This window comes from Lepus europaeus, chromosome 6 (genome assembly GCF_033115175.1).
Source record: "Lepus europaeus isolate LE1 chromosome 6, mLepTim1.pri, whole genome shotgun sequence".
Lineage (NCBI taxonomy): Eukaryota > Metazoa > Chordata > Mammalia > Lagomorpha > Leporidae > Lepus > Lepus europaeus.
In genome coordinates, this window is record NC_084832.1 from 79,634,707 (window position 1) to 79,923,064 (window position 288,358).

The 288,358-nt window shown below is 42.1% G+C and overlaps 2 protein-coding genes and 1 pseudogene across 8 annotated transcripts; 1 reads left to right on the top strand and 2 right to left on the bottom strand.

Annotated features, from left to right (window-relative positions):
* Positions 1–331: 331 nt before the first annotated feature.
* On the bottom strand, positions 332–149,915 carry PAN3 (poly(A) specific ribonuclease subunit PAN3). 7 transcript variants are annotated; one of them, XM_062194432.1, is made up of 19 exons: positions 149,843–149,915; positions 121,324–121,445; positions 117,175–117,241; positions 114,685–114,755; positions 98,675–98,836; positions 74,006–74,153; positions 40,866–41,113; positions 37,670–37,774; positions 36,816–36,873; positions 29,853–30,014; positions 29,511–29,627; positions 29,317–29,418; positions 25,039–25,204; positions 23,893–23,983; positions 19,168–19,307; positions 16,594–16,723; positions 16,070–16,134; positions 10,085–10,223; positions 332–3,239 (listed from the first exon to the last, which is right to left on the bottom strand). In XM_062194432.1, exons 2-19 carry the CDS (start codon positions 121,435–121,437, stop codon positions 3,099–3,101), a joined length of 2,226 nt encoding a protein of 741 aa, XP_062050416.1. In that variant the 5' UTR covers positions 121,438–121,445; positions 149,843–149,915; the 3' UTR covers positions 332–3,098. The 7 variants fall into 7 exon arrangements, with proteins under 7 accessions (XP_062050416.1, XP_062050411.1, XP_062050417.1 ...); XM_062194427.1 differs by lacking the exon at positions 149,843–149,915 and adding an exon at positions 149,175–149,613; XM_062194433.1 differs by lacking the exon at positions 149,843–149,915 and adding an exon at positions 146,565–146,582.
* On the bottom strand, positions 78,697–80,201 carry LOC133762382 (inosine-5'-monophosphate dehydrogenase 2-like; annotated as a pseudogene).
* A 40,577-nt stretch (positions 149,916–190,492) lies between the features above and the next one.
* On the top strand, positions 190,493–275,308 carry FLT3 (fms related receptor tyrosine kinase 3). Its single transcript, XM_062194435.1, has 24 exons — positions 190,493–190,563; positions 210,182–210,303; positions 217,824–218,026; positions 220,548–220,663; positions 228,833–228,962; positions 233,608–233,735; positions 234,065–234,204; positions 234,299–234,452; positions 235,786–235,954; positions 246,403–246,506; positions 247,168–247,276; positions 247,535–247,713; positions 248,475–248,581; positions 248,668–248,800; positions 248,891–248,995; positions 253,778–253,888; positions 255,423–255,576; positions 257,966–258,048; positions 259,844–259,971; positions 261,314–261,436; positions 265,741–265,852; positions 266,190–266,289; positions 266,530–266,635; positions 274,751–275,308. Exons 1-24 carry the CDS (start codon positions 190,521–190,523, stop codon positions 274,871–274,873), a joined length of 2,982 nt encoding a protein of 993 aa, XP_062050419.1. The 5' UTR covers positions 190,493–190,520; the 3' UTR covers positions 274,874–275,308.
* The last annotated feature ends 13,050 nt before the right edge of the window (positions 275,309–288,358 follow it).

The following is a 288,358-nucleotide window of genomic DNA, read 5'->3' on the forward strand; positions in this document are numbered from 1 at the left end:
CAAATTAAATGCTGAATCAAAGCCCAGCTATCTACTATTTCCTATTTCTTCTCTCAATTACTCTAAGCCATGATGATATTCAAATGTGCGGGTATAACTACACTTTATAAATGCCGGGTCCACACATCTGTAGTCTGAGGGCTGAGAACAAAGATACTGTAGGCAGGCATTTAAGAAATGTCTGATAATGAATAAATCTGCTACCACCTCATCTGAAGATGAAAATTCCTCCAAAATATATACAAAACAATCTTTTCAAATCAAGTAAGATAAGCATCATCTTGTTACATGAATTGGAGCAAGAAAAAAAAAAGGGACAAACTTATCTCTGTAATTCTTTATTAAAAATACTGCTGTACACATAGAGACTGAAAACAGGATTAAAGATGAGTAACACATACTAGGATCATGACATGAGAACTTAACATACTGGTGCTTTTCAGGGAAGCTGTTGACATCCAAATCACAGAACCAAGGTCAAATGTGAACTACAAAGGTACCCTTGAAAATATTTACAATGAAGTAAATATGCTAACAGAATTTAAAATAGGTACAAAAAAGTGAAATGACCAACACTGCATGATTTCAAGGTTGTCTCTTCTGTGCTTTGTACCTGTAACAGGGAACTATGGGAAGTTTATATTCTTAATTTGACTGCTCTCGGGTATTAAAATCTTCCAATGAGTTAAAAAGACTAACTTTTAGACAACCTCTTAAATGGAATTACACTATGGAAGAAAAGAGGACTCCCCCAAAAAACACCTAAGCAGAACTGAGAGTTCTTTTGAAAACCATTCCCAATAAAAACTGAAAAATAAATATAAAACAAAGCTAAAAGAAAAAAATGCATTACCTGACACCCACTGTTTTCTGGCTGACAGTATTTACTCATGAAAACGTATCAGCTGTCTACCTTTTATAGTCAAACCGAGTCCTGAGGTCACTAGGGGCTGAAGCAAACTAGCATTTACGACGCAAACATTCTTGGGTTTGTGATGTGAACCTGCCTTTGCAGAGGGGAGTTTGCTGGTCTACACAGAATGAAAAGTTCAAGCCCTGTTTTACCCCTGCCCTTCTTTAGCTTTCATAAAACATTGGTCCACAAATTAAATTTCAAAAAGTTCCCAGACCCCAAAACTAAAATAGATGATCCCCTTTCATTTTCAAAGAAAACAATATTGGAAAAAAATCTCCAGCCCGCTTATAAATTAAGCATTTCATATTTCTTCTAGAATACAAGTAGTTCTTTTTTGTACAAAAGAATTACAATATGATTTGTCAAAAAACATATAAAAAGACAGCTGCTCTTCTCAAATACATGAGCTAATGATAAAAGACTTTTGCATGTTAATGTCTCCAAGTTCTTGTTCCTTTTACATAAAAAAGAACATTATGGTGGCAAATGTTAATTATCCTTTCAATGTTGAACATTATGTTCTTTAAAAATCCATCCAGATCAAATGCAATAATTGATTTTCTTTTTAACTCAACAACTGATGCTACCGAACGTGGCCTCATTTGTTATCATGTGTAAAGCGTGTCTCTGGTCTTCAAAGCTTTCAGGTGAAGAGAGGTGCTTTTTCTTGATGCAAATCTCAAGGCAGAGAAAATCATGTTAAAGCTTATAAAAAGTGGACAGAGAAATATTAAAAACTTCTCTGAAACATACAAATATGTGTAATTATTAAAATTGAAGACAGTAACATCAGTTGCAAGTGCTTGGGAGTCTGTCCTAACCTTCTGAGTTTCCACATGTTCTTCATAGTTGCATGGTGAGCACCCAGTGCTAGTGAAACATTCAGTGCTGGGAAAGGAGATACAGTCTTCATTTTTTTTTTTTTTTAAGAAAGAAAATTCCTATATATTTGGCAGTCTTCAGTATCAAAGTATAGGTATTTCATTAACTAAAAATTCCACGAATACCCAAGTTTGGCGACAGTTGCATGTCCAAATATTAAGAAAGTTAAGAGGAGGAAAATTCCAAACTTTTGAGATGGACTTATTCAGGAATATCCCACTGAGTGAGTTATTATCAAAAGTACTATTACTTTGGGCTAAGCAGTGACTGCAAAGGCACAGCAGATCGTTATCCCTCCAGAGTCAGGCTGTAAAACATCAGAAAGCTCTTGATGCCAGACCACTGCTGTGTTAGTTCATCTTCCAAACAGTGTCTCTGAGTCTGTATCCAGTGTAAAGTACCATAATAAAGCTGTAGTTCAAAGAATAGAACTTTATACAAAAAAAAAAAAAAAAAAAAAAAGCAGACTGGAAATAACCTAAAGTATTAATGCTCCTGAACTTTAGGTCTTTAACACAATTTCTTAATTTCTATTTAAAAAATTGCATAAGTGTAAGCAGGCAAACACCTTTTTTTAAAAAAGGCTCTGGTTGCATCTGCAGCAAAGAGCTATCCATGCTCCTTCAGGTACTGCTTATTTAGTCCTTATTCAGAAAAAAACTGAAATCAACTAACAGGAATTCATATCCAACCATTCACTGATATTTCTCTGAGTGTTCTTAAAAAAAAATCTCAATTTGAACTAACAGTGGGTGGCATTTAGAGCTTGCATACAATACTCTTACAAGAATTATGCACTATCCTGCACTTCTATGCAATTATTTACCTGGTCCATTATGTTATTCATGGCAACCTATCCCCAAAAGAGCAAACTCTGCAACCCTCAATGGCAAAAAAGGCTGCCCAGCATTGCTTCCCCAAATGTCCTTGCAAATAGTTTCCCTTAATAAGTATACAATGTGGCAAAAGTTCAAAGATCAGAAAAAAGTCTTTAAAAAATTAAAATTAGTGCATATACAAGTGGAAAAACCAAAAGCAGGAACATCATTCACCTGATGGTGCTCCTGAATTTAAAATAAATTCTTCACAGATATAGCCTCCAACGGCAGCCAGAGCTCTTGGATAAATGAAACATTCTTCCTTTCAAGTAACAGTGTACCTGACTGAAGTGCAAGCAGCTTTGCTCATCTCCTGTTTGTTTCCCAAATGTGAAATGAGATGATGAAAACTGTTCAGCTGTAGTGCAATTCGCTATTGGTCAGATTCCTCGGCCATGTCCTGCGTGCTTTTTTAGCAAATACTACAACTGACCGTTTGCAGCTGCAATCAGTTCTTGAAAAGTATTTTCGAAGCAGCGCTTCAAGTCACTGTACGTCACCACGAGTACACTCTTCTCATCTCTGGAAATGAGGCTTATTTTTTCTGGCACACCAGCATCCAGCTGAAACAGACACACACAATAGGAAGTTCTTACAACATGGAAGAGAATCTATTTTAGGACATTTCCAACAATGATAAATGATATGTTATGTCTTATTATCCTTTAAAGTATCCATAATACTTACACCACTAGTCAGTATGCACACAATTTCCAAATCAGATGTTTTTAAATGCTTTATAATTCTACCTCATGAACGTATTGTTTATATTACTGCATTCCATGTGCTACTCTGTACTTATTTCTCCAGCATTCTCCCTGGCCCCATTTAAGGTTTAAAGGTTTTATTTTTACATATCACAGCTGATGAACACCAAGGCCTTCTCCTGTAGAGGCCTTGCTCCACCTCGGACCAGGGGCACTGCCCTGGATGTAAGAGCTGCTTGCAGCAAAGTGGGTGGCGTGAGAGGCAGAACTCCAAGCGCCCGTCCAAGGTAGTGAGGAGTCAGTCTGGAAGCCTCAGCCACAACAGCCGTGGGAGCCACAGTGTGTGCACTCAATGACACGGCCTCGTGGGCCCCAGCTTGCTTTTTGGAATCCAGCAAGTATGGTTTGTCCCAAAATTGGTGTCCTATGTCTGAACGCACCACAGGCAGCACGAGTTCTCACAGCCTTGCTTCTTCCACCTTGCCATCAGGAATCTGTCCGCCTAGCCTTTACTACAGTATTCTTATAGTTGTCTGTTTTATGGCTTTCTGATTGTGAGAGAGGTCAAAGGTGTAGCAGGTTTTCTGGTGGTGGATACTGAAGCATGCCAGAGATTCTGATTCTACCTTCCTATTGCAGAGGTTCCATTGCAGCTTTTTAATTTTTTTTTTAATTCTTGTTTTATTTTAAAGGTAAGAGTTACCAGGTTGGAGGGGGAGGAGGGCAGAGAGGATCTTCCATCTGCTGGTTCACTCCCCAAATGACAGCAACAGTTGGTTCTGGGCCAGGCCAAAACTTAGAACTTTATCTGGGTCTCCCATGTGGGTAGCAGGGGCCCAAGCGCTTGGGTCTTCTGCTGCTGCTTTCCCCAGTGCATCAGCAGGGTCAGAAGTGGAGCAACAGGGACCTGAACCAATGCCCATATTGGATGCCAGCAATGCAGGCAGAGGCTAGACCTGCTGCAACACAATGCCAGCCCTCTTCTCTCATCTTTTGATCTAATTCATCCAGTGCTGGCTCGATCAACTCCCAGCCATCTGGAGGAGCTTTCTGGCTTGTTTTGACTTTAGGCATGTTTTCCCACAAGATAATTAGCAAAAACCCTAACACTGGGGCTGGTGGTGTGGTGTAGTGGGTAAAGCTATCTCCTGCAAAGCTGGCACCCCACATGGACACTAGTTTGTGTCCTGACTGGTCCACTTCTGATCCAGTTCCCTACTAATGGCCCGGAAAAAGCAGCAGAAATAGGTCCAATTGTTTGGGCCCCCACTACCCACTTACGAGACCAAGGTGAAGCTCCTGGCTCCTGGCTTCTACCTGGACCAGCACTGACCACTGTGGTCATCTGGGGAGTGAAGCAGTGAATGGAAGATATGTCTCTCTTCTTTCTCTTACACTCTTTCTGAACAAAGATCTTTTTTTTTTCATAGCATATAGAATTTTATTGCCAAGTTTATGAAATATTACCAAACAAATGTGGCTGACACAGATTAAGAGAGCCATTGACCCCTCTCAGTGTCATCAACCCTGTATTATCTGTACACTACCCAGACCAGAAAATGTTCTCCTTATAAGTGATACAGGGTCTTAAAAATATCTTCAGCCCCTTCTGATAATTGGTTCACATAGAGATGAGTGGATTCGGGGCCAGTGCTGTGGCACAGCGGGTTGACGCCCTGGCATCCCATATGGGTGCCGGTTCGAGTCCCGGCTGCTCCTCTTCCAATCCAGCTCTCTGCTATGGCCTGGGAAAGGAGAAGATGGCCCGAGTCCTTGGGCCCCTGCATCCACGTGGGAGACCCGGAAGAAGATCCTGGCTCCTGGTGCAGCTCCGGCTTCTGGGGAATGAACCATCGGATACAAGACCTCTATGTAACTCTTCCAAATAAATAAATAAAAAAAAAAAAAAAAAAAAAAAAAGATGAGTGGATTCCACTTCTCCTGAGCTGCCATCATTTAAGCACCCACTCTCTTTCTATAGCCCTGCCTGAGCCCCAACCACCTAATGAGAGTGAGGCTGCCCCACCTGACCTCAAGGTTCCTCTTCCAGGCGTCAGAAAGCTAAACATGAAGGCTATGGACATTGCATTTATCTCCTCCATTCTGAGTAACCAAATGTCCTAGTCTCATTCATCACCCTTTTTTAAAAAAAAAACTTATTCGTGTAAGACATTTTCTCTAATTTCATCTTAAGATTCTGCTTCCTCTCAGAGGCACAACAAAAAGAACAAAAGTCTCGACTCATGCAGTTCTGGTCCCAAGGCCAAGGTCCAGCCCACATTAGCCATCTCATTTCTCTAGCCCTCATTTTCCTGTTAGGTTGATGAGATGAACAGAGTTCATACGTTCTTTCAGATCATTAAGTAGGATGCTGAATGTAAACCACGGTAACAGAGTTCCACATTGTGTTCCTGATTTCCATCTTCTGAACAAAGATCGTTAAGATCTGTTTCCCCACAGGGCACTCATCTCTGCAGTTACAAGCTCAGATTTCAGTGCAGCTCTACCGATTATCCTGTAACTCTGGAGAAGTCTCATCAGTGCCCTTGGCAGAATCAACAAGGAGCTGCCTCCTCTCAGGGACTCACTCTGGCTCCTTGGGAAAGAGGCCCAGATCCTTCACAGTCCAGTGAGCAACTCTGGTCTATGGCCTCCATCAGCGCCAAGGTATAATGTTTGGGTTCCAATTTTTTTTGGACAGGCAGAGTTAGACAGAGAGAGAGAGAGAGACAGAGAGAAAGGTCTTCCTTCAGTTGGTTCACCCCCTAGATGGCCGCTACGGCCGACACGTTGCGGCCAGTGTGCTGCGCCGATCCGAAGCCAGGAGCCAGGTGCTTCCTCCTGGTCTCACATGTGGGTGCAGGGCCCAAGGACCTAGGCCATCCTCCACTGCACTCCCCGGCCACAGCAGAGAGCTGGACTGGAAGAGGAGCAACCGGGACAGAATCCGGCGCCCCAACCGGGACTAGAACCCAGGGTGCCGGCGCCGCAGGCGGAGGATTAGCCTAGTGAGCCGCAGCACTGGCCTGGGTTCCAATTTTTTAGTAAAATGATTATACTGCAGTGAAAATCTGATTTTCTTCTGTGGAAGTTTTAGATTTTTTTTCCTTAGGTGAAATATTTAAAAGTATAAACAAAGTGTAAAGTATGAGTGACTTTGTAATTTGATACATATAGCCAACTATTTTCCAAAGGATAATGATAAAGCAATATTGATTTATGAGTTGTAACAATTTATCAACAAACTCATATGGAACAAATGCCTTGCAACTGATTACATAATTAAACTTTTTAAATATATTTACTTTATTTTTGATTGTATGAGTGCCAATCAGTCTATCTTTACATACTTATCAGTTGAGATTTGGTAGTAATAGTTTAATGAATCTTTATACAGCATTCATACTAATCCTTAGTCCACCAAATAACTTGGTTTTCACATTATGTTAGTTTTCAATGTATGTATTTTAAAAATTTGACTCACTTTTAAAACATTTGTTTTATCCATCTGAAAACCAGAATGACAGAAAAGGAGATCTTCTACCCACTGGTTCAATCCCCAGGCTGGAGCCAGAAGCCCAGAATTCCATATTGGTCTGCCATATGAGTAGCAGGCACCCTTGTATACCTGAGCCATCTTTCAGTGCTTTCTGAGGCACATTAATACAAAGCTGGACTGGAAGCAGAACAGCTAGGACTGGAACCAGCACTCCAATATGGGATGCCAGCTTTTCAAGTGGTGGATTGAAGCAATGAACCACAATGCTGGTCCACTGACTCATTTAAGTATGTTTAAAACTTAAGGCTTGGGGCCATTGCTGTGGTGTAGCAGGTTAAGCCACCACCTGCAATACCAGAATCCCATATGGGTACCGGTTCAAGTCCTGGCTACTCCACTTCTGATCCAGCTCCCTGCTGATGTGCCTGGGAAAGCAGCAGAAGACAACCCAAGTGCTTGAGTCCCTGAACTCATGCAGAAGACCTGAATAAGCTCCTGGCTTCAGCCTGGCACAGCCGTGGCTGTTGTGGCCTTTGGAGGGAAGGGGGTTAACCTGCAGATGGAAGACCTCTCTTTAACTCTGCCTTGCAAATAAATGAAATAAATCTAAAACAAACAAACTTAAGGCTCAAATTTTCAAATCATTTTGTTGGTTAATTTCTCTCATCATTTCCACCAAAATAAGCTTATTATAAAATCTTAAATTTTATAGGATTAATACGGTCTCCCTTTTAATTTATCATACTTTTTACAAACTGAGAAAATTGTCACACTCCAAACTTGGGATAAATTTTATTTGCTACTAGGTTACTATAGGATATAGAATAGAATTTCCTGTAAATTTTCAGTTGTCCTAATATTCATTAAATAATCTTGGGTTAAGATATCTGTGCCTTATTACATAGGATCTAGTTGTCAGTGTTTATATAGCAGTTCTACCTGTTCTTTTTTAAGCTGCTGCTTCTTTTTTTTTTTTTAAGTTTATTTATTTATCTGGAAGATAAGAGTTACAGAGAGAGGGACAAGGAGAAAGGTCTTCCATCTGTTGGTTCACTCCCATGTGGGTGCAGGGCCCCGAGCACTTGGGCCATCTTCCACTGCTTTCCCAGGCCATTAGCAGAGAGCTGGATTGGGAGAGGAGCAGCCAGGACATGAACTGGTGCCCATGTGGGATGCTGGTGCCACAGGTGGAAGCTTATCCCACTATGCCACAGAGCCGGCCCCTCTTTAAAATTTTTATTTATTTATTTTAAAGACAGACAAATGGTGGGGGGGACAGGTGGAGAAAGAGATCTTTTATTCACTGGTTCATTTCTATAACACCCAGAACAGACAGGGCAGGGACTCAAGTACCTGCTGCTTCTCAGGGTACATTAGCAGGAATGCTGGATCAGAAGCAGAGGTGGGAGTTGAATCCAGCCACTCTGATAAGGAAGGAGGGTATCCCAAGATGTGGCCTGACCACTGTGCCATAACGCCCACCCCATTCTACCTGGTTTTAATCACTGAATTCTCCATGCTATGGATACTATGTTCCAAAATTTGTTAATTTATTCTCCACTGGCTGTTCCTAAAGAAAACGCTTTATCCTTAAGAGAAATTAAAGGAAAATGAAAATATAAATCATACTGAATTAGTTCAATGGCATACACAAAAAATTTTGTGTTGTCTTAATCCAGGTTATGTAGGTATTCTTCCCTGTAGTACTCACCACCTAGGGACAGTCTAGACCAGGGGTCAGCAATGTTCTCTATAAAGGGCCAGAGTGAATGTTTTAGGTTTCAGCCACACAGTCTCTGTCACATATATTTTGCTTCTTTTCCCCACTATCCTTTTAACTGGCAGGCTATACAAAAACAGGCTGCAGAATGGATCTGGCCACCGGTCAGTTTGCCTTCCCTGGTTTAAACATAAACCTAGCCAAAGACTAGGATTTACTTCTGCAGACTAGTTTTAAATTCTGTTATTCTGTGTAATTTTCAAGGAAATTGGGTTTCTTCTTTCCTCTGTAAATTCTATCTGTTCTCAGCACTTTGAAAAACAGTGAGTTCATCATTCCAATAAATCTGCTGTATCTCTATCAAATCACTCAGTTCATCATTTATAATAGCAAGGACTAATGATATTAACAATATTGTGCTTTCATTATATTATTATTATAAACAAATGAATTGACAACACTCAATACAATAAATGACATAGAACTATTTTTAAAAAATATTTAACCTAAAACAATTGTTTTTTCTGACTCAAATGTTTCATTGATATAAAAAATAATGTGTAAGTAAAATACAACAGAGAAAGGGAGAAAAGCAGTTCTTTTGTGACAATCACAATAAAAAATTCTGAAATTATTCCGTGTTAAAAACTCTTCAATCCTAGAAAATGTTAATAAAACAGACCATCATAAGAGTACATCCCGATTTTTTAAGTCTCTGAGTATTTGTAAAAGACGCAACTCTACAAATTTTAAATAGCATTATAATCTAGAAATCCAGAGACAGGGGATGGCATTGTGGCACAGCAAAGTTAAGTCGCCACTTGCAATGTCAGCATCCGATACCGAGAGTGCTGGTTACAAAGTCCTCCCTACTCCACTTCTCATCCAGCATCCTGCTAACATGCCTTACAAAGTAGTGGAAGGTGGCCCAAGTACATGGGCCACTGCCAACCATGTAGGAGACCAGGATAAAACTGGCTCCAGTCTGGCCCAGATCTGACTGTTGTCATCTGGGGAGTGAACCAACCAATGGAAACATTCTACCTCCTTCTCTTTTCTGCTTTTCAAATAAAAGCAATGTTTTTTGTTGTTGTTGTTTTTTTTTTTTTTGTTTGTTTGTTTTAAAGAGATTTAATTATTTGGAAGGCAGAGTTAGAGAGAGGGAAAGACACAGAAGATTTTCCACCCTCTGGTTTCTTCCTGAAATGATGGCAACTGTTGAGGTTGGGCCAAGCCAATGCCAGGAGCCTGGAACTTTATCCAGGTCTCCCACATGGGTGGAAGGGGCTCAAGCACCTGTGCCATCTTTCACTGCTTTCCCAGATGCATTAGCAGAGAGCTGGACAGGAAGTGGAGAAGCTGGGACTTGAACTGGCACTCATATGGGATGCTGGAGTTGCAGGCAGCAGCTTAATCTGCTGTGCCACAACACCAACTCCAATACATTTTTTTTTTTTATTTTAAAGTCCAGGTACAAGTTACCTTGTTAAGACAAGAAATGATGTGACTGAGGTCAATCCAGGGAGCACCCGCTTCTGTCACCTGATGAAAAAGATGATCCCTAAAGAGTTTCAACAGGTAACGGTCTCCAGTCTCCGACCAGGTAGGATCCTTCTGAAACCTGAGGAAGTCAATATTTTACCTAAGTAACTCAGGTTGTACGCTGCATGAGCACGTGTTTGTTTTCTGGACTCCAAACAAGTTTAATTTTTTCCCCAATTTAAGTAAGAAATTATGAGGTTTCTGTAGTTTTTTATAAAACACTCTCATTAAACATGAAGGTACATCAATTTCATATTCCAACTCTTAATTCCCAAGGAAATCATCCCTTGTGCAATCCTGTTTTATATATGTCCTTACTGCAGTCCCTATCGTGAGATAAAATGGGGGGCATAAAAAAATCTCCTAAGGTATCTTAGAAGTTTAAGAGAACACTCTTTTCTCTACTCTCCAGACGAGACAGAGAGAGAGATGTCTTCCACTTCACCAGTAAATAGAAAATAGAAAAATGTTCACTGAAGAAAAAGGTGTGGTCTCCTTCCATTCCATCTGAAAGCAAACTGGAGAATGAGATGACCACAGTTAGTTTCCAGTGACCTCAGGAACTTACTGTCTAGGAAGGAAATCGACGTTATTCAAATATTCAAAGGAAACCTGTAATGCAAATTTACAAACTGGCGTTAAAGAAAGGGTAATGACACAGAACAAACCATGAGCTCATCTGGGAAGACAAGGAAGGTTTTCCAGAGGAAAAGCTTCCCGTGGATGCATCTTAGTGATGGAAGGTCAGTGTGTCTGGATGGGGCTCAGAAAGAAGAGAGAAGGAAAGAAGAAAATTCAAGGGGGAAGGATGACGAGCGGGTAGGGACAAGACAGGAGGACAGAGAGAAAACAATCAAAGAGAAGGCAAGAGGAAGGGAGGAGAAAAAAATGTAAAAAAGGCAGATCTGAAGCAAGGATGAGAAGTTAGAGGCAGGGACCAGACTACATAGCTCCCGTCATGTCAAAAACCTGGGTCTTCAGTCCAAGAACCTGGGGGGTGCCCAGCACAGGGTTTTGAATGCACTGCAAAGGCCACTGAGGGACTTCAACTAAATGGCAGGTTAAATGTCCCCATTTATCTTTGTTCTCTAAAGTACCTTAAAAAGGATGCAAATCCAAGGACAAATAGATCAGAAGCCAACAGTAGTGGACAAGACAAGTTATGAAAATCTGGAAGGCAGCAAGCAAAAAGGTTAGTGGTCACACTTAGCAGACCTAACATAACTAAACTCTATTGTTGTAGGAAGCACTAGAAAGGGGGACCCGCAAAAAGTAAGACATACTGGTGAGGGGCAGAAACTCAGTGCTTCAGATAGTCCTGAGGTACAGGCTTGGCCTAAGGCTGCAAACAGCAGAACTGAGGGAAGATTCTATACACAACAAAAGGACAATCTCTCTCTCAACACTCCACCTCCACTTCTACTTCTGCCTGGCAGAAATCTGAAGGTCTTTCAACAAAGAGTGAAGCATGGAAGCCCCAGCCTCAAGGTGGCAGGCAAAGTAGGAGCGGAGGAAGTGAGGAGCAGCAGGGGAGGGGAGATCCCACTCAACAAGGACATCCCTTGCTGGACTCCCAGCCCTTGGCTACTGGGCTTCCTCAGCGATGCTGACCAGATCCAGACAAATGCAGACATTAGGGAGTGTGCCAAAAACTAAACAAAACTCACACATAACCACGTCACGCAGAAAAGCTCAACGTTCTGCAAACTCTGTCCTACACAGAACTTCTCATTAGCTTTTTAGTGCCTTATTTTTTAGCATGAGTAGACGGCCAAGGATCAGAAATCTTTTGAAGAGAGCATAGGATAAAAGAAAGCCAAGTAAACTCTTGTTTCCTATGAGAAACTGTGTGGAAGAGAGTAAAGCTTAACATCTCCCTGCATCCCCAAAAGAAAACCACCAGAAAACCTATCATTGCCTCTGAGAAACAAGAATTAGACAGTACAAGACAAACATCCAGAGAATTTAACAGATCATGAAAATTGAAAATGTGAGCAGAAATCTGAAAATTCAAGGGAAGATTAGAAAAAACTTTTAACTTTACACAAAAGTTAACTGCCCAGAAATCAGAACAAAAAGATAAGAAATAGGAAGCAGAAGAGAGTAATAGAAACACAATAGGAGCAATGGGAATTTCAACAGAAAAGGAGGAGGCCAGGCCAGTGCTGTGGCACAGCAGGTTAAGCCACTGCCAGCAACACCAGCATCCCATATTGGAGCAAAGATTTAAGTCTTTGGGCTCTTGCCACCCACGTGGGAGACCAGAAGGGTGTTTCAGGCTCCTGGCTTTGGCCTGGCCGAGCCCAGCCCAGCCATTGCAGCCATTTGGGGAGTGCCAGTGGAAGGAAGATGTGTGTGTGTGTGTGCGCGCGCATGCATGCGCACACGTCTGTCTCTTCCTGTTAGTCTGTTTTTCAAATAAATTATACTAATTATTTTAAAACAGAAAAAGAAGTTATTAAAGAACCAAAGAAGACCATTTCAGAGACCCAGATAGAGTATCTGGGTCCTGGCTTTGGCATGGCCCAGCCTGGCCATTTTAGTCACTTGCAGAGTGAACTAGCAGACGGAAGATTGATTGACAGTTGATCTCTGTCTCTTCATGTCAGTCTATCTTTAAAATAAATAAAATCTTTCAATTAAAAAAAGAAAGTAACCAGTGAGGATCATTTCCCAGAATTGAAGGATTTGTTTCCAAGACAGAAAAGACCAAACTGCTGGTTCATTGTTATGAATCAAAAATGAACTCCAAAGTACTTCACTGTGGATTTCTAAACTACAGCAACAAAGACAAGACCTCAAAAGCTAAGGGAGAAGGGAAGGATTTAGAAAGACAATGGTTTGTAATCTGGACATTCTGAAGACAATGGAGAGAAGTTTCAAACGCTGAATACAACTGTCCTTACTATTACTTAACCATGTATTTTAAGTACTAGATAATAGTCACTCAAGAGAAATGAAATGCCTAAGTATTAAAAAAAAAAAAAAAAAGAAATATGACTATCACTATTGGAAGATGAGATTATATACCTGAGAATTCCAAGAGAATCTAGTGAAAAGTTATCCAAATAGTAGGGTGTCAGGATAAAAAAATTACAGAATTAAATAATTTTCATGTACACCAAAAAACAAGCAGCAACAAGGCAGAATGGGGAACAGGGTTCACATATATAATAGCAACAAGACAAACACTTCAGAATAAACTCAGGATGCTAAAACTACTTAAAGAACAACTTAAATACAAATAACGATATACCATGATGTTAGTTAAGATGATTTAACATCTAAAACAACAATACTCCTTAGGTTTATTAATAAAATAAGTTCTCTTCCTTATAAAAAATACCATCAGACTGAATGTTTTTTTTTTTTTAACTAAACAGAATAATTCTAGAATTTACACAGAAAATTAAAGTTTTAGGAAAACAGTGAAACGACACAAAATGAAATGGGAATGGTAAAGAAGCAACACTATTAGATTTTTAAAACTTCATTAAGATAATGTGGAAGAGCGGAGCTTCAGCTCAGTGGGGGTGAAGCTAAACTATTTAATAAACAGCAGAGTACGAAGGAGTCTTCTAGAGGGAAAAAAATACTGGATCGACACTCTGAACTCTGTATAACTGTTGGTTATATCACAAATTTTAATATGGAAAAGTGAAGCCAGAAACGTTCTAGAAGAAACCACAATTCCTTCATAATCTTGGAGTCAAAAAGACCTTTATAACTATGACTCAAAGTGCAGAAACATAAAAGAATTCTGATCGGTTAAGCTATATATTTAAATATCTGCATGGAGGAAAATGACCAGTCTTTTAAAACAAAATTTGCACTAAAATTCAATTTCTCGTCGATCAGGTTGACCGTGAGATGTTCTGACACAAGCACTTGGTAAACCCTTCTGTGCCAGTTCTGAAAATACAGCGACACACTCACTAAGCTAGTAAGCAAAAGAGGCCTATCTTCAGGCATGCACAAAACTAAGAATGCATAAGAATCTTTGCAGCTGTGTTTATCTTGAGCAACAGACTGAAAACATTGCAAAAGACCATCCATTGGGAACTGGGGAAATAAATCCTACTATATCCATAGGATGGACCATCAGGCTAGCCATAAGGTATGAAGAAATCTAGTGTGATGATTAAGAACACAGGACTCTGGAACCATACTGTCTAGGTTAGATTCCTGGCTCATGTACTACTGCCTATGTCACCTGGGACAAGTTGTTTAACCACTCTATGCCTCAATTTCTCTGTTAAATGGGAATAATAACAGAACATCCTTCATAGGTTGTTAGGAGGAATAAGGTCGCATCTGTAAACTATTTAGAGTGTTACTCCACCTAGCCTCAACATATCTAAATAGACTTTTAGAAAATATTGTTAGGAGAAAAGAATACTGTGTACAGCTTACATATACTTTAACATTTCTATATATTTAAAAAGGGATAAGAATATATAGTTGTATTTATAACTCTCAGAATATATGTAAGAAACTAAAATACTGGCAGAGGTAACAGCGAGGACTGGGGCTGTCAGGCAGAAAAGAGACACTATTTTCTACCACAAACCTTTTTCTGTTTTTTTTTTTTTTTTTAATTTGTTCACACATAACCAATTCAAAATATTTAAGTAATAAGAATTTCCTGAGGACAATTCAGAATTTTTTAGGCAGTCATACTATAACGATGTGTGAACGTAGAATTCCCAGGGTACAAGTGAAGCAAACCTCTAGCTCTAAAGTTCAAGTGTGCAGGCTTCATGTGCACCTGCCCCACAGGGAGCTCCAGGGACAACTTCTCTATAGTGGAACAGAAAAGGGAACTGATAGTTTACCTGTTTCTGACCACATGGAAAGGTGTTTTATGACTCTGGCAGAGAGTCTGAAATGAATTTTTCATTTGTTTAGTTTTCTAGATAAGACAATGATTAACTTAGGGGATGGTAGGGGAAGAACTCAAAACTATACAGAAGAAAGGAAGTACAATTATATTTGCTAATTATACTTTACTAACTGATAAAGCTGTGAACAATTATTTAATTAGACATGAATATGGCAACACTAAATATAAATTTGACTCAAAATTTCTGGGTTATGTGGCAGAGTGTATTTATGTATATAGGAATTGAGGGAGAGGTCAGCTGAATATTGAAAAAAATCATGAAGTAACAAGCATGCATTGTGGATGATATATACCACACGAAATAGCTAAAACAGTTTTGGAAAAAAGGTTCAATATATATTCTCTTCATTTAGAAAAAATATTTGGAAAAATATGGAGTCTGCTGACTTAAGCAAAGGCAAGCAGACATTAATTTTATGATCAAAACAAAGCTATCAGGCAATGATATTTATCTATCACCTATCTCTATTAACAGATGAACAATTGTGAAATATGAGTGACATTACAGAGCTGTAATTCTGTTCTGTATTTGATGGTTACGAACTACCAACATCAACTCTGCTTATGAACATAAATAACAACAAAGCAGAAATCAATGACAAACAGTGTAAAATGGTGATGTCTTTCCAATGTCACTGACATGATGGCTATAAAGGCAGCACAGTTAAGAGAAGATTAAGAGGCATGCAACAATTATAGATTGCTAAGTTTATAAAGGAACCAAGGTAAACTGATTTGGCAAGTCTTCAAAGGAACACAGGGTAGAAGTTTGCTCATGTGCAAAAGCACAGTAGAGATTTCTAACTGTATTTTCTGTATGCACATAAGCATGTAATATCCCTATGGACAGTCACACCCAGGTTATGGTTAAAAAATAGCACCTTAATGCTTACTAACACAAAGTTAAGGTCACTTCATATGAAAATTTTTTTTTTCCAAATAAAAGCAAAAAGATGAAGGTACACTCATAAAAAATGGAGCCCTTGACTGAAAACACAGCATAAAATATTGTAAATCCTTACTCCGGCCTCTCATTGATTGTTCCCAATTTTGCTAGAAGCCTAAACAGTCTTCCATTTTGAACCTCCTATAAAACATTTTAAAAAGAGAGAATGTTAATGTTCCAGCTAACTGAATATTAACACTAAATTTATAAAAACCGGTATTCTCCACCAATATTACTTTTAAACAATAAGCCTTAACACTCCCACCTTTTGGATATACTTTTAAATACAACATATCCATTTCATTCAATAGTAGTTCCCAAGAGAATGAAGCAATTTAGCAACTTTAGGAATTGTTACAATATATACACATGAGAAAAAAAACTGAAGATTTTTGTCATGTGACTACAGCAAAGCCATGAATGAAAAGAACAATGCCCAAAAGACAAAGGAAATTAAAATACTAAACATTTAGTTTGGGCAAAAATATCTGCACTATTATCCAATAAGGTAATATATTCAGCACAGTGATTACCACACTTTCTATCTGCTTATTCACACAGATGCAAGAGTATGTTCACTCTTTCAACTGCGCTCTTTACCTTCGCAAGGTCTTCCTCTATGACATCATTTCTCATTTGAGCAGCGTCCAATTGAGTATAAAATCGAGCACCAATCATAGGCATGATGTCATTTACACTTCGCATTCTGTTTTGGTCAGTCAACAAATACCTAACCAAGATAAAGAGGAATCACTTGAATGCCCACCAAGCAATTTAGAAAGCAACACAGCTCTCACAGTTCTTGCTGCTGCCATCATCTCAGTGTACACAATTGTGAGAACAATTTTTCATGCAAGCCAAGTTCATTTTTAAAGCTATATTTATATTACTTTTTCTCCAGAAAAATTTAATAAGCATTAGAGATACATGTCTCTTTTGCATATTTTCACTTTCATTGGAAATGAGAAAGGAAAATACCCATTTCCATTCTCAAACCCTTCTTTACTCTTGTGGTAGATGAGTGCTACACAAGTTTTGAGAGGGGTTATGGGATGGCTTGGAGTGGGGTGCTTTCCCTGTTACTCTTCAAAGATAATGTTTAACTAAAACTGGATCTTCAATTTTGCTAAACTGAATGAGCCGCAGATTTGTGGAAGATGTTCTCTACTAATTTTATTTATTAGTTGTCACGATGTATTTATTTCTGAGAAAGCTTCATGGGCTAATACACACTGGAAGAGATCAAGTTTAGTTTCTTCTATCAGTTTAACTAAGACAGAAAATATTACATAATACATTAATAGTAATATTACTAATATTACATATTATATTTCAAGGGCTACTTAACTAAAAGACAATGATTCCCAATCATCTATTATTGCTTATTCCTGTAGGTAAAAGCCACTCTGAGCTTCATTAAATCAGTCTCCCACTTTTTTTACTCTTTAGCTTATAGTTCTAGCTTATTTTCATCACTCTTATTGTTATCTGTAAATATCTTACTTGCTTTTAAGTTTATTCTCTTTCTTTCCCATTGGGTGTAAGCTTCAGAAAATGGAAATTAATTTTGTTCATCTTGCTCAATGTATTCTCAGCATTTGGCTCATAGCAGGCATTCTTTCAATGAGTAAATGAACAGTTACACCCAGGTGAATAATCTATGTCCCGGCTATGTATCTACAACTGCTGACATATTTAAAGTTGTAGTAAGCTATATGACCTTGGCAAGTTACTTTACCTCTCAATTCTGTCATCTCTAAAATGGGGCTGATAATACCTAACTTTTAGGGTTACTGTGAGCACTAAAAGGAAAATAATTAATATCAAACAGGTTCAAAGCATCTGACACATGCTTTATTGCACCATAAATTTTGGTTTGTGGCTATTCCAAAGTATGACTGACTTTGTTCACTTTTTATTAAGGAAAATTTCAAGCACTTGTAAAAGTAGAAAACAATATAATGAATCCCATGGATGATCATCCAGTTTAAATCACTAACAGATAGCTACTTGTTATATTTTTGTTCTCTACTTTTACTTTTTTAAAAAGGAAAATCTGGAGATTATAACCTATTATTTAAAATATACTAAATGTTGCACACTAAGACTAGAAATCACTGCTATGATTATATATGAACTGTTTTTATTTAAAGGAGAAATCATTTTATTTATCAATAGGATCCAGGCAACAATTGGCTTCCAGTGCTCTGTGACAACAGGACACTTAGGCCAGGTAAGAAAGAACAGGTGGGCAGCCCCATCCTCCATCCCCCAATTCCATACCCCAGGGCTGGTCCAAAAAGACTGGATCATCCAGGGCTACACAGAAAGATCAGAAGGGACAGCTGGAAGCTAAAAGAGACTGTTGATTAGGATCAATAAGTTCTAATTGCTTCTAGAACATAATAGGAAAAATTTCAAAAGAGACTTCCTAGCATCTCTTCCACAGAGTAACATAATTATAATAAAGCTTGTGTTTGCCCACCCTCTGGAATCTTCTAACATTAGGAAAGAAGTCCTTTTGTGGTAACAGGAGTCCCAGTGGCTTTAAGACAAATTCATTTTAAACCTACACTACTTTCTGAAGTCTTAAGATACTGTAGCATCAACACGGGGTTCTGCACACATATGCTTTCTGGAATGGGTGTCCGGATCACAGAGCACACAGGTGGTTTGCACTGAGGTGCATTCATGACACCCTTCACACTGAGAGCATCACTTGCTCACAGAACTCTGAGATGATGGAGATGCTGGATGTCTGTGATGTCCAAAATGTCAGCCAGGAGGTACAAGTGGCTGTTGAGCTCTTTGAGATGTGGCTAGTGTAACCGAAGAACTGAGGGATTAATTTTAATTAAGTTCAATGTAAAAGGTTCCACACAGCCAGTGGATACCAATAAAACTCTAGATGGTGCCCTTTGACCAAATGCTTTTCAAACATCAATAACTAATTTAAACACACTGATTTGTGAATTTAATCCAACAAATATATACTTAGCAATAAAAAAGTAAAGAAATAAAAAGTTGCATTTTGATGTTAAATAGTGGGAACTAAAACAGATCATTGTTTAAAAGGCCCTTATGGAAATCAGCAACACCAAAACTTGAAACAAAAACAGCTCAGCCTTGTCTCATATGATCGTTACATAGGTCTTACCATATATCACAACTTACAAAATTAGATTCTTCAGATCAGAGGAGTAGTTGATTGTCACCAGTTCCATGGCTTTCTGTAAATTTTCTCGCTGAATTCCTGCCAAAGAGTTGCAAGCCAAAGCCAACACAACTTTTCCTAATGATATCAGATCTGCTTGCTGACATGAAAGAATAAATAATACTTTTAATTTTTACTTCAGGGGTACACATATAACACACTGATACAACAGCCTACAGAGAGAAAAAGCACTGTTATACAAAAGCTGCAGAACTAAAGGTGAGGTTTTCAATTATTGGCACTTATCAGCATCACCTGGGAGCTTATTTACAAGATGATTTCTGAGCCTCTGGGCTAAAGAGTCTCATTCAGTGGATATGGGAAGAGGCCCAACACTTATATCATATCCAGGTAATTCTGATGAAGTAGTTCTAGGACCACATTTTAGTAAATGTTACTCTAAGCAATTCACATGCCAGCTACAGAACTGTTACTTATAAATGCTCTTTGATTTTAAAAAATTTACTTTTTGAACAGAATGGATAGTCTCCTCTATTAGAACAAATTCAAGATTACTATACTCTTGCTTTACTACAAACATGGCAATTTAAGGTAAGCATCTTTCTCATGTTCCATGATTTCTAGAATACAGTGGAATGTTGAGAATTGTTACCACATCCAGAGGCATCAACCTGATTTTAGAGCACGTTCTCTAGAACATAGAAAATGCGGCAAACCTCCTTGGACACCTCTTTTGTTTTTCAGGTCAGGGACCACCTGCTTTCCTACCCCTACCCCCACTTTTTTTTTTTTTTTTAAATAGATTTACCATGTTGAGGCATTTCTTCTAAAAAGATTTTCCAAAGACGACTAGCTAAGGTGAGCTCTTTACCACCCATATCTCCAGGAAACGGAATGGACACCTCAAATAGCCCTGCTTAGTAATCGTGACTAGGAGGACAGGTCTGGCTCAGTTAACATGAAATCACTGAAATAATTCTGACAGAAGATTTCCATAAATCTTCAAAATCTGAGATCTTTTCTGAATTAGTGGATACACATTCACTTACTGAATGCTGATTTAGTGAAAAGAATTTTCAAGCTGGCTGAAATTTTTAAATCATCTGAGGAGCTTAACCAACAAACAAAACAAAAAATAACACTAAAAAAAAAAAAAAAATCACCTGGTGGCCATCTCTTCCTCCCAGTTTTGGTATTAGTATGGGGTAAGGTCTAGGGAACTGGTACTTGTCAAAGCTCCCACAAGAGATTTTATTATATAGCCAGGGTTGAGAACTACTAGTTCAGTAGATCCAGGTGAGTATTTTAAGACAATCACTAATGAAGTTTTAACACTAGATGACTATCCTTAACAACATTCTAGCCAAATAATAAAGAATAGCAGGAATCTATTAGTAGCTCCCATTAGTAAAATATTAGAAAGTTCAGATTTTAAAATGTATCCAACATTAGCCTTTGTCAGTCTAACATTTTGAATATGAGAACCTATTAATCAGTAGAAAATCTGATTAGAGAAACAAACTACTCTGGATCTATAGAAGAGATGCCAAGGACTCTTGTCAGAGAAAAAAAACTTCACTAGAGGTATGGAGTTACAAGCCCAGCAGGGCAGGAGGGAAGGGCACCACTATGAGCTCTGGCGGTGGGGGGTGGGGGGGTGCCAAAATCAGTAAAACATCCAAGTTGTTATGAGTTATAGAACTCCTGGTTGAGAGAAATCAGTGTGTGTGTGTCAATGCTAACTGTTTTAATTCAATGTATTCATCAAAGCAAACTGAAAGCTGTTGTAATTTATCAAGTACCCGAGCAGTAGGTACCAATACCCAGCCTCCCAACTCTGAAAGCAACACAGTTTTCATTGTGGCTCCACTGTTAAGTGATACTGTACTAAGCCTCCCAGCATCAATCCCTGTGTGAGACAAGAAAATAAAGGTCCAAGATCGCTGAAGAGCTGAGTGGGATTAAACCTTGAGTACATTCCAGCACAGAATTCCCCTAAGCTGACTCAAGGTGAGAATACCTACTTTTAGCAATAAAGTACACGTGAGATACAATCCAGATTAAGTTAAAATTGATTTTTTAAATGAAAGAGGCTCATAAAGTCTTGTTTAATTGAGTTTAACAACATAAATAGCCAATAACTCTCCTTTCCTTATTTTCCAGCTACATAATTTTCCATTTGTTATGTTGCTTCTTACCTCCATCTGGTTTTTCCCCCCATTTGTTGAATTCAGGAGGTTTTCCCCCCAATTCATTTTCAGTTTCTTCCTGATTCTTGACTTCGTGATTTCTTTCTCTGATTCTATCTATGGCTCTACTTATGTCCATTTTACTGAAAGTCAGTCTCTATTCACGTGTCTGAAACAGACTATGAAAAATAGACTACAAGAACAATGCACTCCTTTCTCATGTACCCTCTTCTCTGTAAAATTACACTCCCCCTTTTGGGATATCTTTAATTCTCTCCTGTACCTTATGATAATAAGCTCTGTGAAAAATTTTCTATATGTATATAACAAAAAGTTCTTAAATGAAGAAAAGGAAACCTGATCATCCTTTACTACTGAGAAATAAAGAGGAAGTAACACTTGCTTGAAGGCTGAGTTTATAAATGAAAACAGTTCTTGACATAAATCATTTGCTCCGAATTTTAGCTTAAAAAGTTAGCTGTTCAGAACCTGAAGATTTTTTTCTTATGAAGTTTTTCCAAAATAACTACACAACCCATAACTGAAATATTGTACATCTACAAGCAAAAAGTAGGAAATAAAATTATGACACAGAAACAAAGCCCAAGTAGTCTTACTTGACATGGATAATTTTTAAAAAGAGAGGAGGAGAGAACCTAATCAAAAGAGAATGAAGAGGCAACTGTAAAGCATGTGTTTTATTTTTCAATGTGGACAGGGTTTTTCCAGATAAATAACAATAAAAATTGATAGCTCTGACTCTAAAAACAATTACTTCCCAAGAAAAATTTAACATTATTTTCTTGCATAAGTGAAGATTAATAGTATTTTAACAGATAACAATCGCCTTTGAAAGCATAAAAATCAGGAAGAAAACCTAATGAGAGCCACTTAGGCACTTGGTATACAACAGAAGGTAAGAAGGAAAGCAGCCAAGAAACAATCACCCCAGCTAAGATGGAGGGAACGAATTCTTTCAGGTGGAAGAAAGCTGCTGCTGGAGGATGAAAACAATCAGTGAGATTCTTGCCTGCACTGTCCAAGACACTCCATCAACCACAACAGGTTAGCTACTGTGCAGGTCAAGTAGGCACACGCAGAGAAGGAGATATGAAAAGCTGTATACAACTGCATGCAATGATTGCCTGTACATCTTGGGGTTCCACTGTGTAGGTGAGTAGCAGAAGAGATTTAGGTAAGAACTGAAACACTTAGATGCTATTTCTCACTCATCCTTTATTTTTTATTTTGAAATTTTGTCTTACACAAAAGGAAACTAAAATATTCATTCAAAACTTTAAGCAAAAAGAAGTTGAAATTAGAAGAGCAAGACAGTAAGGTGTTTCTCCACAAGATTAAAAGAGTCTGCCTGGGGCCAGAGCTGTGGCGCAACAGGTTAACGCCCTGGCATCCCACATGGGCACCAGTTTGAGACTCGGCTGTTATACTTCCAATCCTGCTCTCTGCTATGGCCTGGGAAAGCAGTAGAAGATGGCCTAAGTCCTTGGGCCCCTGCACCTGTGTGGGACACCCAGAAGAAGCTCCTGGCTTCTGGTTTCAGATCGGCGCAGCTTTGGCCGTTGCAGCCAATTGGGGAGTGAACCATCGGATGGAAGACCTCTCTCTCTCTCTGCCTCTCCACCCTCTGTGTAACTGTGACTTTCAAATAAATAAATAAATCTTAAAAAAAATAGTCTGCCTGTTAATCAAATCTGTTACTAGATGTCAAAAAAAAAAAAAAAATAATCCAAAAACTTCTTACAAGCAAAGAACTAAAACTACCCCAAAATAATGGCTGCATATCCTAATGTGAAGCACTACAACACAAACTGGTTTACATGAAAATTTTACTTTAAATAGTAATGTTACTTGCAGAGAATAGTCAAGGTGAAAGCAACTATTCTTAATGCTTCCTTGCAGGGACAGGCTCTTATTCCCCTATGTCTTATCACATTAGTCAGAGAATAAGAAACAGCAAACTAGTTACCAAAAAAGGAGGGATGTAAATCAACACTAGTAGAATTAAGTCACACAAGATACATTCTGACTAAACAAAGGAAAAAATGACTTAGTGGAAATATAACAATCCTTTGAAAATGCTTCCAAACTTCTATGATTGGCAGTGGGACGAGTGTTCTAAAAAGCGAAAAGGATAGATGTCATTAAAGTGAAACCTAAGATGTCACAATATAATCTATTCAGCTAACAAATGGATATGTTTTCAACTATAACAAGGACAAATTTCTTAATCACATAGACACATTCATTTTCAACAGCTGCAGTTTGTGACACTCACTAATTCTACAACACTTCAACTTCTCAAGGACTCTACTCTGAATACCTCACAGGGGCTAAGCCACAGTCAATGTTTGCAGAGATGACTACTCAAGGGTAAACTGAAACCTAGACTTCAAACCCAGAAATGCTTTAAAATAAACATCATTTGTCTTAAAAAAAAAAAAAAAGAAAGAAAAAAGAACCCCCCCCCCCAAAAAAAAACCCAAGCATTCAGTTTTCATGCTAAATTTTACTCACCTGGTACTGAGCCATTAATGCCAATGGATTATTGTTTTGACTGTTATCAAATGTTAAAACATCAAAAACTCCAACACAATTTACTCGTAACCTTTAAAGACAAGAAAATTTAAGTAAGAAAATTAAAATAAGTTTTATTATGTACTGACAGGAATTTAACATTTCCTATAATATTAGCAAGGATCTCAGATTATTATTTAAGTCTAACTTCCATTCCCAAACCCCAATAATCTTCGCTACTCACAATTTTAGAGATTAGGAAATTAAAGTTCAGAGGTATCAAGGAATATACTTCCACTTACAGAAGTAACTGACAAAACCAAGACCATAACTCACATTTTTTGACAACCAGATCAGAGTCCATTTTTAATCACTCCAAGTTGTCTATTAGCTATTCATGAAAGAAAACGAATTAGCTTTCTAACACTTGCTAAAGATGTATCAGGCACTGTTTTACATGTACTGACTCACTCCAATCTCTCAATGACATTGAGGTAAGTACCTTAAATTTGAAGAAAATGTACTTAGTAACAGTACCCATCTAATGAAGCTGCTGAAACACAGAGAAGTTATAACTAGTTCAAGGTTGTATCAATACTAATAAACAGAACCAGGATACGGACTCAGGGAACCTGGTATTAGATCTTAAGGTTTTTCTACTATGCTCCTCAAGACAATTCTGAAAATTATAGCAACTCAAAACTCAGGTGAAGTTAAGTCTGTGTTATTTAACTCTATCTGTTGCTGTCAAAGCATGGGACTTAACCAACAAGAGCATCAGGAACTTCTCAGTGTGCAAATTCTCAGGTCCCACTGCAGATTCACTAAATAAAACAATTGGGGTAGAACTCAACTATGGATGCTCAATCAGCCTTCTAGATGATTCCAACTCATGCTAAAAATTTGAGAATCCCCTAACCCTAACTACATATATCTTCCTGATCCTTCCTACCAAGATTTTTGGTTCATTACCAGGAATTTTATTAAGATTTCAACTTTTTAAAGAAAAAAACTTACAAATGAACACAGTCACAGCAGTTCTTCTGGATGGAATATATGAAAAGGCAGAATTAAAACAGATCATGTTTTGTTTACTGTCATAGGTTAGATGCTCAATTAAGAAGCCAAAACTCAAAATGCTAGTACCTTGTCTTGCCAGTTATCAGAATCTTTGTTGGGTCCATAACTCGACAGGCCAAACCTGCTGTATGAATGGTACGCAATGCAGAACTCAGTTGGACAATATATGCCCAAATAAGAGACTCTGGCAACAATCCAGCATGTTGTCTGGGCAATGGTCCATCATGTTGACCTATAAAGCAAATAATGTAAAAAAAATGTCATTTTGAATTAAGTAATCAATTAAAGATTAAGTATCAGTCAAGCTAAAATTAACCAAGAAAACTATATTCATGGCACAACATGTGAATGTGTATGTGTGGACAACTTAAGAGACAAGTTCAGTTTCCTGTGTCCAAAATAATACTGTTATATACCACTGGCAGCAGCACAGCTTTTACTGAAATGCACTTTTTGTGACTTGATAATTATTGAGCTACAAACAAAAATTTAAAGAATTTATATTAGCCAAATAAATATAAATCCTGATTAAAAGCAGGAACCACTGAAACTCTTCTTTTTCTTAAAATGTGGATAATCCTAGTGCATTGTATTGTTTAGGCATTTGACAGCTGTTCATTCTGTGGACTGAGGGAAACAAAAGTCTCTAGCGAAACCTGTATTTAATGTTTTCTTCCTTATACTGTTAAGCCTCTTCTATTACACATATATACACAGGATGATACTCAATCCACACAAAAATACATGTAAAACACTGAACAGCACTTTATGTAATACTGAAACACAAACACAGTCTGATCTACCACAAGTAATCATTTTTATTTTACCAACTTATATGTAATTTTTCATACTTTCTGGGGCATTGTTAATAGTTAAAGTGGTGCCAGCGCTGTGATGCAGCAGGTTAAAACCCTGGCCTGCAGTGCCAGCATCCCCTAAGGGTTCACTGGTTTGAGTCTGGGCTGCTCCACTTCCGATCCAGCTCTCTGCTATGGCCTGGGAAAGCAGCAGAAGATGGCCTAAGTCCTTGGGCCCTCGCACCCACATGAGAGACTTGGAAGAAGCTCCTGGCTTCTGGCTCTGGATCAGCTCAGCTCTGGCTATTGTGGTCATTTGGCGAGTGAACTAGCAGGTAGATGACCTCTTTCTCTCTCTCTTTCAAATAAATAAATCTTAGAAAAAAAAAGACATAGTTAAATGACTACTTAGAGAGATAACAGATAGCAAATACATAGGATAGTAAAAAAAAATTCATGGGAAATTGAATTTAAAGGTAAGATTAGTGGGGTGCAATTTTTAAAAAATACACACATACAAGGGTCTTCAAAAAGTAACCTGCAGGGGTTGGTTTTGGTCTAATAGCTGGGAAACTCAAGTCCCAGACAATTGAGTGCCCAAGTTCTATAGCCAGCTCCAGTTCCTGACCCCAGTGTCCTGCTAATGCAGATCCTGGGAGGCAGGAGGTGATGCTTCAAGTTAGTGGGTTCCTCTACCCACATGGAAAACCTGAATTAAGTTCTTGGCTCCAGCTTTAGCCCAGGCCCAGCTCTGGCTGTTAGAGGCAAATGGGAAGTAAACCAGTAGATGGGGAGTGCTTGCTTTCTCTAACAGTTTTTAACTGCATGAAAAATATGTACTATGAAAAAACCAAACATGGAGGCCAAACATTTTCTGCACCAAAATAAACTTATCTTTTAATTCCATTTTGCCACTTTGTTAAGTGCCCTTGTATTCTCATACTTATGAACTGGGGATACAATTTCTAGTAAAAAGCACATGTAAAATTCAGAACCCATGATCAATCAATTTGGATAGAACTGAAGATAATGTTCTGGAAAAAAGTGTTGAATGACTCACAAAGTGGCTGCCATGATAAATATTAAAACAGTATCAAAGATTATCATGAATACTTCAAATAAAATAAACAAGCTAATAAGCAAAGGGAATATTTATATACATAGTACTTATTGTATGCCAGATTAAGTTATAGGTATTTTATCTACTTCAAGTCATTTTAAACCTCTTATCAAAATCTAGGATAATGTATTGCTCCCATTTTCTAAATTAGCAGTTTTTTATGTGACTCTTAGTTTGTTCTAAAACAACAAATTACATGGTATAAGAAAACAGCAGGGGAATAGCACTGTGGTGTAGAAGGCTAAGCCTCCACCTGCGGCACTGGCATCCTATAGAGGCAAGTTCACATTCTGATTGCTCCACTTCCGATCCAGCTCCTGCTATGGCCTAGGAAAGCAGTTGAAGATGGCCCAAGTGCTTGGGCTCCTGCACCTGTGTGGGAGACCTGTAAGAAGTTCCTGGCTCCTGGCTTCCAACAGGCTCAGCTCTGGCCATTACAGCCATTTGCGGAGTGAACCAGCAGGTGGAAGACCTTTCTCTTCTCTTATCTCTAACTTCATCTCTCAAATAAATTTTTAAAAAAATCTTAAAAAAAAAAACACAAAAGAAAACAGTAGACTTCCATGCACATATGGTAAGCTTAGGGAAGGACTATCACTCAAAAAATTTAAAATATAAAATATAATTCCTGTGAAAATATAAGGATTAACATATCAGTCAACATCGAAACCCATAGGGAAAATAATGCTACAATACAAAGGAGTGGTTTTCAATAGGGGTAAATTCTGCTTCCCCAGAGAACATCTGGCAATGTCTGCAGATATTTTTGGTGTCAAAAATGGGGTAGAGAGGATTGCCACCAAAATCTAGCAGATATTGGACAGGCTATACAGTGGGAACGGCTACTACTAAACATTCTGCAGCACACAGAACAGCCCCCACAAAAATTATCCAGCCCCAAATGTTAATAGTGCTGATGTTGAGAAACCCAGCTATAAATTAAAGCCAACAGCCATTTCCCAGGTGTTAGGTCTAAAATAACTTGAACTACAATCATGTATAGGAAAAGTTCTACCACATCCCCTTCAAGAAAATTATGCATGTGTCTACAGTGACATGACAAAAGGAAAACAGTGACCACACTATATGAGCAGACTTTTAATATGAAATGACCATGTAACCACAGCTTTCTTCTGTAACTGTCAGAACACAGGAAGCAAAGTCACAGGTTAAACAGAAGTAATGTGTATTTTACCTAAAATTACACTCTTTAGAGGAGTTACAATCCCAAAGATACTATAATGCAAACTCAAATCCTTCAACTTCTAATTAATATCAGTCATCTGCTTAGGAAAATCTTAAAAAGCCTAAAAACCATGACAAAAAATTTGATTCTTTTTTTCTTACTCCCAAACCAGAAAATGAGACCTTTTCCAAATACATATATTAAGTAACACTATCAAAATGGACCTCCTTTTTCTCTGAAATAACTTATAATTTAAATACACATTTGTCACACCATGAAACTATTCTGATTCTTTATAAAACCTAATTATAAAACAATTCTTTAATATCAGAAAAGGGTAAAAAAGGAAGGTAATCCATGCTTAAGCAAAGTTAAGTGAAAACTAATTATTAGGGAAATAAAAACTGATTTAGTCACACTGCAGTATAAGGGAATTATTAAATTACATTCAGAGAAAATAAAATTTAAGGTGAAAATATTTAGAGTAAATGAAAGATTAGATGCAAAATGACAGACAAAACAATGCAAAAAGAGACCAAAAAAACCCACAAAGACTGGGAAGAAATCTATCAAAAAATTCATAATAGTTGTGATTCACTAGAGAAGAACAATGATTACTTTTCTAATTTAATGAATTTCCCATATATTTTTATTTAGAAGAATAATTTAAAAGAAAAACATTTTGGGGCCTGCCCTGTGGCACAGTGGGTTAAAGCCCTGGCTTGAAGTGCTGGCATCCCATATGGGTGCTGCTCCTCTTCCGATCCAGCTCTCTGCTATGGCCTGGGAAAGCAGAAGATGGCCCAAGTCCTTGGACCCCTGCACCCACATGGGAGACCTGGAAGAAGCTCCTGGTTTCGGATTGGCTCAGCTCCGGCCTTTGCGGCCATCTGGGGAGCGAACAGCGGATGGAAGATCTGTCTCTGTCTCTACCTCTCTCTGTAACTCTTTCAAATAAATAAAATAAATCTTTTTTTAAAAAAAAAAAACAGAAAGCAAAACATTTATGAGGGGGAAAATTTTTTTCAACACATTCTTAGTTATTTCAAATACCTACATTTCAGTTTTCTGTCAATCTCAGTGAACAGACATAATATATTATTTCCTAACTTACTACAGATCTACTCTATTTACTTGTAATATTTCTTCCTAAAATGCAATAGATTGCTTTAGCTAAATGATTACAGGGATAAGTTCATATGTATCTGTCAAAATACAGTTTGCTTGCATCTTTTTCTTACCCCATTTTCTCTTTGTGAAATAGGCATCAGCATTGGGGTCATTAAAGTGTCTGCTCATCATAGTTTCTCCTCCAGCATGGAAATCATATGCAAACACAAGAGCTTAAAATAAAACACAAACACTCATTACTGAAATCTGGCTTCAAATAATGAAGCTCACCAGGTGCAAAACAGCTTCAGTACAAATTACTCACAAGGCTCGGCGAATGCTTTAGTGGTAAATACTTCACGCAAGGTTACAATATTTGAGTGCTGAATTTTTTTCCACATATCAACCAACACCATGCACTTTGTGTTAACAAGACGAAAACCTAAAAAAAAATTTTTTTTCACTATAATAAACTGCAAATGACATCCGCTTTGTATTCCACCAGAAATGTCATGTATACACTGCTTATAAGGTAATTTCCAAATGAAAAAACTTACCATTCCTTAAATTCATGTATTAAATAAATCAATATACTCAGTAAGGTTTTTTAAAAATAACCTTAGCCTCAATAATATGATTATAAAAGAGGAGAATTTATCTTCCTTACCATGTATCCTTCGAAGGCAGTATGGCAGATCATCTTTGCTATTTACAGCTTTGTAGCAAGATGTAATATATCCAAAATTACTTGATTTCTGTATTCGGTTGGGGGGTGGCAGTGGTTCTAAAGGGAATAGACTATGGTAGCTGTCAACTTCTGAAGGGACCGCTATAATAATTCACAGAAGATTTTATATTACATACGGTCATAAATCCTCAACAGTACTAAAGAACCCAAATCTATAAAACATTCAGTTACTAAAACTCATCTTACAGAATAGTGCCAACATTTACAATTCACCCCCCCAAAAAACCTTGAAGTTTCCTATATTTTATAACACAAATTCTATTTCTCAGAAATAATTGTTAGAAACAATTTTGAGTTCTTACTTAGCTATTAAACATTTTTATTGTGATGCTGAATAAAAATCAAGATAGAATATTCCTTTAAATACTTCATTCTGTATAAAATCTATTTAGATAATGATGCACCCAGGAAAAGCAGGAGAAAATTTCAAGAGTACTTGCACCCCTGCAACCCAATGTGGGGAACCTGAATGGGGTTCCAGGATCCTGGCTTTGGCCTGACCCAGTCTCAGCCACTAAGGCCATCTGAGGAGTAAATCAACAAATGAAGATTTCTCTCTGGTACACCCCTTGTCTTTGTAACTCTTTCAAATAAACAAATATTTTAAAATGTATATGAATTTTAATTTTTAATGCATAAAGAAACTCAAAACAAAGCATATTAAATTGGTATGCATGTTTGTATGTGTAACCTATAAATGTGGTAATTTTTAATCAAAACTCTTAAATCCAAACATTCGGTCTAGTAAGTAACACAAGGAAATTATATCCCACAAAATAATTAAGGGATGAACAACTGGCAGCAATGTTCACTGTGGTTTAAAAATAGTGAAAAATGCTTAAGAATAGGAAACTTGTTATAAATAAGTATTAGTATAGACACTCAGTAAAATATCACAGCTTAAATCCCTAGCAAAATACTAAAAAACAAAACAAAAACTCTATCATTAACTTTCATGTTCCTCACAGAGAGAAAAACTATGTTTAAGAACATATAACATGTAAAGATCTGTCCATGATATACTGTAAGTTCCAGAAGCTAAGTACAATCCAATTTGGTGTTTCATATAAAAACTAAGAAGCTGTATGCTAACATGACTTCAGTGGCTGGTGTTACAGAGTACAGACAAGTTATTTTCCCATTTACTGTTTCCCAATTTCTCAAGGAAACATGAATCATTTCTATAATACACAAAGACAAGTAGGCTTTTTTTAAATTAATGCTTCAAATACAATTAGGTTTTGAAATTGGACAGCTTCCACTCAGCTAACTGTCTTGGATGCTTATGCTATTTTAGGTGAAAAGAAGGTAACTAAACAGGCAATATACACAGAGGAACACAACCAGAAAGAAAACAGAAAAACTGCGACAACGGGAGCCAGTGATGTGGTGTAGGGGACAGAAGCCACCACCTGCAATGTTGGCATTCCACATAGGCACCAGTTTGAGTCCCAGCTATTGCACTTCCGATCCAGCTCCCTGCTAACATGCCAGGGAAAGCAGAAGATGGTCCAAGTGCTTGGGCCCCTGCACCCATGTGGGAGACCCAGAAGATGTTCCTGGCTTTGGGTTGGCCCAGCTCCAGCCTATGTGTCCCTTTAGGGAGTAAACCAGTGTATGGAAGACCTCTTTCTTTCTGTCTCTCCTACTGTCTGTCTAACCCTACCTCTCAAATAAATAAATAAACATTTAAAAAAAAAAAAAAAAAAAAAGAGGGGCCCATGCTGTGGCATAGAAAGTAGAGCTGCCACCTGTAGTGCTGACATCCCATATGGGTGCTGGTTCGAGACCTGGCTGCTCCACTTCCGATACAACTCTCTGCTAAGGCCTAGGAGAACAGCAGAAGATGGCCCAAGTCCTTAGGTCCCTGCACCTGTGTGGGAGATGCAGAAGAAGCTCCTGCCTCCTGGCTTCGGATCACCCAGCTCTGGCCATTGTGGCCATTTGGGGAGTGAACCAGTGGATGAAGATCTCTCTCTCTGACCTCTCTCTCTGCCTCTCTGTAACTATGCCTTTTAAATAAATAAATAAATCTTAAAAAAAAAAAAAAGAAAGAAAGAAAAGAAAAGAAAAAAAAGAAATTCTCATGTAACTACAGAAGTCTGGGTCAAAATGATCCCTCTGCCTTTACCAGATATTTTACACTGATTAACTCAATGAGATTGGATTTGCTATTTCCTGATCAAGGAAAATGAGGATTATAAAGCTTTGAGAGGGAATCTGCAATGCAAACCCACTCTTCTGTAATCCTGTAGTCTTGTGCTTTCAAACTTTATTTGGCATTTTGGCCACAGTACAAAATAAACAGAATGATTCCATGTTACTTTATTTTATTTATTTATTTGACAGGCAGAGTGGACAGTGAGAGAAAGAGAGACAGAGAGAAAGGTCTTCCTTTTGCTGTTGGTTCACCCTCCAATGGACGCTGCAGCCGGTGCACCGCGCTGATCCGAAGCCAGGAGCCAGGTACTTCTCCTGGTCTCCCATGCGGGTGCAGGGCCCAAGGACTTGGGCCATCCTCCACTGCACTCCCGGGCCACAGCAGAGAGCTAGACTGGAAGAGGGGCAACCGGGACAGAATCCAGCGCCCCGACTGGGACTAGAACCCGGGGTGCCGGTGCCACAGGCAGAAGATTAGCCTATTGAGCTGCCGCGCCGGCCCCATGTTACTTTCAAAGTTAAGTGAAGTTGTATGTTCTACTAAAATAGAAGTAGAAACAAAGTATACACAAAAGTGAGTATATCTGCAACTATTACTTTTGCTCATTAACTTTTATATTTGAATAATCAGTGTAATTTCCATAAAGAAATCAAATGGTGAAAAATTCTGCTTCCTAGCTATTTTATAGGTAGTACTTAATACAGGAAGTAGGTAATTTCAGATCTGCAAAAAATATACTAAACCCACAATGTACTAGTGAGCCCACAATGACAAGAAATGAATTGGTACCCTAAAAAGCCTTAGAGAAAAATAAAGGCAGTAAGCTTATATAAAACATAATACTGGGGTCGGCTTTGTGGCATAGGCAATGAAGTCACCGCCTGCAGTGCTGGCATCAAATATGGCTGCTCCACTTCCGATCCAGCTCTCTGCTATGGCCTGGGAAAGCAGTGGAAGATGGCCAAAGTCCCTGGGTCCCTGCACCCATATGGGAGACCCGAAAGAAGCTCCTGGCTTCAGATCAACGCAGCTCTGGCTAGTGTGGCCAGTTGGGGAGCGAACCAGTGGATGGAAGACCTCTCTCTCTCTTTCTCTGCCTTTCCTCCTCTCTCTGTGTAACTCTGACTTTAAAATAAATAAATAAATCTTAAAAAAAAATAATACTATAAAAACAGCTATTAAAATAGAGATTCACCATGGCACTGGCTCCTAAATTTAGCATTCCATTAGGGTGACAAGAGTCTTGTACAAAGACAGCTTGCTGGGCCCCACCTGAATCAGCAAGTCGGAAGCAGAATCTAGGAATTTATAATTCTAACAAGTTCCTACACACTAATGGAATTGTTGCTGCTTGCCTAAGGACCATACTTTGAGAACTACAATGCTAAGGAAATAATGGGGAGGTAGCCATTCCCAAGAATATTAGGAAAGACCTCACAGGGTAATCTGCATTTCTTATTACAAAATGAAGGGTAACACTGCTTTCAAGAGGCTAAAAAGAAGTAGAAAAAGGTGCTTCATGGTAAGGGAGTAAACAGAACAACAACAAAGAAGGCCTACATGTGTACACTGTGTTCAGGGAGGGAGAGATTTCATTTGGTAGGAGCACATGTGTGTGTGTGAGTGCCACAAAGGAGGTGGAGAAGGAAGACAAAGCTAAAACAGATGCAATGACATCCTAGGGAAATTTAAATGCCCTGAGGACTTGAGATTTATTATGTCAAACAGTGATGTTCATATCACCACGTGACAGGAGACCGGAGGAGGGACACAACTAGCTAGACTGTAATGCTTTCACCACCTGTATTCTCTGACCACTTTTCAAGCAAGTCATATTGAATTCTACAGTGCAGGAAAAAAAATCTGTGCTTCAGTGGAAAACTTAAATGTTATCCAAAGGATAATCCTTGGGTGTTGGATTCTGATTTTGGGGAAGCTATTTTACAACCTGGTACACTGTAGGTAATGAACAGCATTACAAAAATCATATAGGCTTCATCTAGTAGAAATCCAACTTCCCTCTTCCTCGGTAGAGAAACCAGTGTTCTTCCTTGTTTGTAGTTCAATTTAATAAATACACATAAATAAGCACGAATAAAGGGGTGCTTCAATCACTGTTAGGCATTAAAATGATTACTGTGAGTATGCTAGAGTTCTTTGAAAAGCAAAAAAGAAAATCAAGTTGGAAGAGTATATCTAAAATAGGCATAATAAACTTTTAGACTACAACCAAGTTGTACCAGATAGCACACACACAAAAAAAAAACCTTAGTTTTTGTTTTCTATATAAGCACACTTCCCCTCAAAAAGCATATACATGATAAGCTGGTAAATCCACAGCAGGGTTTCTCCATCTCAGACAATAGTATCTTGGACTGAATCATAGTTTGTTGTAGGATGTTCAGTAACATCCCTGGCCTCTATCCACTAATGCCAATAGCATTCTGCTTCCAGTGGTGACCATCCAAAAAGGTTTTGATCATTGCCAAAAGTCCTCTTAAGGTTAAGGGTAAAATCATTCTTAGTTGAGACTCACTGATCTAGGGGAAATAGATTATGTTTTCATAGTTCAGAAGTATAAATCTGATGGAAGTATGAAGTACAGAACAGAAATGGAAAAGAGAAAAGAAAATCAAAGAGTAAAAGGGGTCGGGTTTATAGTGCAGTGAGTTAAGTCTCCAACTGCACCACCAACATCTCATATGATTACCAGTTCAAGTTCCAGCTGCTCCACTTTCTATCCAGCTATCAGCAGGGATCACTCAATGTTTTTGGGCCTCTGCCACCCATGTAGAGACCCAAATGGCCTGGCCCAGCCCAAGCTGTTGTGGATATTTGGGGAATGAAATAGCAGATTAAAGATTCTCTGTCTCTCCCTTTCTGTAACTTTGTCTTTCAAATAAAATCAATGAATCTTTAAAAAGATTAGTCAAAATAAGAAATTTGAGTATCAATAGCCAACCTATGAAAAAGATCAGAACTACACAAGTGGCAGAAAGAACTACCAAACCATGTCTGAACTTAACTACAGAGTTCAATTAACCAAACCTTTACTTAGTGATAAAATCATGGCATGCTTTTATTTAGCTAATAATTCTTTTTTTTTTTTAAAGGAACAAAATAGTAAGTTGTTCCTCAACAGTCTAGACAAGGGCTGATCCTGTCATTGTCTCTCATAGTGTCCATTTCACTTAGCAACAACCACAACAACAAAAATACTAAAAGGAATAAAATAGTAAGTTATTTAGCTAATAATTCTTAATAATGTAATAAGAATCTGAAAACTTGGCACTCAAAACAAAGCTCAGATCTTTACGTTAGCTTACATCTAACCATATGGCCCACTGTACCAATCTCTGCCTTTCTTCTCTTTCTCTTCCCTTCCTGTTTATATATGTTTTATTACATCTATTATGTATTTCACAAAAGTGGGTTATATATGCATGAATATATATGTATACATGTTTATATATACACATATAAATATACACATATAGTCTTCTGCCCATTTTTTAAAATTTGTATTACTAAGATTCTTACGTATTATCACATGTCAATATACTTTCTTCATTAAATATTTAAATATAATTTCAAAAAGTTTGTAGAAAAAAGAATTAGAAGTTAATTTTGGTACACTATAGACAGCCAGACAGTAAAATAAATATCTTCCTGGTATTTCCTCTCTCATCAGGGATACTCAACATCTCTTCACATACCTACAAGTCATATGTGTTTCTTCTTTCATGAAATGCCTACTCTTTTGGTCATTTTTCTTTTGAGTTGTTTGTGATCTTACTGACATGTGAGAGGTTTTTTATATGGTCACTTGTATGGAAGGCAAACATCTTCCAAGTTTTGTTTTCTTTTTACTATAGGTGCCTTTGGACAGTTTTAAATTTAGTAATAGTTTTCAGTATTTTCTTTTAGAGACAATAATATTTAGGGCCTGTATATAAAAATCTTTTCCTACTAAAACATTAAAACTATTCATTTATATTTTAAAGTTAAAGAATTTTGTCTTAGGTATGTCAATTCTTAATCTACTGAGAGTTGATCTTTTAATGTGCCTTAATTTTATCTCTTTACATTCTTTATCAATCAGGATGACACTGGACTATGCTGAATCCTGAATATCATCAAGTATTTTAATACTATCTTTGCAGCAAATGTATTCTTACTGTATTGTTTCTATAAAGTTTTGCTAAGTTATACTGTATTTAATTTTTACAGAGTAAGCTAGAGAAAGAGATTTTTAACATATGCTGAGAGTACTGTCAGGAAAATCTATGTCTTGACAGACTATTTACCAGCTTTTGGTCTTAAAGGCAAGTTGCTTAACCTGTCAGTTTCAGTTTTCCTTGTAAGTGAAATGCAAATGATAATAGCATGTCACAGAATGTGAGGATTAAAGTCATAGAGATTAAAGTCACAGATTAATTAGCACACTGTGGTCTCGGAAATAATAAAGACCTTCCCCTTCCACTTAAAAATCCCTCATTAAGTTTCAAAAGTCAAAACTATTCTAGTTAATAGTGAAGTGAATCACTGCGAACTCTAAAAACACATTTGATTAACTAGGATACTGTCTTTTGTAAGACTGACTGAAATACACTGAGTGATGAGGAGCATCTTGGGGTTCTTAAATTTGCACGGAAACAAGTAGTACTACATAGGTATTATAACAGCCTTTAAAGGGAAGAACGAATCAACTTGCATTTTACCTGGCATATCTGCTTGATCAATTTGAGCCATTGTTATTAAATGTCTGTTGATCAGCTCCTAAGAAAAGGAAACAAGTATATTGATATCTAAAAGCAGTTTCTTACCTGACTCCTTCCCTCTCTGTTTCTCAAATAAACATCTTAAAAATGCTTTTTTATATTTTAGGATAAACAGAGCTTCTGAAATATAGATTTCCTATCATAACTAAATGTATTAATAGTTGTGGTATATGTACTTTTAAATACAGACATCATGAAATAACATTTTTAAAAATGATAAAGTATATAAGCCCCAAAACTAGATAGATCTGTCCATGACTAAGGTTAAATTTAAAGAGCTGTGCTATAACCCAAAGCATATGATAAACTCATTAAAAAAAAAAATTACTATATTGGTAGAACTTACATCTGTGAAGCAAAAATATTTAAAGAATCTGGGAATTATCAAATAACTCCTAGCTATTTAAAAAAAAAAAAACCCTAAGCTACTTTATAAAATTTATTTTTAAAAAATATTAGAACACTTAAAATGAAATCAATTTCTGGACCAACCTATCAACTCTAAATTTACACCTATTAGCAAAAATTGAGGTGAAGGTTGGAAACCACATAAAATATTTAAGTACTTCAAAGAACTCTTTCAATCGAAAAGAATATGAAGTACACAAAGGTGGACCATTTAAGTAGCTATTGTTAAGATTTTCTTAAAAGGTTTCCTTCAATAAATAAAACAGTTAAAATTTATGCATTCTAAATAATTTGCTTGAGCACAGCATTTTGAGTTGAAAAGAGCTCTTTCTCTTCTCTTTGCTAGAGCACATTAAGTATTTCTACTAAGAATTATGAAAGCATACCTGTCGGAGTTCATCAGCCATGAAGAAGGAAGGTGCATTTGCTTTTGGCTGCATGTAAGCAACGTGAGGTGCAGTTGGAGGATAAATATGATAGTTTGGAAATACCTAAAAAGGCGGGGGGGGGGGGGGGGCGGGGAGGGAAGCAATGACCAATTCTTCTTAGTGGATAAGCTATTATCATTGTTTCATGTGACTGATAAATTTTGAGTACATTTTTGTTAAATGATAAACATCTCAGAGAATAGCTATCAATATTTTCTGAATGAATTCACTTTCAAAAGTCTTATATTTTAATAATCAATTTTTAAAATCTAATGAGGAATGGGGCTGGCGCCATGGCTCACTTGGTTAATCCTCTGCCTGAGGCACTGGCATCCCATGTGGGCACCAGGTTCTAGTCCCAGTTGCTCCTCTTCCAGTCCAGCTCTCTGCTGTGGCCTGGGAGGGCAGTGGAGGATGGCCCAAGTGCATGGGCCTCTGCGCCCACATGAGAGACCAGGAAGAAGCACCTGGCTCCTGGCTTCGGATCAGCGCAGCGCCCGCCGGAGCGGCCATTTGGGGAGTGAACCAATGGAAGAAAGACCTTTCCCTTTGTCTCTCTCTCTCACTGTCTATAACTCTATCTGTCAAATAAAAAATCTAATGAGGAAGAAAACTTTTTTTAGATATACTCAAATTTAGGCTCCATTAAGTATACAAAATTAGCTCTTTGAAGAAATGTTTTCCACTTATAAAAAGAGAGTATGGGAATTATTGGAACGCAATTGGAGAGAGGAAGAAAGAGACTGTGAAAGGTGTTTGGGCACAGAGGCATAAGGAAATGGGCCACCTAATTCAAGCATTCTCTGCACATTAAGCACTTCTCCCTGCCATAGCAAAGAGAACCAACTTACTTGAGGTCAGAGAGGGAAGTGAACAAATGATGCAGTAAATATTTGCCTTTCAAGCAAACAATGACAAAATTACCAAGTTGGCTTCCAACTTCTTATCTTTTTATTTCTCCAACTGGACTCACCCTTACAATACTGCTTTCTTCTCCTTTTCCTTATCACTTTGTTCTCCTGCCTCTCCTTCCCATCATTGGTCCATGATACAAAACTCAAGGCACATTTTAAAATATCTTTTCTACTCCTTTATTCTTTCATTTTAAAAACTCAAACCTTTTTTCCTCGTTTAAAAGTCCATTCAGCTGTTCTCTGTTGCCCTTAAACAATTATTTTGCTCTAGATCGCAAGTAGAACACTTATAAGTATACAACACTTATAAGGTTTCCTTTAATCCTCTATCTGCAGGAAAAATAACACCTCTTTTTTCTTGCTTTGGTTTCCTTACATCAGATAACATAGTTTGGCTTAATTACTTCAGGTTTTTCTAAGAGCAAATTTAAAGGGTAGTTTGAAGGGTAACAACAAAAACATGTGCCACATTTAATCTCTGTAAAAATAGCAGAAACAGTTTTGTGACAAAAGCACCTTTTTATTAACTAAATTTCCTCTTTCTACAAATGTGATAAAATAAAATATAATAAAAGCATAATTATAAAACATAATATCCTCCACAAGGGCAAAATACAGATGGAGTCCTTACTCGAAAGGACTAAAGAGAGGATTCTACCTCAATTATTTGACCTTTTACTGATAAATAGTTCTAAACTGACTTGTGAAAGATTTCTGTCCAAAACAACAAACAAGAAAAACCCAAAATTCGTCAAGACTGCTAGTTATTTTATTATTTTCCTAAAACATATGCTAACAGGAATTACAACTACTTCTGTAACTTTTTTATTTATTTCTTACAAGGTGTTTAGGAACCATTATCTTCATTTTATACCTGAGAAAAGAAGTATAAAGATTCGGGACCAGCGCTGTAGCACAGCAGGTTAAGGCACCAGCCTGCAGCACCAGTATCCCATATGGGCACCAGTTTGGATTCTGGCTGCCCCACTTCAAATCCAGCTCCCTTCCCATGAGCCTGGGAAAGCAGTGGAGGATGGCCAAAGCCCCTGGGCCCCTGCACCCACGTGGGAGAAGCTTCTGGCTTCTAGCTCGGATCAGCTCAGCTCTGTCCATAGCAGCTACTTGAGGAGTGAACCAGTGGATGGAAGACCTAGCTCTCTCACTACCTCTCTCTGTAACTCTTTTATATAAATAAAATAAATCTTTTAAAAAAAAAAAAAGTATAAAGATTCAGAAGTCAAAACAAAGGCAGAACTAGGCTTTTAAAAGCAAAAAGAAATTTCCTGTCTTTTCACTGGTCACCTTTTAGGATTAGTAAGAAAAAAAAAAAAAGAAAAAAAAATCAAATGCAATCAAAATAAATTATTAAGCCACTCAAGGAACCAATCTGTTTACTGAAATCTAAATATACTTTCCATAGGAATCTCTCATCTAAGACTGTGAAATGCCTCTGGTTTATATCTGTCCTCACTCCTGTAATGGAATTTGGCTTCCTTACACATGAGCTCTTCATCTACTACTTATTTTTCAAGAGTAAATAATTTTTGAACATGGACAAAATAATGAAGCTGAAAAGAATAATGTATGTAACACCTCAGTGCTCCCCCTCTCCCTTCTCTGTACCCCGTCATCTATTTCTGGCTCCTGCTCTTTCTCCCTGTCTGGACACGACTAATTTACTCTAAGAAAACTTTCTTGCTAGACATATTCTTCTCCTCTTGTGCTTCAAGGTCATGATTTTTCTGAGTCTGTCTCTCCCCATTTGATAACTCTCACTTCTCTCTCTACTTTGGCAGCTCCTTACTCATTCAAATTCAGGACTTTCATCTGAATCTTCTCCCTACTTAGCAATGATCCCAACAATAACTGTTACATCTGGGGCAAGTCAATCATCAGTTTGCTTTCAGTAACTACCAACAAAATACTAATTCCTGACCTTCTAACTAGACCTGTACAGTACAAGCAAACAAATGTCAGTGAACATCAATGCCAGCTAACATGCAATAAGCAAAACATATTATAAAGTACTAAAATAAAGTATGAACAAAATCTCATTTCTGATTAAAATCGGATTTGCCAAAAACTAGATTAGAAAGATAAAACTCGATTAATTTAAGATTAGAATTCTCAATTGAATTAAAAAATGAAATACTTTTTACATCACAATAAAAAGATGCAAGCAGGAATTATCATCATCACAGTAACAAGAGTACTATAACTGCTGTCTATCGAGGACATACCATTCCAGTCAAAGGCGCTGGAGTCGTGTCTGTATAGAAGTAAGTTGTCCCACCAACAGTTTCCTTCTGGATCACCTGACCAGAAGATGGGTTCTGGGAAACAGGATTATTAGCAGGTGTAGAGGCACTAGAAGGCACCATGTAACTGGCTGGATTCGGAGTGTGACTTCTTCTCCTGGGGGCAGGAGAAGTATGCGGAGTAATCTTGGGGGAATGAAGAGGGGAGGATCCAGCAGACAGTGACATTCCTGAAGAAGACATAAAAAAGCTTCTTAATGAAACCATTGGTTGTGGAGTAAAAAAAACAAAACAAAACTGGGCAATAAAATGCAAATGTTCATTTGGAAGAAACATCTGATCTTTGTCAAATTTTAGGTACAAATATAAGTGGCATAATTTTATCTCATTTTGTTTCAGAAAAAGAACTGATTAAAGCAAATGTTACTTTTTTCAAATAATAGTAATTTCCAAATAAACTGACAAGCTTACTACAAGAAGTCTCCATATTAAAGTTTACACCAGAAACTTCAATAGTATGAACCACCAAAAATTTAATGAATCAGCTTCATGGAACAATGGGAAATAACAGAAGAGTGACTCTATAAAATTATGTCTTTTGTTTAAAAAAAATCTTTTATAAAAGGCCTAACTACTTTTTTATTAAGGATCATTTAAAAGTGTTACTACTAACAATTCAAACACATTCCCCCAAATATCGTAATATCCAAATGCAAATTATCTACTAAATAAAATTTCTTTTAAAAAGAATTAAGTGCTTGACGAAGATAAAAAAATAAGTCCAAGCTGAGACAATACACATTTTTAAAATCAAGCAGTGTATCGCTTTGATGACTTTTTGTCCATAACTCTAAACAGACATAATCTAAAACAAATGGAAATTTCTACAGAAGTACTTTTTTAAAAATTAGGGCAACTGATACCAGTATAATGCTTTAGCACAAGTTTCACATACTAACAACCAACAAGAAATTATTATGTGCAGAGCACTCGTTTTATTACGTTGTTGTGGGGAAAGAGAATGACAATTGTCTTTTACCCTTCAGGAGTTTCCAAGCTAGCTGAGAAAACAAGACCAGGTCACACATAAAAGACATGAAATGAGTTACAAAAACACTCAAATAGAAATTAATGTACTGCAAACCATATGCATAGATGCAGATGAAATGCAAACTAGTTAAAACAAGGTAGATTTAATTAAAGGCTTAGTGAAAGTGATCCGTTTCTAGAAGAAACTGAAAAAGGAATCTAGAACTATATTTACTGGATAAACTAGCTTATTCAGGAACTGTATTTTCTGGCCAGTAGGGAAATGACTAAAATCTTTTATTATTGAAGTTATATGCTACCTTACAATCTAAGAAAAAGAAAGTATCAAAAAGCTGCTGATCAGAGAATTATGCTGAATAGGGAAATGAGTTTGTCTAGTAAGACAAAAGACAACAACACAATGTTTTCTGAAAACTTGTCTTACCAAAATGACCTGAGTTTTCAGATAATGTTTATATTTTCTCTGAACAGCTCTCTGCATTTTCTAATGAGCCTCAACATAATCATTCCATCTGATTTTCTTAGCAACTAAATTGGTAGGTAGGTAAGGCAAGTCAGGTTATAAGCACCAAAGTACAGATCAGAGAACAGACATAGGGATGCTTTGGTATTTAACCAAGAACATATGTGCAAAGTCAACAGAAAAATTAGGATTTTAACCTAAGTTCACAATTTCCTGATCTAGTACTCCTACTGCTGTAACACAATGTCTACTACATAGATACTAAAATATGCCAGGAACTTTCAAGTATGTGTTAAATGTATCTAAGAAAACTTCAAAAGCCTAAAACCCTGCTTTAACTTAAAAAACTTATGAAAAATTATATTAAGATAAAAGCCTAAGTTTTATTTCAATATTCTAACTTCCAAAAGTCTGTTTATCAAACTCTGCATTATATATTTAACTATTAACCCGTACAGCAAAACTTTTTAGTATATTTTCAAAGGACAAATACTCCTACTTATCTAATATGAAATGTTTTAGAGAATTTCTCCTAAACCTAGTTTCTAAGCCTTTCCAAGAAAAGACTGAGTAAATATGTTTACTATCTTTACATTAAGTAACAGCAACAAGTATAGGCACAACTCATGAACTTTTCCCCCATATCAGGCACCAGTCTAAGTGTTCCACATGCCTCAGTCTAAATTCTCACAACCACACTGCGTTAGTATGTCACATTCATCTCATCTCACTGAGGAGGACAAACACAGATTATAAAACAACAGAATCACGATTCAGACTCAGGTCTCACTGATTCTAAAATCTGTGCTCTTGGTCAATATGCCATGCAACTGTCCAGTCCCTAATCCCTTACATGATGGAACAGAAATTGTTTCCATTATACTTCTCAGTAGCCTCCAAAGTAATCACTCAAGCTATGTGGGGAGGGGTAAGTGCAGCACTGAGTGTTGGGAAAGATTTTGACACCAAAGTAGGTATATAAAGTGAAACAAAAGATAAGACAGACTATCCCACGTCTTAGAAATGGACTACTAAAAATGATTTAAGTGAGGTTAAGAAGAAAATTCACGGACAAGTGTCGTGCTGCAGCAGGTTAAGCCCACTGTCTGCAAGGTAGGCTCCTGTATCAGAGCACTGGTTCAGGTCCTGTTTGCTTCTGATCCAGCTCCCAAAAAATTCACCTGGGAAACAGCAGAAGATGGCTCAAGTACATGGGCCCCAGCACCCCTGTGGGAGACCCGGAAGAGGCTCTTGGCTTTAGCCGAGTCCAGCCCCTGCTGTTGTGGCCATTTGAAGAGTGAACCAGTGGATGGAATCTCTCTCTCTAACTCTGCATATATATATATGAACTGAGGCTGATTGGAGTTATTTACATGTGTTCGAAATAAAACATGTATATGAAGCATCACCACATACAAGATTAAAAGGATACTTAAATTCTATAGGAAGCTAAAAATGAAACTACAAATTACTAAAACACCAAAACTAGTCAGAAACAGCACTACCTTGGATCACCTGCGTTTACAAATATGCTAAATAATTAAGTAAAATATCTACATATTCCTTGGACAGATACTTTATACTTAGTATTATGAAGATGACAACCATAACATGTTCATTAATTATATGCCCACAGGGGCAGGCGCTGTGGCTTAAGCCACCGCCTGCAGTGCCAGCATCCCATACAGGCTCTGGTTCATGTCCCAGCTGCTCCACTTCTGATGAAGCTCTCTGATAATGGCCTGGGAGGCAATGGAAGATGGTCCAAATCCTTGGGCCTCTGTACCTGTGTGGGAGACCTGGACAAAGCTATGCCAAGAGTTGGATCACTGGAAATGGACCTGCCCTGGAGTCGAAGGATGCCCAGGTCAGAGCCACAGATCTTACTGGCTCTAAGCTGAAAAGCCCTTCACTCAGCCCAGCTTCCAAAGTGACCACTGCAGCTGAGGGGACGGCCACGTAGGGTCAGCAACATTGAAGGCAGAACTGTAAATTTCTCGTTAGAGATGCCACCTGCCTTGACCTGGCCAGCTCTCCTCCCAGGCCAGCCAAGTAATGAAAGTCAACAGAGTGCCTTCCCCTAGGAGGTCCACACCTCCCTTAGGATGTACCCCATGTGAAGAGATAGATAGGTCTGGGCCTCTCAACTTACAAGGCCTAAAGCCCAACAGATTATTATCAAGCCCCTTCTGTCAGGTTCTATTTGCCTCTCAATCAGAAAACTTAATTGTAGCTTAGCACCTTTCTTAGCTCCTCTAATAATGACTCTATCCTTTGTTCTAGACCCTGTCTAGCAAACTTGGGCCTCATTCCTTCGTAATCATAACCTCTACTCTACCTCCAATGACTCTACTCTCAACCTGTGTGTACTGATGGTCCTCTTCCCCACTTAATGCTGTATAATCGTTCAGACCTGGTTAATGCCACTCTTAGGATCACTGGTTACTATCCTCACCCTTTTATGACCTTGTCTAGATATGATCAGAGTCGGCGAACTTGGAAGGCTTCCATAGCCTTGGCAACTCATGACGACAGCCTAGGGTGGTTACTGGCGCCATAAACTAGAGTGTCAATTTGTTGAGTCAACAACAGGAGTCACTGTGCACTTGCTCCTCATGTGGGATCTCTGTCCTTAATGTGCTGTACATTTTGATTTAATGCTATAACTAGTACTCAAACAGTATGTTTCACTTTGTGTTTCTATGTGGGTGCAAACTATTGAAATCTTTACTTAATATATACTAAATTGATCTTCTGTATATAAAGAGAATTGAAAATGAATCTTGATGTGAATGGAAGGGGAGAGGGAGCGGGAGAGAGGAGGGTTGCGGGTGGGAGGGAAGTTATGGGAGGGGGAAGCCATTGTAATCCATAAGCTGTACATTGGAAATTTATATTCATTAAATAAAAGTTAAAAAAAAAAAGTGACAATTCACTGAAGTAACAAAGAAATTAATATACAACAAATCAACACATTTCCCAAATACAAACATCTAATTAGTGAAAGACTCTGGAAAATGAGATAGAACTAATACAAAAATCTATCAACTCTCACCAATGTTATAACCACACAGAACTGTGAGATAATTTAACAATAAAGCAGAAATAAGAAAAACAGTAATAATACACACACCACAAGCATGAAACTTAAGTAGAATTTAGAGCTAAGAGGTTACTTTGTGCAGTTTAGCCCTGAGTCCCTAAATTATGGAGAATGGAACTAAAACCCTTGTATAAAGCCAGGACTCTGGAAAACCTGCAACATTGGTTAATGTAGGACCAGATAATTTCTATGTTATCAGCCCAGAGGCCCAAAGGGAAGTGGTCATGGGAGAAAGACGGAGGAGGATTTAAAGCTTGAGGTGATATCCTAAGGGAAATGGAAATGCCAGGCTTGTCCTATACATATGTATACTTAGGGAAACACCTTCACATGAACTTCCATTGATAGGAATCCCAATAAGAAATCAGTATAAAAGGTGATTTGCTCTGGCAAAAGCCCTCAGAAACCTGGATGTTCAACCAATGGTGTTCCCATATTCTGGCTGCCTGGGAATTCAGGGAGTGAACCAGAAGACATAAGATCTCTGCCTCTCTCTATCTTTCAAATATAAAATGAAAATAATTATTGTAAAGAAATGTTTAAAAAACATCACCATGTAAATATACTAGAGAATTAGCATCCTGACAACAAGAAACCCTAGAAGACAGAAACTTGTAAAATATAGTTACTACTAAAATGACCAATATGAAAGTAACAATCAAACAGAGCAAGATGCATGTTCTGCAACAGAACAAACAAGGTTCTTTAAAGAATGTAAGCATGAAAATTAAAGCAGAAACATTCTCAAAAGATGAGTTAAACAGCAAAGCAGACACAGAGGAAAACAGTAAATCAGAAAGATATGAGGAAATTACCTAGAAATAAAACTTATAAAACAGAACAAGGGTGTCGTCGCTGTGGTGTAGCAGGTTAAGCCGCCACCTGCAGTTCTGGCATCCCACATGGGAACCAGTTCTAGTCCTGGCTGCTCCACTTCCAATCCAGCTCTGCTGTGGCCTGGGAAAGCAGTAGAAGATGGCCCAAGTCCTTGGGCCCTGCACCTACATGGGAGACCCGTAGGAGACTCCTGACTCCTGACTTCAGATCAGTGCAGCTCCAGCCGTTGTAGCCAATTGGGGAATGAACCAGCGGATGGAAGATCTCTCTCTCTCTCTTTCTCTCTCTGCCTCTCCTTCTCTCTTTGTGTAACTCTGACTTTCAAATAAATAAATAAATCTTTTAAAAAAACATAACAAGTATCCTAGAGAAAAATTAAAGATAAATGATAAATAAATAATAAATAAATAATATTCAAAAAGAAAAATTTGTGAGTTTCGAGAACTAATTCACCATAAAAATTCTCATTCAAGAAATCTTAAGAGTTTTGAACAGAATAGGTAAAAAATAAATCCCCTTTGACAAATTATGTGAAACTATAACATACCAAAGAAACAGAAACAGAAAATCTTAAAACCTAACAGAAAAGAGACAAACTATCACTGGGCGGGCACTTAGTCTAGCAGTTCACAGCCAGTCAGGATGCCCCACATTCTGTTTCAGAGTGCCCGGGTTCAAGCCCCTGGTCTACTCCCGATTCCAGCTTTCTGCTCACCTGCACTATCGAGGCAGCAGTGATGCCTCAGGTAGTTGGGTCCCTGGTACCCATGTGACATGTGACATGGACAGAGTTCCCAACTCTTAGTTTCAGCCTAACCAGCCCTGGTTGTTGTGGGCATGGACATTTAGAGAAAGAACTACTGGATGAGAGAACATGTGTGCTATTGTGCTTGCTCCAAAAAATACATAAAAATTAAAACAATTAAAGTTATGATAGACATTTCACCAAATAAGACATACAAATGGCCAATAAGCACATAAACAGAAGCTCAATGTCATTAGTCAATGACAAGAAAATAAACCCACAAAGACATTCCATTTCATACCTACTAGAATGGATACATAGATAATAACAAGTCTTAGTAAGGAAATGGGGAAACTGAACTTTCATACATTGCCAACAGAAAAGTAAAACAGTGTTGTCACTTTGAAAACAGTTTGGCAATTGCTTAATTTGTTAAACGTAGATACCATATTACACTACAATTCTATCACTAGGTACATTATGGAACAGAATTGAAAACATGCGAAAATTTGTATATCAATGTTCATAGTAGCATTATGGGTAATCGCTAAAAAGAGGGAACAATCTAAATGTCTATCAAGCAATAAATGTGTAAACAAAATGTAACATATCCTTCAACAGAATATTATCTACCCCCTAAGAGGAAATACCAATTCAGGTTATGACATAAAAAAACCTTGAAAACACTACAGAGGAAGAAGCCAGACATAGAAAGTCCACATATTATATTTTCCTACACATACAAAAAATCCAGAATAGATAATTTATAAAGTCAGAAGGTAGATTAGTACTTTCCAGGGATTGGGAAAATACAAAATGACTACTACTAGGTACAAAGTTTTCTTTTATGGAATTAGTGATGATGGTTACACAATCTGTGAATATACTAATATGTTTTAAACATACTGAATTAAAACTTTAAAAGGATGAATTTTATGATATGTTAATTTTATCATAACAAAAAATACTCATCAGTGCTAAAAGAAAAAAGAATCAAGAAAATTTTATAAATCCAGATAGAAGGGGAGAGTAATGAAATACTAGAAAAAAAAACCATTTAAATTAATTAGCAATAAAACAGATTAAAATTCTAAGCATAAACTTAACTAGAAATATACAAGATTAAAATTCTGAAAAACATAAAAGCTTGAACAAAGAGAAATAAATATCTGTATTAAAGATGTCAATTCTACCCTAATCTAAAAATTTATTAGTACAATGAAAACATTAACCATAATCTTAAAATTAGCCAACCTAATTAATTAGCCGCTAAATAAACATTGAGAACAGCCTGCTCAAATGTAGAAAGGGAGAGGGGGGCGAACAAGATAAAAGAAAGCAAAAAGGAGAGTATTATCACCACTGGATATTAAAAAGTAACCAAACTACAGTCATAAGGATGCCTTAAATTGTCCGATATGAATAGTGGACCAAAGCTTTAGAATAGAGTGCCACAACTGAGCTTAAATACATATGATAAAATAAGTGTAAGATAAAGGTGACTTCAAAATCCAGAGAAGGTACACAACAGCTACTCAAGAGTCAAGAGTCTACCATCAACAGATGAAAACACTTTCTAGCCATCAATAGATAATGCAATGATTAGAGGTAAACAGATGTTTAAACGCAATAAAAGTGAATCTGATTCATCACACATAACTTTCAGATGAATATTCAGATTAAATATTTAAGTACACAAAAAGAAATGAAAAGGCTCTCACGTGTTATAAAGACATATGTCTTTACTTTCATAGGTCAAAATAAAGTCCATCAATTTAACTTCTTCAAAACATTGAAAATTTCTACACAGCAAAAGATGATTTGTAACACTTAATAAAGGGCTAGTCTACTTACCACACCATTCTTAAAGTCATTAATAAAACTGAAAGCAACCAAAAGAAAATGGACAAATTATACAACTAGCCAACTTAATCAAAATTAAATGTCTCAAACATAAAAAAGATGCTTTGATCACTTCTCAGCCTTTTGGCTAACCTCAAGTGTAAAAAAAGAGGCTGCAACCCCTGATAATTAAGGAGATACAAACTAAAACCACTTTATTCCTTATCACTGCTCTCTTCCTAGTTAACACTTACAGACAATAAGTAGAAAAGTGGGCCAGCGCGGCTTAACAGGCTAATCCTCTGCCTTGTGGCACCGGCACACTGGCTTCTAGTCCCAGTCGGGGCGCCGGATTCTATCCCGGTTGCTCCTCTTCCAGGCCAGCTCTCTGCTATGGCCTGTGAAGGCAGTGGAGGATGGCCCAAGTCCTTGGGCCCTGTACCTGCATGGGAGACCAGGAGAAGCGCCTGGCGCCTGGCTCCTGGCTCCGGATCAGCGAGATGCGCCGGCCGCAGCGGCCATTGGAGGGTGAACCAACGGCAAAAAGGAAGACCTTTCTGTCTCTCTCTCTCACTATCCACTCTGTCAAAAAAAAAAAAAAAAAAAAAAGTGAATGACAAATACTGTCATATACTACTATCTTCTTGAAGGCAATCTAGCAGTGTCTATCAGTTAAACTTTTTAATTGCCATCATAATGGTAAACAATTACACAGAGAAAGTCATAAAATGAAAATGAAAGCTATTAACTCCATGAAAGTGGAAATCTTTATTTTGCTCATCTTTGTGGACCACAGTAGGTCACTGAATAAGTATCACATTACTGAAAATCCATTTGAGGAAACTCCAAAAGAAATATTTTCTTCAATCAGCAAAGTTAAAAGATTTCCTCTCAAAATAAATGTATCTGAGATCTCCCAGTAAAGATCATTCTAAATAGGAAAACATTAAAAACATTCCTTTCCGAAGGAAGTAAAGAAAGAAGGGGGAGGGAGGAAGGGAGAGAGGAAGGATAGAAAGGAATTATCATTATATACTTCGGACTGTACTTATGAACTACATTAAATCTGATCTCTTTATCTTGAAAAAAAGCTTAAACATTAATTTTAAAATCAGGGACAAGACAAAAACGTCAACTATGTTCACTTGTATACAACACTGTACTAAACGCTCTAAAGACTGCAAAGGAAGAAAAACATTATCATTATTTGCAGAAAATGTAATACTCCAGATACTAGAATCCATAAAATATTAGGAATAACAGTTTACTCAGGTGAATAAATATGAAATAGAATCATCTGATACAGCTCCCTGCTAATGCGCCTGGGAAAGCTGAGGAAGACGGCCCAAGTCCCTGGGCTTCTGTACCCACACAGGAGATCTGGAAGAAGCTCCTGGCTTCAGCCTAGCCCAGCCCTGGCCAATAGCAGCCATCTGGGGAGTGAACCAGCAGATGGAAGATCTCTATCTCTCCTTCTAGCTCTCTGTAACTCTACCTTCCAAAGAAATGAATAAATCTTAAATTAAAAAAAAAAAAAGGTACTCAACACAAAGAAATAAGACAGAAATACTACTTACTCTATATGATCATTACATATTATATACATATATAAAATTCTCATATTATATCCCATAGATATGTTTAATTACTATGTGCCAAACTGAAACACTTTAAATAAAAATTTAAAATATATTTTCAGCCTCACACAGATATTCTAGATGTAAAAAGTGCCCTAAAAAAAAGCCCCAAAAATATTCTGGAAGATATTGAAAGCCAAATGTACATAAATAAAACATATACATTTATGCTGCTTTTTAACAGGCAATGATATTTTTCAACTTTTAAGTAAATAAAACAAGTTTTAAGAGACTGACAATTTGAAAGCAAGGAAAACACTATCATTAGCTGAAGCTTACTAGAGTGCTAAGAATGGTTTCTTGGGGAAAAAAAAAGTACTCTGTAGTGGAATGAGAAGGCCATGCCAAGGTGGCCACTGCCCCCACCACGCTGCTCTTCTCAGAAACGAACCCACTGCAACATTGTTGAGAAATCAACGGCAACAGTACTCTACAAGTGATGCACCAAAACATACAACTAAATTTTTTCTCACAATTATTTTGATTCAGTCACAAAATGTTGAAAAGTTGCCTGAATGCATAATAACTACCTACAATAAAGTTACTTTCTTATAATCTGAGTAACATTAAATATATTTTAAAATTTAAAGTTACTATCATCACTTTGTAATATACATGAATTGTTAAAACTTGGAAAGAATTCCTTAGTCAATAATTTTCATTTCATAATAATCACCCCATTTAAAGACTCATCTTCAAACATAATTATCTTTTACAATAGAAATCTAAGAATTTAATTTGTAAATTTGTCAATAGTTGCAGGAAGAAATTTCTTTTAACTATTTATTTCAAAGGCAAACTGACAGAAAGAGAGGACTCTTTCAGCTGCTGGTTCAATCTTCAAATACCTGCAACAGCCTGGGCTAGAACAAGCCAAAGCCAGAAACTCTATCCAAGTGTCCCCCATGGGTAACGAACCGGAGCACAACCCGCTGCACCACGACACCCACCCTGCGCGGGAAAATGTTTTAAAATTTCCACTGTTCAAGCCAAAAGCAGATCCAGCTTTTCTGCTCTTTCTTACAATTAGATAGCTGGGGCAGAATATACTTCAGTGATGTGTTCAGTCATTTAAATTTAAACTTAATGATGAAAAAAATCGATGAAATGTGTTCTACTGGATGGCATTTTAGAATCCAAGAACATTATAATAACCTTGTTTATAGTTTTAGTCACTTTTCTGCCCAAGAGGGACTGATGGCAATAATTCTTTCAGCTCTTGCCATTAAGATTAAAGTAGAAAAAGTCAGTATTTTACTAAAAATACCAATTTGGGAACATTTTTGCCACCTCTTTTATGTCATAAAATGGGATGAGAAAAGGAAACTTGAAAAAAATGGACACAAATAAAGATAACACTGGGACAAGTATCACATAGATATATGTATACTTTTGCTGTGAATCTAATCCCAGAACATACTGTACAAAATAAAAAAAACTACTCCATGATCCAATACTCAACATTAGGAAGTAAAAGCTAAGATAATATTAGCCTTTACTTCTTTCTCTCTAATTTCATTGTCCAAATTCAATGCTGCAGATAATTACCAAAATTGGCTAAAAATATTAAGAGCATCATGCTTGAGGTCATATTAATCAAACAGCTAATAAACCTCAAGTTGAACTGTTTATAAGTCTACTTGTCTATGATAAAATTCTCCTAGCTCTGCCATGATGCAGGACTATTTGCACCTCTTGCCTAAATAATAAAAGGTATTTAGAAGAAATCTAATACATATAAATTCCCATCATCCCTATATATTTTGTGTCAACTAATTTCAAATGACTAAAACTAATATATTTACAATCTTCTAATTTTTAAGCAAAATTATATGCATTAGATACAGATACAGCTTTGAGAAAATACTTCCTATGTCATCCCACATTCCAAAGTTTTACAGTCTTCAAAAAGACAATTCTAAGTATCCACACATGATTTATTACAGCCCCCAAATTTAAGATCTTAAGACTTTTCCTTCTGTAACCCAAATTCCTCATGCTTCAGATTTTAAAATCTATTTAATTAAACATTTAAAATCACTCTAATTAACTCAAAGATTGATACCAATAAAACTAAATTTTTAAGGTAAGGAATAACTGTATTACTAATAATTTGTAAGTATTAAGTATCAAAAAGGCATATAAACTGAAATAAAAATTTTTCACTAACCTAATAAAATATTTACTAATCAAGTGAAGTCCCATTTAACCCTAAAATTTTCAAACCACAAATGCAATCTACCTCTGCAAATATGAAATAATCCAAAGGCCAAATGGTTTACTTCAGAGAAATATTTACAACCCCATGTGAAAAAAGGGTAACTTGGTTTTACAAGCAGGCTGCAAAACTCCTATGCTGACCTCTCAGGAAATACAAATTCTTGCTGGCAACAAGTTGCAGCAAAATATCTACATTTTCAATAATTGTTCATGGAGTTTGGTGATAAAATGGAAATGGAATCAGTAACACTGATTTTAATTGCCAGAACTGATTCCTCCAAAACCCTGTTTTCACAACAGCAACCCCTTATGATAAGGGGAGTTAAAAGTTGCTGAACTCAACAATCCCTTCAGTTAAACAAACAGACCCCTCATAGAGCTGTCCAACGCTGCCCAAACTATCCATCCTTTAGTCGAATCAGTCAGTTTCATGAATTGTAGGATTTATCTTCAAGTCCAGTGCTGACTCAGGGGGTAGCTTGTTCCCTAGAGAAAACAACCAACAAAAATCAGAACAGCTACTGCTCATAAGCTCTTTCAACACCCAAGTGGAAAAGGACAAACTTATTCTGTCCAAAAAAACAGTTCAACTTGCTTTCAACTACAGAAGTAGCCAATAAACTGAAGGTATCTATAATACCACAGGCAGTTCTTGGTTTAAGCCCTCCCTCAGTTACAGCAGAGTGTTAAATAGCTAACAAAATTTATAAGAAAAGCTACAGATAAAATGTAAGGTTTTTTGCTGAGCCAAAAATATGCAGGAAATATAAATGGAACATATTCTGAAAGCCAAAGTCTTTTTGTTTCGTTTTATCTTTGAGAAGCCTCTTTCCTGTGTGTATATTGGGGTGAGGGAATTTAAATGTCTCCAACCAGAAGGAATTCACTTGTCTAGAGTAGCTTTGTTTAATGGCAGACACAATAAATTACTGAAGTGTTACCTAATTCCTTAAGTGGAAGGTTACAAATCTCTGAATCAAAAGGTAAAGGGAGTTAAGTACATATTTGGTTTCAAGAGCTGAAATAATGATTTGTCTAAAACAAAAAAACCAATATACATAGACTTTGAGCTTCAAGATATGCTCAAAAACAAGAAAGCCTTTCCATTTCATGAGTGATTTTGTCTACAGCAATGTGATATTATCAATAAGGAGGAAAAGAAATATTAGGAAAGGGAATCAGAGAACTCAAGCTCATTTCAAAGCACTAAAATGTCACTCTGTCCTTCACAAGAATTAGGTGAAATGGTTTTCATAAAGCAAACATTACTCAAGACTATGTCCAGACAGAATCATGAAGGTGACCAACACAATGTTTCTTTTAAAAATTTATCAATGTGATCAATCAACATGAAAATATATTCTAATAAAAAATTTTCAATCTCATTTCTAGTTGTAATACGAAAAACTCTTGATTCTCAGTCAATAACCTTAGTGCCTAGAAGATCAGACGTGGGAGACGGTAACAAAGTTTTATCTGTTCTATTCAACGTTAGGTATGAAGATTTTATTTTGACTTCACAGGAGTTCTGCTACCTTTAAAAATGTTTGAAAATCACTGTCCTAGACTGTAATTACATTTTGGTACTCCTGATTCACAGGTTCCCTAGAGGCAGGAAAGGTAATTAAGTCCTAAAGACTTTTGATGCTAGCTGAGCTGCCAGTTCCTGTATATAGAGATGTTCCAACCCATTCTTACTGTCTTATCCCTTATTAGTCTCCTCACTGTTTGACAACCCTAGAAAACAATATGTCAAACTCTGGGATGCTAATGGTAAATATTCATAAAACTTAAGGTTTCAAGATTTTAAAAGATTTAATGAAGCACTTTAAATGTATGAAAAATTTCTTTACCTAGATACCTAATTCTCCATGTTTCTGGAGAATCTATCTGCTCACCCGCCTGACACTTCTAATTTTTAACACAAACTTAAGCGCTTCAGATATTTCATATATGAATGCTCTCTATATCACACAAATGACTCCAAGAATATGCCTTTGAAAAGAAATGTAACATCATAAAAATAATGACTAAGAGGGCTCAATGAAACAGAACTATCCATATGAATAATGATAGTTTAAATTATCATGTACAATCATGGCCACTTTTAGAGGGCTGCTAATTAAATCACTACATACTAGTACTAATCTAAAAAAAACAAAACCTGAAACAAAGTGCAAGCTGGTAACAACCTTGCCCTATACCAGCTCCTCCAATGGAACTCTGGACATCTCCACAATGGGCATTTGACAGTTACTGCCTACTCCAGCAGGACTGTTTCAACACAAAGAATCTGCTCTAGGCCCATGGCCTAGTTCCAGGCCTAACTGGGATTGTCTTCACACGTGGTCAGTCTTGACCTCAGATTCAACTACTTTTTCAAAGTTCACTGGTTGAGTGAGAACCTTTATAATACTCATTAAACTGGTTAAAACAGGAAAAAAAAATCATGAAATTCATGAAACCTCAACTGTCTGTTTAAACATCCAAAGAAATCCTGTCCATCCTTTAAAATTCATCTTCAAGTATTTTCTTTTTGTTTGTATACCCTCATTTATTCAAATCAGATAAATATCACTTTTCTTCAGATTTTCTTTCATGTGAAACTTTTTAATTTCCTCTGGAAATAAAAAAGCATTATGTCAGAATCTCCTGTGAACGCTTATATATACAGATGAAGGCCAATGCTCCAAACTTGGGGCTTCTGATTTACTACATCATAGATGGGGACAGGGGGACCTAGATTTTCAAAGTAACATGGATGATTCTGACCTGTACCCACATATGAAAATTCCCTGCAAGACATAAAGCACTGAGCAAGACTTCAGGAAGTCAAGAAGTAAGGTCTAGGCCTGATCTTACACACAGTTCATATTCTACCACAAAGCTCACTAAAGTAATTCTAAAACCTTATTATTTACTGTAGGTTTCCATGTGTGATCACACAATCAATATAATAAAAATATCTCCAGAAATATTTAACTTCAGTGGAGGAAAAAGGACATATAAAAAAGTAATATGATAATCAAAGTACACTAAGCATAGAAACAGGAGATATTAATAATGACAAGAGAAACAGAACTGACACTGAGGAACAAGGCAACTGATATAATTTATGCAAATGTGGAATCTCAAGAAATAGAGTCTTCAAGGAGAGTAAGATCCATGCAAAGTCACAGACTTAAGAAAAAAGCTTTCCATATTCACATACATCTTTCAAAAAAACAGGGTATGTACTTTATAGCAGAGATGGCCCTTCATAAAGTAGAATTAAAGGGACAAGAATTATTTACCTAGTAAATAAAGTTGGTGACTTATTTATTTATTTATTTATTTATTTTTTGATAGGCTTTAATAGTAGTTCCTTCCTTTATCTGAGGGGACTGCATTCCAAGACCCTTACGGTATCAACAATGATGTCTTAATACCTTTTTCATTTTACTTATGCACTTAACATGCACTGTGGCCATAACTTTCTTTAAAAAACAAACAAAAGATTTATTTATTTGAAAGGCAGAGTTAGAGAGAGAAAAAGATCTTTCATCCACTGGTACACTCCCCAAATGGCCACAACGGACAGAGCTGGGCTGGTCCAAAGCCAGGAGCCAGGAGCTTCTTCCGGGTCTTCTACATGGATGCAGGGGCCCAAGGACTTGAGCCATCTTCCACTGCTTTCCTAGGTGCATCAGCAGGGAGCTGGATCAAAAGTGGAGCACTTAGGACTCAGTGCCCAAATGGTATGCAGTGTCACACCTTTACCCACCATGCCAATGCTGGCCCCATTTCTTGCCATATAACTTCAGATAAGATTCATTCTTACAGCAGATCTCAGCAACCTTGGCATATGGTTTTTTTTTCCTCTTTCCTTATGAGAGAGTTTTTCCTTTTCATGTAAACCAAGCACTTTATGGCTTCTTTATGGCATATCAATATTGTCAGTATCACTATTTTGCACTTTGGGATCAATATTAAATAAAATGGTTATTTTTAACACAAATATTACAACAGCTCAACAACCAATCTGATAACAGAGATGCTACTAACAGGCAAGATTCACATTCTAGTGTGATTTCACCTTATTATTCAGAATAACACATTTAATTTAAAACTCATGAACCGAGAATGGGCATTTGGCCTACTGGCTGAAATGTTCAAAAACAGATTACAGTGCCTGTGTTCAAGACAGTAGCTCTGGCTCTGGACTCCAACTTGCCACCAACTCACACCTTGGGGGGCAATGGTGAGGAATCAAGTAAATGAGTTTCTGCCACCCAGAGGGGAGACTGGGTGTTGGCCAGGTGGGCATTTTGGGAGTGAATCAGCAAATAATTAAAATTTATGAACTGCTTATTTCTGGAATTTCTCATTTAGTATTTTCAAACCATGGATGGCTACAGAGTAAACAAAACTGCAGAAAACTAAATCATGGATGAGGGAGACTATTTCCTTCTTCAATTATTTCAATTTGAGAAATATTTACTGAACATCAGCCCAGAGAGGTTATATTTCAGTGGTTTCCCATTTCAGTTTAAACAAAAGCAAAAACTTCAGATTGTAGTAAATTCTAAAATGGAAATGAACAGAGTAACATGCTGGAAGATAATAGTGGGAAATTTCCTTTATGATGTAAGGCCATATTTTGTAAAGGACATTTTAGCAGAGACCTAAAGGAGAAAGAACAAGCCATGAGAACAGGTAGAACAACATATGCCAAGAATATGAGTCAAAAGGTGTTGACATATTTGAGGAAGGCCAATAGAGACAAAACTGAGTAGACGAAGGAAAAAGCAAGAGACTAAAGACATACACAAGACACAGATTATGTAGGTTTATAGTTGGACTGAAATATAAATTAAACCATGACTTTAAAAATTCAAGTTTTTTTTTTAATCTATTATGAAAAAGGAACTGTGGTAGTGGATCAACTAGGTAATGTGAATAGTGTGCAACACAGGCAATGACAGCTTGTATTAGAATGGCAGCAATAAATCAGGAATCAAGTCCAGAGTTTGAGAGATATAAATGAAAGCTTCAACAGAGTTAATAATAGACTAGACATGGATCTAGCCTAATAAAAGAAAAAGCAAATCTTAAAAGTCCTTAAAGCAGCATCTTTGAGGTGATCTGTTTATTCAAATTCAAAAGACAAGAAAAAGCCTAACCTCAACAAATATGAGCAGACTGTAGAATAAGAACTAATAAATTCCCAAATGAACTGATACACCAAGGGAAGTTAATACATATTCCCCTAAGATAATTAAGAGATTTTCAATTAGCTTAGCCACTGAAAATGGAAAAATTAATCAGTCCAGGATCCTTGCTTACTATAATTTTTAACACAAATTACACATCCACATGCACATAGGCACAGACCATAGTAAAACTTCAAACCATGAAAACTCTTAAGATAATATAATTAACATTTTCACTACAAACACAGGGAACGGGAAGCATCTGAGGAAGAAAGAGAGTCCTCCTCCCACTCATTGTACCAAGACTAGTGCTTCTGTACTGCCCCACCAGTCCTGAAGCATTCACTGGTTCCTTAACCAGTACTGGACATTGGAATTACCAGAAAGGCTTTATAATGTTGACATATGCAGAACTGGAGAGAGAGAAAGAAAGATCTGGTAAGACACTGGGCTGATAAGTTCAGGATAGACTGTGGTTAGGATGATACATTACAAAAGCAATTGGAGAAGTGTCCATGTGCATTCTTGGTAAATCTTTAAAAAATTAACAAAGCCAAATTAATTTCCATAAAAAATCTTGATGATTAGCCTTGCCTAGAAGGGTTCAAACCATGAGGTAAATCCATTATAGTTAAAAATATTTCATAAATGAACATAAGTGAACTTAAGCAAGAGAACTGTACCTTATTACATAAAATTAAATGTTTAAATTAATAAAGTGATAAAACAGAAAGATTACCTTTATATAATTATGTTTAAACTAGACCTTTTTTTTTGGGGGGGGGGAGAGAATAAGGTGGTCACGTTTTCCACTGATTTTAATTCAAATACAGTATTATTTTATGATAACACAAAATCTAAACACCTACTTAAAAAGTTTCTCCAAATAATTCTCCTAGAGAACAACAATACTTTCTGCAAACAAAGGTACATACAAAACTATCTTAAGGGGCTGGCACTGTGGCATAGTGGATAAAGCTGCCACCTGTAGTGTCAGCATCCCATACGGGCACTGGTTCGAGTCCCAGTTGCTCCACTTCCAATCCAGCTCTCTGCTATGGCCTGGGACAGCAGTAGAAGATGGCCCAAGTCCTTAGGCCCTTGCACTTGCATAGGAGACCCGGAAGAAGCTCCTGGCTCCTGACTTCGGATTGGCTCAGCTGTGGATGCTGCAGCCAATTGGGGAGTGAACCAGTGGATGGAAGACCTCTTTCTCTCTCTGCCTCTCTTTCTCTGTGTAACTCTGCCTTTCAAATAAATAAATACATCTTAAAAAAAAAAAAAAAAACAACACTATCTTAAGGGAGTTACTTATGAGAGGCAAAAATCCCCTCATCAAAACTTAGATTTCTAGGGACAGACATTTGGTTTTAACAGTTAAAACACTGGAATCCCATAAGAGTGCAGAGGTCCTGACTATTCCTAATTCCAGCTACCTGCTAATGTAGGCAGCAGCCCAACACCTGACTCTCAGATCTATGAGAGAGACCTGGATTGAGTTCCCAGCTCCTGATCTCAGACAAGACCAGCCCCAGAAGTTATGACAGCTCTATTGATCTGTCTCAAACAAATGTAAAAATAAACTAAATGTTTTGTAAAAAAAAAAAAACCCACAAATTTGTCAAGTTTTTCAGCATGTAAAAAAAAAAAAACCACAGATGTATTAATATGTTTTACCAAGTCATTTTAATAAACCTAAAGATTTTTACTGAAATAAATTACTTTTCACTAGACAAAATTTTCAAATTGCATTATGTTCTTTTCATAGAAACAAATATAGAAAACAGAGTTCATATCTCAGGTATATTAAAGATCAGAAAGACTATAAACCTGATGTTCCTAAGTAAAACTATGAAGGCCTATTATTTCACCTCTACTCTGACTTTCTAATATCCTGAGACAGCCAAGTCTGCCTTACAGAATACAATTTTCAAAACACAAAAAATGTCAACATAAAAATGTACAAAAACCACACAATTGTACTTCCTCCAAAAGAAGTCACAGTTAAAAGAATCAGAGTGTCATAATTTCCAAAATATTAGGAAACAATGCACTTTAGCAAGCTGCAAAATTATCTTCTCCAGAAATCCATAACCTATTTTTAAATGATACTGTGTGAATAGTAAGAATGAGTAATAAAATGAAGATTAGCTCACAAGAAATATGGAAGTATATACACAAGACAAAACTCTACCCCTTATGTTATTTTTAATTAAAATCAATTTATTTTTGATTTAGGAAATGACATACAAGTTTTTACAATCTTTTATTTGAGTTGCTGAAACAAATCCTAGAAAGTTATTATCTGAGGCAGGTGTTTGCCTACGTCAAGTCTTGGCTCTGTTCCCAAATCTAGCTTCTCAGTATACGCCCTGAGAAACAGCAGGTGACAACAAAGTAGTTGGGCCCCTGCTACCCACATGGGAGACCCAGATTGAGTTGTTGTTGGCTCAAGGCTTCAGCTGTCCCAGGGCCAGCTTTTGCACACATTTTGGGAGTGAACAAGTTGAGGAACCTTAGTCTTTCTACCTCTCTGCTTTTCAAATTTTTTTTTTTTTTGAAGTTACTATCTATGTTTCTTCTAATTCTATCAACCACATTTGCCTTGTTTGAAATTACTGATTTAAAATTCCCATATTATAATTTAATAAACAGCCAGCCTGCTTCTTGTTAATCTACCCAAGAGGAGGGAAAAGTATAAGAATCACATTCTACTCTGTAAATTTAGATTAAAGTTCTAAAATAGGCCTAACCAAAAATCTTTCTGTAGAAACAATAGGGGACACGCGCACAAACCACTATTTACAGAGGTAGGATCTCTCCATAGATCTTATTTTTTATATTGATTTCCTGATAACCAATTATAGATTTTACCCAATATGATAAAACGCAGCATTGAAAAAAATTTTTGGATGAAGGTTATTCATTTCAGTACTCAGGTTAAGCTACCACCTGTGATGCCAGCATACCATATCAGCAACACCTGGAGTCTTGCATGCTCTACTTCCTATAGTTCCCTGCTAGTGCTCCTGGAAAAGCAGCAAGACGGCCCAAGCACTTGGAACCCTGCCACCCACATGAGATACCCACATGGAGTTCCAGGTTCCTGGCTTTGGCCTGGCCCAGTACTAGCCATTTTGGCCATTTGGGGAAATGAACCTACAAATGGAAGATCTCTCTTTAACTGTGCTTTCAAATAAAAATCAATCAATCAAAAAAATCCTCAAGAATTTTATCTAAATACTGATTCTTTATATACATACACATTATTTTGCTGTCCTTCAATCTGTACCTCCTAATTACACAATTCTTTGAAACTTCCAACCCCTTACTGAATATCCATACAGTGAGTGGAAAATCTAACTCTTTTTTATTTTTAACAGGCAGAGTGGATAGAGAGAGAGAGAAAGAGAAAGAGAGAGAGAGAGAGAGAGAGAGAGAAAGACAAGAGAAAGGTCTTCCTTTTTGCCGTTGGTTCACCCTCCAATGGCCGCTGCGGCTGGCGCATCTTGCTGATCCGAAGCCAGGAGCCAGGTGCTTCTCCTGGTCTCCAATGCGGGTGCAGGGCCCAAGGACTTGGGCCATCCTCCACTGCCTTCCCAGGCCATAGCAGAGAGCTGGCCTGGAAGAGGGGCAACCGGGATATAATCCGGCACCCCAACCGGGACTAGAACCCGGTGTGCCGGCGCCGCAAGGCAGAGGATTAGCCTGTTAAGCCACGGCGCTGGCCTTATTTTTACAACTTCCAACAAAAAACTGGACTAAAGATATAACTGAGACCATGAACATATTTATTATATATTTTTTATGACATAGCACTCTTTTCACTTATGATGAAAAGTATGAAATGTTTAGCTACATTTCTATTACATCAGGGATTTATATTTTTTTCTCATATTATGCAATAAAAATGACAAGTTTCCAAAAGACTTCATTTTTAACTTACTGAGAAATTTAAGTAACATTTTACAGAAGCCATGTGGATCTTACCAAAATAAAAGCAATTCAGTTTCCATCTCTGGTTTCCTCTCAATAATTAGAGAATCCTGGCAACTGATTTATAAGTCACACATCATTTTGGTCACGTATCTATGATAAAAAATATTTGGACTATCTGGATATTAAAAATATTACAAGCATTAATAAAATTATTAAGTACCCTAAAGCTTCCTCATAAAATTTAATCACATTGATCAAGCTCAGGCAAATACTATCCATTCATGGTATGATTTTAACTTGAGTTTCATCAACCACATACTCTTCAACAATACTTGATGGAGATCATGGTCCATACTTTTGCTTTGCATGACTACATATAACAATCTTCCTTTGAGCCCAACTTCAGCCTTGCCTCTGTCAACAGCATCATTTCCAGATGAGTTGTTGCTAATTCAACAATTAGAATGAACATGTATAAAACACAATACTTACATCCCTAAAAGTGTGAATAACTCAACCACACTTTTAAAAACCATTTTATGAAAAGGGAGGTAACTTATTTTGGTCATCACTGTAACATCTGAAGAAACAGTACCACAAGTGATTCACCTACTCCCAAACGTGGTCAAATAATCTGAAACGGTATGACCTCTCCCACGGACTTCAATGGTCTGGTTGAAATCTTTTAAATGGTAACACCTAAGATAATTTCAACAAAGAATCAAAACATAAGCTACTAAATGTAACATTTTTTGATCAAAGGAACTATTTGTTTCTTAGATAAATAGCTATGAGTAAATGTTACTCATTTATAGCAATAAATTGTCTTGTTTATAAACAAGAAACTTGCTCCAAGACAAGTTTTCTAATAGTCACAAAAAGTAATGTAAGGTCAATATTAGTTAACATAATTTTTTTCAAAGATTTATTTTTTATTTGATGGGCCTGGGGATGGGGGGTACCCAGAGATGAATCTTCCACCCACTGGTTCACTCCTCCAATGGCCACAATGGCCAGGGCTAGGCCAAGTCAAAGCCAAGAGCCAGGAACTCCACCTGGGTCTCCCATGTGGGCAGCAGGTGCCTGAGTACTTGGTCCATCTTATGCTGTTTTCCCAGGCACGTTAGCAAGCAGCTGTACTACAAGACCATCCCAACTTAACATAATTTAATTTTAATTTTCCAATGAGTAAAAGCTGGAAACAAACTTCAAATTTGACTTCAAGAAAATGTTGTAACTGAATCAACACTTTTCTTATCTAATATTATGAGTACTAATTTTCATTAACCATTTTTAAACACACTATTAAATATATAACATGTAAGTAAAACAGTATGTGATTACTCGTTCCAGACTCATGGGTTTAAAATTTTAAACAGCCAAAGTACTTAATACTATTCATTTTCCAAGTAGTCCAACAAATTTATTAATTATATAATTAATTTACATTATTTTTGTCTGGCTTACATTATGAAAGTCTGAGAAATCCCTGTTGACTACTTTTATTAAATTTGGTATGTGCTCTTGAACTTCAGTAAAACCCCTGCAACAATGAACTCAGTTATTTAGAGCACAGCCATGAATCAGAAATGAAGTAAAACTAGTTTCAGCCTAAGGATAATTTGAAGTCTGTGTACCTTACTCACAGGTATAACTTCAAGCCCTTGACACAAAGACCTTTCCCTATTTTCAAACAAGTATTTAAAAATAAGTTGTTAAGCTTTGTTTGGGGTTTCCTCATTTTCACATTGGAGTGCCTGGATTTGAGTCCCATCCCTGCTTTCCATTCCAGCTTCCTGGGGGACAGCAGTGATGGTTCATGAGGTAGCGTCCCTGTCACCCATGTGGGAGATGGGAACTGAATTCTCGACTTCTGGTTTCAGCCAGGCCCAGCCCTAACTGTTGGCAGGCATTTGGGGAGTGAAAGAGCAGGTGAGGCATCACTGTTTTTCTTAAATAAATAAGATGCATTTATGTTCTTAGCCCTCAGCAGATTAAGAAGAGGAAGAGGCTGGCACTGTGGCCCACTAAGCTAATCCTCTGCCTGTGGCGCCGGTACCCCAGGTTCTAGTGCCAGTTGGGGCGCTGGATTCTGTCCTGATTGCTCCTCTTCCAGTCCAGCTCTCTGCTGTGGCCCCGGAGGGCAGTGGAGGATGGCCCAAGTCCTTGGGCCCTGCACCCGCATGGGAGACCAGGCGGAAGTACCTGGCTCCTGGCTTCGGATCAGCGCAGCACGCCAGCATAGCAGCCATTTGGGGGGGTGAACCAATGGAAGGAAAACTTTTCTCTAACTCTGCATGTCAAAAAAGAAAAAAAAAAAAAAAAAAAAAGAGGAAAAAGAGATTCTAAGAGAAAAGCTGAGAGATCTGGTTAAAGGTCTAACAGTCACTTTCAAAAATGAGAGCCTAGGACAAGTCTTCTCCAGGTCACCTAGATTTACTCAAAAGAAATTTTGAGGATGGGTCCCATAGGCTCTGGGTGACTCAAGAAGCATTTAAGTGATTCTGATAAACTCTTCAAACGTCCTAAAGGTAGGGATACTAACAGCACAACAGAGTCATCAACAATAAGCTCATGTGAATTTTAAAATGGCTTAATTAAGTCTCCCCAAAGAGTCATTCAAAGCACTATTTTCAGGCACTTAAACAGATTTAAAGATGAGAAAGGACTTATCTTCAATGAGTTATAACCTAATATAGTGAGGCAGAAGGTTAATGGAAAGTATAAAGAATCTAAGAAATTAACAATACTCTATCAACTCTGAATACTTAAGGCAATCAATTCATAGTCTTTCAGTACAATTATTGAGATATGTATGTTTGAGCATGAGCCATCAAAAAGTTTAAAGGACTACATTTTGTTTGAAGCAAGAGATAATTAAGTTTTGGCAGCCTTCACATGGAAAAACTGGTGAAAATGCAAAGTTCTCACAATCAAAAAAATAGAAGCTTCTGATATAAAAAATAAAGCATGCTAAAGAAATTTCTCTTGATACTAGATAAGTCAGTTATTGCAGTTCCTTTGGTGATAATTTTAAAGTACACAAAGAATATGCAAATGAGATAATGCCCCCAATGAACCAGCTATTAAATTTTTGCACCTCAAGATGCCTGAAAAGTGTAGTCTAGCTGCCTTAAATAATCCAAGTTCAGACTGTGATCAATGGTCATCACAGAAGAAACTTGCAAGCAACTCAAATGCTTGGTCCATACCAACTTCCCACTCTTGCTACTATCCATGCTTTCCCCCTTCCAGTTGCTCCAGAAATGCTGAGAAACTGTGGAGAAGAGGATCTAGATGACCTGAACACACACCCTGGAATGTCATAAATTCAAGAAATAAATATTTTCCATCACATTAGCAATCAATTTGTTTCAGCAGTTTAACCTACCACCGATGAAATCTACAAACAGTTGGTGATTGATTATATTATGGCCCATACCATGACTTTAGTGTAGGTGATGCCCAAAAATGTGTTAACATCCTATTGATCTAAACCGTTTTATCAAAGGAATACATCCCCTAACACGACTATCAGCTTCTAATTACTACTTATGAGAATATCACTCTAAAATCTGGATAACTACTTTTAAAATATGGGAATGTGTTCGTGAAATCCTAAGGAAAAATCTCACTGCAAATATATCAATGTGAAAGAAGCTCATGCCTAAAGAATCTAGAACTAAACATTACCACTATAAACATGCAGTACACATCTGGGTCTCTGCTAACAGGAATCACATGCTTGCACTGGAGGTTTAACAGGGGCTACATCTAGGCCAGGCATTCGACCTAGCAATTATCACTTAGGCTGCCTGCATCCCATATGAGAGTGCCTGAGTTCAAGTCCAAGATGCACTCCTGATTCCATCTTCCTGCTATCTTGGACCCTGAGAGCAGCAATGATGGTACAAGTGGCAGTGTCCCTGCTACCCATGTTGGGGGTATGGATTGAATACTGAGCTCCTGGCTTCAGTCCAGCTTATCTCAGAATATTGTGGGTATTTGGGGAGTGAACCAGTAAATGTAAGCTCTATCTTTCTCTGCTTCTCAAATAAATATAATTTTTTTCAAAAAAAGTTTTATCTGTAATTTATCTCTTTTTAAGAGATAAAAAATCCTTCCCAAATGCCCTACTTTGGAGTCACTATATGTGAAAGACAAGAAAAGGAAGTAAAAGATTACTTTCACAGCTAAGATGAGGTCATGTGATAATTCAACAATCAAAAGGGGTTACAGCCACCTAATTCATTCCTACAGCATTAGAGGACTGCTCCTGAACAGACATGTAACACACAGCAAATTATTCATATTAACACTAACCCCTTCCCCATTAGTATCTACAGTGCACTAGGCACAAAGCCAAAAGATCAAAGAAATGATGCCTGGAGCTCTCAAACCTATTCAATCTAAGAAGCCTTGCCAGCCTTGGTGGGGAGGGGGTGGGTAAGGAATGACTTCTAACACACTTCTCTCCACTAAGGATCAGATAATTTTTCAGTTCATGTTCTATCTCTCAGTTCAATTAGATCCACAACACTCTGATTCACTCCACAATCTGATCTTACACTGCTAAATCAAAGTTCCCCTCCTCTGTACCTATGAAGAGATTCAACAAGGAATTCCAAATGCTTTTTTAAAATCCTTTTAAAGTCTAGTACAAGCTGTACTCTTTTGCCCTTTATGCTACTTCTCACTGTGTTCACTTTTGTCTCTATTAACTGACTGCTATCTCCTACAAATCCATACCACAAAACTATGCAATGTTAGAAGAGAAGAAATCATCCACTATTATCTATCTCCTTATGGATAATAAAGACTCCTAAACACAGAAATCAAGTGGTATGCTGAAAACCGCATTAACTACTTTAGTAGATAAACTAGCACCATGTTCTAAAGGCAATGGGATCAAAATCCAAAGAAAGTAGTCCCAGATCAGCAGCTGCAGAACACTGAATCTATGCCCTATAGTTGAAGGAAGCCCCTACCCAGTCCCATTCAACCCCTACCCCCTAAGTTTTGGGACAAGATAGTCAACACAATGAGATTTAAGTAGGAAGCTCACAATAGGGGAACTCTCAAACCTAACAGGACACATTAAATTAACCAGGGATTGCCCAACCAACAGACTCTTATCTACCAACAGCTATTTAAGCCTTACCTGACAGGTCTCCAGGCCAGCTGCAGCAGCCACATTCCCCTCTGCGCCATAAACGTCTCGCCTCAGTTTCCTGAAATTCCCAACTGGGACAGGAATATGGCCAGCAGGCACTCCCAACACCAGTATGATGCTATAGTTCTACTGTTAGTAATGTTCCCTGGGATATCCATGCATTGCCAGACCAGCCCTCTTCCAGGATAACCTCAACACTACTGGGCAATGAAAAGGTCATCTTCACAAAAACCTTGGAGACCCCTGATGTTAACTATAAAACAGATAATGTGCTAATCTTTTTTTCTTTTCTTTCTTTTTTTTTTTTTTTTAATGTAGAAAGCAATTCCCAAACTAGAGAACCTGGAAAGGTTTGAGTGATTCTGGTGAATATACCTGAAAAACAAAGTAGTTACAAAAAAAGGAAACAAGCAATTTAAAAATATTTAAACAAATACTTTAAAACTGGTTGTAAAAATGTTTAAGCACCTCAAAATACATAGTGACTCTAGTTTTGTGCATTTATGCTATTTCAACAAGTACATTTCTGTTCCTCATCTATTACTCATCTACATTGGCTTGAACATTTATAGTTTTAGAAGTTCTTCTGAGATGTTTACTGAATCATTAAAATTCACTGTACTTAATACCCACCAATTATAAAATTATTTTCCAAGACAAAATGAAATTTTGCTACAGATAAACATTTAATTAAGCAGCATGTATGCCTAAATTTGTGCTAGAAATGTAATGGACCTTTCTTGTTAAGGAATTTGTAAAAAGCTTAGGAAATCAAGATTAATACTTAAAACAATTGGAATATTTTAATGCTAAACTACTTCTATTTACTGTAAAAATAATGCAAAGAAATCAGTTTAGACTGAAATACCAGAATAAATGTGACAAAACTGCTTGACCATCCCACAAAATTGATTTAATAGCAGATTTCTGAAAAATAGTTACAAGGAAAACCCACTGAGTTACATCCTATTAAATATGGTAAAGTTTAAGAACTACATAAATATTTTAATAACTCTTTCCAGTAAGTGGCATCATTTAATAAACACAAAACAGTATAAAGCAATAGTTTTTATGCCCTGAGTAACATAATATAGAGGCTAAGATACACAATGAAAGCTTAAATATGAGATTAGATTATTTACCATCAACATGGTCATAGATCCTCCCTGTTGGCTGACTTTCTACTTTTCCAATGCTACCCTCATAGCTAAATTTCAGAGTAACAATACAGCTAGGTAATATCTGTGAATTTAATTTTATTCACGTTAGTGTTCTAGTCCTTATGGCATATCTCACAATTTTTGATCTATAAAATTTCAGTTTTCCCTATATCCTCTTGTCTTTTAGTCATACAACTGTATCACTTAGGAATACACACATTAAGAGCGAATCTGAAAAAGAAAACTAAAAAGGCCTTCATGTAGAAAATTTATTCCATTCAACAAAAAAGGAAAAGAGGTAGGATTTGAGTGTGTAAGATAAAGACAGTTTAGCATAACATGTAACTTTTACTTTTATTCAAACTGTCAAATGTACACTGCACTGCCTTGGATATCTAATGAATTCCTTAGTAGTGAAAGTGACTTAGCAAAGGTTAGATGACCACAGCACTCTGTAAACCCAAAAGCTTCCAATGAGACAGATGACCAGTGTCACATTATTTTCTTAGCCAACTACTAAGCAATTTAAATGAAATAAGCCTCCATTTCCTCATATATGATATTTCATGGCATGAATCACAGAATTTTATTTGTTTAGCATGGAACGTTAAAACTGAAAGCGAATTTTCTTATCCAAACCCTTCAACATGGTAACTAATTTTAAATTGCCTACGCTTTGATATTATGGAACAAGAATGCTGAATAAATATTTACTTCCCCTTATATTCCCCTTCTTCTTTCCCCCTACACCTTTCCAAAGCTAAAAATAAATGTAAGAATATTAGCAATTTTACTAACTAATTTAGCAACGTCAATTTCAGGAATACATAATAAATGACTTCATTATTTCAAAAAAACTGAATGCAAGTATTTCAAAACATTGGAACTAAGAATATAAATATGAGGGTAATTCAAAAAGTTCATGGGAAAGTTTGTTTAGGTGCAGAAGGTTTTTTAAAAATTCATGCAGTTTTTTCAAAATATACATTTCCCACAAACTTTTTGAAGTACTTCTGTATTTTCTTTAAACTTATTTCTCCAAAAACTACAACAGAATGGTAATAAATGAATACAACTATAAATTATATTAAGTTTGCTACAGTAATTAAATGTTTCTCCCCATATCATGAGACATGCTATAATAATTCACAATAAACTGCATCTAATGGTTTGAAAACCTGTACTACCTTGATCAAGACAGAATGAGTATCTGAAAAACGCTGAGGTCACTGCAGCTGTTTCTCACTTATAAACCAAAGAGGACATTTCAAAGCCAAGAACTCACCTCTGCCCCTCCCAAAGGCCCACATACAATTAAGCAGAACAAGAGATGCTGGATTCCTGAATCACAATTGCACAGGAAACCAAAGACATCAGAACACTACTCAGAAATGCATTTTGCGGCTCATTAGGCTAATCCTCCACCTTGCGGCGCTGGCACACAGGGTTGCTCCTATTGCTACCTCCCTTAAAATCATATCCAAATTATATATGTGAATTTGCTGTGAATCTGGTAATAATGAGGTATCTAAAGTACACTACGATTTAGTTTACTGTCTTATTAAAATGTTCTTAGCAAAAATACTGATAAATGATTTTGTAATTAGTTCTCATTGAATTCTTTTTCAAAACAAGGGTATAAACTGTCATCTCATATAATTTCATTTCCAAGCATCTCTTTTTAAAAGTTTTCTCCACAAAGATCTATTAGAAACATATGTCTTCATACTATGTGTCAATGAAAAGCATTCTTATTAAAAAACACTCTGGTGGCTGGCGCCATGGCTTAACAGGCTAATCCTCCACCTTGCTGCGCCAGTACAGAGTTCTAGTCCTGGTTGGGGCGCCGGATTCTGTCCCAGTTGCCCCTCTTCCAGGCCAGCTCTCTGCTATGGCCCGGGAAGGCAGTGGAGGATGGCCCAAGTCCTTGGGCCCTGCACCCGGATGGGAGACCAGGAGAAGCACCTGGCTCCTGGCTTCGGATCAGCAAGATGCGCCAGCCGCAGCGGCCATTGGAGGGTGAACCAATGGCAAAAAGGAAGACCTTTCTCTCTGTCTCTCTCTCACTGTCCACTCTGCTGGGGGGGGGGGGGGACACTCCAGAAAATAATTTTGCTAAATGTGTCTTAAACCAATGGTTCTTAAATTTTGGAAGGCTGTGATACTCTGAAAGAATACTAAAAGCTATGACCAAAGAAAAATACATGCATACAGTTGCAGAAGTTCAAAAAGGCCATGAAGCCCAAGTTAAGTACTATCCCTTAAATATTCTTAAAATAACTATTTACACAAAAGATACTCAGAAATCTGGCTATTGTTCACAGAGCAAACATGCATAAAACATGTAAGTATACAGGTGCTTGATACCTTAAATTAAAATAGAATAAAATGGCTATAGGTACAATTCAATAGAAACCAAACAAATGCCACATATTCTTAACACTTTTAATCTTTTGTATGAAGTTTCACTTCTTGTATTGAAGCTTATGAATAAAAACATAATTTGTATTTTCTTTAAGAGGTCAAAACAGGGGCCGGCGCTATGGCATAGTGAGTAAAGCTGCCACCTGCAGTGCCTGCATCCAATAGACTAGAGTCTTGGCTGCTCCTCTTCAGATCCAGCTCCCTGCTAATGTTGCTTGGGAAAGCACCTGAAGATGGCCCAAGTCCTTGGGCCCCAGCACCCACGTGGGAGACCCAGAAGAAATTCCTGGCTCCTGGCTTTGGATCAGCTCAGCTCCAGCAGCTGTGGCCATTTGGGGAGTGAAACAGCGGATGGAAGACCTCTCTCTCTGCCTCTGCCTCTGCCTCTCTGTAACTCTGCCTTTCAAATAAATAAATCTTAAAAAAATAAATAAAAGGCCAAAGCAAATTTTGAAAAAGAAATCTCTAGGGCCCACGTTATGCTAGGCATTATGTTTCTGTTATTTTATAATTTGAAGGAATCTAAAACCTGAATACCTATTCAATTTAGCTTCAATACACTTACTTGTTTGGTTAAAAATATATTGAGATGTATATATATATAAATGTTTTCCATGTATAAAGAAACTGACAGGGCCAGCACTGTGATGCAGCAGGTTAAGCCTCCACCTGTGATGCCAGCATCCCTTATGGACACCAGTTCCACTCCTGATCCAGCTCCCCGCTAACGTGCCTGGGAAAGCAGTGGAAAATGGCCAAGTGCTTGGACCCCTGTACACATGTGGGAGACCAGAAAGAAACTTCTGGCTCCTGGCTTCAATTTGGCCCAGCATTGGCTACTACGACCATTTGGGGGATAAACCAGCAGATGGAAGACCTCTTTCCCTCTGTAATTCTGCCTTTCAAATAAAACAAACTTTTAGAAGAAAATGACATTAGTTTATACAAGGTCCAAAGTATTTCAGGTTAAATATTTTTCATATGACACATTTTCAAGGGCAATAATATTAGGAATAGAAATTTTTTAAAAAGGAAATAAATTACCAATGAATTATATCTATTGAAAATAAGAAACATTAAATATAAATGAAATCATCACTAATGTAGGTAATCTCCACAATCTTATTTATTCTATAATCTTAAAGAACAAAATGTCAAGAACCTTTCTCATGTAAGACAGTAATATTTGTGAATAAGAAATGCTAGAAGATAGGGAGGGGGTAAAACAGTTTCCTGAAAATAATGCTGTTTTTCTTTGCTTATCTCCAGAGTCTTTAGCCATTAACTAAAAGAAAAGCATATACAGAAGTAATAAATGCAAAAACATTCATCAATCCAATATTATCGGAAAATATTTTAATCAGTTGATGCCATTTGAGTGATGAATACTTTTAAAATAATAAAAGAATTCAGGAATACATTTAATATAAAGCATTAACCTATTTCCAATGGTTCCAGAGAATGATTATTTTTATCATTAAGTAAGCAGAATTATCATTTTAATTTTGAGCTATGTAAAAGCATTCATTTAATTTAATTTTTAAATTAATTTCACCTTAAACAAACTGTGATGATCAACTGGAACCACTGAAACACCTACTTAGAAATAAGTTAATATCTACTGAAAAGCTTAAACAAATACTATAGTAATGGATTTATTAAACGGTTCTCAGGCATGAAGACTCACTTTAATATTTTAACTCCTCAATATTCAAAACGGCTAGTACTCTAAAATGAAATTGGAGAATCTGATCACACAATAGAATGTAAACAAAATATTTTATCTCTGATACAGGGAAGGATGTACTGGTAGGATAAAATTGGCACTGAATTAGTAAGCAAGCCAGTTTTCTGCTTGCCATATGGATCCATTATCATGGATGCTTTTTAAACAGACATATCAAGGTAAATTACAATAATACTCAGAATTTTGGACAATGTCCAAAAAATTTTAATTTATAGCTGACATGCAAACTATGCTCCAATAAACAATGTGAACACACCTCAAAGAGAAAAATCAAAGTACCATATTACTTACAAGTAAAACTTTCAGACTATTATAGTCAATTCTGAACCCACTCTCTAGGGAAAAGGGAAAATGTTCATAAATTCAACTGAACCTGAAAAGAATTAATGGAAGAAATGGTGGGGGTCCACATAAGAGGAAGGTGGTTTGGGGAGATGAAAGGTGGAAAACAAGAGAAAGAAAGATGGAGAAAGGAAACAGGATAAAATCCTGGACAAGACCAAGGCTGTTCAAGCTCTGAGTATTTGTGACACTTTATAAACTAATACACATTCTGTTTCATAATATTATATTTCCTTTCATTTTTCTCCCCTAAAAGATCCTTGATTTAAATACCAGTATCAAAATCAACATTTATTTTACTTACTAGATTAAGCCCTGAACCTGGTGCTAGTTCCAAGCTAATCGAGATAGTTCTTTTGGCTTTGTTTTAATGGGTATATATTTCTTCTTATGTCTGTTTCTTGCACCGTCCAAGAAGACAACATGATTTTGTAATACAAGTTAAAGAAACTGCACATCTGTGCAATTCAAACATTTTACAGATACAAAATGACTTGCTAATACTAACTGAATTCCATACAACCGCCTACCTGACTTTCCAAATCAAAATAATAGTAGTGGCAACTGGTGATGTTACTTATCAAAGAAATTTTTATGTTTTTATAACAATAAAGTAAATGAGAAATCTGTGTTGTTTCAAAGATAAAAGAGAGGACCTCCAGAATCACAGGTCTATTAAAGGTTCACCTGAACTACACCTCAGGATCCCTGGAGTATAAGCTCATTTGCTCAAATTCTTCTGCACTGAGTGTACTTGGAAGAAAATGATTGAGAAGTAGTTCTCCCTCCTTGCAGTAGGCCTTAATATGACTCATTTTCCTTCTATTCTTTGGAACACTTCACCCAATTTGAAGTTACTACAGTATTTATAATAGCTAAAAGGTAACACATCTAAGGATGTATTTAGAATCAATATTCTATCTGTTTCTCATGACTGTACAAAAATCTTCAATCAAATAGCATTATCATTGACTTTAAAAAGGAATATCAAAAACCAGATAGATTTTTATCTTTTATTTTTGTGCTCTTAAAAACCCTTATATATAATTTCATTTATATTTAGATTTTGCTTTAAAATTCTCAACTACACATATTTGGTCTATGGAACCAAAACCTAGAACATTAAAACACATAATGTGTTCAAATGAGAATCACTCAATTATTTAATTTCAGTGCTGATAAATTAACAGCAAACAGTGGTTACAGATTTAATATCTGGAACTCACTGGAAATAGTTACTCAACTTACCTGGTGCTAATCCAGCAGTAGCGGGGCTTCCCATGGATGGGTGAGAGAAAACTTGAGAGAAGGCAGACATATTTGACTGGGACACGTTACTCAGCCTGGAGGTTGATCCTCCTTTAGGAATAAACTCGCTTGCAGTAGGATTTGGTGTCTATTTAAAAATCAAATATATTAAGTTAACACACTTCAAGCCTAAAAAAGACATTGACTCTACTAGGTATTATTCCACAGTGTTTTGTTTACTGAATTTACAAGTGTTTTAAGTTTACATATTTTGGTGTGGTATGACCAACTTTCTTGAAGGAAAGTCTGACAATCAAATTTGAGGATTCTGATCATTTCATCTGCAGGACTGTAATCTCTAACATGAGATTTGGCTTTATTGTCAAGCATGCATCATTTCTGAAGTATTCTAACACACTTTGGAGAACTAGGAGGTTGACACTACCTCAAAACTGAGCAACAAGTTTCAAATTTAATATCTTTTACCACTTCTACCAGGATAAAGGCCAAAACTACCTTATTTCCAAAATTAATCACTTCTCTTTTTTATATGTACAAATATTTCTCTAACAATATGCTGCCACAGATTTAAGTAACAGATAAAGATAAACACTTAAAAGGCAAACATGTAGAAGAAATCAAGATAAAAGAAAAAACTGAACAGAGGCCCAATGTCTGGGCATCATCACCTACTATGTGTTATACTGAATATATTTACTATGTGAGATACCACAGTGGCATTACATAAATTTTTATACATACAAGTGGTATAGTACTTCCAGTACTTTATGAACTACTAGAATGGCATGAAACTGTATATCAAATTCATAAAAAGCCTACATATTGTCCACAGTGAATTTCCAAAGGAGGCAAAAAATAAAGTGAAGAACTAATTACTACAAAATCCTAGAACAAGTTCCTTATTTGATATGAATGACCCCTTAAACTTCAAAGACAGAGTTCAAAATACTAGATTTGGAACACAAGAGTACTTATTTATAAACTCTAAAATAAATGATATTAGCAGTTATGAACCAGCCAAAATTAAAAATGAAGTGATAAAATATAAAATAAATACTAAATCTGAAATTATAATATACCAGAAATACAGAATGAAATTTCGGTTTCTGCCACATCTAAGATATAAAAACCTGAAAATTCATCAGGTCTCAGTCAAAGCAGATTTTCCAAAGAGAAAAAATAAATTATTTTTCATCACCTCAAGTATATTTTATTTTTATGTATTTATTCGATAGGTAGAGTTACAGATAGTGAAAGAGAGAGACAGAGAGAAAGATCTTCCATCCAATGGTTCACCCCCAAAATGGCCGCAACGGCCAGAGCTACACCAATCTGAAGCAAGGAGCCAGGTACCTCTTCCTGGTCTCCCACGAGGGCAAAGGGGCCCAAGCACTTGGGCCATCCTCCACTGCTTTTCCACAGAGAGCTGCACAGGACTAGAACCGGTGCCCATATGGGATGCCGGAGCTGTAGGTGGAGGATTAACCAAGTGAGCCAAGGTGCCGGCCCACCTCAAGTATATTTTTAAAACTCTTTCAAATTCTAAACTTCTCAAAATAGTAATATGTTCTTTAAATGTATGGCAAATTCATTAATTTCTGGAAAATAAACCACCACAGTTCACTGACATTTTTTTCCCTGCTTATAAGGAAAGAAATAACCACTTAACAGGATAACAAGTATGTCAGAGCTAGCACAAACCAGTTAACCTTAAACCTATCCTACAAGGTGAAGGTAAAGGGACTGGCATTGTGGCATATTAGCAGGTAAAGCCACTGCCTGCTCCCATACAGGGTCTGGTTCAGGTCCCAAGTGCTCCATTTTTGATATAGGTCTCTTCTAATGGCCTGGAAAAGCAGCAGAAGATGGTCCAACTGTTTGGGCCCCTGCACCCACATGGAAACCCTAGAAGAAGCTCCTGACAACTGGCCCAACTCTGGCCATTAAGGCCATCTGGAGAGTGAACCAGCAGATGGAAGATCTCATTTTCCCTCTCTATAACTCTTGACATTCAAATAAATAAATAAATCTTGAAGACAAAAGCCATCATATATACTGATAAGAATTCAAAATGGCTAGAAGACACAGGGTTTCAGGATTACAAGAGTACAAGGCAGCAGCAAAATCCGACAAGGAAAATAATATACATGTTTTAACATTTTTAGTGTATTCCTGAGAAATAAAGACTAGCCAGTTTCCATTTCCCATACTTGTATATCTTACAATTATAGTCAATAATAGACTATGTGATTTCAAAATTGAACTTTTCTAATTTAAAATTTACTTTACAATATTTTGAAAGCCTGTTTTAAAGGAACTTTAAAGGGTAAGCATTTGATGCAGCAGTTAAGATGTTGCATAGAAGCGGGTATGGGGGGCAGTTTTGTGGTATAGTAAGTGAAGCCATTGCCTGCAGCACCTATACCCCATGCATGTGTGGGTTTGAGTCCTGGCTGGCTTCATTTCTGATCCCATTCTCTGCTAATGCACCTGGAAAACAGTAGAAGATGGCCCAAGTGCTTGGGCCCCTGCACCCTCATGGGAGACCCAGAATAAGCTCCTGGCTCCAGATCAGCGAGATCAGGCCATTGTGGCCATGTGGGGAATGAACCAGTGGATGGAAAACCTCTCTCTCCCCCAACCTCTGTCTTATAAAAAAATAAATCTTTTTTAAAAATAGCAATAACATTCGGATGAAGCTTGAAATTCAAATTTAATACTTTTATATTTTTCTACTATCACAATACCTCAAATAAAAGTTATTTTTAAAGTAAAATTTAATACTCTGGTGGATTATACTACAAGCAGAATATTTACTATTGCAAAAAGATACTCTTAAGTTAAGAGACTAATTAACAGTGCAATAAGAGAAAGAATACATCCACTAAATTCTTTCAAAATTTAGGTAGACAAACAGAAGAGGCTTGTGTTTAATGAAAACAGAACATAAGATATGTAATATCTCACTGCAAATATGTCAAAAAAGGCCTGTAAGAAAAAAATTATCTGACATTGATGGGAAGAATGATTGAGAAACTACGAATAATCTTGAATACTGGCCAACTTTTTAATCACATAGTAAATTCATAAAACCATAAAACACTTTCCCTTGTGGAGCTACTTATACTAAGTTTAATTAGATTGCTTGACCTTCATTATTGACTAATATCATTAATCATTCTGTTGTAAACATGACCTAGCTAACAACATTATTTAGAGATAACTGTCATGTAATAAACGATAAATATTTGAAGCATAAACTCTAATAGCTCTTAACATAGGCATACAACCAAGCAACAACCAACCAAATCTAGAAGATGAACATATACATCATGCTGAAAGTCTTAAATTCTGCATTTCCACCCTTCTCTGCTCACTGTACACTCACCCCAGGCAACTACTGTTCAACTTTCTGTCCCTAGAATATTCTAAAATTTTATATAACTTAACCATATGGTATTTTTCACTAGCTTCTGTCACATAGAATCAAGATTTATTCATGTTATTATATCTATCAATATCTGTTATTAATGCTGATTTTAGTACTCAGTAATATGGACATACAAGTTTGTTTATCCTTTCATTTACTAGGCATTTAAACTGTTTCTACTTTAGACTATCACAAATAAGCTGCTGTGAACATCTGCACAATTTTGTGTGTGTACCTATGCTTCATTAAACATAGTTAAACACAGTGAATGGCTTGGGCGTCAGCAAACTGTTTTCCAAAGTAGTTTACTGTCTTAATACATTCAGCAGCACTGTATAAGAAATAAGCTGGTCTGTGTTCCCACGATCACGTGCTCTGGTTGTTCTTTTTCACTTTAGTCTTAACAGGTGTGCCATGGCATCTCACTGGGGTTTTAGTCTACACGTCTCAACTGCTTCTTTGCCATTCTGTATCTTCTGCAAGGTGTCTGCTCACATTTTTTGACCACTATTACGGGGCTTTTTGTTTTCTATTAAGGAAGTCTGAAAATTATTTCTATTCGATGGAAGGCCTCAGATATGTGAGTTACCAATCATTTTTTCTAGCCTATGAGTTGTCTCTTTAGGCCTTAAATTTTTATAAAGTCTGTTCTATCAAAATGTATTTTATGGGTCATGTTTGTGGTGCTGTATTTAGAAATATTTGTCTAACCAAGAGAAGCAAATATTTGTGACTTAAGTTTTATAATTTTACATTTGAAGACTATGAGCTATTTTCAGATAATTTGTGTATGGAGTGTGACAGATGGGTCTAATTATACATTTTGCATATAAATACATAATGACCCCTTCTCCATTTGCTGAAAAAGATAATTTCCTCTCCTCTAGTCTTTCTACTTTATTGAAATCAACAGCCTACCAGTTATTTAATTTCTGGCCTCTCTAATCTGTTCTATTGAGCTGTCTAGCTTGATGCAAATACATTATTTCAATTTTTTAACTTTACAGTGTAGTCTTTCATCTTTTTGTTCTTTAAGTTGGTTTGGCTTTTAAGTACTTTATATTTTCATATGAACATTAGAGTAATAAGGCTGTCAATTTCTATTAAATGGTCTGCCAGGATTTTAACAAATTCTAACAAGTCTATGAATCAATTTGGTGAGAATTCACATTCTTTTAACTTTTATTGAAAAACCAAGGGTGTGTGTGTGTGTGTGTGTGTGCTGGATTGGACCCCCTTTTCAGAAAAGCCACTTCTCATACAAGTAGAGGCCATGGATGTCACCTTCCACCTGAACCAAGGATGTCCTCTTCTCAAACTTGAGCTCCCCAGAGTACATCATGGCTCAGACCTGGGTCAAGCTCTTGGTACCAGTGTCTTGGCAGGAATGCTGGATGCCAGCAATCAGATAGGGGATGAATTTGTGGATGGACCCTTTGTCCTGCACAGACCAAGACCCCAGAGACCTCTTGCGCTCCTTTGATTTTGTCAGCTTCATTGAAATAGTGGTTCTGGCTACTGAGATGCTTGTCCATGGCATCGAGAGAACCCATACCCTGATGATCCCATCAAAGAAGTACTCCCCAGGGGATTCAGTCGTGGCAGCCAGGAGGGAGCCCATCATTACTGTGGAGGCCCCAAGGGCCAAAGCTTTGGTGATATGCTCTGCATTCTGGATTCCTCCATCTGTGATGACGGGAACACCAAAGCGCCATGTGTACTCGTATACCTTATAAATGGCTGTTGCATGGGGCCGCCCACAGGCCAGATGGAGCTACTTCCCACGCCCACCCACAGGGCATCCACCCCTGCATCAGTGAGGTTCTTGGCCTGTGCAGCAGTGACCACATTACCTCCAATAGCTTGGAGATTGGGGTATTTCTCCTTGATGTACTTGATCATATTGATCTGGAAGATGGAGTTTTCCTGGGAAGAGTCCAAAATCACTACATCTACACCAGCCTGGGCTAGCAAGTCCAGCCTGTCCTTGTCATCTTAATGAGTGCCGACAGCTGCCCCACACAGCAGCTGCTTCTTGGCATCTTTGGAGGCCAGTGGGTAGTCCCAGTTCTTCTTTAGGTCAGTCCAGGCAATGATGGCCACCAGCTCCTTGTCTTCATTTACAATGGGCAACTTTCCCTTTTTGCTGCACGGCAGCATTTCATTTGCTACCTTCAGTGTGATGCCTGCAGGGGCAACCACTAAGTCTTCCCTCTTTGTCATGGTCTCTTCTAGAAAACAGTCATGCTCCTCTTCCTTGAGAAAATCAATGTTCCTCGAGGAGATGATGCCCACCAAGCAGCTCTCCATCTGGCCTGTGTCAGTGATGGGGATTCCACAGAACCCATGCTGTACCTTGGCCTCAAAAACATCCCGCACTCAATCCTTGGGGCTGAGGACCACAGGGTCTGTGATGAATCTTTGTTCGTATTTCTTCACTTTCTGAACTTCATTAGCCTGGAATTCAGTTGTGGTGAAGACAATACTTCCTGTAAGCGCCACTGCTATGGCCATCCCAGCCTCTGTGACAGTGTCCGTGGGTGAGGACACAAGTGGGGTCTTTAGTGTGATCTTCTTGGTCAGAAGTCAGGACCACCTGGTCTGCAGTGAAGTCGATGCACCCAGGGAGAATGAGAAAGTTGTTGTTAGTGAGGCCATTCCCGCAGTTGAAGAGCTGCTGTGAGGAGAGTCTGTGGTCGGGCATGGAGGACGTGACCCCACTTATCAAGTAGTCAGCCATTGCCAACGAGGAGCACTGCCACATGCCTCAGAGGATCACGCCACAGGGGCCTCTGCCACCTGGGCCACGCCAATATAAACCAAGAATTCACATCTTAATATAACTCAGTCTTCCAGTCCATGAAAAAGACAAACGTTTCCATTTATTCAGGTCTTTAACTCCTCACTGGAATGTTTCATAGTTTGAGGTTTTCTTTTTAAGATTTATTTATTTGAAAGGTACAGTTACAGAGAAGGAGAGGGAAAGGCGGAGAGGCGGAGAGGCGGAGAGGCAGAGAGAGAGAGAGAGAGAGAGAGAGAGAGAGAGAGAGAGAAAGTCTTCCATCCACTGGTTCACTCTCCAAATGGCCACAGTGGCCCCGGCTGGGCCAGACCAAAGCCAAGAGCCAGGAGCTTCATCCAGGTCTACCCTTCACCTGGGCCACCTTTCTCTGCTTTCCCATGCTCATTAGCAGGAAGCTGGATCAGAAGTGGAACACTGGAGACTTGAACCAGCACTTATATGGGATGCCAGCACTGTGGGAAGTAGGTTAAACTGCTATGCCACAGCACCAGCCCATTTTTCATAGTTTTAAATGTAGAAGACTTAACTTTTGTCAGGCGGTCTCTAGGTATTTTACATTGATGATACCACAAGTGCATGAATGTTTTAAATTTCAATTCGTATGTGTTTGTTGCTAGTACCTATGTCATCAGTTTACTATAGCTGATGAAATAAATTTTCAAAAAGCAATTGGCTTAAAACAAGAGTTTCAGAATCCTAAGACCAAAATCAAAGTATTGGGGTTCACATTCCCTCCAAAGGGTCTAGAGAAGACCCCATTCCATGCTGCTCTCCAAGCTTTGGATGGCTGCCAAGCATTCTCTGTCATTCCTGGACTTGTAACCATATCACTCCAATTTCTGTTCCATGTTTACAGCATCTTCTCCTGTGTGTGAAATCTCTCCCACTTTGGTCTTAGAAGGATTTCAGGGCCGGCGCCGCAGCTCAATAGGCTAATCCTCCACCTTGCAGCGCCGGCACACAGGGTTCTAGTCCCAGTCGGGGCACCGATTCTGTCCCGGCTGCCCCTCTTCCAGGCCAGCTCTCTGCTGTGGCCCGGGAGTGCAGTGGAGGATGGCCCAAGTGCTTGGGCCCTGCACCCCATGGGAGACCAGGAGAAGCACCTGGCTCCTGCCTTCAGATCAGCGCGGTGCGCCGGCCGCGGCAGCCATTGGAGGGTGAACCAACGGCAAAAAGGAAGACCTTTCTCTCTGTCTCTCTCTCACTGTCCACTCTGCCTGTCAAAAAATAAAAATAAATAAATAAATAAATAAATAAATAAATAAAAAGAAGGATTTCAGGCCCAGTTGACAATTCAGAATGACTCAATACCTGTAATTAGATCAACAAAGATTTTTCCAAATAAGGTGAAATTCTTAGGTTCCATGAATTAGGACATGAACTTATCTTTTTAATTCAACTTTATGGAATTCGATGTTTTTTAAACAGATCCTATCTTATTATCTACAAAGATAATTATGTCCCCCAAAAAATACATTTGTACTTACTTCTATCCAATCAGTATCTCTTATTTCTTCTTGCCTTAACACACTAGAATGTGCAGTAAAAAGCTAAACAGATGTTGTAAAAGCAGATACTTTACTCCTTTCTGATCTTAGTGGATAAAAACTAAATGCTTTCCCCCTAAGTATTATACTAGCTATAGGCTTTGCTTCTTTTTACAGATGCACTGTGTATCAGATTAAGGATGTTCCCTTGTATTCCTAGTTTATTGTGAGTTCCTACCACTGGTTCATTCCCCAAGTGCCAGCAACATTCCCAACTTGCAGATGAAGTCGGGAGCCATGAATTCAAGCCAGATTTCCACAGAGGTGGCAAGAACTCAATGACTGCAGCCATCACTGGGTCTACATCAGGAAGAAGCTAGAATCATGAGCCAGAGCCAGGGCTCAAGTCCACATACTCCGAACTCCAGTGTGGGACAGGCATCTTAACCCTGTACTAACTTGCTACCAGTCAGAGCTTTTAACGAGCACCAAGTAGGATTTTGCAAATGTTTTTTCTCCATTGAAATGATCTTATGACTTTGCTTGGTTGTGGTAAATAATTCATTAATTGATTTTTTTAAAATACTGAACCATCTTCTACTTAGTGTTGTATTATCATTCCATATATTTGCTAGAATATTTAATAAAATTTTGTAAATTTCTACTACTATGTACAGGTTATTTATATTTTCTTTTTGTGCAATGTCCACTTTTGAAATCATAATAACCTCACAGTAAGTTGCGATATATTCCCTCTTTTTCAATTTTTGGGGAAAGTTCACAAAGAATTTGCATAATTTCTTCCTTGTACACCTGGCAAATTCACCAATGAAGCCATCTGAGTCTTCTTCTAGGAAGGTTTCCATCATCTTTATAAACTGTTTCTTTGTTTGAATGGCCTTCTTTATCCCTGAGAATACTGTCTTCTTTGAAATCTAATTTTTCTGAAACAAATATAGTAATGCCAGCTTTCTACTGACTAGCAGAGTATAATTTTTAACTGATTTTTGCTGTTTTGTTTCAAGTCAGTTTCTTGTCAGATTTATTTGGCTGAATCTTACAGGTTTTTAAAGCTCAACCTGAATGTATCTGCCTACTACTGACATTTAGCATACTTACATTCAATATGATTATGGATATGCCTAGGTTTAAGCTATCAGTTGCTGTTTTCTCTGCTCCTTCTGATATCCTTTGTTTCCTTTTTCTTTTCTTTGCCTCTTTCTTTTTGTCTTCTTTGGGATAAACCATATTTTTCTAATCTCGCCTTATATCCTTTCTAGACTCACCAGCTATAATTCTGTTCTTATGTTGGAGTAGTTGCCTTTGATGTGTATCTTCATACCACATCACACACGGCGTAAGAAGCTCACGATATTATACTTCCATTTTCTCTCTCCAGATCCTTTGCTAATCTTATCACTGATGTGTTATAAACCTTATAAGCCCACTGTTACTAACTTTGCTTTGAATGGTCAATTATCTTTCAAAGACACTTAGAGTATAAGGGAAAAACTTTCTCAAATTTATTCACATAGTTATTGTTTTTCCCGCTCTTTCTCCCTTTGTGTAGATCCAAATTTCCATGGGGTACCATTTTCCTTCTGCCTGAAGTGCTTCCTTTAACATTTATTGAAGTATTTATTTGCTGGTGATGAATTCTTTCAATTTTGTATGTCTGAAAAAGTCTTTATTTTACCTTAAAAATTTTATGCAAAGACTGAGAAGAAGTGGTACTTTTCACTATCTTTCACCAGGCAACTAAAATAACACTAGTACATTTTCAAATCCAAGAAATTAACACTGCTGTAATAATTTTAACTGAACTACCCCCTGATTTAAGTTTTACCAGTTTTATATGCATTCATTTGACTGCATTTTGGGGGGGAAATTCACACATAAAATTCTGGGTATTTTCTGTTTGTCCTATATTTTAAAGATACTGCTGTATTGTTGTCTGGGTTGTATTATTTCCAAAGACAAACATGCAACTTTTATCTCTGTTCTTCAAAAATGGGTCTTTTATCTGGGGCTGATTGTTTGACATGCCTTGGTGTAGTTTTCTTCATGGTTCTTGTGCTTGCAATTTTATAAGTGCCTTGGATCTTCAGGTTTACACTGTTCAACAAATTTGGACAGTATCTGCCCATTATTAGTTTTTTCCCTGTATATCCCACAATCACCTCTCTTCAGGGACTCCAACTGCAAGTATATATACATAGGCTACTTGATGTCACCTCACAGCTTGCTTTTCCTCTGCATGTAGTTTTTCAGACTGTCTCTATTGCTATGCATTCAAGTTTACTACTCCTTTCTTCTGCAGTGTCTATATGATCTGTCATTAATCCTATCTAATACATTTTTCATTTCAGATATTGTGGAACTCTAAAATTCAACACAGATTTTTAAAATATCTATTCCATGTTTGTAACTGCATGTTTAATCTTTCCTGAAGTTGTCCTAAACATACAGAATGTAATCTTCTGGTATTCTTATACACTATTTCTGTTTAATTTTTGGGTAACTGTTGATTGCACATTTTTCTTATGAATCTTATTTTCCCATTTCTTTACCTGCCTGGTAATTTTTTATTTATGGCCAATACCATATCTTGGTTGGCGATATATTCCCAAAAATATTCTTAACCATTGTTCTCCACTGTAAGCTGTTTAAAAATCTGTTTGATTCTTTTGAGTTTTGCTTTTAAATTCATTAGGAGAAATAAGGGAAGCATTTATTCTAAAGCTAAGTTGGCCCTGCTATTGAATAGTCCTTACTTGATCGTTCATGAAGCAGAAAGTTTTCCATATTGACTGGGGAGAACAGAAACTAATTTTGGCCTTGTGGAAGCTCTGAGAGTCATTTCCTGTGACTTTTCTGGAGATTTCTTTTTTCAGCTTAAATAGTCTCCTCATTCATATCCTCTGATCAATACTGAATGGCAAGTTCAAGGGGATCCCCTTTACAAATCTTCAGAGCTCTGTGTATGAGCTCTCTCCTCTTCAGTACTTGTTCTTGTTGACCTACTGACACCATGACCACTGTGGAATTCCAATCTCATATCTTCAATTTACAAAGACTACTAGGCTCTCTGTCTCTCCCTTCGTGGAGCCTGGAAACTCTCTCAGTTCAGTGAGCTAGGTTAATCACAGGGCTCATAGAATTCGTTTCTCTTATTTCAAGTGCTATATTTGTGTGCACGTCCTTGCAAGAGCCAAGAACAGTGAATTACTTGGGAAGGTGGAAGAAGCAGTACCAAAAATGAGGGGGGAAGGCAGGACTAAGGAACTCTTCTGCTAAGCTACAGTGATCTAAGAAGCATAAAAAGAGGAGACCCATGGATAGAACAGCCCTATTCAAAGCTATTCTTACTAGTCTGTAGCATTCATAAATAACACAGAATAAAGAGGAACAGAGTAGGACAGAAAGGGGAAGTCAAATGGTTAAGAAGAACCTCCAAGTTCACATTTCCACAAGACCTTTCTTCTTCTAATTTAATGGGTTGTCATTTCCTCTTATTCAAGCATATCCAAATATGGTAAATTTAAAATTTATTTTCAAAATATACTCAACTTCTGAGTTATTCACATGGCTGAGGACACCTGGCTCTCCAATTTGTACTTTTCTGTAGTGTCTGATTTTTTTTTAAGTGTACTACATGATTTTTACCAAAAAGTTTTTAAGAATGTGTTAAGATTTGAAAATCATGAAACCATGGGTACTATTCCCCACTTCCTATTTGTTTGCATATTATCCCTGAGTGTAGAGTGGCATCATTACAAGAATTCACATGAAGTATGCAACATTTTAAATTGAAACCAGTAGAATCAAGGCATATAAAAAAAGAAAAGCTGTATCTGGAAGATAGAAGGCATTTAAAAACAAAACCAGACTAACTGCATATCTAATACTCAAAAGAATCTGAAGTTATTTACATGTCAAAGTGCTCCAGTAGCAGTAATCATTATTAGTCACAGGGCATAGGACCCAGTTTATTCCCAATATTACTTCCCTAAATAAATAAATAAATATCCATTTAAGTCAATTAACAAGTAGACCAGGAAACTGAGACCATCAATGTATTTCAGAGAGGTAAGAATTACTTTATACAGCTAAACTTATTTTCTATATCTATGCATATCGTCTACCCAAAGTTATAAAAGTATGTAAGTAGGCAGAATTATTTAGAAGCATTCTTCCTAACCAGGAATCTTGCCATATTTAATCACAAAATTTAACATCTATTAAGATTTCCAAATGTTTTCCACAATGGAATTTTTTGCCATGAAGTAATATCAAGGGACAATTTAAGACTATAATACATGATATTTCAGGACTAGCAGTAGGCCAGACATTCACATAGCTAGAAAATCACTAATGTTCACTCATTCAGTAACACATAAAAGACACTGTGTTAGAGAAAACATAGGCACTGCATGTTCACAGGCTGACAGCTCTCAGGTACTGAATGCATCCTGAACCCAAAGCAATGCTACACTCCCAAGAGATCAGAACATTCATGTATCAAACAAAACATTAAGTATCCACAATAAGCTATAAACTATTAGCCTTTATAATGAGCTATAGAAATAATTAATCAGGACAATAGCATAAGTGAGCAGGTGTCTAATGCTATCTAATTAGTTCACAAGACCAAATGCTTGAATTCAACCCAAAAGAAAGATGTGCCAAGTCAAAAACAGAGTGGAAGAAATGGAGGGAAGGAGGTACACAAAACTACACGAATGTTTAAACAAAAAGGTCAAAGGCAGAAGCATGAAGACATGGCAATTTTCAGGGTACTCTAAGTCCATGTTCAGTAGGTCCACAGCAGGAAGCAGGAACAAGATCAAGAGGCGGCCGGCACCGTGGCTCAACAGGCTAATCCTCCGCCTTGCGGCGCCGGCACACCGGGTTCTAGTCCCGGTCGGGGCACCGATCCTGTCCCGGTTGCCCCTCTTCCAGGCCAGCTCTCTGCTGTGGCCAGGGAGTGCAGTGGAGGATGGCCCAAGTCCTTGGGCCCTGCACCCCATGGGAGACCAGGATAAGCACCTGGCTCCTGCCATCGGAACAGCGCGGTGTGCCGGCCGCAGCGCGCTACCGCGGCGGCCATTGGAGGGTGAACCAATGGCAAAAGGAAGACCTTTCTCTCTGTCTCTCTCTCTACTGTCCACTCTGCCTGTCAAAAAAAAAAAAAAAGATCAAGAGGCAGTGCTGAGGGCCAGTGTGGTGGTTTAGCATATAAAGCCACCTCTTGCAATGCCAGCATCCCATATGGGTACAGGTTTGTGTCCTGGCTGCTCCACTTCCAATCCAACTCCCTACTAGTCCGCCTGAGAAAGCAGTGGAAGATGGCCCAAGTGCTTTGGCCCCTGCACCCACGTGGGAGACCTGAAAGAAGCCTGGAAGAAGTGCCTGACTCTGGCTTTAGTCTAGCCTAGCCCTTGCCATTGTGGCCACTGGAGAAGTGAACTAGTTTAGATGGAAGAGATATCTGTCTCTACTTCTCTCTCTGAAACCCTTTCAAATAAAATTAAAATAAAAATCTTTTAAAAAGGAAAAAAGAGGTATTAGGATGCTTTCTAAAGAGAGGTAGATTTTTTCCTAGAAAAAAAAAACTAAATGACAAAGATAAGAAAGATCAAGTAATAATGAAGTGATTTGAAAGGTAAGATCAGAGGCAAGAAACCAGGTAAGATACTATAATGTTCACAGTCCAAGCAACAAAGCTGGAGTTAAACTGTAACTCAGTAACAAAAGAGTGAAGATAATTTCAAAGTAGCATAAGTGATAGATTTTAGTAGCTGAAAGATGTGGCAGGTAAGGAAAGAAGAGTAAAAAAGGTCTCACAAATCAGACACTGAGTGACATCAATAACAAAGATAGATAGGGACATAGAGTTGTGAATGAGTGTCCTTTGTGACACTCATTCATGTGTGAATGAAAGAACAGGTCTGAAGGAAAATACATGTTGCCATTTTAAACATACAGAAATTGAAGGCCTGTGAAATATAGATGAAGATGTTCAGAATAAACTAGAAATACAAAGACACATCAAAAAGTTCACGGAGGCCGGCGCTGCGGCTCAATAGGCTAATCCTCCGCCTGCTAACCCGGCGTCAGCATACCAGGTTCTAGTCCCGGTCGGGGCGCCGGATTCTGTACCGGTTGCCCCTCTTCCAGGCCAGCTCTCTGCTGTGGCCCGGGAGTGCAGTGGAGGATGGCCCAAGTCCTGGGGCCCTGCACCTGCATGGGAGACCAGAAGCACCTGGCTCCTGGCTTCGGATCAGCGAAGTGCGCCAGCTGCAGCGGCCATTGGAGGGTGAACCAACGGTAAAGGAAGACTTTTCTGTCTCTCTCTCTCTCACTGTCCACTCTGCCTGTCCAAAAAAAAAACCAAAGAAAAAAAACTTCATGGAGGGGCCGGCACTGTGGCGGAGCAGGTTAAGCTCCCAGCTACAGAGGTGGCATCCCATTTGGGTGCTGGTTCTAGTTCCCACTGCTCTACTTCTGATCCAGTTCCCAGCTAACGTGCCTGGTAAAGCAGCAGTGGACAGCCAAAGTTCTTAGGCCCCTGCATCCATGTGGGAGACATGGAAGAAGCTCCAGACTCCTAGTACTAAACTGCCTCAGCCACAGCTGTTATGGTCATTTGGGGAGTAATCCAGTGGAAGGAAGACCTCTTTCTCTGTCTCTCCTTTTCTCTCTGTAACTCTTTCTTTCAAATAAATAAATCTTAAAAAATAAAGTTCAAAGAAAATGCACATTATTTTTAGTTTTCAATGAATTTAAGTATCCTCATATAATATTTAGAGTAAGTGCAGAGAACTTGGAGGAGGGAGAAAAAAAACAACTTAAGTCAAATCCAAATCCAAACAGAAGTAGCTGAAGTAATGAAGATATTTGTGGACACCGAAAAGCACTGTGAACAGTAAAAGAGAAGACAGTCAGCAAAAGAGCTCAGGAATTTTTAAGGGAAAGGCAAAGGACAAGAGGGCTTCAAAAACAAATAATAAAGATACTTGCTCCCCTTCCAATTCAGCTCACTGCTAATGTGCCTGGGAAAGCCCCTGCGCCCACGTGAAGACCGGATGAATCTCCTGGCTCTTGGCTATGGTCTGGCCCAGCCCTAGCCATTATGACCACTTAGGGAATGAACCAGCAGATAGAAGACTTCTTCTCTGCCTCTGCCTCTCCTGCTCCCTCTCTGTAACTGTAATTTTCAAATAAATAAATCTTTAAAAGCAAACAAAGAAACATACCAGTGAGGAGTTAAAGACCTAAATAAATGTAGATATCTATCTTATTTGTGAAACAGTGAGTGGAAGTTATCTCCCCTCTTTACTCTCTCTCCCTGCCTCTCCTCTCTTATATAAAACTCTGGGTTCCAAATAAATAAATAAGAATCTTTTTTAAAAAACACTGCCAATTTTGGCAGTTAGTAAACTTATTAAAGTTTTTAATACAGTGATCAAAGGGAAAAGGAACATACAAGGAATTAAAGATAAATGAAAGATGGAAAAGTAGCCACAGTAACAAACATTGCCCAAACTGTACAGCACAGTTTCTTAAACATACTAATCACCTTTCTCCTCATGTAGCACTCTTTGTTCTAAGGTTCCCCAAATAACAGGAGAGATTTAAACATACTGTGTTTGTAAAGTAAGAGGAATAAATCAATGTTGAAGGACAGAAAACCTAAAAATTAGAGATAGGTGATAGAATAAACTGCTAGAAGGAACAACGATGAGTTATAGAGCACACAGCAAAGGAGCATCTATTTGTCTGACAAAGGAGGAAAAGATTAAGAAAGGATATGAATAAAATATACAGAGAGCTGAGAATTGAGGAAATTCATTCCCAATGGCCTTTTTCTCCCGACTCTGTATGACATAAAGTCATTATTCAAAAGTGAAAGTGAGGGCTGAGTAGATTCAAATAAATTGGTATAGCTAAACAACAGGAACTGTAGAGAAGAGGAGAGAGGGTCTGGAGTAGAACGAAGGGCACAAAATCCTATAGCTAAAGTAGGGCCACTGCCACTTTACACAGTTACCCAACTCTTCAAAGGCTCAAGGAAACCTAAGCAGCTAAGCTGAAACTTCACCTCATAATTTTCAATACATTCCATTCAAAGCCTAAATTCCCCTTTTCCTTGGACATACAGACAACAAAACCTAGAGAGTAACTAAAGATAAAGTATATCCAGTGAGTTCAAAAGCTCTGAGATTTTAAAAGCACCAGCAATAAGCAAGAGAACCTGTGGGCCAAGAGATTTAATGTGAACATTTTAAAACACTTGTACCAGAAATGTCATCTGATCAGAGCAGAAGAGGGGAAAATATCATCAAAAGAAATGCTGAAAAGTAGATAATGAAGTCAGATGGACCCCCTAACAGAAAAACAGTCCTTACTGTTTGCTGGATAAACTAAGAGTAATAATGATAAGCTATGATTGAAAATCTCACTATTTTCAAAGATCTGAGACCGAATGAACAAGATTTAACATGTTATTACTTTCAGGTAAAACTTAATCTATAACATCATAAGAAGTTTATAAAATCACGCATTTCCCAAGAATTTTACACAAAATTTTTATGTGAAGAAACACATTGTTACACTGTTATCCTTTGCCTGAAAAAAGCAAATCAAAACTAATTTTTGAAAATACTCAAGTGAATCAGCATTGAAATGTAAGTCACTAGAAAGTTAAATATCACTGCACCACTCTACACATACCACGATGACATATACACGTGAATATAACTACACATAGTACTCTATAAATAAATATACACGAAGACCTACTTTAGGAGACACCATGGTAAAACTGAAAGAAGAAAACATTTATAGAAATATCTTATGTGCTTGGAAATATGCTCTCTCACAACAATTCTATAGGAGACGTGATAAAATATTTTTACCTCAAGCAAAGGCATTTGGCCTGTACAATCACAGAACAAAAGTGCATTTGAACTTAGATGAAATAAAGTATTCCTAAGGCGGAGTCTTAGATGATCTTCCATTTACCATCTGCTGGTGTTCGATTATGAGAATAATACAAAACAGGGAAGTTTTTTCACTAAAAAACACTGTTGAGAGGTAATTAAAACTATTACCATGCTCAGAACACTAAAAATTATCAAGAATAACTGGATACTATTAAACATTGATTTTTAAGGAATGGAAGATCTCTAATATTTCAAAAGAAATTACCAACTTTAGTTCTAAATCAATTGAGACACTAAAACTAAATAGTACTAACAGTGGCTACAAAATTCAAATAAAACCAGTGAAAAAGCAGGCATTGTGGTGTAGCAGGTAAGCCTGCCCATGCCAGCATCCCATATGGGCATTGGTTCCAGTCTCAGCACTCCACACTCTATCCAGCTCCCTCTTAATGTTCCTGGGAAAGCAGTGGAAGATGGCCCAAGTCTTTGGGCTCCTGCTGCCCACGTGGGAAGAAGCTCCAGGCTCCTGGCTTCAGACTGGCCCAGCTAAGACCAATGTGGCCATCTGGGGAGTGAACCAGAAGATAAAAGATCTTTGTCTCTCCCTCTCTAAGTAAACTCTGCCTTTCAAATAAATAAATCTTTAAAAAAAAAAAAAAGTATGATCAATTTTCATAAATACATAAAAGTCTCAGAATGAAATTTTACAAAATCTACTATACAATAAAAGAAAATTAAGCTGTGGCATTTTCAAACAAGCGTAATACCTTAAGCAAATAGAACACACACATGGCTAGCCTCGATTACTTACAATTCAGTGGGAAAAGATAAACAGGTAAGAAAATTTACTGTAAAACAGAATGAGGCCGGCGCCGTGGCTTAACAGGCTAATCCTCCACCTTGCAGCGCCAGCACACCGGGTTCTAGTGCCGGTAGGGGCACCGGATTCTATCCCGGTTGCCCCTCTTCCAGGCCAGCTCTCTGCTATGGGCCGGGAAGGCAGTGGAGGATGGCCCAAGTCCTTGGGCCCTGCACCCTCATGGGAGACCAGGAGAAGCACCTGGCTCTAAGCTTCGGATCAGCGAGATGCGCCGGCCGCAATGGCCATTGGAGGGTGAACCAACGGCAAAAAGGAGACCTTTCTCTCTCTCTCCCTCACTATCCACTCTGCCTGTCAAAAAAAAAAAAAAAACAAAAAACAGAATGAAACAACTGGTAAACACCAAGTATTCTAAAAACGGGAAAATAGTATACACACACTCATATGCAAATATATATACATATGTTCCCTGCCTCCCTTGCCAGATATTTGAATAAGTATTCACAGGAGGTAGTATTTCAGTCATCTCTTGAAGAAAAAACAAGAAAAATGCCTTTTTTTTTTTAAGGTTCATTTAACAATAGTACAGAGAACTGACACCACATTTCATAATGTATATAATACAATACAAAAGATACTGTATAAGAATGTAGTATATGTGGATGGATATGGAGAGACAGCCTTTGAAAGGTAGGATACAACAGATGGAGATGATCTGACAAAAATTACTCAGAAGATGTTTATGCATAAAGTGTAAATGATGTCACAGCTGAAAACAAGGAAAGGAGGGAGAGATGCTGCAGATTTTTAAACAAGGATTAGAGGCAAACAATGTAACAGGAAAACTTCTGGGCTTAGAATTAAATACATTTGGGCTAGCATCCCAGCTCTACCACATACAGGATATCCAAAATGCTTAGGACCAAAAGTGTTTCAGATTTCTGAAGAATTGCATATATATAAGAAATCATGAGGAAAAGAAAGACCCAAATCTACAGATAAAATTCATTTGTTCCATATAAACCTTATACACACTCAGTCTGACAGTAACTTATACAACATTTTTAGCAGGGCTGCATTTTGACTGCAACCCATTGCATGAGGTCAGTTTGTGATTTTCCACAAATATATGTGGTGCCTTGTGGTACTTAAAAGGTTTCAGATTACAAAGCATTTCTGTTTCCAAATTTTCAGATTAGGGATGCTAAATCAAAATTAGCATTAGGTTTTTCTAAAACACAATTTTCATTTTTTTTTATCAAATGGGGATAATATGTGGTTGTTGTTACAAAGATTCAATATGACAGGAATTGTATTATTACCCACTGTATTGGCAGCCAAACCTCAGTAGTTAACGTCTCATAGTAAGTGGCAGAATGTAGGAGATGGCAAGAAAGGAGAAGTCAAAAGATATTTAGTCTCAGTGACTGGGAAGATGATAATACCATTAACTGAAGTAGAAATACAGGAGAATACATAAAAAGCAGCAGATGTGGAGAACAGAAAAATAAGCTTAAACATGTCAGATCTGCAACGATGGGGGATATAAATCTACATGCAAAGATAGCAGAAAGCACAAGAAATCTGAGTCTTGAACTCAGAAGACAGTTTAAACTTTATTTAAATTTCAGGAATAAACAAAGAGCAGGCAAAGAAAAGAACATACAAAGAACAGAATTCAAAAGGAATCATGGATGAAACAAAGAGTTAAGAGTGCAAAGAGAAAAGAGTTTCAAAAATAAACATAGCCAGCAGTCTAGGAACTGCATGAAACTGTTAGATTTAGCAATTAAGGAGATCTACAACAAACTCTGGCAGCAGTTTCAGGGGCTGGTGTTGCCGGCACAGCAGCTTAAGCTACCACCTGTTGCACCAGAATCCTCTATGAACATAGGTTTGAATCCCATCCAGCTTCCTGCAATGACCCTAGCAAGCAGCACCAGATGGCCCAAGTGCTTGGATCCCTGCACCCACATGGCAGACCCAAATGAAGTTCCAAGATCCTATCTTCACCTTGGCCTTGTGTGGCTATTGTGGCCATTTGGAGAGTGACCCAGCATATGGAAGATTTCTAACTGGCTTTCAAGTCTACATATAAATATAACATTTAAAAACAGAGAGTGTCAGCAGAAATTTGGTGACATGAAACTGTACACATTTAAGGAATAAACAGGTGGTAAATAAATGAAGAAAAAGAGTACAAAAGATTTCATGGGTCCCCAGTTGGGGATTCCACAAACACATTAATGGAGAACAACTGGGTATTATCAGTATTTTTTTATTATTATTATTATTATTATTATTTGACAGATAGAGTTAGACAGTGAGAGAGAGAGATAGAAAGGTCTTCCTTCCGTTGGTTCACCCCCCAAATGGCCGCTACGGCCAGAGCTACGCTGATCTGAAGCCAGGAGCCAGGAGCTTCCTCCTGGTTTCCCAGGCGGGTGCAGGGCACAAGCACTTGGGCCATCCTCCATTGCCCTCCCGGGCCACAGCAGAGAGCTGGACTGGAAGAGGAGCAACTGGGACTAGAACTTGGCGCCCATACGGGACGCCAGCGCCACAGGTGGAGGATTAACCAAATGAGCCACAGCGCCGGCCCCATATTATCAGTATTTCTAATGCCATATGAAGAATAAATTTGGTCTCTATAAAATGACAAGAGACTGAAGAAAATATTATCTCTAATTCTAAAGTGAAAACATGAAATCACTGTTCTTGGTGGAAAACAAAAAGATTAGTAAGTAACAAAAGGTTGACAACCATGAATGTTAGAAATCTGGTGCTAAGGAGAATAAAGGCAGTATGAGTGATTATATTTCATCACTTGAGTTGAAAATCTTAAAAGATTTTGTTAAGCTTTTTGTTGTTTGGTACTCATTTTATTTTCAGAAGTCGAAAAAGGCAAAACAGTAGGTCAAGATTAAGAAGTCAATGTAAAGAGGCCGAAATTCTGGTATAATGGTGAAAGCCATCGCCTGATATGGACACTATTTCAAGTCCTGTATATTCTACTTCCAATTCAACTTCCTGCTAATGCTCCTGGGAAAGCAGTAGAAGATGACCTAAGCATTTGGGTCCCCTGCACCCATGTGGGAGACCAGGAAGGAGCTTCGGGCTCCTGGCATCAGCCTGGCCCAGCTCTGACCATTGTGGTCATTTGGGGAGGGAACCAGAGGATGGAAGACCTCTTTCTCTGTCTCTTCGTCTCTTTCTGTAGTTCTGTCTTTCAAATAAATAAATAAATCTTTTTTAAAAAGAAGAAGAAATCAATGTAAAGAAACGCCTAAAGTTCCAGAAAGGCAGGAAAATGTCACTGAGAAATAAAATAAATTATATGGTAAAAGAATTGACCTTAAGCCGGCGCCGCGGCTCAATAGGCTAATCCTCCGCCTTGCGGCGCCAGCACACTGGGTTCTAGTCCCAGTCGGGACACCGGATTCTGTCCCGGTTGCCCCTCTTCCAGGCCAGCTCTCTGCTGTGACCCGGGAAGGCAGTGGAGGATGGCCCAAGTGCTTGGGCCCTGCACCCCATGGGAGACCAGGAGAAGCACCTGGCTCCTGCCATCGGATCAGCGTGCTGCGCCGGCCGCAGCGCGCCAGCCGCGGCGGCCATTGGAGGGTGAACCAATGGCAAAAAGGAAGACCTTTCTCTCTGTCTCTCTCTCACTGTCCACTCTGCCTGTTAAAAAAAAAAAAAAAAAAAAAGAATTGACCTTATTGACCTTAATAAAGCAGCACACTTGGGCATAAGCTACAGTCCATGTCTAGAAAATTACATGTGCAATCTTACCCTTAAGAAATGCTGTCCTATATAAGCTCAGGAAACCAGTGCAGTTAGAACTGTATCACATCCAAGTGAAAACATGGGTTCAAATTTTGGCTCCTGGGGCCAGTGTTGTGGCCTAGCAGGTAAAGCTGACACCTGTAACACCAGCAGCAGCCCATATGGGCATCAGTTTCTGTTCTGACTGCCCCACTTTCAATCCAGCTCCCAACTAATGTACCTGGGAAAGCAACAGAAGTTGGTCCAAGTGCCTGGGTCCCTGCCACCTACATGAGAGACCCAGATGAAGCTCCTGGCTTCAGCCTGGCTAAGACATGGCCTTTGCAGCCATCTGGGGAGTGAATCACCAGACAGAAGATCTCTCTCACCCTCTCTCTTTCAAAATAAATAAATGAAACTTTAAAAAAAATAAACACAAATTTTGTCTCCTCTACTGATTTTTAACATTACTCAGCTTCTCTGAATGCGTTTCTTCATTTAACAGTAACATTAATCCCATGAGATATTAGGAAGCCCAAAAGGCAATGTATGTAAAGCTTAGCATAGTACATGGCACAAGACAATTAAGAACTACTGTTAGCTATGATTATTAAAATAAATAAATATAAATATTCTTCTAACCTGAAAGGACCTAAGCTTTATTTATTTTTTTTATTTTTATTTTTGACAGAGTGGACAGTGAGAGAGAGAGAGACAGAGAGAAAGGTCATCCTTTTTGCCGTTGGTTCATCCTCCAATGGCCGCCGCACTGCGCTGATCCGAAGGCAGGAGCAAGGTGCTTCTCCTGGTCTCCCATGGGGTGCAGGGCCCCAGGACTTGGGCCATCCTCCACTGTACTCCCTGGCCACAGCAGAGAGCTGGCCTGGAAGAGAGGCAACCGGGACAGAATCTGGTGCCCCGACCGGGACTAGAACCCGGTGTGCCAGCGCCACAAGGCAGAAGATTAGCCTGTTGAGCCACGGCGCCAGCCAGGACCTAAGCTTTAAAAATTTACTTATTTGAAAAGTCATAGTTACAGAGAGAAGATCTTCCATCTTCTAGTGTACTTCCTAAGTGGCCGCAACAGCCAGGTTGGACCAAGCTGAAGACAGGAGCTTTTTCTGGGTCAGTTGGGTGCAGTGGCCCAAGTACTTGAGCCATCTTCTACTGCTTTCCCAGGTCCATTAGCAAGGAGCAGGTAGGACTCAACCTGGCCCCCAAATGAGATGCCAACACTGTAGGCAATGGCTTAACCCACTGTGCCACAACACTGGGCCTAGGACCTAGGCCTTAAAGGAAAAAAAATCAGTGGAACACAGAAGACTAATATATATGGCTAACAATTTAAACCTTTATATGTTAAAAATAAAAAATAATATTAAAGGGTAAACATTACCCAAAACCAAAAAAAAATCTTAGGGAATTGATATATAAAATTATTTTTCTTACTAAAATATAAAAATATATACTAACATAATCTTCAGGTCCCTTGTTTAGGAATGCCCAAAGACAGCAATGGAGAAGAATTGGATTTTTCTCAATACTTCAACACGTGACTGATAAATGTAAGGCATTTTAGAGTTAAAAAGCTCAAATTCAGAGTATTAACATTCTGCGTCTCCTTAAAAAAACTTTTTGAAGCATAAAATAACAGTATTTGAAATACTAGACACCGATTCAATCTTTCACACACATTAATGCAAATTTATTACTAGATGTCTTAACAAAAAAGCATAACTCTAGTATATGTTCTAACATACACTAACAAAAGTGACCTCAAAACTACTACTGCTGATAAATGGCAGGGAGGGAGGGACAGTGGCAGAGAAGCCTAGTGTCTACACCTCTGCATTGCTAAGTATAACATCCCCACAACTCACAAGCAGTTCTAGTGCCACATCTATCTGTTCCTACACAGGCGGGGTACAATTTACTTTCAGGTTTCCTTTTCAAAATTGAAAAAAATCCCATCTCTAATCTCTCTCCTACTGATCCCAAAGACAAGAAAAACTCAGGTAAAACACTATTCCTAATTGACAAATCCAAAATTTTCCAACGATATTTTAAGTACATACATGATACATGGCTTCCCATTATCTTTGGGGGGGGGGGGGGGGAGAAAGACTACCAAAATTTCATTTGGGGGCAAATATCACATTTTGCAACATGTTTGAGAGTAACATTTTTGTTCCTGTGCCCAAGGTAGCATAGATATTGCTAGTGTATCTATACTGAACAAAACAAGAGGGGCTGGCATTATGGAGTAGTAGGTAAAGATGCTGTCTGCAATGCCAGCTTACCACATGGTAGCTGGGTTGTATCCCAGCTGTTCCACTTTTGATGCAGCTCCCGCTACTAGCCTGGGATAGTAGCAGAGGACGGCCCAAGGGCTTTGGCCCCTGCTACCAATATGGGAGACCTGGAAGAAGTTCCTGACTCCTGGCTTCAGCCTGGCTCATCCCCAGCCATTGTAGCCTCCTTCCTTCCCTCCCATTCTTTCCCTCCCTCCCTCCATGTAAATTTTTGAATTAAAAAAAAAAAAAAACGATATTATGGAATGTTTATAAGGTAGGAGGCCGAAATAAAACCAAGTTGTGAAATTTGTAGTATCTTTTTATGCTTTGTAAACGTGGGATTGCAGACATTGGCTAGGAATTATTTTTAAAACTAATTTACTCAAAATTTAGAAAGAATATATGCTACTATTTTTGGCTAAATTGAAATTTTGACCAAAAGCATTATCTATACTATAAAATAATTACCAGTTATAATCCAAACTAAAATGGAATATGAAATTTTTACAGGTACTTCAACATCATATAGGGACTAGCTAGCCCTTGAATTATAAAAATTCACTTTTCATTGTTTAGAACTGACAAGAAAAGGCAGAGTCAAAGACTGAAAAGCATCTGTAAGGACCCTACGACAACATACCATCGAATGTGATTATATAGGAAATCTGATGTTTGTTTATACACAATTTTTATTTCTTATCAAAAGTTGAAAGAAAAGATATAAAGCTTTTATATATAAAAGATATATATATAAAAATATAAAGTTCAGATTCTAAACAAATGGGACTTTCTGTACTAACTTTTATAACATGACTTTTGAGTGTAATATCCTAAGTAACTCTGTATTAAAAACTAATTGATCTCAAATGTTAACAAGTTGAAAAGGAAAATACAGAAACAGGAGAAGCTTAAAAAGCCACTGAAGCTAAAAATCATTAAGTTGGTTACTGAACCACTAACTACACTTTGATTCAAAAATTTAGAAACCACTCAGGTATTTCAGATAGGTCATCCAATCTTTTTACACCCGCCATCACACATAGATACAGAAAGTTGCCATGATATTCACTTTCAAAAACGTCTAATAAAAATCATTTTTACCTGTAAATTGTTTTCTGTGACTCTGTTCCACCAAACCATATTGATGGGTACTCCTGATTTACACCTGTCAGCAAGGCAGCCAATAGGGTTCTTTGCTTTCCGTGCCTTTGATCCCATCGGAACTAGCCTCTCTTCCAGCATCCCCAGGCGATACTTCCTTGGCTAGGAAAAAGAAGGAAAGAAACCAGGCCACTCCTAACATCCCCACACTAATCTAAACTAACATAACTAACATATAGAAGACAGGGGAATGGTAAAATAGGGAACAAGAAAAATTTCTATGATACTCCTCCTAATGTCCATATCATCCCCACTACTTCCCACCTCCACCCCATACCTCCAAAATAATCCACAGTCCTTTAGAGGCTGAACAATATTATATAAAGCTACAGGTGTTATACAGAAATATAATGTAATCTGATTTTAGTTAATAAATAGAAGAAATTATCAGTAAAGTAAATGCTTTGCACAATTTTCCACTGGCACTTACCTATTCTCACTGCAATATGAAGAAATGGCTTCAAGGGCACAAAATACAGATTAGAAAAATTCTCCAAACTGTAACTTTTTCTGCTCCTCAACTTGTTGCCTTATTTTCTAGTAAGAACTACTCCATTTAAAAGAAGGAGCTGATTCCTAAGCAATGGATTTTTATACCTTAAAAACTTCTATGCACATTAGGCTAGATTCCAAGACAATCACTCTACCTGAAATGAGCATTAAAACTAAGGTACTCAATGGAAAGAAATTAATTTCAGAATAAAAGTAAAAGCAACAAAGTAACAATAACACAAACCTTTTTGGTCTTTTAAATCTTAGTAATTTAATTGTTACTGAATAAACTGTCCAACAAAATCATTGGGTAACATTGTAATAAAGTTAATAAACCATCTTAACAGTGGTGAGCAGTGCTTTTAAACCTGGAATGTAATGAGTTTTCACCATCTCCTTACAATTTGCACTAAACTGTGTCTTACAGGGAATTTGTGTGTTATGCTTGTGTATAATCTGCCCCTTCAAGGAATACTGATATATGTGTACAAAGTTATCTAATTTAAAACCTCAATAAGAAAATCTATGTATAACTATGGTTCTGTCATGACCACTGAAACATTTGAAAGTTCTCACAGCCAAACATGGATTTTAAAAATTGTCTAGTATAAAGAGAATTAACCTGAACATTTGCTTTCTAAATTTCAAAAACCTTGCAAATAACCCTACACAAATTATATTTTTCTCCCCACAAGTGTGCCTCTTCTATACTGGAATTTAAGAGGGTCAAAATAATTAACCTGACATTATGAAAGGTAACCAGATTACCTGATCAACAGTTATAGCAGTGGAAGTTAAACTTCATTAAACTATTTCTACTTTTATGCTGTCTTGGATCAACCTAGTTACCTTCTGTATCAGAAGAAACTTCTATGGGTATGAATAATCAATCATGCATTCTTCATGATTCATAGGAACATTATACGCCAAAGTGGTTTAAAATAACTTGTTTCTAGTAATATATCTCATTGGAAAGAATATAAAATGAAACTCAAGTTTTTGAGTTCAAGTAGACAACTATCAAGGTTTTGACGTATGAATACATTAAGAATATAACCTTCATTAAGCCTTCGATAATATAAAATTTGTATTTTAGAAAATATTTAAACAAAATCATATCCTGTCAAACAGGACTTATACAAGAACACCTACTCATATATATGAATGTAATAAAATTATTCCTTTACATAATCTACTGTAATTCTGAGACTTCAAATTCAGACCCATTTTTGACCCAGTTATTACAGTTAGTACAATTTATTTTCTACATAGTACTGCATTAAGTAACATAGAAAAAGGGTTTAAAATATATCTAACATATGATCCTCCTTTCTCAACAGCTGTCATTATATAATGATGTTTCTTGTTTTTTTCCAAAGAGGAATTCATCACCCTTGTCTCTCTACCCCATGCCCAAAAACCCAACTATTCCTAGGCTTTTCATCTTAGGTAGAAAAGATGTCCAAACATGTGCCATTATAAATATAAGGTTTTTTTCAATAAATAGCCAGAGATTAAACTCTAAACTATATATGATGATAACTATATAAAACTATATACATGATGATAATAACTATATGTATGTACGTATGATGATGAAAAGACTCAAGGTATCAATATCATTTAAAATACCATTATATGCACAAGGACAAAAATGACATCTGAAAAGAGATGGAAGCAATAGAAAGCATGATAGTTTCACTGCCTAGAACATAAATTACAGCAATATCTCATCTGTAAGATAATTTGCAAATGTGAATCATCATTAACTCCATTAAACATGTTTTCAACTAAACATTTTAGAACTTACTTTTTATCACAAACTGTTCTCTGTACTAGGAATTCAATGGTGAATAAAATACATACTTATCCCTCAAAGAGACAACATGATCTAGTAGGTAAGGCAATATGTAACAAAACAGCTCATCACGATATAACAATGAACATAAAATCAAGGTGCTAAATGCTTTCTGTAGAATACAGAAAAGTAACAGCCTGACAAATAAGGCAAATGCTTGGCAGTATTTTGAAGGAAACATAAGCGTGTCTAGACAAGAACAACCAGAGAGAGATGTATTATATGCTAGGGAAAACGTATGTAAAGCATAAGGGCACTGTGGTATTTGGAACAAATGACAAGTATTCAGTATATCATCAGATGAGGCTTGACTGCAAAAGACTGAAAGCAATAAAAAACATTTATTGTTTTACACCCTGTACTTCAAACCACGGGCAAAGGGGAATTTCTGAAAGCTTATAAATGGGAAGATTTCATTTAGAAAGTAAGTAATATGGCAGTGTGGCAGAGAGATCAGGGAGCGAAAATTACAAGCAGGCAGACAAATTACTAAACTCTGGGAACAGTGTTAGTTAAGGTTTCTGAATCTCAGCAGTTAAACATTTTAGGCAATTCTTTGCCCTGTGCATCGTGGGATGTTCATCATCCCTGTCTTCCACACTAGATACCACTAGCACCACTGCCCTAGTTGTGCCAACCAAAAAATGTCTCCAGATTGTGTTCTCCAGGTAAAGGGACACAAATGACCCTATGAACTTGAGGCAATTACAACAGAAAGAGGATGGAGTCTGACTATAGAAAGAGCTGGTGAGTAAAATAACTACTGGCGATTAATGAAAAGAAGGGAATGGGGAAAAGGGAGAAGTCAAATGAAAAATGAAGAAATAAAAGGGGCAAACAAAACTGTAAGGGAAATGTTCACTTACTAAAGCTTTCTGAGTTCTATAAGGTCCAAGCCCCTCCTCCAGAATAAACCCCTCTTCCTTTTCATTAGCTTCTAAAAATTCCTACCCAGTCTTGAAAATGTAATGGTTTATTTTAATAATAGCAAATTCCCTTGTTAATCCTATGTAACTGATGGTCTGGTCAGCCCCATCTTGCTGGTTATAATGCAGTGGAAATATTTTAAAATGCCAATCCTCATAATAACCAGCTTTTCTACTCTACCTTCTATACATCAACTGTATACAACTTCCTGATAAAATATCCAGAGCCTATAACTAGCTTCTTTACTCCTCTCTCTCTCATACACATACATACACACACACACACACACACCTAAGTCTCAAAATAACTAAAGTGACTGGTTTTTATTTTTCTTCACAAAATCTAAATGAGCAACAAAATTAGATAGCTGTTGAAAATAGTGTTATCCTTTGTATTGGTGATTAAAAAAACTTAGGGCTTGAACAAACATTTTCAAGGTTAAAAAATTTCAGAATGTATTCCAGAGTAGAGTTTGTCAAACTGTAATTTACAAACGAATCTTCTAGGGATGATACTAAAATAAATAATCTGTCATGGTAACACTGAGGAAGGCCTGAGACTTCGCATAGCTGAAGAGCTCCCAAGACTGAATGTGCTGCTGGTCTGATAAGGACACTTTGGGCAATAAAGATCTTTAGAATATCAGAGAAAATCTGGAAAAGAAACAACTAGTGGTACAAACAGAAAAGGGGTCACCTCCCAAGATGAAAAAGGATACAGCCTTAAGTTCAATAGCTGAACTCGTTGTATCTCTCTATCCCTTTGGAGTTTGACCTAAACACTTTGTCTCCAAAACCACTACTCAAAGCCCACAAAACACCAGCTTTCCAAAAATGGTTTTCCCATTCCATTCGAGTTAATTTCCATGGTTTGAGATTAGGGGATGTACGCTCTGATTCCTAACAAGTGAGTTAAGTCTCCAGACTCACTATGTCAAAGGACAGACTAGCAGTCTTAGTTTAGAACTATTTTAGCTTTGTACCCTAGTGAACACATATTTATTTACTGTGTTAATTCACTCAACATTTCAGAATTGGCCTCTCTGACCTTCACAGAAATACAATCATCACTTGGAACTATTTTCTTCCCGAAAAAAGTTCACAGTCTAACTAAACAACTACCTATAAAAACCAGTGATTAAACAGAAAATGTAGTTAAAGTTATCAAGTAACAAAGCGATTTTCAAACCACTACTCTTTTGGTAATTTGAAAACAGCACCACCTCCAAAATGTCTCACATTATCACTCACACATCATATACAATAATCTAATCATTAATAATGAGCCAGAGAAACAAATTTATCACAGGATAAATGTTTGCAATACCCTAAATTTTAAGAACTCTCTCTGAAAATCAAAAGCATAGTAACTGACATTCCTGTAATGGCTGCTTCCTGGAAGGTAGTGTCCCACGAAACGGTTTAGCCTCAGGATCCAGAGCTCCAACAACAGAGTATTTCAACCCAGATAACCCAGATATATCTCAAGATCCCAACACCCTGACCTCAGTTTCAACACAGTTACTCTGTCTTAGTATCACTGATTTTGATGCTGCCTGTTGAAGAAGAACTAGAGACAAAATGGCATTAGGTGTGATCTTCAGCATTACAATCATTCCTGCTTACTTGGGTGTATTCACACCAAATAGATATGGACAAGTACGACATTGAAGGGCCTCCTAAATCAAACCTCACCCTGAAAACTTTTGTGATAATACAGTTAAGCCTGAGCTCTGGTGTCTGAAAGTTTCCATGAGTAAAAACTGTATCTTCACATTCTTCTTTCCTACAAAATGGAAATAAATTACTATATATTAAAGAGAAAAACCAGGGGCTAGTGTCATGGCATAGTGGGTAAAGACACTGCCTGAAATGCCACTATCCCTTATGGAAGGCAGTTCAAGTCCCAACTGCTTCACTTCTGATTCAGCTCCTTGCTAATGGCCTGGGAAAAGCAGTAGAAGGTAGCCCAAGTGTTTGGACCTCTCCGACCTATACGGGAGACCTAGCATAGGCCACTGTGGCCGTCTGGAGAGTGAATCAGTGGATGCAAGAATCTCTGTCTCTCATCCTCCTTCCCTCTCTCATATTCTAACTCTGACTTTCAAAATAAATAAATAAATCTTTTAAAAATTGAAAAAAAGTCTTTTATAAAAAAAAAAAAAAAGTAATGCACTAGGGCCAGCGCTGTGGCATAGCAGGTAAAGCCACTGCCTGTAGTGCCGGCATTCCATATGGGCACTGGTTCAAGACCCAGCTGCTCCACTTCCGATCCAGCTCTCTGCTATGGCCTGGGAAAGCAGTGGAAGATGGCCCAAGTCCTTGGGCCCCTGCACCCACATGGGTGACCTGGAAGAAGCTCCTGGCTCCGGACTGGCACAGCTCCGGCCAATGCGGCCAATTGGGGAGTGAACCAGCGGATCGAAGACCTTGCGCTCACACACTCTTTGCCTCTCCTTTTCTGTGTAACTCCGACTTTCAAATAAAATAAATAAATCTTTAAAAAGAAAAGATGAAACTACTATGAAAAAGTTCATCTAAATTTACAGCAAAACATGATTAACAAACATTTTTTAAAGTTCTGTTATGAGATCACTGAAGGAATATTATCTATGAAAACTTAATAAGCCTACAAAACACTAATTCTATTCTTCAAACTTCATTGTTAAACAGGAATTTTGTGTCACCAAAAATGAAATTAATTGGAACATCCTTGGTAAGGCCACATTAACTTCTTTAAAAAAGAAAAAAAATATTTACTTATTCGAAAGGCAGAGTTACAGAGCGGGTGAGGGGGTGGCAGTGGTAGGCAGAGAAGTATTCCATCCACTGGTTCACTCCCCAAATGGCTGCAACAGCCGGAGCCAGGCCAGGAGTCAGAAATTCCTTCGGGTCTCCCACGTAAGTGCAGGGGCCCAAGCACTTGGGTCATCTTCTGCTGCTTTCCCAGTCCATTAGCAAGGAGCTGGATGGGAAGTGGAACATCCAGGACACAAACCAGCACCTATATGGACACTGGCACTACAGGCAGTGGCTTAACCCTCTCGCTAGGCCACACCGCTGGTCCCCACATTTAATTTCTAAAGAACCAGAACATCAAAATGCAACTTTTTGCATTCTTTTGCTTCAGAATGCACCAGAATACAAAAAAATAAAATACCACATCAAAGTAATTAAAATATTGAGTGAAAATGAATAAAGTTCTCTTTTTAAAGGTGAGTTATTTTCATAATAAACCATCAACTGTAATTATCAGTACATTTTTTTCAATCCCTGACCAAAAGTAATCATCATGCTAAAATGCCTACTTATTATCAAAAGGTTTCCAATTTATTTAATTTATGTGTATACACTTACTTCAGTTAAATCTTGACACAGAGTATCTTCAGAAATTAAACTAAGATAGTTGTTAAACTAAGTTAATGAAAAGTAATCTTACACACATGCAGAATCAGGTAAACATAAGCTTTAAAACTGCAGAATTGTAAGCAACAGAAAAATATACTAACCTTTGATAAACAGAAGACATTATGCCAAGTTTTTTATATCTAATGAAGGTTAATATGCACAATTCTATGAAACAGTGCCTATAATTAGAATGCCTTTACAGATGACTAAAGTGAGTCTTAGAACATTACAACAACTTGCCTGTAATCTTACAACAAACCTAAGGTTGGACTCCAAAGATTCTATTCTTAACTGAATCTTGCCTGCTATTCAAGTGTATCTATTCCACATTCTATAATATTCTAACATTATTCTAGTTAAACATCAGATGACCAAATACAAACTCCTAAGTGAATGCAAACCGTCTGGTACAGCAGTTAAGATGCTGTTTGGGACACCTACATCCATATTGGAGTGTCAAGGATGGAGTCATCTCTACTTCAAATTCCAGTTGCCTGCTAATGTAGTTTGGGAGGCAGTAAAAATGGCTCAATTGGCCGGCACCGTGGCTCAATAGGCTAATCCTCCACCTTGCGGCACCAGCACACCAGGTTCTAGTCCCGGTCAGGGTGCCGGATTCTGTCCCGGTTGCCCCTCTTCCAGGCCAGCTCTCTGCTGTGGCCAGGGAGTGCAGTGGAGGATGGCCCAAGTGCTTGGGCCCTGCATCCCATGGGAGACCAGGAGAAGTACCTGGCTCCTGGTTTTGGATCGGCGCGGTGCGCCGGCTGCAGCACGCCAGCCGTGGCGGCCATTGGAGGGTCAACCAACGGCAAAGGAAGACCTTTCTCTCTGTCTCTCTCTCTCACTGTCCACTCTGCCTGTCAAAAAACAAAAAACAAAAACAAACAAACAAACAAAAAAAATGGCTCAATTAATTGGGAGGCCCAGACTGAGACCTAGCCTTCTGACTTTGGCCTGGTCCAACCTCAGCTGATATGGGCATTTGGGTAGTAAATCAGTGAATGTCTCTCTGAATCTAATTGGTACAAATGAAATCAGTAAGAAGAACAGCTAGTGTCTTCATTCAAAGGCCCATGTGGGAGACCTGGATGAAATGCCTGCCTCCTAGCTGAGGCTCCTAGCCTGGCTCAGCCCTGGATGGTGTGGCCATCTAGAGAGTGAACCAGGGCATGGAAGATCTCTGTCTTTCCCTCTAACTTTGACTTTCAAATAAATAATAAACAAACAAACCTTTTTTAAAAAATACAAGAACAACAAATTTGGGGGGATAAAATATTACATGGGTTTGGTTAAGGTAACCTTAAAACAGGCAAGAATGTGGATGAGAATTCTAAACCCATCTTTAATATTTCATTCCTTAAACCTACTTCTTAGAAAACAGGGACCAACAATCAGTAATGCCAAGCTCTTTAAAAAAAAAAAAAAAAAAAATTTTTTTTTTTTTTTGAAAGAATTAGAGGGGGAGAGAAAGAGAGAGAGATGGGTCTTTCATCTGCTGGTTCACTCTCCAAATGGCCACAATGGCCGGAACTGGCCAATCCAAAGCCAGGAGCCTGGAACTTCTTCCAGGTCTTCCACGTGGGTGCAGGGGCCCAAACACTTGGGCCATCCTCCCTCTGCTTACCCAGCCCATTAGCAGAGAGCTGGATCAGAAGTGAAGCAGATGAGATTTGAACAGGTGTCCATATGGGATGCCAGCACTGATGATAGCAGCTTTACCCACTATGCCACTGTGCCAGTCCAAATGCCAAGCTCTTAATACTAGCTATTACACTATGTAAATGCAATGACCTGAGTAGAGTATAAAGAAGCTAGCCAACTAGTTGGCTGAGACTAGTTCCAAGGTCCAACTGGTGCATGCACTATGGTCTTACTAAACTATCATTATTAGTAACAAGAACTCAAAATCCCCTAAAGGATAAAATTAGATGCCTATAGCCAAAAGTATAACATATTATAAAGAAAAGCTTTGTAAATTTCAGTCCACATGTAAATATAATGAACACCATACCACCACATACACTGGGGAAATAAAAAAGCCTTCTAAAACAAAATTTTTCATGAGCTCTTAATACAACAGAAATCCTAATTCAGAAAAATCTCTCGATTCAACAAAAACAAGGGGTCACTACACACAAAATACCAATTAAATTATATAGAGTACACAGTTGAATCACTCATGTGTTACAACAGAATTTGATCTGTTCTTTCCAAAGCATATTGTTATCTTAACACAATCCTGGAAAGTCAACCTGCAGTACTCTTAGCAGAAAAAGAAAACTAACCCTTTCAAAACTGAGTCCTTTATCAGCATTTTGTTTTTAAATCAATTTCAATCTAATGTTATTTTTGTATTTTAAGGAAAGAACAGACTAGAAATAAATAGAAAAGACATTTAAGTCTTCTGGTTAAAAAGCAGAGAAGAGAAAGAATATAAGCCATTTACTAAGGGAAGCTGATTTCTACAGACCATTAGCAATAAAAATAATGCATTCAAATAATTTTACTCAAAATTACCAACTCATCAGACTAGAGCCTATTCATGTTATTTTGGCAAAGATGAGTTTAATATTGTATTCTTTTTAATGTATTTAATGCAAGAATATCTGTGTAAGCATGATATTTTAAAACTTTGAAAACTGAAATTCAAGACCAAAATCAAAATGGGGAGAGAGACTTCAACATCTGATGGAAAAGGTTTGACTTTCAAATATACAAAGAGCTCTTGAAATGAATTTAAAAAGAACAGTCCAAAAGAAAAATGAACAAAGGAAGGGCCAGCGCCGTGGCTCAACAGCCTAATCCTCCGCCTTGCGGTGCCAGCACACTGGGTTCTAGTCCCAGTCGGGGCGCTGGATTCTGTCCCGGTTGCCCCTCTTCCAGGCCAGCTCTCTGCTATGGCCCGGGAGTGCAGTGGAGGATGGCCCAAGTGCTTGGGCCCTGCATCCCATGGGAGACCAGGAGAAGCACCTGGCTCCTGCCTCGGAACAGTGCGGTGCGCTGGCTGCAGCACGCCAGCCGTGGCGGCCATTGGAGGGTGAACCAACGGCAAAGGAAGACCTTTCTCTCTGTCTTTCTCTCTCACTGTCCACTCTGTCAAAAATAAAAAAATAAAAAATAAAAAATGAGGAAAAATGAACAAAGGAAATGAAACATACACCAAGGTCCAATAAACATAAAAATGAAATTCAATAGAATCAAATTTAAATGAAAATTTTTGGCCTATAAAAATCACAGAAGAAAAATTTTATATTCCAGTGTTTAAGAAAACCAGTATCTATGAGAAGGAATATAAATTTGTATAGCTTTTGTGAAAGATTGTCTGACAACCATCAAAATCTGTATTCTTGTTCAAAAAAAAACTGTGGTCATGGAAATTTACAATGAGATAATCACAGAAATGAGGGGAGGTAAAAGGTTAATTGACGTTTTATTTCCTACTCTCAGTAAATCCACTATCTCTTGGTTTTTCACCTTACAGAAGCTCAAGTCATCTTACCCCCTTCTCATATTATCCTTATAGAGAGAGATTCTTGCTTTCCTCTTAAAGATGAATAAATATTATCTATGTTATTCTAGGTAAGTCATGTGGTCTCTCAAAATTTTAACTTCCAAAAATAGGGCAAGATAGTACCTTTCTAAGAATTGGAGGGGAGGGACGATTAAAAGACATAAAACATTTAAGTTATGAAAGGAATATGTAAGTTTACTATATTATGTGAAACACAGAAAATCATCAATATAAATAAAATAAAATGAAGTTTCTATATTTCTTGAACTACATTGCAAGAGGACCCCAACTGGGGTCCAAAGTGAAGACATGTTTGAGAAGCTAACAGGAGGTTTCAGTGGGGACAAAGGCAAAAAATTAATATTAGAAGAGGAGGCAGCCTAAACACCTCCAAGAAAAGGAGGACATATTCAGAGCAGCTATTCATTAGGCAATTTTAATACAGCCTGACCTAAAGTAAGCAGCAAGAGATATGTATCTAATAATAGTTAGCAGCTTCCAAGCAAGGCTTGGAATAACAATGCATTACCTACCTGCCAGTAACAGCTACCATTTACCAAGTACTTGTGTGCCAGGCAAGGTACTTCATTTAGTATGCCAAACAACTCTGCATAGTAAGTACTATATATTAGTATTCTCAATTTGCAAATAAATAGAAGGTTTACTAAGTGAAGAAACAGGTTTTCAATTGTAACTTCCTGGCATCCAATTACAAATCCTAAAGCCTTAAGTATTATCCAATACCACCAGGCTACTACTACTCTTACTGTTTGCTCTTTGAGAGACAAAGTTCACTAAGAGGCTCTAAGCAAACTATATACAGGAGCCATGCAGGAGTGCTCCCCTGCGTAGGAACTTGGACTCCAGTAACTACTAGATATCAAAAGGGAAGCCACACATTAACTGCAGGTCTAACACCACACCTACACGATGGCAGAGTACACACCGGCACAGCATGGCAAGTGGAGGTAAAAAGTTTAGTGACTCCAGGAGAGGAAAAATAGCTCTGAATATGTTTAGTTGGGAATTCTAAACATATTTTCCACAGAAACATTACTGTATAATACTCATGGGTTAAAGAATCTGATACAGCTTACTGGAAATCCAATTACTAAATAAAGTATTATTACTTTGAAAACATATATAAAGAACTTAAAAACAAAACAATTGTTTATGACATTCAGGACTGCAATTCTGATATGCATAAAGGGCCTAACCTTCAAGCAGTAGTAAGAAGGAATCTGTATTCCAAACTGTACATACAATAATTCTACTGATTTCATCAAATGTACCTTTCTCCACGAAAGAACTCTACAAATACTCTAGTTTGCTAGTCCACATTCTTTGCTAGAGTAAAAACATAAGTGATCTTTCAAAGACTTTCAAACAAAAATGCTACAAGAATTTTAAATGTCATTTAATCAGAAAATATAAAATATAAAATATCTATCATAAGTTTTCTAATAGAAGTGGTAGAGAAGAACGTATGCTCTTACGCTGGACAAGAGTACAAATGGGAACCAAAACTACACTCAACAATGAAGAAAGTACTATTACTGAAATTCTCTCATGCAGAATAATCCAGAACTGGACCTGCACCACCCATTTTCTCCTCATAAGCCATCGGCAGATGAGCCCACTTCCCTCATCCTAACAAAGAACTTTAAAATACAAAATAGAAGAAATAAATGTGAGATTTAAATCTGTGTCTCCCAACTCCAAAGAATTTAACTTGCTATTAAAGCCTAAAGAAAGTACAAGTATGTTAAATTATTATCCCACAATTTAAAATATAAAGCAAAAGCCCATAAAGCTGCATACTGACTAAAATAAATCAAAGAAACATAAATGATGGGTACCAGATCCTTTTTATTTCTTTATTTTTGCTTTATTAGGGTGAAGAAGCTGAATAGGAACGTCCTATAAAAATAAAATGGAAAAGTGAAGGGCAACAGCTCAGAAACATGAAAAGTGGGAAGCTAAGAATGCAAGACACAAATTCTAAAAACTCGTTTGGTCTAGGATTTGCCTTAATCATGGACAGCCTTGCGTAAAACAGCTTAGCAAAAATCATTAACAAGACATTGTGGCACTAAACACTTCACTTATGATTATCTATATTTCAACATCTAACTTTGTTAAAAAGACACTCTGTTCCCAAAAGAAGTATTAACTGAAATGTTTACTGCTTGCCTGGATCAATTTGTAATTCATGAAGTCTCTCAATCTTTTTCTTCCTCTACCAATATTTCCATACCAGTGTTCAACTTTATCTACTGCTGTGGGGGATGGGGGCTTAACTCTCCTACAGAACGTAAAGCTGTGATTCAACTTCTTAACCCACCACCGTTGGCCAAGAATTATACGAATTTTGAAATAATCTAATGTAAAATCTAATAATCTAATGTAAAACATCAACATAAACAACCACTTTTAAAGGTTTTTCCTATACATTATGGTCCGATAATTATGTAAAATAAATATGAATTACAAAAGAATGATCACATATTTGGATGTCACATTATTATCAAACTGTTAGAGAAATGTCTAAATGTTTGCTTTCAATTGTTTGTGTCCTCAAAGACAGTAAGGAACAATGCATGGACTAGCAATGGTCACTCGACACACTATAAGTAGCAGCGCCCTAGGACATATGTTCATAGTACAGAGCTCTTCAGAAAGTTCCTCACGTGTCTTACAAAAGTAATACAGTCCAGATGTAATACAGCCCTTGACATCCCACATTTTACTTAAGTAAAACTACTAAAGCTGTCACCCATATCTTCTTAGTTTATCTATCTCAGAAAGTAGACAAAGAATGTATAGACGCTTCTACCTATACTACATATAATCAAGCATACATTCTCCCCAGGTGTTACTCACCCTCAAAACACACCATTGAAAACAACTTCTCTCTATAAATTTTTTAGGATCTAGAGAATTCTCTACCACCTAGCAATTACCAGATGGTAAGTTGGCACTAATTAGTATGTTGCTATGCAAATGTATCTAGCAAGTTCACATATGGTCTCAAATTGAAGGAAATCAGTCCTTTCTTTTCAATTTTCCATACAGGACAAAGTAAAGATACCTGAATGCTCTGAACTCAAAAAAATGTCACATAACTTCATAGGCAAAAAGCAGCACATATGGCCAGGGACTGACTCAACGGGATTTTTATTAAATGATTTACCTCAATGGTTATGAAAGAATGGTAAGTTACAGCCTAACTCACTATTCTCCAACATCATTATGAAGTAAAATGCCACTAATTAATCATTCTAGCCTATTTGATAAACCTGGAATTATAATTATATATTTACATAATCTTTAGTTAATTCCACTTTACGTCATTAAACAGACATTATGAATTACTACAAGAAAAATAGGCAGTCCCATATGCCTTCAATTTATAACGTATAACATGAAATACTCTTATGCCAAGAGTGTTTCAAACCTCCTCAAATCAACCATTAACAATTTTAAAAATATATGAAACCTGTACCCACATACATTCCTAAATAGACAGCCCACAACTGGGAAAACTTCCCATGTTCCTAAACTACAAATTATTTCAAATGTAAATGACAAGAAAATGCGGTTCTTTAAAGTTGTATGAATACAAGAACCATGACTTTCTAGGTAGAAACCAACATGTGAATGCTTTTACTTTATACAATCATTGAGCTTTAGAGATAAAAGATACACAGCAACTACTAGAGCCATTTAAACACAGAAGATTATAGTCTAGAAAGATGGCATAAGGTCACAAAGTTAGAGATGCAAGTACTCAAAAAATCACATCATAGGGGTGGGCATTGTCACACAGCAAGTCAAGTCACCACTTGGGACAGCTGCATCCCATACTGGAGTCCCTGATTTGAGTACCAGCTACTCTGTGCTACCAAGCTTCCTGTTAGTGTACCTGAGAGATCATAACATATTGGGTTACTGTGGGAGACACAGGATGGAGTACCTAGCTTCTAACTTCAGTCTGCCCTTAGCCCCAGCTGTTGTGAGCTTTTGGTGAATGAACCAGCAGACATCACTCACTTGTTAAAATAAATTGTTTTAAAAATCACAGAAGAGTGCTCATTTCACTGTTAGTCTGCTTCCATTAAGATATATTCTAGTATCTCTCCAAATGTTAAGTTCACATTTATAGTAATATTTCCTTTCATTATTTTCCTTTAAGATACACCCACACACACAGAGCTTCTCTTTTTGAGTATCCAATGATTTTTAATATTTTTTCAAAAATAACTCGTAATGGCTCTAAATCATGCCTTTCAACTTTAAGATATATTACATCAACCCCACATATTACAAATACTTTAAGTATTCATTTACTTTCTGTGCATACATGAGAAATGCCAAGTGTTACTACTTTAAAATGAGGAAAAGCCATTAGGAGGACCCCAAAAAACTTAAAGGACTTTGTATTTCCCCTAAATAGCTCCAGATATTTGATTTCCAAGTTTTCACCTGCTTTTCAGCATTTTATTGTTTACTTTCATATTAACAGGCTTTCTCAATTGTCATTGAGTCTGCTTATATCCAATTCTGGTGCACCTCTGGCATACAGACTTACAAGTTAAATATAACAAAAAAGGTATTTAAAGTAAGAGTAAATTTATTCTTGGTGAGTGCCTTTAAGATAATCTATAAAATCAAATCTATATGTTCTAATCTATCAAATCTAATTACTTACAAACGTTTTATAATTCTTTCTTGTTCACATCCATGTCTTAAAATGGAGATAAAAGTACATGAAATGTTAATGTAATTTATACTGTCCATGTAATTTCTTCTTGAGAACATCTAGTCTTGCTGATTTTTTTTTAATTCACTGTAGTGAGGTAAGCCTGGTATGTAAAAGCTGTATATTTAATGCATACAACTCAATGAGTTTGGGGTTACACATATACCATGAAACCATCACCACCATGGTCTTCCTAAATTTCATTTTATAATACCACCCTCTGATCAGATCCTTTGTGAAAGCATCCGATCATTTTCCTAAAATGAATATTCTTTTATTTCTGGCCTTTCTTTATAACAGAAGAAAGTGGAATAATTTTTCTAACTTTAAACTCCACGAAGATTTACAACCCCCAGAATATCTTCAGGTGCTTCTGATCCTAACCACCTTCTTTAGATTATTATGTATTACAAGATTTTCACAAAAACTCAAGAAGCATCAAGCTATTTACCAAAACTTGTCAGAAATCAGTCTTTATAACATACTACCAGAGTCTATATATGGTCTATTAAACTCAATTCCAAATAAAATTCAATTAAATGTCTAATATGAAGACATTTTAAACAGTTGGGCCAATTATAAAAATTGAAACCTTTAAGTTTGCCTTGTAATGAGGAATTTAAATAATCTTTGAAATTTAGGCAAAGCAATCAGAAAATAAACTTAAAACATTATTTATATACCTATAATGGCTCACACTGTTGACAACTACAACATTAAATTAGATCTTATCTTAAATATAGAGCCCATTAAGAAAGAAAATTAACAAAAGCAGTAGGATTATCCCTTCACATAAAACCTATTACATGCACAGAGTTCAAATGTTAATTCCATACAAAAAAGATAGAAAGGGGATAAACAAAAAGGCAAAAAAAAAAAAAACCCAAAACATTGTTTTCTCCATACACTTATGAAATTGATGCTACATAGGTAATAATCCTAATATCACCTCTAAATTCCCAGTACTTTCACTCAAATTTCAATGTCACCCACCTTTCTTCTCTGAGAGATGTTGAGGGCACCAAAGTCATTAAACAAGGATGAAGCAGGTGAAGTTAGAGGATCTGGAAGGTAAGTTACATAAGTTTCCAAACAGATAACTTAGGCAACCCATAAATCTAATAAATGTTTAACTTGATATTAGCTAGAATAGTAACAAAAATTATTTGCCACAATTTCAGTGCCTTAATCAGTGGCTATTCAAATTACTTGTAATTTCTAAGTAAATGAAACATAAATTGCTGAATACTTAATTCAGCCAGTACTCAATATACACTTACTCAGAAGCTACCTGAATTAGCATGCATCCATTTGATCAGAACCAAAAGAAAAATCTAATAGAGAAAAAAGTATCTCAACCATGTTATTTGGAGTAGGTTTACATAGAAGTAAGTCTACCTATAATAAGCAAATGTATTCTTATAGCCCAATCTTAAGAATTAAAAAAAAAAAGGAGGCAGTAGTCAACCATACTCAGAGATTTAGACTTGGATTTAAACATATTGGCAAGGTTTTAAAATCATGTACTCTACTTTATAATTTTTTCTCAAGAAATCTTGATATTCTTACTAAAATGACAAGGTAAATTACTAAGTTTTTAAAGATGGAAATATTAAATGTTTTATAACACAAATATGAAATTCAAACATTTTAGAGATTCATAGTTTCAATACTCTGCAGGCAGAAGTTAAAAACACAATTATATCTCACTTTACAAATCTGAAAGGGTACGCATAAGATCCATGGAAATATTTTTCATCTTGAAACTTTATTATCTATAAAGTCTTTACAAATATATTAAATGCCCTCATTTAAAGAAATCTTAGGTGTCTGTGTAGCAGGTAAAGCCTCTGCCTGCAATGCTGGCATCCCATTATGGGCACCAGCTTGTGTCCAATGTTCCACTTCCCATCCAGTTCTCTGCTAATAGTCTGGGAGAAGCAGTGGAAGATGGCCCAAGTGTTTGTGCCCCTGCACCCACATGGGAGACCAGGAGGAAGCTCTTGGCTTAGGCCAGGCCCAGCTCTGGCCACTGTGGCCATCTGGGGAATGAACCAGCAGATGGAACATCTATCTCTCTCCCTCTCTCTTTGTAACTCTTTCAAAAAAATAAATAAATCTTAAAAAAAAAAAAAAAAGAGGAATCCTGATCTTCTCACTATGCAGTAGAAACCGTTGCTAAATTTTTCTACCTTCTCCCTAGTCCTAGACTGTCATAATCTAGCCCGTCATTAGAATTAACAATGAATTTAAAATTAAATCAGAAGAAGAAACTAAAAAAGTAGGAAACAAAATATTTTTATATAATTTATACATTGAAGGCACCTGTAAATAGGACATTATTAATCCTTTATGCTACATCTGATAGCATTAGAAATTGGCATTTGAACTCTAAGGAAATACTAAAAATATATAATGCTACAACTTATTTTCTAACAATTTTACTTAATATTAAAATGTTCAAATTTCCTAATGATGGAAATTTGATATACTACCACAAAACAGCTATAACAGGAAGCAGTAAACACACGGGCTCTTATTCTTTTTTTTTTTTTTGACAGAGAGAGTGGATAGTGAGAGAGAGAGAGACAGAGAGAAAGGTCTTCCTTTTTGCCGTTGGTTTCACTCTCCAATGGCCGCTGCGGCTGGCACATCGTGCTGATCCGAAGCCAGGAGCCAGGTGCTTCTCCTGGTCTCCCATGGGGTGCAGGGCCCAAGCACTTGGGCCATCCTCCACTGCCTTCCCGAGCCATAGCAGAGAGCTGGCCTGGAAGAGGGGCAACCGGGATAGAATCCGGCGCGCCGACTGGGACTAGAACCTGGTGTGCCGGCGCCGCAAGGCGGAGGATTAGCCTGTTAAGCCACAGCGCCGGCCACGGGCTCTTATTCTAACATATCACTGTACTGACACTCAACTGTTACAAGTATTTTAAAAATTATCCCTTAATATTATTTTTTAAATAAAATGTAGCAAAATACCTCAAAATTCTGAATCAAGTCTTAAAAATATTCATAATCTGAAGTAATAATTCCATTTCTTGAGATGCAACTCAATAGGTTACTAACTCAATAGGTTCACATAGTAGTTAAGATGTAACTCAGTAGTTACATAGTTAAACATAGTTAACATGTAACTCAATAGGTTAACAACTCAAAAGTTTCACATAGTACACTGGAATATAACAGTTTAAATAAAGTAGCTAAATGAACTATGGAAATAACAATGGAATTGAGTTTATAGTGATGAAGAAAACATTTAAAGATATATTTATATGATTCTAATTATTAAGTATATATTATATATACAAAAAAGTAAGGTATCTAAGTTTTAATAGTTATCTCTGAGCAGGGAGATAATAGATTATATACTCTTTTTTAAGCCTATTTACAATTTTTCAAAATTTCTACAATGAGCATATTGATTGCAGAATAAGTGTACACACACACGCACACACACACATGCAAAAGGAACCAGGGTCTTACCATGGCCTGTATATGGCTTGGCACTGTCATTTAGAAGGCTTGGGGAGCTGCTACTATTAGTCATTCTCTGAAAAACAAAACATGTATACACATTATCACTGAGAAATACAGAATTAAAAGTATTCAACAAATTAAAACTGACCACCTATGTTTCTTACCCTCCACCCACCCATTACTGACAAAAACTTATCTTCTGATGATAAATACTGCTGCTTGTATTACAACTATCTGCAGCAACTTCCAAAGACTCCTACAATGCATGGAATGAAAATTTTACTCACTAGCTAGGTATCTAAAGCCAAAGTTTTCGATCTAACTGGAACTGTTCTTCCATAACTTATTAGCTTGGGTAAAACATATAACCATTAAGTTTGCTTATTCAAAGAATATAAATTCCAATATCCATGCAAGAGGGTATAAAGTGATTATGTATAGTCAATAAACTCTCTAATATCTTCATTCAATTTGTATTATCCCACAAACACCTTATGGAGCTTATAAAATTAGGCTATTTTCTTTTCTCTAAATAAGTTCCATGCTTTCTTGACTCACTCCATAGTCTCTAACGGTCTCTCCATCCTGGAAGGTCCCTCATCCAATGCCCACAAATCTTTGTCATATATAACATCTAACTCAACGCCTTTGGAAGTATAAATTAAGAAATCCCAACTACAGGTTGAATTCTACAATCCTGAACTTGCATTTCCTTTTTATTTTTAAAATTTATTTGGAAGAGGAGTCACAGTGGGACACGGACACACACACACACACACACACTTCCATCCACTGGTTCACTCCCTAAATGGCTGCAAAGGCCGGAGCTGTGTCAGGCTGAAGCCAGAAGCCAAGAGCTTCTTCTAGGTTCTCACACAGGTGCAAGGGCCCAGGCACTCTGGCCATTCTGCTGCTGCTTTCCCAAACACATTAGCAGGGTGCTGGCACATATATAGGATGACAGTGATGCAGGCAGCTGTTTTACCCAATATGCCACAATGTCAGCCCACACATTCAATTTATTTATCAATTTATGAATAATTAAACAGAAGAAAGGAAGAAGAGTTAAGTTCTTGAGGTGATTTGAGTGTGAGTGTGAGTGTGAGTGTGTGTGTGTGTGTGTGTACATAAGAAACTACCTGAAATTACAATTCACGGACAGTTCAAATAAAGGTATAAACTGTTCATTTAAAAATCAACCATTTCTGTATATGGATGTGCATATTTACTTATTTGCTTACAATACAAATTACTCTTAGGATTCTATCTACATGAAAATGTAGCTTTCACAAAAATAAAAGTTAAGTAGGGGCGGCAGTGTGGAGTAATGAGTAAAGCCGCCGCCTGCAGTGCCAGCATCCCATATGGGTGCCGGTTCAAGTCCTGGCTACTCCACTTCCAATCCAGCTCTCTGCTATGGCCTGGGAAAGCAGTGGAAGATGGCCCAAGTACTTGGGCCCCTGCACCTGTGTGGAAGACCGGAAGAAGCTCCAAGGTCCTGGCTTCAGATTGGCCCAGTTCCAGCCATTGAGGCCTTTTGGTTAGTGAACCGGTAGATCTCTCTGCCTCTCCTCTCTCTCTGTAACTCTGAATTTCAAATAAATAAATCTTTAAAAACAAATAAATAAATAAAAGCATAAAAGTTAAAATCAGAGGCAGAGCTTGTGCTACAGTGAGCTAAGGCACCACTTGGAACACCCATATCGCAGTGGAGTGCCTGGGATCAATTTCCACTTGCCTCTGCTTCCAAACCAAACTCTTTGCTAACATACCATGATAGCCCAAAACACTGTGTTCCTGCCACCCATATGAGAGACCCAGATGGAGTTCATGGCTCCCGGCTTCAGCCTTGCCAAACCCTTACTGCTGCAGGCATTTGGGGAGTAACTAGTGAATGTAAGATATCTCTGCCTGTCTCTCTCTCCCTGTCTCTATCCGCGTCACTCTGTTTTAGAGAAAGAGGAACAGAATGGGACGGCATGGGAGGGAAGGAGGGAAGAAGGAAGGAAGACTGATTATGAAAGGTTAAAATCATTCAAAAAAAAGCAATGGCTGGGGCTGGCACTGTGGTGCAGCAGGTTAACATCCTGGCCTGAAACGCCGGCATCCTACATGGGCACCAGTTCTAGTCCCGGTTGCTCTCCTTCCGATCCAGCTCTCTGCTATGGCCTGGGAAAGCAGCAGAAGATGGCCCAAGTCCTTGGGCCCCTGCACCCACATGGGAGACCCGGAGGAAGCTCCTGGCTTCGGATCGGCACAGCTCCAGCCGTTGTGGCCAATTGGGGAGTGAAGCAGCAAATGGAAGACCTCTCTCTGCTTCTCCTTCTCTGTGTAACTCTGACTCTCAAATAAACAAATCTTTAAAAAAAAAAAAAAAAAAAAAAAAAAAAAAAACACTGGCATCCTATCGATTCTTAAAATCAGTCCAACTTGAAATGTAAAAATTAAACCCTCTTGTGTTTAAAAGGCCTACTGTAATTATGAAAAGGCTGACTTGTGGTGCATTGCAGTGACAAGACAACACAGTATGGTGCCGGCACTGTGGCACAGCGGGTAAAGCCACTGCCTGCAGTGCCGGCATCCCATATGGATGCCAGTTCGAGTCTTGGATGCTCCACTTCCAATCCAGCTCTCTGCTATGACCTTGGAAAGCAGTAGAAGATGGCCCAAGTCCCTGGGCCCCGGTACCCACGTGGGAGACCCAGAGGAAGCTCCTGGCTCCTGCCTTCAGATCAGTGCAGCTTTAGCCATTGCAGCCAGTTGGGCAGTGAACCAGCAGATGGAAGACCTCTCTCTCTCTCTCTCTCTCTCTCTCTCTCTGCCTCTCCTTCAATGTGTAACTCTTTTGAGTAAATAAATAAATCATTAAAAAAAGACAATACACTGCCTTCACTGTTGGTATATGCCAATTTTCCAATTAGTAACACTAGAAATTTTCTAATTTTTCAAATTCTTGCCACATCAATCTACAAAAACATGAACAAAAACATCCTCAATATTACATGCAGATAAACAAAGAAAAAGCAAATAGGTAAAAAGAAAATGGGTAAAAAAAAATTCAAAGACATCTTTAACATACAAAATCTCTCAGGTACCATGGCTTTAAATTTAACACTTTAGGGGCTGGCGTTGTGGTGTAGCGGGTAAAGCCACCACCTGTGATGCCAGCATCCTATATGGGCACTGGTTCATGTCGTAGATGTTTCTTTCCTGATCCACCTCCCTCTACTGTGCCTGGGAAAGCAGTAGAAGACAGCCCAAGCATCTGGGCCCCTACACCCACATGGGAGACCCAGAAGAAGCTCCTGGCTCCTGGCTGCAGCCTGGTACAGCCCTAGCCACTGTGGCCATCTGGAGAGTGAACCAACAGATGGAAGATTTGATTCTCACTCTCTCTGTAACTCTACCTTTCAAATAAATATATACATAAAATCTTTTTAAAAAGTAATAAAATAAAGCTAGCAAGATGCCTCTAAATATAAAGAATATTCTTGAGGACACATAGGAAATTGGTAACTAGCAATGGTAGCTGCCTCTAAGGTTAAAAGAATGGGTGATGATCTGGGATAGTAGAGACTGATTTGTAATTCTGATCTTTCATAACACATACATGTATTATCTACTCAAAAGTCACATTAAGGGGCAGGCATTCCGTATCTGAGATACCAGTTAATATACCCACATCCCATATGGGAGTGCCTGGGTTCAAGTCCTGACTTAGATTCCCTATTCCAGCTTCCTAGTAATGTAGAGCCCGAGAGGCAGTAGGTAAGAGCTCAGTTCCTGGCTCTGGGTTTGGGTCTTTTAACAGCAGAAGGATGTTTTTGTTCTCATTCTCATTTTCTCTTTCTCCCACCAACTCTACTAATTAAAAGAAATAAAATTTAAAATTGTTAACTACTGCCAAAATATACATACAAAATACAAAGAAGAGTGGAACAAGTCTATATCCACGCTCATCTCCCAAACCACAATTCCTACAACCTCCCACTGATTCTAACTCTACAGGAAATGGCTTACCTATACTTCACACACCTCATCACCTAAATTCTCACCTCCCACTCAACAAATTTAGGAATAAAGAGGACTCCAGATATCTGCTGCCCCAGAATAAACTTCAGTGTGTCGTGCAATATAAATTCATACTAAGAATACCTGCATCAAGGGATATTTTGTTTCTACAGGGCTTCCAAATCCATTGACTCCAATAAAGCTGGTGCTGAAATAGGAATCTGTGATACTTGAATCAGTTAAAGCACTTCCATCCATTCCAGGAACTGAAAGAGAAGAAAAAAATCCAAGTATTTAAAATTATTCAAAAGGACAAAACACAAATTTTATTTTTGTATTCTTAGTAAGTTTAAAATCTCAAATCTGTGAACACTTTTATTTACCAGTTCATAATTAAAAAATTCAAATAAAATTGGCTAAGTTCTAAAAATTAAACCATGTTAAAGTTGACTAATTTCTGCCCACAGAAATAGTAATTTATTTTGTATTAATCAGCTAATAGCCACCAAGCACAATACAAAAGAATCCACTCTTGCATTTCTAGCTTTCAATCCAGTTCTCTTCAACAAAGGAACAGGAGAATATAAGCCACTGTAATTTCTCCTGTGAATCATTCTGTTAAACAGAGGTGAACTTCTCTAAATTGGTTCTCACAAGACCCTTTTAGACAGAGACCAGAAGTCTCATTCTAACTCAAAATTTGGGGAGGAAAATTCTGCAGCGGCAACAAGGAGACAGAGATCAGGAACACTGCTACTTTCTGGACAGGATAATATAGAAGGTTTATAAAGCTAGTAGGGCTTGTACTCTTTTGTCAACAAAGTATTGGACAATTTGTTTCAGATGCTACTGAGTACTGAGATGGTTGAGTACTGTTGGCTAAGTACAGAGCCTTATCCCTCACCTAGAAGCTGAGCTGTAGCTCTGCCCTTCACTGAGCAAAGCCACTTAGAAACCCCTATACCTCCCTACAAAGAAGCAAGCTTGGAAAAATGCTCACAAAAGGATGCAGGGTGTCCTTGAAAACAATCTGAGGTAATTTTATGCTCTTCATTGCGTTTTATTTCCCAAAATATTCAGAATGAAAATGTACTAATTGTATAACTACAGAAAGATTGTTTAATAACTCATATCTTAAATTAGTGATTACAACTCCACATGTGGGTAAAGAAAATAATCCAAAGCCCTGAAGATTTATATACAACTTTTATACAAATTTTATTAGACAAATTTATACAGGTTGATATATACATAAAAATTAAAAGTATTCTAGCCGGCGCCGTGGCTTAACAGGCTAATCCTCCGCCTTGCGGCGCAGGCACACTGGGTTCTAGTCCCGGTTAGGGTGCCAGATTCTATCCCAGTTGTCCCTCTTCCAGGCCAGCTCTCTGCTATGGCCCGGGAAGGCAGTGGAGGATGGCCCAAGTGTTTGGGCCCTGCACCCCATGGGAGACCAGGAGAAGCACCTGGCTCCAGGCTTCGGATCAGCACGATGTGCCGGCCGCAGCGGCCATTGGAGGGTGAAACCAACGGCAAAAAGGAAGACCTTTCTCTCTCTCTCTCTCACTATCCACTCTGCCTATTAAAAAAAAAAAAAAAATTAAAAGTATTCATTTAATAAAAAACAACGTGAAATGTCCAAAAACAGAATAAGTAACTTCCAACATACTGGTTGAGGAACTATTATGAAATAACTAAAAATCTTAGCAATTAATATCTAGGATTTGTTTAACATATTCTAACAAGGGGCCAGTGTTGTATGAGGGTTAAGCCATCGCCTGCAACAGCGGCGTCCTGTATGGGCACCAGTTCAGGTCCCAGATGCTCCCCTTCCGATTCAGCTCTCTGCTAATGTACTTGGCAAAGCAGTTGAGAATGACCGGAGTCCTTGGGCCCCGGCACCCACATGGAAGACCGGGATGAAGCTCCTGGCTCCTGTCTTTGGCCTGTCACAGCCCCACCCATTGTGGCTATCTGGAGAGTGAACCAGCGGAGATATCTGTCTCTCTATAATTCTGCCTCTCAAATAAAATATTTCAACAAAGAAAAACAAAAACTGAGAGCACTGTTGATATCTGGGTAACAGGGGATCATACGACCCTCTACTTTTATGGAAGTTTAATTTTTCCATGATAAAACATGGTAGGAACTGAGGATGAGATTAAATAATAGTGTCTGTGATGTGAAAGAACTATGTAGTTTATTTTTTACTCAAGCTCCTAGCAAAGGTCCCCTAAGATCCCTGTAACTTCCTAAGTGATAGGATACCAGGAGCAACTTTTGTTCTAATACTTTGTCTTTGACGCCATGCCTGATACAGGCCTCCTCCTAAATTTCTAGGAATTTCATGGGTAATAGAAGCAGTTTCTGTTCTACTGAAGTGATTCTTGGTGAGTTTCTAGATAAGGACTGGTCACCAGAAAACCATACCATGATTACAGACTTGGAACATTGAGCCCACTTGTCTTCCAGGTAGTGGAGAAGGGCTGGAGATTAAGTTAATAATTAATCATACCTAAGTGATGAAGACTCCATAAAAACCCCTGACCTAGGAGGCCAGGCTTGTGGTGCATGATAAATACATCCAAAAACGAAGAGCGGCACATCCGACTCCAAGGGACAGAAGTTCCTATGCTCAGGACTCATGGAGACTACAGTTTACCTGCCTCTTCTTCTGGCTATTCATCCTCCCTTATAATAAACCAGTAAACTTGCTTCCCTAGAGTTCTATGGGCTATCTTGTAAATTATCAAACCTGAAGAGGGAATCATGGGAACCACCAATATACAGCAAGGCAGGGAAATGTGTTATAACCTGGGGACCCATTATTTACAACTAGCATCTAAAGTTGGGGGCAATCTCTTGGTACTGAGCCCTTAACCTAAGGGGTTCATACTAACTCCAAGTAGTGTCATAATTGAATTGGAGGACACCTAGGTGATAGGGGAGGAAAAATCCACACATTTGTTGTCAGATGTATAGGAGTATAGGAGAGAGAAAAAATGAATAAAAATAAAAATAGCTCCTGTTAAGTGTAATATCAATTTAAAATGTGAAAAAGAATACATTTTATTTATACTATGATAACGATGTGGGATTCCAGATATATATACACAGAAAATAAGACTGAGGAAATATGCCAAAATGTTAATCTGAGGTTACTTAGTTGATTGAAAGGAAGAGGTTTAATCTTTTCTCTTTTGACTTTTCTAGTAATTATTTTGAGAATAATGATACAATAATATCCATTAGAGGAGAGAAGTCCCTCTATTCCACCAAAACCCTTATGGCATCCACTTTTTCTCTTTTGCTAATAAAACAGATCAATTACTACAATTCCAGACTCAAAATTTTGTTTAACAGCATTTTTACTTCCAAAGCTTTTTGTTTCAAATGCTTATTATTCCAAATTTTTTTTGCCTTTCATTTCAAACCCAATTTTCCCTTTTCTTTATATTTTATACAAACCAATGCAACAGAATGTTTAGTAAATGTATCAGAATTTAACTACTAATGGTCAGTGTATTATTTTAGTTAATAGGTAAGCCAAAAAGCACCATCATGAAACAGAGAGCGGCTCTCATCAATCAAGGAACCCGATAAGGGCTAGGCAGAGAATCAGTGATGGACAAGGAACTAAGGACTGCTAACGCCCATCCTATAAAAAAGAAGACTCCAGCCTGGGTGGAGGAAATTCTCCCTTATGAGGTTCCCTGCACTCATGTTTTAAGTGTGTACTATCAATCTACCTTTCAATACATCCTGCTTTTCTATTCACCTCTATCTGCATCCCCCAGTTGTATTCTTACACATGGAAAGACGAAAACCTGGACTAAAGCTAGCTAGGGCTATGTTGCTCAGCACACCATAATCCAGGGTTCTCTATCCCCACAAAAAATCTACAAATGCCTTGATCATAAATTTCTTACTCTTCCAGTTGTGAGAAATCAATTCTGTTCTTTATAAAGATAAGAAACTGGTACCACTAAGTGGGGTGTTGTCATAACAAATACCTAAAAATGTGGAAGTAGCTTTGGACTGAAAAATGAGTAGAGGCTGGACCCTAAAAAAGCAATCCTGCTGAGAATTCAGAAGAAAACAGCTGTAGAGAAAAGTCACAGACCTTCTCAGAGATTACTTAAGTGGTGGGGGTCAAAATGTTGGTACAAATGGATAGTAAAGGCTGTTCTGACGAAGTCTTAGGCGAAAATGAGAAACATGGTATTAGAAACTAGCGGAAAGAACATCATTGTTATAAAAGTGACAATGGGGGCCAGCGCCATGGCTTAGTGGGTAAAGCTGCTGCCTTGCTCCACTTACAATCTGCTATGGCCTGGGAAAGCAGTAGAAGATGGCCCAAGCGCTTGGGTTCCTGCACCCACGTGGGAGACCCAGAAGAAGCTCCTGGCTCCTGGCTTTGGATCGGCACAGCTCCAGCCGTTGGCAGCCATCTGGGGAGTGAACCAGTGGATGGAAGACCTTTCTCTCTGTCTCTCTCTTCCTCTGTGTAACTCGACTTCTCAAATAAATATTTAAAAAATAAATAAAAGTGACAATAAACTTGCTCAACTGTATCTGTCTTAGTGTTCTGTGGTGACAGAACTTCTCATAAATGAACTAGCATATTTGGTGGAAATCTCTAAGATTTGAAGTTGTTGCATGGCTTCTCTTTATAAGAAGAATGAATTAAGAATTAAATTTAGGGGCTGCCATTGTGGTGAAGAGGGTTGGTCACATCCTGGCTGCTCCACTTTCAACCCAGCTGCCCATTAATGGCCTAGGAAAAGCAGGGGAAGCTGACCCAAGTATTTGGGCTCCCATACCCATGTGCAAGACCCAGTTGAAAGCTCCTAGCTCCTGGCTTCAGTCTGGCCCAGATCCAGCTGTTGCAACCATCTGGGCAGTGAACCAGCGGATGAAAGAACTCTCTCCCTCTCTCTCCAATTCTTCACATAAACAAATCTTTAAAAAACAAACAAACAAACAAACAGAAAATGAAACTTACAATGAAAAAGGGAGGCAGAATTTTTTTTAAAGACTTATTTATTTGAAAGGCAGAGTTACAGAGGCACAGAAAGGGGGGTTGGTCTTCCAACAGCTCGTTCTCTCCCCAAATGGTGTAACAACCAGAGCTGAGCCAATCTGAATCCAGGAGCGTGGAACTTCTTCCTGGTCTCCCTTGCAGGTGCAGAGGTCCAGCCATAGCAGAGAGCTGGATCAAAAGTGGATCAGCTGGGACTTGAACCGACACCCATATAGGATACTGGCACTGCAGGCGGCCTGCCAAGCCACAGCACCCACAGAATTTAAAGATTTGAAAAAGTCTCAGCCTGACTAGTCTTTTGTAAAGACTAAAGAGGGGGGCCGGCACTGTGGTATAGTGGGTAAAGCTGCCGTCTGCAGTACCGGCATCCCATATGGGCACCGGTTTGAGTCCCGGCTGCTCTACTTCTGATCCAGCTCTCTGTTATGGCATGGGAAAGCAGTGGAAAATGACCCAAGTCCTTGGGTCCCTGCACCTGCAAGGGAGACCCAGAAGAAGCTCCTGGCATTGGATTGGCCCAGCTCCGGCCACTGTAGCCATTTGGGGAGTGAACCAATGGACGGAAAACCTCTCTCTCTCTGCTTCCTTCTCTTTGTGCAACTCTGACTTTCAAATAGATTTTAAAAATCTTTAAAAAAAAAAAAAAGACTAAAGAGGTGTGTCTAGGAGAGAATTATCAAAAGGTACAGCCAAGGGTGTTTGATAAAGAGAATAACAGATAGACAATTGAACAATGGCACCTTTGCAGATATCTTAAGGGCTGCCATTCCCATCATAGCCCCAGAATGTCAGGATCTTGAGGTAGAATCTTTTCAGGCCGGCACCACGGCTCACTAGGCTAATCCTCCGCCTGCGGTGCTGGTATCCCTGGTTCTAGTCCCGGTTGGGGCGCCAGATTCTGTCCCAGTTGTTCCTCTTCCAGTCCAGCTCTCTGCTATGGCCCGGGAGTGCAGTGGAGGATGGCCCAAGTCCTTGGGCCCTACACCCACATGGGAGACCCGGAGAAGCACCTGGCTACTGGCTTCGGATCGGCGCACAATGCACCAGCTGTAGTGGCCACATGGGGAGAAAGGAAGACCTTTCTGTCTCTCTCTAACTCTGCCTGTCAAAAAAAAAAAAAAAAGAATCCTTTCAAGGGATGAGCACAGAGCTACCACAGGACTTCAGCACTCACTGCCCAGGACTGCCTCAAGTCTCTGCCCAAAGCATTTCCCAGTAGCATGCCTTGGCTGCCCTAGCTGTAGCTCAAGGGTGCCCAAGTGCAGCTCAGGTTACTCTTCTTGAGGGACGAATGGTAAACCCTGATGGCATCTACATAGTGCCACCTCTGAGTATGAGTTGCAGAGGCATAATTTCTCCAGTCTAGATTTCAAAGGATTTTTTAAAAGATTTATTTGTTTGAAAGGCAGAGTTACAGAGAGGCAGAGGCAGGGGGGCAGAGAGATCTTCCATCCAGTGATCCACTCCCCAAATGGCTGCAACAGCCAGAGTTGAGCTGATCCAAAGCTAGGAGCTAGGAGCTTCTTCTAGGCCACAGCAGAGAGCTGGATTGAAAGTGGAGCAGCCTGGACTCAACCCCTGCCCATATGGGATGCAGGCATGGCAGGTGGCAGCTTTACCCACCAAGCCACAGGCAATGCAAAACAGAGCTGTGGGGTCTGGGTTGCTACAGAATCCTCCGTAGCACAGACATGTCTCATCAGATGTTGAGACATGAGAGCAGAGCAAACCCCATGATTCCAGAACTGGCAGAGTGCAGCACAAGCCTTGAAGAATCAGAGGCACTCATACCAACCTGTGAGAGCTACAGCATGAGCCAGGCTAAAGCCAGCAAAAGTCATGGGGCAGGGTCTCCAGAAGTTATGAGGACTAACACTCCATCTCAGTGTGTCCAGAAGGCAGAATACCGAATTCAAAGAAGATGCTATGGTTTGGATGTGTCCCCTAAAAGTTCATGTGGCTCTACCTCCGGTGAAGCTTGCATCCTATATGAGTCCCAGCTGCTTCACCTCCAATCCAGCTCCCTGATAACGCACCTAGGAAAGCAAGGGAAGATGGCCCAAGTGCTTGGGGCCCACGCACTCACATGGGAAACCCAGAAGCAGCTCCAGCTCCTGGCTTCAGATCCACCCAGCTCCAGCTGTTGTGGCTATTTGGGGAATGACCCAGCAGATGGTACATATCTGTCTCTCCCTCTCTGTCCAACTCTGCCTTTCAAATAAAAAATGCATCTTAAAAAAAAATAAAATAAAAAAATAAAAAAATAAAAAAAAAAACCACTTCATGTGCTAGAAGTTTGGTCCCCGATGTCACAGTGTTGAGGTGGTAGAATCTTTTAAGACGCAGGCCTAGTAAATGGTCACTAGATCATGGAGTCACTGTCCTCCAAAAAGACTGAGGTGGTTCATGCAGGACTGAGTTAATTCTTACCAAAGCAGGGGTGGGCTCTGTGGCACAGCGGGTTAATGCCCTGGCCTGAAGCGCTGGCATCCCATATGGGCGCTGGTTCTAGTCCCGGCTGCTCCTCTTCCGATCCAGCTCTCTGCTATGGCCGGGGAAAGCAGTAGAAGATGGCCCAAGTTCTTGGACCCCTGCACCCGCGTGGAAGACCTGGAAGAAGCTCCTGGCTCCTGGCTTCGGATCGGCGTGGCTTCGGTTCGGCGCAACTCCAGCCATTGCGGCCAATTGGGGAGCGAACCAACGGACAGAAGACCTCTCTCTCTCTCTCTCTCTGCCTCTCCTCTGTGTAACTCTTTCAAATAAACAAACAAATCTTTAAAAAAAATGTTGACTCCATATAGTTTAAAAATATATATATTCTTACCAAAGCAGCTTATTTTAACAAAAGGATACCCTGCATGCTTGGTCTCTGCTGCAGCCAGCTGGCTCCCTTTCTATTTCTCTACCTCACTGTGATGCAGCTTGAGAGGCCCTTGACAGGAAGGCAACCCCTCAGTCTTTTTTTTAAAGATTTATTTATTTGTAAGTCACAGTTACACAGAGAGAGGAGAGGCAGCGAGAGAGGTCTTCCACCTGCTGGTTCACTCTCCAGTTGGTCGCAAAGGCAGGAGCTGCGCCGATCCGAAGGCAGGAACAAGGAGCTTCCTCTGGGTCTCCCACGTGGGTGCAGGAGCCCAAGGACTTGGGCCGTCTTCCACTGCTTTCCCAGGCCATAGCAGAGAGCTGAATTGGAAGTGAAGCAGCCGAGACTCGAACCAGCGCCATATGAGATGCCAGCACTGCAGGCGGCATCTTTACCCGCTGTGCCACAGCGCTGGCCCTAGCCCTCACTCTTAAAAGACTTCCAAAAGTCTGATTTTAATAAATCCTTTTCCTTCATAAAATAACTAGTCCAGCTTTATAAAATAGCAATGAAGTTGACTATTAGAGAAGAACTTTCATTCTCAAGCATCAAGAGTTAATGTTGTTTGCCTGTTGGGTTTTGGACCTATCTGGATCCTTTTATCCCCTTTGCCTTTTGGAATGGAAATGTTTATGCCATGCCTGTCCCATCACTGTATTTTAGGTACACATAAACTGTTTGATTTCATGGTCTGACAGCTGGAAAGCAACTTGCCCTAGGTTGAATCATACCTTGAGTCTCATCCATATCAGATTTTGATGAGACTCTGGACTTTGAAATTTTTTATTGATGCTGAAATGAGTTAAAACTTTGAGGGCTCTTAGGGTGGAATGAATGTATTTTACAAATGAGAAGGACACGCATTGGGGGATGGGAGGAGGGTCAGGGGCAGAATGCTATGGTCTCAATGTCTCCCCCCAAATACCTATGTTGAAGCTTATTTAATAACAATGTGATAGTAGTAGCAGGTCAGGCTTTCAGTGGGTAGATAAGGTCACAAGACCAGAAAATCCTCATGAAAGGTATCAGTACCCTAAAAAAAAAAAAAAAAACAAAAAAAACAAAAAAAAAACAAAAAAAAGACAAAGAAACTGTCCTTCCCTTCTGAGATGTGAAAACACAGTAACATGGTTTTTGCCTTCAAGCAAAGAAAACAGCCCTCACCAGATACCAAATGTACCCACATCTTGGTGGTAAAGACTTTCCTAGCCTCCAGAACTATGAGAAATAAATATTTTTATCAGGTAATATTGTTATAGCTGCAGAAAAGACTAAGACACTGGGGCCAGGGCTGTGGTACAGCAGGCTAAGGCATCGCCTGCATCTAATATGGGCACTGGTGTATGTCTCAGCTGTTCCTCTTCTGATCCAGCTTCCTGCTTATGGTGTGGGAAAGCAGTACAAGATGGCCCAAGTGCTTGGGCCCCTGCACTCACAAGGCAGACCAAGAAGAAGCTCCTGAATCCTGGCTTTGGACTGCCTCAACTCTGGCTGTTGCAGCCATTTAGGGAGTGAACCAAGGGATGGAAGAAACTCACTCTCTTTCTCCCTCTCTCTGTAACACTCTCTCAAATAAATAATCAAATCTTTAAAAAAAAAAAAAAGACTAAAACATTATGGGATTATAATCAATTGGCTAATTATTAGGCAGATATGAATCTCCATCTGAATAACAACTGAGGCAAGACTGATATTCTTTTTATTTTATGGCTAAGCAAACTGATTCAGAGAGATTAGATAGCCTGCCCAATGCTACAAAGTTAGCAAGTGGTACAACTGGAATATTAAAGTAATCTTGTCCTGCACTAATTTGACTTTCAGTTTTTAAAAGAGAAGTATAAATCAGAAACAAAATTTCAACTTTTCCATTTTCAAAATGATTACAACACATTCAAACTTTGGACCAAAGGATATGACAGTATGGAAAGGAAAGAATAAGAACTTCTACATCTGTCAGTAGTTGCCCCAAATACCAAATATATGAACATATCAATAACCTATTTTAAAAAGAAAAAAAAAACAATCTCACAGCTATTCTCCTTTACCTTCACTCTTATCCACTCTTAAGGAAATGAAATTAATTCTCTAACAACATCACATTAGTTCAGTGTTACCCCTAAAGGTTCTCTGGGTTCCAGTAATTGTGCAAAACGTGTGGTGTGGGGGGTGAGAGGGAGAGGAGTAAATCAACTTCTTTTCTGCATAACTTCCCAGAATCTGCATATGCAATTGAGGCGAGCCTATCCAAAATGGAGACAGAGAATTTCTCAAACTTACTTGACTAGGAAACCCTTTATATATGCTGAATCTTGAGGAACTAGTTTCATAGAAGACATTTTACAAAACATGCCCAGCGAAAACTGGTGAGTATTCCTCTGCTAACATACATCACAAACAAGATGCTGGTGATGCATACCCAAAGGGATGAAATCCAAACCTCTTAATGTGATTAGCAGGCTCTCAACAAACTGTTCTATGCTAACCTTTCCTAAAAGGTGTTCAGTTTGAGTTTCAACTCTGCCACTTAATAGCCACAAAGTTTTGAGATAAATTTTCATAAAATGGAGATTACATCATCAATTATAAAATGAGAACATACCATCTCCATTGCAAACTTCAATGAGGAGTTGCATAAAACAATAAAATCTTTAAAAATCTGTTTAATAATCTTGATGGTTCAAAGGAATAAAGTTGAAAATTAACAACAAGAATCTTTAAAACATGCAAACACATGGAAACTGAACAACATGCTTCTGAATGAATCATGAGTCACAGAAGAAATCAAAAAAGAAATTAAAAAAAATTTCTGGATATGAATAAAGACAAAAATACAATGTATCAAAACCTATGGGATACAGTAAAAGCAGTGTTAAGAAAGCAAGTTATAGCAATTGGTACCTTCATCAAGAAACTGGAAAGGCACCAAATAAGTGAGCTATCAATGCATCTCAAGGACCTAAAAAACAAGAACAAACCAAACCCAAAGTTAGTAGGAGGAAAGAAATAATCAGAAATAATAAACAAAATTGAAACTCAAACACAAAAGATAAGTGAAATGAAGAGGTTTTTTTTGTTGAAAAAAATGAACAAAATTGATATACCACTGGCCCAATTAACCAAAAAAAGAAAAAAAGAGGGAAGACCCAAATCAATAAAATCAGATGAATAAGGAAATGTAACAGATACCACAGAAATAAAAAGAATCATCAGAAATTACTACAAAGAGCTATATGGAACAAATTGGAAAATCTAGAAGAAATGGAGAAATTCCTAGACACATACAATCTACCAAAATTCAAATCATAAAGACATAGAACACCTAAACAGACCAATAACCCAGACAGAGATTGAATCAGTAATAAAGGCCCTCCCAACAAAGAAAAGTGCAGGACCACATGGCTTCTCCACTGAATTCTACCAGACATTTAAAGAAGAACTAATTTCAATTCTCAAGCTATTCAAAATGACTGAAAGGGAGGGGATCATCCCATCCTCTTTCTATGAGGCCAGAATCATCTTCATCCCCAAACCTGAAAAAGGTACAACAGAGAAAGAGAACTACAGACCAATTTCCCTGATGAACATAGATGTAAAAACCCTCAACAAAGTATTAGCTAATTGAATCCAACAACACATCAGAAAGATCATCACCTAAACTAAATGAGATTTATTCCTGGTATGCAGAGATAGTTCAACATTCGCAAATCAATCAATGTGATACATCACATTAACAAACTGAGGAACAAAAATCATATGATTATCTCAACAGATGCAGAGAAAGCATTTGATAAAACACAGTATCCTTCAATGGGGACGGAAGGATCATTCCTCAACACAATCAAGGCAACTTACGACAAACCCACACAGCCAGCATCTTATTGAATGGGGAAAAGTTGTAAGCATTCCCATTGAGATCCCACCCTCACTACTGCTATTCAATATAGTCCTGAAAGTTTTAGCTAGAGCCATTAGGCAAGAAAAAAAAAAAAATCAAATGGATACAAATTGGGAAGGAGGTAGTCAAATTATCCTTATTTGCAGATTTCAGGATTCTATATATAGGAGAACCAAAAGACTCCACTAAGAGACTACTGGAACTCATAAAAGAGATTGGTAAAGTGGCAGGATATAAAATTAACACACAAAAATCAATAACCTTCACATATACAGGCATTACCATGCCTTGAGAAAGAACTTCTAAGATCAATCCCATTCACAAGAGCTACAAAAAAAAAAATAAATACCTTGGAATAAATTTAACTAAATATGTCAAAGATCTCTGCGATGAGAATTACAAAACACTAAAGAAACAGAAGACAAAAAATGGAAAAATCTTCCATGTTTGTGGATTATAAGAATATCATCAAAATGTCTATACTACCGAAAGCAATTTACAGATTCAATGTGATCTCAAAATACCAACAACATTCTTCTCAGATCTAGAAGAAATGGTGCTAAAATTCATATGGAAACAAAGAGATTCCAAATAGCTAAAGCAACCTTATACAAAAAAACAAAGCTGGGCAGATCATAGCTCCATATTTCAAGACATCCTACAGGGCAGTTACAAACAAAACAGCCTGGCACTGGCGAAAAAGTAGATGAGCAGACCAATGGAACAGAATAAAACTCTATAATATAATCAATCCACCCATCTACAACCAACTAACTTTGACAAAAGAGCTAAAATCAATCTCTGGAGCAGGGATGGTGCTAGAAAATTGGATTTCCTCATGTGGAAGTATGACACTAGACCCCTACCTTACACCTTATATGAAAATTCACTCAAAATGGATCAAGGACCAAAATCTACAACTAGAGAACATACTCTCTAAGACATTGGCATAGGCAAAGACTTCTTGAAAAAGACTCCAGAAACCCAGGCTATCAAAGCCAAAAGTGACAAAGGGTAGTACATCAAGATGAGAAGCTTCAGCACCGGAAAAAAAAAAAAAAAAAAAAAAAAAAAAAAACAAAAAAAAAAAAACAAAAAAACAAAAAAAAAAACTCAGCAAAGTGAAGAGACAACCAAAAAATAAGAAAAAATATTAGCAACTATCAAATTGGTAAAGGATTAATACCCAGGATCTATAAAGAGCTCAAGAAAAACAAACAAAAAAATAACAATCCAAACAAAACAATCCAGTTAAGAAATGGGTAAAGGACTTCAACACGCATTTTTCAAAAGAGGAAATGCAAATGGCCAACAGACACATGAAAAAATGCTCAAGATCACTAGCCATCAGAGAAATGCAAATCAAAACCACAATGAGGTTTCACTTCACCCCAGTCAGAATGGCTCACATACAGAAATTAACAAACAATAAATGCTGGCAAGGATGTGGGGAAAAAGGTACCCTAATCCACTGTTGGTGGGAATATAAACTGGTGCATCCACTGGAAGACAGTATGGAGATACCCCAGAAATCTGAAAAAGAGGTCTACCATATGACCTAGCCATCCCACTCCTGAGAATTTACCCCAACAAAATGAAATCAGCATATGAAAGAGTTATCTGTACCCCTATGTTCACTGCAGCTCAAATCACAATAGCTAAGATATGGAATCAACCCAGATGTCCACCAATCGATGACTGGATAAAGAAATTATACATACACCATGGAATACTACTCAGCTGTAAAAAAGATGAAATACTGTCTTCTGCCACAAAATGGATGCAATAGCTTAAATATCACGAATCACGGATCCTTCCAAATTCCTAAACAACTTTTATTAAACACTTCTACCTATGGTACATGGTACTATGCCATAACTTGAAATTTAAAACTCTTTTACTAGACTATACACTCATATTATGAGGATCATGTTTGAAACATCTTTGTGGGGCCAGCGCTGTGGTACAGTGGGTTAAAGTCCTGGCCTGAAGCACTGTCATCCCATATGGCCACTGGTTCTAATCCCAGCTGCTCCACTTCCAATCCAGCTCTCTGCTATGGCCCTTGGGCCCCTGTACCCACATTGGAGACCCAGAAAAAGGTCCTGGCTCCTGGCTTCGGATTGGCGCAGCTCTGGCCGCTGCAGTCATCTGGGGAGTGAACCAGCAGATGCAAGATCTCTGTCTCTACCTCTCTTTGTAACTCTTTCAAATAATAAAATAAAATATTAAAAATCTTTGTATGCCCCAATATCTAGGTGGCACCTGGCCCAGAAATGTCCACTACATGTTTGATAATTAAATGATGCTATCTAATAAGTGCCTAGAGCAACATAAACTGTCATTTATAAAAGACTTGAGTTGTCTGCATAAAAAAAGTTTCTAAAAAGGAAAGGTGACACTATTTTAAAGCACAGTGTACCTGAGAAACTGGCCCTTATGCAGTCACACCTTTGCCCCAAGATAGCCAAAGCAATGCCTATGACAAGACATCTCTGTCTCTGACAATACACACATACACACACACACAGAGAGAAATGTTTAACAGCAGTTTTAAACTGATCAAGTAGCTTAATCGGTACCCAGTACGCTAGTACGTTGTTTTGACCTGAAATATTTAAAAAGATATTAAAAAATTATTTCAAAGGCAGAGTTACAAAGAGAGAGAGAGAGAGAGAGAGAGAGAGAGAGAGAGAGAGAATCTTCCATCCGCTGATTCACTCCCCAAATGGTCCCAATAGCCAGGGCTGGGCCAAGCCAAAGCCAGGAGCCTGGAACTCCAACCAGGTCACCCACATGGGTGTCAGGGACCCAAGCACTGGGGCCATCTTCTGCTGCTTTCCCAAGAGCATTAGCAGGGAGCTGGATAGGAAGTGGACTCGAACCAGCAGCCATATGTGAATGTTGGCACTGCAAGCAGCAGCATAAGGCTGAACCCAAGACAGATTTCTTTTTTTTTTTTTTTTTTAAGATTTATTTATTTATCTAAATGGCAGAGTTACAGAGAGGCAGAGGCAGAGAGAGAGATCTTCCACTTGCATTCACTGGTTCACTCTCCATATAGCCAAAGCCAGGAGCCAAGAGCTTCTTCTGGGTTTCCCATGAGGGTGCAGGGGCCCAACAACTTGGACCATCTTCTGCTGCTTTCCAAGGTGCATTAGCAGGGAGCTGGACTGGAAGTGGAGGAGCCAGGAGTTGAACCAGTGCCCATACTGGATGCTGTCACTGCAGGTGGCAGATTTATGCACTTTGCCACAGTACCAGCCCCAGACAGATATTGTTTTTTTCAATCTGGAAAGAACTGCAGTGCAGCAAGACTGCTGGAACAGATGATTCTGAGGAACTCTGCAATAATCATAGCCTCTCCAAGATGAATGCTGCAAATCTGACCAACTAAATAAATTGGGCTCATAGGTGAAGCTATTTAGTACTGTCTATCTGAATACTTACTGCAAACTGTCTTACAGTAAGACAGTTTTATTTGAGATTTATGCCAAAATAACTGCTACTTTTTCACAACCTAAAGCTGCCAATAAAGCAATGTTCTGAAACCTTTTCAACTGCTTATTTTTCCTCAGTAAAGTAGTTTGGAATTTATTAATGGAAAATGAAAAAGTTATTTCTAAAATCAGCTTACTCATCACACAAAGCATCAATTTAAGATCATCTTAACCTACAGTTTACTGACAACTTAAGAAGGGTAACCCTGAATTTTTGAAAGAACTCAATCCAAGTCTCCCCTGAGGGTGAAAGGACCCAATCACTAGAACATCACCTGCCATCTCCCAAGGTGTCCTCAGCAGGAATCCTGATTGGAAGCAAAGCCAGACTCAAGCCCAGAGACTGATTCAGTATGTGGGAGACTTAACTGCTGTACCACCAAATACCCTCTCAAGTCGTTTTTGAGGCTCTTTTAATACTTATTTTCAAAGTCAGAGAGTGGGGAAAGACAGAGAAAGGATCTTCTATCCGCTGGTTCACTCCCCAACAGTCAGGGCTGGGCCAGGCTGAAACCAGGAGCTTCATCCAGGTCTCCCACTTCTATACGGTGGGATGATGCCACCATCCCACCGCCACCCCAGGTTTTTTTTTAATGGGTTAATTATCTCCAGCTCTAGGCTAACCTAACCATAAGCATGGCCAATTAGAATAATGCAACAAAGACTGAATGAATATACCACTCAGATAAAGACTTAATTTTAGTATAATGTGTTGTATCCAAACCAGTTACATTCTACTGCAAAAAGAACATGGGCTTTGAAATAAAACAAATGTGATTATAAATCCTCTCAACTACTTCCTTCGTGACCTTGAAAAATTACTTAGCATGTGAGTGCTAGTTTGAACTGTCAAATGAAAAAACATACCCACCTTATGAAATAGTTAATGAGTAGGAATATTAAATGTGACAGAAGAGCATTATTTATAATATGCTTGCCACATAGTGAAGTACCCATGTTATTTATGTATTCTTTCTATGTCCTAGGATAAAGAAAAAGAAAATAGTTTTGTCTCCAAAGTTCTTACAGAGTCATATTTCTTGGTGACTTCATCCAGTTTCAGATTTTCTATATTTTTTATTTAAAAGTCAGAGTGACATAGTCACAGAGAGAAACTGATCTTCTATCTGCTGGTTCACACTCCAGATGCCCACAACTGCTGGGGCTGGACCATGCCAAAGCCAGGAACTCCATTCAGGTCTCCATATGGGTGGCAGGAACGCAAGCAACTGGTCTATCATCTGCTGCCTCCCGTATGCATTAGCAGGAAGCTGGACTTAATCCCAAGCACTTTGATATGTGATGTGGGCATCCCAAATAGCAGCCTAACCCCACTGTATCACTGCACCCATTTTAAATGTCATGATGACTCATGTTTACATCTCCTGTCCCAATCTTTCCCAGGAACTCCAGTCTCACATCTACCTCCTCAAAATCTTTAATTCAATGTCCTATATCTCAAAACATTCAAAACATTCAAAACCAAACTCTTTATCCTCTATCCACAACATCTGTAATCTGAACCATCTCAGATGGTACCAACTCCATGCTTCCACCTCCTTAAAGCCAATCCTTGACCCCCTCACACTTTACATATAATCTGAAATTATGTTAGCTCTATCTCAAAATATACTTGGAATCTGACTAGTTCTTTCCACTTCCACTGCAGTGTCATGGCTACACTACTATCACTTCTCAGTGATAACTACAAGTTATCTCCTAAATTTTCTCCAGCCCTCTTCTTTACCAGAGAATCCTCTGTAAAACTAAGATCAAATCACTCCTTTGACTCAAAATATAAGTAAAAATAACTGTTCCCCCTTTCTCACTCCACAACAGCCTTACTGGTCTTCTAATGTGCTCTGAGACCTTAGCTCTACTGAAATACTTTCTCCTGATAACTTGCCTGGCTATCATTCTCCCAGTCTATGCTCAAATCTCATTGTCAGGGCTGATGTTGCGGCGTAGCAAGTAAAGCTGCTGCCTGCAATACTGGCCACCCATACAGGCGCAGATTCATGTCCTGTCTACTACACTTTGGATCCAGCTCCCAGCTAGCTAATGGCCTGGGAAAAGCAGCAGAAGACAGCCCAAGTACTTGGGCCCTGTCACCTAGGTGGGAGATCTGGAAGAAGGTCTTGGCTCCTGGCTCCAGTCTGGCCCAGCACTGACTGTTGCAGCTATCTGAGGAGTGAATCAGTGATAGAAGATTTCTGTTTCTCTCCCTCCGTGTACCTAACTTTGAAATGAATAAATAAATCTTAAAAAAAAAAAAAAAAAAAAAAAAACCAGCGCTGTGGCTCAATAGGTTAATCCTCCGCCTGCTAACCCAGCACTGGCACCCCGGGTTCTAGTCCCAGTCGGGGTGCCAGATCCTGTCCCGGTTGCTCCTCTTCCAGCTCTCTGCTGTGGCTCGGGAGCGCAGTGGAGGATGGCCCAAGTGTTTAGGTCCCTGCACCCGCATGGGAGACCAGGAGAAGCACCTGGCTCCTGGCTTCAGATCAGCACAGCACGCGGGCTGCAGCGGCCACTGGGGGGGCAAACCAACGGAAAAGGAAGACCTTTCTCTCACTCTCTCACTCTCACTCACTCACTCTCTCTCACTCACTCACTCTCTCTCACTCTCTCTCACTCTCTCTCACTCTCTCTCACTCTCTCTCACTCTCTCACACTCTCTCACACTCACTCTCTCACACTCACTCACTCACACTCACTCACTCACTCTCTCACACTCACTCACTCTCTCTCTCACTCACTCTCTCTCACTCTCTCTCACTCTCTCACTCTCTCTCACTCACTCTCACTCACTCACTCACACTCACTCACTCACTCACTCTCTCACACTCACTCACTCACTCACTCTCTCACACTCACTCACTCACTCACTCTCTCACACTCACTCACTCACACTCACTCTCTCACTCACTCTCTCACTCACTCTCTCACTCACTCTCTCACTCACTCTCTCACTCACTCTCTCACTCACTCTCTCACTCACTCTCTCTCTCTCACTCACTCTCTCACTCTCACTCACTCTCACTCACTCTCACTCGCGCTCTCTCTCTCACTCGCGCTCGCTCTCACTCGCGCTCGCTCTCACTCGCGCTCTCTCACTCGCGCTCGCTCTCACTCGCGCTCGCTCTCACTCGCGCTCGCTCTCACTCGCGCTCGCTCTCTCTCTCGCTCGCTCTCTCTCTCTCTCTCGCTCTCACTCTCGCTCTCACTCTCATTCTCTCACTCTCACTCTCACTCTCTCTCGCTCTCACTCTCATTCTCTCGCTCTCACTCTCTCTCGCTCTCTCTCGCTCTCACTCTCTCTCGCTCTCACTCTCTCTCGCTCTCACTCTCTCTCGCTCTCACTCTCTCTCGCTCTCACTCTCTCTCTCGCTCTCACTCTCTCCACTCTGCCTGTCAAAAAATAAAAGAAAGAAACTCATCCTCAAGGAGGATTACCCTGATCTGCCTTTTTAATTCTGTTAACAACTCTACTTCTATATTACCATTGCCTCTGACTTAATTATCCTTCGTAAAAAAATAACACTTGTCGGGGCCAGCACTGTGGCACAGTAGGTTAATCCTCCGCCTGTGGTGATGGCATCCCATATGGGCACCGGTTCAAGTCCCGGCTGCTCCACTTCCCATCCAGCTCTCTGCTATGGCCTGGGAAAGCAGTAGAAGATGGTCCAAGTCCTTGGGCCCCTGCACGCGCATGGGAGACCCAGAAGAAGCTCCTGGCTCCTGGCTTCGGATCGGCCCAGCTCTGGCAGTCATGACCATTTGGGGAGTGAGCCAGGTGAACCAGCCGATGGAAGACTTTGTTTTCCCTCTGCCTCTCCCTCTCACTCTACTTTTCAAATAAATAAATAAAATCTTAAAAAAAAAAAAAAACCTGTCATCTTTCTACATACCATAAAATTGAGGTTTATAATATGCCTTGCCCATAAAAATATAAGGGCCACAAAAGAAAGAGTATTCTATTTATTTCACTAATGTATCTAGAACAATATCTTACACACAGTAAGACACTCAATGCCTATATCTCATATCAGAGAGTGCTGGTTTGAATCCTGGCTACTCCACTTCAGATCCAGCTCCCAGCTAATGCACTGGGAAGGCAGCAGATGATAGCCTGAGTACCTGGGTGCCTGCCACCCATGCAAGAAGCCAGTATGGAGTTCCTGGCTGCTGTTTTCAGCCTGACCCACCTCTGAAGTGAACTGAGAGATGGAAAATCTTTCTCTGTCACCGTGACTTTGAATTAATTAAAAAAAAAAAAAACACAACATGAGACTATTAAATAACACTATTCTTTTATTACAAACACAAATGAAATTACCCATTGATTACTAGAATCTTTACAAAATACTAAGCTATTAAGTTACGAAAGATGTGATTTACACAACTACTTCTAGATAGTGAACCACTAGGAAAAAACGGTCTTGCTGTGGCTTTTCAGCCAGTAGTGCATAAAATATGGTTTTTATTAACATACCAAGTTTGAACCAGATTACTGAAGATTCTACAAGCTCCTTAATATGTATGAAGCACATATTGTATAAACTTACATGTAAATATTCATAATACATTAACAGTTTAATGCAACCATTTACAACAGGAAGATTATAATGCATATTAAGATTGTATATAAAGAACTTGATAACACAAACATACAGTGGAATACCATGCAGCCACAAAAAAATAGATTTCTACATGTGAATGTGGACAAACTACAAGAAAAATGATTACATGGGAAACTAGGCTTTCATGTGTGTGCACCCACCAATGTGTGTTTATATCTGTGAAAGGTGAGGAAATACAAATATATGTATAAGAAAAGAATATTCTGCCATCGGAACAGCGCGGTGCGCCGGCCGCAGCGCGCTACCGCGGCGGCCATTAGAGGGTGAACCAACGGCAAAGGAAGACCTTTCTCTCTGTCTCTCTCTCTCACTGTCCACTCTGCCTGTCAAAAAAAAAAAAAAAAAAAGAATATTCTTTAATGGCTATAAATTGAGAGGCTGAATTTTAGAGAGATCAGGGTAATGAGAGAGAGACTATTTTCTTTTGTGTTATTTAAATGTTTAACCTGTGCATATACATTTTTTGTTCCAAAAAACAGATGTTCCTGTTTTCTAAAGCTGAAATACTTTAACATTAAAGATGTAATTAAAAACTAGCTTTAGGAACAATATTTTTTCAAAAAACAAGGGAAACCAAAAAAATGAGACACCAAAATGATAACTTCAGGAAAAAGAACTCCTCTACATACCAATTAATTCACTCAAGGTTTTGAGAACAGTATGCCCTTACCTATGAAAAGAAACTACACTACTGAATGGTGGGCGTTTTTTTCCCATTACTTTTTATTTATTTATTTTCATTTTATTTGAAAGGTAGAGAAACAAATCTTCCACCACTGACTCATTCCTTGATGGACCTCAAGAGCCAGGGCTAAGGCAAGTGGAAGCCAGGAGCCCTAGGGCGCCATCAGGGTCTCCCACATGAATGGCAGGGGCACAAGTACTTTTTTTTGAGAGATTTATTTATTTGAAAGGCAGAATTACAGAGAGGCAGAGGCAGAGAGAGGTCTTCCATCTGGTAGTTCTCTCCCCAGATGGCTGCAACAGCCAGAGCTGCACCGATCCAAAGCCAGGAGCTTCTTTGGAGTCTCCCCCGTGGGTGCAGGGGCCCAAGAACTTGGGCCACCTTCTACTGCTTTCCCAGGCCATAACAGAGAGCTGGATTGGAAGTGGAGCAGCCAGGACACGGAACAGTACCTGGAACCGGCGCCCATACTGGATGCCGGCACTGCATGTGGTGGCTTTACCCTCTGAGGAGCCCAAGTACTTAAGCCTTCATTTGCTGTGCATTAGAAGGAAGTCGGATCAGAAAGGAAGGACCAAGAACTGAAACCAGGCACTCAACAGAAGCAGGTGTTCCAAGCAACTTAAGTGGTGCACTAAACAATACTCCCTGGTGTCTTTTTAAAAGTTATCAGAGGGTGGCCCGGCCCTGTGGCGCAGTAGGTTAATCCTCTGCCTGCAGCGATGGCATCCCATATGGGCACCGGTTCTACTCCCGGATGCTCCACTTCCTATCCCACTCTCTGCTATGGAAAAGCAGTATGGAAAGCAGTAGAAGATGACCCAAGTCCTTGGGCTCCTGCCGCCACATAGGAGACCCAGAGGAAGCCACTGGCTCCTGGCTTCGGATCGGCGCAGCTCCAGCCATTGGGGCTATTTGGGGAGTGAACCAGCAGATGGAAGACCTTTCTCTCTGTCTCTCCCTGTCACTGTAACTGTACCTCTCAAATAAAATCATTTAAAAACAAAAAAGTTGTCAGAGGGAAGGGGAGTCCCAAATATTGAACATAAAATAGTTGTTTTCTACAACAAAAACATGTAACAGCAGAGAAGCATTTGAGAGCATTTGAGAGCTGAAGTGATTTGAGGTCATACGCTCTATACTCCAATCTCCTATGTCTAAGGCCACAAAGTTATTTCTAAGAGCACTAAAATCATAATCTCAGGTCTCTCCAGCCCAGGACTAATGGCTTTGACCTAACTCAGTCCCAGCTTTTGCAGCCATTTGAGAAGTGAATCAACAGACAGAAGATCTACCCCCCGACAAGCTCCCCAAATGCCAGTCACTCTGCCTTTCAAATAAATAAAAAGTAAATCTTTTTAAAAAATGAAAATAACCCTCAAGTAGATTAACTGAAAAACAAGTATTTAAATCTGGTGACAAATTCTTATGACAAAAATTTTCAAAATATCATTGCTAAGTACTGTAAGTGTTCACAGCTTTGTACACAAAACCAGATACGGCTATAGAAAAGCAAGCAAAAGGGGCTGGGCTGTGTAGGTAAAAGTTGCCACCTGAAGTACCTGCATCCCGTATGAATGCCAGTTCAAGTCCTGGCTATCCCATTTCTGATCCAGCTCTCTGCTATGGCCTGGGAAAGCAGCAGAAAATGATCCAAGTCCTTGGGCCCCTGCACCCACCTGGGAGACCTGGAAGAAGCTCCAGGCTCCTGGTTTTGGTTCAACCCAGCTCTGACTTGCGGCCACTTGGGGAATGAAACAGCAGATGGAAGGCCTACCCCTCCCTCTCTCTCTCTCTGCCTCTACCTCTGTAAATCTGCCTTTCAAATAAATAAATTTGAAAAAAAAAAAAAAAGAAAGAAAAGAAAAGCTGCTCCAAAGTAAAGACAAATATAAATTTTCCAAATCAAGAGAGACAGACTCAAGAGAGAAATTCAAGCAATAAAAACATACGAACCAGGATGGACATTGTGACATGGCAAGTTAAGCCCCCACTTTGGACAGTAGCATCCACTCAAGTGTCAGTCAAGTCCCAGCTACTCTGCTTCTAATACAGCTTCCTCCTAATGCAGCCTGGGAAGCATTGTATGATAGCTCAAGTGCTTGGGCCACTGCTACCTGCATGGGAGATCCAGATGGAGTTCCTGGCTCCCGGCCTCAGCCCAGCCCAGCCTAGTTGCAGCCATTTGGGGAAGGAACCAGCAGACAGGAAGATCTCTTTCTCTATCTTTCCCCTCACTGTCACTCTGCCCTTCAAATAAATAAATCTTAAAAAAAAAAAAAAAAAAATGGGGGAAGAAGAAAATGTAGAGGTTACCCATAGATGTATTAATAATATTCAAAACCATTGCAACTAAGACTGAAAGCTCACTATGTGCCTGGCAATGCCTTGTAGTGCCCCACATAATTCTCATCAACAATTCTGAAGAATGCGATATTATCTCCTCTTTGTAAAAGTCTTGTTTCTTTGTTTAAAAGGCAAAGAGAGCAATCGACTGACTGATCTATCTTCCATCCACTCATTTCACTACTAAGTGACCAAAACAACTGGGGCTGGATCAGGCTTAAGCCAGGAGCCAGGAACTACATCCAGGTCTCCCATGTAGGTGAGAGGTACTCAAGTGCTTGAGCCATCATCTGCTGCTTCCCAGATGCATTTTATTAGCAAGGAGCTGGATCAGAAGCAGAGGATCCAGGACTTGAATCAACATTCTGATATGGGATGCAGGCAGCTTAACCCACTTTGTCACAAAGTCTGCCCCATCTCTATTTATTGCTTATTTATTTATTTATTTATTTGAAAGGCAGAGTCAGGGTTGGGTGGAGAAGACTGTCTGTTGGTTCACTCCCTAAATGGCCCACAATGACTGACTAAAGTCAGGAACTCTATCCGGGTCTCCCACATGGACGGCAGTGATCCAAGAACCTGGGCCATCATCTGTTGCTTTCCTAGGCACATTAGCAGGGAGCTGGAACAAGGACATGAACCAGGCACTCGATATAGAATGGAGGCATTGCAAGCAGCAGCTCAATTCACTGCACCTACAATGCTGGACGCCCATCTCCATTTTTAAGATTGAGACACAAAAGGCCGGCCACAGTGCGCCGGCCGCAGCAGCCTTTGTGGGGTGAACCAACGGAAAAGGAAGACCTTTCTCTCTGTCTGTCTCTCTCACTGTCCATTCTGCCTGTCAAAAAAAAAAAAAAGATTGAGACACAAAAGTTAAAAATGTACCCAAGAACAAAAAGCTAGTAAATAAAGGAATCAGGATTCCATTTGAGATAAATCTCATTCCAAAGCTTTCTCTACTAAGTTAACAGAACTGAAAAGATAAGTGTTATTTTGGGAAAATAAGTAAGTCTATTAGGTTACAAATAAAGTAATACACATAAAACACAAATACTGGGATAATAAATACATTATACATTAGCTACTAAATAAATATATTGAAGAGTAAAGCCATTTTGAAAATCTAGCTGGTAGAAAATATTAGAATCATTAAAATGTCAATCAACAACTCAGTTAAGCAGTTAAGCATTAGAAATTCCAACAAAAATATAAAATGCCAAAAAATTAAATTTTTGTGTTTTTTTTTTAATAAACTCATCTCCCTAAAAACATCCTGAATGCCAGAAAATGTTTACTACCAAACTGCCGGGTCAACAGAAGAACTCTAGGACAGCAGTTTTGGGAGACAGATCCGGGACACCCCACAGGCTCAATGTCCACAGCCACTTCAGGACTCTGCTCCGCGTAGTCTGCCACAACACTCCTCAATTACCCCCACCAAAGCTCAAGCTGGTTCAGGTGCAGCTTGAGCTACCCTCCCAGAAGGCACAGGTGAAAACCCTTAGTGGTGTCCGTATGATGCTGCCCGTGCAGGTGCAAATTAAAATAGTTGTGGGACCATGTCAGCCTTCACCTGGGTTTCAAAGGACCTCAAGGACAGCCTCAGGGGCCCAGGGAAAGACTGGGTTGCAAAGGCAGAGCTACCACAGAGAATCACAAGATCAATGCCCAAACTGTTGGAGCAAGGCTACCAAAGTCCCCTCTCTCTTGGCAATGCCAAGTGGAGCTGTGGGAGTGGCACAGCCCTGGAGATCACCAGCATGCAACTCCAGCCTGGGAAGGCGGCAACCATGAGACTCCAATTGGTGAGAGCTGCTGGGCCCTGACCCCAGCAAAATCATACACCTGGGGCCTTGGAAACCCAACACCCACCCCGGTGTGTCCAGGATGCTGGAATCTCCAGTTTGCACACTACTACATTTTGGAAGCATAAAGCTTGTTAATTTCACAGGCCCCCAGCTGGAGAGGTTATTTGTTTCAGGATAAATCCAGCCTTGAGTGTCACCCATCCCTGATTTAGGTAAGACTTTGGACTTTCAACTTGATGTTAGAATGAGTCCAAATTTGGGGGACCAACTGGGACAGAATGGATCTGTCTTGCATTGTAAGACACATGAATTTTGGAGACAAGTACTAGAGTGCTATAGCTTGAACATGTCTCACAAAGTTCAAATGCTGTAAACTTAATACCCAAGGCTATCAGTGTATTTTTTTTTTGGGGGGGGGGGGTGGTGTGCGGAGCCCGGATCCAGCATCATGGCATAGTGGGTAAAGCTGCCGACTGTGATGCCAGCATCCCATGTGGGCACCGGTTAGAGACCTGGCTGCCCAGCTTCTGATCCAGCTCCCTGCTGATGTGCCTGAGAAGGCAGTGGAGGATGGCCTAAATCCTTGGGCACCTGCACCCACCAGAGACACCCGGAGAAAGTTCCTGGCTCCTGGCTTCGGCCTCGCGCAGCCCCAAATGTTGTGACCATTTGTGGGGAGGAAGCATCCGATAGAAGATGTCTTTCTTTCTCTGACTCTTCCTCTGTGTAACTCTTTCAAGTAAATAAATCTTAAAAAATATATAAAAATAAAAAAAAGGGAGGGAGGGAAGAAGGGAGGGGGCTAATAAGAGGTGATTAGGCCACAGAGGCTCTTCCCTCAGGAGTGGATTAGCATCTTTACTGTGGGAGTCAGCTGGTGGGAGAGTGGTGCTATCAAAGAGGAACCTTCAGGCCCCTCTGCACTCTTGCACTCTCACCCTTCCTAAATGGGATAACACAGCATGAAGGCCCTCATTATATGCCAGTACCTTAATACTGAATTCCCCAGCCTCCAAAAGCTAAGAAATAAAATTTGACTTTATAAATTTCCCAGTCTCTGGTATTCTGTCACAGCAACACAAAATGGACTAAAACAGTATATAATACTTCAATAAAAAGTTCAAAAACACACATGCCTGCACATACAAGATAACAGAGGAAAAAGAAAAAACATTAAGGTGCAAAAGAAGCCAAACAAAATATTAACACAGGAACATCCAGCTTATCACAACAGATCAGCTTATAACTCCTCAGCTTAAGAAATACTGCACATTCTTACATTTTAAAAAGAGCCAAGATAAAAATAAAAGCAAAATAAAACTGTCTCAGTAATGCTAAAGATTAGGTCAGCAACTAATAAAATTAAATTTCTCAAATAGCAATCTCTTAGAAATGTGCTATTTTAACTGCTTCATACTCTTAACAGATCCAGCCTGTCTCAAAAGATATAGTGTAACACAGTACAAGAAAGCAAACTAACAATTGAGCATAAAAATTCAGAGTCCATCTTATTACTAACACAACCCCCTTCCCTTATTCCTGAACAACTTCACTTAACACACACGGATAGGAAGCAACTTGATCTCATTCACAAGTCACAACCTAGGCATTACTGAAGAGATACCAAGAAGCCTACCACAGAAAACAGAAGCCTTACGTTTCCGCCAATCAAGTTAAAGTAAACGCCCCCGGCTCCAAGTATGAAAATCGGCTATTTAATTAGAAAACTATTACAGGAGTACTAGGTTTTCCAATTTTTTTTTAGCACTAACTGCCTGAGCTCTGGACCCTATCTCGTTCTTCTCATCTGTGGAATGGTTCCGCCCCGGGGTCCATGCTAGTTATTTTTCTCCTACCTCAGGGGCTTGCTTACCCTTCAACTCCCCTCTTCCCCTGTTTACATCCTGTCTTATCTTCCGTGTCGCAACTCCACCCGTTTTAAGTTAATTAGAAAAGCCTAGAACGATGGCATATTAACTCTAAGATCAGCATTTTCAAACGGGCCTTTTTGTGGGTAAGAAAACTACTGCTTAGTTTCTTTCACTGCTTATTACTCAAATAACTCGAGCCCAAAATCACCGTCCAGCAGAAGTTTACCTTGAAAATACAAAGTTGCTGCTCAAGAATGATAAAATTTCACCAATAAAGTAACCGCGTTTTACAAGACATCTGAAGTTACAAATTAATTATCCTAGCATTTCAGCTTCACCAAATACATCTGCACTAAAGTCAGGACCATCACACCAAAAGAAACACATGATCTGTTAAAAAAAATTTTTTTTAAATCTGGAAAACAAAACAAAAAACCTGACACCTACTCTCTTTCTTCGCAGGCAACATTCCAAAAAGTTCAGAGGTTACACTTGCACTTGCAAGCTTCCCCGACCAACAACTAAGAAGCCGCACGTCAACAGACACTAACAAACGAAAAAGTAAAAGCTATAAGCGGCACTCCACGGCTCGGCCGCACACAGCCGTCCACCGCACAGCACAAGCTTTCAAGGCACCGCGCTAGGAGTTTGCTCATCCAAACCTGTAGAAGACAGGACTCCAGCTGAGGGGCGCAAAGTCGCTCCAGCTGTCCGAAAAGTAAGTTGAAATGCAAATGCTGTGAAATTCCTACACTACACCCTCGATTAAACCTGAGCGCGCTAAAGACGCGGCGGTCGCCCGCTCCTAATCCTTAGAAAGCATTTCCTGCCTTGGGAAACTTCCCTCCGTCCTTTGAAGCGACTCCAGGAGGCCTTAGGCCCGCCCCTACCCCCACCCACACCCACCCACCCACCCACTAGGGAACCTCCACACTCGGCAGACCACTCCACACGGGCACGCAGAACACATGTGGCCTGCAAACCCGGCCCCTTTCCACACCCCCCGGAAACGACACCCCCTTTCTCACACTGCACGCCACAGCCCATCCCCCTTCCTCCCCGCCCCCACTCGCATCACCCCAGTCCACCCACCCACCCACCCACGTTCCCAGGAACCCAGCCTCCCCGCCTCGCCCAGGGCAGTGGGGAGGGGAAGCAGGAAGAGGGAAGGAAGGCTCCAGGCCCGGCCTAGGCCGCCCAGACCGCCTCGGGGAGCTGAGGGGGGGAGCCGGCCGGCCCAGCTCGGCTCCCGTCCGCGGCAGGGCCTCACCCGGCCCCAGGCCTGGCCTCCGCCGCCGCCCCGAGGCCCAGGCGGCCCTCCCGGCCCGCACCACACTCACTGGCCAGCCGCGGTCCATCGAGTCCGCCGCCGCCGCCTCCGCCGCTGCTGCCGGCGGCTCCGGCGCCCGGGCCGCCCAGGTCCGGCTTCTTGGGCCCCGGGGGCGGCCCGGCTCCCCCGGCCGGGACCGCTGCTCCGGACGCGAAGCCGGCCACGGGCGCGCCCGCCAGAGCCAGGGGGACGCTGTTGCTATGGAGGCCGAGGCCCGGGGCCGCCCCGGCGGCCGGGTCCTCATGCAGGAACTGACACTCCTCCCCGTAGAAGCAAGTCTTATCCTTGGCATAGTAGCGGCAGTACTTGAGCTTCACGCCCGCCGCCGCCGCCGCCGCCCCGCCGGGGACACCCCCGGGCCCCGGCGGGGCCACTGCCGCCGCCGCCAGCGAGGAGGAGGAAGGGGAGGCGGCGGCCGAGGGGGGCGGGAGGCCGCCGCCACTGTTCATGGCAACGCCGCAGCCTCGCCTTCCGCCGCCGCCCGAGGAGCCGCCGCCGCCACCATAGACGGGGGAGGGACGGAAGACGCTGCCGGTGCCGGATAAAAGCCTGGGCGGGTGGGTCTGTCCCGCTGCGGGAGCCGGAGCCGCCCGGGGAGAGGGGGGGAGGAGAGAGGGGAGGGAGGAGGGGGTAGGAGGGAGGGGAGGGGAGGGGGAGAGTTGGGATTCTCTCACTCACTCTCTCGTTCTCTTTTCTTAAAGGGGCCGCGCGGGACGGCGGGGTGGGCACGCGGGCCCAGACGGGGACGTCGAGGGCGCGGGCAGGGGGAGAGGGAGCGGCGGCGGCGGCGGCAGCAGCGGCGGCGGCGAGCGGGTGGGCAGGGCGGAGGGGCTGGTTTATTTTTAAATTCTGCCTCCACTCGCTCTCTCGCGCTCTGGTTCCTCCGAGTTGTTTATTCCATTTTCCTCTTCCTGAGACGGCCGTCGCCGACGCGCGTGCGCGCCGCGGCGCGGGGGCTTGTGGGTAGCGGGAGCGCGTGGGGAAGCCCGGCTGGGCGTCGGGTCCCCGGGGCATCCGCGAGCCGGCAGCGGTTGGACGGGCGGGCATCGGCGGCGGTCCCGGGCGCCGCTCCGAGGCCGGAGTTCTCACGAGACCGAAGGCCCTTTTTCCGTATATTCTCTTCCTTGTAAAGCCAGGTGTCCTTTTTTTTTTAATGGAAAAGACGGCATGGGCAGACTGTAGCCGGTCACTTGGAGGGGAATGTGGGCGTGGGGACGCGGCCCGAGCCCTGGTTCTGGCTGGAGACTCGTTTCTGATTGCCACACTTCCTCTCTTGCCCTCCCCTCAAAGGTTGGGAGAGCTACAGGACCGATGATGACCTTAGCTTCTGGGCCCTTTGTCAGAAACCTGAGCCAAGAAGTTGATTTAGACAAACCCCCTGCTCAGAGCGGCACCTGTTTTCTCTGTGATTCTGTGACTAAAGGCCCTTGGTAAATTAGCACGGAAAACACCGTGCCAGTTGGGAAGGTTTTCTCCCATCAGCCTACCGACTTGAAATTCATCTTTAAAGCATGGGGGTCCCCGTGTCCCCTCCCCCGCTGTGTCTGGTGTTTTGCTGTACTATATTTTAGAAAGGTGGGGAGGAAGAAAGGGGGCTTGGGGGATTTTCAAGGATTGTGATAAAGGGGAAAGTAATTTTAGCTTCCCCCCAGTAAAAGAGCAGATTGATGTCGGGAGGGGAATGTTTGTTGGCAATATGTAGAGAATGGAGTCAAATGAGATCACAGAAAGAAGACCGGATATGAGCAAAAAGGACCGACCTTACTGCCAAGAGGGGAGAAAGGTGGATCCCTAGATGACATGCTGGTAAGCCTGGTGATGTTCCTCAGCTACATTTGAAAATGCTAACATGTATTGTGTCTTTCTGTTGAGAAGCGTTTCCACTTATTGGTCAGCTAAGGCCCATCAGGTGCAGCAGGAAGTCTGTTAGGAGCCGGCTGGTGGAGCACAGGTGAGTCAAAGGCAGCCTTAGTTGATCAAGTTCAGGTGCTTTATCCTCTGGCCGGGGAGGGGTAAAGTACCCAGGAGGTTGTAAGTCCATGTCTTTAAGGCACTGCCTGTTAGAGGATTTTGCAAGACTTACTGGACAACGTGGATGCCTTAGTAGCAGGGATCTCAACAGTGCCTGCCCTTAGCAGCTGTGATACTCTTGGTAAGTTGCTTCACTTGTCTGTGCCTTACCTACACAACTGAGGTAGGACTAGTACAGCCTTGTAATGTGTGAACCATCAGTATGTGTAAAAGGCCCACATTTAGGAAGAATTCCCCAGATTGGAGCTGTTCCACTTGTTGGTATTGCTGCTAATAGTAGTCCACGCACAGAAGAGCATTCTGGGCAAAGCAGACAGCTTGTGCAAAAGGACTTGAGACACAAGAGCCCAGTTGTTAAAGAGAATGATAGGGAACTGAGCAGAGACCATGAAGTCCTTTTAAGGACAAGTTAAAGGGTTGGACCTTTTCGTTAAGGTCCTGGGAAGTTTTTATAGTGTTTTTGAAAAGTCAAGTAATGACATTCAGATTTCACTTCAGGAAATAAAGAAAGCACATTGTCCTTCTTAAGAACCCTGTGAAGCAAGTTCAGAAGGTAGACTCTCACCGTTTTTAGTAGAACAGACTGAGTAAGCCTGGAGTTACACAAAATTACCGGCTTGAAAATGTCCAATTCATTACAAAACCGTGCTCTATTAAACATTTTGCCATTTTTAAATGAACATGTGTTTTCTGATGTCTTGGGTAGGAAAGTGGTGTTTATAGTGAGACAATAGGGGTTGAATATATCTGTGCCAGATTAGATCTGTCACTCCAACCTTCTTTGAAAATCTACTATATACTATGTGCCTAGGATGTTCTGTGCTAGGCTCTGATACACCAAATCATGCAAGATACAGTCTTGGCCGGCGCCACGGCTCACTAGGCTAATCCTCCGCCTGCGGCGCCGGCACCCTGGGTTCTAGTCCTGGTTGGGGCGCCGGATTCTGTCCCGGTTGCTCCTCTTCCAGTCTAGCTCTGCTGTGGCCCGGGAAGGCAGTGGAGGATGGCCCAAGTCCTTGGGCCCTGCACCCGCATGGGAGACCAGAAGGAAACACCTGGTTCTTGGTTTCGGATCAGCGCAGTGCACCGGCCTTAGCAGCCATTTTGGGGGTGAACCAACGGAAGGAAGACCTTTCTCTCTCTCTCTCTCTCTCTCACTGTCTTACTGCCTGTCCAAAAAAAAAAAAAAGATACTGTCTTCGTCTATAAGAGTTACTGGAGGTCTTAAAGATATGTAAAGATAAAGCAAATCATCCCTCAGGACCAAATTTAATGAAGTTTTCTATTAAATTCTTGTGAACTGCGTAGAAAAAAAAATAATACTAAGGTACTACTGCTAGGTGACTTCAGTACTCTTTGATTAGTTGTAATCCCAATGTTAATAAAACTGGACTAGAGTCCTTGAACAGTTTCCAGAGGATATTGATGTATGTCAGAATACTCTTTACTGCCCTCCTTTTGGACTCTATCTTAAGCTTCTTTATGTAAAAATGTTGTGTACTGCCAAGATGACGAAGTTACCCCCACAGCAGATTCAGCAGACTTTGCAGTGTGCTGCGAAACCAGTCAGGATAGATAATAGGATAAATGACAGCTGAGGATCCGTGAACCTCTGTCTGCTGGAAAAATAGACAATGCCAACAAACTTAATACGGGTAAATGTTAAGTTTTTGGCTCCGAATTAAACTGAGAGAAACAGAACACACGCTCATGGATGATGCAGTCTTCTCCCTCCACCCCAAGAGCAGGTTGCCAGTGTTGTTTTTTTTTTTAAAGGCTTTAAAATGTTCATTGCCTTTCAATTGTTACTATTCTGCTTGGCAAACAAATCCCAAGAAAGTAGCTGTTGTAAGTTTTGTAACCAATATATTCAGTAACTTAGGAGAGTTGAAAGAAAAGGTAGCAAATAAACTAGATTGAAACTACAGGAATGGCTAAATAAAGTAGACTATCCACTTGGAATATTATGCAACTATTAAAAATAATAGCCATTAAAACTTTTAACTTTATGACACAGTGTATCTTTTCTGTTTAATATGATAGAAAATTGTGCTGTATTATAAGGGTGTACCAAGAGACTAGTGAAAATAAAGGTTAAGGTAGTTGCACCAAAATATTGATTATAGTTTTAGTAAGGAGATAAAATGACAGGTTTTTCCTATCCTTCCTCTATTTCCCAAATTTATTACACAACTATATAGTCCTTCTACTATAGACAAAAAAGTATTAAAAATGTATGTAATTTAATCTTCTGAGGAGTGGGTACATGATGTTAATTAAATTGTTCTCTACAAAATTTTCACTAGTCCAATGTGTCCCTTACTATTCTATGTGTTTAACAGTGAATTTATATTATACCAAGAAGGATTCCAGTATTGGGAAAGTTTGACAGCCACTGAGTAAACACCTTTAGTTACAGCAGGTATTTTTCAGAGCCTTTGGTAGTTAAGAGCAGGATATGTTATGTACCATGAGCCACATCTTTAAACCACAGAACACTTTTCCTGTGTTATCTTGTGGCATTATCATCCTAGAACATGTGAGAATCGCCATCAATTGCCCGCTGTCTCTTTCCCTTTAGAACCTGTTCTCACATTCTTCCCTAGTCTAAAGTCCCCATCCCAGGCTTCTACCTTTATTTCTTCTTACAGCCATAAAGAGAAAACACCCAGCACTAACCCTCTTCTGCATATTCTGAACTTCATCCCCTGACACTTTCTGAGAAATCCAGTTCTCTATCCAGAATCTTCTGACTCCCCTGTAAGTATATAGATATGTAGAGTCTCACATATTAGTAATGTTTAAGGCATCCAGTTCTTTCTACTATAAACCTTTCATAGAACCAAACAAAAAAATTTTTTTCCAGAAACACCCCAGAAGCTGAAATAATGCTGGGAGGGAGACTTACTGAATAGCTGCTTTGAGGGATATTTGGCACTATCTATAAAATCTTTAAGTATTCGTACCCTGAGCCCCAGCAGTGCTACTCTTGGTATCTGCCCTAGAAAAACACTGATGCTCAAGGAAGCACCACACATAATAATGTTTATTTGAGGCAGTGTTGATTAATGCTAAAATTGGAAAGAACCTGGATATTTATAAATATGTGAATCATTCTGTAAGATCTGTTGAATGAAAAAGGGAAGGTGCTGATAAGAAAGTGGAATATGACACCTTGATGTAAAAACGTTAGTTGAAATGTATTTCCTATAAGGATATATGTGAATGCATACAGGAGGGCTGCAAGGATAAACACTGAAGGATCAAAGGGAACTTTAGTTTAATCTGCATTGTTTCCATTTTTATATGCAGAATATATGCCTGCTTTACCTAATTAAAAATTCATTCCTTAAAAAAAAGCCCTGGGCCGGCGCCGTGGCTCAACAGGCTAATCCTCCGCCTTGCGGCGCCGGCACACCGGGTTCTAGTCCCGGTTGGGGCGCCAGATTCTGTCCCGGTTGCCCCTCTTCCAGGCCAGCTCTCTGCTATGGCCCGGGAAGGCAGTGGAGGATGGCCCAGGTCCTTGGGCCCTGTACCCACATGGGAGACCAGGAGAAGCACCTGGCTCCTGGCTCCTGGCTTCGGATCAGCGCGGTGCGCCGTCCACAGAGGCCATTGAAGGGTGAACCAACGGCAAAAAGGAAGACCTTTCTCTCTATCTCTCTCTCTCTCTCTCACTATCCACTCTGCCTGTCCAAAAAAAAAAAAAAAAAGCCCTCACCATGGATTTCCTTTTGCTGTAGCCCTAGCTTTTTCCTTCTCTTCATGAGTCTCTAGTCATTTATTTGTAACGAGTCTCTTCCTCTCGCATTCATCCCTTAATCAGAGGTAATCTGACATTTATCCTTGCCACGCTACAGTGTTTTTTGCCACAGCCACCACTGACCTTCCCGACCATTTACTATTTCCTCGGCAGTATTCAGTGGTAACCACTTCACACTTCTCTTGCTTGGCTTCCACTTTCCTCCCCTTTTGAACCCCATGGCTTTTCCTCTGCCTGTATAAATTCAGCGCAGCCACATGGTAGGCATTTTAGAAATACCTGAGAAGTACATTTAAGTAATTAATTATAATTCAGTATCATGCATAGATACCCTCTGAGCTTTTGAGTTTGTGTTTTGAGCAGGAAGTCGAATATTAATGACAAAAAAAGTACAGTGTGTTTGGGATTAAAATAACTGGTGTGAAACCTGGATTTTATTACATTATACCTGTGTTGCTTCCTGCTAGTCTCTTAACCTCACTTAGTTTCAGTTTCTTCATTTTTAAGATGCATATAATGCCTATCTTATGGCTTTTTCTTGAGGATTGAATGATACAATGACAGCCTCCTGAAAAAAATAATCTCTCAGCCATTAAGTGAAATACAAAAGTTTTTATTTGCAAAATTGTTTTAACCACCTTTCTGTGCAGTAGGGACTATACTCCTGACAACTTTATATTTTATTGCCTTTAATATTGCCTCCCTTAGCACTCCCTCTCCTGCATCCCTCTACTTAAATGATGATGACTTTGGCTATTACTGTGATGATGCCTCAAATTCCATAGGGTTTCTTAGCTTAGAAGAGCAGCCAGGCATAGTTTTCTTTGTCCTCGTAACAATCCTCTGAAACAGTTAAAAATGAGGATATGCTTTTTATATGGGGAATCAGAATTTGAAAAGACCCTGTGAGGTTCTATGAGTTGACCCAGAATAATGCAGCTTAGCCATAAACCCAGGTTTTTCATTTCAGTATTCTGTGCTCTTTCTCCTAAGATACAGCTGTCTCATTTGTATTTGGAACCTCTCATTCTGGGTTTTCCTACTGTTGCCTTCATCCCACTCAGGAACTAAATATATTCCTTCCTCATCCTCTGTTGAAATGCATCAAATCCATATTTCATTCCTTTAGATTCTCAGTCGTTATCTCTCAAGCAAATGCGGGCTTTTGAAACTTACAACCTACCAATAGAGAGGGAAGGAGCATCACTTCCAGTATTACCCGTGTGTGCTTTAGCAAGAATGTTAACAGATACACTGACATCCCCACTGTGGGGCATGGAGGAACTGAGTTGTATCAAAAAAGTAATGAGATTTTATTTTATTTTCTCCTTAACCTGATAATCTAAGTACTATTTTCCACATAGTCTCCTTGGTTAAAAAAAAAAAAAAAAAAAAAAAAAAAAAAAGGCTTATTCTACATAATGACATTTTTTAAAAAATTTATTTATTTGAAAGACAGAGTTACAGAGAGGTAGAACCAGAGAAAGAGAAAAGTCTTACATCCACTGGTTCACTCCCCAAATGGCCACAGTGGCCACAGCTAAGCTGATCCAGTGCCAGGAGCTTCTTCCAGGTCTCCCAAGCAGGTACAGGGGCCCAAGCACTTGGGTCATCTTCTACTGTTTTCCCAGGCCATAGCAGAGAATGGGGTCAGAAGTGGAGTAGCCAGGACTTGAACTGGTGCCCATATGGGATGCCAGTGCTGCAGGCCACGGCTTTAACCTGCCGTGCCAGAGCACCGGCCCCAATAACATACTTTTGAGACTATAATACCCAGTCACATTTTAAAAAACACCTCCATAATAGCAAATCTACATCTTATAGGAAGGAATTTATTTTTGGAAATGACCTAAAGTTGCCAGACCCAGGTGTGGTAAAAAATTACTAAACAAAGCTATCTTATTTGTGATTGAAAGTGTTAATATAAATAAAATCAATATTCTTCAATGGTTCAAAAGCTGATGATGAAAACAATTTCATAAAAACAGTGAAAACATTGTTAAAATGAAAGCGTCATTTTCCCAGGTAACTATAATAGGTATTCTACAAGAAAATTTCATTTGATCATATAATCTAATGTATTTGCTTTTAAAAAACTTACTTAAGGATCTTACCCTACATGTCTTATCTCCTAAAAACACATTTTGTAGGCAAGAAACTGCTCTTCAAGTAGGGCTATCTTTTTAAGCAAGGTTCTTTATTTGTGTGTGTGACAATGGATGTTTTCCTTTTAAAAAAATAAATTATTAATACTTTTTCCATTTTTCAGTGTTCATTAAGGAACTTCCAAAATAATTTATTCTTCTTCATTCTTCAGGGATTATTCACAGAGGAAATCATCATTTCATATCTTAAATCCCAGGGCGCTCATGCATTCCTTGTGGGCCTCAATTAGACGTCCACAGTGCTCGTCTTCCTCGGTGCTGCAGGCGTCACATGCCTTCTTGGAATCTAGGCGGGCGCCAGCAGGATTTCAGTGACTTCCAAGGATCTGACAAGGCCGGGCTTGTGGCCACCAGACCTGGCCTCAAGGTTCATTCTTGAATAGCCTTTACTAAAGAATATGTCTGTAGACGGCTCCAAGTCATCTCCCTGCTGATGAAGAGTGCATCAGTAATGAGTAAATAATCCACAGGGTCTTGTGCTTTGGAACATAATGCAACAACTATTTTTTGTCTAGGTGGCCCCCAGCAAGGGTACTACAGTACTAAAATGTAACGTTTTGTATTAAAAACCAATAATTGAGGTGGAAACTTTATATTTTCTGAATGTTGAGTGATTATGCTAGTGATAGCAGCTTTTTAAAAATTCTCGGCCAGCGCCACGGTTCAATAGGCTAATCCTCCGCCTGCAGCGCCGGCACACCGGGTTCTAGTCCCGGTCGGGGTGCCGGATTCTGTCCCGGTTGCCCCTCTTCCAGGCCAGCTCTCTGCTATGGCCCAGGAGTGCAGTGGAGGATGGCCCAAGTGCTTGGGCCCTGCACCCGCATGGGAGACCAGGAGAAGCACCTGGCTCCTGGCTTCGGATCAGCGCAATGCGCCAGCTGCAGTGTGCCGGCAGCGGTGGCTATTGGAGGGTGAACCAACGGCAAAAGGAAGACCTTTCTCTCTGTCTCTCTCTCACTATCCACTCTGCCTGTCAAAAAGAAAAAATAAATAAAAATTCTCCCCTTAGACCATCTAAAGTTGAATTTACATGTGACTAAGTTAGAATTTACTATTTTAAGTCCTAGAAATGAAATTTGCTGCATAAGTAGATAAATACAAACATATATTTCTTACATGTCACCTTATGCCCTAAGCTTTGCTCTGTATATTACTTGAAGATTTTATTTGAAAGGCAGAGAAACAGATCTGCCATCCACTGGTTCTCTCCTCAGATGCCTACAATAGCCAGTGCTGGGCCAGGCTGAAGCCAAGGAGGAACTCAGTGTGGGTCTCCCACGTGGGTGGCAAGGACCCAACCATGTGAGCTACCACCTGCTGCCTCCCAGAGTGCTCATTAGCAGGAAGCTAGATTGAAGCAGAGGGAGATTCAAACCCAAGCACTCTGATATGGGATATAGGTATCCCGAGCCGTATTAGCTCTATGCCAAACACCTGGCCCAGGCAGGATAATTTTAAAAATTTTTACTAGCAGTTGCTTTAATCTTATGTTGTCAAGCTTTGGGTGCACTGGAAACAAAATGTTTCCTGTTTGTAACAGTTAAATAACTGCTATATTAAAAGATTTTAATATATCTATGATTCTATACCCAAAGAATCTATTATCACTATCATAAACTTAGGTTTATGAGAACTTCAAAAAGTTCATGGAAAAAATGGAATTAAAAGATGAGTTGATTTTGCTGAAAAAAATTTTGAAATCTATGTATATATAGTTTTTCAAGATACATGTTTTCCCTGAACTTTTCAAAGATTTATTTGAAAGGCAGCTTGGCTCAGGAAGAGAAAGAGATCTTCCATCTGCTGGTTCACTCCCCAAGTGGCTGCATCAAGCCAGGACTGGACCAGCCAAAGCCAAGAGCAAGGAATTCCATCCAGGTCTCCCAAATGGGTGGCAGAGGCCCAAGTGCTTGGGCCATCTTCCATTAGCCATCCAGCCAGGCATGTTACCAGGGAGCTGGATCAGAAACAGCAGCAGGACTGGAACCGGCACTCCAATACATGATGCAGGCATTGCAAGCAGCGGCTTAACCCACTCCACCACAGCACTGTTCACAGATTCTAGAAAGTTTATCTTTTGCAGTCTATTCTGTCACAGTACTTAATACAGAGCAAGAATCCAGGTATTACAATTTATTTGGTATGTTTTAATGATTACCTAGATACAAATGAAAGCAAGAGATTATTCATAATGTCAAGCAATAAAGGTGGAAAAGAGGAATATTATATAAACATAAAAGGTGTATGCCACAAAAATGATCTTAATAAACTGTACTCAAAATAGTAACAGTACAAAAAACCAAAAACCTAAGAACTTGGTTAGAATTGCGCATAATTAAAATGAGAGAGCTTAAGATTAGTAGATGAAAGGACCTGCTCTGCGGTTAAAGCCCTGGCCTGAGGCGCTGGCATCCCAAATGGGTGCCTGTTCTAATCCCAGCTGCTCCACTTCTGATCCAGCTCTGCTGTAGCCTGGGAAAGCAGTAGAAGGTGGCCCAAATCCTTGGGCCCCTGCACCCATGTAGGAGACCTGGAAGAAGCTTCTGGCTTCAGATCGGCCCAGCTCCAGCTGTTGTGGCCATCTGGGGAGTGAACCATGGATGGAAGGCCTCTGCCTCTCTGTAACTCTGCCTTTCAAATAAATCTTTAAAAAATAAAAAGTATAGGAAACACTACTACACTCAGAATTGCATACTTTTAAGTGGTTTTATTATTTAAAAATGAATAATCACAAACAATGCACAAAATGGACAAGAGAAAAAAAGTATCATAAAGGAAAGGCTGAAATAAAATGGAACATGTTAAAAAGATGATGAAATAAAGACTTTCATACAAATGAAATCTCACTAGCAGACATACACTAAAAGATTTTGGAGGGAAGGAATAAAGTAAAATATGGGGGTAGACTAAATTCATATTGACTATAAAATCAATATTTGTAGAATTTCTAATAAACATTATTTAAAAACACACCATCAGGGTTGTAAAGGAAAGACCCTAAGGCCTTGCATTTCAGAATAATGAAAGTAATAATTTATCTTAAACATGCATGTTACCATTTCTAGGGTTACTAAAAAGTAAGAGAAAATGTAACAGCATAATAGAAGAATGGAATGATGAAGTATTTAACCCAAAAGAAATTGGGAGAGAACTGAACAAAGAATAGGCAGAACAAATAGAAAAAAGTAAGACAAATTTAAATCCAAATACACTAAATCATCAAGTTCCAACTAAAGGACTTTCAGAATGGATTAGGAAAAGAATAGGAAAATTATACCTCTAATAGGGTGCAGTCAGAGAAGCACAACCCCTGTGAGTGCTAAAGAATGATTAGAGGGGTCGCTGTGGCGTAGCCAGTAATGCCACCACCTGCAGTGCTGGTATCCCATAGGGGTGCTGGTTCAAGTCCTGGCTACTCCACTTCCAATATAACTCTCCGCTATGGCCTGGGAAAGCAGTAGAAGATGGCCCAAGTCCTTGGGCCCCTGCACCCAAGTGGGAAACCTGCAGGAAGCTCCTGGCTCCTGGCTTCAGATCAGCCCAGCTCTGGCTGTTGCAGCCATTTGGAGACTGAAGCAGTGGATGGAGGACACTCTCTCTGCCTCTCTCTAACTCTGCCTTTCAAATAAATTTTTTTAAATAATTAGAGTTTATTATATAGATTAGATCTTTATGGCAGCAGGTGGTGGTAGCATCTGGCTCAGAGCTGAAGCCACTCTGTCAGCCATACCTGCAGTATGGAAGGGATGATGGATGTAAACCAGGACCATCAGGAACCCAAGTCTTTTCTCACTGACTTCAGGAGTTGCCATGGTATTGCACATAAACTTGACTCATGAATTAAAAATCTATAGAAAGGAAATGAAGGAGCTTCAGTGCCCCATGCTTCCCACATCACTATTAGAATGACTGGGCTGGCATCATGGTGTAGTGGGTAAAGCTGCCGCCTGTGATGCCAGCATCCATTATGTAGGCTCCAGTTTTTGTGCTGGCTGCTCCATTTCCCAGTCAGCTCCCTGCTAATGGGCTGGGAAAGCAGTGGGAGCATGGCCCAAGTGTTTGGGCCCCTGCACCCACGTGGGAGACCTGGAAAGTGCTCCTGGCTCCTGGCTTTGGATTGGCTCAGCCCTGGCCAATGAAGCCATATATAGGGAGTGAACCAGTGGATAGAAGATCTCTCACTCTCCCTCCCTCTCTCTAGCTCTGAGTTCCAATGAATCAAATAAATCTTAAAAAATAAAATAAGTCATAAGTACCTGGGGCACTGCACTGGCTGCAACTTCCCTTCCACCTGCCCAATTACAAATAGAGTTCCCTGTCCTCAGCACCAACTAAGAACCATACTGAGAAAGAAAGTGGTAAATGGAGCTCTAGTTTAGCAAATTCCACATAATACAAAGGCACACCAGTCCATGACTTGGCACCAGCACATTTTCTTTAAACATTCTTTACCTAAAAATAAAGACAATAGCAAAGCATGCTTCCAGCTAGATTGGTCAGTTTCCTTCATAAATTTAAGCAGCCCCTCCCAACAGGAGGATATAAAGTCTCATTGTCCATCTTTTGGTGATACTCCTAACTGAATCACATGCCCTTAATGATACCCTGTAACTTAAATCCAATGTTGTAAGGATAATTACTATTAACACAAGTTATATGTGTTAGGTGATGGGGTAGTAGGAGAGAGGAAAATAGATATTTAATATACATGAATATATTCAAACAGAAAGAAGAAATAGCAGTGAACTTTTGGCTTAGCTATTAAGACACCAGTTGGAGGGGGCCAGTGCTGTGGTGTAGCATGCTAAGCCTCTGTGTGCTGTGCTGGCATCCCATATGGTGCTGGTTCATGTCCTGGCTGCTCCTCTTCTGATTCAGCTCTCTGCTTATGGCCTGGGAAAGCAGGAGAAGATGGCCCAAGTCCTTGGGCCCCTGTATCCACGTGAGAGACCCAGAAGAATTCCCTAGCTCCTGGCTTCAGATCGGCTTAGCTCTGGCCATTGAAGCCATTTTGGAGTGAACCAGTGGGTAAAAGACCTTTCTCTCTGACTCTCCCTTTCTGTGTAACTTTACCTCTCAAATAAATAAATAAAATCTTAAAAAAAAAAAAAAAAAGCCACCAGTTGGGATGCCCAACTGAAAGGTGAGCGCCTGGGTCTGAGTCCCAGCTCTGCTTCTGATTCTGGCTTCCTGTTGATGTACACCCTGGGAGGCAGCAGGTGATGCTTAGTTCTCCGCTGCCCATGTGAGAGACCTAGTTTGGATGCCAGACTTCTATGGGCATTTGGGGAGTGAACCGGTGGATGAGTGCTCACTCTCCCTCCCTCTCTTTCTGTCTTCCCTCTCTCTTTCTCTGCCGCTCTTTCTCAGATTTTTCTTTGAAAAATAAGTATTTGGGGGCAGTTGTCAAGCCCTCCCTGATCTACCTGCCCACTGTTCCTTGAAGGGTGTTCAATAAATCCAGATCTGCTGTTTCAGAGAGAGAAAGGATGGAAAGAAAAGAATTATTCCCAGCCTTGTTTCTGTAACTCGGTCACATTGTATTACTTCCTTCTCCCACTATCTGTTCCATGGTCCCCTTGCCATTAGGAGGCACCCTTCATTCCTGTAGGGTGTAGACTGTTAGCGGGCCTGCCTTGTTAACTGTAGCTCCCCATTGACTTTCTTTTAAAAAAAAAATATTTATATGAAAGAGTTATAGAGAGGCAGAGGCTGAGAGAGAGAAGTCTTCCATCTGCTGGTTCATTCCCCAGTTGGCCGCAACAGCTGGAGCTGAGCTGCTTCTGGGTCTCCCAGTGGGGGCAGAGTTCTTGGGCCATCTTCTGCTTTCCCAGGCCATAGCAGAGAGCTGGATTGGAAGTGGAGTAGCTAGGATTCGAACCGGTGCCCATATGGGATGCTGGTGCTGCAGGCAGTGGCTTTACCCGCTATGCCACAGCGCCAGCCCCTCCATTGACTTTCATCACTGAGCAAGGAGTACTGTGTGATACCCCAGGGGATCAGCTGCATTCCTGAGAGAATCTTTACCTAATTGTTTCATAGTGATGCAATTTCTTTTTTATAGGCAGGATCAGTCACCCCAGCCACTATAATGATTTCCTTCTTTGCTTCACTGTCGTGGGAAGCTGAATATGGCTTGGGTGAGTCTCTGCTCCTAGTTCAGTCAGCCCTCTTTACCAATGCAAACAGAGTCAAGACTATCTGTAAACCTCAGAAAACTAATTCCAGATAATCCAGAGACAGAACACATCCATGAAATTGTGTTCCATTTTTGGGTGTCTGTTGTTTGAGTAGCAGATCACCCCAAAACTCGGTGGTTGAAAACAGTCGTTCATCTCTGCTTGTGAGTCAGCAGTTGTAGTGTTTTGGCAGCCATGGCTTATTTCTGCCCATGCAGTATCGGCTGAGCAGCTTGTCTGGGAGCTGGGATTTGCTTTCAAGATGTCTTACTCGGGCTGGGCCTGTTAGAATGCCCCCATCTTATTTCAGAATACTGGGTTTGATTCCTGAGTCCAGCTTCCTGCTATTGCAGACTCTAGGAGAGGGTGATGCAGGCTCAAGGAGTTGGGTTCCTGCCACCCACATGGGAGACTTGGATTGAGTTCCTACCTCCCAGATTTGGCACCCTGGTGGTTGCAGACATTTGGGAAGTGAGCCAGCAGATGAAAACTCTATCTGTCTCTCTTGCTCTCGCACTCTTTCTCTGCCTCTCAAAAAAAATTTTTTTTTAAAAAGATGTCCCACTCCTATGACTGTCCCACTCCTGGTGCTAGCTGTCATGGAGGAGATTACTGTGCTGGACTGACATGAATGGCCCAGTTGCTGGATACGTGGCTACAGTTTTCTTCTCAAGGATTGTAATTTCTCCAAGAGATGTAGGTGCTTTATTCTCCAGCCAAATGACCAATCAAATGAAAGATCGTTCCAAAATTAATTGGTTTTATACAATACACACAAAAGCAGGATAAGCAAAAATAAGCAAAAGACAGTAAGAAAATTACTTGGGCATAGAATGTTACTAATGAACCAAACACTGTGTATCTGTGGAAGAAACTGTCCAAATGGTCCAACAGACAGTCTCGTCAAGGTACCCAGGTCCAAGTGATGTCAGATCATGAGCAGTGAAGGAAAGGACTTTTCACTCCAGGAGATTTCCCAGCGGCCATCAATCTCTGCCTTTTCAGAGTAAATATTCAGAGTGGAGTTGCAGAATGATGTCTCCAATCTGACCAAGACACTGGTGTTAATCACCCCCAGAAAGTGCATTATTTTAACTTTCCGATGTCAGTCTTGGAGGCAAAAGTCATGGAGCACACTATCCCATTTGCGTATCACTGTAGTGTCAATTAGCTGACTGATGTGAAGGGTGACTATCTGTCAGCCATTTGGCTCAATTACAGCTTGTGATCCAAGGAAAAACTCTTGTAACTAAATGGAGCCAGTGCTTTCAAAGCAAATCTAGATTCACAAGAATTGTAAGACAGCAAAACACTCATCACGACGAGGATACCCAACAATGTGGGGCAAGGGTCTCACTTGTACTCCCGCATGAGTTGGTTGGGCTCTCTCACATCGTGGTGGCCGGGTTCCAAAAATGGCTGACAAGAATCAGGAAGAAACTGCATGGCCTTTTCTAACAGGAAGTCCCACAGTATGGTTTCCACTACAGCCTACTCTTGAAAGCAGTACTCTATCCATCCAGACTCCAGGGTGGACAAACTCTACCTTTTGATGAAGAGGTACTTTCCAGAAGAGCGTGTGGGACAGGAGATATTGTTGAAACTGTCTTTGGAAAATATAATCTATCACAATATGTTACCTTGAAAATAAAGAATCAAAAAAGTTAAAAGTGAGGATGACATTGTGGTATAGCTGGTTAAGCCGCCACTTGAGATGCCAGCATTCCATATCAGAGTTCCCAATTCACGTCTCAGCTGCTCCACTTCTGGTCCAGTGCCCTACTAATGTGCCTGGGAAAGCACCAGAGGATGGCCCAAGTGATTGGGCCCCTGCCACCCACATAGTAGACCTGTGTGGAGTTCTAGGCTCCTGGCTTTGGCCTGGCCCAGCCCTGGCTGTTGTGACCATCTGGTGAGTGAATCAGCAGATGGAAGATCTCTCTCTCTCTTCCACCCTATGACTCTGCCTTTCAAATAAATCATTTTTTTTAAGTTGACAAAATATGTACAATAGAAACAACAAAATATACCTCTACTGATAAAGAGAGACATTTCGTATCTATAAGTTAAATTCACCAATAAGATTTAACAGTCCCTGGGGCCGGTGCTGTGGGTAAAGCCACCACCTGCAGTGGTGCACCAGTTTGAGTCCTGGCTGCTCCACTTCCAATCCAGCTCTCTGCTATGGCCTAGGAAAGCAGTAGAAGATGGTCCAAGTTCCTGGGCCCCTGTACCCGCTTTGGAGACCTGGAAGAAACTCCTGGCTCCTGGCTTTGGATGTGCCCAGCTTTGGCCATTGCAACCATTGGAGGAGTGAACCAGCAGATGGAAGACTCTCTCTTTCTCTCCCTTTCCCTCTCCCTCTCTGTAACTCTGTCTTCCAAATAAATAAATCTTAAAAAATTTTAACAGCTCCAAATTTGTATTTATGTAACATATGCTCAAAATATGTAGTGTAAATATGTCAAAATTAAAAGGAGAGAATAAGCAAATCCACAATCAAAATGGGAAAAATTTAATTGCCTCTCAAAAACTGATAGACTAAGCAGATAAAATCAGGACACAGATGATGCAAACATGATTTAACAAATCTTGTAGTCACTGTACCTCTGCAATTGCAAAGTGTACACTCTTCAAATACTATAGAACGTTTTTAAATTCACCAAATGTCGAGTCATAAAGCAAATCACACTAAATTTCTAAGGATTGAAATCGTGTAGTCTCTAATCACAATAGAATAGAAATAAACTTGAAATCAATGATGACGATGTGGAACTGAAAAAAACCTCTCCATGCTTAGAAACAACTTCCCCACCCCAAAGAAACCGTTTATTTAATGAGTACAAATTTCATAAGTATAAATTTAGGAATATAGTGATTCTTCCCATCATACCCAACCTCCTACCGCAACTCCCACTCCACCTCCTCCTCCCTCTCCCATTCCCAGTCCCATGCTTCATTAAGGAAAAAAAAAAAAACAAAAAAACTGTTCCTTGACAGTCAAGACAAGGGCTGTTCAAGTCATTGCTTCTCAAAGTGTCAAGTTCACTTCTACAGATTTCCTTTTAGGTGATCTGTTAGTTATTACAGATCAGGAACAACATATGGTATTTGTCCCTTTGGGACTGGGTTATTTCACTAAGTATGATGTTATAAACACAACTTTAAATAACTCACAAGCCAAAGAAGAAATTACAAATGCAAGTTAAAAAATATTTTGAGAGGTGGCCATTTGGTAGAGCAGTTAACATGCCACTTGAGATGCCTGCCACCATGTTGGCCTGCACAGGTCCGAGTCCTTGCTCTGCTGCTAGTCTAACTTCTTCCTTGGAGGCAGCAGGTGATGACCCAAGTAGTTGGGTTCCTGCCACCCATGTGAGAGACACAGTTGGAGTTCCTGGCTTCTGATTTCCACCTGGCCCAATCTCAGCTATTGTATTTGGATGGGAGATACATATTTCTTGCTTCCGCCCTTCAAATACATAAATAATTTTTGAAAGGAAAATACATGATAAAGTTACGTATCAAGGCTACTGAGATATAGCCAAAGACACTTAGAAAAATAAAGCCTTAAATGCATGAATTAGAAGAGAAGCTGAGGCCGGCGCCGTGGCTTAACAGGCTAATCCTCCACCTTGCGGCACCGGCACACCGGGTTCTAGTCCCGGTTGGGGCACCGGATTCTATCCCGGTTGCTCCTCTTCCAGGCCAGCTCTCTGCTATGGCCCGGGAGTGCAGTGGAGAATGGACCAAGTTCTTGGGCCCTGCACCCCATGGGAGACCAGGAGAAGCACCTGGCTCCTGCCTTCGGATCAGTGCGGTGCGCTGGCCGCAGCGCGCCGGCCACGGTGGCCATTGGAGGGTGAACCAACGACAAAAAGGAAGACCTTTCTCTCTGTCTCTCTCTCTCACTGTCCACTCTGCCTGTCAAAAAAAAAAAAAAAAAAAAGAATCCTTTGAAAAGGCTAATAAGAATATAGATCTGATCAAGAAAAAATGAAGTTACATCATTACTCGTATGAAAAGGAATCTTTTTATTTTTAAGATTTATTTATTTATTTGAAAGGCAGAGTTTCAGAGAGGCAGAGGCAGAGGCAGAGAGAGATCTTTCATCCACTGGTTAACTTCCCAAATGGCTGCAACCACTGGAGCTGAACCCATCTGAAGCCAGGATCCAGGAGCTTCTTCTGGGTCTTCCAGGCATGTGCAGAGGCCCAAGCACTTGGGCCACCTTCCACTGGTTTCTCAGGCCGTAGGAGAGAGCTGGATCAGAAGAGGAGCAGCCAGGACTCAAAGCGGCGCCCACAGGGATGCCAGTGCCGCAGGTGGCAGCTTTACATGCTACATCACAGCACCAACCCCTGAGAGGGAATCTTTCATAAAAAGACATGAACAAACAACTTTATGAAATAAATTTGAAATTGTAAAGAAATTATTTTTTCAAAGAATTTTAACAATATGAGAAAAAGGAAAGGTGGATAGTTGTCTTCTAAAGAAATTTAATGTAACATTGTACATATGGAAACTACAGTAGCAGACACCATGAAAGATTTTAAGAAAGAATTAGACCCAGTGTTACACAAACCTCAGAGAACTGCAATGAAGGAACACTTCCCAAACCTTCTTATACCAGCAGAACCTTGACATCAAAACTGAGCCATGCCGTTGCAAAGAACAGACACTTGCTCATTTATATAAATGCAAAAATCTGAAAGGAATCTTAACTGTACACATATAAAAAAGACAAAAACAGACAGCTGTATTCCAGGAAAGGAAGGGTTGAAGAATCAATATATAGTCTACCATATTCACAGAATAAAAGAGAAAAATCACAATAGTAGTCAGAAAAATATGAAGTCCTAGGATTTAGGAAGAAAAAAGATAAACCAGGAATGGGAAGGGTCACATTTAACCTTATAAATAGTATCTTTCGCTAAATAAAAACCTACTAGCAAACAGCATAATTAGTGCTGAAATAGTGAAAAATTTTTCTTAAAAGCAGGACATGAAGTGACCATGATCCACACTTCTATTCCACACTGTACTGAATGTCCTAACCAGTATTTTTTAAAAAGGAAAATTAAGGATCAGAGGGGAGAGAGAAAGCTAAAGATCTGCAGTCTATGTGACCATGTATTCCTGGTTACAAGGTCAGCACATAAAATTCAATTGTGTATCTTGAAACAGCAAAAATTAGAATACTGAAAATTTTTAAGTGGTAATACTTACACAGTCATTCCTAAAAACAATTCTAAAGAAAGGCATGCAAGAGCTATACACATAGAATTATACGAATAACAAAAATAAGAATTATTAAGAACACCTAAATATATAGATAGATCAAGTTGAAAGATTGGAAACATAGAGATGTCAATTCTTCCCAAATTGATATACAAAATGCAACTTTACAGTGGGGTGAAAATATCATAAATTGAAACCACGTAATACATCCAACTGACCAGATATCACTGCTTAGCTTCCCAGCATATTGTATAGTATCAGCTGTTTGTGCCCATGATCATGTACCTAACTGGGAACTTACAGCTCACTGCCAAAACCCAGCATCATAAAGAAGTGCATGCATATCACTGCCCTGGGGAAATATGAAAATTCAAGCTGCAAAGTTCAGTTTCTACTGAATGCATACCACTTTGAAAAATCATAATATTGAAAGAACCTAAATTGAACCATCACGTGTTTGGGGCCTTCTGTATAGATTTAAAACAACCATAGTCAAAGTACCAGTAGGATTTCTGCATCAAGGGTATACCAGTATTTTGGGTATATATCCAATGGGTGTGCAGCACAGCAATGAAGAACGTGTGGTCTTATCAATAAATATTAGTGTTTCAACTGAATATACATATGTAAGGATTGGGGAAGAAAGCTAACCCTACCTCACACCATATACAAAAATCAACTTCAGATGGAATATAAGTTTAAATTTGAAATTAAAATAATAAATTTTCTTTATAATAAAATGGTCTAATAGCTTCATAATCCTGAAACAACAAACATTTATGAAAAGAACATAAAACACTTCAATAAGAGGGAAAAAATGAAACTACATTAAAATTAAGAGCTTCATTTTTAAAGATACCATTACAATAGTAAAAAGTGGAAGTGGGATAAGGTTTTACAACACATATATAACCAGCAAAGGACTTGCAATCATAGTATGTAAAGAACCCCATCAGAGTCAGTATTATGGCACATTTGGTTAAGCTGCCACCTGTGATGCCAGCATCCCATATGAGCACTAGAGTCCAGCTGCTCCACTTCTAATCCAATTCCCTGTAGATGTGCCTGAGAAAGCAGCAGAAGATGACTCAAGTACTTGGACCCTGCCACCCACCTGGAAGATCCAAGATGGAGTTACAGGCTCTTGGATTCAGCCTGGCCCACCCCTGGCCATTGAGGCCATTTGAGGAGTGAACCAATGGATGGAAGTTCGTTCTCTATCTATCTATCTATCTATCTTTTTAGCTCTAGCTCTATCTCACTCTGCCTTTCAAATAAATAAATCTTTTTAAAAAACTCAGAAAGTGATAATGCAATAGAAAAATTAGCAAGAAATGCAAGTCATTTCTCAAAAGACAGTGGACAATAAGCACATAGAAAAGTGTTCCTCATCATTACTAATCAAAGAATAAAAATTGAGGGGCCCAGTGTTGTGTCATAGTGGGTAAAGCTGTCACCTGTAGTGCCAGCATCCCATATAGGCACCAGGTCAACTCTGGGCTGCTCCAGTTCTAATCCAGCTCCCTGCTAATGGCCTGGGGAAAGCAGCAGAGGATGGCTCAAGTGCTTGGATCCTTGTACCCATGTGGGAAACCAGGAGGAAGCTCCTGGCTCCTGATTTCAGCTTGGCCCAGACTCAGCCATTGTGGCCATCTCTCTCTCCTCTCTCTCTCTCTCTCTCTCTCTCTCTCTCTCTCTCTCTCTCTCTGCCTCTCTGTAATCACATTCAATATCAAGGGCCATAAGTTCATGCCCTGGCTCTACTTACAATTCTAGCTTCCTGCTAATGAACACTCTGGAAGCACCAGGGAATGACTCAAGTAGTTGGGTCCCTGCCATCCACATGAGACCCACATTGACTTCTGGGCTCTTGGCTTCTGCCTAACCCAGTTCCAGCTGTTGTGGACATTTGGGGAGTGAATGGAAGATGGAAAATCTCCCTCTTTCTCTGTCTGCCTTTCAAATTAAAAAATTAAAGGGAATAGTCCTTGAGAATTTTCTGAGTTTTTAAAAATTAATGAATTGATCTGAAAGACAAAGAGAAAGAAAGAGAGAGACAGAAAGAGGAAAAGGTCTTCCACCCACTGGTTCACTCCCTAAATGCCCCCAGTGGCTTGGGGGATGGGCCAGGCCAAAGCCAGGAGCCCAGAATTCAATACAGGTCTCCCACACGGGTGGCCAGGAACCAACTTCTTGAGCCATTATCTTCTGCCTTCCATGAGGCCCATGATCAGAAAGCAAGACTGGAAGTAGAGGAACCAAGATTCAAGAATCAGGCACTCTCATATGAGATGCAAGTACCCCAAAGAGTGACTTGACCATTGGGCCAAATGCCCACCCTCATTGTGATTTTGAGATTAAAATTTGTCAAAGGAACTGAAGGAATATTCAACATTAGGAAACTTCTGAATTCAATTCTATCAATAGATTAAGAGGCTGATGATGTCAATGGATGATAAAAGGCAAAAATTCCTGTGGTTTTTTTTAAGATTTATTTTTTATTTATTTGAAAGGCAGAGCTGCAGGTAGAGAGAGAGAGATCTTCCATCTGCTGGTTCACTCCCCAAAGGCTGAAATGGTCTGGAATAGGCCAATCTGAAGCCAGGAGCCAGGAGCTTCTTCTAGGTTTCCCACATGGGCACAGGAGCTCAAGTACTTGGGTCATCCTCTGCTGTTTTCCCAGGCCATTAGCAAAGAGTTGGATCAGAAGTGGAGCAGCTGGAACTCAAACCTGTGCCCATAGGGGATGCCAGCATCGCAGGAGGAGGCTTAACCTGCTATGCCACAATACTGTCCCCAATTTCCTGTTATTTTTAACAAATTTTTAAGTAAACTGCAAATAAAATGAAGGTTTTTATTATTTTTTTAAGATTTATTTATTTATTTGAAAGAGTTACACAGAGAGAGAGGATAGGCAGAGAGAGAGAGAGAGAGAGAGAGAGAGAGAGGTCTTCCATCCATCCCCAATGAGCTGCAATGGCCAGATCTGCACCGATCTGAAGCCAGGAGCCAGGAGCTTATTCCGGGTCTCCCATACGGGTACAGGGGCCATCTTCTACTGCTTTCCCATGCCATAGCAGAGAGCTGGATCAGAAATGGAACCCATATGGGATGCCGACGTTTCAGGCCAGGGCATTAAACCGCTGCGCCACAGCACTGGCCCCAAAATGAAGGTTTTTAAAAATGTTTATTTATCTATTGAAAGGCAGAGTGAGAGAGAAAGAGAGAAAGAGATCATCTATACACAAATTCACTTCCCAAAGTCTGCAACAGCTGAGGCTCAGCCAAGCCAAAGCCAGGATCCAGGAACTCCATCCAAGCCTCTCACATGAGTGACAGGGCTCAAACACCCTGGGCCTTCATCTGTTGCCTTCCCTGGTGCATGAACAGAATCCTCTGAAGTATTATTTCCCCTGTTTGTAGAAGAAAATGAAGCTGAGGAGGGTAAAAACATTTCCTCAAGATCACACAGCTAAGTAGAGACAGCCGTGGTTCAACACAGATCAAATAAATTTAAAAGTTCTTTTTTCAACGGCCCATGCTAATTAAAGGGATGCTGTTACCTTTTCCCCAAATACACCCCTCCTATCCAGCTCCACCATAGCTTCTCTGTTCTCTGCCTCCCAGGTAAGGGTGACTGTTCTCTGGACAGGTGTATCCTTAGGTAACTTGCATTAGGCCAAGAATTTATAGTGTGTTAAGAAAACCCAAGACACATCACAGGAAAGACGCAGTCCCTCATTAAAGTATTTCTGTGCTAAAATAACGTATAATTGTAAGCTGAAAGCTTGGATTCTCCACACTTAGTCAAATGGAAGTCCTCTCCCATCAGGAATGCATTCAATAATGCAATATTTTGAAGTATAAAGGGACAGGTATTTGTCCTGAGGATGGTTAGGATACCTGCCCAGATTTGAATCCTGTCTCCATTTCCAATTCTGGCCTCCTGCTAATGTGCTCCTTGAAGGCAGGAGGTGATGACTTCTGCCACTCATGTGGGAGACCTGACTGAATTTCAGGATCCCGGCTTTGGCCTGGCCCAGTTCTACCTCTTATTGGCATTTAGGGAGTGAACCAGTGAATGGAAGATTCTCTCTCTCTCTGCCAACCAAATAAAATGAAAATAAATAAAAAATAATAATAATTCATTTGGGATATAAAAAGGACTGGGTACATATGAATACATGCTAGTGCATTTTAAAAAATATATAATTTAAGAAGTATATAGGGATGGGTATTTGGCCTAATGGCTAAATGCAGTGGGGATGCCCAAGTTCCATATTGGAGTGCCCAGATTCCATGCACAGCCCTGACTCCTGATTCCAGCTTCCTGCTAATGCAGACTTTGGGAGGCAGTAGTGAAAGCTCAGATGATTAGGTCCCTGCCATCCACATGGGGCCATGGACTGTTACTGGTTCCCAGCTTCAGTCCAGCCCTGTCTCAGCCACTGCAAGCATTTGAGCAGTGAACCAATGGATAATAGTGCATGCTCCCTCTCTTTCCCTTTCTTTCTCTCTCAAATAAACTCGTTAAAATATTTAAAATAAAATAATTGAAAGTATATAATCACAGCATTCATTGTTTTAAAAAATGGAATGCATAAAATAGAATTAAGCAAAAAGCCTGTGCTTGTAGGACAAAGCCTATAGCGGTATCACAAAGAGCAAGAGCCTGCTTCTGTGTGGAGGCAGATGCTTTGTGCATTCCTGGTTGGAATGTGGCCTAGCCTATCTATTGTATCTTGTCCTGACAGAGTCTCGTGGTTCCAGACGGAATGACACGCACCTTGGCTCCAAGGCAGAGAACTGGCCCTGAAATCACAGCACTCGGATATGGAGGAAGCTTGACTGAGACATCCCCGAATTTCACAGAAGCCCAGGAAGTTTACATAGCATAACGAATCATGAGGTGCGATGCAGACATTTTGAACCGCTAATAAAAAAGAAACTTTGATTGACCATGCTTTATGAATGGCTGAATCATCTTTCTAGTCTCTCTGCAGAATAGGGTGTTCCAAAAGCTTTGTCATGAGAAGGAGCTACCAAAAAATTGTGCAGTTGGAAAAGGTAGGAAAAATGCTAGTCCCACAATTATTTAAAATCAATTCATTAATTAAAATAATTTTAAAGTAAAGTTTTATTCTGTGAAATTTGTGTTGTCACTTTCTAGAAACCTACAATCTGTTATATTTTCTTTAACTGAAAATAAACATTTACCTTTGTGCCTAATTTTATACTCATGACTTTCTCTCTCTCTCTAAGATTTCTTTATTTGAAAGGCAGAGTTAGAAAGAGATTCCATCTGGGGCCAGCACTGTGGCAAGCCAGCATCCCATATGAGCACCAGTTTGAGTCCTGGCTGCTCCACCTCTGATCAAGCTCTCTGTTAATGGCCTGGGAAAGCAGCAGAGGATGGCCCAAGTCCTTGGGCCCCTGCACCCACTTGGGAGACCTGGAAGAAGCTCCTGGTTCCTGGCTTCAGCTGGCCCAGCTCTGGCCATTGTGGACCCAATGGGATAGAAGACTTCTCTCTCTCTCTCTCTGCCTCTGCCTCTCTGCAACTCTACCTTTCAAGTAAATAAATAAATCTTAAAAAAAAAAAAAAAAAGTGTAGCAGCCTGGATGCCAGCAGCACAGGTGGAGGCTTAGCCTACTATCCATAGCAACGGCCCCAGTCTATTCTTTTTCTTAAAGAAGGCTCCCCCCAAATTGTATGACTCAGGATCCCCCCAAAAAACTGGGTCCTCACTCTAGGACCTTTAGTACAGGTTTCACTTAGACATAGTGGGGTTGGTGTAGTTGGTCCCTACCACCCACTTGGGATACCTGAGAGGAAGCTCCTGGCTTCAACCTGGCTCAGCCCTGGCTGTTATGGTCATCTGGGAAGATCTTTCTCTCTTCCTCTGGCTCTCCCTCCATAATTGTTTTTTTTAAGATTTATTTATTTATTTGAAAGTCAGAGTGACACAGAGAGGGAAGGAGAGGCAGAGAGAGAAAGAGGTCTTCCATCTACTGGTTCACTCCCCAATTGGCCACAACGGCTAGAGCTGTGCCGATCCAAAGTCAGGAGCCAGAGCTTCTTCCAGGTCTCCCATGTGGGTGCAGGAGCCCAAGGACTTGGGCCATTTTGTACTTCTTTCCCAGGCCATAGCAGAGAGCTGGGTCGGAAGTGGAGCAGCCAGGACCCGATGCTGGGACCCAGCACGCATATGGGATGTCGGCACTGCAGGCGGCAGCTTTATCTGCTATGCCACAGCACCAGCCCCTCTGACTTTCAAATAAATAAATACATCTTTAAAAGAAAAGAAAAAAAAGAAAGTAAATGTAGATATTGCTATGGTTTTGGATATAGTTTGTCCCCTTCCCATCCCCCAAACTCATGCAGCAGTTTAATGCCCAAAGTCTCATGTTAATGGTGTTAAGAAGGTAGAAACTTAATCCAACTATAGTATTTATAGCTGAGACCTCTGGGAAATAATGAGATTAAATAAAATCTCTGGGGGGCCAGCGCTGTGGCGCAGCAGGTTAACACCCTGACCTGAAGTGCCCACATCCCACATGGGCACCGGTTCTAGTTCCGCTGCTCCTCTTCCAATCCAGCTCTCTGCTTTGGCTTGGGAAAGCAGTAGAAGATGGCCCAAGTGTTTGGGCTCCTGCACCCGTGTGGGAGACCCGGAAGAAGCTCCTGGCTCCTGGCGTTGGATCGGCGCAGCTCTGGCCGTTGCAGCCAGTTGGGGAGTGAACCAGCAGATGGAAGACCTCTCTCTCTCTCTCTCCTCTCTCTATGTGTAACTCTGACTTTCAAATAAATAAATAAATCTTTTAAAAAAATACAACCTTCTGGGTGGAGTCCCCATGATTGATAGCTGGTGGCTTTATGAGGAGAGGGAGAGATTGCACACAGGCAGAGATACATCTGTAGCCCAGCCATGATGAACTGCAGCCAAGAGGGCTCCTTGCAAGAGCTATCTCCACGCTATTTGCATTTGCAGGCTCGAAAACTATTGAGCTAAATAATCCTCTTTCTTTTATAAAGTAGCTTGCCTTGGATATTCCATTATAGTCACAGCAAGTGGAATATATAGATACGCATAATAGAATAGGTGAGTGAATAGGATCATGAGCCAATACACAGGGAAGCCTGCTCACTTCTGCAGCCCCACATTCAGAGGGTGATTTTCGGGGCCAGCGCTGTGGCGCAGTGGGTTAATCCTCTGCCTGTGGCACCAGCATCCCATATGGGTGCCAGTTCTAGTCCTGGCTGCTCCTCTTCCAATCCAGCTCTCTGCTATGGCCTGGGAAAGCTGTAAGATGGCCCAAGTCCTTGGGCCCCTGCACCCACATGGGAGACCAGGAAGAAGCACCTGCACCTGGCTCCCGGCTTTGCATCAGCGCAGCTCTGACCATTGCAGCCATCTGGGGAGTGAACCAATGGAAGGAAGACCTTTCTCTCTGTCTCACTGTCTGTAACTCTACGGCTCAAATAAATAAATAAAATCTTAAAAAAAAAAAAAAGTTGAGTTTCTCACAGAAGACACTGATACACTGCGTGTTCCAGTCTCTCGTCTATCCTCCTCCTCCACCGTCTTCCTTAGGTGATTGCACTGAGTCCCCTTATTTCAATACCATATCCACAGGCCAGTGGCTCCCACATTTCTCTCTCTAGCCCAGTTTTCTCCTCTGACCACCACACTTGTATGTCAAACTCATTATCCATCATTATCATTTGAATTTTCACATTTCAACTTAAGCTTGACCAAAAGGGCACTGCTTATTTCCCCAGACTTCTTCCTCTCCAGTCTCTCCCATGTTAGTCAAAGGCAGCTCCAAACACTGAGTTTCTTAAGGCAGAAACATGAAGGACATCCTGTGTACCCTGCTTCCAAGTCCCTTTAACCCACCTTCAAAATCCATCCACTCTCTTTTCTTCCCCTCCACTGCCATGACCCTTGTTCAAATCATAACCATCTTTCTCCAACTTTATGTTCTACAGTCCATTCTCGACAGAACAGCCAATTAATGCTTTAAAAAAACAAGTTAGCTGTTTTATTTTTAAAGATTTTATCTATTTATTTGAGAGGCAGAGTTACAGACAGAGAGAGGAAGAGACAGGGAGAGAGAGGTCTTTCATTCACTGGTTCATGCCCCAAATGGCCACAGTGGCCAGAGCTGGGCTGATCCAAAGCCAGGAGCTTCTTCCAGGTATTACACATGAGTGCAGGAGCCCAAGAACTTGGGCCATCTTCTGCTGCTTTCCCAGGCCATAGCAGAGAGCTGGAGTGGAAGTGGAGTAGCCAAGACTAGAATTGGTGTCTATGTGGGATGCCAGCACCATAGGTGAAGGCTTAGCCTCTATGCCACAGTACTGGCCCCTAATTAATGCTTTAAACATGTAAACTGGAGGTAAGTATTGGGCACAGCAGTTAAGACTCTGCTTGCAACTCTTAACATAGAATTAATCATAGGTGTATAAATCCAATTGAAAATAGATCCCTGTAAAAAAGTAAGAGTGGGAATAAGAGGGGGGGAACTGTACAGTTCACACATTCCCACAGACTTACCCCTAAGGGTAAAGCTAAAAACTTGCTATGGGACTCCAAATCCCATTAAGCTGGGTGGTACTAATGCCATCTTATGTGTTAAAGTGATCAGATTGATAGAACTAAGTGTCAAAGGGATCACATAAATAAGACCAAGTGTCTGGTAGTAACAATATATAGAATTAAAAAACAGAGAATGTTCCAACTTGGGAAGCAGTCCACACAGTAGACTCATAGAATGACAAACACCCTAAATAGCACTTTGACCTCAGAATTAGCCATTGAGACATTCAGATCTGGCTGAAAAGCCCATGAGAGCATTTCAGGAATGGAAACCTAAGACACTGTGGCAAAAAATATCCCTACATGAAGGATCTCTGTGAGTGAGACCCCAGTGGAAAGAAGGGACCATCAAAGAAGGAGGTACTTTTCTCTGAAGGGAGGAGAGAACTTCCATTCTGCTTATGGCCTTGTCTAAATACTGACAGAGGCTATGGACTCAAAAGGCTTCCATAGCCTTGGCAGCTGATGTCAAGAGCCTCTGGTGATCACTGATGTCATATATAAGAGTGTCAATTGTTAAATCAACAACAGGAGTCACTATGCACTTACTCCCCATGAAGGACCTCTGTCCTTAATGATTTGTACTATGAGAATTAACTGTAAAACTTGTTTTCAAACAGTACCTTATGCTTTGTGTGTCTGTGTGCGTGCAAATTGTGAAAGTCTTTACTTAGTATAGAGTTGGTCTTCTGTATACAAAGTTAATTAAAAACAAATCTTAATGAAGAATGGAATGGGAGAGAGAGTAGGAGGTGGGGGGTGCGGTGGGAGGCGGGTATGGGGGAAGAACTGTTATATTTCTAAAGCTGTACCTATGAAATTTGTATTTGGAGGCTAGCGCTGTGGTGTAGTGAGTTAAGCTGCCACCTACGGTGCCAGCATCCAATATGGGTGCCGGTTGAAGATCCAGCTGCTCCACTTCTGATCCAGCTCTCTGCTGTGGCCTGAGAAAGCACAGAAGAAGATGGCCCAAGTCCTTGGGCCCCTGCATCCATGTGGGAGACCCAGAGGAATATCCTGGCTCCTGGCTTCGGATCAGCTCAGCTCCAGCCGTTGCGGCCAGTTGGGTAGTGAACCAGCGGGTAGAAGAGATCTCTCTCTCTCTCTCTGCCTCTCCTTCTCTGTTTAACTCTGACTTTCAAATAAATAAATACATCTTTAAAAATAAAAGAAATTTGTGTTCATTAGATAAAAGCTTTCTTAAGAAAAAGACTCTGCTTGGGACACCTGCATTCTGTGTCAGAGTTCCTGGGTCCCAGGCCCAGCTTTGCTCGGAAACTCCTGCTAACGTGACCCTGGGGGGCAGCAGGTGATGACTCAAGTCCTTGAGTCCTTGCCACTCATGTGGGAGAACTGGATTGACTTCCAGGCTGTAGGCTTTGGCCTGGCCCACCCCCACTGATTATAGGCGACTGGGAAGTGAATCAGCAGATGGGAGTTACCTCTCTCTCTCTCTCTCTCTCTCTTTCTCTCTCTCTCTCTCATTAAATGAATTTTAATGTAAACTGGAGAATCAAGTCTCACCCCCACTCCACCTCCGGTTCAAACCTTCATTTGATCTTACGGGATTCAATGTACATCCAGACTCCCTAGCTTGACCTCCAGTGTCTGAGGACATGGTGTATCCCTCCAGCTCATCTCCCCTCAGGGCAGCTGCTCTGACCTCACTGCAGTTCCCGGACACATGAAAAGTTTGCTACCTCAGGGTCTTTCTCTGTACCATTTCCTCTACCAGGAAAACAGCCCCCTGCCAAGCCCCCAAACCCCGCCCTACCCCCAATTTGAACAAACCCTTCTACAGGGCTCTGTTAAAATCTCTTCCAAGAGGCCTTCTCTTAGCGTGCAATTTGAATTAGGTGGCCAGCAGAGAAATTCACTTGCACCCTGCGCCTTCCCGCTTCTGGCCCACGTGCCCTGGGTAATTAGCGATCGCTTGTTTAATGCTGGTCTGTTCTCCCTGGCTGGAGAACACCGTGAGGGTAAGAACTGTTTCTATCTGGCTCAGCAGCTGGTGCACAAAATGCTTTTGATAAATGTTTGTTAAATGAATGAGTAAATCGATGCTTTGCCTGCTTACACCTAAAAGCAAGCCTATTAAAGTACAGTGCAGAATCACAAGGGAATAAACTTACCCCTTGTACCCGATAACCTTCCAGGTGCAGCCTAGTATCTGCACATCAAAGTCCTGCCCAGATCCTGATGACCTTCCAGGGAGTCCTGCCCCTTCTACCTGATAACCATCTAAGGCTAAGGCGGGGCGACTACAGCCAGGAATTTTTCGTATTTACATCCAACAAGTCCTTTGTTGGAGGGGGAGGGAAGGCAAGACCATCCCCTTAAAAACCTCAGCCTAAATGTGCATTATGCACTCTCTCTTAGGTCCTGTCTGGAGAGGTACCCATCCATTCTTACGAATGTCCCTACCCTAATAAACTCTGCTATTTTGCTTTCCACTATTCTCTGTCTCACGCCTGAATTCTTTCTTCCGTGAAGACAAGGACCCTTTGCTTCTCCGGTAACACTTATACCTACAGGCAAGCCTACTATAAGTACAGTGCAGAATCACAAGGAATAAACTTAGTTCTTGTATTACCTCTTGTTGTGGTCTCTGTGGGGTATCTCCATACTGAGTGTCTGTCTTTTCGTAGCCTGCTGCTGATTAAGGTCTGTTAAATTGTAGGCATTTTAGAGTTAGAAACATACTTAGAGCTGGAGGTAGCCTTGTGGATGAAGAAGCAGAAGTCGTGCCTGCCAAGGTTGCATGGCTTGTGCATGGCACAGTTAAGACAGCACCACACCCAATAATTGCTTTTCACTAGGAGGTAGCAGTGAGCTTCAAAAAAGGGGAGAGAGAATGGAATCACAACTCTTAGGATATTTATAAGTCTTTTTAAAAAGTTTATTTATTTATTTGAAAGTCAGAGTTAGAGAGAGAGAGAGAGAAGGAGAGACAGACAGAAATCTTCCATCTGCTGGTTCACTCCCTCAATGACTGCAACTGCCAGAGCTGGGCCCAGCCAACGTCAGCAGCCAGGAGCTTCCTCTGAGTCTCCCACATGGGTACGGGGGCCCAAGTGCCTGGGCCATCTTTTGCTGCTTTCCCAGGGCATTAGCAGGGAGCGAGAATGGAAGAAGAACAGCTGGGACACAAGCCAGCATCCATACTGGATCCCGGCACCACAGGCAGTGGCTTTACCTGCTAAGCCAGAGCCCTGGCCAGGATAGTTATAATCTTTTTAACCTTTACAACATTTCAATTTATTTTCAACTCAGTTTAGTTACAATTTGCTTTTAAAAGAAGTAACTTTCCAGATATTATTCTATAATAGTTGGGCATATTTTCAGCTTCTTCTGGAAATATGTAACAAATTCATTTATGTAATATATTTTTGGAACTTTTTTAGATTTTATTTATTTATTTGAGATGTAGAGTCACAGACAGTGAGAGGGAGAGAGAGAGAGAAAGGTCTTTCAACCGCTGGTTCACTCTCCAATGGCTGCAATGGCTAGAGCTGGGCCTATCTGAAACCAGGAGCCAGGAGTTTCTTCCGGGTCTCCCACATGAGTAACAGGGCCCAAGGATTTGAGCCATCTTGTACTGCTTTCCCAGGCCACAGCAGAGAGCTGGATTGGAAGAGGAAAAGCTGGGACTCGAATCTGCACCCATATGGGATGCCAGCCTGCAGGCAGAGAATGAACCTATTGTGCCACAGCACTGGCCCCTGAACATTGCTATATGCAAAAACTATGATCTGGAATCCATAAGACACATTGTTATTTTATGTTGTGCTAAAGGAAAAAGTTTTATTTTAGAATTCTTGTGCTGTACTTATTGGAAGAAAGAGCTCTTTTAAACACTTTTTAAGGCATAAGTTCTAAAAATTTTTATAGATCCTTTTAGGTTTCTACAAAAAAGACAATACAGGGTTAAGCTGCGGCTTGGAGCACCATGTCCCATATCAGAGTATCTGGGGCTGGGTCCCTCTTCTGCTTCCAATCCAGCTCCCTGTGCGCCTTTGGAGGCAGCTGGTTCTGACTGTAGTGGTTATGTCCCTGCCGCCCCCGTGGGAGACCTGAATGGAGTTCCAGAGTCTTTGTTGGGCCTGGCCCAGCCCCGGGCTGGTGCAGGCTCTCTCTCACTCTGCCTTTCAAATACATAAAAATAAACATTTTTTTAAAAAAGGAAAATGTAAACAAAATTAATGAATTTCCTAAAACGTCTTCCTTTGTAGAATGACATCGTGACATAGAGTTGTCAGTGTCGCAATTCCTCCACAACGTGCTTCTTCACAGCAACTGAGGGGTCAGATTTAGAATTCAAAATAATAGCAACTTGTCCTTGCTTATTTAATTTGAATCCCAGCCACAAACATTGTTCTTAGAAAGTAAATATATTCCCTTATGAAAATGGAGAAAATTCAGCTGTCTAGCTGAACAAAATTAAAAAGTCAGAAATGACATAATTATTAGCTGAGTAATAGGGAAGTGGATGAGGACTCTCCCACATTGTTGGGGTGGGGGGATATTTGGAGCTACTGATTGTACTGTGATATACACACCCTTAACTTTATTGACCAGCTCAATTCCAAATGGCTGGCTCTTAATGTGTGGGGGGGAGGGGGACAGAGAGAAAGAAAGAGAGAGTGTGTGTGTGTGTGTGTGATTCCATCACATTTTCTAAGCCTCAATTTCTCATGTCGCCAACCAGGTTTGATATCTTTCTGCTGCTTTTCCATGCCATGAAAATGTGTGCTGCCTTGAGAATGTCACCCAGTTCCCAGTCCACATCAAAACTCTCGCGTGATAACACGTTGGCGGTGGCTAAGAGGAATACAAAATGGGCTAAATGTTGACGTTTGAAAAACACAGTTTGAAGAAGCCACCAGGCAAACAGACAGGCCTGTGTGAATTAACGGGAAGATGCACCCAGATTCTAATTTCTGACATTCGATCTGTAATCTATAATCCTAAATACCTATCAGAGCCAGCCTGAGCTCCATTTAGGCAGATGAGTGACTTCCAACTCTGGGATGTTTGTAGATGATTTTTTAAAAATGCAGTATGGGCATCTGACACAGAGGTTGACACCACTTGTGGCACCCACATCACGCATTGGAGTGCCTGGGCTCCAGTCCTGGCTCTACCTCTGATTCTAGCTTCCTGCTGATGTGCACCGTGGAAGGCAGTAGGTATTGACTTAAGTACCTGGGTCCCTGCTACTCACCAGGGAAACCCAGGTAGAGTTCTGGTCTCTTAGCTTCAGACTGGCTCAGCTCTGGCTGTTGTAGGCATTTAGAGAGTAAACCAGTAGATACAGTATCTATCTGTGTGTGTGTTGGGGTGGTGGTGGTGGGGGAGAGGTGTCTCCTTGCTTTTCTATTTTTTTTTTTTTTTATTTGACAGGCAGAGTTAGACAGTGAGAGAGAGAGAGACCGAGAGAAAGGTCTTACTTCTGTTGGTTCACCCCCCAGATGGTCGCTAAGGCTGGCATGCTGCACCAGTCCGAAGCCAGGAGCCAGGTGCTTCCTCCTGGTCTCCTATGCGGGTGCAGGGGCCCAATCACTTGGGCCATCCTCCACTGCACTCCCGGGCCACAGCAGAGAGCTGGACTGGAAGAAGAGCAACCGGGACTAGAACCCGGTGCCCATATGGGATGCCGGTGCCACAGGCAGAGGATTAACCAAGTGAGCCACGGCGCCGGCCCCTCCTTGCTTTTCAAATAATAAATAAAGAGATAAATATTTAAATGCTAAATTTTGTCTTATTGTGCATGTGAATATGACTTAAATGCTGATGAAGCCTGATTAGGCTTTTATTAGGTGTTTGAAGTACTATAGAGAAATAAATTAGGAGTGACTAGTTTGAAACGTCTAAGGAATTAGAATAAATGTTTAGAGGAACTTAATAAAATACAGTGTTTAAATTTATAAATGATTATTAATCAAATATAAGTAAAATATGTATTTTATATTTCAAAACAAGCTGTTAGATTTGCAAATAAAGTGACAATATTTGCAAGTTGAATTTAAAAGCTGCAAAAAACTGTTATACAAGTTTGCCTCTTTTATAGCTGAATGACAGCTTCAAATTGGTTACAGAAATTGTGATTCATCCATATGATGGAATGTGTAACTATTAAAGATAATGTTATAGGGGGAGGCATTTAGTGCAGTGGTTAGGATGAGAAACCCACATCCCATATCAACATGACTGCTTTCAAATTCCGGCTTTGATTCTGATTCCAACCTTTTAATCATTTGCACCCTGGGAGACAGCAGGAGATGGTTTAAAGCAGTTGGGTCCCTGCCACCCATATGAGAGACTTGGATTGTGTTCTAGACTCCTTGCTTCTGCCTGGCCCAGCCCTGGCTGTTGTGGGCATTTCGGGAGTGAACCAGCAGATGAGAGCACTCTCTCTTTTTCTCTCTTTCTCTCTCCCAAACTCCTGCCTGGCCAGTAAATAATTCAAAGTAGAAGTAGAAGAAAAATTAAACACCAGTCAAAAAAGGATTAGTCAAGCAGCCCAGAAACAGCAAGGAAAATGGTTAAGAAGAGGGGATGGGCCTTTGTGGACAGAAACCACATCAAGTATCAATAAAGAGAGACCAGGAGTTTGTAGTCCTGCCTCACCATGACTCTAAGTTGAGGTTTATGTGAAGGCGAGATAGGAATGAAATAGATACAGGCTAAGCTGTTGGAGCAAAGAGACCCCAAGACACATCAAATTAAATAAGACTGATGTTGGTTTCTCTCAAGTGCAGTCTAGAGGGATACAGGCAGTCCCAACTTGCAGGGTTCTTCATTCAGATCCTAAACGGCGTCTGCACTCTGCCTTCACTCTCCCATAGCGTGTTGTCCTCTGTATCATCAAAAGGGGAGTCCTGAGGCAGCTGTGATCCAGCTCAAAGGGAGGACAAAGCATAATGTGATCAGAGTGCTGCATACAGTTTGAGGCTCAGTACACGATTGATGTTTATAAAGTGCCACGTAAGTCCCAAGAGCAGATGTTGTCTCTATTTGTAGGATATAAATTCAATGAAGATATGTTAACTCTTTCCTTGTTAATTATACTGTCCAAATCTGCTATGTCTTTACTGGCTTTTTTAAAAAAAAACTATTTATTTATCTTTAATTGATTCATTTATTTGAGAGACAGAGTTACAGACAGACAGAGGGAGAGATAGGGAGAGAGAGATCTTCCATCCACTGGTTCACTCTCTAAATGGCCACAACAGCTGGAGCTGGGCTGACCTGTAGCCAGGAGCCAGGAGCTTCTTCCAGGTCTCCCATGCAGGTGCAGGGGCGCAAACATGTGGGCCATCTTCTGTTGCTTTCCCAGGCCATAGCAGAGAGCTGGATCCGAAGTGGAGCAGCAGGGACATGAACCGGTGCCCATGTGTGATGCTGGCACTGCAGGTGGAGGCTTAACCTACTGCGCCACAGTGCCAGCCTCTTTACTTGCTGTTTACAATTTCAGATGGGCCAAGTAGTCTTTAGGACAGTTCTTTATCGCCTGTCTCCTTTCCACGAACTCCCTCCTTTGGTCTCCTGAATCATCCAATCCCTCTCTGTTTCAAAGTTTCTGATTTTTTAGACTTCTTTGAAATGGGAATAATACCTACCCTATAGGATTATTATGAGGATTCAATAAAAATAATGATTGAAAGGTGGTTAGTGCAACATTTGGCACATGGCAGACACTTCAGTGGTAGTAACTATTATACTGAAACATCATTTGTCAATAGGGACTTGGGATACAGTCAGCTGAGTGGTAATCTCGTAGAACCTCTTACTAGCCCTGAGACTTTGGGTGTGTCACCTGACAGCTCTCGTCCTTAGATGTCCCATGGAGAAACCAGATCCGTCTCATTCCTAAGGAGACAAGTCAGAGATAACCAGTCTGCAGTTTGCTGAATTGCCTTGCAGTTATTTGAGGATGGAGACATGTGCCTTCTAAAAATGTCCCAGGGGTCAAATTATTTCGTTTATACCTTTTCGTTTTGCCTTAAACTCTTCTAAAGCAAAATTTTCAACAGCTCCCATTTTGGTGTTAACTTTTTAAAGTTACTCATGTTACATTTCTTTAAAAATATAAAATATCAAATTGATATATTCAATATAACGATTAGTAACAAATCTGTAGAAGAAGAATGTGGATTAGTTATGAGATATTACCTTTAAAATCTGTTATAAGATGACTTATGTCCCCACAAAAAGGACATTTTTGAGTCCTAACCCCCTATTCCTTTCAAAATATTTTGTTTTTTAAAAAAAGATTTATTCATTTATTTGAAAGGCAGAATTACAGAGAGAGAGAGAGAGAGAGGCAGAGACAGAGATAGAGATCTTCCATCTGCTTGCTTACTCCCCAAATGGTTGCAACAGCTGGAGCTGTGCTGATGCAAAGCCAGGAGCCAAGAGCTTCTTCCGGGTCTCACACATGGGTGCAGGGGCCCAAGGACTTGGGCCATCTTCTACTGCTTTCCCAGGTGCATTAGCAGGGAGCTGGATTGGAAGTGGAGCAGCCTGGACTTGAACTGGTACCCATATGGGGCAGCAGCTTTACCTGCTACACCACAGTGCTGGCCTCCAAAATGTTTTTTTTTTTTTTCAAAATATTTTTATTTATTTATTTAGGAAAGAAAGTAAGAGAGAGAGTGTGTGTATGTGAGAGAGATTACTCCTGGGGCCAGTGCTGTGGTGTAGCGGGTAAAGTCACTGCCTGCAGTGCCAGCATCCCATATGGATGCCAGTTTGAGACCTGGCTGCTCTACTTCTGATCCAGCTCTCTGCTATGGCCTGGGAAAGCAGTAGAAGATGGCTCAAGTCCTTGGGCCCCTGCACCCACGTGGGAGACCTGGAAGAAGCTCCTGGCTCCCAGCTTCAGATTGGCCCAACTCTGGCCATTGCGGCCATTTAGAGTGAACCAGTGGATGGGAGACCTCTCTCTCTCTGCCTTTGCTTCTGCCTCTGTTTTTCTGTAACTCTGCCTTTCAAATAAACAAAGAAATCTTTTTAAAAAAAGAAAAAGAGAGATTACTCCCGTCCACTGATTCACTCCCCAGCTGACTGCAAGGACCCCAGCAGGGGCCAAAGCCCACAGCTGAGAACTCAATCCAGGTGTCCCCCATGGGCAGCAAAGACTCAATGGCTGAAGTCATCCTGTTCCTCTGTGGGTCTACAAGAGCATGAGACTGGAGGTGAGGAGCTAAAACCAGGATTCAAACCCAGGCACTCTGATATGGGATATGAGCATCTGAACAGCCTAAATGGCTGTTCCTTGGGGCTGGCGCTGTTGCACAGCCAGTTAACTCCCTGGCCTGCAACGCCGGCATCCCATATGAGTGCCAGTTTGAGACCTAGCTGCTCCACTTCCCATCCAACACCCGGAAGAAGCTCCTGGCTCTTGGCTTTGGATCAGCACAGCTCCAGCCATTGTGGCCAATTTGGGAGTGAACCAACGGATGGAAGACTCTCTCTCTCTCTGTCTCTCTCTTTTCTCTCTGCCTCTCCTCTTTCTGTGTAAATCTTTCAAATAAATAAATAAATCTTTAAAAGAAATGGCTGTTCCTTAACATTCTTTTATCACAGAACATTTCCAAGAAAAACACGAAGAACTTACTTGACAGTTGTTCTGATTCAAGTTAGTGAGTTGTGGCCAATCTTGATTCCTCCACTTAACCTTCCAATCAGGTTACTTTGGAGAAAATCTTGGACTTTGTATCATTTAAACAGTGTCATTGAGATCTAATTTGCATGTTTGTATGCATTTATCTAGTTAGTGCACAATTTAATGACTTTTTAACATATTTGCAAAATCGTATAAACATCACCACAGAATATTTTCATCATCCCCCAAAAGAAACCCTATAGCCATTAGCCATTACTGTCTATTTCCCTCCAGCTTCCCACTTTCCCTTCATTTTAGCTGTAATTATTTCATGTATACCCCCAGAAAGATGAAAACTACTTTAAAAATATGTGATGTTGGGGCTGGTGCTACCCCACAGTGCCGGAATTCCATTTGGGCACCTGTTCGAGTCCCAGGTGCTCCACTTCCAATGCGACTGGGAAAGCAGTGGAAGATGGTCCAAGTGAACCCTGAGAGAAAGGTTTCCATCCACTGGTTCACTGTTCATAGTGGCTGAAGCTGGGCTGGGGCCAAAGCCAGGAGCTGGGAGCCAGGAACTCAACCCAGGTCTCCTAGGTGGGTGGCGGGGATCCCATTACTTGTGGCATCACCTGCTGCCTCCTAGGGTCTGCATCAGCAGTAAGTTGGAGTTGGAAGCTAGAGCCAAGGATTTGAGCCCTGGTGCTACAGTGTGGGGCTTGAGCACCTACACTGATGTCGCAACCAGAAGGCCAAATTCCCACTCTATGTCATAGTTTTTGATGACAGAGAAGGGAGGAGGGAGGTATTTGTATGATTGTATGCATGTATTGCTTACTCATAGCCCTATGGCAGGTGAGTGTAACAGTGCTAAGATTCTAGATGAAAAGCAACCCAGACACAAACTGAACTCTTCTTGCAACTCATTCCCCCCGAATTGCTTCTTGCCCCTTAGGAGCGACAGGGCTCATATGAACTCTGGAACTGAAATCTTCCACTGGAGAGTACACAACTGGCAGTGGGAGACAGGACTCGGGGCGCCGGATTCTGTCCCGGTTGCCCCTCTTCCAGGCCAGCTCTCTGCTATGGCCCAGGAAGGCAGTGGAGGATGGCCCAAGTGCTTGGGCCCTGCACCCGCATGGGAGAGCAGGAGAAGCACCTGGCTCCTGCCTTCGGATCAGTGTGGTGCACCAGCCGCAGCGCGCTGGTCGCGGCAGCCATTGGAGGGTGAACCAACAGCAAAGGAAGATCTTTCTCTCTGTCTCTCTCTCTCTCACTGTCCACTCTGCCTGTCAAAAAAAAAAAAATCATTTATGTGAAAGGCAGAGAAACTAACAGAAATCTCCCATCCACTACATCACTCCCCAGATGCCTGCTAGGAGGCAGAGCCTGGATCCCCTATGTGGGTGGCAGAGACCCATCCACCTGAGACGCCACCTCGTGCTGCCTCCCAGGGTGCGTATTAGCAGGAAGCTGGAATGGAGATTAGAACCAGGCACTCTGATAGGGGATGTGCCCATCCTAAGCAGCATCTTTTTTTTTTTTTAATAGAAAATGTTTATTTAATAAATATAAATTTCAAAATACAACTTTCGGATTATAGTGGCTCTCACCTGCAAACCATCCCCTCTCCTAATCCCTCTCCCATCCCATTCTTCATTAAGATTCATTTTTAATTATCTTTATATATAGAAGATCAACTCTATGCTGAGTAAGATTTCAATAGTTTGCACCCACACAGACACACAAAGTATAAAGTACTGTTTGAAGACTAGTTTTACTGTTAATTCTCATAGTACAACACATTAAGGACAGAGGTCCTACATGGGGAGCAAGTGCACAGTGACTCCTGTTGTTGATTTAACAATTGACACTCTTATTTATGATGTCAGTAACCCCCTGAGGCTCTTGTTGTGAACCGCCAAGGCTATGGAAGCCTCATGAGTCCACAAACTCCGACATTATTTAGACAAGGCCATAATCAAAGTGGAAGTTCTCTCTTCCCTTCAGAGAAAGTTACCTCCTTCTTTGATGGCCCATTCTTTCACTGAGATCTCACAGAGATCTTTCATTTAGGTCATTTTTGCCACAGTGTCTTGGCTTTCCATGCTTGAAATACTCTCATGGGCTTTTTAGCCAGATCCGACTGCCTTAAGGCTGATTCTGAGGCCAGAGTGCTAAGCGGCATCTTAACTCCTGGGCCAAACACCCACTCTTCATTTTAAGTGCTCAGTAGTGTTAAGTCCGTTCACAAGGTCTGTGCAACCCGTCTCCACAACTCCCTTCTGCTTGCCAAACTGAATCACGGTCCCCTTTGAGAAAATCTTCATTGCCCTCTCCCCCAGCTCCTGGTGCCCCCCCATCCATGACCCCCATGCTACTGTCTCTAGCTATTTGACTACTTTAGGTATCGCACAGAATGGAATTATAAGACAGTGTTTGTCCTCTGTGACCAAACACAGCACTTAGCATTATATCCTCAAGGTTCATCCATATTGGTAGCAGAGACTCAAACCTTCCTCCTTTTTCAAGCTGAAAAATATTCCATTGTATGGGTATCCCACTTTTGGTGGATCCATCCATCTACCAGGGGACACTTGGTTGCTTCCAGGTTTGGGAACGATGCTGCTACAAACATAACCCTCTTTTTAATTCTTCTGGACATGTACCCAGATGTTGAACTGCTGAATCATAGAATTTGTCATTGTTTGGAGAAAAAAACTAAAGAGTTTTCCATAGTGGTAGGCACTTTTTTTTTTTTTTTTAAGATTTTGTGATGCCAAAGAAATAACTACCCTGCCCCAGAATACATCTGAAGCAAAGGAGAGTAAATACGGTCACTTTTCTTTCGTCAGAAATTGCTAAAATAACGAAGAGCAGAGAATTCCTAGCATTAGGACCATTTGGTCCACCCCCTTCCTTTGGGGTGAGTAGACCGGGAGGGGCAAGAGGGGCTTCTGGAGGTCAAAGGGCAAGTTAAGGAAAGAAGGAGAGGACTCCTCAATGCCCTGCAAAGCAAATAATTACCAACTCGAAATATTATGCGACCAAGAAGGAAAACCACGAGGCAGATCATGCTAAACACCCTCTGAGATGTGTTGTCCGCGGGTTTTTGTTTGGGCCGCGGCTTCACTGCCTCAGTTGGCACTGTTTCTCTTGATGTGTCGCTGTCCCGGTCCTGGGGAGCCCGGGAGACGGAGCGGGGAACAAAGAGCAGCAGTCCACGGTCAGGATGTGCCGCGCGCGCGCGCGAGACCCCCTGCCCGCCTGCGCGCGGGTTCAGCGCCCTTCTTGGGGCCTCCAAGATGCCCGCACGCAGGGCAGAGCCGGTGGTGGCTTCCTTACGGTCCTGCCACTCCGTAATCCGAACGAGAGGATTCGGGCACTCCCAGGGGCCCAAAGCAGCCAGAAGCCTGGAGCCCGTGCAACTTCCCCGGCGGGACCGCGCCCAGTCGTCCCCGCCGCAGTCGGGGAGCCCCGGGCGCTGCCGAGCGCCGGCTGCGGACCGCGGCGAGCACGTGGGCTCGGCCGCAGCGCTGCGCCAGGCACCGGTTCCCCGGTTCGGCCCGAGCTCTCGGCTCCCGCCTCGGCCCCTGCCTCTGGGGAGAGGGTTCCTCCCCCCTTCCACTTTGCACCAGTCCGAGGGAATTTGCGGTCGGTGACGCGCATCCTTAAGCGAGCCACCTGCAGCGCAGGGCGCGCTGCTCCGGGCGGCATCGCAGGGCTGGGCCGGCAGGGCCTGGGCACCCCGGGCTCCGGAGGCCATGCCGGCGTGGGCGCGCCGCGGCGGCCGGCTCCCGCTGCTCGGTAAGGCCCCGCTCGCCTGCTCGCAGCCCCCCGCGCGGCCCTTCGCCCCCCAGCCCGCACTGGGGCCCCGGGCGCGCGCCTCCTCCGGCCCCGCCGCCTCGCTCCTCCCCGAGAGCCCGCTCCTCCATCGCCGCCCGCGCCCCTCCCCTCTCTCGCGCCCTCCCTACTCGCCCAGAACTTGCCCGCGGCCCCGGCTTTTCCCACCCCACGTCCGCCTCCCTCTTCTCGAACGTGGCTCCTCGGGCCCGGGCCACGGTCCCCAGCGGCCGCCGGGAGTCGGCGGGCGGCCTCGCCGAGGCGCAGCGCCGCGTCGGGCCGGGGGCCGCGCCGCCAGCCGGCTCGGCCAGCGCGCTCGGACAGGGGGCGGCCGCCGCGCGTCTGCGGCCGCGAGCTCGGAGCCAGGTGCCGGGGACCTCGCCTGCCCCGACCCCGGGATGCTGTAGACTCCGGTGGGGGCGGGGGTGGGGGCGCGTCTTTAATTCAGTCTGAGGTTTGCGTTTATGGAGTGAACTCTGGTGGGAAAATACGCCGCATTCTCCCCTAAAGCGAAGTCATCCCCAATCACGAACCCGCACCCGCGCCGAATTTCGGTGGGCTCAACGAGTAGTTACTTTGGAAAAATTATGCAAGCAGGATTTACGTATGAGAATGTAGTCGGAATTGTAAGCTGCCCATCCTTGTACACGCTTGATTCTAGCTTGAAGCCCCAGTGGGGTTTTCAAGGACTCCAAGGACTGTCCCCAGATAATCTGCCCGGTATCTTGGTTGTGATTGCAAGGGAGATAAAGATCTCCTTTGCCCTGCTGTTCTTGTCAGTTTCCCATAGGGAAAGATGAGAAGGTTGAATCAGATCTGCATGTATGGAGCCAGACTCCTGGGAGCCCAGGAGTCCCTGCAACCTTGAGGGTGGCACCCCCCCATCCTACCCCTGGCCCCTCGGGCCACCTCCTCTGTCCTGGGAGGGCTTCTGGCTGTGTCCCTTCCACCTTCAGAATTCTAGGATTCTACCTGGGCGACTCTGTGGTCATTGTGATACAGACGTGCAGAAATGATTGCCCATTGCTTTTGTTACAAACAATTCCGAATTAGAATAAGAAATGGAAGAGAAGGGGAAGAGAATGGAGCAACAAAGACATTGTGTATTTTTTTAACACATGTATCTGAAATTCACTAGTGAATGTCGAATGTATTGTGCAATATCTGTCTCGTACTGTATTACTACAGGAACCTGGCTCGTATTTAGGCTGTGAAGTAGTCAGGGCATTTTGGGGACACGAGAAAGGCTTTCTGAAAGTATACAGATCAGGACTCGCAAGTACATTTAAGCTGCATTGCATTTAGGAAAGAGCTCAAAAATTTCTGTCTCTCTCCAGATCTTCCGCAGTAAAGGATAAGTGGCATTCCAGAAATATGCACAAATCTGAAGTATAAAACTGCATTCATTTTCATGTATTCATATCTGACATAATCACTGGGGAATCAAGGGTCTGGATAGACAAGCAAGTCTAGCTCCACCCTCTCTTGACCAGTTCCGGAGGCAAGGTAGCCACTATTCTGACTTCAAATTGAATCAGCGACTTTTGGCTGTGTTTGCTTTTCATGCAAACCAAAACCATCATTATGTACTCTTTCGTGTCCAGCTTCTTGTACTCAACGTGGTCATTATGAGATTCCACCTTGTTCTCTGTAGTTTGTTGTTTAATTGCTGCGTTCCTTCTTTGGTATACATATACTTTACAGTGTATTTGTCCATCCTATTGTTGAAGAACATAGAAGTGATTTCTGATTTTGTGTATTGTTATGAGCATTTCTGAAGGGAACATAAACAGCCATCTCTCTTGGGATTATACCCATGTGTAGAATTCCTGGATCACAGGAAATGCAGGCTTGCGTTCAGTTTTTGGAAGGTACTGCCCAGCAGTTTTCCAAAGTGGTTGTACATTCCCACTAGCATTGTGTGTGTGTAGGGGGGTGTCCCACTTCCTTACATCTTTGCTCATGCTTAGTAATACAAAGTTCCTTCAATAAAGTAGGATAAAATGAGCAGCCTAACCGTGAGACCTTTAAAATATTGAAGAGCTCAGGTTCTCTGCATTCGAAAGGGAGAGCCCCAGTTTCCCTTCTAGTGTAAGCCCTCTGTCTCCGGATGAAAAACGAAGCTTTCTAAGTGCGTTTACAAGATGGGAACCACTCTCCCTGGCTTTATCTGCATTTATTGCTGACACCAGACCAGGGGAGTGTTTCTAGAACTGTGATGCTACCAGCCGATAGTGTCAGGAAATTCTGAATACGTTTTAGCAGTCAGGCTTTGCCCTTTCCAGCTTATCTCACTTTGTTTGCCTTCTTGTAAACTTCTAGCCCAAAGTGGGGGGATGACTCAGAGGGAGGTGGAGGGAAGGGAACCGGGAGGAACTGGTTTGGATTGGATTGGATGGGAGGCCAGATCCTGTGATCTGATGTTAAAATCCTCTCTGACTCAAAAACTCTGATTCTATCCATTTCCTTCTATTAAAGGAAGTCTTCAGAATATTCATGGAAAATGCATATTATGAAAAACAATTTGCAGCAAAACAAGCATCTTTTAATTCTATTTTTTTTCTACAAACTTTTTAAAGTGTCCTTGTGTGGCTTCTTAATGTACTTTGCATCTCCATATAGGAAAATTGGCTTCTTATGTGGACTACTTGCCTTGTCTTCCACTAAAGAAGGGACCCACTCTTTCTAACTAAAAAGATTCTTTCAAGAACTCTTAGTTATCAGTAAAGATCTTTCTTTCTTTTTTTTCTTTTTTCTTGTTGATGTCTTCTGTTCCTTAATTGAAAAAGAAGAAATCAGAGGGCTGGCATTGTTGCATAGCAGGTTGATGCCGGCATGCCATATGGGTGCTGGTTCAAGACCCAGCTGTTCCATTTCTGATCCTGCTCCCTGCTAATGTGCCTGGGAAGGCAGTGGAAGATGGTCCAAGTCCTTGGGCTCCTGCACCCATGTGGGAGACCCAGAAGAAGCTTCTGGCTCCTGGCTTCAGTCTGGCCCAGCCCCGGCCATTGTAGCCATTTTGGGAATGAACCAGCAGATAAAAGACCTCTCTCTCTCTCTCTCTCTCTCTCTCTCTCTTTCTCTCCCTCCCTCTCTCTCTCTCTCTCCCTCTCCTCCTCTCTCCATAACACTGCCTTTCCATAAGCCAGATAATGAGATATTAAACATGGAGGAAAAAGACATATTCCAAGGAAGACTTTAGATAAGAAAAATGAAGAGAAAGCACAATGAGGAATAAAACATTTTTTAAAATTTAACAGGCTTTTATTGAAATGTATTTCTGTGCTTTTGGTACAAGGGATAGAAAGATGAAAAAGATGGGGTGGGGGAACTTAATTATAAATTGCCAATTTCATTCTATTTTAGAAGTGCGTGGTTTTTGCCTTTCCCCAGAAAAGTCATTTCAACATGAAGTTTTCTTTTTCAGTTAGTTAAACCTTCCAGTGTGGTTATTATGGTCACTAAATACATGGATATTAGCGTGCCTCAATGAAGGAAGCTTCCACCATCTCAGATAAGATCTCAGGGTTTCTGCCCCGTAGAACTATTAAAAATGAATACACTACTGTAATTCCCATGGGAAAGGAAATGCTCTTCCACTTAAAGAAACATGAATTTGGAACTGTTCTAAAATTAAATATGGCTGTCTTTGAGTCTTGGGAAGAAGCTTTCTAAATGATTCTTTGAACATATTTGGTTTCTTATTGTTAGATCACTGTGAATTTCTTTTTAAAAATTTACTTATTTTTATGTACTTAAAGATAGAATGACAGAGACAGAGAGAGAGAGGGAGAGAGAGAGAAAGATCTTCTATCTGCTGATTCACTCCTCAAATGCTGACAACATCCAGAGCTGGGCCAGGCTGACACTAGGAGGCTAGAACTCCATCTGGGTCTTCCATGTAGGTGCCAAGAACCCAAGCACTTGAGCCATCACCTGCTGCCTCCCAGGCACATTAGCAGGAAGCTGGATCAGAAGTGCAAAGTAGCCTGGACTCAGATGGGCTCTCTGATATGGGCTGCAGGGGTCCCAGCAGGGAGTTTATGCCCTGGGCCTCATTGCCCACCTCTGAGCTACATTTTACTCCTGGAGAGGGTCCCTGCCCACTTGAGAAGCCCGCAGGCTGTCTCAGCCTCGGTGGCACCCCCACAGTGTTTTGTGTTCCTCTTATCTCAGACAGCAGAGCGACAGGAATGCCCACATTGCAGGCCATGTTCAACCTCCGGTCTTTCTTACTCCCCAGATACCCACCAGCCACTCCCTTAATCTTTGGGTGAAAGACAACAGAAGCAGATAACCTCAAGAATATCCTATTTTTGTCCATTTCCTTGATTTTGAAAGAGACCATGCAGATTTTTTTATTTTTATTTTTTTAAAAAGATTTATAAGAGTTCCAGAGAGGCAGAGGCAGAGAGATAAAGAGATCTTCCACTTGCTGGTTCACTCCCTAGATGGCCACAATGGCTGGAGCTGAGCCAATCTGAAGCCAGGAGCCAGAAGCTTCTTCTGGGTCTCCCACGTGGGTGCAGGGGCCCAAGGACTTGGGCCATCTTCTACTGTTTTCCCAGGCCATAGCAAGAGCTGGATCAGAAGTGGAGTAACTGAGACTTGAACCAGCGCCCATATGGGATGCTTTACCCACTACGCCGCAGCGCCAACCCTGAGACCGTGCAGATAACAGGAATAAGAATGTGAAGAGGAACAAATGAGGGATTGGAAATGGGCTCAGCCTCTCTGGTAGTTTGTGTCCATAGCTTTGCCCAGGCAAAAGCTTTATTCCCTCCAAAACAGCAAACTCATGAATCTCACAGTTGGTGTTTTGTCTGAATGAGCTTCTTGTTTATCACCAGGTGACTTAGCAATCTGAAGATGTTTTCCATGACTTCCAAGAGAGTTTTGGCCACTTCTTAGATAGCCATTGTTATATTGTGGTCAAGAATTTTTCCTGACCAGCGCTGTGGCTCACTAGGCTAATCCTCCACCTGCGGTGCCAGCACTCCAGGTTCTAATCCCAGTTGGGGCACTGGTTCTGTCCCGGTTGCTCCTCTTCCAGTCCAGCTCTCTGCTGTGGCCCAGGAAGGCAGTGGAGCATGGCCCAAGTGCTTGGGCCCTGCACCCGCATGGGAGACCAGGAGGAAGTACCTGGCTCCTGGCTTGGGATCAGGAAGTACCTGGCTCCTGGCTTTGGATCAGTGCAATGCACCAGCCATAGTGGCCATTTTGGGGGTAAACGAAGGCAAGGAAGACCTTTCTCCTCTCTGTCTCTCTCTCTCACTGTCTAACTCTGTCTGTCAAAAAAAAATCTAAAAAAAAAAGAATTTTTCCTTCTTTTGAAGGTCTATGAGCATCGCACCTAAGTAACTGAAATCACTTTAAAAAAAAAAAACATATGGTTCAAGGACACATTCTATTTTTACAGTTTTTAATTTATTTATCTTATTGAAAAGGCAAAGAAAGACAGGGTTGCCCATCTCTACGTTCACTCCCCAAATGCCCACAACAACCGAGGCTGGGCCAGAGGAAGCCAGGAGCTCCGAACTCAATCTGGGCCTTCCACATAACTGGCAGGGACCATCACCTGCTGCCTCCCAGAGCTGGCATTAGCAAGAAGCTGGAACTGGGGGCAGAGCTGGGCATTGCAATATGGGATGCTCACATCCCAAGTCATGCCTTAATTTCTAGGCCAAGCATCTGTCCCCTGAGTTACTTTCAGTCAACACTTTCTCTGGCTGTGTCAGAGTGGTTCCAATGTGATGGAAGCTTTAGAAGAAGTCGCTGATAGTCGTTAATTTGACTCATGCATTTCTTTTTTATGGGTACCAACACATGAGAAGGAAATATAAAAATAATAAAAAGTACACACAGTGTTCTTTTGCGGCTAGAGGAATTGCATAAGATCCCAAAAGAGGAACTATTGGTATTTTTTTGGGTTTAACAGTAGAAATATTTTTTTTACTACTGTCACTATAAGGCCACTTAGTAGCCAACAATTGTCCACAAAATTATTTGCTGTCTACGCTACAGCAGGCTGTTTCTATGATTTCTGTGTCTTTGATCAGAAGGTATTCAGTGATTTCAGTCTTCAAAATGCTATGCCATTTGATGTATGGTTTTCTTAGCAGTAGGTAAGTGTGTTCTTGGCCTCAGAACAGATGCATGTCTAACCACACAGCTAGGAAACGTGTGTTGCTTACTGTGGCAGAGACTTTCTCTGCACTCAGTTCCTCATTTGTAGAAAGGAGATAAGTACTTCTTACTCCTTCATCAGATAATACCTGTAAAGCACTGGCGCCTTCCTTGTTGGGCACGTGTTTTTCAGAAACAGGTATACAATGCCAGAAGGAATTAGGGCTTAGAGTCCCAAGGGTTTTTTCCCTTCTTCCCTCCCTCCCTCCTTCTTTCCTCTCTCTCTCTCTCTCCCTCCTTCCATTGATGTTTTGAGCTCTGCCTATGTCCAGAACCTGTGTTCAATGCTGCATAGAGCTGGCTTCTGCCCTTCAAAGCTCACATTCTAAGGTTGGGACTGTCAGGACAAGGTCAGACACATAGAAGGAAAATTGTGGTGCAATTTTAGAAATATGCACAGAGCCTCTAACCCAGGCTGAGAAAATAAGGCAAAGCTTCCAAGAGGAGGTGATGTCAGAGCTTTGACTGGAAAGATAAGGAGGAGTTGACAGGGAAGAAGGGGGCAAGGACATTGCAGGAAAATAGGACAGCAAAGAAAAGGTACAAATATGGAGTAGAGGGAAGACTATCATGCCATTCCAGCTTGCTGAGACGGTGATGCGGCCTCCAGAATTAGAGTAACAGTCTTTCCCATTTCCCATATCAGAGTGCCTGTGTTTGAGTGTTGGCTCCACTGCTTGGTTGCAGCTTTCTACTAGTGTGCACACTGGGAGGCAGCAGGTGATGGTATCCCTGCCTCCTACATGGGAGACCTGGAATGAGCTCCTGGCTCATGCCTCTGGCTTAGGACACTCTCAGCCATTGGGGGTTTGGGGGGGAATGGATCAGTGGGTGGAAGCTCTCCTCTGACTGTGTCTCTGTCTGTCTGTCAAATAAATAAATAAATGTATGCATGTATGTATGTATATATGTATGTCAGGGTTGCCTAACCATAAATTATCGTATATGTAAGGTATGCATTTGTGGTGTGATAAGGGACTTGGTCTTGTGGACCGTAAGTATCTGGATGCATTTTAGGAGGATTGTGTGCGTGTGTGTGTGTGTGTGCATGCTCTTTTTTTTTTTTTTTGCATTATTTTGTTTTGTTTTTTGAGAGAGGGTTGTTTTCATCAGAGTTTTAAAGGGGTCTGTCACTCAAAGGTAAGAACCATCACTGCCATTCGAGCAGAGTTTGAAACAGAGGAGTGGTGTGTCCTGATTTCAGCTTTAGGAAGATGATTCTGGCATCTATGTGTAGGATGGACATTGAGCCAATAAGACTTACATCAGGGACACAGCTCCGAAGTGGCTGGCGATGGTCCAGGCCAGAGACCAGCCATGAGGGCTTGAACTGAGGCAATGATAATACAGAGCTAAGGATAGATTTGAGAAGTATCATGGAGTCAAAATGCAAGGGCTTGGCCATTGCCTGAGTGATGGGAAGTGAGGGAGAGAGAGGAGTCAAAGTGGCTGCTGGGTTTCCGGGGCTGGTGACCAGGAATGCACTGCTACTGAGTGAAGAGTGAGAGATAAGGGAGGGAGTGGGAAATGCGAGTTCAATTTGAGTTTTGGGCTCCTGGGGTCCCCCACTTGTGGCTGTGCACTCAGCAGTTACGAGTTTGGAACCTGTAAGCAAATACACAGTAGTTTACAGAGAAAATGAAAGGCTAAGTAAGCCTACTGCCCTCATCTACCAGAGCGGGGAGGGAGATGGTCAGATGGTATGCTCAAATTCAGAGTCACTCAGAAGAGGAACTTGGAAATTGGATCTCCTACTCTTGCCCCTGACTTGAAAATGAGTGTCTTGACATCTTCTAGTTTGGTCTGTAATGTTGAAGTCTGTAACTCTTTCAGCGAAGAGTAGGTCTTATTGAACTTAAAGTTTTATTTTAGGTTAATGTCGATTTTCCTCCCAACACCCCCCCCCCCCCCCCGCTCCAGTCCTGTCCCTTCAAACTATCGCACTGAGCACTCTCCTGCATTTCAAAGTTGTCCGCATTGCTCCGTGTTTGCGACTGGACTGTGGGAATTTCCACCAGGGGTTTTGGGATGGATTCTTGCAAAGAACTTTCATGTTCATGGTACAGTAAAGTCCACCCCTTTGGCGTATCTTGCTGAAAGTTTAGCACACCCAGTCACGACACTGGCACACCAGTGAGACATAGAACATTCCCATTCCCTCAGAAAGTTCCCTTTACAGTCAGCTCCGACCCCGAGTCCCCAGTAACCTCCTCCAAAATGTCCGTCCTGTTATTTGAATCATACACTATATAATATGTAAATATGAAAATATTTTTATTAAAAAGGTTAATTTATTTGAAAGACAGAGCAGCAGAGGGAGAGAAGAAGTGACACTGAGAGATCTTCCATCTACTGGGTCACTCCCCAAACAGCCAGAGCTTGGCCAGGCAGAAGCCAGGAGCCAGGGGCTCCATCCTGGTCTCCCACATGGACAGCACTTGGGCCGTCTTTCACTGCCTTCCTAGGGGTTTTAGCAGGAAACTGGATTGGAAGTGGAACAGCCAGGACTCTAACAGACATTCCAATATGGGATATTGGTGTTACAGCAACAGCTTAACCTGCTGTGCCACAACAGCGGCCCCGCAGTATGTGGCCTGATTTGCATGTAGCAGAATATTTGGGGTTTATCCATATTGTTTACATATATCAGTAATTTTTTTTCTTTTTCATTCCTAAGTCGTAGTCTATTGTATGGACATGCCACAGTTTGTTTATCCCATAACCAGCTGACTGTCGCATATTTGCTTCCAGTTATTATGTGAACAGAACTCTTATTAAATATTTAAGTACAGGTTTTTGTATGAGTATAGGTTTTAATTTCCTGCAGGCAAATACCTAGGAATGGTATTGCATTGCTGGACTACGTGCTAAGATAATGTTTAGCTTTAGAAGGAGCCGCTGTTTTCCAAGGGAATTGCGCCATTGTTCTTCCTCCCCAACAATGTATGAGAGTTACAGTTGCTCGATTCCATTGGTAGCACGTGCTATTGTCAGTTTCTTATTTTTGCTTTTACTCATTCTAATATTTGGGCTAACAGTATGTCATTGTAACATTTACTTTGCATTTCCCTGATGACTAATGATCTTATGCAACATTTTTGCATGCTTAGTTGCTATCCAAATTTTAATTGGTGCAGTATCTCCTACATCATTTGCCCATTTTTATTGGGTCATTTATTATTATTTAGTAGTGTTATTGGTTTTAATAGTTTTTTGTGTATTGTAAATACAAGTCATTTATCAGATATGTGTTTTGAAAATATTTTCTTCAAAATATGTGGCTTGTCTTTTCATTTCTTTTTTTTTTTTTTGACAGGCAGAGTGGACAGTGAGAGAGAGAGAGACAGAGAGAAAGGTTTTCCTTTGCCATTGGTTCACCCTCCAATGGCCGCTGCGGCTGGCGCGCTGCGGCCGGCGCACCGTGCTGATCCGATGGCAGGAGCCAGGTGCCTATCCTGGTCTCCCATGGGGTGCAGGGCCCAAGCACTTGGGCCATCCTCCACTGCACTACCGGGCCACAGCAGAGAGCTGGCCTGGAAGGGGGCAGCCGGGACAGAACCGGCACCCCGACCGGGACTAGAACCTGGTGTGCCGGCGCCGCAAGGCGGAGGATTAGCCTAGTGAGCCGCGGCGCCGGCCTGTCTTTTCATTTCTTAACAATGTCTTTTGAAGAGCAGAAGTTACCAATTTTGATGATGCTAATTAATTTCCAGGAAGTCTACTAATGGAGAAAAATTAGCCCTGGACTAAACAATGCTCTGGTCATATCTGACCATGCTTAAAATTGAGACCTGAAAAGGAACAAAGTGTTTACATGAATTTAGTGATAAAATGTGAATGAATATTTACAAAATGACAAAAATATATTTTACTAGGTAAAATTCACAATGTTTTGACACCCAGTTATAAATTACCAGTCAATGAAAAGAATAATTCAGCCCATCGTAAGGATTAATATCAGGTTGAGCCTTAGGCACAGTGATTAATGTACCACTTGTGATGCCTGCATCACATTGGAGTGCCTGGGTTTGAGTTGTGGCTCCACTTCCCATTCTGACTTACTGCTAATGTACACCCTGTGAGGAAGCAGGTGACAGTTCAAGTAGTTGGGTCCCTGGCAACCTCATGGGAGACCTGGACTGAATTCCTAGCTCTTGGCTTCAACCTGGTGCAGTCCTGGCCATGGCAGGCATTTGGGGAGTGAACTAGTGAATGAAAAGTCTTTGTCTATTCTGTGTCTCTATCTCTTTGCCTTTAAATTAAGAAAAAAGGTTTTAAATGATTAAAATCTGTTTCTAAGTGGGGTCCAGAAATGATGTAGAATGAGGAATTAGTAGGCAAGAATACTAAAACAGCGATTATATCTATTCTATATATTCCTGAACATTGAGGAAGGATAGTACGTATTAAGCAGAGACATAGTAGGTATAAAAAATCATCCACATTGAACATTTAGAGATGAAAACTATCATGATGTTGGATAGGATTGGGGACAGATTAAAGATTAGAGAAGAAAATATGAGGATGCTGGCAATGTGACATAGCAGGTTAAGCTGCCACCTGCAATGCCAACATCTTATACAGGCGCTGGTTCGTGTCCTGGATGCTCCACTTCTGACCCAGCTCCCTGCTAATGCTCCTGGGAAAGTGGTGGAAGATATTCCAAGTACTTGGACCCCTGCCACCTATGTGGGAGACCTGGGTGAACCTCCTGGTTCCCAGTTTCAGTCTGGCCCAACCCTAACCCTTGTAGCATTTAAGGGGTGAACCAGTGGATAGAGAGTCTCTCTCTCTCTCTCTCTCTCTCCCTCTCTCTCTCTCTCTCTCTCCATCTCTCCCTCTATCTGTAACTCTTACTTTCAAATAAAATAAATAAATCTTGACAAAAAGATGAGTGAACTTAAAAGCTTAGCAAGAGAAACTTTGCAAAATGAATAGAGGAAAAAAAGACAAAATAAAATGAACAGAGAATCAGTGAGCTATAGAACTCCAGGTGGACAAATGTGAGTGTGATTAGAGTCCCTGAAGGAGAGAATGGGGAAAAAAAAGAGGAAAGAAAGAGATCTTTGAAGAAATAATAAAGGGAAAAAGAGATCTTTGAAGAAATAATAAAGGGAAAATTTCCAAATTTGATAAAATTGAAAAGCCTCCTATCCAAGAAGCCCAGTGAAACCCAAGCATGTGACTCATGAAGAAAACTACCTGTTATAATCAAATTGGGTCAAGTCAGTGATAAAGAGGAGATCTTAAAAGCATCCAAAGAAAAAGATATATTCATGCAGCAGGTTTCTAGTCATAAACAATGTAAGCCAAAAGATTGAAGTGGCATTTTTTAAAAGAACTGAAGGAACATTGCTAGGAATATAGAATTTTTTATCCAGGAAAAAATGTCTTTCACGAATGAGGTGGAAAGAAAATAATGCAAGATGAAAACCTGGGTGTACAAAGAATTGAAAAGCACCAGAAATGAATAAGTATAAAATTTCCCTTAATGTTTAAATTCCTTTAAAAGATAATTGTCATTTAAAACAAACATTGTAACAGTGTCTTTTGGGATTGATAGCTTATATAAAAATACAGGTATAAGAGCAGAAACACAAAGCCTGAGACAGATGAAATGGACTATATACTATTGTAAGGTTCTTGTATTATACATGAAGCACTTAACATCTCTTGAGGGTAGACTGTGTTAAAGTAATGATATGTTCTACAAACCTGAAGGCAATTACTAAAATAACAAAATAAAGCATTAAAGCTAATAATCCAAGAAAGGAAATGGAGTAAAAAAAAAAAAAAAACTGAACAAAGACACTTCAAGTATTCCCAAAAGAGGCAGGAAAAGAGGAAAAGGCAACAAAGAATAGATGGAACAGATAGAAAATCAAGGACAGACAGGAGATTTAAACTTAATCATGTTACAGTGAAAAGAGAAAAGAAGCAGAACAGATTGCTTTGGCTGATTCTTTTATTAGCCTTTTCCTCAAATTGTAAAATAAAACATAATATAAGGTAGATAATAGACCATATTTCAGCAAAGCTAAAATACTAGTGAATTCTTTCATGTTACAATATACGCTAGGAACTGAATCGTTCTTCTCAAGAATTCATATATTGAAGCTGTAACCCCAGTGTGACTGTGTTCTGAGATAGGGCCTGTAAGGAGGTTAGGTAAGATGTGATGAACTCATTAGGGTAGCAGGGTCCTAGTCTGATAGAACAGGTGTCCTTTTTTTTTAAGTTTTTTTTTCTTTTTTTTTTTTGTTTGTTATATAGTTTTTTTTTTATTTAATAAATGTGAATTTACAAAGTGCAACTTTTGTATTGTTGTGGCTCCCCCCCAACCTCCCTCCCTCCTGTGGCCCTCCCCTCTCCCACTCCCTCTCCCATCCCGCCCTTCATCGAGTTTCATTTTCAATTACCTTCATATACTGAAAATCAACTTAGTATATACTAAGCAAGGATTTCAACAGGCTGCACTCACACAACCGCACAAGGTATAGGGTATTGTTCGACGAGTAGTGTTTTTAAGTTTCATAGTAAAACACATTAAGGACAGAGATCCTACGTGGGGAGCATGTACCCAGTGACTCCCGTTGTTGATTTAACAATTGGCACTCTTATTTATGACATCAGCAATCACCCGAGACTCTTGCCATGAGCTGTCTAGGCTATGGAAGCCCCTTGAGTTCACCGACTCTGAACTTGTTTGGTCAAGGCCGTGTCACAGTGGAGGTTCCTTCCTCCCTTCAGAGAAAGGCGCCTCTCTCCCTGATAGCCTAGAACAGGTGTCCTTATAAAGCGAGGGACCCCAGGAAAGGTGATGTGAGGCCACAGTGAGGAGGCGGCCGTCTGTCAGCCAGAAGAGCCCTCACCAGAAGCCAACCATAACTGAATCATGTCAATCATCCCAATACATTTAACGATCAAAGTATCACAATGAAAAGGTGGAAGTTGAATTGGATTTGTTTGAGTTTTCTCCCCAAAGGTTCACATGTTGGGAGATTGGTCCTCGGTGGGAAGGTGTTGGGAGGTGTGGCCTCTCAGAGGGTCTGGTGGGAGCCTTTTCGGTCAGCTGGGGGCTTGTCCCAGGAAGGGAGTGCTGGTCTCCTGCAGGGAGTTCCCCACATGGGGAAGCTGTAATAAAAGCCTGAGGCAGAGCTTCCTGTTATAGCATGTGATTGCCTCCTCCCGACAGGCACTCCTACCATAATGGCATGGGGTCCCCACCACAGCTGAACTGATGATAGGTGTGCCATGCCCTTGAGCCACCAGAACTACCAGCCAGATAAGCCACTTTCACTTATAAAGTTAGCCTATGTCAGGTATTTTGTTATACTATTGGAAAAGGGACTGAAATGTTACCTAAAAAAGATCAATCCCGCATATGAGGACACAAATAAGTTTAAAAAATGGGGCTCCTGCACCCATGTGGGAGACCTGGATGAAGCTCCTGGCTCCTGGCTTCTTCTGGCCCAACCCCAGCTGTAGCAGCAATTTGGGGAGTGAACCAGCAGGTGGAGGACCTCTATTTGTCCCTCTCTTTCTCTGTAACTCTGCCTTTCAAACAAATAAAATAAATCTTTAAAACATGTATATATGTGTAGTAGAAATATTATTAGTGACCCCATGCTTATATTTTGCAAACTTCAATTTAATGGAAAAATTTGTTGAAAACTACACTACCAAAACTCATTAAGAAACATTGATAACCTAAATAATGTCATAATAAATACATTGAACTGTGGTTAAAAATATTTTCACATTGAACACTATTGGAGCAGGTGGCTTCACCAAGAAATCAGTTAAATGTTTAAAGAGAAAATAAAACTGATCTGCAGAAACTCTTCCAGAAAACTGAAAAGAAGATAACACCTCTCAAACTCACTCACCAAAGTCAGAGATATGGAAAGTATAGACCGGGGTTGGCACCGTGGTGCAGTAGGTTAATCCTCCACCTGCGGTGCTGGCATCCCATGTGGGCGCCAGTTCTAGTCCCAGCTGCCCCTTTGCCAATCCAGCTCTCTGTTATGGCCTGGGAGAGCAGTAGAAGATGGCCCAAGTCCTTGGGCCCCTGCACCCGCGTGGGAGACTGGGAAGAGGCACTTGGCTCCTGGCTTCAGATCGTCGCAGCTCTGGCAATTGTGGCCATTTGGGGAGTGAACCAACAGACGGAAGACCTTTCTTTCTGTCTGTAACTCTACCTTTCAAATAAATAAATAAATAAATAAAATCTTTTAAAAAAAAGTATAGACCAAAGACAGCTATGAATGTAAATGCAAAAATTTGTAATCAAAAATTAACAAAATGATTTTAACAATATCTTAAAAAAATATAGTACTTCATACCCAACTGGTGTTTATTCCAGGTTGATTAACACTTGAAAATCAATCAATGTGGCTCACTGTATTCACAGAATAAAAAAGGAAAACCAGTAGATAGACACAAAACAAAAGCAGATTTCGGGGCATGTGTTTAGCACAGCAGTTAGGAAGCGGCTCCGCACCCACGTCTTATATTGGGGCACCTGAATTTCAGTTCTGGATCCACTTCTGACCCACTTCTTGCTAATGTGACCTTGGGAGGCAGTAAGTGATGGCTCAAGTGCTTGGGTCCCTGCCATTAATGTGGGAGACCTGCATGGAGTTCTAGGCTCCAGGCTTTGTCCCCACCCAGCTCTGGCTGCTGTGGGCATTTAGGGAATAAATCAGGGGAGGGAAGATCTGTCTGTCTCTCTACTTGTCTCTCTCTTGCTCTCTGCCTTTCAAATTAAAAAAAAATTTTTTTTCATTAAAAATCCCCAAATCGGCCGGCGCCGCAGCTCACTAGGCTAATCCTCCGCCTGCGGCACTGGCACCCCAGGTTCTAGTCCTGGTTGGGGCGCCGGATTCTGTCCTGGCTGCTCCTCTTCCAGTCCAGCTCTCTGCTGTGGCCCGGGAAGGCAGTGGAGAATGGCCCAAGTGCTTGGGCCCTGCACCCGCATGGGAGACCAGGAGAAGCACCTGGCTCCTGGCTTCGGATCGGCACAGCATGCCAGCTGTAGCAGGCAGCCATTTGGGGGGTGAACCAACGGAAAAGGAAGACCTTCCTTTCTGTCTCTGTCTCTCTCTAACTCTGCCTGTCAAAAAATAAATAAATAAATAAAAATAAAGGTGATTCAGTAGAGAAACCATAGTCTTTGAACAAATGATGGCAGAACAGTTGACCATTCATGTGCAAAACTTTCCTCCATAAGTCACATTGTATGAAAAGTTAACTCAAAATGGATCAGAGATCTAAGTGGAAAACATAAGGCTCATCATAAACCATAGCATCTAGGAGAAAACTGACGTTACATTGGACAAAGATATTTTTAGGTACAAAGTCAAAAGTGTAATTTATAAAAAAAAACTTGGCAAATTGGACATCTTTAGAAAGCAAACCACAGACTGGCAGAAAGTATTTGCCAATTACATATCTGATAAAGTACATAGTCGATGTAGATAATAACACTGTGTAAAATAAGACAAATGTCAGTAATTTATTGTATTTTATGTATTTTTCTCTCTCTAGGCCATTGTAAGTACTCATTATTTGTTAGTTGCATAGAGGGATGAACAAATAAATAAATGTCAAAATGTTCATGTTAAAAAATACATTGTGGGGGCCAGCACTGTGGCACAGTGGGTTAACTCCCTGGCCCGAAGTGCCGAAATCCCATATGGGTGCCGGTTCTAGTCCTAGCTGCTCCACTTCTGATCTGGCTCTCTGCTATGGCCTGGGAAAGCAGTGGAGGATGGCCCAAGTCCTTGGGCCCCTGCACCCATGTGGGAGACCCGGAGGAAGCTCCTGGCTCCTGGCTTCAGATCGGCGCAGCTCCGGCCATTGCGGCCATTTGGGGAGTGAACCAGCAGATTGAAGACCTCTTTCTCTGCCTCTCCTTCTCTCTGTGTAACTCTGACTTTCAAATAAATAAATAAATCTTTAAAAAAAATACATTGTGGATTCAACATTGTGGCATAATAGGTAAAACCGCCACCTGCAATGTTGGCATCCCGTATGGGCACCAGTTTGTGTCCCAGCTGTTCCACTTCCAATCCAGCTCCCTGCTAATGGCCTGGGAAAAGCAGTGGAACGATGGCCCAAGTGTTTGGGCCCCTGCCACCTGTGTGGGAGATGAGAATGAAGCTTCTGGCTCCTGGCTTTGGCCTGGCATACCCCTGGCCACTGTGGCCATCTGGGAGTGAACCAGCAGATGTAAGACCTCTTTGTCTCCATCTCTCCCACTTTCTCTGTAACTCTGACTTTCAAAAGCTAGTAAATAAATCTTTTTTTTTTTTTTTTGACAGGCAGAGTGGATAGTGAGAGAGAGAGAGAGAGAGAGAGAGAAAGGTTTTCCTTTGCCATTGGTTCACCCTCCAATGGCCGCTGCGGCCGGCGCATCGCGCTGATCCGAAGCCAGGAGCCAGGTGCTTTTCCTGGTCTCCCATATGGGTGCAGGGCCCAAGGACTTGGGCCACCCTCCACTGCCTTCCCGGGCCATAGCAGAGAGCCGGGCTGGAAGAGAGGCAACTGGGATAGAATCCGGTGCCCCGACCGGGACTAGAACCCGGTGTGCCAGCGCTGCAAGGCAGAGGATTAGCCTGTTAAGCCAAGGTGCTGGCCAATAAATCTTTCTTAAAAATGCATTGTATATTTGAAAATTGTCAAGAGAGTAGAATTTTAAAAATGAGTAAGTGAGTTGATGGATATATTGATTTAGCTCTATCTAATCATTCCACAATGTATACTTGGTTCAGAACATCACATTATACTCCATGGATACGTATAACTTTTCTCATTTAGAAAAACTCAGTGAACATACATGCAATCAAAGAAACTGTAGGAACATCTGAAAGGGAGTTCCACATTATTAGTCAGTAAAAAATTACAAATTCAAATATTCAGTGAGCTACAACACATCTATTACAAAGGCTGAAATTTTAAAAATCTCAGCATACCAAATGTTGGCAAAGACATGACACAACTGAAATCCCCATACCCTGTGAGTGGGAATGTAAAATGTTGCAACTTCTGTGGAAAACCCTTTGACACTTAAAAAGTTGTATATACACCTACCATAGGACTCAAACATGCAATTCCTTGGTAATTACCCAAGAGAACTAAAAATATACGTCCATATCGAGAGTTTTTTTAAAATAAAATATGTATTTATTTAAGAGGCAGAGTTACAGACAGAGAGAAGGAGAGACAGAGAGAGAGAGAGAGATCTTCCATCTACTGGTTCACTCCCCAAAGGTCCACAATGGCCAGAGCTAGGCTGAAGCCTGGAGCCAAGAGCTTCCTCCAGGTCTCCCATGTGGGTGCAGGGGTCCAAACACTTGGGCCAGCTTTCACTGCTTTCCTAGACCATTAGCATTGAGCTGGATTGGAAGTGGAGCAGCTGGGACTCTAACTGGCGCCCATATGGGATGCTGACACTGCAGCTTTAGCTACTATGCCACAGCGCCGGCCCCTGTACCAAAACTTTTGTACTAACATTCACAACAGCTTTATTTGTAGGTGCAGAAGTGGAAACAGCCCAAGTACCTATTGATGAATGAACGGATTAGAATGTTGTGCTATATCTATATAATACATTACTGTTCAGCAATTGAAAGGAATGAACTGAGGGAGGGAGGGAGGGAGGGAGGGGGAAAATGAAAGGAATGAACTACTGACATACACTATACTATGTACAAGACTCAAGTAAACATAGAGCGAAAGAACCCTTGTGCCCCTCCCCCATAAAAGGGAGCTCATACTGTTGGGTTCCATTTGCATGAAATTCTAGAAAATTCCAACTGATCGAAAGTGAAAGAAAGGAAAACAGAGGTTGCTTGGTATGAATGAGTGGGGTTAGTGGGAGGTCTGGGTCACAAAGGGCCACGTGGGAACTTCTGGGGGTGACGGATAAGCTCGCTGTGTTGATCGTGGTAATGGTTTGATGTGTATATATACAGCCAGGGTACATGAAAACATGCATGGGACATGCAATTTAAAAGTGACATTATTTGGGAAACAAACAATTTGGAAATCCATTCATAGCTTTTTCATAATCAAATGTTCCTGGAACTTTTTGAGAAAAAAAACCATGATTTATATATATATATACATACATACATACAATTTCAATGTATGAAACTGATAAGTTAATCATGCCTAACTAAACTACATTACAATAAATAGTAGGAAAGAAAAAGCATTAGAGAGTGGAACAGCAGAGTCTCTGGGACCAAGATGGTTGAGTGTGTGTCTTTACCTCCTGTCTCTACCAACAGACCAGTTAAACAGCAGGTAGTGTTTTTAAAGCAATAAGCCTACATATTTGCTAAGAGAGTAGATCTTAAATGTTCTCTGCACACAAAGATGGGAAGTATGAGAAAAGATGGATAGGTATGTTAGCTTGACTGTGGTATTTATTTCACAAGATATACATTTATCAAAAATAGTACCACATGGGCTCTAAATATATGCCATTTTTATTTGTCCATTGTGCCTCAATAAAGCTCTCAAAAAACTTCACAAAACAAAGATCTGAATCTATTAACACAAACAGAAAAGGAAAGGAGAAAATAAAACTTTGAGAGTGTTAAAGCAGATGAAGAAAGCCAACTCACAGAGCCAGCCTCCTGCTGCAGGACCCTAACAGAGTGCAACTGCCAGCCCCAGCTCCCAACATGGGCATGTTAACCGCTAGGTGGAAAGAAAAGTTTTCTCTGGGGGATCTGACCAGCTGGTGAGACCAGATCCAAAGATGAACTTTCAGAGCATATTGGACAACATGCCACACGCCGTGTGTGTAGAGCAGACAATGGACACTTACTTAGAAGGCTGTCCAGCGTCATCGTTTTTTGGGAAGAATACTAGATAATAGGCTAAAACAAAGTGAAGCAGAGAGAAAGAATCATAGAAATCATTCAAGAAAACTCCTAGGTTGGAAAGCTCACGGAGTATCCAGCGCATTGGGTGAAAACAGACTCTCAGTAAGGCACATAATTTTGAACATTCTAGGGCACTGATTGCAAAGAACAGCTTCTACAAGCATCCTTCAAGAAAAAAAAAAAAAAAGGTGGCTTCTTAACATCCTCAGTCCCCCAGTTGCTCTAGCCTCAGTTCTGGAGCTTCACAGCCACACAGAGCCAATGACACACGGGGCAGCAGGTGTAGGATGCCTCCTTCTGTCGAGATCATTTTGTGGGCCAGCCCTGCCCCAAGTACCTCAGCTCCTGACTGGAAGCAGACTTGCCCTTCATGAGATTGCCTGTCCTGCCTACTATCATGTGGCCCAGGGTCCCCAACTACATTTATTTTGCTCTTTTGTTGTAAGATAAATACATGCTTTCTTTTCGACCTCACTGCTTGCATTTTTCTTTTCCAGTTGTTTTCTCAGCTGTGATATTTGGGGCTATTGCCAATCAGGAGCTGCCTGTGATCAAGTGTGTTTTAATCAATCATAAGGACAATGATTCATCAGTGGGGAAGTCATCACCATATCCCACGGTAAAGTAATTTTAAAATTATAGCTTTCGCAAGTTCTCCTTTGGAGGCTATATTTTGTAAGCTGTTAACATTTACCCTGGATAAATAGACTTCTCCTTTTTATGTATTGAAGTAGATTATATTCTCCTGTCTGGAATCCCTGTCGGGTCTACTCTCCCAGCCACCTGCTCTCCATTCCATCAGGAACTACGTTCTCCTTTGTGCAGATTCTTGAGGGGCATTGATACACACATAAAATAACAAGTATTTTCCTTTTTTAAATAAAAACATTTTTACTTACTCATTTGAGAGGCAGACAGAGAGAGAGATTGAGAGCAAGCTGATTTACTGGCTCACTCCCTAAATGCTTGCTGGCTTAGTCCCCAAATGCCTGTGATGGTTAGGACTCGGCCAGGCCAAAACATAAGCTGGGTGGCGGGGGCCCCACTACTTGAGGCATCACCTGCTGCCTTCCAGGGTCTTCAGTAGCAGGAAGCTGGAGTCAGGAGCTGGAGCTAGGAAATGAAGCCAGGCATCCAATGTGGAACACAGGTGTCTTAATTGCTAGGCTAAACACTTGCTCCTTCCCTTCCTTTTTGGAGAATGCAGGTATTTCTGCCAAGCCCAAGGCTCTAATTTCTGACTGTGTCCTGGATATAAATTTTTCATTTACACATTAAAATTCACCTGCATACGGGTACTTCAAATAGTTCATGGAAATAGAATTAAAATCTATGTTTATTCTCGCTTCCCAAAACCTTGAATGCATGAAGTCCATGCATTGCTTTGTCACAGTATACATTTCCATGAATATTTTGAAGACCTCAAATGCATGGATTTCAACATGTTCTTTTTTTTTTTTTTGCATCAGAATAAGCTTATCTTCCAATTCTCATTTCCACCAACTTTTTAAAGTGCCCTTGTATAATTTGTTCCATATAATTTCCCCACATCTGGTCTTCTTCTTAGATGAATTGATTTCTGTTTATATCCCTCTCTCTGGGTTGCCAGTCTGTAAGCCCAGTATTGTTTTGGACTACTTTCCTTTCTAAGCCTTTGCATTCCACCAGCTACTATGTCTTGTCAGCTCCCTGTAATAGTTCTCGCATAATAACCTCATTTCTCCAGTTATGCTGCCACTTTCCTAATACATGCCCTCATTAATTCCCCTCATAGTCACCGTGATTCCTTCATAATCATCATATCTCAGATATGGCTGCCGGACCAGCCTGCCGGCTACAACCCTTCTTTGCCTGGCTTGGAACTGTCTGGGACTTCTCAGCCCTTAGACTGATATCCAAGTGACTCTAACATGTGGCTCTGGCTCCTTCAAGTTCCAGTCTTGGTTTTCATTGCTCCATTCTTTTATGCTGTTCATCTGATGCAGCTATCCCCACCTCCCTACATTTTTTAATATTTAGCAAATTTACTCCAATGAAGGAAGCTTAAATGTTAGAGAACTAATAATATTAGACATCTCTATACAAAAAAAGAACTAAATATAAATTAGCTAACTCCATGGACATTTCCAGTTACAGATTCATATGAATCACATTTGTCACTTTGCTTTTTTTATATAACATGTAAATTCATGACATAAGATTGCCCGTGCTCCCCAACAGAAAACTCCACAAAAATATCAGAGATATTAGGTATGTTCTCAAGTTTTTACAAGAGTTTTATTTATGTATTTTTATTTATTTGAAAGGCAGACAGGCAGAGACAGAGGTCTTCCATCTACTGATTCACTCCCTGAACAGCTGCAATGGACAGGCCTGGGTCATGCCAAAGGTCTGGAACTCAATCTGGGTCTCTTATGTGCTTGCAAGTCACTGGAGGTACCCGAATGTGTCTCTCAGGCAGGTGGTCAGCCCAAGCCAATTCATTTTGCTTATTTGCCATGTCACACCTCCCACTTTTTAGGAAGGCAAGTTTTTGAAATCTGATTTTTTCTTTTTTTGCTGTAAAAAAGATTAGGAAAAGGATAGATTTGATTGGTGTAACATAGACCTTGTGTAGTTTCATTAGACTGCTCAGTTTGTCTAACTGTAAGAGCTGAGTTAGCAATTACTTGAGCCATGTCCCATCCTTGTTAGCTAGAGATCCTTGTTCTTTTTTTTTTTCTTCTTCTTCTTTTTTTGGCAGGCAGAGTGGACAGTGAGAAAGAGACAGAGAGAAAGGTCTTCCTTTGCCGTTGGTTCACCCTCCAATGGCTGCTGCGGCCGGCACATCGTGCTGATCCGAAGCCAGGAGCCAGGTGCTTCTCCTGGTCTCCCATGCGGGTGCAGGGCCCAAGGACCTGAGCCATCCTCTCCACTGCCTTCCCGGGCCATAGCAGAGAGCTGGCCTGGAAGAGGGGCAACCGGGATAGAATCCGGCACCCCAACCGGGACTAGAACCCGGTGTGCCGGCGCCTGTTAAGCCACGGCGCCAGCCTAGAGATCCTTGTTCTAAGAAGACCAATGGACTAAACCTCTATGTTATTATAAAAATTATAAAAATTTCATTTATTAAAAAAGATTTATTTATTTGAAAGGCAGAGTAACACAGACACACACACACACACACACACATACACAGAGAACTGTCTGCTGGTTCACTCCTCCCCAGATGGCTACAACTGCAGGGCCTAGGCTGAAACCAGGAGCAAGGAACTCCATCTGGATCTCCCACATGGGTGCAGGGACCCAAGCTGCTGAGCCATCTTCTGCTTCTTTGCCAGGTCATTAGCAGGGAGCTGGATTGGAACTGGAGCAGCCAGGACTCAACCCAGCACTCTGATGTGGGATGCCAGCATGGCAGGCAGTGAATTAACTCAATGCACCATAATGCCAGACCCAAAGGTCTATTTTTTTTAACATTACAGATTTTAGAGGTCAGGATCTCTATCTTTTAAACACCAGTGCTTCACAGTACCTTGGACCCTGGCCTAGCTGGGCACTGAAGAAGCTCACCTGGCCATGGAGGGTGCCCTGGGCTCCAGTCCACTGTGACTCAAGGCTGTTCAAACCTTGCTCTCCCTGATGCCCCACCACCTCTGTACAGTTTTTTGTTTGTTTTTGAGATGCAGAGATAGAGAGAGATAAAGACAGACAGATAGACTGACAGATCTCCCATCTGCTGATTCACTTCTCAAATGCCTGCACTGCAGGACTGCACTGGACCCAAGTTGGTAGGCAAAAGCTCCATCCACGTCTCCCATTGGGTGGGTGGCAGGAATCCATGTCCTTGAGTCATCACCCTGTTGCCTCCCAGAGTGTGCATTCGCAGGAACGATAAAGAGCTGCAACCAGAGGTTGAAGTGGGCACTCCCAAATGGGACCTGGTCACCATAGGCAGCGGTCTAATGGCTAGGCCACCTCTGTACTTGTTTTTCCATGCAGTTCTTCTTTGCTCTTCTCTCTACTTGGAGGCCCTCAGGTTTGTCTACCCAGATTTTACCCTTAAACTTTTTTCCTTTTAAGAGTTTGGGATTTCCAGAGCAAGTGCAAAAAATAGTGCATGTGAAAAGAGAGGTGTTGTCCCCTTTGGAGAGAAGGGAGTTCTGGTGATGACAGTTAAGACATGACATGCACGCATGTTGCTAAGAGAGTAGATTTTAAATTTTTTTTTTTTTTAAGGGAAAGGGCTTATTGGGGAAAACCCAGAAGACTGGAGGGAAAGGGCGAGGAAGGAAAAAGGGAAGAGAGTGTAACAGAGAGAAGGAGAGGGAGAGAGAGGAGAGGAGCTAGCGAGGAGAGAAGAGTCAGATTTTAAATGTTTTTATCACAAAAAATAGTGAGGATGTGAGGTGAGGCGTATGTTAACTAGTTCAACAGAGTCCTCTCTGTGTGTGTGCGAATTGCATCACATTCTACACTATTAGTATGCACAGCCTTTTATTTGCCATTTTTAAAAAAAATATTTATTTATTTATTTGAAAGTCAGAGTTGCACAGAGAGAGAAGGAGAGGCAGAGAGAGAGGCAGAGAGAGTCTTCCAACTGATGGTTCACTCCCCAATTGGCCACAATGGCTGGAGCTGCGCCGATTTGAAGCCAGGAGCCAGGAGCTTCTTCCAGGTTGCCCATGTGGGTGCAGGAGCTGAAGGACTTGGGCCATATTTTACTGCTTCCCCAGGCCATAGCAGAGAGCTGGAGCAGCCGGGACTCGAACCAGTGCCCATATGGTATGCCGGCACTGCAGGCGACGGCTTTACCACAGCACTGGCCCCAATTGTCTTTTTTTAAAAAAAGGACAAAACACCATGAAATTTTAAAAATAAGCAGTTCCTATATACCCATCATTCAGCTTCCTCTAATGTTAACATCTCATGTAACCATAGTGTACAATGCTCAAAACCAGGGGGTCCACATTGGCACAGCACTATGAACCAAACTCACTGGAATTACACCTGTTTTCCACTCATGACCCTTTCCTGTTCTAGAATCCCATCTTGGGCCTCACCCTGCATTCAGGTCCCTTTGGCCTCCTCAGTCTTTCTTTGTCTTTCATAACCTTGACATTTTTGAAAAGTGCCAAACAGCCTTTTTAAGATATCTATACATAGATGTCTGACCTTTTTTTGTAAAGAAATAGACATTGTGCATTTTTGACAAGGATTTCCCAGAAGTGATGTTGTCCTCTCAATCCTGATCCCCTGCTTCCAAACCAGTTTCCTACACCCTGGGAGACGGGCTGGGATGGCTCAAAGAACTTGGGTCCCTGCCACCGCATGGGAGACCCGGGTTGCGTTCCAGGCTCCTAACTTCGTCCTGGCCTAGTCCTGACCAATAAAGGCATTTTGGGGAAGGAACTAGTAGATGGGAAATCGTTCTCTTTCTCTCCTCCCCTTTCAAATAAAATGAAAACAAAGAAATAAATATTTTTTAAAAAAGAAGCGTGCTCAGAGACGTATCACTCCTTCCTTATCCCTACTACCAATTTTCTGTGCTTGTCTCTTTGACCTTCTATAGTTAACCAATCCCTTTAGTTATTTTCTTTAATATTATCCCTATATTTCCTGTGTACAAATGAGCAGATACATGAGCATGTCCTTGTATGCCTCTCTGTTTTACGTAGCATCACATACCTGAAGGTGGAAATGAACACTGTATCTAGGGAAGCATTGTTGATCAGCTCATGAATCTGCCTGGTGCATGCCCGATAGCACAGTCTATCCGTCACTCCTGGATATGTGATCATTCAGCTTGTCCCCAGTGTTCTGCAGTTGCCAACAGTGCTGCAAGGAATTGTTGCAGGTGTTCCTAGGATTGGGGTGCTGGCTCGGATGTGAATGTGGGTGTGCTGTTATGCGGTGTCACTAAGTCCTGACACCCCTGCTCCAATCATGGGCACATGCCACTGTGCATTTCCCCAGCAGTGGCTCACAGTAACTGTTTCCTCCAACTGACCGTGAAAGTGTGTTGTCATTCTTTCAAGTTCTGGCCAATCTAATTAGAAGTGACAGCTCTGCTTCTTCCTCTATGATTCTCTAATTATAAGTGAGTTTGCATGTTTTCTTATATGTTTGAGAATCATTCTGTATATATATATATATATATATATATATATATATATATTCTTTTGGTGAATTATTTACTCAATTCTTTTCCCCATTTTTCTACCATGTTTTTAGGTTTGTGTCCCTCAACTTTTAGTTTTTAAATTTTTAAAAAATTTTGTTGATTTATTTGTTTTTGAAGTTTTATTTATTTATTTGAAAGAGTTACAGAGAGAGAGAGAGAGAGAGATCTTCCATTCACTGGTTCATTCCCCAAATGGCCACAATAGCCCTTGCTGGGCCAGGCAAAAGCCAGGAGCCAGGAGCTACATGTGGGTCTTGCACTTGGGTGGCAGGGGTGCAAATACATGGGCCATCTTGCACTTGTCAGGTATTGCCTAAGTAACTTACAGGATACTCACTGAATAGGTGAACAAAGAAAACAATAGCAGAAGCACTGACCTACTCTTTACCAAGAGTGTGTGCACGTGCCTGTGTGCGCATGTGCACATGTGGGTATGTGTAGGAGGTAGGGGTATAGCCTCTTGCTGAATCTCACCTATTCAAGCTTGCAAGGAGTGTGGTAGTAGCCATGAGCCTATGACAGCATCTATCCAGATAATTTGTTGGTTTATTTTTAATTAATTAACTTAAAAATACATTTGAAAGACAGAAAGACAAAGAACAAAGAAGACAGAGATAGGCAGTGAAAGCTCTCCCATATACTAGTTCACTGCCCCCCCCCCCCACACACACACCTGCCGGAGGTAGGCCAGACTGAATCCAGGAGCTGGAAACTCAATCTGGGTTTCCCAGGTGGGTGGCAAGGACTCACTTCAGCCATGACCAACTGCTCCAGGGTGTGCATTAGCAGGAGGCTGGAGTTGGGAGTGGGGCTGGGGCTACAACCCAGTCATTCTGATGTGGGATGTGGGCATTGCAAGCGGTGTCTTAACCTCTGCAAGAAATGCCTGCCCCAACATTTGTTCCCTCTAACAATTTGTCATCACTGTGTAGATTCTTATCTTCATACCAATGATCATAAATGCATCATTTTACCAGTGTAGTATGAATTTTATTATTATGGTCTATATCAGTTTGCTAAGGCTGGTGTGACAAAGCAAAGCCTGGTGACTTAAACAACAGAAATTTATTGTCTCCCAGTTCTGGAGGCTTGAAGCCTGAAATCAAGAAGTTTGCAGGGGTGGTTCCTTCTGAGTGCTGTGAGTGAGACTCTGACCCAGCATCTCCTTGGCTTGTAGATGGCCATGGTAAGGGCACAGGCCGTTCTGCCTGGATGCATGCCTGTTTCCATATCTGCCTGTTTCCAAATCTGCTCTTCCGAGGAGGATGCCAGTCATGTTGGGTTAAGGCCCACCTAGGGTTCTCATTGTGACGTGATTATCTCTGCAAAGACTCTGTCCAGGAGCTGCATTGTGGTGCAGTGGGTGAAGAATCTGGAATCTTATATCAGTGCTGGTTCAGGTCCTGGCTGCTCTGCTTCTGATCCAACTTCTCACTTATGCACCTGCGAAGGCAGCGGCAGATGGCCCACCTACTTGAGCTGCTGCCACCCATGTGGGAGACCAGGATGGAGTTCCTGGCTCTTGGCTTCAGCCTAGAGTAGATTTGGGCTGTTTAGGCCACTTGGGGAGTGAACCAACAGATAGAAGAGCTCTATCCCCCCACGTCTCTCTCTGTCATTCTGCCTTTCAAATAAAACTTTAAAAAAAAAACCCAAAACAGAAGACTATACCTAAATAAGGTCACATTCTGAGGTCCTGAGGGTTAGTATTTCAACAAACAATTTTTCTTAGGAGTGGGCACAGTTTCAACCCATAGGAGTCCACACACCATTTTAGAAATGCAGTCTAAAGTTATTTTTCTTTTCTTTGGAGAATTGTAATCAATAGGTTTTTCACCTAGCAATATGCTCTCACAAGAAGCCTGAGTGTCAGGTGCAGTAAACACACACTTGTATTCGATAAAGGCCCATGGGAAGAAGGGCATGCTTTAGACATGCAGCTGTGGTGAATTCGTGTTGTTCTGTCCACATCACAGGTGTCAGAATCCCCGGAAGACCTCGGGTGTGCGCGGAGACCGGAGAGCGCAGGCGCTGTGTACGAAGCCGCCGCGGTGGAAGTAGACGTGGCTGCGTCCATCACGCTGCGAGTGCTGCTTAGCACGCCGGGGAACATCTCCTGTCTCTGGGTCTTCAAGGACAGCGCACTGAATTGCCAGCCGCACTTTGATTTACAGAACAGGTGAGAGGGGGAATGGCCTGGGGAACAGCACGCTTTGCTTGCATAATGCGTGGTTCATTCGCAGTTCCCCTTCAGGCTCGTGTCCTTGTCTGCCACCACTCATCTCCAGCGAAATAACAAACTACAAATGTGATTAGGGCATGGACGGATGGCGTTATACATCTGTCAAATCCCAGGAGATGTGCAACATTAAATAGTGACCCTGAATGGAAACCGTGGGCTTTAGTTAATAATAATGTGTCAATATTGGTCCCTCAATTGCAACATGTTAATACTCTGGGTAGCTGTGTGTGTGTGTGTGTGTGTGTAGGGAAGGATGTGGAGGGATCGCTCTGTACTTTCCACTAAGTTTTTCTGTAAATCTAAAACTTCTCTAAAAATAATGTTTATTAATTGGTGAAAGAGAGAGCACACGAGCACTACGGAATGGCTGGCAACATGTAAAACAAATAGTGAAAGAAATGCTTGGGATGGTTAAAGCGTGTTGTTTTTAGCTGGATCACATGTTCTAGAGAGAAAGAATGTTTTGTTTTATTCTAATTAAGTAGCAAGAAACTGTCTTCCTGAGAAATGCTTGGGAGAGAACGTTTGGTTTCATCTCTACCTCTCTCTTGCTCCACCATGATAAGAGAACGGCTGTGTTATGTGATACCTACAACATGTTTTAGTAAGATGGAGCTGTTTTGCAAGGAGCCTCTGTCTCATTGCCCACAAGATTCTAGGCCAGATCTGGGCCTGATGGGCAGCCGGCTGTCTAACTTCTGCTGATTGCTGCCCCCTGCTGTCCTTCTCCTCTTGCCAAAAACAGAGAGGGCAAGGGCACCAGCCTTTTAAATGTCCACTTACTGATTCTAAGGCGATTTTCTTTTTAAATTTTGGGGATATCCTGGAGGCCATCGCTGTAACAAAGACCTGGTCTTGCCAGAGCAGTGCAGTAGGGTGATACTCAGGTGGCAGGAAAGGGGTCTCATGCCCTTGACCGAGGCACCAGGGACCGTATCCGTGACTGACCTGTGCCAATTACGAAGTTGCATTTGTTCCCTAAAGTCAAGCAAACAAGTAAGGTTCAGGACAGATGGTATAACGCAGAGGTTTAGTTCTAGATCTTGGAACACATTCATTTTCCTTTCCTCTTTTGAGAGCCTGTTGCTCAGTTCTGTTTTTTTGGTTACTTTTATCTTGGGGTTACACCAAAGTGCTCTTCTATTATGAATTTTAGCTTCAAGAAATTTCTGGTATTCTTACTAAAATTTTGTGCTGCAGTAGTTCTCACCAGATACCCATCCAAAACAAAACAAAACAAAAAACCCCAAAGTTGTGAAGGAGGGTTCTTTTCGCTTTGGAAGGTTATTTTTGTTCCTCTTGCTCAGTTATTGGTCACTCACGTGGGCCAGTTAACCTCGAATCAGCACGTGTGCAAAGGTGGACATTGTGGCGCAGCTGGTGAAGACACTGCTTGGGATGCCTGCATCCCATGTGAAGGTGCCTGAGGTTGAACTCATCTGTGCTTCTGACTCAGCTTCCCGCTACCACACGCCCGGGGAGGCTGCAGATGATGGCGCAAGTCTGTGGGTCTCTGCCACTCACAGGGGAGACCTGGAGTTTCTGGTTCCTGGCTGTGGCCTGGCCCAGCCCTGGCTGTGGCAGGCATTTGGGGAGTGAGCCAGTGAATAGAAGATTTCTCTTTATCTTTCTCTCTCTCAGTCATTCTGCCTTTAAACAAATGAAAATAAATAAACTGAAAAGCAACCACTTCAGTGGCAGTAGAGAATTATAGAAATGTGTACCTGGCCTGTGATTTCAGAGAAATCAACCCACAGAATCAGATCAAATACAGATCCCAGTATCTCCAGTATCTTCCCGTCTGTGTGACTGCAAGCACATGGACTCTGGAGCTGTGCTGCCCAGGGCCCTACCGCAGGGCTTCGGGAACATAGTGTCCATAATGTGCATTTGGTTTGCCTGGGGATGTTGTTCAAATGTAGACTTTGATCTGATAGGTCTAGATGGGGCCTAGGATTCTGCCTCTTTGTCAGCTCCCAGCTGAGGCTAACGCTGTTTGAGAAAAATCACACTTTGAGTAGTAAGGACCTAAAGGCTCAACAAATATGAACTGAAATCCATCATCCCTCAGCAGCCTGTTGGAGAGTACTTTAAACTTTAATGAGAGTGGCTATCACCAAATCCACAGCCAAGTTGTCTCTGTGTGAGCAGGTGTTAAGACACCACTTGGAGTGCCCGTGTCCCAGATCCAACTGCCTGGGAGCGATTCCTGGCTCCCTATTGCAGTTTCTCCCTAATGTGCACCCTGGCTGGGGAGGCAGCAGGCAGTGGCTCAAGTGGCTGGGTCCCTGCCACTCACGCGGCAGCTGTGACACCCCCCCCCCCCCCCGAGCAGCCCTCTCTGTCACAGTCGGGGAAGGTGGGAGTCACTGAAGCACTCTCTGACTCAGTATGAAATTTTATGTTTTTAGTTTCACATGTTTCCCAAAAACAACCAGTTCTCTTTCCTGTTTTGCAGAGGAGTTGTTTCCATGGTCATTTTGAAAATGACAGAAACCCAAGCTGGAGAATACCTACTTTTTATTCAGAGCGAAGCTACCAATTACACAATATTGTTTACAGTGAGTATAAGAAGTAAGTTCAGCTTGCTACTAGGCATTTCCAGTCCCCCAACGCAGTGGCTTGGAAGCCACGAGCTTCTGGCCAGCAGCTCCAAGCATGACACACAGGATGCCCTTGATATGTAGCTGAACTGGGGTGGGTGTTTGGTACAGCACTAAGGACGCCACCTGGGAAGCCTGCATCCCGTATCAGAGCACCTGGGTTCAAGTCCCAGCTCCACTTCGGAATTCCAACTTCCTGCTAATATGTAGCGTGGGAGGCAGCAGTGATGTCTCAAGTACTTAGGTTCCTGCCATGTGTGTAGGAGAACCCAGACTTGGTTCCCAGCTTCTGGCTTCAGCCTGGCCCAGCCCTAGCTGTTGCAGGTGTTTGGGATGTGAACTCGCAGATGGGAGATTTTTCTCCTTCTCTCTCTCTTGGCCATTCAAATAAACAAATAAAAAGAAATAAATATAAATGAATAAGAAGGAATTCAACTTAAAACATGTAGTTGAGTTGGCTGAATTGCTTTCAACCATCCACCTAACCTGCTGAGAGCTGGGGATCTCTGGTGTGTCCTATGGGCGCTCAGATTGTGAATGTTGTTAAAAACCCCAGGGCACCCTCTATTCTGGGCTCCCATTTATTTTTTTCAGTAACAGATGGTTGACGGGGAAGAAATGGAAGACATTTTGACCGTGGCATCAGATGATCTGGGTTCTAATTCTGCCTCTGATACTGCCACCATTGGCAGGTCCCTTAATCTCTCAGTTTCCTTGTCAATAAACTCATCGGATTCTCAGTGCAATGTAATAGAACTCTCTGAGATGTTCTGTGTCTGCTCTGTCCATTAGGGCAGTTCCTGACCACATGTGGCTGTTGAACACTCGAAATGTGGCTGGTGTGACTGGACCATTTTAATTTTCTTTCCTTTGGATTCATTAAAACTAATTAAAATTAATGCAATTAAATTTTAAATGAATGGAGATTTGACTTTATCTGGCCATGCATAGCTAGTAGCTACTGTCTCCGACAATACAGGTCTAGGCAAATGCCAGGACATACGCAGCTGTTAAGGAACAGGTTGGCAGTCACCAACTGCGTGAGCTTTCTGGCTCGCTTCCTTCCTGTTCTGCACAGGCCTAGGGTTTGCACAAACGTGGTGCTGTGTACACTAAACTCACTGCTTTGCCTTACTATATGCTATACTATACTATACTGTACTATACTATACTATACTGTAGTTACATTAAATATAACATGGAACATAGTTCTATTAAACCTAAGATGGCTGCATTTGGGTAGGTGTTCCTGCCTCTGGGGGCCAGGGCAGTGCTGTGAACAATCTGGGTTTCTTTTCTTTTCTTTCTTTTTTTTTTTTATCAGGTAGAGTGGATAGTGAGAGAGAGAGACAGAGAGAAAGGTCTTCCATTTTGCCGTTGGTTCACCCTCCAATGCCACATCGCACCGATCCGAAGCCAGGAGCCAGGCGCTTCTCCTGGTCTCCCATGGGGTGCAGGGCCCAAGCACTTGGGCCATCCTCCACTGCACTCCCTGGCCACAGCAGAGAGCTGGCCTGGAAGAGGGGCAACCGGGACAGAATCCGGCGCCCCGACTGGGACTAGAACCCGGTGTGCCAGCGCTGCAAGGTGGAGGATTAGCCTATTGAGCCACGGCACCAGCTATGGGTTTCTACTACTTCAAATTAGCTTCCCTATGTGGAGGTGGGGGCTGTAGGTGGGTGTTGGCTCAGGCAGTTAAGACACCCATGTCTCATGTCAGAGTGCCTGGGTTTGAGTCCTGCCTCCACTCCACATTCCAGCTTCCTGCTATGTGTACCTTGACAAGTAGCAGGATGGCTCTCAAGTAATTGGGTCCCTGCCACACATGTAGGAGACCTGGATTGAGGTTTGCACTCCTGACTCAGCCCTGGCTCAGCCCCGGGCCTTTGCAGGCATTTGGGAGCAAAATAGGATGGGGACTCCCCACCTCCAAAAACTAAGCAAAATTTTTGAAAAATGTAGCTTCCTGGGCTACACATTAGTGCAGTGAAGGCTACCCCCTGCCTGGTTAGTGACAAGTGCGTGAAGCTAGGCAGTGGTGCACACATGTCCAGCCCACAGATGAACCCTGGGCAGCAGTGACCATGAGCGTGCTTTGCAATGATCCTGTGTTCACAAAGATGAGAAATGAGACACTCAAGTGAGGAGATGGGCCCAGTGAGGGGTGACATGAGCCAGGCCTACTCTTTCCTCACATACTGCGCTGGGCCTGCTGTGAGAATGCATGGTTTTGTGGTCAGAGCTACTCGCAGAGGGGAACACTTCACATTTCCCACAGTGGCATCTTCCTCCGGGCAGGGGCAGGGTGTTAGCTTCTGAAGTCAGCCTGTGAGGCAAAAGTCGGGCGAAGTGAAAATTTGTTTGGAAAAGCCCTTCAATTACTCAAGAACTCAGAGCTGGAGAAGCTCAGTGTGTCCATGTTGCACAATGTGTCCATGTTGTATAGTCTAACATGTGTGTCCATGTTGTAACGATGTGTCCACGTGTGTCCATGTTGTATGGTCTAACATGTATGTCCATGTTGTAATAATGTGTCCACATGTGTCCATGTTGTAGTGTGTCCATGTTGTGCAGTGTGTCCATGTTGTATAGTCTAACATGTGTGTCCATGTTGTAACAATGTGTCCACGTGTATCCATGCTGTGTAGTCTATCTACCTGTCCATGTTGTAATAATGTGTCCACATGTGTCCATGTTGTGTAGTGTGTCTATGTGTGCCCATGTCATAACAATGTGTCGACATGTGTCCATGTTGTACAGTGTGTCCATGTGTGTCCATGTGTGTCCATGTTGTAGTGTGGCCCAGTTCAGTCCATGTTGCACTGTGTGTCCACGTGTGTGTTGTGCAGTGTGTCCATGTGTGTTCATGCTGTACAGTGTGTCTACATGTCTGTATCTGTGCTGTACAGTGTGTCCATGTGTCTATGTTGTACAGTGTGTCCACATATTTCCATGTTGCACAGTGGGTCCACATGTGTCCATGTTGTACAGTAAGTATGTCCACGTGTCTGTGTTGTACAGTGTGTCCATGCTATACAGTGTGTCCATGTTGTGCAGTGTGTCTACATGTGTCCATGTTGTGTATAGTCTATACATGTGTGTCCATGTTGTAACAATGTGTCCACGTGTGTCCATGATGTACACTGTGTCCATGTGTGTCCATGTTGTACAGTGTGTCCATGTGTGTCTGTGTTGTATAGTAAGTGTGTCCACATGTATCCATGTTATACAGTGTGTGTCTGTGTTGTCCAGTATGTCCACATGTGTCCATGTTGACAGTAAGTATGTCCACATGTGTCTGTTGTACAGTGTGTTCATGTTGAACAGTAAGTGTTCACATGTGTCTGTGTTGTACAGTGTGTCCACGTGTGTATTGTACAGTGTGTCCACATGTGTGTGTTCTACAATGTGCCATGTGTGTCCATGTTGTACAGTAAGTGTTCACATGTGTTTGTATTGTACAGTGTGTCCACGTGTGTGTTGTACAGTAAGTGTGTCCACATGTGTGTGTGTTCTACAATGTGCCACGTGTGTCCATGTTGTATAGTAAGTATAGCTCATTGTGCTCCAGGTTAGAAGATGCTAGGGAATTTCTTGCTGTGTCTCTCCCCTTCGAAGCATATATAACTTATATAACTGTAAAAGGTAAGTAGACATCCACTGTGTCTATTATATTTAGTGTATCTTCCTTTCACTTAGGATTTACACTGTTGTAATACAATAATAACCAATGAAGTCTACTATATAGATTATAACATGTTTTTGGCATTCTGATGGGTCACAGGGTTCAAAGTCACAGGTAGAAGACATTTGACAACTGTCTGTAAAAAAACGGGCAGGCATATGGGGCAATGGTTAAGACACTACTGGGGATGCCTACACCCCATATCAGAGTGCCTGAGTTCAAGTACCGGTTCTGCTTTAAATTCCAGCTTCCTGCCAGTGCACATCCTGGGAGGCAGCAGGTGATGGCTCAGATACTTGGGCTCCTCTCACCCATGTGGGAGACCCGGTTTGAGTTTCAGGCTCCTGGCTTTGGCTTGGCCCAGCCCTGGCTGTTTAGAGCATTTGGGTTGTGAACAAGTAGATGGAAGATCTCTCTTTCTCTTCCTTCTGCCTTTCAAATAAATACAAAAATTAAAAAACATAGCTTTAAAAACATAAAGCTTTTTTGGAAAGGAAGAGTTCAGTCAACTGCAAAACCAGTATTAACCAACAGTGTCGTGTGGTTGCCAAATAGTGAATTTGAGGGCCTGGTGCTGTGGTATAGCAGGTAACACCACCACCTGTCATGCCAGCATCTCATCTGGACACCAGCCTGGGTCCTGGCTGATCCAGTTCTCTGCTAATAAAACTCAATGGAAGATGGCCCAAATACTTAAGACCCTGCTACCCACATGGAGACCCAGATGATGCTCCTGGCTCCTGGCTTCAGTCTAGCCCAGCCCTGGCCATCATGGCCACCTGGAAGGTGAACGAGTGGATGGAAGATTCGTCTCTGTCTCTCTTCCTCTCTCTGTAACTCTTTCAGATAAATACATAAAATTTTTTTTGAAAAAAAGGTGAATTTGAGCCATGACAGTGTTTATGAAAATATCCTATCTAGATTAAGGAAATTCATAGATTATCATTTTCAGTTCTACATTTTTTCAGAAGGATACTGACAAAGTAGAGCATCCAGGACTGGCAAGAACTTGGAATTCCTTGAGTTTGGAGCAGCTGAAGGAATTGGGGAATATTTAACTTAGAGAAGGAACTATTCTGAGGACAGCAGGTTGATTGTAATGTAAGGTAGAGGAATTCCTCTGGGATTTTGAGTCAGGACACCTGAGGTAACTAGTTAAATGTCGTGGATGGTGATTATCTTTTTTAACCTTGGTTTCCTATTTAAATATTGAAGAATTTTCTTGTGGAAATAAAGCTGTTCATTAAAAACAAAAACAAAAGCAGACACATGTTCTAAGGGGTATAAATGGAACCAGTTGTTAGAAATTATGAGGGAGCCGGTGCTGTGGTGCAGCAAGTTAAAGTCCTGGCCTGACGCGCCAGCATCCCATCTGAGTGCCGGTTCTAGCCCCAGCTGCTCCTCTTCCAATCCAGCTCTCTGCTATGGCCTGGGAAAGCAATGGAAGATGGCCCAAGTCCTTGGACCCCTGCACCCGCGTGGGAGACCTGGAAGAAGCTCCTGGCTCCTGGCTTTGGATTGGTGCAGCTCCGGCTGTTGTGGCCATTTGGGGAGTGAACCAGCAGATGGAAGACCTTTCTCTTTCTGTCTCTACCTCTCTCTGTAACTCTGTCTTCAAATAAATAAAACAAATCTTTTTTTTTTAAAGAAATTATAGGGAGAATAAAAACTACCAGAAGATGGGAAAAGACACTTTCGGTTCACAAGCAACAAAGGATTAATAGTCATAATATGTAAAGAGCATCTATAAATCAATAAGAAAAAAGTGGGGGAGAGGTATTTCATTTATAGATCATGAAATTGAAGTGGTTAGTAAATGTGTTAAAAGGGAAACTTAAGCACATTCAATTTTTTTAAAGATTTTATTTATTTGATTGGCAGAGTTACAGAGAGAGAATCACACACACACACACACACACACATACACAGAGAGTGGGGGAGAGAGAGAGAGAGATCTTTCATCTGTTGGTTCACTCCCTAAATGGCCACAATAGCTTGGGCTGGGCCAGGTAGAAGCCAGGAGCCAGGAGCTTCTTCTGGGTCTCTCACTAGGGTGCAGGGGCCCAAGCACTTGGGTCATCTTCCACTGCTTTCCCAGTCACATTAGCAGGGAGCTGGATGGGAAGTGGAGCAACTGGGACTCGAACTGGTACCCACATGGGATGACAGTGTTGCAGATGGTGGCTTAATTTGCTGTGCCACAACACCAGCCCCAGGCACATTAATTTTTTTTTTTTTTTTTTTTTTGGACAGGCAGAGTGGATAGTGAGAGAGAGACAGAGAGAAAGGTCTTCCCTTTTGCCATTGGTTCACCCTTCAATGGCCGCTGCAGCTGGCGCATCTTGCTGATCCGAAGCCAGGAGCCAGGTGCTTCTCCTGGTCTCCCATGCGGGTGCAGGGCCCAAGCACTTGGGCCATCTCCACTGCCTTCCCGGGCCATAGCAGAGAGCTGGCCTGGAAGAGGGGCAACCGGGAAAGAATCTGGCGCCCCAACCGGGACTAGAACCCCGTGTGCCAGAGCTGCAAGGCAGAGGATTAGCCTGTTAAGCCACGGCGCCGGCCAAGGCACATTAAATTTTAAAGAGTATTTGAACAGACAATGATGTATGAATCAGTAGCAGATGGCAAACTATTGGGTACCACCAAGGGGGATGTGAGGAGAAATTTTTATAAGGTGTTTGTGGAAACAAGACAAAGAGACTATTTGATTGGTTCAAGTGGAAAGTCCCTAGGTAGAAATGAGTTTGCAGTGTCTGGTAGTCTCTAGTTAGAGTTTAGTTGGCGGCTTCTGATTGGTTAAGTTTTATTTTTATTTTACTTTATTTTTTTACTTATTTTATTTTTATTTTACTACTTACATTGAGTTGATCTTTGATTTGCCTATGTACAAACCCAAGATGCTGGAGCAATCTCAGACAAATGGCATCTGAATAAGTCACTTTCAATTATTAACTGAGAGAGTTTAGGGTAGGCATTTGTCCAGTGGTTAAACTAGCATCTGGGATCCTGCATCCTTTATTGGAGTGCCAGCTCCACTCTTTATTTCTGTTTCCTGCTAATTCACACACTGTGAGGCAGCAGGTACTGGCTCAAGTTCTTGGGCCCTTGCCAGTTACATGTGGGACTCAAATTGAGTTCCCAGCTCCTACCTTTGGTCTGGCTCTGCCCTGGATGTTACCAGCATTGAGGGAGTAAACCAGTGGATGGGCAATCTCTCTCTCTCTTTCCTTCTCTCTCTCTCTCTCTCTCTCTCTCTCTCTCTCTCTCTTTCCTTCTCTCTCTCTCTCTCTAGCTTTCAAATAAAAAAAAAAAGGTCAGGGTGAGTGTTTTGCCTAACAGTTATGATGCCCATGTCCCACGTCAGAGTACCTGGGTTCAATTCCTAGCTTTGCTCCTGGTTCCAGCTTCCTGGCAGTGCAGACCTGGAAGGCAGCAGGTGATGGATCATGTAATTGGGTCCTTATCACACACTTAAGGAATCTGGATTGAATTCTCTGGACTTCAGCACATCCCTGCTCTGGCCATTGCAGGCATCTGAGAAGTGAACCAGCTCGCTCTCTCTCTCTCTCTCTCTCTCTCTCTCTCTCTCTCTGCCTCAGCCTTTGTGGTGTGTTGTGTGTGTGCGTGTGTGTGTACAGAGTCCAACGTGAATGGGGAGCTTGAGTAAACCTCTAAATTCTACTCCAATTCTCATTGCATCCTTATATTTCTGCTAGGTCTAGAAAACATTTTGGGGAGAAAGTTGAGTTTTGAACTGTATGCTAATTACAGGTTTTAAACTCCATGTGATTGGCAGGTTTTTCTTTCTGTTGTGTAGCAATATTTCTACATCCACATGGCTTCACCCCACCTCGATGATCTATGGGTGTATGAAATAACTACAGGAGTGGCTGGGAAGATGGAGCTGCCTCTGCTACCAGGGTTGAATTGATTGTGGCTGAGTGAGGAGGCAGAAGCCACGGGTGTGGTATAAAATATGAACTTTTCTTTCTTTTGTTTTTAGATTTATTTATTTATTTGAAAGTGAGAGTTACACAGAGAGAGAAGGAGAGGGCGAGAGAGGGAGAGGGAGAGGGAGAGAGGGGGGAGAGAGAGAGAGGTCTTCTATCCACTGGTTCACTCCCCAATTGGCTGCAACAGCTGGAGCTGCGCCGATCCTAAGCCAGGAGCCAGGAGCTTCTTCCGGGTCTCCCATGTGGGTGCAGGGGCCCAAGGACTTGGACCACCTTCTACTGCTTTCCCAGGCCATAGCAGAGAGCTGGATCGAAAGTGGAGCAGCCGGGACTCAAAGCGACACCCATATGGGATGCCAGAACTACAGGCGGCGGCTTTATCTGCTATGCCACAGCATCAGCCCCCTGAACTTTTCTTTAAGGGTGTAGACTTCTTTGTTGAGAGGGCTGCTAAGATGGTCGTGTTCACAGTACTAAACTATAATCATTTATGGTGCTTTAGATACATTGTTTTACACATTAAGAAGACCTTACTTCAGAAAGATGGAAAATCAGGACGCCTTGGTATGCATCTCTGAGAGCGTTCCCGAGCCAGTTGTGGAGTGGGTGCTTTGTGATTCGCAAGGTGAAAGGTATGGCGAGTGTACAGGTAACTGCTCTTATTGCTCTGTTTGTGTTGGTCTTTTCCTGATGCCATTGATAGCCTAGCACGTGTAAAATTAGATTTATCCCCATTCAAGCAGTGAACTTTGAAGATGTATTTCTTTCTTTATTTGCTTACTTACTTATTTGAAAGGCAGAGTGACAGAGACATTTAGGTGGGTGGGAGAGAAATCTTCCATGTGTTGGTTCACTCCCAAAATGGCTGCAGTGATCCCCAGGGCTGGTTTCATGCCAGAGTCAGATGGCTAAAAACTCCCTCTGCATCTTTCATGTGCATGGCAGGGCCCCGAGCACTCAGGTCATCTCCTGCTTTCTTCTCAGACACATTAGCAGGCAGCTGGGTGGGAAGCGGAGCAGCCAGGAATTGAACCACTGCTCCTATACGGGATGCCCACGTCACAAGCAGGAGCTTAACCCCCCATGCCATAGGGCTGGCCCCACTAAGCAGGAAACTTTGGTTCCTCAAATGTAAATAATGACTAGTAGGGGCTTCCACGGGGAGGATGGTGGTGGGGGTCTGAGTAAAGGGCCTTGGGGGAGCTCTTCAGACAACCTGCAGGTTCTTCCTGGCATTGCACCACACACCCGGAAGCTCTTCTGAGTGACAGCATCCCTGGCTCCCTGAGTATCTGGTTGGGGAAAGAGCCAGATACTGACTTTACAGTAGAATTGCCTTACAAGACAGAAATTCCCTGAGATGAAATGTTTAACCTGTTTATCTTGGAAAAGCAGTTTAATATGGTGGCTGAAGGATATAGAGTCCAGAGCCTCAGAGCCTGGGTTTGATCCTTGCTCTGCCTAGCAGCTGTTTGGTCTTGAATGAGTTGCTCAATGTCTGTGCCTCATTAGAAGCATGGGGATGGTAGCAGGTGCTGAGCGTTGATGAAATAAATACACAAGCAACGCATGGCAGGCAGTAAGGATGGTATAAATGTCATGTTTGTTTGCATGTGGGCCACAGCTGAGTTCTCACAAAGTAAGAATTCACACAGTGTAAACAACTTAACCTTCACTGAGTGACTTGCATTGCAAAATGGAACTAAATAGAAGGAAAGAGTTAAAAAAATCAGATTACCAAGTCAGTGAGTCTACACAGACTCCACAACTGTTAACTGTTTTGGGAAAGGTAGTGTTTAGGGAAATGCTCCTAGGGAATCCAGGCTCTTTTTCATCTGAGAAGGGAAGAAGGAGCATTGCTGCGGTGAACACCACGTGGTCCTGGCCCACGGCCTTCCTGGGTGACATGTGGGTTCCCTGCTGTGCTCGTGGTGGGGACTCTGTCAACTGTGGCAGCTCAGCCCCTCTGCCTCTGCCTGCTCACTCTCTCCCTCTCTCCTGGGCTTGAGGAAGCAGGTGTCTCGCTTGCTAGGCTACACTGAAGCCCTGTCATGCTTTCTCTCTTCCCTCTTTCTTCTCTCTTTGTTTTCTTTTCCTGTCATCTTTCTCAATTCCTCCTTTTTTTTTTTAAAAGATTTATTTATTTATTTGAAAGTCAGAGTTACACAGAGAGAGGAGAGGCAGAGAGAGAGAGAGAGAGAGAGAGAGAGAGGTCTTCCATCCGCTGGTTCACTCCCCAATTGGCCACAATGGCTGGAGCTGCACCGATCTGAAGCCAGGAGCCAGGAGCTTCTTCCGAGTCTCTCACACAGGCACAGGGGCCCAAGGACTTGGGCCATCTTCTACTGCTTTCCCAGGCCATAGCAGGGAGCTGGATCAGAAGTGGAGCAGCCAGACCTCAAACTGGCTCCCATATGGGATGCCGGCTCTTCAGGCCAGGGTGTTAACCTGCTGCACCACAGTGCCGGCCCCTCTCAATTCCTCCTTTTTAAAGATTTATTTATTTATTTGAAAGACAGAGTGACAGAGAGGAAGAGTGAAAGAGAGAGCAATCTCCCATCTGGCTGCAGTGGGGTAGGCTGATCCAGGCTTTGAGCCCAGAACTCCATCCACGTCTCCTGTGTGGGAGGCAGGGACCCAAGCACTTGGGCCATTTTCTGTTTGCCATCCCCTGCACATTAGCAGGGAGCTGGATAAGAAATGGAACAGCCGGGACTCAAACCGGTGCCCCTACAAGGGATGCCAGTGTCTCCAACCCCAATTCCTCCTTCCTTTCTCTGTCTTTTAACAACAGAAGAGTTCATTAAGCATAAAAATTTTGAATTGCTTTATTTTGTAATTCTCTTTAGTGTTATTCTTTTTTTAAGGTTTTTATTTAATGAGTACAAATTTCACATGTACAGCTTTTAGGAATATAGCAGTTCTTGCCCCAATTCCTGCCCTCCCACCCCTACTCCCATCCTACCTCCTACGCCCTCTCTCACCCATTTTTCATTAAGATTCATTTTTAATTCACTTTATATACAGAAGACCAACTCTGTACTAAGTAGAGACTTCCACTGTTTGCACCCACACAGACATACAAAGTAAAAAGTACTGTTGAAGACATGTTTTACTGTTAATTTTCATAGTATACCTCATTAAGGACAGAGATCCAACATGGGAAGTAAGTGCACAGTGATTCCTGTTGTTGATTTAACAATTAGCACTTTTATTTTTGATGTCAGTGATCACCCAGGGCTCTTGGCTTGAGCTTCCAAGGCTATGGAAGCCTTTTGAGTCCACAAACTCAGTCAATATTTAGACAGGGCCATATGCAAAGTAGAAGTTCTCTCTTCCCTTCAGAGAAAGGTACATGCTTCTTTGATAGCCTCTTCTTTCCATTGGGATCTCACTCATAGAGATCTTCCATGTAGGTTATTTTTGCCTGTAGTGTCTTGGCTTTCTCTATGCCTGAAATGCTCTCTTGGGCTTTTCAGCAAGATCTATTTTTATTTTTATTTATTTATTTATTTATTTATTTATTTATTGACAGGCAGAGTGGACAGTGAGAGAGAGAGACAGAGAGAAAGGTCTTCCTTTTTGCTGTTGGTTCACCCTCCAATGGCTGCCACGGCAGGTGCGCTGCGGCCAGCGCATCGCGCTGATCCGAAGCCAGGAGCCAGGTGCTTCTCCTGGTCTCCTATGCGGGTGCAGGGCCCAAGCACTTGGGCCATCCTCCACTGCCTTCCCGGGCCATAGCAGAGAGCTGGCCTGGAAGAGGGGCAACTGGGACAGAATCCGGCGCCCCGACCTGGACTAGAACCCAGTGTGCCAGCGCTGCAAGGCGGAGGATTAGCCTATTGAGCCGTGGCGCCTTAAGGGCTGATTCTGAGGTCAGAGTGCTATTTAGGGCATTTGCCATTCTATGAGTCTGCTGTGTGTCCTGTTTCCCATGTTGGATCATTCTCTCTTTTCTAATTCTATCTATTATTATTACCAGGCACTTGGTCTTATTTATGTTATCTCCTTGACACTTAATCCTATCTCTATGTGGTGCTATTCTAAGTAATAGAGACAATGATTGACTAAATCTCCTATGAACTCTTGGTAGAAACTGTGGATTCCGTCTGTTTGCCTTTTGGCTTCCTCTTGATTTTGTCCCCTTAAAACAGGCTCTTTAATTTAACTTTGTTCTTCTTCTAAATATTCATCGTCATTTTAAAACATACTCAGTTGAGAACCAAGCAATTCATAATGTATTGTTAAACTCTCTAACACCATTGCATAATAGCATTTATTACCCAGTGGCAGATTTCTTTAGCTGACCTGGTATACTCATTCCTTGTATATGTCTTGGATATATTTGACTCCAGGAAAGTCATTTGGATTTTCTTTAGCTAAATAGTAAATGTGCCCCCTCTCAATCTGCAGGATTAAATCGTTTTGAATTGTTTTGAGGCTTCCAAAGTTGTCTTGGTGACCAAAATATAGGGGCAGTCCTGCTAACAAGGGGCTGCTTACTATGTGTCATACCTAAACTTCCCAATGTTTGAGATTTTAAAATGCAAAGTCCTTCTGTGTCAATCTCAAGGTTTTAGGAGAGTTTTGGATTTGTAAAAGAATGAAACAGGCTTGTGTATGTTAGAAGCCCATTCATTGGCAGTATGGTGGTTGAGAGTGTGAGAGTGCTAAATTCCAGATAAGCCATAAAGATGCACTACGTGGGGGCTGGCATTGTGGCTGTGCCTGCAATATCAGCATCCTATAACAGGGCCAGTTCCAGTCCTGGCTGCTCCACTTCTGATCCAGCTCCTGGCTAATGTATCTGGGAAGGCAGTGGATGATGGCTAATGTGCTTGGACCCCTGCCATCCACGTGAGAGACCCAGATGGAGTTCCTGCCTTCTGGCTTCAGCCTGGCCCAGACCTGGCTGTTGCAGCCATCTGGGGAGTAAAGCAGTGGATGGAAGATCTCTCTCTCTCTCTCTCTCTCTCTCTCTCTCTCTCTCTGTTTCTCTGGCTCTACTTCTCTCTTTTTGAACTCTGCCTTTCAAATAAATAAATAAATCTTCTAAAAAAATTCTTATTTCTATAAATTAGCTGTAGTAACCACTGGCTACTGAATAAAGTTGTACTCATCCCATAATACGTAACATTCACTTTTCACCATTTTTCCTTAGCAAACCTGGGTATCTATCTTCTGCTCCAATTTACAAAATAAGATTCTATAATAATAATAATAATAATAATAAAATTAGACTTGTTTGGTCAAATGGACTCTGTTTCCTGATTGCAGCTGTAAAGAAGAAAGTGCAGCCGTTGTTAAAAAGGAGGAAAAGGTACTGCACGAATTGTTTGGAACTGACATAAGGTGCTGTGCGAGAAATGAACTGGGCAGGAAATGCACCAAGCTGTTCACCATAGGTAAAGCCCGCGACGCCGTGTGCTTTCACTATTTGCTACTCTTCCGTAGAAACCATCTAGAACTAGCAGCAATTGCGTAGGAATCATTCAACTTCCAAAAGGCTTTGGTTCCTTCCTCCCGTTTTAAATGTAATATGACAGATTCTGTGAATGCTGATTCCTTCTTTAAAGCCTACGCGGTCTTTAAAAGATGCTTTTTCTTTTTTACAGTGGTCTATACCATTTGCACTGATGCTGAAATCTTTGTTCTGCAGAATGTTCTGGAAATAGTGTGTGATAAGGACAAATGCCCCTTGCTTCCCCTCACTTGGGATGTTTTCATCTTCTAGATCTGAATCAGACTCCTCAGACCACGCTGCCTCAGCTGTTTCTGAAAGTAGGCGAGCCCCTGTGGATACGGTGCAAAGCTGTTCACGTGAACCACGGGTTCGGGCTCACGTGGGAACTGGAAAACAGAGCCCTGGAGGAGGTAGTGGGACAAGCGTGTGCGCTGACAGTGCAGGGACGAGGGAGCCGCAGCACAGCCTGACGCTGTGACTCCCATCTGTGTTTCTTTACCGTAGGGCAGCTACTTCGAGATGAGCACGTATTCCACAAACAGGACTATGATTCGGATTCTGTTGGCGTTTGTGTCGTCGGTGGGAAGGGACGATGCAGGCTACTACACCTGCTCCTCATCCCAGCACGCCAGTCAGTCAGCACTGGTCACCATTCTAGGTAATGCAGGCCACCCACTCAGTTTTAATCATTCCAACTGTAATCATCATACTATTTAATAATATTTATATGAATGATTGTTACCATAACTTAATAATCCTTGTCAAGTCATCATCTTTATTCATATTTTTAGTCATTTTAGGGGTTGATGTGAGGTGTGCAATGCAAATTCTGCTCTCAGTATAATGTTACTACCAAAAAGCTGAAAAAGAAACTGAGTTAGAATACTTTGTAAAAATAAGCTGCCCAGGGGCTGGCACTGTAGCATAGCAGGTAAAACCACCGTCTGCAGTGTTGGCATCCCATATAGGCACCGGTTCGAGTCCTGGCTGCTCTGCTGCCAATCCAGCTCCCTGCTAATGGCCTGGGGAAAGAGGTGGACATGGCCCAAGTTCTTGGACCCCTGCCACTCACATGGGAGACCCGGATGAAGCTCCTGGTTTCAGATGGGCCCAGCTCCAGCTATTGCGGCCATTTGAGGAGTGAACCAGCAGATGGAAGACCTCTCTTTCTCTCTCTCTGCCTCTGCCTCTCTGTAACTCCACCTTGCAAATAAATAAATAAATAAATAAACCTTGTGGGGGGGGAATAGGCACTAGTAAGTAGTTGCTAAAAGAACCAACTGCCAGAGCCGTGAGCCATGATTGAGAGAACTGCACAAGTGCTGAGATGGACCATGTAGGATTTGAAAGTAAGCACGGGTAAGTGGTCTCAGATTAGGATGTAGCCTTCAACCATATTGCAAATGCTACAAAATGCAATGAGTTTCTTAGCAACTAATAATGACAGGCTCCAGCAGGAAGCCTTGCTCTTCCATTCATACCATGACATTATTTCATGTGACACCTGTCACAGAGAGAGCAGGAGCTTCCAGGTTCTCACTGGTGTGTATGTGATTGGCTGAGAGTGGGGCCTTCCTTTAGCTTCTTGAAACTGCCTGCAAATCTGTAGACTTACTTATTCAAGGGATCATCAAAAGGTTCCTAGAAAAATTGTTCATAATATGAAAAAACCTTGTGCAGATTTCAGAAAATTCTTACAGAAAATAAGCTTCTCTTTTAAGTCCACATTTCCATGAGTTTTCAAAGTGCCCTTGTACATTTCTCTGGGAAGAGAGTCGATCATTTATATCACATTCTTAGAGTAGTCTGGACTCCAAAAATATCGAGCTCTGGCTTAGAACTGCAGATAAGACGCCTGCATTTCTCCTTGGAGTAGCCAACTTGAGCTTTCTTGTGTGAACCTGATGAATAAAACGTTACTTTATGTCATCTTAATAACCTCTCCATGGGAATCTCATTATCTACTTACAATACTCTTTTTCTCCTAACAGAAAAGGGGTTTATAAACGCTACCAATTCAAGTGAAGATTATGAGATTGACCAATACGAAGAGTTCTGTTTTTCGGTGAGGTTTCAAGCATACCCACAAATCAGATGCACCTGGACCTTCTCTCAAAAATCTTTTCCTTGTGAACAACGAGGTCTTGAGGATGGATACAGGTGAGGCCGCTGAGGCGTGTAAGACATCCCTGGTGGTGGGCGCTGCTTCCCCGTTCCCTTTGAGAAGCGCTGCGTTCTGCTGACCGAGGCGAACTCAGCATGTCTGCGATGGGACCTGGAACTCACATTTCCAGTGTGTGCCCAGATGATTTGCATACAGGCGGTTTGTGGCGCGCATCCTGGGAGGGAATAATTAATCCCAGAGCCCTGATAGGCTTGAGAGGATGTGTGTCGCTCTGTCATTCAGTGTCTGGCCTGAAACCCTGTCATACAGCATCAATTTTAAGAGCTAGGATGTGTCAAAGCTCTTGACGGTATAAGCAAAAAGTTGTTCCAAAGAGAGAATGGATAATTACTCCCAAAAGGTAATTTCTTTAAAAAGATTTATTTATTTATTTGAAAGGCAGAATTACAGAGAGGCAGAGGCAGAGACAGAGGCAGACAGAGAACGGTCTTCCATCCACTGGTTCACTCCACAAATGGCCACAACAGCTGGAGCTGGGCTGATCTGAAGCCAGAGGCAGGGCTTCATCCGGGTCTCTGCACGTGGAGACTCCCTGAGGGCACCTGCAGGGGACTGAGGAAGCAAAACTCTTTAGAAACAGAGAAACGCACGTGGAGGTGTGCTGACTTTAGTTTTCAGAATTAAATGCGGAAATAGTCTGGTAAAGAGTGAGGGGAGTTTTGCTTTTGGGGGATTTCTCTCTCTCAAAATTTATTATTAATTTGAAAGTCAGAGTTACAGAGAGGGAGGGGGACACACACACAGAGGTATCTCCCATCTGCTAGTTCACTCTCCAGGTGGTTGCAATGGCCAACGCTGGGCCAGACTGAAGCCAGGAGCCAGGAGCTTCCTCCAGGTCTCCCATGTTGGTGCAGGGGCCCAAGCACTAGGGCCATCCTCCACTGCTTTCCCAGGTCATTAGTAGGGAGCTGGATTGAATGTGGAGCAGCAGGGACTGACTCGAACTGGTGGCCACATGGGATGCCGGTATCGCTGGTGGCAGCTTTACCTGCTACGTCACAACACGGGCCCCACTCAAGACTCTCTTATGGAAGGCATTCTCCATTCCCTGTTTGGGAAATGAAAAACCACTTTCCCCATCTCTTCCGGCTATGGCACCCCTATCTCTGGAGACTGATCCCAGGTAACATGGTTTCAGGCTGGAACCTGAGGGACTGGGAGACACTCAGCAGCTCTCGAGCAAGTCCAGGGTTGGGATAAATCACCGTTTCTCAGCCTGCGGTTCATGAGCCGCCTGTCCAGGAGCCATGTGGGTGAATGTTAACAAGTGTGGGTTCCTGCCTCCTACTCCAGACACGCTGAATCCGAATTGGGGCAGAATGAGTCTGTAATGAGGACTTCAGGTGGTTCCTGCCACAGGTCTGCACCTGTGCTATGCGACACGGTAGCCACCAGCCACATGTTGCTGTTGGGGACTGAAGGTGTACATTCTACGTGGAACAGTGCCGGAACTTCACAGTACATGCTAGGTTTGAAGACTTTGTGTAAAGAAACCAAGAGTATAGTGAGATGGTGTAACTGTCTCATCAATAGTTTTTCTATTGGCTGTGTGAGAAAATCATAGTCTTTGGATATATTGACTTAAATTTCTGGTTATATTTCATTTCATCTGTTTCTTTTTGCTTTCATTATGTAGCCAACTGAGAATTTTTATTTTAATTAATAAGATTCATTAATGATTAAGAGAGAGAAACAGATGCACAGAGAAGATATCTCCCACCTGCTGGCTCACTCTCTCCCAAATGCCTACAACAGCCAGGGTTTTGCCAGGTGGGAGCTGGGAGCCAGGAACCCAATCCAGGTTTCTCCATTTGGATGGCAAGAACCTAACCTCTGGAGTCATAACTGCTGTCTCCTGGGGTCTGTATTAGCAGGAAGCTGGAGTCGGGAGGTGAGCTGAAACTAGAACTCAGGCATAGGACTGTGTGTACCTCAACCAGCACTTAACCACTGTGCCCTGAGAGTTTTCGAATGATGCATGTGGCTTGCATTTGTGGTTCATGTATTTTATAGGATAGCACAGGTCTAGATGAAGGGTTAGAGTCAGATTCTTTTCACCTCAGTTCCGCTGTGGTTCCATGACCACTGTGTGGTTCTTCATACCCCAGAGTAATTTGTAACTGGTCCCCGATGGGTTTTGAAAGAGTTACCATGCAGGCTTTGCATGGGGCCATCCACTGGCTCTTGCCCAAACCCTCTTCTGTCCAAAGCATTCCTCTCCCAGGTGATTCAGACGCAGCCCCTGAGCTGGTGGACCAGCATCCCCCGGCTCTGGGCTTCTCAGCAGCAGCACTGCTGCCCCGTGGGCTGGAGCAGTCTCTGCTGCGGGGACTCCCCTGGGCGTGGCGGGATGTTCATGAGCGTCCCCAGCCTCCACCCACTGGATGCCAGTAGCACAGCCCTTCTCTCTGTTGTGCCCACAAAACTATCTCTTGACCTTGTTAAATGTCCCCTTGTGGGCAATTCTGCCCCTGGCTGAGATCCACTGCCTCAGAGGGAGCACCCCACCGCCACCAGCTTGTCCTTAGAGCCATCAAACTTTCCAGCGTGGAAGGCCTCCTGGAATCACTCAGAAGAGCAGGGTGTCCTTACCTCCTCTCTCCACCACATTGTGTGTCCCTGCGTTGCTCACACTTGTAGAAAAGCTCTTGGCGTTGGGGGAATCTCTTCTGCCCTGAGTCACAGGGACAAAGGAGCCACTCAGTTTAGTTCAGCAGCTGTTTCTTGAACACCTTCTTAATTGGTTTGGTGCTTACAAGGAGCTGCGACAGTGACTGAGAGAATGTCCCCTCCCTCTTGTTCCACAAAACACACAGATCGCTGAGCTGGTGGCAGTTGGCAAGGGCTTTTGAGAACCACAAACTCTGATCTGAGGACCAGGGCTCTGACATCTGGGCAATGCAGTGGCTTAGTGTATTAGTGGCTTAGTTTATTTTCTTGCATGGCCACAGTCTGCTTCCCTGATCCCAGTAGTTATCCTATAGATGTAGCCAAGTGAATGAATTAGGGCACATCTTGACCTCTGTAGTGTTTTGTACCTCTTTTACTAGTAATTAGCTGATAATATGATTAGCTTTGCATGTTGGTTGTCACCAGTGAGTTTATAAACTTCATAAAAATAGGTGCCTTGTCATCTCTCTGTCTTTGTACAATGCCCTGTTAAGTAAATGCATGTTTCATAAAGGAACAAAGTCAACATCACTCCCGGCAAGCAGCTGAAAGTGCTCTAAGTCTGAGCCAAAGATGAGTCAAATGATCCTTTTTTTTTTTTAACAGTAATTTATTTATTTGAGAGGTAGAGAGAGACAGAGATAGCCAGAGAGAGACAGAGAAGGAGAGGGAAAGAGAGCACTCAAGAGAGAAAGTTCCCACCTCTAGTTCCCAAATGCTTACAACAGCCCCAGGCTAGGCTGGTGAGCCAAAACTGGGAGCCGGGAACTTAATCCGGGTCTCCCACATGGGTGGCAGGGACCCCTACCTGAGCCATCCCTGCTGTCTCCCTGGGGTCTGCATTGGCAGGACGCTGGAGGCAGGACCCAGAGCTGAGTATCAGACCCAGGCACTCCGGGGCGGGGGCGGGTGTCCCAGCCGCCAGCTGACTGCCTGCGCAAGGGCGTTGTCTTTGCCCTGGCCGCCAATGTGCACGTGCTCACCACAGCTCCCGGCACTCAGTGCTCATTTTCTAGGCCACCGTAGGCACCAGGAAAAGAAGAATCGGAGCCTCTGTCTTCCTGGAAAAGATGCCCAAAACATGGAGCAACAACAACAAAATGAATGACGAAAATTTGGGCACACTTTTAATGTCTTTTGCTCTCCACATTAGGCTGTGTTGAGATGGGGTGGGGGATGTTGCATGAGTTCTTTTAAAATTTTACTTAAGAGCTCACAATTTACTAAAGGTATACAGTAAATGTGACTCGCACCTTGATTCAATGATTTAAGCAAGGTGAATTTAGCCTATGAAATCGAGTCCAAGGGTCCTTCACAAAATTTGTGGAAATGGAATTAAAAGACAAGTTTAGCTCAGTGTTGAGGCCGGTGTTGAGACGCCTCTCAGGATGCCTGAATCCCATATGGACGAGCCTGGGTTCGCTCTGCTCCCTGGCTGATCAAGCTTCCAGTGAATGTATCCTGGGAGGCAGCAGGTGATGTCTCAAGTACTTGAGTCTCTGCTCCCGTGTTGGAGACCTGATTTGAGCTCTGGGCTCCTGGCTTTGGCTTAACCCAGGTTTGGCTGTTGTAGGCATTTCGGGAGTAAACCAGTGTGTGGAAGATCTTTGTCTCTTTCCCTCTTTCTATCTCTCTGCCATTCAAACAAATACAAATAAAATAAAACTGTTTACAATGTAAAACGGGGTGTTTACTTTGGTATGAAAATGTTTGAAATACATGCCTAGTGTTTTGTAATACACATTTTTCATGTACTGTGTGAGGATTTCTTGTGCACATAGGCTTCAAAAATGTTTTGTGACAAAATAAACCCAACTTCTAATTCCCCTGGCCATGAACTTTTGAAGGACTCTCACGTCTGCATCATGTTGCAAGAGAGGTTTGTTTTTCAATCTGCAACCGAAAGCTCTGGGTAATAACGCTACTCCTGCACGAGGTCGGTGTGGTCACGGCGTGTGTGCCAGACTCTGTCTGCTTCCCCACCTTCCCTGCCTCATTTCTCCAATTTACTTCCTCAAATGGTCCAGCCGGAGTGGATTAGGGCTCGCTTTTACGTGTTTGCATTTTATTAAATTATAACTTTCCACCCGCCCCAGCATCCTGCTCTTGATAAAGGCTCCAGGATATTTGACCCATTTGTTTGCTCAATGTCCTCTCTCTGTAGACTTAAATCTAAAAACACCAGATCTACCTGAGCTTTTCCAAGTTTCATGGTTAAAAAAAAGAAGAAGAAAGCAAGCCACTCCATAGACCTTTACAATTATGTAGTAGTCCCTTCTGAAACACCCTCATTAGCCTTACCCGCCTCTTGTCCTTGTCCTTGAAATGTTCAGTTCTCCAGTGCCAGGACTTGGAGCTCTGCCCATCGCCAGCATGGGCGAGACTTGCTGGGTGAGCAGGGCAGTGACAGGGGCCCTGGGTGCTGAGCCAGGGAGAAGAATGGGCAGATCGAGACGTTCTCGAATATAAGGCAGGCTATGTAATCACGGAAGCCTGGGGAGGAATGATTTCTCTCTCTCTCTTTATTTTCTGAAGAAGATGGGTCTGGTGTGTGCATAAGATGAGGGTGACATCCATGAGTCGCGTGTCACCCCACCTGCGTCACAGCCCCTCTCTTTCTGCCATTTGAGGCAGCCATGCTGGCTCCTTTTCTGGGTTGTCAGCCACGTGCTCCGAAGCCACTCGCAGAGAACAAGGGACTCTCCTCTGAGCTTTCCACGTGTGCCAGACAACAAGCGAAGACCTTATGGGAATGAGCTCATGGACTCCTCACAACCCCACTTTATGAACCAGGGAAGCTGAGGCTCATTTATTTGCCGAGTCACACAGGCAAAGTCCACACCCTTCATTCTTTCCCATAGTCTGTCCTCCAGAGATAATGTTTCACTCCCTTACTGTTTCCATTGCAATAGACGTGTGTACATGTACATCTTGTACCAACATGAAGGGGATTGTGCCATCTTCATCTGTTTTTTTTTTCATTTAAAAGATATCATTTTATGTTAATACATTTTACTGTTGATGGCTGCATAATATTCCACTTTTCAGAAGTTTTTACTTTAACTGGTGATGGGCACTGACTTTAGTATCTTTTTTCCTTATATCTTTCCTTGTATTTTACTATGATTTTACCCCCAGAGTAAAGGTCCTCAATTTCTTTTTTCCTCAAAATGATTACTGAGTTTTTTTTTTTAAAGATTTATTTTTATTTATTTGAAAGACAAAGTTACAGAGAGGGGTAGAGACAGAGAGAGAGAGGGGTCTTCTATCCACTGGTTCAATCCCCAAATGGCTGCAGGGGAGCTGATCCAAAGCTAGGCTAGCTCCAGGCTCTTGGCTTCTACCTGGTTCTAACAACCCCAGCTGTTATAAATATTTGGGGAGTGAGCTAGTAGATGGGAGATATATGTCTGTCTGCTTTTCAGATAAATACATGTTTTTAAGTTTATAGAAAATGTAATTGAAATGTTTATTTTGGTGCCAAAATTTTTGAAATCGTATATACAAGGGATCTCCATAAAGTTTATTGAGAACATATGAAAAAGCAGGCATGCATTTCAAAAGTTTTGGCACCAAATTGAATTCATCTTTTAATTCTGTTTTTCCATGAACTTTAAAAAATTTATTTTATTTGAGAGAGAGAGAGAGAGAGAGAGAGAATCTCCCATTTGCTGATTCACTTCTCAAATACCCACAATGACTGGGGCTGGGTGGGACTGAAGCCAGGAGTCAGGGGCTCAACCCAGGCCTCCTGTGGGCGGCAGGGACCCAACTACTTGCGCCATCTGTTGCTGCTTCCCAGAGTCTGCATTGGCGGGAAGCTGGCATCGGGAGGGGAGCTGATATGGGGTGCAGGTGTCCCAAGCAGCATCTCGACCATTGTGCCCCAACACCCAGCCCTACTATTGAGTTTCTAATGGTTGTACACCCCCAGGTGTGTTGGTTACCTTGAATAAGATAAGAAGGAGTCGTGATGGTATATAGGGAAAGATGGAGTCCTCGGCACAGCCTCCCACCTCCTACCTCACTTGTCTAATAGGATGGACATCGGGAGAGATCAGATTCAACTTCGGTCGGGCTGCAGTCTCACGTCTCCCGCAGGTGCCCGGTGCCCCGTGACGCCCCTTCAGGCTTGCCAGCTCCCAGCTGCCCCAGCTCTTTGCTTGCTTTCTTGCTCCCCGCATTCTGCTTCGACTTTGCTCTCTGAGTGCAGTGCTCTTTCCTGGATAGCACGGTTGTCCCCCGAGCCGAGGGAGACAGCCTTTTGGACTCTTTTCTCAGCTCCTGATCTCTGGGCTTAAATGGAAAATAAAAAAAGACCTGCATTTGGATGAGAGGGGAGAAAAGGAGAACACTCCTTTCCCTGGTGATCCTGAGAACACAGCTCCTGGTCTCTAAGATACTATTTCACTGTTCACTCAGATTTCCTGATCATGCCAGTTGGCTACTCTTACAAAAACCCTGGGAGAGGGGCTGGTATTGTGACACAGGGGTTAAGTCACCTGTGGTGTCACATCTCATATTGGAGTCCCAGTTCAAGTCCTGGCTGCCTCACTTCCGATCCAGCTTCCTGCTAATGGCCTGGGAAGGTAGCAGTGGATGACCCAAGAGCTTGGGTCCCTGCCACCCATGTGGGAGACCTGGATGGAGTTCTTGGTTCAGCCTGACTGATGCAACCATTTGCAGAATGAACCAGTGGATGGAACATATGTCTCTCTCTCTCTCTCTCTCTCTCTCTCTCTCTCTCTCTCTCCCACTCTCCCTCTCTGAGTCACTTGGCCTTTCACATGAAATAAATAAATTTTTAAAAAAAGAAATAAGAGGAAAAACCCCGGGAGAAAAAGGAAGCTTTGACACTCACGGTCACCTGATGGTTAGTCCCCTTGGAATTCCCAGAGGTTCAGCCACACCATTGCTACTGCCAAGGTCAGTGTTACCGACAGGAAGCAAAGCGATTTAACACCTTGACTGACCAGTTTCCTACCTGGAAGTTGTTCAGAAGACTGAAAATATTTCAGGAGCTATCTCATCAACCCAGTGACAGACCACACTACACAAAAGACCCAGGAGGAAAAAACTGTCACAAAATCTTTTGCTTTGGTCTGTGAGACGAAAAATGGCAGATAATGGCACCAGCTATTTCTTTTTTTAATGATTTATTTATTTATTTGAATGGCAGAGTTACAGAGAGAGGAGAAAGAGAATCTTCCACCTGTTGGTTCACTCCCCAAGTGGCCACAGAAGTCAGGAGTCAGAAATCCCATTCAGGTTTCCCACGTGGGTTACAGGGGCCCAGGTTCTTACGCCATCACCTGTCGCCTTTCCAGGCACATTAGCAGGCTTGGAAGTGGGGCAGCTGGGGCTCAAACTGGCTCTCTGACATGGGCTACTGCATTGCAAGTGGCAGCTTAACCTGCTGTGCTATGATTCTGGCCCCTCTAGGAAGGGGATTTTTTTTTTAATTATGGAAAATGGAATTTAAAAGATTATTATTTTGAAATTAGTTTATTTGAGAGAGAGAGAGAGATACAGACAGATGGAGAGAGACAGAGACAGCTCTCATCCGCTGGTTTACTACCCAAATGCACACAGCAGCCTCAGCTGGGACTGAAGCGGGGAGCTGGGAACTCAGTCCAGGTCTCCTGGGTGCGTGGCATGGACTAAATGATGTCACCTCCTGCTCCCAGGGTCTGTATAAACAGGAAGCTGGCATTAGGAGTGGAGCTGGATATCAAAACCAGGCACTCTGACGAGAGACACTGGCACCTTAATTGGTATCTTACTCACCAAGCCAAATATCCACTCCAATAAGTTTATCTTGAAGCAAAAGAATTTTGAAATCCAGGTATAGCTTTTTCATAGTGCACATTTCCCCTGGACTTTTCCTAGTATCCTGTATGAACTTCTTGGTCTTCTACATCCAACCCGGCTCCTATCACTTTGGTTTTTTCCTGGTGCCTCTAGAGTTCTCTCTTTCTTCTCCTTTCCTACTTTTCTTCTGTTTGCACTCATCTTGTCATGCTCTGCAAGCCTAGATCTCAACTTTTGCTTCTCCTATGGTAGGACTTCCTGTTCTCCACCATAGCTGTCTATTCACTCGTGTACCTACACCACCAAACTCCACATGCTGTGAAAACAAAAACTTCATTGTTCCAAATTGGTATCCCTGGCTTCTCCTACAAATGGAATCCACCATTGCTGGTTGGGTGAAAGGTTGAATTCCTGGATTGTTACAGCTGCCTCCAGATTCCCCTCCAGTGAACCTCTCCCACTGCCATCAGGCGAATCTGAACTACTGTTTGTGGTATTTGTCTCCAGCCCAGGAATCTAGAGCTTCCACTTCCTATGTGCGTCAATAATTCTTAGCTAGTTAGGCTTCCTTTCAAGGGGCCTGTCAGTTGGCCACACTCCTCCCACTTCTATGCCACAACACGTACCTCCAGTCCAGGGGCCTCTCTGTTCATGGACTTCAGTGGCCACATGCGATCCTTTCTCCTCTCGCGCCTGCACCCACAGCTTCACCTCAGCCTTGCTGTCTTTGCTTTCATGCTCTCATCTAAGCCAACTCATCTGAGAAAGTCAGCTCAAGTCCTGCTTGGTCTGCGCAGCCCTCTGGACATCTCTCTTCCACAGTGGCCTCCGCTTCCTTCGATCAGCTGCAGCTCTTCAGTTTAAGGCTTGACCCACTCCACACATGTAGATGTTTGGGATTTTTGTGTCCTATTTGGCTCCTTGTTTTTGTTGGTTGGTTGTTTTGGTTTTGAATTTTACAGAGTTCAATTGAACAGAAAAGGCTACTACCTCTCTATAATATCCCACATCCTGTGACAATACCAGGTCCTGAAAACCTGGTAGACAGTGAATTATCCCCTGTATCCACTTATCTAGGCCAACATGTACTGTGGCAAAGCAGATTAACTCACTGCCTGTGACGCTGGCGTTCCACATCAGGGCACTGGTTCAAATCCCAGCTGCTCTGCTTCTGATCCAGCTCCCTGCTCATGGCCTGGGAAAAGCAGCAGAAGATGGCGCGAGTGCTTGGCCCCCTGCCACCCATGTGGGAGACTCAGATGGAGTTCTGACTCCTGTTTTTGGCTTGGCCCCGTCTTGGCTGTTGTAGCCATTTGGAGAGTGAACCAGTGGATAGAAGATCTCTCTCTCTCTCCCTCACTACAGCCTACTGAGACCATGCAAAGATTTCTGTGTTAACTGAGTAGATTTGACCCTTCACCATGGTTACCTGCTATGTAGGTCAAGGATCAGTCCCCAGTCCTGCCTTGGACCCACATCAGTGCGCTGTCATTTCTGGAAGCAGGGCAGCCACAGTTCCCCCTCCCACAGACATTCCTCCATGTTCTGGAAAGCAAGCGTATCCAGAGTGCACGGAACAGTAGGGGCTTTCAGGGGCTTCCGTGCCTCTCGGAGGCTCCCCAAGCAGCCCCAACCCTTAATGTGCACATGACTCACAGGCAGATCGTGAGATCCAAATGCAGATTCTGAGCCAGTAGGGTTGAGGGTGGGGCCTGGACTTTTGCCCTTCTCACAAGTCCGCAAGGTGGTAATGATGCTGATGCCAGGGGTGCTCAGCCATGGACCACAGAGTAGCAAGTGTGTAGAATATGACAATTCCTTGTTCAGGGAACTCAGGCAGCTGGGGAGAGTCTCCAGAAAGACTTCCGCCAAGCACACCATCCTGTGCTGTAACAGCTCCTGTAAGGGTCTAGCTAAGTCTGCCTTTTGTTCTCTCCACCAGCGTATCCAAGTTTTGCAACCATAAACACCAGCCAGGAGAGTATATATTCCATGCAGAAAACGACGATGCGCAATTCACCAAAATGTTCACGCTGCATATACGAAGTGAGTCCAATCACTGGGAATCCATTTTCGTCTTAGAACTCCTTAGTTGTTTATTAGTCTTATCCAAGAAGTGCTAAGTGTGATTTGGGGAGGAACATCACAGCTTGCTGAAATGGTTTGAAATTTGAGTTTCCTGCCCACTGGCATTGGCCTGTGTTTATCCTGAGACACTTAGGACACTTCGCCCACGTCTTTCTGCTCTGAATGTGCTTTAGCGTCACGACTTCATAGACTTCAGTAACTTGTAAGGTCACAGTCAGGGAAGGCGGAGGGTCATAATACCTGCCACGTATTTGCTTTCGTAATCTTCAGTTCTGGTCTGTGGAAGATGGGAAGGGATTTCCTGGGTTTTTTGCAGGTGTTCTCCTGAAGCTAAGGCTCATGTTGAGGCATCCAGGTAGACAGAGATCTACACCCGGCTGTCCACAAGGAAAGCCTGGCAGTGAGAAAGTGGTGTCCAGTGGGGTGACGTTAGAAGGTTACCATGTGAGGGGGAAGAGAGGCAATGACTAAGGAGCTTGAGGCTTCCCCCAAGGCACCATCCTCCCAGAAGCACAAACAGCCCCAGGGAAAACAGGCAGCCCAGGCTGCAGCCATGTTCCAAGCCATTTCTGGAAAGTACCCTACTCTGTGAGCTCATTGTACACTTTATTCTCTGCAGGGAAACCTCAAGTGCTGGCTGAAGCATCAGCAAGTCAGGCCTCTTGTTCGTCGGACGGCTACCCGTTACCATCTTGGACCTGGAGGAAGTGTTCAGATCAGTCTCCCAAGTAATCAGGACCCAGTGTCCCTCCTAACTAAAGGACTAAAGCCCTGTGCCATCCTCCCTCTGTTTCAAGAGTACAGTTTCAGAAGAATCACTTACAGTGCTTACTTTCTGAGTCAGCCCTAACTGCCAGTGGTCTGGTCTGCCTTCTGATCACTCCTAGTAGATAGCTGTCTCTCAGGCCTCTCGAAACAGAAATCCCAGCTTCCAATCTGGTGATAACCCCACCTGTCTAACTTCTCGGTCTGCTGTCTCCTTACAGCTGCACAGAAGAAATCACGGAAGGAGTGTGGAATAAAAAGGCCAACAGGAAGGTGTTTGGGCAGTGGATATCGAGCAGTACACTGAACATGAGCGAGGCCATCAAAGGGTTCTTGGTCAAGTGCTGTGCGTACAACTCCGTGGGCACGTCGTGTGAAACCATCCTCTTAAACTCGCCAGGTACCGAGTTGTTGTTGTCATACTCCGGCACCAGGAATTCCCCCCGAGAACTTAGTCCCTCTGGCTGGCTTTTATTTGGGGAGGGGGGATTTCACAGGCTCAGCATGTGAGAAAAGAGGGCTTTTTGAGTCAGGCAAGAATCCCCAGTGACATCAGCTGGAATGTTTTGCAGTTTAGGGTGGACTTCTACTTAGCGCCCCTTGAGAGCTCCAATGATGTAGAGACCCGTGAACTCCCAGCGTCACCAATACCGACCGAATGCCCCAGTGTCAGAGAGACGAATTGAGTAACTGCGAATCGCTCTCTATTTTCCATTCTGGTTAATCCTTCTGTTTTATAATTTTTGCTTTATGTTTTAGAGCCCATCCTCAGTTAAACAATTCTGAGAGCTGGCTGCTCACACGAATAGCTTAGAATCACCAGCCTCACAAAACTAACTTCTCTGCCTTCCTCTGATATCTTCATAGAAGGAACCCAAGCTGCTGCTGCTGCTTTTTTTTTTTTTTTCATCTGCTTTGTACATCCTGTGGGTTTAAAGAGGTGTAATTCTTCTTACCCTAGTACTGATTTTTAAAAATGGGTTCAGAATCACTGACAGTCTTATAGGAGGGAAACTTGTCCTTCTGTGAAATACATTGCCTGATTTTCTGTGGGCAGCAGAATACACCAGAGGAGTTGTAAGGCCTGAAAACAAGTGGTTACGCCAAGAGGATGTGAGAGATTATAATGAGGGCCTCCTATTTATACATCTTTTGTTGTAGGCCCCTTCCCGTTCATCCAAGACAATATCTCATTCTATGCGACAATTGGGCTTTGTCTTCCCTTCATTGCTGTTTTAACCATGCTGCTTTGTCACAAGTACAAAAAGGTAAAAGCAAAAGGGAACATTCGCGATGGGTTCCTGTGTCTGTAGCACTGCCTCTTGTTAACGGACTCATTATTTCATCTCTGAAGCAATTTCGGTATGAAAGCCAGCTGCAAATGGTCCAGGTGACCGGCTCCTCCGATAACGAGTACTTCTACATTGATTTCAGAGAATACGAGTATGATCTCAAATGGGAGTTCCCAAGAGAAAATTTAGAGTTTGGTAAGAATCGGTCATTCCAGATGCTCCTGTAGCGTTGCCTTCCCAGTGGAGGATCTTTCAAGTGCACTGACTCACTGTTTATCTTTGCAGGGAAGGTCCTAGGATCAGGGGCTTTTGGAAAGGTGATGAATGCAACAGCTTATGGAATTAGTAAGACAGGCGTCTCCATCCAGGTTGCAGTGAAAATGTTGAAAGGTATGGTACATGCAGGGGAATGACACCCCCAAAACTGATGGGAAGAATCACTATAGAACACCCAAAACTAGACCTTTTGGCCTGACACGCAGCAAAGCCATCACTGGTACCAGGACGACAGAAGGGAGTCTGTATTTATTGCAAAGTGCACAGGCAGTGATAGCTAAATTTCCAGACTCCCTGGAGGATTAAAGGCAGTGAATCTAACAGACTTAAAGCAGGGTTGAGCTGTGTGTGACTAGCTTGTGTGTGAGCCTCTCTCTGATACACAGTGCTCCTGCCTTTGCTTCGACTGGTCAGTGACTGGGGCCAGTGTATTTCCTTTGCAGTGGCAAGGGTGTGCCCCCATCTGTCTAGGGTTTGTGGGCAGATTGGGCATTACTTTGCTAAGGACTTGTGAGTTCTTGCAAAGCTCTAGAACATAGACTAGCATTGCAATGTTAGCCATAGGGGCAATTTGAGTCTTTGTGATCAGGGTCTTGGGTCTGGCTTTCCCCTTGTGCCTCTCCCTTAGTCTTGGAGCTAAGGGAGAGATACTGGGCCTGATACAGTTTACATCAAGGTCATTAGGGGTAGAGACTCAGCTTCAAATCAACAAAGGTGCACAAATGGGAGGCAATTTTCCACCTACCTCCTGTTTCCAGGTTCCTGTTGGCTATGCTGCAAGGCCTAAAAGGGAATAGGGTTGGGCTAGTGTCACCTGAGTCATGGATATCAGATGCAAGTCAGGAACACAAAACTCTCCCTCTCACTCTTCTCTCTCTTGGCTTAGTTATTATCAGCTTAGTATTTGAGGATCCAATTGCTACAGGCAGAAGTTGTTCCTTACATTTTGATAGCAACTCTGTAGAAGACTAAACTGGAACCCCCATCTCCATGTTCCCCATTCATTGCTCCATACACCCCAATCTGGTGCCCACCCCACCACTCCCCCTGAATACCACTCACTCAGCAAGAGCACCTCTGCTTGGCTCTCTCACTGCGCTGAACAATGACTTTGCAGCAAGGCAAAGAAACTTTGCCCTCCATCCTCTGAAGGTTTGCTGAAGTGAACTGGCAATAGGCAGATTAAAAGGACTAAAAGTCATACAAACTGATTAACGTGCACAAGGGGGAAAAATCATGCCCGAAAGTCATAGACAAAATATGAGCTTCCAAGATAAACCAGATGGTTGAAGTTTGTATATCATCCTGGGTTACAGAAAGGCACAGAAGCTTGGATAAGGAGCTTGGGTGTCCCAGAGAGGGGTGGCAACAAACTGTGGGAGGGATACAGTAAGAACTGTACAAGGGAATGGAGTTCGTCTCGTTATGTAGTTGTAACAGTTTCCAAGAGAACCAATGAAGGCTCTCTCTGGTCGGTGTCGGTGTCCTGGGCCTGGAAACTTTGAGTCTTCTCTATCTAAAGTTAATCTTTCTTGGTTAATGGGATTTCTTAAGTAAGATCAGAAAACTCCAGGGCTTTGGGAGAGAACAAGGATCCAGACAGAGCAGTGAGGCCAGACTGTGGACACAGAATGTAGAGAGATCCCAAGGCTGTGCCTTCAGGCCAGAGTTGCCATGCTCTGGATTTGGGGTGTGTTTTTAGAGCCCCAGCACCTCCGACTAACCACGTCCAGTGGGCATTTTGAAGTCCCCGTGTCACTTGGCTTCCCAACATAAATTGACACTAGCCACTTGAAATGCCTTCTTCTGGATTTTGTGTCACCGTGTGCTGGTTTTCCTCCTGCCTCTCCGACTGTGGAGTGCCTCCGGCCTGTCCTCTTCCACCTGGCTTCTCCTGTGGAGCTCCTGCAGGGTACTGCTGGACCCACCCCCACCCCCCACCCCCGCCCCGGCACCCCCTCCCCCGCCTCACTGCACCTGCTCGCCAGAGACCATCTGCACCACCCCTGGCTTCCCACCTTGCATCTCCCCTCTGAGCTTCAAGTCCATATATTCAGGTGCTTGGGCGTCTTTAAAAATCCCTTACAACCTATCCTAGCTGAATTCCCCCAACCCCGGCCATCCATCCTCTTTCCCCCTTAGCGATTGGTCCCTGGTGCCAACACAAAACCACATTCTTCACAATCGGCCTGACGCTGTCTCCTGGTGCTCCTTCGTGTCTTTCTAGTCCGCCCTCCTTTCTTTCTCCAGCGCAAGTCTACTTCTCCCAGGTGGTGCTGTAGCCTTCAAAGCAGGTGCCCTGGCTGCATCTTTGCTTCCTTTGGATTCCCTGTGCTGATGTCCAAGTGCTGATTGGGAAGTGCAAAGCTGATTAGAGTGTTTCACACTCAACCTTTCCAGTGGCTTTCAATTATCTTACAAAGTTCTGCGTAGCCCCACTGCTCCTCACGCCGCCCTGTGCTCTCCACGCCGCCCTGTGCTCCCCGCACACCAGCAGCGGTGCCCCCTCTTTCAGTTCCGCCGCGCACCGTCCGTCCGCCGCCCTGCCTGGGACCTCTGCGCAGGCGGAGCCCCTCTCCCTTCCCCTTTTGCTGCAGATCTCCTGCTGCTCCCCCCATCTCAGCTGAAATGTCACTTCCTCGGGGAAGCTGCTTTCACACCCCACATGCGACAGGGCCTGTGCGGCTTGTTACCTTAGCTCCCTGTAGGCTTTGTCGTAGAACTTATCGTGACTGCAATTACATATTTATTTTGTTATTCAGTTACGTCTCACCTGCCTCATTAGTCTGGAAGCCTCTGGAGGGCAGCGTCTGTGTCCTTCCGCTGTGTGCTCTTCTTCTCAACCTTTGTCCATTGTCACTCCAGGCTGCCATCAATGGTCTCCCCCTGACCAGGTCCCCTCCGCCATGCAGTCCCCTGGCTGCCTCCCGCTTTTTCTTCATGTCTCAGTCTAGACATTTGCCATGAGACACTGATTGCATTATAAAGCCACGTATTATTTACTCGTCTGCATTTCCTAGGAGAATCTAAGCACCAGGAAGACGGAGGCTGTGCTTTCTTATCCTCCATTCCCCAGTGCCTGGCACATAGCCTTGGACGTAGTGGGCATTGATGCTTGTTGAGTGAATGAATGAAAAGATAATGGTATAGGAAAGTGCTTTTAAAAACATAAGCACACCATCCACTCTAAGATGTTAAACTGGTCCTAAGAAAGAGGACATGGAGAACTGAAAGCCACGAATCCAGTGCGAGACAGCTGCAGGGAAGGTGACCAAGGAGGGTCCCAGGGCACTCAGCAAAGGGTCCCCCTCCCAAGCCAAGATCTTGGAGATGAGAATTCCCTGAGATAGACTCAAAATAGATGATAGCCACATTCTGGAAAAGCTGCCGAAAAGGTTAGGAGGTCTTCCAAGACTAACTAACGGGACCTAGAAATCCAAGTAAATCTTCATCAATGGACAGATCCCATGTCTGTAATAAAGAATGTGTTAGCAGAGGCAATGATAGAGGCTGGGGGCAGTGCCTGGATCTTGGAGTGACAGTCCAGAGACCCTATCCTGGCCTCAGGGCCTGTCAGCCTCAATGATTAAAAGTCCATCGAGTGAATCAACAGCTGCCCTTGTGCTGCACCTCCGAGCAAAGCTAGGAGCACGATTGCCAGGCCATGCAGACTTCTCTCCTGGGAGACAATGCCACACACACGAACACACCCTGGGTGGCCTGGCGACCACATTTCTCATGGCAATGCTTGTGTCTCTTTACAGAATTAAGGTTCCAGTCCTCAGGGCCACAGGCTGGAGCCAGCCAGCCTCATTGTTTCCCTGTGATGCCAACGAGTCCAAGAGCCCCCCCCCCAAAAAAAAAAAAAGCTGTTTCTCCCTTTAGTGTATTTGTTAGCATCTGTGGAGGAAAATCATGCATTGTTATCACTGTTTTGCTTGTGGGTTGGTTGAGGGCCCACTGGAAGGACTTTCATTTTGGTTGGTAGAGAAAAGCCCAGTAGGAAGGCCTATTATTAGAGTCAACATTCACACCCCAGTCCTTGCAATTCTGTCTTAAAATTTCAAGGTAGACATTTGGTCTAGAGGTGCAGGTGCCTGAGACCACTATGGGAGTGCCTGGGTTCGACACCCAGCTCCGGCTCCTCACGCCAGTATTCCTGCTAATGTAGCTTCTGAGAGGCAGCAATGATGGCCCCAATAATTAAGTCCCTGCCACCCATGTGGAAGACTTGGGCTGAGCTCTTGGCTCCCTGCTGTGCTGTGGGTATCTGGGGGAAAAAACCAGTGGATGGCAACTCTTTCTCTCTCTTTCTCTCTGCCTCTCAAGTGAATTTTATTTTTTTAAAAGATTTATTTACTTATTTATTTGAAAGGCAGAGTTACAGAGAGGCAGAGGCAGAGAGAGGGAGAGAGAGAAAGGTCTTCCATTTGTTCACTCCCCAAATGGCCTCAACGGCCAGAGCTGCATTGATCCAAAGCCAGGAGTCAGGAGCTTCTTCCAGGTCTCCTACACGGGTGCAGGAGCCCAAGGACTTGGGCCATCTTCTACTGCTTTCCTAGGCCATAGCAGAGAGCTGGATTGGAAGTGGAGCAGCCAAGACTCAAACCAGCGCTCATATGGGATGCCAGCACTGCAGGTGGTGGTTTTACCTGCTATCCCACAGTGCTGGCCCCTCTCAAATTAATTTTAAACAAATAGATGATAGATATATAGATATGATAGATAAAGCATTTCTCAAAATATAGGATTAATACTCAAAAGGCATATGTTATTTTTGTCTTTTTATACTGTTGAATTTCGATAGATAGTGCAAATCAGCTCTGAACTGAGGGAAACCTTAATCTGTTGAATATCACAGAATGTCTTCCTTTCTCTGTGCTCCTCCACGGACAGAAAAAGCGGACAGTTCTGAAAGAGAGGCGCTCATGTCCGAGCTCAAAATGATGACTCACCTGGGGAGCCACGAGAACATTGTGAACCTGCTGGGGGCGTGCACGCTGTCAGGTAATGTTCCCGCTGAACACACCTCCTTCCAAAGACTTTGGCTGGAATACAGAGAGCACGTTTGTTCTTATTTTCTCTCTCTCTCTCCTCATTCACCGTGTGGGCTCTCCAGCCCGAGTAGAATGAGGCATTGAGCACTCTATGAATCAGATGGGTCAATATATAAACAATGCCTCTCTTATTGAGATACAGCCCATATTTCTAACCTGCCTAAAAGTGACCACAAGGGTGGGAATTTGGAGCAGTGGGATGCCCACCTACATCCCATTTTGGACTAGACCAATTTGAGTCCTGGCTACACTACCCATTCCAGCTTCCCGCTACTGTGTACCCTGGGAGGCAGCAGATGACGGCTCAGGTACTTGGGTCCCTGCCATCCATGTGGGAGACCCAGATTGCCTTCCTGGCTCCTGATTTCTGGCCTAGCTCTACCCTGGCTGTTGTAGGCTTTTGGGGAATGGAAGTGATGGGCGATCTTTCTCTGCTTGTCTGTCTCCATCTCTGTGCCTTTCATGTAAGATGAAAATAAGTAAATTAACTCTTTTTTTCAAAAGAAATAACCACACTGCAGGGACGTGTTGTGGTCTCTCTGCTTCCCCTCCTGCTGTGGAGGTGGCATCAATACAGTGGTGCAAACAGTTACAGATCTTGGTCACTGCTCCAATTGGGTTGCCTTTGTATACCAGAGTAATTTCGAGAAGCTACTGGAAAAATGAAATTAAAGAGTTAACTTTTTTTTTTTTTTACAGGCAGAGTGGATAGTGAGAGAGAGAGACAGAGAGAGAGAGGTCTTCCTTTGCCGTTGGTTCACCCTCTAATGGCCACTGTGGCTGGCGCATCGCGCTGATCCGAAGCCAGGAGCCAGGTGCTTTCTCCTGGTCTCCCATGCAGATGCAGGGCCCAATGACTTGGGCCATCCTCCACTGCCTTCCCGGGCCATAGCAGAGAGCTGGCCTGGAAGAGGGGCAACCAGGATAGAATCCGGTGCCCCGACCGGGACTAGAACCCGGTGTGCCGGCGCCGCAAGGCGAAGGATTAGCCTGTTAAGCCACGGCGCCGGCCAAAGAGTTAACTTTGAAATCCATGCATGACCTTTTGGAGACCCCTCATGTACTTGGATTTCAAAACTACTTTACACCCGAATAAGCTTCTCTTTGCATTTAATTTGCCGTGAACTTTTTGAAGTGCCAACATAAGTCGTAGCCAAGGCAAGAGGTTGAACTGTGTTTCCTAGCATCTGCTGGGGGCATGCTTTGTGGTTCTCTCACTTCTGCCTAGAAATATCCAAATGATGTGCCTACGAGTGTCATTCCTTCTAGGACAGCAGGCCTGGGGACGGGACCAAAAGGAGAGGAAAAGAGAAAAATGCTAAGGCTGAATTTAAATACAAGAAGAAATAGGCTCCCGAAAAAGTTGTAGTGTTCCCAAATCCAGGGAGACCCAAACTCTCATGGAATGTGTCATCTGCTTACACAGATTTCTGGGGGAAAAAAAAGTATCAGTATATCTGTAATTGAAACTGTAACTATTTCAGGACCAATTTACTTGATTTTTGAATATTGTTGCTATGGTGATCTCCTCAACTATCTAAGAAGTAAAAGAGAAAAATTTCACAGGACGTGGACTGAGATTTTCAAGGAACACAACTTCAGTTTCTACCCCACTTTCCAGTCGCATCCAAATGCCAGGTAAGCCGGTTGAGCCTCCAGAGTGACCAGTTGTGAGAGGGACTCGGGTGTGATGCGGAACACCTGCCACGGATGCAGGTCCACAAGCACACGTGACTTTCAGGGTCTGGGGCCCAGAGGAGCGCTCCCCTCATCCCCCACAGCTCTGCTCCCCATGGTGTCAGTTGCACCTGGCCAACTGTGGTCCAAAAACATTAAATGAAAACTTCCAGAAAAGACAACTGCTACGTTTTAAATAACAGCGTGTTGTTATAATTGTCCTATTTTATTATAGTTACTTTAATCTCTTACTGGGTTTAATTTATAAATTTTATCATAGGTATGTATGTATGCATAGGAAAAAACAGTCTAGGTGGGATTTTTTTTTTTTTTTTTTTTTTGACAGGCAGAGCGAATAGTGAGAGAGAGAGACAGAGAGAAAGGTCTTCCTTTTTGCCATTGGTTCACCCTCCAATGGCCGCCGCGGCCGGCGCATCTCGCTGATCCGAAGCCAGGAGCCAGGTGCTTCTCCTGGTCTCCCATGTGGGTGCAGGGCCCAAGGACTTGGGCCATCTTCCACTGCCTTCCCGGGCCATAGCAGAGAACTGGCCTGGAAGAGGAGCAACCGGGATAGAATCCGGCGCCCCAACCAGGACTAGAACCCGGTGTGCTGGCGCTGCAAGGTGGAGGATTAGCCTGTTAAGCCACGGTGCCGGCCTGGGATTTGGTTTTATCTGTGGTTTCAAACGTCCGCTGGGGTTCTTGGAATGCATCTCCCATGGGAAAGGGGTGACCTCTAGTTTCCCTGTAGATGTGGATCCCTTCCCTTGAGAGCAAGGACTTCGGCTAAGTCAGCCTGACTCCATGTGTGCCTATGTCACACCCTGGGTACATGCTGGTCTGGGGAAAATTGTCTTACCGAATTCTTCAAAGACTCCTGGCTGCTACATGGGTACAGGTGGAAAGAAGGAGAACCTTTCCCAAGGTCCTTGGCATATTTTGTAGAGAGTAGCCCAGGTCCTAGGGCCACTGCACAGAACAGCTCTAAACTCATAGACTGGATTTGGAAATATTAGGAGGAATTGATCGCCAAGGGCTATGTCCCAACTAAAGCCATAGTGTCTGTCATTGGGCTTGGCGGTGTGTCTCCTGCCATCCGCAGAGATCCTGAGTGTGACCCGGTCCTGATGAGGATTTATCATTTTAGCAAGCACAGGTGAGAGCTCTAGGAGTTTAGCGAGATGCTTTCCCCATCCTTGAACTTCATGATAATGACTTGAGCACAATGGCTCTTCAGCGTCTTTCTCTGAGTGGACTCCGGGCATGCTACTGGAATAATTCCCCACGCCGCAGCGCGCTCTATCCCCATAACCCAGGCGACAGCTCCCCCTCGTTCAGAAAGCATATTTCTGCATCAGACCCTTTGGTTTTCACTGCGGCCTTTTGGGGAGGGTGAGTCTGAGATTCCCAGCTCTGTTTTCTGAGAATGTTGCATTTCAGTGTAGGCCACTGGCTTGCAAGGTCTGAGACAGAGACCCAGGCTGTTCGAAGTCACAAGACCCCAGGGAGGTCCCCGTGCACACCCGGGAGCTCTTGCTCAGCACTGGCTCGGAACCGTCACAGCATCCCCCTCTACCCTCCTTTCTCAGATCATTGTCTGGGACTGAGAAAGCTCGCCAATGCCACACACGTTCCAGAACACACAGAGACTGTCCCAGTGGGTCAGAAGTGTGTGACCAGCACTCTGTGGTCACGAGTTAGCGCCTTTGGTTTATTCTCATCTCTGGGGGTGTTAAATGCCTGACGCAATTCACTGTGGAGTATCTGTGGTCTGAAAGCGTGACAGCATTCTTCAAAGCTATTGAAACGGTCCACTGTGGTGAACGTGTATGTAGGAATCAATCATGAGCATTCCATAGGGTTCACCTTAAAAGATGTTTCGTTATTACTGCTTGGTAATCTCACCAAGGCAATGAGCTTTCCAAAGGCCAACTTGAAAAATGAAGCATGAGAGAGTACTGGCAGGTCTCTCTCGGAGATCTGGATTCCACGAGCTTTGGGAAGGAAAGCAGGCTGCGTTTGGAAGATGAGGAATGGGGCGTGCGTCTCGTTCCATTCTTCATTAGCTTTGCGATGCCAGCCAGTTGTGTCTATATCACAAGCCTCATTTCTCTTTCATAAAATGCAACTCGAACGCCCAGCGCAGAAGGTGTAGCGAGGATCAGGTGAGGCCCTTTGGGAGCTGTGAGATTCCAGGCCTCTCAGGGGTGCTGTATTCCACCTAGACTGGTGAGCCCTGTGACACTGAGGTTTCCAGTGGGAACAAAAAAGGTGGGCGAGTTGACAGTGGGCTTCCAATTAGAAAACCCATTTACAATTGGACTCCACTTCTTTTTTTTTTCTTCCATAGTATGCCTGGTTCAAGAGAAGTTCAGATACACCAGGAGCTGGACCAGAGCTCGGGGTTGAATGGGAATTCATTTCACTCTGAAGGTAGCATTTTATTCTAATTCATTGTACTTTAAAATGAAAATGGATACAAGAATTTTGCATTAGCTATTTTTAAAAAGTGTGTAAAGACAAGAAATATTTTCTTCTTTGCTAACTGTCAATGATAGGCTTTTTTTTTTTTAAAGATTTATTTAATTGAAAGGCAGAGTTGCAGAGAGGTGGAGGTAGAGAGATCTTCCATCCACTGGTTTACTCTCCAAATAGCCGCAATAGCTGGAGCTGGGGCGATTTGAAGCCAGGATCCAGGAGCTTCTTCCAGGACTCCCACATGGGGTGCAGGAGTCCAAACACTTGGACCATCTTCTGTTGCTTTTCCAGGCAATTAACAGGGAGGGGGATTGCAAGTGGAGCAGCCGGATCTCCAACCAGTGCCCGTATGGGATGCATGTGTATTTGCTTTAAAACTAACTAAAAGCTGATTGTTTCTATATTGAGAATCACCTATCAGTGGTGGACAAACACTGAAGACTATTTTATTTGGTGAAGTTATTCTTTCTCTAACGTCATCAGAGTTCTTATTACCTGCTAAGTGAGACAGACAAGTTCTGAACTGAGACGGAGGCTGGGGTGACTTCCGGTTCCTTTCTGGCTGGATGACTTTGGGTTAGTCATTCAGCCATCCTGAGTAACAAATTTCTCATTCATATAACAGGCCTAACAGTGTTCCTGGCTTGATAAAATGGGGTAAACACTGGGTGTCCATTCTTTTCCCAATGTGATAAAACTCCCTGGGGCAAAAAAAAAAAGGGGGGGGGGCATCTAAAACTCCTGACAAATGGGGAAGCCATCTGCCATCAAAGAAGTTAGGGAATTTCTCACTGAGCAAAGAGAATCTTTCTAGAGCCTTCCTGGCCCTCTGTGATTCTCCAAGCAAACAAGCCAGGAAAATGAGGTGACGGTATCATACGCACATCTCGGCGTCTCCTAAAAGACAAAGCTGCCAGAGAGCGAGTGTGGAGATCTTAACTGGCCTGATGTGCCCTTCTAGAACCGGACAACCCGTCATCATGTACGCGTTCCCATGAGCTGAGCAGAGGTGGTTGGTTTTATGGACAGAGACAGACCAAAGAAAGAAGAAAAAAGAACCACTGGGTCCTTGCAAAGTGATGAGGGCAGAGAGTGAATAACTGATGGAGGAGCTGGAGCTTAGCTTAGCAGCTGGGAGTTGCGCCCCACAGTGGAGTACCTGGTTGGGTTCCCGACTGCAGCTTCCTAATGTGGGCCCTGGGAGGCAGCAGGTAATGGCTCAAGTCGCTGGGCTTCTGCCACCCACAGGGCAGAGCTGGGTTGAATTCCCTGCTCCTAGCTTGCATTCTAACCCAGCCTCGGATGTTGTAGGCATTTGGGGAGTGAACAGGTAATTGGGAGCTCTCTGATTGTTTACCTCTCTAAAAAATTAAAAAAACATTTTTTTTTTAAATAACTGGCTAACTTCAGGTTACTCCAGGTTACCTTTTTCATAAGGATTAAAGTGGAGGAAGCTTCACCACGGTGCGGCTGGAAACTGACCCATTTGGGAAATTTGGTTATTATCCTTCCTGATTCCTTGGAAGGTCAGATGGCTTAGTTTCGTCTTGGTGATGTGCAACTTTAGCGGAGGTCACACCATTTTGGTTGGATCTGCTGAGCCTAGGGCAGGAGCTTGGTCCGAACCAGCAGTGTTATTTAACACAGCTAACTCATCGGTCTGAGGCTCTAATAACCTTCTTCTCATGGACACTGAATAGGGTCACTTCTTAGCATTTCCGCAACAATGAAGCCTGATTCTCTTTTATAGATGAAATTGAATACGAAAACCAAAAAAGGCTGGAAGAGGAGGAGGACTTGAATGTGCTCACATTTGAAGATCTTCTTTGCTTTGCATATCAAGTTGCCAAAGGAATGGAATTTCTGGAATTTAAGTCGGTAAGCACCTCTTAAAGAAAAATAAACTGACGCAAAATAAACTGGATAGATAATTTTGAAAAAGAGATGAGCTTGTATTTTTTCTTGGTTGTTTTGACTTGCATCTGTTAGAGTCTTTCTTGCTGTTGGAACCTCAGCTTTTGACTAATTGTAGCAGACAGGCCCACGAGCCCTTTTTAGAAAAGTGCCAGCCCTTCCCGGCTGTCCTACATGCCCTGGCAAATCCAGGGCAAAAACTCAAGGTAAGAAGTCCTTGCAAATGACCACTCACAATGTAATACAGCATCACCATTCCCACCTCAGACAGCTGCTCAGGTTGTGCACTGCACGTGGGCATTGACCCAGGGGCTGACCTGGATCTGCTGCACTTGTGGAGCCGGCCACCTGGCCATCTTTGATTCTGAAATAAGAGATTGGGGTGATGGGGTTGGTTCCCAGGCTTGAATGCAAAGGCCCCGGGAGGGGAGAGTGCAGAGAGAGAGATTGCAACCCTTGGGAAAGAGACAAGCAGGGAGCCCCAGAGCAACAGGAGGAAACAGGAGCCAGTCAGGCAGAGTTCACTGAGGAATGACCTGAGCCAGGGGTGGGAGCTGGCCAAAGACTCAAATCAGAGGTCAAATCAGACTGAGGCTGGAGTGTCACCAGGCTGGTCACACAGGGTGGGGCCTGAGCAGTCTGGACCGACAGGTAGAAGGGGGATGAGGTGGGCTGCAGGGGCTGGCGGTAGAAAGCCCGAAGAGCCAACGCCAGCAGGGCAGGGCAGAGCTCCAAGGATGGCGGTGCTGTGGGTCTGCTTGGATGCCTTTGCCTCTCTGTGGTGAGGACCGAGGGCATCCTGCAGACCTTTGCCACCAATGCCGAGTTCCTTGGGTGCTCCCCCTGTCACAGGCCAGGCCCCTTGGGTTCACGGGACCCCTCTCAGTTCAGGGACTCCCGCTAATGCCAAACCCATTTTGAGTCTCCCCTCCCGGCTGAGTATTTCCTTGGATGTTCCCTCCTTTTGCTTCCTAAAGCAATTTGACAGCCCAATAAAGGCGTGGGTCTTAAGGCTCACCCCAAGCGCGGCGGGGACAGCCGCTCCAGGAGGCTCCTGGTTGTGTCTCTTCCTTCTAGCGAGTTAGGATACCCAGACTGGGTTTGGTTTTCCTTCTGAGAGCCTCTCCCCTAGGTTGCTCGGGCCACAGCCCAGATGGTGAAGACCTATGGCACGCATCTGGGTGACTGCTCAGAGCCCAGCCACGGGAAGAGACCACCTGCCCTCTGGAACCTGCCCTGTGGGTGGAAGATGGTCCTGGGTGATGGAATCCAACAGCAAATAACACTGCCATCTCCCTCTCTGCAGTGTGTGCACAGGGACCTGGCGGCCCGGAACGTGCTTGTCACCCACGGCAAGCTGGTGAAGATCTGTGATTTTGGACTGGCGCGTGACATCATGAGCGATTCCAACTACGTTGTGCGGGGCAACGTGAGCCTGCCTCTCCTTCCGCATGCGTACACTGCTCCTTTGCATTTTTGTCATGATTTTTGTCTGATCCTTTGGGTTTTTGTCGTGATTGTGGTCAATGCCGGCACTCGCAGTAGCATCTTTGATACACGGAGAAGTCCAACAAGCTCTCACAGCTGTTTGCTTAGGTGTCTCTGCAGTGTTGGGGGATGCTCCACCTCCAGCCAAAGCTGAGCAACGAAGCATCACCATCAATGCTTGGGCTAACTGGGAAGGCAGATGGACTGGGGGCCTTTGCATATGATCTCCATATGAAAAAAAACTCATTTGTTATATTTCTTTCAGTTTGCTGAGTTATAAGCTGAGTTATGTCTCCGATGATCAGAAAACCAGAGTTACAATACAGCATTAAGAGACTTCCAGCCCACATGTTAAATATTAAACATGCAATGGAAAAGGCACAAATGGGCAAGCATTGTGGCCCAGCAGTTGAGTCAGCCATTTGGGATGCCTGCATCTGTTATTGGAGTGTTAGGGCTTCAGTCCTGCCTCAGTCGCAATCCAGCTTCCTGCTAATGCTCATCTTGGGAGACAGCAGGTGGTGGCTCAAGTACTCCCTCCCACCCACGTGGGAGACTCAGATGGAGTTCAGGCTCCTGGCTTCAGCCGGGTGTGGCTCTAGCTGTTGTGGCTGTTTGGGAAGTGAACCAGTCAATGGAAGATATGATCTCTCTCTCTCTCTCTCTCTCTGCCTTTCAAGTAAATTTAAAAATTAAATAAATCTAAAAGAATTTTAAAAGGCACAATACATAGATATTATTGATATTCACCAATCACTGTTTACACAGGGGACTTACAACGTGACTGAATCTACTTGTTAGGAAACAAACCCAAAAGACAAATGTATTCTCTTCTTCTTTTTATTTAATGCCAGTTTTTATTTTAGTTTTCCCCTGAGATACCTTTTATTTAATGAGTACAAATTTCATAAGTACAACTTTAGGAATATAGTGATTCTTCCCACCATACCTGCCCTTCTACCCCAACTCCCACTCCACCTCCTCCTCCTCTCTCATTCCCAGTCCCATTCTCCATTAACATTCATTTTCAATTAACTTTATACACAGAAGACCAACTCTATACTAAGTAAAGATTTCAACAGTTGCAAACACATGCACACACACACACACACAAAACACTGAGAACAAGTTTTACAGTTAATTCTCATAAAACAACCTCACTGAGGACAGAAGTCTTGCATAGGAAGTAAGTGCCTAGTGACTTCTGTTTTTAATTTAACCATCAACACTCTTATGTATGATGTCAGTGATCATCTGAGGCTCTTGACATGAGCTGCCTAGGCTGTGGAAGCTTTTTGAACCCACAATCTCCATCGGTATTTAGACAAGGCCATAAGCAAAGTGGGAGTTCTCATCTCTCTTCAGAGAAAAGTACATCCTTCTTTGATGGTCCCTTCTTTCCACTGGAGTCTTACTCACAGAGATCATTCATGTAGGACATTTTTTGCCACAGTGTCTTGACTTTCCTAGATTGAAATGCTCTCATGGGTTTTTCAGGCAGACCAGAATGCCTTAAGGGCTGATTCTGAGATCAGAGTGCTATTTAAAGCAATTGTCATTCTATGAGTCTGCTGTGTGGACTGCTTCCCATGTTGGAGCATTCTCTCTTTTTAAATTCTATCTATTATCATTTCTAGACACTTAGTCATATTTATATGATCCCTTTAACATTTAATTCTATCTATATGTTCACTTTAACACTTAATATGATCACTTTAACAATTAAGATGGCATTTTTACCATGAAGTTTAATGGGATTTGGGGTCCCATGACAAGTTTTTAAACATACCCTTAGAAGTAAATTCATAGGAATGTATGCAGAACTATACAGCTTTACAGTTACAAACTTCTTCTTCCCTCTCTTATTCCCATTATTATTTTTTACTGGTATCTATTTTCAATTGACTTTATACACATATGATTGGCTCTGTTAAGTAAAGAGCTCAACAAATAGTATGAAGAAGAAAAAAAAACCAGATGTATTATTTTCGAAAGAACTGTGAGAACTCTCATATAATGGAATTGTGTAGTTGAAAAAATGTGGTTGTTAAGAATTACAACAGCAGGGGGTGATGTTTGGCATAGGGCTCAGCCATTCCTTGGGATGCCTGCAGCCATATTGGAGTCGAACTCCCATCTACACTCTCAATTCTAGTTTCCTATTAATATGGCTCGAGTACTTGGATCCCTGCCACCCTTGTGGGAGACCTGGATTAGATTCCCACCTCCTGGCTTCAGCTTGGCCCAGCCCTGGCTATTGAGAGCATTTTGGAGTGAACCAATGAATGGCAGATCTCTCTCTCTCTTTCCCTCTAGCCCTCGCTATGTCTGCCTTTCAAATAAATGAAATACATGATTTAAAGAAAAAAAAAAAAAAGATTTAGCACATCTGGATTTAAGCCCCTATTCCATTTCTTTTTGGTTATTCGTTTCTGGGATTTCTCTGCATTACTATCCCTGGTTGTGAAACAGTAATAACAAATGCAGATGTTGTGCTTACTGTGTGTGTTTACATATATTCATTCATTTAGTCCCCAGAGTAACTACTTTGTGAGTGAGAAAACCAAAGCACAAAAAAGTAGCGTGGCAGGTGGATTTGAACGTGGATAGTCTGAGCCTATCCACTAGGATAGAGTTTCCCATGAGGGCTCTGCACTCAGGTCCCAGCACTGGTGAGGGGGAAAACCAATGTGGAAGCACCGTGTCCAGGGTAGAAGTTTGTTTTCTTTCTTTTTTTTTTTTTTTTTAAGATTTATTTATTTATTTGAGAGGTAGAGTTACAGACAGTGAGAAGGAGAGACAGAAAGGTCTTCCGTCCACTGGTTCACTCCCCAAACAGCTGCAACAGCAAGAGCTGAGCTGATCCAAAGCCGGGGCCTCCTGTGGGTCTCCCATGCAGGTGCAGGGCCCAAGCACTTGGGCCACCTCCTACTGCTTTCCCAGGCCATAGCAGAGAGCTGGATCGGAAGTGGAGCAGCCGGGACTAAAACTGGCACCCATATGGGATGCCGGTGCCACAGGCAAAGGATTAACCTACCATGCCACAGTGTCGGCCCCCAGGGTAGAAGTTTCAATACTGTGAAAAATCAAATTACACTGTCTCTTCACAGGAATCCAATAATCATCTCCAGTCATTACAGCTGAAGACTTAAATATGATGACTGTTCAGATCTGATTATGCAGTTTCTCCTGCCAGCTGGCTGTCTCTCTTTTGAGAAGGCCAATTCCATTTAGAGCCTCAATCAACTCCTTTGATTAATCAAATCAACCAGACTAACCTGCCTGATTCAATTACTCATCATGTCGTGTGGGACTTAAACGAGTTCTGCCTTTCTTGATTTATTAATTTATTTGAAAGGCAGAGTTACAGAGAGAGAGAGAGAGAGAGAGAGAGAGAGAAAATCTCCCATCTGCTGGTTTACTCCCCAAATGACAGCAATGGCCAGGGCTGGGCTGATCCGAAGCCAGGAGCCTGGAACTCCATCCAGTTCTACCTTAGCCATCTTCCACTGCTTTCCCAGGTGCATTAGCAGGGAGCTAGATCAGAAGTGGAGTGGCTGGGACTCAAACTGGTGCCCATAGGGGATGCCAGCTCTTACTGTGCCCTAATTCTGGGCCCCTGAAAGTGTGGTGGGGTTCTTTCTTGAGCTTGGATTTTACTTGGTACATTCAGCATGTGTTGCGAAGGGCTTCTCAACCCATGAGAAAGAAAATCAGTACCAAATGCTCCAGCCCAGGGAGCTGTCCAGCCTGCGTCTTGATTCTCATTGGAGGCTGTGCTAAGTCACCACCCCCACCCTCAACACACAACACATGCATACTTTGATGCTATGGACAATTCTTAAAGCCACTAACACCAGCCTGAGCATGATGACATAAGCTTCACTTACTGCACACCCAGGACTGGCGCTTCTGCAGGCGCTCTTCTGAGAAGAGCTTTTAAAAAAGGTTCTACTTTCACCAGGACCCATTTAGCCCCAGGTGACCACTTGACTGCTCCATAAAGGCAGTGGGTACCCCCAGCCAACTGAACCACTCCCAAGCACAAGACGAGTTTGGAAGAAATGTGTACTTTCGGGCCACAATGACTAGAATATTAATTTGCCAGTGGCAGACTCTCCCGCTTGAGAAATGCAATTTTCCCTCGGAGGCATGCAGGGTGGCCTTGGGAAGACAGTGCATTTTGTCACCTCACCACCAAGATTTATGTCTTGTTCTCCACCTGCTCTCCCCTGGTTCCCGTAGGCGCGTCTGCCCATCAAATGGATGGCTCCGGAGAGCTTGTTTGAAGGCATCTACACCATTAAGAGTGACGTCTGGTCCTACGGAATACTGCTCTGGGAAATCTTTTCCCTCGGTACGTGCCCTGGCTGGCCTCCTGGGCTCTGGGTTTCACACTCTTGGCTCCTTTGGTGCCCGCCCCCAATCTCCACCTCCTAAGTCAGAGTGGGTGAACCAATGGCTCCCTGCTCTTAGTTCTGCGGCACCATCTGCCACTCCGTGTTTTCCTTGTCTCTGTCTGTAGGTCTGTCAGCTCTGCTGCTCTCCAGCCTGCTTGGGAGCAGGAGCCATGTGTTTTTTTCCCAGTTGCTGCCTCCCTGCCAAGCATGGACTGGCACCTGGGGACTCTCCATTGCTATTTATTGACTGAATGCACACACAAGCAAATGTCGTGTCACTCCCATTTTCCCCAGGTGTGAATCCTTACCCTGGAATTCCGGTGGACGCCAACTTCTATAAACTCATTCAGAGTGGATTTAAGATGGATCAGCCTTTTTATGCCACAGAAGAAATGTGAGTTGGACTCACACCACAGCTGATACCACAGCTTTCCTCTCCGTCTCTCCTTAACGCCGTGATGCCTTCCTGCTCATCCACTAACCCCTCCTTTCTGAGTTCAGAACACAGTAGAGTCCTTGCCACAAACCAAATGTGCCGGAAGCCACTAACTGGGCAGCCACAATTGGTGGGGAAGGGTCCCTGTTGCTTCGCCCACGCTTGCTCACCTTGGCCCTTGTTCTGTGACTTTCACAGATACTTCATCATGCAGTCCTGCTGGGCTTTTGACTCCAGGAAGCGGCCGTCCTTCCCGAACCTGACTTCGTTTTTAGGGTGTCAGCTGGCAGACGCGGAGGAAGCGGTATGTAGCAGCCAGGACTTCGTAGGGCATCATTGTAAAGGAAACCCGCCACTTCAGACGCTCACTGCTTCCTAGGAACTCAGGGCACAAAGTGGCTTTTCTCACCACGATTCGTTCTGGGTGCACTCTGAAAGTTGTGTGGCGTGAGATGTTTAAATATGATAAGTGTTTGCAGAAACAATACTTTCCTTTAGATTTCAGCCAGTTGGGTGACAAATGAAAAGCTCCTGTGGAGGTGCTTGGAACAGCAGTCCACTTGCAGGCCAGCGCCATGGCACAGTAGGTTAATCTTCCTCCTGAGGCACTGGCATCCCATATGGACACTGGTTCGAGTCCCAGCTGCTCCTATTCTGATCCAGCTCTCTGCTGTGGCCTGGGAAAGCGGTAGAAGATGGCCCAAGTACTTGAGCCCCTGCCCCCGCATGGGAGATCTGAGGAAGCTCCTGGCCCCTGGCTTTGGATTGGCACAGCTCCAGCCATTGTGGCCGTTTGGGGAGTGAATCAGCAGATGGAAGACCTTTCTCTCTGTCTCTCCCTCTCTCTGTAACAGTGCCTCCCAAATAAATAAATAAAATCTTAAAGAAAAAAAATGCTGCTTGCAACACCCATTTCACGTATCAAAGTGCGGGGTTTGAGTCCTGGTTCATCTTCTTATTCCAGCTTCTTGCTAATATTGCAGACAAGTAGTAAGCTCAAGTGGTTGGATTCCTGCCACCCACATGGGCGCCCAGTCCAGCCTGGCTCTGGTGGGCATTTAGGTTGTAAACCAGCAGCTGGAGATCTCTTTCTCTATCTATCTCCAGTTCTCTGTTTTCCAAAAAAGTAAAAAGAAATGAATACAAATGTAAAAGCTCTTAAGTGTCCACTTACATAAAACTCAAGCCCTGGCTTTCAAATGCCACTGACTGTCCTCATTCAACACAAGGCATGACTATGGGATAATCATGTAATGTAGAGTGAGAGCATCCACGCATCAGCCCTGCCGCCCCACCTCCTAACAGCTGTGCCCATTACTGCCAGTGGCTTTACTTCTCTGGGCCTCAGTTTTCTTATCTGTAAAATGGGCTGTCTAGCTAGAGTAAACCATAAGCCTTAGGATCCTGGAATTACTTTGCTGAGTCTTTGCAACCCACACCATCTTTGCAACCCACACCACCTGGAGCAGTGAAGAGAGCCATCTCCAGATGAAGTGAGCAAAGCATGGAATCTTAAATTCCCAATGTCAAATCTGGGCTCCATCATTTACTTTATTTGTTTGTTTATTTATTTATTTATTTGAATGTCAGAATTACAGAGAAAGAAGGAGAGGCAGAGAGAGAGAGAGAGAGAGAGAGAGAGAGAGAGAGAGAAGTTTTCAATCTGCTGGCTCACTCCCCAATTGGCCGCAACAGCTGGAGCTGTGCTGATCTGAAGCCAGGAGCCAGGAGCTTCCTCCAGGTCTTCCTTCTACCCACCTAGCCAGCTCTTCCTTCCTTCCTTCCTTCCTTCCTTCCTTCCTTCCTTCCTTCCTTCCTTCCTCTTTTTCTCTCTTTCTTTTAAAGATTTATGTATTTATTTAAAGGCAGAGTTACAGAGAGGTAGAGGGTAGAGGCAGAAAGAGAGAGAGAGAGGTCTTCCATCCACTGGTTCACTCCCCAGATGGCCACAACAGCCAGAGCTGGGCCGATCTGAAGCCAGGAGCAAGGAGCCTCCTCTGGGTCTCCCATACAGGTGCAGGGCACAAGGACTTGAGCCATCTTCTACTGCTTTCCCAGGCCACAGCAGAGAACTGGATCAGAAGTGGAGCAGCCAGGTCTTGAACTGGCGCCCATATGGGATGCTGGCACTGCAGGCAGCAGCTTTACCTGCTAGGCCATAGCACCAGCTCCCATCATTTACTTCTCATACGACTTGATTAAGTCACTTAGTCTTTTCATGTGTATTGAGGGGAGTGTCCCAGAGTTCTCATCTGAAACATGGAATTAACAAATCTTACTTCATGGATTGAAGAAGAGGATGTGTGTGATGTTTTCGAAAAGGTCATGGAAAATGTGCAGAGTTCAACAGTTTTTGCACCAAAGTAAACTTATCTTTTTTTAAAAAAAAAGCAATTGTATTTATTTATTTGAGAGGCAGAGAGACAGAGAGAACTCCTGCCTGCTGGTTCACTCCCCAGATACCTACAGTGGCTGGGACTGGGTCAGGCTCCAGCTGGGCAATAGGAGCTCCATCCAGATCTCCTTCATGGGCGGCAGGACCATCACCTGCTGCCTCCCCAGGTCTGCATTAGCAGGAAGCTGGTGTCAGAGCGGGCAGTGGAACCCAGGAACTCTAATGTGGGACACAGGTGCCTCCTCCCCAATCTTTTCTTTTAATTCCACTTTCCAGGAACTTTTTGAAGTACCCTTGTATATAAAAAGACTTGGCACCTTCTAGGGACTTAACATCAGTTTAATAAAATGTTCAATATACCTTTTAGCCTATAAATGGATTGTCCTCTTGTTTAAGATTGATTTTCCTCATTTGTAAGTCAGAGAATTAGGGACAGAAAGAGAAAGAGACTCTCTATCGCTGTTCATTCCCCAAATGGCTGCAATGGCCAGGGCTTGGGCCATGCTGAAGCCAGGAGCCAGGAACTCCATGCGGAGTCACACTGTAGCCCAGCTACTTGGGCCTGGCACATTAGCAAGGGGGTGGATCAGAAATGGACTTGAAGTGGCCCTCTGATGGGATGCCTGTGTTGCAGGCTGCTTAACACACTTCTCCATGGCACCTGCCACTCCCCTCTGTCCTTTTTTCTAAATTAAGACTCCATTTTCAATGCTGTATTTTCTTTCTGATATGCATAGCTGGCGCATGTCCATTCTTTCCCTTCTGATTGTTTTTAACCACATGCAGAAACTCCTGTCAAGGAGTTAAGCCAAAGGATGGTAAGGAGATGGAAAATTCCAAGGGTACTTCTAGGCAGCTGGGCAGATGACCTACAAACCGTTCATGACACTCTAGGACAAAGTAAAAGAAGGGCTGTAGAAAGAGACAAGAAATGAATCGGTGGAGTAGGGAGAAAGGATGGGTTGGTGTTGACTTGTTGAGTAGCTGGGTGTGGGAGAAGGAGTAGTCGCATTTTCACAGCTGGAGAAGGATGGTAAGCAGAATGCCCCAGCTGAATGAGTAACATCCTTAAAGGTTCAAAGCTGAGAAAGTAAAGTGGAGGGGAAGTGGCTGTGGCTACACATGGGGTGGCTGGGGGACTATGCAGGAAGACACGACTGCACAGGTGCTGTAACCTGGGAGGCAGATCCACCACTGCCGCGGAGTCCTTGGCCTTGTTCAGGTCCCCACACCCATCAGATGCCCAAATCCCCCTCCCTGTGTGCAGGGGGTCCGAGAGGCACTGGGAACTCCTGTGAGACTCCATGTGCGTGGATGGCGGATCAGCTGGGGGAGTCTATGCTGGCGGAAGGGACAGTGCACCAGCTTCTCCTCCCAGTCCTTCCTCTCTGCTTCCTAGCCCTCTGTCCTGGACGGTTCTTTCCCCCATGAGTATTAGAGCCACAGCAGCACACAGAGGAAACAGAAGCTCCTTCATGTGAGTTAAAAGATGACAGCTCTTTGGATGAACAATTGACATAGCAATGAAGACATAGCTTGGGGCAACTACAATGCATGTTGGAGTACATAGGATTGAGTTCCACCCCAGTTTCCTGTTAATGGAATCCTGGGAGGCAGCAGATGACGACTCACGTAGTGGGGTCCCAGCCACCCACATGAGCCACCTGGACAGAGTTCTCAGCTCCTCGCTATGCCTGGCCCCTCCCCCAGCTGTTGGGGGAAATGAACCAGCAGATGGGTGATCTCTCTCTCTCTCTCTGTCTCTCTCTCTACCTTTCACAAAAATGGGTTACACAAACTTGTAACTCTAATTTATTAGAAAACAAATGACAAACTTTCAATTCAAGAAGATACAGGGGGAAAGAAGCAGAAGGGAGAGGGGAGGAACATGGACAAAGCAGAAGGGAGGAATCGGAGATAACAGGAATTAGTGAAGCAGAGGACACAGTGGCAAAGCAGATCAGGGAACCAGAGTTGTCTCTTGGAACTCGTAATGGCTTGGCTAATAATACTCTGCTGATGTGTTACCCAGAACAACTCCTTTAATCTCACCTCAATCCCATGCAGTGGGCCCCTTTATTACCTCCTGGTAGATGAGATGCAGAGAGGTTAAGTAACTTACCTAAGGTAACACAGGAAGTATCGGATGTAGGACTTAAGCATAGCAGTCTGGCTTTAGTCTACTTTATGTCTTTCTTTCTTTTCTTTTCTTTTTTTTAATATAGAGGCTGAGAGGCAGAGAGAGAGAGAGAGAGAGAGAGAGAGAGAATGAGAGAGAACTCCCATCTGCCAGCTCATTCCACAAGTGCTCCCAGCAGCCAGGACTGGCCCTGGTGGAAGCCAGGAACTTGGTCTCGCTCTCCCATGTGCATATCAGAGACCCAGTTACTTGAGCCATCACCACTGCCTCCCAGGGCCTGGGATAGCTGGAGCTGGAGTGGGGAGCTGGAATCAACTGTCTAACCAGGCCCTCTGTCATGGGACACTCTGATGAGGGCTTTTTTTTTTTTAAGATTTGTTTATTTTGAAAGTCAGAAGTACACATAGAGAAAAGGAGAAACAGAGAGAGATCTTCCTTCCACTGGTTCACTCCCCAAATGCTCACAAGCAGGACTTGAACAGGCTCCCATGTGGGATGTGGGCGCTGCAGACAGCAGCTTAACCGGCTGCGCCACAGCGCCGACCCTGATGAGAGTCTTAACTGACACGTTAACCACTAGGCAAAATGCCCGCCCTTATGCTGTATGTTAATGTTGTATATGAGCAGACTACGCAAATAGACTAGTAATTATCTTTGATGCTAACAGTTAAGAAAAATGAGAAAGCACAATTAAATAACATTCAGAATATGAAGGAGAATGTAAGAGTAGAGGGACCATTTTTTTTTTTAAGATTTATTTATTTATTTGAAAGTCAAAGTTACTCAAAGAGGAGAGGCAGAGAGAGAGAGAGAGAGAGACAGAGAGAGAGGTCTTTCATCCGATGGTTCACTCTCCAATTGGCCGCAACGGCCGGAGCTGCACCAATTCGAAGCCAGGAGCCAGAAGCTTCCTCCGGGTCTCCCATGTGGGTGCAGGGGCCCAAGGACTTGGGCTATCTTGTACTGCTTTCCCAGGCCATAGCAGAGAGCTGGATTGGAAATGGAGCAGCTGGATCTCAAACTGGCACCCATATGGGATGCTGGCACTTCAGGGCAGGGCGTTAACCCACTGAGCCACGGCGCTGGCCCCGGGACCATTTTTTAAAAGCTATAAGCAGGGGTTGGCACTGTGGCATAGTGGGTAAAACTGCCGCCTACAGTGCCATCATCCCATATGGGCACCAGTTTGAGTCCCAGCTGCTCCACTTCCAATCCAGCTCTCTGCTATGGCCTGGGAAACAAACAGAAGATGGCCCAATGCTTGGGCCCCTGCACCCATGTGGAGACCCAGAAGAAGCTCCTGGCTCCTGGCTTCAGATTGGTGCAGCTTCGGCCTTGTGGCCAATTGGGGAGTGAACCAGAGGATTGAAGAGTCTCTCTCTCTCTCTCTCTCTCTCTCTCTCTCTCTCTCTCTCCCCCTCTCCTCTCTCTGTGTAACTCTGACTTTCAAATAAATAAATAAATCTTAAAAAATAAATAAATAAAAAAAGCCTCTTCGCTGTGGGTCTGGATGCCTGGCAGTGTAGGCACGAATTCAGGTTGTGCTGCGTTTGAAGCATTGTCGGTATTTATGTTACAGGATTCATTGGGTGGTTGGAAATCCAGTGCTAGAGATGCTTGGTTTTTGTTTGTTTGTTTTAAGATTTATTTATTTATTTATTTGAAAGTCAGAGTTACATAGAGAGAGAAGGAAAAGCAGAGAGAGAGAGAGAGAGAGGTCTTCCATCTGCTGGTTCACTCCCCAGTTGGTCTCAACAGCGGGAGCTGTGCCGATCTGAAGCTGGGAGCCAGGAGCTTCTTCGGTATCCCATGTGGGTATAGGGACCCAAGGACTTGGGCCATCTTCTACTGCTTTCCCAGGCATATTAGCAGGTAGCTGGATCGGAAGTGGAGCAGCCAGGACTTGAACTGGCACCCATATGGGATGCTGGCACTGCAGGTGGCAGCTTTACCCACTATGCCATAGCACCAGACCTGAGATGCATGTTTGGATTCAACAGGTTTGATAGGTCATTGCCAAGGGCACAGCCACTCACACGTGTCTGAAGATGTCCATCCTTAAAGGGGCCAAGCAAAGCTGACTTTGTGTCTCACGACCAGGTTCTCAATGGATACATTTTGGCTCATAAGGATATTTCTTTCTAGAAAGAAAAATTAGGAGTAGGCAACAGCCCAGTCAAACAGAAGGAAATGAGCAGTTGCAAAGTGTGGAGGGAGGAAGAGAGTCTGTAAAGTTTAAATATAGAGCAAGAGGGTGGACATTTGGCTCAGTGGTTAGGATGCCACTCGGTGTGCTTACATTCCATATCATCATGCTTGGCTTTGAGTTCTGGCTCTGCTGCTGAAGTTGGGTCTCTGCCACCTACATGGAGACCTGGACTTAGTTCTCTGATCCCAGACATTTGGGGTTGAACCAGTGGCTGAGAGCTTATGCTCTCTCTCTCTCTCTCTGTCTTTCAAATAAAATAAATAAGATTTTATTTTTAAATATATTTTTAAAATATATAAAATATATTTTAAAATTTTATATTATATATTATATATATTTTAAAACATATAGACAAAGATGCTAGATTTTGCTTATAATAAAATGTATGCAGTTAAGGAGCTAAAGCTTGTTGCAAAGCTACAGAGATGTGCAAGGTTCTGCTACCCCTCACTGGGAAGGCCCTGGGGTAAGTCCTGTTTCCAGACACACCAGAGAAGAAATAAGTACAGATGGTCTCCAATTTATGATGGGTCACCTTATGATTTTTTGACTTCACAGTGACCCAAAACATATCCATCCAACCATTCTGTTTTCCATTTTCAATTCAGTGTTCAGTAAATTACATGACATATATTTAACACTATTATGAGATGGGTGAGGTATGAGATGATTTGCTAAGCTGTAGGCTATCATCTGTTTTCTTAGCATGTTTCAGGTAGGCGAGGCTAAGTTATGATGTTGAGTAGGTTAGGGGTATATTCAATGTATTTTGAACTTAACAATATTTTCAGCTTAGGGTAGGTTGGTGTATGTGGAGGTACCCGGTTTAAGTTGAGGAGTTTCCACAACCTCCCTACAAGGCAACCTGGTCATGGGCATTGCAATTCCACTTCCTCCCTTTAACCCACATATGCACTTCCAGTGCTCATGTTACGTACCAACCTATCCACGTATGGGACATCAGTGCTGTGGGACCCTGGACCACCAATGATATGTGGCCATGCTTAGTGGGTAATAACAATGTGTGGCACATATAACATATGAATAATATAACAACAATAAATTGGTAATTTGAAAGTAAGTTTCTAAATAATACACACCCCGAGCCTACTGATGCACAATTGTGAGCACCTAGCAAGCTGTCCACAATGGCGATTCCAGTCATTTTTAGCCTTGTTCTACGTATCTTTCTGTATTGCTTCAATTATCTATGTGTGTGTGTGCAAACTTCATAATTAGGGGAAAAAAGTAAAGCTAGTTTGATTTTTTAAAAGATTTGAAAAGCCCCTAAACTCCCAAGGGAACATTCAAGAACCACTCTTCCCCCCTCCCATCATGAGCTGCATAACGAACACATCTCTTTATGGGGTCTTTTCTCTCTGATGTTTATTTTTGCCTGACTTTCAAAATTCGAGAGTGACTTTTTATTCCCCTAAGAGTAGAAGCAATAGCAAAAGAAAATATTTGATTGTGACTGAATTTCCCCAGTGATAAAGGACCCTGATGGCTTTGTTAATGACTCTGTGGAACGCTCTCCAAGTCCTAAGCGTAGGAGGAGTGATGCCCCCTCCATATGAAACTACCCACTCCGTTGGGATCCTTTGCAGGAGAGGCAGGCACTAGGTGTGTCTACGTCAGCTGGGACTCAGTGTTTCTCTCTCTCACCCATATTCAGATGTACCAGAACATGGATGGCCATGCTCCAGAACATTCTTCCGGCTACCAAAACAGGCGCTCTTTTGGCAGAGAGATGGGTTCAGAGCTACCCTCGCCACAGGCTCCTGCTGGAGACTCATAGAGAAACCTGTTCGTCTGAAGGACTTCCCCTGTCCACCTATCTTATGCAGGCTATAGATGACCAAGACAAGGTTACTTTCATCACTAAAAGAAAAATATATTATCAACTGCTGCTTCGCCGGACTTTTCTCTAGAAGCTCTCTGCATTTACTCTTGTTTTCAAAGGGACTTTTGTAAAATCGAAGCATCTGGTGCCCGAGGCAGGCAGAGCCGCTAACTAACTCTCCCGGAGCACCTACCTACACCCCAAGGCTGTCTCTGGCTGGCTTGAGTGAAAGTTGCATCCCCGGAGTATACTATATTCTTGTAAATACTTCCACCAAAAGCATTTTGCTAAGGAGAAGCTAATATGATTTTTTTAAAAATCCATGTTTTAAAATACTATGTAACTTTTTCAGCTATTTAGTGATATATTTTATGGATGGAAATAAAATTTCTAATGTAGAAAACGTTTGTTAGTGAATTATGGACTTGGTTTATTTCGGGCCGGAAGGAACCAGATGTACGAGCTTTCCCACGGAGAAGGCTCCTTCTTGCATCAGGTTCGTGGTAGCTCTGTTTCCGTTGTTTGCCCTTGGTCCCCTCTGTCCTCTGAAGCTGGGTGCCCTGCGTCCCGCAGGCTGGAAACATCACTTGTCCTCATGCCCTGAGGTGCCAGGAGCCTTTTCTTTGCCTTTGACTGCCTGCCGCATGTAGGTTCCAGAGGAGGGCTCTGGGGCGTTTGTCAGGACTGGGATTCCCTCCCCAACCTTTCTCAGCTTTGTGACCTAGGCCAACGCTGAGGCTAGAACATGTCCCCAGGGGGCAGTGCTGTGGTGCACTAGGTTAAGCCTCTGCTTCTAATGCCAGTATCCCGTATCCAGGCGCCAGTTCAAGTTCTGGTTGCTTTGCTTCTGATCCAGCTCCCTACCAATGCACCTGGGAAAGCAGAAGATGGCTCAGGTACTTGGGCCCCTGCCACCCATCCATGTGGGAGACCTGGATGGAGCTCCTGGCTCCTGGCTTTGGTCTGGCCCAGCCCTGGCCCCGGCCCCAGCCGAGGAGGCCATTGGGAAATGAACCAGAGGATGGAACATACCTCTTTCTTCTCTCTCTCACTTTCTGTCTTCTCTCTGTCACTCTACCTTTCAAATAAATAAAATAAATCTTAAAAAAAAAAAAAAAAAAAGTGCCCCTGAAAGTTCCCTTGTAAACTGAATCAGCTCTGAGAGGTGGTTAGACCACATGAGGGCGCCGCCCTTCAGGACACACTCCTGTTGTTATCGCAGGTCCCTTGTCACTGGAATGGGTCTGTTATAGGAGTTTGGCCCCCTTTTGCTGTCTTATTCTCCCTCGAACCTTGTGATACCTTCCTTAGGTCATCATGCAGCGGGAAGGCCCTCACCAGACACAGTCCCTTGGCCTTGAACTTCCAGATTGCAACTGTTTCAGCTTCAGTGTCCTTTCCTGGGCAATTAGAGACATAAGGACCTCTCTCTCATAAGGGTTGCTCATAGAATTAGATAATTAAATATACAATGCACTTATACATATAGAACCTAAATAGGTAAGTCATTGAGATCAATGCCTGGCATATAGATATGACCTAATGTTATTATATGCATTTTCCCTTCTGGTTCTATTTTATTTCTTTTTTTAAAAAAGATTTACTTATTAGGCAGAGTGATGGGAGGGGAGGGGAAGAGCGAGAGCGAGAGAGAGAGAGAGAAATCTTCCATCTGCTGGTTCACTCCCTAAATGGCCACAAAAGCCAGAGCTCGCCAGGCCAAAGCCAGGAGCTTCATCCCAGACACCCATGTGGGTGCAGGAGTTCAAGCACTTGGGCCATGTTCCACTGCTTTCTTAGGCACATCACCAGGGAGCTGGAGCCAAAGCCAAGCAGCCAGGACTTGAACTGGCACTTGGATATGGGACGCCGGTGTCACAGGCAGCAGCTGAACCTGCTGTGCCACGCCAGCCCCCTCCTTTCTGGTTTTCATCATTTGCTTTCGACCAGGTCACCATAAACTTTCTTGGATTACCGATCTCTTAGTCACCTCTTTCCCCAAGCTCTCCATCATCCAATGTGTTCTCTAAGCTGCTGCCAGATTTCCCTTCCTGAAATACTGATTTGGAGCAGGTGTTTGGTCCAGCAGTTAAGACATCCATGAATGGAGCCAGAGCTGTGGCATAGTGGGTAAAGCCACCACTGCAGTGCTGGCATCCCATATGGGCACCCATTCGAGTCCTGGCTGCTCCACTTCTGATCCAGCTCCCTCCTAATGTGCCTAGGAAAGCAGCAAAGGACGGTCGAAGTGCTTGGACCCCTGCACCTGCATGGGAGACCCAGAAGAAGCTCCTGGCTTTGGATCAATCCAGCTCTGGCCGTTGTAGCCATTTGGGGAGTGAACCAGCAGATGGAAGGTTTATCTATCTATCTATCTATCTATCTATCTATCTATCATCTATCTATCTATCTATCTATCTATCTATCTCAGCCTCTCTGAAACTCTGCTTTCAAATAAATAAATAAATAAATCTTAAAAAGATATCCGTAAAGAATCCCACGTCCCACATTGGAGTATCTGGGCTCCACAGGTGCTGCTGACCCATTTCCTGCTAATGCAGCCGTATCGACTGAAGTGGTTGGGTTCCTGCCACCACGCAGGAAGTCTGAACTGGGTGACTCCTGGTTTCATCTCAGCCAGCCCCAGCCATTGTGGGCATTGTGGGGAATGAACCAGTGCATGAATCTTTCTACATCTGTCTCTTAAGTAAAAAATAAATAATTTAAAATGTTTTAATTAATATAAAATACTGGTTTTGTTTATCACGCGTCTGGAGACCTTTTTTTCAGGGAGTGGCTCCCCAGTACCAAGCTGCTACAGCCAAAGCTTCTCGCAGTGTGTAGCACCTACCACATGATGGCGCCACTCCATCCCTCAGTGCGAGCCACGAGACCCGGCGTCTGCAGCAGAGGCGGCCCGCCCAGGGACGGTGGGGGCGGCTGGACATCCCAGCTCCAGGTTACCTCTTTCCCTCTCCTATCAGGAATGCCAGCTGCCTCTCCTTTTCCTATTCAAGGTCAGCCTTCTCCTCCAGGCCTCCCCAGTTCCTTTCCCCAGCAGCACCGGTTTGCTTCTCTGAAATTGCAAGGCCTTCCTGCCTGTTTCACGTGGTTGACTCTTCCCAGAGTGCACCTCGCCTATGCTGTCATTTATCTTCCCAAGTGATCTGAGCCATTTGAAGGCACCTGTGATCGGTTCCAGGTTGGATGCTTAACTCCCACTTGTGTGTGCAGTCGGAGTTTAACAAATAGATGTACTCAATGACTACTCAAGTAAGGACATAAAATATGTTTGATGTTAAAAATTCAAGTGATTGGAGCTAGTGTTGTGGCACAGTGCGTTAAGCTGCTGCCTGGGATGTCGGCATCCCAGAGGAGTGTTGGTTCAAGTGCTGGCTGCTCCACTTCCGACCCAGCTCCCTGCTAAAGGCCTAGGAGAGCAGCTGAGGATGGTCCAAGGGCTTGGGACCCTGCACCCACGTGGGAGACCCAAAAGATTTTGGTTCCTAGCTTCGGATCAGCCCAGCTCCGGCTGTTGCAGCCATTTGGGGAGTGAATCAACAGGTGGTGGAATCTCTCTCTCTCTCTCCCTCTCTCTCTCTCTGTAATTCTTTCAAATAAATAAATTAAATCTTAAATAAATTCAAATAGTTTTGCATTTTTACTTGTGTTAATAAATGATATTCCTGGGGCCAGCGCTGTGGTGCAGTGGGTTAACACCCTAGCCTGAAGCGCAGGCATCCTATATAGGCACCAGTTCAAGTCCTGGCTGCTCCACTTCTGATCCAGCTCTCTGCTATGGCCTGGGGAAGCAGTAGAAGATGGCCCCAAGTCCTTGGGCCCCTGCACCTTTGTGGAAGACCCGGGAGAAGCTTCTGGCTCCTGGCTTCGGGTCAGCACAGCTCTGGCCATTAAGGCCAACTGGGGAGTGAACCAGTGGATGGAAGACCTCTCTCTCTCTGATCTCCTCTCTCTGTGTAACTCTGACTTTCAAATAAATAAATAAAATCTTTAAAAAATAAAATAAATGATATTCCCATTTTACTCCCATAACTCACATCCCCTGATGTTCTTCAAGCACTGTTATTAAAGCTTGAGGTAGGAACATTTGGGGCAGTGGCTACATCATGGCTGGAGACTCCCACAGCCCATATATGATGGTGCCTGGGTTCAAGTCCTGCCTCTGCTTCCCACCCAGCTCCCTGCTGACACCCTCCTGGGAGGCAGAGAAGAATGGCTCAAGTACTTGGGTCCCTGCCATCCACATGGGAGACCTGGATGCAGCTCCTGCCTGCTGGCTTCAGCCTGGCCCAATCCTGCATGTTGGGGGTGGGGGAGGCCGTTTAGGGAGTGAACCAGCGGATGGAAGCTCTGTGTCGCTGTCTTTGCCTTTCACATAAAATAAATATATAAATGGATAAAAAAATAAATAGCCTTGCAAACCCCACTGAGGAGCAGGAGGTTGGGTCCCAGTTTCCTCCAAGTCCCTCTGGCCGCTCAGCAGCACGGGCAAATGGGGCAATGCTAAAGCTGCCCAGCCCATGAAGGTGGAGGTGGCGCTGCCCGGCCCGGTTCTCCACAGCTGCCCCGGCTGCCAGCAGGAAGTGGCGCGTTCCAATGCGGGGGCCAATTTTTCAAATCACAAAGCAAGAATATGGTAGTTCCAAGAAAGAGCGCCATTGAGGAGCTGTCCTAACTTGGGGTGAGGTTTGGGTTTAAGAAAGTCAGCCTGGCTCTTCAGCACTCACAGCGTCTGCGCCCCCACTTCCTCCCGGAGGAGGCAGGACCTGCCGACCTGAACCCCGAAGGCCCTTGACACCAAACTGGCAGAGCCGCAGGCATCTGTTGAGAAAACCACGCATGCTCAGCACAAGTGAGGGTCGGCCAGGCCGGCAAGCTGTGCGTGGGGAAGCTTTCGTGCCTAACTTGGGAATCGGCTTTGCCCTCCAAAGCCAACAACCATGCACTTTCTGCACCTGCTTTGATTTCACCCTGCTGCTCCAACTGTGCATCCTGAGAACCATTAAACAAATGTTTCTTTAGGTCCATTGTATACAACCTGAAAAGATCCAATACTTCCTGGTTGCCTCAAGTGTATGTTCACCCAATAAACAGCTGAGTCCTACGGTGATAGATTTTTCCAGACAAAAATACTCGAAGCAGCCGTCCAGTGACACTAGACAAAGGGAATTTCTCTGAGTTCTGTAAGTGCGTGTGAAACAGCTGACTCATAGAATGATAATTGCTTTATGTAACACTCTGACCTCAGAATCAGCCCTTAAGGCATTCTGGTCTGGCTGAAAAGCCCAAGGGAAGATTTCAGGCATGGAAAGCCAAGACACTGTGGCAAAAAAATGTCCTACATGAAGGACCTCGGTAGGTGAGACCCCAGTGAAAAGAAGTGGTCATTAAAGAAGGATGTACTTTTCTCTGAAGGGAGGGGAGAACTTGGCCTTGTTTAAACATTGATGGAGTTTATGGATTCAAAAAGCTTCCATAGCCTAGGCAGCTCATGTCAAGAGCCTCAGGTGATCACTGACATCATACATAAGAGTGTTGTTAAATTAACAACAGGAGTCACTGTGCACTAACTTCCCATTCAGGACCTCTGTCCTCAAAGAGTTGTATTATAATTATGTCTAAGTGCTCGCAAAAGATGCATCATTCTTGGGTGCTTCTTTAAAGTTATTTAAGTTTCTAAAAAACAAAGAAGTGAAATTAACTTAAAGATGCAATGACTTTGAACAGGCCTTGTCTCGACCGTTGAGGAACAGTTGTGTGTGTGTGTGTAAATGGTTGAACTCTTAGTACAGAGTTGGTCTTCTGTGTATAAAGTTAATTGAAAATGGATCTTAGTGGAGCATGGGACTGGGAATTGGAGAGGGAGGGTGGAGGAGGGGTGGGAGGACAGGTATGGTGGGAAGAATCAGTATATTCCTAAAGTTGTAGTTATGAAATGCATGAAGTTTGTATTCCTTAAATAAAAGCTTTCTTTGGGAAAAAATGAGAAAAAAAGTGTGTAGGAATGTGTGAATTTGTGTGTATGTGTATTTTTTTAAGATTTATTTTTTATTTGAGAGGCAGAGTTACAGAGAGAGGGAGAGACACACAGAGAGGTCATCTCTCTCTGGTTCACTCCCCCAAATGTCTGCAATGGCCAGAACTGGGCTACTTCAAAGCCAGGAGCCAGGAATATATTCCAGGTCTCCCACATGGGTGCAGGGGCCCAAGCACTTGGGCCATCTTCCACGGCTTTCTTAGGCCATAGCAGAGAGCTGAATTGGAAGTGGAGCAGAGGGGACAAGAACCCGTGCCCATATGGGATCCCAGCGCCTCAGATGGAGGCTTAGTCCACTATGCCATAGTGCCAGCCCCATGTGTACATCTATTTTGTTATTATTATTATTTTTTTTTTAATTTTTGACAGGCAGAGTGGATAGTGAGAGAGAGAGACAGAGAGAAAGGTCTTCCTTTTGCCGTTGGTTCACCCTCCAATGGCCGCCGCGGTAGGCGCGCTGCGGCCGGCGCACCGCGCTGATCCGATGGCAGGAGCCAGGTGCTTATCCTGGTCTCCCATGGGGTGCAGGGCCCAAGGACTTGGGCCATCCTCCACTGCACTCCCGGGCCACAGCAGAGAGCTGGCCTGGAAGAGGGGCAACCAGGACAGGATCGGTGCCCCAACCGGGACTAGAACCCGGTGTGCCGGCGCTGCAAGGCGGAGGATTAGCCTAGTGAGCCGCGGCACCGGCCTATTTTGTTATTATTTGTAGACCCCATTTTTCTAATCCTGGGAATTCTATCTTGAGCTTGATGCCTAACAAATATGATTAAAAATATTGGCTTGGGGCCGGAGCTGTGGCGCAGTGGGTTAAAGCCCTAGCCTGAAGCACCGGCATCCCATATGGGTGCCAGTTCAAGACCCAGCTGCTCCACTTCCTGTCCAGCTCTCTAATATGGCCCGGGAAAGCAGTAGAAGGTGGACCAACTCCTTGGGCCCTTGCACCCATGTGGGAGACCCGGGAGAAGCTCCTGGCTCCTGGCTTCGGATTGGCACAGCTCCGGCTGTTGTGGCCAACTGGGGAGTGAACCAGTGGATGGAAGACCTCTCTCTCTCTCTCTGCCTCTCCTCTCTCTGTGTAACTCTGACTTTCAAATAAATAAAAAATATTGGCTTAGGAGCTGACATGTGGTACAAACATCTACACTGCTGCCGCCTACAATGTGGGCATCCCATACAGGAGCAGCAGTTCCAGCCCCAGCTGCTCTGCTTCCGATCCACCTTCCTACGAATGAACCTGGAAAGGCAATGGAAGATGGCTCAGGTACTTGGGCACCTGCCACCCATGTGGGAGACCAGGCTGGAGCTCTTAGTTCTGGGCTTTGGCCTGACCCAACCCTGGCCATTGAGGCTACTTGGGAAGTGAAATAGCAGATGGAAGAGCTTGCTCTCTCTCTCCCTCTCTCTCTGTCTCTGTCACTCTCCCCTGAAAATAAATTAATGAATCTTTAAAGACAAGAAACCACTGGCGTGGTCTGCAGAAGGTCATTCATGTTTTGTGATCACATAAGTCATGTGTACTGATTATGTTTCCAGGCCCAGAGCGGGAGCCACAATTTAGGAGGGACATGAGATGCGACGGTGATGACAGAGTGGAGATCTCCGGGTCCTAGGTCTACAGATGCACGGTGAGAAATTAGAACAAACTGGGACTGGCCATGGGTGTGTGGGCACTGCCCAGCCGCGTTAGGAAAATCCCTGGACTCCAAGCCTGAAAACACACACACGCAGTCGGCACTCACCTCCTTCTAGACACTCTCCCAGGAGTGGGAGCTCATCATAGGGGTGCTCTGGGCAGTGCCACGCTGGGCAGCGCCAGGCTGGGCAGCACTGTGCTGGGGGAAGCTTGATTCAGTTCTTAAGAATGGAATTCGGAGCCCTGGGTCAGGTTCCCGCAGATCCCTAGGGATGTGCACGTCCAGCTGCCTGACCGTGTCTGGCAACCTCAAACCCAGCGGTGCTGGCTGGCTGCTCCTGTCCTGTCTCCAAGGCTGAGGAGCACACAGTGGCTTCTGTCCTTGGGAGCTAAGTGTGTGTGTGCTCTCTCATGTGACTTGAGCAGGGCTACCTTTGACAAAAGCCCTTGTCCCCATAATTGTCACCCCTGGGAAGAAAAGTTTCATTCATATGGTTGCAGTTTGAATATAGATAGAATATTGTTTTTAAATTAGAACATTGAAAAATTCTGAGCTTCATTCAAATGTGTGCCAGCACCTTCCAAAGTTAGGTAATATGCAGGATGCTATGATCAGATGGCTTCAGGAAATTTCTGGAATATTTACATTTGAATATTCTTCAATCATGAATGTTTTTGACATAAATCTAACCAAAAACTGTGATCTTATTCTTTGCACATTTTCTTTATATAGTATTTGCAAACTTAGTTTCAAACAAATTAATTCCTAAGCATTTTGTCTATGTTGTTTTCTTAAAAACAAACAAAGTTGAGGAATATATTTCCCTTCTCTTTGTTTTAATGTATTTACATTTTCTTTTTTAATTTAATTTTTATTAGTTTTTAGCAGATTCAGTATAGTTCATAGACACAGTTCTGACAATATAATGATAGCCCTTTCCCCTCCCTCCCTCACACCCTCCTTCTCTCTTCCTTTTTTTTTTTAGTTTTGAGATAACATATTTTAAATTATATTACAGTAAAAAGGCTTCATATTTCACCAAATAATAAGTTTAAACTGTAAAAAGGAAAAAGATCCTACTTTAGTGGGAATATAGATAATGGCTATAAATAATACTTGAGAGGCTGGCACTTTGGCCATTGCCTGAGACACTGGCATCCCATATGGGTGCCAAGTCTTGGCTGTTCCAGTTTCTTTCTTTCTTTCTTTCTTTCTTTCTTTCTTTCTTTCTTTCTTTCTTTCTTTCTTCCTTCCTTCCTTCCTTCCTTCCTTCCTTCCTTCCTCCCTCCCTCCCTTCCTTCCTTCCTTTCTTCCTTTCTTCCTTTTCTTCCTTTTCAAGAATTATTTATTTATTTGAAAGGCAGAGTTACAGAGAGGCAGAGGCAGAGGCAGAGAGAGAGGTCTTCCATCTGATGGTTCACTCCCCAAGTGGCCAAAACGGCCAGAGCTGGGCTGATCCAAAGCCAGGAGCCAGGAGTCCCCTCTGGATCTCCCACGCGGGTACAGAGGCCCAAGGACTTGGGCCATCCTCCACTGTTTTCCCAGGCCATAGCAGAGAGCTGGATTGGAAGTGGAGCAGCCAGGACTCAAACCAGTGCCCATATGGGGTGCCAGCACTGCAGGCGGCAGCTTTACCCACTATGCCACAGCGCTGGCCCCTGTTCCACTTTCAATCTATTTCCCTGCTAATGCACCTGAGAAAGCAGTGGAGCGTGGCAAACAAGTGCTTGGGCCCCTGCACCCATGTGGGAGACCTGGAAGAAGCTCCTGGCTTTGGCCTGGCTCAGCCCTGGCCATTGCAGCCATTTGGGGAGTGAACCACCAGATGAAAGATCTCTTTCTATGTCTTTCTCTCTCTCTCTCCCTGTAACTCTGCCTTTCAGATAAATAAATAAATCTTTAAAAAAATAATTGAATGCAAAAATGACCATTTCCCCCATATACAGTAAATTTTAAAGTAATCACAGATCCTTAAAACTATAGTAGCACACCATTCTTAACTGTTAGTTTGACAAAGGTATAAAACAAAGTTTAACAACACTCTATTTGCAGCAATAGTGATGCAGGCATTTCTTCCTCTCTTTCTTTTTAATTTTAGCTCCCACATAGAAAGGAGAACTTACAGTATTTGTCTTCCTGGTTCTGGCTTCTTTTATGCAACAGGATGTCCTCCAGTTGTGTCCATTTTGCTGCGAATGGTAGAATTTCTTTCTTTTTCATAGTTGAACATATGCCATTATGTTATATGTTCATTTCTCACACATATGTACACGCATACATTCACAAACTTCTTGTTTTCTTTTTTTAAGATTTATTTATTTGAAAGGCAGAGTCAGAGAGAGAGAGAGAGAATTTTCCATTTGCTCGTTCACTCCCCAGATGGCTGTAGTGTCGGGGTTGGGCCAGGTTGAAGTCAGGAGCCCGGGATTCCATCCAGTTCTCCCATGTGCGTGGCAGGTTCCCATCTTCCACTGCCTTCCCAGGCACATTTACCAGGAAGCTGGGTGGGAAGTGGAGCAGACAGGACTCGAACCGATGCTCATGTGGAATGCCGCGGTGGCAGGTGGCGGCTCAACCATGGCACCCAGCGCCCCCACGGCCCCAGCTGTGAACTGTTGCCTACACGGAGGGGATCGCAGCGGACGTAGTGTGCAGCGTGTCGTCTTTCTCACAGTGCATCAGCAGCTCTCCAGCATGTGTATTTGTGAGACCCTTACGTGCTAGACACAGGGCTTAGAGCTGGACATGCATTAGCCCACGGAATCTCTTCATAACTGCTCATGGAGTGGGTACTGAAACTAGGCCTGTTGTTCCTGAGAAAAATGACATTTGGCTTAATATTCTGGGGTCCCAAACCCCCGTTAACCCTTACCTCGACATTCCTCTTGTGATACATTGAGTCCAGCAGTGGAAACAGCAGAGGATGGCCAAGGGCTTGTACCCCTGCACCCATGTGGGAGACCTGGATGGAGTTCCTGGCTCCAGACTTCAGCCTGGCCCAGTCCTGGCTGTTGCAGCCATTTGGGGAGTGAATCAGTAGAAGGAAGATTTCATCTGTGTGTGTGTGTGTGTCTCCTCCATCACTCTGCCTTTCAAATAAATCAATAACTCCCCCCGGTTCCTGGTTTATTTCACTTGTATAAGGACTCCAAGATTCACCGATGTTACGGTGTAAGTCAGAATTTCCTTCTTGCTTAAGGCTCAATCATATTCCGTTATGTGTTTGTTTATTCGTTCACTTGCCGATGGGCTCCCTCCAGCTCTGGGCTGTCGTGAATGCTGCTGTCAGGCAAGCATTTCTGCAAGGCCTTGTGTGCGATTCTTTGAGGTCTAGCACCAGGAGTGGGACTGCTGAACATATGGCTGTTCCAGTTTTTTTTTTTTTTTTAATTTGAGTGCTGAGAGAGAAATGGAGAGATTTCCATCCACTGGTTCACTCCCCAGTTGCCCCAGTGAAGGAAACGAAAGCCAGGAGGGAGGCACTCCATTCAGTTTCCCACCGTGGGTGGCAGGGACTCAATTACTTATGCTGTCACCACTGCCTCCCAGGGCATGCATCAGCCAGAGGTGGAGTCAGGAGCCAGACTGACCTTGGGGGTCAAGCCCAGGCCCTCCAATATGGGCGTTTCAACCAGTACCTTAACCACCAGGCCAAACACCCACCGCAGTAGTTCTATTTTGGGGGACGGTGTCTATTACCTTCACAGACCACGTTGGGGTGACCATGTGTTCCTCTGGCTAGCCAGTATCCCCATTTTGTGGCAACAGCACCGTGATTTGGGGCAGGCCTTCCTAGCGTGTGCAGTGCGTTGGGACTTCCACCAGGCGGCGCTCTTTGCAGCGAGGGAGGGTCCTTGACCCGGGCTGGGCTAATATACTTCCCTTCTGGTTCTGGAACACTGCGCCTCGGATGGAAGGCCTAGGAGCTTGTCCACACAGTGATGGTCTCAGACAGGCGTGGCGGCGGGCAGGTCCCCGGGGGGCTGCTCTGGCACTCTTCTTTCTCAAGCCTTGTGCCCCGGCCTTCCTAGGAGCCGCCACACATCTTCCCAGCACCTCCTGCTCTGGAGGCAGTGGGCCCGCGTCTGCCTCCTTGCTGGCAACCTGAGAACCCCCACGGGGGTTCCTGCCGTGCAGACTCCTTGGCCAAGCCGCAGATTTTGTTGGCTGCTTCTTGTCTGAGAAGCCCTCCCCATGTCTGTCTCCCAGCCTGTCTCTCTCCAGCACCATAGTCTATGTAGACTTCCAGATCCTGCCTTCTTAAAAAAAAAAAATCCAACATTTTGACTTTAAAGTCCATTCATTGTATAGGTTGATAATTCCTAATCCAAAAACCTGAAATGTGAAATCAGGAACTTGGGGAAGCTCTGGCGTGACATCACAGGAAAATTCCACACTTGATCTCATGTGACAGGTTGGAGTCAATATGCAGGTGCACTACAAATATTGCGTAAATTACCTTCAGGCATTGTGTGGAAGGTGGATGTGAACAAAAGCACATTTCTTGCCTAGACTTGGGTCCCTGGGGCTGGCTTTGTGGCACAACGGGTTAAGCTGCTGCCCGCCATGCCAGCATCCCATAGGAGTGCCAGTTCGAGTCCTGGATGCTCCACTTCCCATCCAGCTCCCTGCTAATGCCCCTGGGAAAGTAATGAAACATGGCCCAAGTGCTTGGGCCCTCCATACCCCCGTGGGATACTGAGATGGAGCTCCGGGCCCCTGGCTTCTGCCTGGCCCAGCCCCAGCCATTGCAGCCATTTAGGGAGTGAATCAGCAGGGAAGATCTCTCTCTCTCTTTCTCTCTCTCTCTCTAACTAAATAAATATTTAAAATAAATATTTTTAAAAAATGGGCTTTGGTCTCACCCCAAGATGTCCCATTCTGTACTTGTAAACATTGCAAATCCCCAAAACCTGGAAATCCTAAACACTTCTGGTCCTGAACCTCTCAGATGAGGCTGTCCCCCATGTGTGTGGCCCAGATCTGAATTCCCTTCACGTCCCTGATGTGCTGTGGGGACACACAGGTGCCACTAGGCACTGGTCCTCATGCTAATGACATTTGAATTTTCTTTTTTTTAGGTTGGGTAGTGGTTCCTACCTGTTCTTCACTTTATTGCACTTTATTACACATCTTTGGTATCTGCAGAACAGGACGTTTAAAATAACAGAAAGTGAGGGCCAGCACTGTGGTGCAGCAGTTAAACCTCCGCCTGTGGCCCGGTGCTGGCTCTTGTCTCGGTTGCTCTTCTTCAGAGCCAGCTCTCTGCTATGGCCTGGGAAAGCAGTAGAAGATGGCCCAAGTCCTTGGGCCCCTGCACCTATTTGGGAGACCCGGAAGAAGCTCCTGGCTACTGGCTTTGGATCGGCACTGCTCCTGCCATTGTGGCCATTTGGGAAGTGAACCAGCGGATGAAACTCTCTTTCTCTCTCTCTCCCTCCCTCTACCCCTCTGTCTGTAACTCCATCTCTCAAATAAATACTTCTTTAAAAAATAATAAAATCTTAAAAAATAAGACAAGGAGGCAAAATGAAATTAAGCTATTATTAAACCCTGCTCTCACCTAGAGTCAATTTTAGTTGGATCAAGCTGTGTCCCTGCGATAAATACCCGAGTTCAATGTCATGGAAGATGGCCATCTACAAGCACCTACAGTTCTACTCTGTTGGGCAGCTCCTTCCACCAGCTCCATGTGGAGATCTTACCAGTAGGTGGCGCCCTAGTACCATGCCTTTTAAATCGATC

Excerpts from the sequence above, each read along its gene's own strand:
- PAN3 (XM_062194427.1), bottom strand. The coding sequence starts at position 149,613 with ATGAACAGTGGCGGCGGCCTCCCGCCCCCCTCGGCCGCCGCCTCCCCT. Across the intron at positions 41,114-74,005 it reads TACTGCTGGATTAGCACCAG|GAATGTCACTGTCTGCTGGA; the intron begins GTAAGTTGAGTA and ends TGTCTTCTTCAG. Across the intron at positions 25,205-29,316 it reads TTTCACAAAGAGAAAATGGG|GTCAACATGATGGACCATTG; the intron begins GTAAGAAAAAGA and ends TTTGCTTTATAG.
- FLT3 (XM_062194435.1), top strand. The coding sequence starts at position 190,521 with ATGCCGGCGTGGGCGCGCCGCGGCGGCCGGCTCCCGCTGCTCG. Across the intron at positions 210,304-217,823 it reads AGTCATCACCATATCCCACG|GTGTCAGAATCCCCGGAAGA; the intron begins GTAAAGTAATTT and ends TCCACATCACAG. Across the intron at positions 228,963-233,607 it reads TGTGATTCGCAAGGTGAAAG|CTGTAAAGAAGAAAGTGCAG; the intron begins GTATGGCGAGTG and ends TCCTGATTGCAG.